Source organism: Meles meles, chromosome 14, assembly GCF_922984935.1.
Source record: "Meles meles chromosome 14, mMelMel3.1 paternal haplotype, whole genome shotgun sequence".
NCBI classification, from domain to species: Eukaryota; Metazoa; Chordata; class Mammalia; order Carnivora; family Mustelidae; genus Meles; species Meles meles.
Genome location: NC_060079.1, coordinates 14598445 through 14886802, shown reverse-complemented (window position 1 = coordinate 14886802; position 288358 = coordinate 14598445). Strand labels below are relative to the sequence as shown.

At 36.4% G+C, this 288358-nt stretch overlaps 1 protein-coding gene and 2 pseudogenes across 7 annotated transcripts; 2 read left to right on the top strand and 1 right to left on the bottom strand.

Moving 5' to 3' along the window:
- The first annotated feature begins 20147 nt into the window (after nt 1-20147).
- On the top strand, nt 20148-20247 carry LOC123925385 (annotated as a pseudogene).
- Nucleotides 20248-55584: 35337 nt separating this feature from the next.
- On the bottom strand, nt 55585-254712 carry PDS5B (PDS5 cohesin associated factor B). 7 transcript variants are annotated; one of them, XM_045978167.1, is made up of 35 exons: nt 254603-254712; nt 183217-183343; nt 179679-179882; nt 176717-176803; nt 176493-176590; nt 175736-175862; nt 169678-169758; nt 165511-165651; nt 160522-160637; nt 157585-157679; nt 147888-148033; nt 145649-145800; nt 144351-144464; nt 137968-138049; nt 134956-135004; nt 132647-132786; nt 130872-130987; nt 125335-125440; nt 122506-122666; nt 109810-109933; nt 107025-107183; nt 96217-96285; nt 94705-94841; nt 86594-86717; nt 79457-79661; nt 78464-78578; nt 76578-76710; nt 73692-73811; nt 72444-72506; nt 71715-71860; nt 69258-69363; nt 63530-63969; nt 63329-63439; nt 60284-60422; nt 55585-58656 (listed from the first exon to the last, which is right to left on the bottom strand). In XM_045978167.1, exons 2-35 carry the CDS (start codon nt 183322-183324, stop codon nt 58621-58623), a joined length of 4350 nt encoding a protein of 1449 aa, XP_045834123.1. In that variant the 5' UTR covers nt 183325-183343; nt 254603-254712; the 3' UTR covers nt 55585-58620. The 7 variants fall into 7 exon arrangements, with proteins under 7 accessions (XP_045834123.1, XP_045834125.1, XP_045834126.1 ...); XM_045978169.1 differs by having other exon boundaries at nt 63329-63436; XM_045978170.1 differs by having other exon boundaries at nt 69264-69363.
- Nucleotides 188455-189748, top strand: LOC123956038 (annotated as a pseudogene).
- Nucleotides 254713-288358: the final 33646 nt, after the last annotated feature.

The window sequence follows — 288358 nt, the reverse complement described above, 5'->3', positions numbered from 1 at the left end:
CAGCTTGGCAGATGCAGAAACATGGTGGGGAGAGAACATGCCTGGGTGGCTGGCCGAGTCGCTGCTACAGCTGCTGGTCTGCAGAAGGCTCAGATTGAGAGAATGTCTGCGCAGGAAGGAACGCTGTGTTCCCCGGGTCCCACCTCCTCCTGCTAAGGAGGAAGAAACTGAGGCCAGAGGGAAAGTTGGGTCAGAAACCTCATCTGCTTCTTTCACCCTAAGATTTCTTTCTCTGGCAAATACAGAAAGCCTCCCCCCAAAGTGTTTCCTTTGGATTTTCCTATACAAAGGGTAGAAGTTATAAGGAAGCATTGTCAAACATTCTGGGGGCTGTGGAGAAGCCAGGGAACCCCACTGAGTGATTGACATTCCAGAACGGCTTCTGTCCTCAGTGTGGTCTCCGCCTCACCACAAGGCCATGTGAATGCGGAGTACTGAGCACTGAGCTCTGAACAAAGCCTCCTGGGCTCCCTTAGCCTCCCTGTGAAAGGAAGGCCATCATTCTCTGGACACGACCCTGCCCCAGCTCCAATGGAACATGTCTCAGTGTTCGGAATGTTTATGAATTTCCTCTACATTCAGAAAATATTCTGAATATCGTCTCTATTCTATTTATAGTTTATGGCAGTTTCCAAATGCCAGTAGTATCCTGAGTTTATTTTGGGCCCCTGGTGCATTCCAAGAGCGTTCCGTTCCTCGCGGCCTACTCTGACTTCACCGTCTCGGCGGAGAGAGCAGGCTTGGGTGACCACCTTCTACAAGAACTTGCTTTCCCCGTCCTGTGCCTCTTCCTCCTGCTGCTTTTCTTCCTCCGTGAAGCCTTCCAGCTGCCCCCGATACTGTTACTCTTTCCTTCCGCTGGTTTCCCAGAGCACTTACAGAAACTTCCATCATAACACAGAATTTCATGTATTCCAAGAGTTAGTGTCCTCACTCTATTTCCCAGCCAGACTGTGAGATCCAGGGAGGAAGGACTGAGTCAGTGGCGCCTTTAAACCTCATGGAGCCCAACAGCTCACTGGGCGCATTCAAGCTGCTCGGTGATAAGATCTGACCAGGAAAGCGTAGGTGAATGTATGAGTCACCATCTTTCTCTTTCCCTTTCTCCTGAGTCCCAGCCTGCCTCCCCAGTCTCACACCTTCCTCTTTATTCTCAGGGAACAGGAGCTTAATGAGCACGGTGCTGCTATGAGGTAATCTGGGCCCTCATTCTCTGTCCAACCTTGGCCGTGACCCTGACGAACAGGAGGTTTTAGTAATTCTTTACACAGACAGTTAACAATACTATATTATGCATTTGACATTTACCAAGAGAGCAGATCTTAATTGTTCTCACCCCCCAAAAAAGAGTAAGTGTGTGAGGCGATGGATGTGTTAGTTTGATTGTGGTAAACATTTCAGTATCCAAACAGCACACTATACATCTTGAATACATACAATTTCCATTTGTCGATTATGTCTCAATAAAACTGGAAAAAGGAATTATTTGTCCAGATGATGAGAAAAATAATTACCTTCAGGCTCTATTCTGTTCTGAATGCTTCTACACTTAAATATATAGCTCTGGACCCTTCAGAAAGCTTTTTGAAATTCAAATCTAGGGTCTCTCTGGAAGGTTCATTAGAAAGCAAACTCTGGGGTGAGTGGGCTCTCGCTGCAGAGGAAAGCACCTGCTTTGCATACGGAAGGGAAACTGAAATATTTAAGAGCTGTATTTTTCTCCCTTGGTGGGAAGTACATATTATAGGACTTAGATTTATCTGTTTTATTGATTAGCAGAATGTCCAGAAAGGAATGGCTACTGTTTTTCAGCTACTCCTACCTACAAATGTTCATATCTGGTCTGATTGGAAGGGTGATGCTATAGACTTAGCGTTTCCACTTTCCTGTCAGTTCTTTCCGAAGCCCGAGAGCAGGCAGCTCAGCCCCGGCATTGGGGTGCTGAACCCTGCTATAGACATTTTCCCAGTACCAGCCAGACTCCAGGGACGTCTGAAAACCCATCTTTCCTGTGCTCTCCAGCCCACTACTCCATACTCTTTAGATCCTCGTAGTTAGACACGCCAGGACTTTTTCTTTTTAAAGATTTGTTTATTTATTTGAGAGAGAGTTCAAGAGTGAGAGAGAGAGAGAACGAGTTGTGGGGAGAAGCAAGGGAGAGAGAGAAGCAGACTCCCTGCTGAATGTGGGGCTCGGTCCCAGGACCCTGAAATCATGACCTGAGCAGAAGGCAGACGCTTAACCGACTGAGCCACACAGGCACCCCTCGAGACTCCAGGCTTACGCTCACAGAAATATCCTGCAGTCATGTGGCAGATTTTAAAGAATACGATGAATTAGAGACTCATTATTGAAGAGATGTTCACAGATGGGAAGGGAAGCTGGTACAGCCATTTCAGTTGTGTTCTAATTCTTGCCAGGGAATGCCTCCTTCATCAGTATCCTCTCGTCCTCTGATGTTGTTGAGCACTCCGGGGGGAGGGGGGAGAGAGAGGAGTGGGGAGGTTAGAGAGAGAGAGAGAGAGATGGTGGGGGCAGTGGGTAGGAGGGGGAGAGGGGGAGGAAACACCATAAACCCTTGCTCTAGGTTTTTTTTTTTTAAGATTTTATTTATTTTTTTGACAGAGAGAGATCACAAGTAGGCAGAGAGGCAGGCAGAGAGAGGGGGAGAGGCAGGCTTCCTGCTGAGCAGAGAGCCCGATGTGGGGCTCGATCCCAGGACCCTGAGATCATGACCTGAGCCGAAGGCAGAGGCTTTAACCCGCTGAGCTACCCAGGCGCCCCCTTGCTCTAGTTTTGATTTGCAAAGAAAGAGGCCACTTTTGTGGCCCTTAACTTGGCCATTAGTTTTGGAGATAATCATCGTAAACATCCCAAAAGACCATGCGCGCGCGCACACACGACTAGTCTCTTAACTGGAAAAGAGTCATGACAAGGGATCTTTCGAAGGTCTCTGCTCTCATTTATATTTCCAGAAACTTCTTTTGAAGTAGGTAGAAGGGGCACTGTTGAGAAGCAAATCATTTGTCCAGTGAGTCCTTGACGTTAGGCAATGATGACACTGTGCACACATCGCCCAAGCACGCATCCCGTGTTGCTGCCCTGCCACCGATGAGCCCGGGGTTGAGAAAGGCTTCGTGGGGAAGAGAAGAGGCAGAGGGGAAAGAAGGAAGGATGTTTCTCCCTTACTGGGAGGAGCAGTCTTCAGTGAAATCCTCATCCAGCTATTGAGTTGGGACTGTGGGACCCTGAGTGCTTTTTGCTTAGTACCCAGTGTTCCTCTCTGAGTACTACTGGGCAGTGTTAAGTACCAGGCTGCTCCCTCACCGCTGCCCTCACCTAATGGTCACACTCTTATCTCTGCAATAAAATGTGTGCTAAATACAACCATAAAAAGTGATTTAAAAATTAAAAAAAAAAATACAACCATATAATCTGACATTCTTCTGTTCCCTACCGGTTCCCTTATCAGGATTGTCTAGAAGGATTTGACTTTTTTTTTTCTTTTTTTTAAAGATTTTATTTTTATTGATTTGAGAGAAAGAGAGGGAGAGAGAGGAGCATCAGGCAGAGGGATCCTGGGATCATGACCTGAGCCAAAGGTAGACGCTTAACCAACTGAGCCACCCAGACACCCCTAGAAGGCTTCAACTTCTATTCCTGCCTCTGGCTCTGTCCCCAGAGACCCCGTTGAGCTCTAGTCTGCCTGTAAATAGCCAGGAGCATAGAAGAGAGCAGGGCTGAGCTGGCCCCGTCCTGGGATCAGAAGTTAACAAGCGTCTTATGCTTCCTGTCAGGTCTTCCCGGCCCCTCTTCCCTTCCTTGTAATTCTCAGCCTTCCCAGTCCTCTGGCTGTGGTAAGTGCTCAATAAATATTTCAGTCAAGCTGCTGATAGAGGAGCAGAACTCTAGCTCTGTACACATTCGGGTCCAAAAGTTTCTTGAAAGAGAAGATGAATCAAGTCATTCCCATAGCCCTTCATTAGCTGCAAATATGACTAATGAGTTCATGAGTCAGACCCAGACAAAGGCGACAGCACTTCAATTTGGATCGGAAATGTTCTCACAAACAAGGGGAGACGGACACGGTCTGCCCACTCTGATGCCACGGTACTTATGCCCCTGAGCTGTAAGCTTCCGTCATGGGTCAAAGTCACAGATGATTGGAGTTATATCCAGCAAAAGGCTGCAGTTGTGAATCAACAGTTCAGCAAAGGAATTACAAAAAGAGTCGGGCCACCTGTAATATATCCTGAGATTCCAAGTGACAAAGGAAAATGGGAGGAACCTGCAGGCATGTTTGTCAACAAGCACAGTTTACGGGAACGGGACTAACCCTGTAGACTGGGAGGAGTGACGGAAGTCTGGGAAGACGGGAGGTGTCATCTCGATGCAGATGAGGGCTTAAGATGATGAAGGAAAGTATAGAATAGATACAGATGGTGCTGATGCAGATGGACAAGCACGTCAGGGCCTGGAGGGTTAGTCCTATTGAAAATAAGAGCAGGATAAAATAAAATAGAATAAAATAAAATAAAATATTAGATAAGAACAGGATATAGAGAAAACTACGAAGCAGAGAAAAGGAAAATAAGGGGATAATTTCACCAAATTCAAGATCCTCACTTTCTTCAAAAGCTAAGAAGAATGTCATCTCCTCCAAGAAGCCCTCATCTGTTGATTTTTCTCCGCCTGATCCTCCCCTAGCCATTGGCTCCTAAGAGACCGAGAGTCTATGATGCACAAAGGCTACCAGGCTGAGCCACATCTAACATTCTCCAGGAAGCTTGCAAGTTAAGGTAAGTTAAGACAAATTCACAAATAACAACATTCTCCAGGAAGCTTGCAAGTTAAGGTAAGTTAAGACAAATTCACAAATAACTTTTTGGAAGATCATAAGCAACAGAGGCACATGAGTGGCCCACACAAGGGACTGGAATCCCAGAAGCACAGAGTGGGAGCTGCTTCCCCCCCTGGGGAATGAGACTAGCTTTGAGCAAGTCTGTGTCTGCGGAGCCTCGTCATGCGCTCCTTCAAGTCTTGGATCCCTGCACATTCTGTTTGCCTCCCCTTTGTCTCCTTAGCTGGGTCCTGAAGCTGGATGAAAACAGGTCCCACATTTGCTAGACCTCTCCTGCACTCCTTTGGGACCCAGGGGGTGTCCTGTCCTGGTGGGTTTTCTGGAACTGCCTGCTGAGAACAAAATTTTCTTTCCCATGGAACTGAACTAGCAGAAACATAAGAACATAGCAGATCGCCTAAGCGTAACTGCAGTATTTGAAATATGCTTTCAGGATTTTCTCATCATTTAGTTCTTAGCAGAAAAAGGCCTTTATGGAAGGAATGATATCTTTCCCCTAGCAGGCCGAAGGATGCTCTCTGTGAATCATTTCTTTATTTCAGGTTTAGATTGCATCTCACAAAATCACCTCAGGGGCAAATCTCTCCAAATGAAACCATTAATAAGAACTGATAACACCAGGGCAGCCTTTCAAGACCACCCCTGGAGGTTAAGCACCTCACCAGCCGGAGCTCCAAGTCCACCTGTAAATCTGCAGGGGAAGAGCTTGGGGGCACACCCTAACCCTCCACCCCGCCCCCCCATCGCCTGCACCAGCGGGGGGGCCCTGATGGAGACTGGGAAGAATGGGCCGGTTGCCAGCAGCCTATTTATCAGCTCATTACTAATTTCTCCGGGCTCTCAGTGTATCGATTTGTTTCCAAACCGATCACAAAACTCACCACTGATAGTTCTTTAGGCTTTCTGATATTTCATGAAGGGAGAGCACAAATTCACCTGGACAGTCTGGGGACTGACTCTGGAGACCAAGGCTCAGTTTTCTCTTTTCTCCTAATATGCAGGGCCTGGTCCACTCAGACCTGCCCCTGGAGCAGCGAGCGGCCTCACCTGCTTCGTCAGGGCCTCACGTCTCCAAGCGTGGTCCCTGGACCAGCAGTATGACCTGAAGCTTACTACACATGCAGCCTCTCAGGTCCCACCCCAGATCTGTGGAATCAGATCCTGCATTTGAGCACGATTAGACCCCCAGCTGATTTGCACGCCCATTGAGAAGTACTGCTCTAAACTAGTGATTTCGTTCCAGAGACTTTATCCCGAGGACACGATGAGCTACACACAGAGCAGGCAGGTACCCGTGTTCACTGCGACCTTGCTTCTAAAGACAAACACTAGGAACAAACCCGATGTAGCAAAGCAATTATTTACTGAGTGCCTACTGTGTGACACTGAGGGCAAAGGAGGGACAAAACAGATAAAGTCCTAAAAACACGGTTTGTGGCATCCGATGGAACATTACATTACCTAGCTGTTGTAAAAACACCTTTTGGAAACAAATAGTCGGCTGGGAGAGCCTTAATTTCCTGCCTTCCAGGTTGGCTCACTTGCTGGGATCCCCTCCAGGCAAACAGTTTCCTAAGTTCGCTAGACTGGTGGGGTGGGGGGAGGGATTTCTCTTTGCTAAATAAATAGCGAACACGGAAGGGTCTCAGCCACTGGGGCCCCTTGAAACTATGCATGAAAGGAATCAAAATCCACTTGCAAGACTTGTACTGTACAAACAAATGTGACTGCTGGCTTTCACTTCTTCTCTCAAGGTGCCCATCCCCCCAGGCATCCTCCCCTTTGTCCCGCGCACGTAGCCCCATCCGTCTGATCGCAGCGCAGGCAGATTTATGTCACTGTATCCATTCTTCTTTTCTTAAAAGGAAGACAGCTCAGATAAGCACATGCGGTTTAAGCAAACATAACTTTATTCGGCTACAGACATGAGAAGGGTAATAAACTCTAACAGGAGATCTTCCAGAGAATGTAGCAATATTATCTTGCCAGCCCAGGGCTGGGTTTTACGGCTGCTCCCAATAGTTGCCCGTAAATCATTGCTTTACTCAGTATTATCCAAGCACAGTGAAGTCACTCAAGCAGCACTTCTTATAAAGGTAAATTGTCACCGGCTTTAGAAAGGACACCTGACAATATGGTCCCCAGCCTTTGGACCTGCGGTGCTGGGGTGGGGGGCGGGCCGCTCTCCTCTCAGGGAACTCGGCCTCTGGAAATCCAAGTCCAGCTGAATTTCTTCTTGTTGGGTTTCAGCTAATCCTCTTTCTTGATCACTCAACCCTGTCTGGCCTGCTCCAGCACTCCCAGCCTCTTGATTCTCTCCCCAGTCTCTCCCATTCTTATTCACATCTCGCTCTTCGATTAATTCAAAAACCAGTCCCCATGCTGTGTTGGATGTGATGTACTCTAATGAGCCAAGGGACTCACTTCTCACCTGGGGAGAAAGAGACATGGACAAAGCCAGACTGCTTGGGTGTCCATAATGTCACCAGTGTTGGTAAGTCACTTTTATTTTGTAATATTTAAATAAAAATGGCCTTGGGCACCACCCTTCTCCAAACTTCTGTTTTGCCTAGTCTCTTCTTTGGCTCTAAATTTCAGCACCTGCTGAATTCTCTCCCATCGCTCCACCTGGTCCTGTCACCCATATGAACTGGCCTTCATGGGCATCCTATGCCCCATTCTGGGCCTCACCTTGCCTATGTCACTCCCCAGAGTCCCTCTGCCTGGCTCCCTCTCTGTGTCTGGCAAAAAAACTTGATTCTCTCACTTTATCATGAGAAGTCCTTTCCCTGCCTCTATCTCTTTCCAGATCTTTCCTTATAAGTCTGAAAGCCATTCTATTGACGGCTAACCGAGAGCCATCCAGGAGAGGACTCCAGATTTTGGCAGCACAAATTAGTCTTTTAATAAGATCAGATTCTCAGGCAGTTCCCCTTCCCTGTTAACTTCTCTAAGGTATTGTACTTCATACTGTATATATATAAGCTATATTAAGAAAGAAGAAAAATCTCAAATCCATAACCTAAACTTCTACCTTGAAAACTGGAAAAAGGACCAAACTAAGCTAAAAACAAGCAAAAGGAGAGAAATAATAAAGATCGGAGAAGAAATTAGGGAACAAAAATAGAAAAATAACAAATACATTCAGTGGAAACAAAACCTGGTTTTTGGAAAGACGAACAAATATTTAGCCAGATCAACCAAGAAAATGTTGGAATCATAAATATAAGAAGGGATTTCACTGCTAACCTTACAGAAATAAAAAATAATGTAAAAGAATATTATGAACAGTTGTATGCCAATACATTAGATAACTTAGATGGAATGGCTAGATTCCTAGAATGACATAAACTACTGAAATTGACTTAAAAAATAGAAATTTTGAATAGACCTATAATAAGTGAAGAGGTTGAATTAGTAATCAATAAACTATCTACAACAGTCTTATATGGTATCACCATTGAATTCTACCAAGCATTTAGACTTTACATGGATTCTTTACAATTCTTCCAGAAAACTCTTCCAAACAGAGAACACTTCCAAATTCACATAGGTAGCCAGTATTACCCACATACCAAAACCAAAGACAGCACAAGAAAATGATTTAGACTATTATTTCTTATGAATATAGACACAAAATCCTCAATGAAATATCAACAAACCAAATCTAGCAATATATAAATTTAGTTATACACCATTAACCAAGTGGGATTTGTCCCAGGAATGAAGATTGATTTAATATCTAAAAATCAATTATAATAGATAAAATTTATAAAATAAAAAGTAAATGCTATATGATCATCTGAATAAATGCATTTGACAAAATCCAACATGCTTTCATGATTAAAAAATAGGCAACAAATTAGGAATAGGAAGAGTTAGGAACTTCCTCAACCCAATTAAAATCCACCTACAAAAACCCTACAGCTAACATCGTGCTTAATGGTAAGAGACTGCATAATTTCGACCTAAGATCAAGAATAACACGAAGACATTCATTTTTGTCTTTCACCATTTCTATTCAACATTATATGGGTGATTCTGGCCAGGGCAATTAGACAAGAAAGAGAAAAAAGAAAATCCAGATTGGAAAGGAAAAACAAAAGCACTTAATGTGTGGTTAACTTAGGGCTGGGTGTGGGGGGTAGGAAGATGATAGCTTAGAGGTACAGGTTTCTCTTTGAAGTCAAGTTTGTACCTATCTGTGAATAGGCTAAAAGCCATTGTATTGTGCCCGTTAAATGGGTGGATTGTATGGGATTTGAATTATATCTCAATAAAGCTATTCCAAAAAAATAGTGACCAGAGAAATAAGAGAACTGGAAGAGAGGATAAAAGTGGAAAATTCAGAGAGGGTAATCAACATTAACTCGTTAGCGTCAATGTCAATAATAAGAGTCCCTTGGACTTGGTGATCATCAGGAAAACTGATGAGCTGCTCTCAGAGAAAACTTGTCCTTCTATTTGGTCAAAGTCAGCTCCTCATCCTTTGCTCTCAATCACTTTCTTTTTTTCTTTTTCATTGACGTCATTCCAGAAATCTGTCCTCTACATCTCGTATCTTTAACCACATCATTCATAATTTCCATTCTTTTTTTTCTTTCACTCAACAAATATAATAGCACCTACCATGTGCCAGGCACTCCTCTGGGCTCCAGGAGACCTCTGATAGTAGTTCTTGACAAGGACCATGTTACGGGCCATTGTTAACTGCACAGGGGGCTGGGAAGTATTTTTATTTTCTAGCCTCAATGGCAGATGAAAGACAAAGGAGAAAAGAGCTCAAATTAATGTGAAATTAATCAACCTACTTTTCTTCCACACATTTACAAATAAAACTTTAAAGCAAATTTGAATACAATTCTGACAACAAGAACTATTTTCATGGCTCTTGGAGAACGCAGATACCCTCCGGGGTTCTCCACCATTTGCTTCATCGTTTTGGCCAAAAAATTTGGAGCCACATTTAACTTCTATCTTTTTACTCACACCCTGCATCCAGTTCATGAGCAGGCCCGTGAAGCAAGATCTTCAAAATATATCTCTTCGGGTGGCTGGGTGTCTCAGTGGGTTAAGCCTCTGCCTTTGGCTTAGGTCATAATCTTAATGTCCTGGGATCAAGCCCTGCATTGGGCTCTCTGCTCAGCGGGGAGCCTGCTTCCTTTCCTCTCTCTCTCTGCCTGCCTCTCTGCCTACTTATGATCTCTGTCAAATAATAAATAAAATCTTTAATATATATATATATATATATATATATATATATCTTCATCTTCACTGCTACCCCCCTAATCCACGCACCCACCACCTCTCATCTGGCCCTGTTACAACAGCCTCTATCCTGAGCTCCCTGCTTTCACTCATGCCTCCCACCGTCTATTCTTCACAGCACAGCCCGACTGATCCTCTCAAAAGCGGATATGATCATGCTAATCCCTTCTGGAACAGGCTCAAACAGCTTCTCCCTGCACTCAAAAATAAACCTCATGAAGAAAGGATGATCTTTCCAATAAGCGGTGCTAAGTCAAATGGCTAGCCATATTTGTGAAACTGAAGCTTGATCCCTACCTCACTTTACACAAGGAAATGAAATCCAGATGGACCATAGACCTAAATGTGAAAGTTAAAATAATAAAGTTGTAAAACAAAAGCCTAACGAAGATCTGTATTAGCTTTGACTAGGAAACGATTTCTTTTTTTTTTTTTTTAAAGATTTTATTTATTTATTTGACAGAAAGAGAGGTCACAAGTAGGCAGAGAGGCAGGCAGAGAGAGGAGGAAGCAGGCTCCCCGCGGAGCAGAGAGCCCGATGCGGGGCTCGATCCCAGGACCCTGAGATCATGACCCGAGCCGAAGGCAGCGGCCCAATCCACTGAGCCACCCAGGCGCCCCTAGGAAACGATTTCTTAGGCAAAACACAAATAATAAAAGAGCTACATTAAAATTAAGAACTTTCCCCCCAAAAGACACCATTAAGAGGATAAAAAGACAAACCACGGAGTGGGAGAAGAGAATTGCACTATAAATACCCCACTAAGGATTTGTGTCCCGCATATATAAAGAACTATGAAAAAGACAGTCAATTAACAGGAAAAAGAAAAAAAAAAAACAAACAAAAGATTTGAATAGTTACCTTTCAAAATAAGACATCCTAATGGCCCCCAAATGTATGAAAATGAAAAATGTGCTTAAATTCATGAGTTATTGGGAAAATGCAAATTAAAATGACAATGACACATCACTATATACACAACAGAATGACTAAAACAAACAAGCAAAATCTAGCTACCCCAAGCATTGGCAAGAATATGAAGCACTGGAACTCCCGTCAAAGGCTGGTGGGAGTGAAACATGACGCAAACACTTTGTGAAATTGACACTGTTTACAAGTTAAACACACATTTATCACGTGAGCTGGCAATTCCAACCCTAGGCTTATTCCAACAGAAACACATACATATACACATGAATGAACGCTCCTAACAGCTGTATTTGAAATAGCCAAAAGCTGGAAACCACCCAAACGGACAGGTTAATAAACGGCGGGACATTCATCCAGTAGAGTATGATACAGCAATGGGAATGAACAATGACCACGTCCAACACGAAAGAATCCCGCAAGCACAATGGTGAAGGAATGAAACCAGACATAAAAGAGTACATACTGTGTGATTTCATTTCTATGAAGTTCAAAATCAGTCTGTGATTCTGGAAGCCAGATGGTGGTTCTCTGTGGGAAGAGAAGGGTGGCTGGGAGACGGCACGAGGATGGGGAGCTGCTCAAATTCTGTTTCTTAAGCTTGAGTGCTGGTTACACAGGTATATTTGGTCTCTACACTTGGGATGTGTGTATGTTTCTCTGTGTTTGTTATCCTTCAGTTAATAGTTTTCCTTTTTTTACAATCCCATACGCTAAAAAAAAAAAAAAAGTCAAACTGCAAAAATCCGAATAAAACAGCATACAATTTATGTTCAAAAGCGTCCTCCAAGCCTTGCATGGTTTCGCCTGGCTTCTTGACCTTCCTTCACCTCCTGCAGCTCCCCCCGGCTCACCAAGTCCAGTCTCTGCCTTCTACCTATTGCTCAGATACACAAGACAAGCTCCCACCTCAGGCCTCTGCACCTGCTCCCTTTGTCCAGCATCTTCTCCCTGCAAGCTAACACATGCTCACTCCCTGATTTATTCAGAATTCTTCCCAGCTGCCATCTCTTCAGAAAGGCCTTTCTGATCACTCATCTAAAACAGAGAGACACACATCATCTCCGTGGTTACCTGCTTTATCTTTCTTCCCAAGGCTGCTGTTGTGTTATTTTCCTGCCCCTGCTATAACGTGACCTTCATGAGGGCAGGAACCTTTCCTGAGTTATTCACTGTGGTATCACCGGTGTCTAGAATAGGGTTTTGTTGAATAAACGAATGAAGGAAATTCAAGCGTGAGGATAGTTTCTCACTTTGCCTCTTTGCCTCTCCTGTGCCTAGCATAACTCTTAGCCCACAGCAGATGCTCAATAAACATTTAATTGCTTTGGAGTTGAATTAAGAAATTACCTTGCCAACCAGCCCTTCTGTGGAGGACCACAAGGCCTTTTGCGAACACTGTCTGTTGCCATGCTGTGCTCTGAAAAACAATCCTACGATTTGCATTTACACCGTAGATCCCATTCTCACTTAAAAGACACAAAACGAACCATGAAAAGACAGATCAATGCAATGACTCAACATGGCTGAAACCTAAGGGAGTAAGCAAGCAATGCTGTTGTCGGGCTGAAAGCTTCCCGCAGAGATGAATCTTGAGTGGCTGGGAGTGCGAACATGCTAGAACACCTCTTTGCCGGATAACAAAGGCTCCCTTGCCATAGGCGCTGTCATAACTCTTGGAGCCTTCAGGAGAAGTGACAGAAAGCCGGTTTTTCTCGGAAGCCCCCCTGATTCACTGCTTTTCTTTGTGTCCCATATCACTGGGTGTCAGTCAGACTCAGTGGAGCTTGTGGAAAAGATGGCAACAAGAGTGACCAAGCTGAAGCCACCATTGTGAGTGGAGCATTCAGAGTGCAAGCAGAGGCTGGCAATGACCCCCACACCTAGGGCCCTCCAGAGAGCAGGTGCTGGAGGTGGTTCCCAGCTTCTCCTGGTTCCCCAGGTACCTGGCAGGCCTAGATAGTCCTTGCTCATGGGAAAACCAGAGCAGACCTGTGTCTCTGCCCCTTCCTCCATCACAGCCTTAGGAAGTGGGGGGAAGGAGCCCCCTGCCCTGCCACTCCTTCTTCCCCCAGCAGCACCCTCCTCTCCTCAGGAGCTCGGTGCTCCCCCACACTCACCGTTCTAAACCTGCTCAGTGGAAATGATCCCAGACCCATTCGTATGAAGGTGCACGAACGGATAACTGCTTAGAGGGTTTCAGTTGATGGTATGTCAGTGCAGACTTTTGAGGGACCCAAGGGAACTCATTGTTTACTCTCTGAACCTCTTCTATCTTATTTACCTGCTTTTACTGTAGTCCTTTCCTCCCACTCCTTCAGACGCAAATCTTTGTTGCTCCTCACTGCTCTAACCTGGAGCATGGAAAATGGCTGGCCCGTCTGAGTGCACACTGTGGAAAGCCCAGTGCCATGCAGCCATCTTCCAGAAGCCATGGGTGTTTAGTTCATCCTTTGCCTGACGCACAGTAGAAGCTCAGTAGGTGTGAGCTGGGGATGCTGAAGGCCCTTGGGGCCAATGCCTTTCTTCCCACTTCAAGTGAGCACAGTGTCCCAGTCCTCCCTAAGCTGTGACAGAAAAAAAATTGTTCACTACTTCCCTCATTTCAGAACTCTCTGAAAGAGCTCCTCTCAAACAGGTAAATCCATGTTTCCGTCTGGCTTTTAAGACAAACACCACCCCGTGCCTGCCATAGTTTGGGCTCATTACCTACCCTGTTTTCACCCCATGGATCATACAGGTGAAAAACCTACGGAAGGGAGAGGGGAGATGAAAAATTCAGAAATATCTCTCTTTTTTTATTTTCCTTGGAGTTTTTAAATTTGAAAAAATATGAAATTTTTAGAATAAATAAAACAGAGTAATGCATTCTTCTTTATGGAGTAAAAGATTCTCACTCATCTCTTCAAGTCCTTTCACTGATCCTTATGGAGAAAACCTTTACATAAAATTAGTAGCAGGTACTGCATCTGAATTAGGGTTTTGCCAAACATCCTTTACCAAATTGCCCCTGGGAAAGCAACTGTTTGAGGATTTAATTTATTAAATTAAATTTATGAATTTATTAAGAAAGAAAGAAAAATAACTTGGTTAGCCGTTTTCAGTAAGGCTTTAAGGTCTGTGAAGAAGTACCAACTGCTCTCTATAGAGATTTTAGGGAAGGAAGGGGCAGTTTCTGGGTGGGAATCATCAAGGAAGTCTCCACCTCTCACACCTGAGTCTGTGAGCTGGGCCGATTTCCACCGGCAGAGCTGGACAAAGCCCCGAAGGCAGAAGACACACCAGGAGCAGAGATGGCCTGGTGAGAAACCACAACACGTGTTCGGGGCCCAATGTTTTTCCAGGCAGGTCCTTGGGGACCGAGTTGGTGCGAAATGCTGGCGGGTGACAGGGCGGGGAAGGGAGACCGCTTGGCCAAGCCCGCAGATTGGCTACGACTGATGGCGCATCAGCCCTAAGGCAGCGTGGACTGCAGACAAACCGCGGCTTGCTGTCCCCCTGCTGCCAAGGAGACCAGGACAGTTGCTGACTGCAAGACGCATCCTGATTTCAAAGATGCTCAAATACCTCCCCCCAAAAAAGTGTCTTTAGAATCGATGAAATACTGCAGTAAGCGAGGAGATGATATCACGAAGGAAGCACAAAGGGCAATCTCGGTGACACGAGTGGGTCTGCCTTAGCACAGGACTTTACACTGATGTTGCGGGCTTGAGCGAGGCTCCCAATGCCTCCCGCGGAACGGCTGTGCCCTTGACCCCTCCTTGGTCTCCCCGCCCCAGCCTGGACAGCGGCTCACAAACACCCCTGCAGAGCGGGCGAGAGGGCCCCAAGGAAGCATCTCTACTGTTTTCTCAGAGCAGACGGCCGGACCGTGAATGCCCTGAGAGAAAGCAGTGGGCGTTCAGCCTCCTTGTTCCACTGTCCGCAGTTTATGGAAATTGACGTGGGCAAAGGGATGTTTTTTAATGATGTGCTTCCTAAGGGAACGGGGGAGCTTTTTACTGATTTGCATCCTTAGGATAAAAAAAGAATCTTCCCGAGTTTCGGCTTTGAAGCCCAGAGATATTTGATAATCATCAGTAGACAGAAAGGGGGAGCTGTGGACCTTAATTTCCAAACATCCCTCCAGAGCCACCGCTTAACGCCAACACAGGCATGCACTCATACACTCACACACACAGGCATGCACACACACACTCACACACACAGGCATGCACTCATACACTCACACACACAGGCATGCACTCATACACTCACACACACAGGCATGCACACACACACTCACACAGGGAATGCTGAGACACTTGCAGGAGAAAAAATAGATATTATTTTTGATCCTAAGATATTGGCTGTCACAAGATTTTCAGCCATAATCTAGAAACGGTTGGCTTTCAATTTACTTGACGCAAGTTTCTGCTAGCTACACATTTGTCTACAGTGGTATTAGAAGGAGCAAACCAAGAACTTACATGCATATTTTATTAGTAGATAATTATGTTCCTTATAATTGGTTTCTAAATCAGACCATTTCACACAATTATGGTGTTTTCTTTGCCTGTTCCATCAATCGAAAAGAGAGTAAGGAAGTTCTTTATTACCGAAAAGCTATATTCTTAACCTCTATCATGGAGTGAAGGAAATACACTAAAATAAAAATACAACTATTTTGCATACGTAGAATATCCCCTGTTAAAATGCATCATAGATTCAAAAGGAAGAAGAAAAAAGACTAATAAGACAGATGTTTCTAAATATAACAGGAGAGACAAAATACCAAAAGGGGAATTTGATGGTGGGGGTTGATTTTAAAAATCAACAATGAAGTCATGCTGTTTAAATGCCAAAATCATTTTTCACCCAAATGAAAAAAAAAAAAAAAAAAAAACTGGGTCGTAATGAAGGCCACAAAATAACTGCTAACAAAAGAGCTCCATGAGCCCTGAACTCAGATAAATCTAAGTTTATTCCTTCATTGAGTCAACAGACATTTCCTGAGTGCTCTGTGGGTAGGAAGGACACAGGACTGAGGAAAAGAGGCTTATTGCTGCTGGAGCTTAGCGCTGACCCCTGGGTGCCGTTCTGGGCTGTTCTGGGCTGACGTGTTCTCTCTCCCTCCCCCTTCTCTCCCCTACCTCTCTCTTACCTTCCTTCTCACTCTAACTCTCTCTCTCTCTTTCTCTCACCCTCTCTCTCTCTCATTGGCCCTCTCCCCCCAACACACATATGCACACATACACACACACACACACACACACACACACTTGGTGAGGCTAAATGCTGGTGGGGAGCAGTCAGTGAATGCTGCAGGGCAGGTTCTCAGTCAGACTGGGTAAGGCAGTAGCTAAAAACACAGACTCTGCAAAGCCCACCTCTACTAACTAACTTTGCGCAATAAACTCTCTAACTCTCTGTGCTTCAGTTTTCCCATTTGTAAAATGGTGATAATACAAGCACACCTACCTCATAAGGATGTTGTGAGGATTCCATAAATTAATATATGTAGAGCACTTAAAACAATGCAGGAATGAATGAATGAATGAATGAATGAACAAATAAGGCAGGAGGACACTTTTGGAGGTGAGGGATATGTTTATAGCATTGATTATAATAATTGTTTGATGGATGTATACTTTTTTTAAAAAGATCTTATTTATTTGTCAGAGAGAAAGCACGCACACAAGCAGGGGGAGAGGCAGAGGGAGAGGCAGGCTCCCCGCTGAGCAGGGAGCCCCCCTGATGCAGGGCTCAATCCCAGGACCCTGGACTCAGGACCTCAGCGTAAGGCAGACGCTTACCTGACTGAGGCACCCAGGCGCCCCGCATGGGTATATACCTATCTCCAAACTCATCAAGTCGTGTATGTTAATTACATACAGCTTTTTGCACATCAATCGTTATCTCAATAAAGTGATTTTTTTAAAAAGTGCTGGGCATGGTGAGGGCATTATCATAAGTGTTGGCCATTATTATCATCCTAAACCTCTTTACAGCGTTCCTTCAGGGTAAAAATGCTGTCATCCAGCTTCCTAGCAACCCCGTGGCCCAGCCTTGGTCGGTAGCAGATGCTATGTGCGATTCCTGGAGTGTGAGTCCCTTCCTGTCGCTCCATGCCCAGAGCACAGAGGGGCTCTCCTGCCGGAACCTCATAATTCCCAGGTCCTCATTTGGAGGAGGACAACCTTGTTCATGGGCAAATGTTTCTTACTTTATAATTTCCCCCAAGATACTTTTCCTATACTGCTAGTATCTCTCTACTTCTTGTCCACACGCTAGAGACTAGAAGGAAGTAGTGTCTGCTTCCGTCTGAAATTTGGTATTTAGATTTTATAAGTTGAATAACTGAAGTGGCATCATCTTCCAGACAGGTTTGAGAACCGCCGCGTCCAGGTGTGATGATGGGTATTAATGGTGTGGTTCCCACGAGCGTGCAGTGAGGCAGGGGGACGGAAAGGGTCAGCGGAGTGAGGACTGACTCTGACTCTGGGACTCTGAAACAGGTACCTTTGAGAGTTGCTGGAGGAAGTGAGTGAAATTTTGGCAAGCAATGGGGCAAGTATTTGGAGTGAGGTGATCACCCAGAGTAGGCTCCTTTCACCAGAGCACATGCCTGCCCTGATCTGACCAACTGATGGGGAGGCAGAGTCGGCATCTGTAGTCAGAGATGGAGAGACCAAGCAGACAAGTGGGACAAGGGAGCGGCAGAGATGCTGGGCAGGGACGGATGGGGCTAGAGGTTCTCATACTGACTTCCAAATGCCTTTTCCATGTAGGACAGCTGCCAGTGCTCAGAAAGTGCCACCAATGCTGAGCGTCCCTAACTCACAGAGTGGCTGAGGGTGTGGGGCAGGGAGGCTGCAGCTTGAGAATGGGAGAGGACAGCCTGCCGGTGTTTGGGACACCCTCAGAAGCTCCACGGGGAGTCTGACTTGGGTTTTCAGGGGCTTGCACCCGCCATCCATGAGGACCCAGAGAGAAGACAGCAGGAGCCCCCAATGAAAGAATGAACAAGTGAAGAATGAAGGTGGCAACTTCATGCCATTTTTCTCACAGAATCCAATCTTCAGATTGTTCGAAGAGAAATTTTAAAGCAAGAGAGAGAATAAAGGAGCTCATAGGAAACGCACACAAACCACACGTTGAAGGCTCACTTCCGAGGGTTCCTGTGCTCAGGACACCTAAAGGACTTTCACAAGATCTGGCATTGACTCGGGGCATTCACTTCATTCTCCGCCTTGGCAGAGGCGCTCTCGGCCACTCCCTGCCACCAACGGTGCATTACCCCTTTGGATCCCACACAGCCCGCTGCCATCCACAGCCCACAGTTGCCACGCCGTGGGTGCCTTCTCTTGACCCAGCACAGCCCTCTTTACCAGCACTTTCCTACCTCCGACCTCCTCTGGACCCATCATATGCCCACCTTTATTCACTTCTCAGCTCCTGTTCTAAACAGGAATGATATTCAGACTCTTATTTTAAAAAAAAAAAGTCCACACCAAGGTTTTGTACACCCAGATGGGTCCTACCCATCACAGTCCTTTCAAGATTACACCCTTGTTCCAATGATGCTGCATTGGCCCAAGGCAATGTTGGCTCTCCCCTGTGGATTTACCTTCAATCATTTATTACCCACGAAAGAACACTTGTCTCGTCATGTTGCGTTAGAGACACACTCATCCCTGTTTAATGCACAAAGCACCGGGCTTGGAATCACATGGCTTGTTGTCTTCCATCCACACTCCCTCTCGACTTTGTAAGTTCAGATTTAAACTCACAAGACTTCTGTGTCTTCATTTCTAAATGGGAATGGCAATACCTGCTCCAGTTGGTAGGGTTTTATGAGGATCAAATAAGGGACCCCAGAAGAAAGCCCATTCAATGCCACAGAGCAGAACAGTAGGTTTTGAGAATATGTATCTCTCCTAATCTCCCAGTTTACTCCCTGGGGGTCTTCCCAACTGTCCTCTGCTGTCCAGAGAAAACATCTGTTCACTCATTCAAAAAAGACTTGTTGCATCCCCACTATGTGCTGGGAACACAAGACAAATAGCATTAACTCTCGTCCACAAGGAGTCCGTGGCAGAGAGAATGAAGCGATACAATTGTGAATGGATGGAAGAAAAACAGTAAAGGGATACAAGCCATAAGCAAGGCATTGCTATGGGCTAGGAGGTGATTGGCTGTGCAAATGTGTAGGTGGGGCAGCGAGTCAGAAGATGTTTCAAAGAATACAGATGATAGCTGAACTGAACTCACCTGCTCATTCAGTAAGTATTTACTGAGCTCCGACTGTGTGACAGGACTGTGCAAGGCAGTGGACACATAGTACAAAAGGCGGCGAGGAGTACCTGGGTTAAGCGTCTGCCTTCGGCTCAGGTCATGATCCCGGGGTCCTAGAATCAAGCCCCGTATCGGGCTCCCTGCTCGGCGGGAGGCCTGCTTTTCCCCTCTCCCACTCCCCCTGCTTGTGTTCTCTCTCTCGCTGTGCTTCTGTTAAATAAACAAATAAAATTTAAAAAAATATAAGAAGGTGGGCCAGATGCTTGGCCTCTTGAGCATACAGTAAATAGGTAAAGAAAAAGCTCAGAGAATTTCTGACTGTGACAAGAAGCTAAGATGGAAATGAACGAAAGATGTCACAGACAGTGACTGTGACTGGGGGGGTGCAGGGCCACCTTAAACAGGTAGCCAAGAATCACCTTGGTCAAGGTTACATCTGAACTGATATACGAAGGATGGGAAAGAGCCAGGCACAGGAGAGCTGAAGCCCTAGGCGGGAGAGAGCTCCAAGAAAAGAGAATGGATGTGAAAAGGCCCTGGGGCAGAATAAGCTTGGTTGCTCTAGAACACAGATGAGTCTGTCTAGAACTAGAGAGACAGAAAATGAGAGCTGAGTGGAAGGCAAGGGCCAGTTTGTGCAAAGCTGTGGGGCTACAGCAGGACTTTGGATTTTATTCCAAGTACAGCGGAAGCCACTGAGGAATCAGGGTGTGGATAGAAGTGACATAATCAGATTTGCATTTTTTTTAAATATTAGTTTCTGTGGAAATAATTATCAGAGCAGTGAAACCTGTTAAAAGGCTATGGTCATGGCTGCTTTGGCAGCACATGAACTAAAACGGGAACAATATAGAGATTAGCATGGCCCCTGTGCACAAGTGATAGGTAAATTCAGAAATCATTTCATACTTTTAAACAAAAGGCCCAGGTCAAAACAGGGAGGAAACTGATCCAGGAAATCTCAGAATGCAAGTCACCCAATTTTGTAAACTCCGCAAAAATGACAGAAGTTGGCATTCTTTGAGTTAGAGAAATATTTTTGAACTCATTCTAAGATTTCAGGAAAACCAAGTCTGCATAAAAGCTGACAACCAGAAAATTCTTAATGTCAAATCCCATACAAACTTATCATATGGAAAAAAACAACATCTTTACAAGCAGAGCATGGTAGAAAGACATGGCCACAACAAATCAAAACTAGAATTTACTACTTCAAAACGACAGAAGATGTTTTTAAAGTATATAACACATGAGGAAAAACATGTATCGAAATTAGAAAAACTCAGAAATGAGCCTGCAGAACTCAGGAAAATATCTTTTAAAAAAAAAAAAAACTATTTCAGAATTAAAGACCAAATTAAAGACCAGAAGAAACACAAGAATGAACGGACATAAGAAATAACGCCTTAAGAGACATAAAATATAAAAAGAGGAAAATTGAAAAAGATCAACAAAAAAATGAAAAAAGAGGTAAAAAGGATTTGAGAGCAAGTAACAAATACTGAAGTATTTTTTAAAAGATTGTATTTATTTATTTGACACAGAGAGGGAGAGAGAGCCCAATCAGAGAGAGAGGCAGGCAGAGGCAGAGGGAGAAGCAGACTTCCCGCTGAGCAGGGAGCATGATTCGGGCCTCAATCCCAGGACCCTGGGATCATGACTTGAGCTGAAGGCAGACCTTAACCAACTGAGCCACCCAGGTGCCCCACACATACTGAAGATGTAAAATGAAGATAACACAAGTCTCTGAGGGAAAAAAGCAAAAGCAAGAGAACAGAATGAATAGTAAACACTGTAATTCATCACTATTTCAGAATTCAGGGAATGCTGTTTCCATGAGCCTGTCCTGGGAAACCCACCAGAGAGTGAGCTTCAGGTAACCAAAATAACCAGAGAGACAGAAGATGGATGGCAAGCAAAAACCTCTCCAGCTCATGTAACCTTCCCAGCAATCTTCTGGAATAATCTGTGTCATCTCTGATACATGGAGGAGAAATGTACCAATGGTAACCTGTAGAGTTAAGACCCGGTAAGGGTTCAGAAACGAGACAGTGTGTCCAGTTACAGGATGGTTATATGCGCTGACGGTACAGACATAGCACAACTTTTTTTTTTTTTAATGGGGATAGAATGGAGGAAGCATACGCAAAGGTTTTTTTCAGCAGTCATGTTTGTTATTATTTTTTAAAAGATTTATTTATTTGTTTGTTTATTTTAGAGAGAGAGAAAGAGTATGGGGGGGGCAGAGGAAGAGAGAGAGAGAGAGAGAGAAACTTAAGCAGACTCCCCACTGAGCTCAGAGCCCACCTTGGGGCTCAATCTCATGACCCTGAGATCATGACCTGACCTGAAACCAAGAGTTGGACCCTTGACCAACTGCGCCATCCAGGCGCCCCTGGTTTTAGCAATTTTATTCTGAGACTGTGGTGTGTGATTATGGGGTTTTAAAAAAAATAAGTAATTATGGTTTATACTAATTTTTTCATTCCTTGTGTGTTTGAGAGCCAGCAGAGTAAAAGCTTTATGGTCTCACTTTTTTATTGGCGTTATCAACATAAAATCATGAGGTGTTTTTTTTTTTAATATATGTATGCCTTTTTTTCCTTTAGTGTTGTTAAGAGGATTAGACACAAATTGACTGTTGTCCCTCTTGCAGTCCTGAAATTCCCTTTTCTCCCTACAAGAAGCCAGGGCTTCTTGAGGAAATGACTGATTCCAGGTCTGGTAGCCAGAAAGCCATCAAAGACCCATCAGGGTCATGTCAGACAAGCTGTTTACACAGGTACATGAAGGAGAGAGAAGGGAAATTAGCCAGATGGAGACCTGGATGGGAGAAGAGAGCATCTGTAAGATTCAATCCAAAAGACCTTCTATCATCATGTGTTTGGCGGTGGTGAGAGGAACGGCAGCACAGACTCCCCTGTGTGGCGGCTCCTCGTCCCTGCCAGGTGCCCTGGGGAGATTAATCTGCTCCCTGAGGAGCTGGGCCTGCGAAGAGACACAGCATACAGCCCTTAACCCACACCTCGTGCCTGCAGATCGAGAACCCGAGGCAGGCACAAGGACCCCTCAGCCCGGACCCCATGGAGCAGGCAAACATACACAGGATGGGAACCCCAGGTTTCTTCCTTTCCTCCCTTCCCTTCCTTCCAGGCAGTTATGTACTCAAACATGTTAATGACCCAGTACCCTCAAAGCCCCCAGCGTTGGTGCCCAGGCCGTGAGGAACAGGGCAAGACTGAAGGCGTGTTCCCTGCCCACACAAGTACGTGAGGGAAAAGGAGACAAGACCCAAACACCAGATTCGAGCAAAGCATTGCCGCCTCGCAGGCATGGTACAAACTGCACCAGACTAGAATTATCTGAAACTCTTCTTGGCAAAGCTGAGTCTTCACCGGCTCTTAAAGGAGGAGGCAGACCTAGACTAGCAAGACGCCGAAGAGGAGACACTTGCAGGCTGGAGAAGATCGCTGGTGGAGGGAAGGACTGGGGCCGTGGGAGCAGGCTGGACCCTAAGACAGGGCTGGAGAAAACACAGGGGGAAGAGATGGAAGAAGGAACTGCGCAGAGTAGGGCCTCAGTGTGCCGGGTGCTGTGAAAGCCTCTGCAGCTCATGCAACCTTCCCAGCAATCTTCTAGAATAATCTGTGTCATCTCTGACACACAGAGGAGAAATACCAAAATGTACTAAATGTCCTAAAGTCCGTGGATGTTAAGTACAGCTGGTCTTCTTTCTTCAAGGGTTCCGTATCAGGGCATTCACTTCCTTGCTAGCATTTATTTGTGCCCCAGAATCAAAGCTTGTAGCACTTTGCACGGTCAATTGTGGACATGTGCAAGAAATGAAAAATCTGAGTTTCCTGGCACGCTCGTTCCAGCTGAGATCCAACAAGACAACGCTCTGCCTTATTGTTTCAGCTTTTGTAATGGTTTGGCGTCCTTTCTGCTGTCTGTTGAGGGCCACATCTTTGGCATTTTGGTGCTTTTTGTTGGCAATGTCACTGTTTAAAAAGGCCCTCAAATGTAATGCTGAGGTGTTGCCTGGTGCTCCTACATGTCGGAAGCCTAGAATGCACTTTACAGAGAAAACAGAGCTTGTGTTAGATAAGCTCTGATTTCTAGTGCTGTTTGCCAGGGTTTCGATCATAATGAATCAACAATACGTATAAAATACAGTGCTTTTAAACAGAAACACACATAAAACAGGAATAAGTATTGATCCACTGAGGAAAATGCTCACCCAACCCTGCATTTTCAGTATTCGCTGATTCAGGGTTCACCGAGATTTTATAAAACAGTTACCATGAATAATGCTCAAAGGCACAGAGCTGAGATTAGAAACCAGCCCTTTCCATCTGCTTTGGGAGATGGAGCTCCATGGGACGCCTGGGTGGCTCAGTGGGTTAAGCGTCTGCCTTCAGCTCGGGTCATGATCCCAGGGTCCTGGGATGGAGCTCCCCTCCCCCGCACCACTGCCCCATCCCTTCCCACCCACCTCCCCTCCATGCGGCTCCCTGCTCAGCGGGGAATCTGCTTCTCCTTTTCTCAAAAGGGTAAAAAACGGCTGCTTAGGCAGAAGCTAGTTGTTTTGTCCTCTGCCTGTTCACATCATCAGCTCGACTTGCTGCGAACCCGCAGGTCCCCGAAGCGCTCTCTCTCCGGTTCAGAGACGGTTTGTTCTGCTTCACAGAGAAACGCTGGCTGGCAGCACCAGATTGTCCCTTTACAAACTTCCTGACACTGTGGCCGGGCAGAGGTGGCAGGGACATGGTCGTGCGTGTGGCGCTGGCCCATCGGACCTGGCGGGTGTAGGAGTGTGTGCCTCACACGGGACCCGGGGAGAAAATAGACCAGTTCACCGGGTAGGGAGGTCGGAAGCCCGCAGAAAATGGCTCTGCTACCACTTCGGGCAGACCACAAAGTGGTACCCCACAGAACGGCGATCTTTAAAGCATGCTCCACTCGTGGACCAGCCCAAACTCCTCTGGGTATTTCACTTCTTGTCCTTTTTCTTTCTTCAGCAGACAGTACAGCTTTGCAATGGAATCCTCACTGGTGCAAAAGCCTGTGTGTTGTTGAGTCTGATATATATGGGAAAATCTCCAGGATGACAAGAATATTAATTCATGTACACCCTGAGATGCAATTTCATGCTTTTATAAGTTTAATGTTCTTACAATTAGGTCCAAGTTTTCCCGTAATTCTTTTCTCAGAAGGAGCATTGCAATATGCTGTCTAGGAGGCCATTTCTCTCCCTTTAGCCATTAGAAGCTCATTTAACTACATTAAGGTCCTGCTGGGAATGTAGCTGGGAGTATAACAGAAAATCAAGACCAGCAGCAGAAAATGTTGTCCTCTCCAGATGTGGAAGTTACCATTAAATACCTTGCCGCCTCCCTCAGTGAGCACGCACATTCACACAGACACACATTGCAAACAACTTTGACTTTGATTCAATAAATAGATTAAATGATTCAATATATTCCATAAATGGAAAGGTGAATTATAATGAAAGTGGATATGAAAAGATTGTGAGCACTAATTTCATTATGATTAATATTTTATGTAAATCTACGTTAGAAAAAAATGTTTGACTTAGTATCTCACCCTCCATTTAACAAGTTATATCTACTCATACGCTGGAATGAAGCCCTCCTAACATGGCATTTTGTCACAAATGAACTGTCAAAATTCAAAATTCAAAAGAAAAAATCCGCTGAAAGATCTTGTCTCGTAAAATATAAATTATAAGCTAATATAGCAAAACAATTTTAAAATAACAATTTTTTTAGATGATAGCAACATGTATTGATTGGCCTTGTCTACAAAACAATGATAACAAAGATTAAACAGTATGAACCATGAGTGACTGTGGACTCTGAGAAACAAACTGAGGGTTTGGAGGGGAGGGGGATAGGGGATTGGGTGAGCCTGATGGTGGGTATTAAGGAGGGCATGTATTGCATGGAGCACTGGGTGTGGTGCATAAACAATGAATCTTGGAACACTGAAAAAATGAAATAAAGTTAAAATTAAAAAAATAATAATAATATGGAAAGTAACTTTACTAAATTCCCTATTTTTGGTGATCAAATTTCCTATTTTATAATTTTTTTAACTTAACCAAATAAATTGATATCATTTATCCACCTCTGGAAGGAATTACTACTCATAACCATATGTCTGTTTCTTACCAGAACATAACTGGATATCGCCTATGCCAAAAATTCCTATTCAACTAGATGTGATAAGTCCATCATTTGGAAACGAGGAGTACATTTTACACATGGAAATAACATTAACAAAGTCCTCCCTAGGAAAACCTGTTTGCTATATGACTTATGACATTCCAGCTTCACAGATAGTAAAGAATTAAAGAAAATAATGCTGATAGCAATGGTAAAAATCCTCTCAGTCATAAAGGTAGTTTATAACTTAAGAGGCTTTACAAAGCCTCCAGACATAACAATTCTAAAGCTTTAATATCATGTGGCTCTTTGTTACATAAAAAAGGGTTTTATGTATTATTCAACCTCTCTTCTTGTATCTCTGTAAATAAACAAGTCAAATAAAACAAGATATCAAGTAAGAGTCATGATAGTTTTATTCCTCTTACCAAGTACTTGGTGATAGCGTGGCCATTGATACATTCTGGTCAATGACATAGAGAAAAATATGGCAGGTAGGGGGGGAGGCAGTATGGAAAAGTATGGAAAACAAAAAGAGACAGGCAGAAAATCCCTCTTTTTCTGCTGCTGACATTATCGCACAGCTAGATGGGATGACTGGAATTGCTGCAACTGTTTTGGCAACCTTAAGGACACGGGATGCTGAGCAATGTAAAGCTGAGTCCATCCTTTACCCTGACTTGTTCTTGAGCCAGACTTCTTGTTTTATGGAATACATTTCCTTTTTTGTTTAAGTCAGTTGAATTGGGTATTTTCTTTTTCTTGCAGCCTGACCCAGACTTACAGTTAAAGAGCTCAGTTAACTCTCCTGTTCCCATCAAGATTTGGTGCTCAGAGTCAAACCAGATAAACAGTACGAACAGTATAAAGTGTCCAGAGCAGTAGACTTGCTTGTGGAGATTTTATAATAGGAGATATGTATAAACAGAAGGAGGGTTGCAGGACACATATATGGCATTTAAATTGTGGGGGCCGAGAGGTAGTTTCTGGATCCAGACAGAAAATATCCCAACATCCCCAGGTAGCAGAGGTGAGGTGAATAAATAAATAATTCCAAGAGCTATGGTTGGAGGAAAAGTTCTTCTGGTGAGAAAATTCATGATACAGAGAGGCGTCTGCAGAAATATAAAGTCCTTTAACCTGTGCCAGGGTCATGGGTGACATGATAATGTATCTCTGTAACCCACCGTCATAAAGTCTAAATCCCGAGGTTCCTGCATAGTATAAAAATATTTGTACTCCTCAAGATAGCTGACCTCATATTGGCTGCCCCATGGCGGGAATGCGAATTCTAGAAGTGTATCACAATGCTTGGAGACATTCACATACATCATTGTTCATCCATTAGATTCAAGTGCAATGTGTGATGCAGGACAAGGGTGGGCATCTTGTTAAAAGGGCTATCCTAGGGCTTATATCTCAACACACAGTCTTGTTTTATAGGATGTGGTCCTTTCATGTACCATCAGGGACAGCAATTCTTCTGTATCTGTATATCACAAACAATTTCTCTTTTTTTTCAGATAAATAATGTTTCCTATGGAAAGATACATGAAAGACTATTGGATTTTATCAACCACTTCTCATATAAGGAAACTGAGGCTGAAAAAGGCTTGGTAACTTTTTCAGGATCTCAACCAACGCTAGAATCTAGATCTTTTTGCTCACCGAAATATACTCTTGTGCCCGATAAACATAATTGTACTTATCCTCCCAACAATTCATCTTGTCGATATTATTTTGAATTTGATTTTTATATTCTAAGATGGTTACAGTCCTGCTCCCAACCCACTGGGAACTCACTTGGTTTCTTCCAGATTTTTTTTTTTTTTTTTTTGGCTCAGCAATGGTGCAAGACTAAAAACCCTGACACATAACCACACAACTAAGCTATCTCTAACAAAAGGTAGAACTATAATGAAAAATATATTCTCCTTGCTATTATCTCATAGTGCCAGCATCATCCAAATAGATTTCAGAAGGTTCAAAAATTTCAATACTAGAAATATTCACAGCAATTATGCTTATTAACAACAGAGTTGTTCTTATCATACATGTATTATTTATGATCAGAGCATTAGTTCTCCAGATCCACAGAGATTAGACAGCAATCAATGTTCATATAATGTAGACACAAACCTAATCACATTCTAAGTAGCCCAAAAGAACTTATGTAATTAATGAAGCCGTTGCTTTCTGCCGAAGCCTAAGGATGTCTACAGACTCCCAATGATAAAAATCTGACCTTACAAAAGCAAGGTTTATTCACCCTGCTGTAATTGTTTGAATGGTGACAATGCAATTTCAATGTTTTAATGAATTGATCTGGCACTCTCATTTCGAGTTGATCTACGAAAAATTAACCGAAAAGCTATGTTGCCTATTGGAGAGAGTAGTGAATCCTTATAGTATAGGACAGCCCAATGGCAACAATCTCAAAAATGTTTTGAAAGCTTTGTATTTAGTCAATCACTTGACAGAGGTGACTGTTGTTGGGCTTGACAACTGTTAGCTATGCAGAGAGTTGTATCGTTGAATGAGGTTGGATTGGCATAATCTGAATGGAATGATACACTTAAGATTTTTGCCGTAAGAATCACTTAATATGTGCTTGTGTCTCTTGGGGTTGTGTCATCATATTATACTTTCTTTACGCGTAAATATATTTAGGAAGAAATAAAATGCCACTTCTCAATTTCCAAATGAGCTTACTCAGTTTTTAATTAAATTTCTCAGAGCAGTTTGTCAACCTTGGCATTTACATATAAAACATTGATAATTATGTAAAGATTCTTAAGAGATTTGTTTAGAGGGTTTGGAGTTAAGAAGCACAATGCCAGAGAAAGGGTACAATTAAAATACTAACATCGTCTTATTCGTATCCCTGCTCTGGAAACAAAAGAGCAAAGGGCACAGAAGTGAATCACGTGGATTCCGCACACCAAGGGAGGGAGGGAGCCACAGGGTACAGAAGTCGTGTTCACACCAAGGCCATGCACTTTTGCACTTTTCCTGAGAAAGTATTTAGGAGCCTTTAAGAGCAAATAATAATAACTAGGGATCTGTGTTTAGAGCTAGAGCACAAATAGCACAATATTTCTATCAGGATCTGAGGAGACAGGAAGGGAGGAAAGCAGAGACAGAAAGAGAGGGAGGGAAACAGAGAGAGATGACTAATGCTGATAGTATGTTCCAATAAACAAACAAAAATAGCATGTTACAAATCCCATTCTATTAAAGAGAAATACCCTCTGGGTAAGGGTCTCTACTGTTCTTGTGGACGCATGGATCTACTCTCAGATAGCATTCCCTGGGCATCGAGCCTCCACGGCACCTGACATGTCCTAGGAGCACTACCTCATCGAGAAGGCATGAGGGCCACCTCCAAGGATCCAGGGCTCAAACCCAGTGCTTTGCAATCATGACCAGAGCAGAAGGCAGATGCTTAACTGCCTAAGCCACCCAGGTGCCCCTGGCTTGTCTTTTTCTTACTGATAAACAAGAGTTCTTTCTACCTTCCAGATGTTAATCTTTTGCCAGTTATATGCATGCAGCTACCATATCCCAGACCATGGTTTGACTCCTCACTTCCTTTTTGACATCCTTTAATGAAACAGAAGTTCTTTTTTTTTTTGTCTTTTTTAAAATAATTTTTTATTTTTTAAATTTCTTTTCAGTGTACCAGAATTCATTGTTTATGTACCACACCCGGGGCTCCATGCAATACACGCCCTCCACAATACCCACCTCCAGGCTCACCCAACTTCCCCCCCCCCCCCGCCCCTTCAAAACCCTCAGATTGTTTTTCAGAGTCCATAGTCTCTCATGGTTCACCTCCCCTTCCAATTTCCCCCAACTCCCTTCTCTTCTCCATCTCCCCATGTCCTCCATGTTATTTGTTATGCTCCGCAAATAAGTGAAACCATATGATAATTGACTCTCTCTGCTTGACTTATTTCACCCAGCATAATCTCTTCCAGTCCCGTCCGTGTTGCTACAAAAGTTGGGTATTCATCCTTTCTGATAGAGGCATAATAGTCCATAGTGTACATGGACCACATCTTCCTTATCCATTCGTCCGTTGAAGGGCATCTTGATTCTTTCCACAGTTTGGCCACCGTGGCCATTGCTGCCATGAACATTGGGTTACAGATGCCCCTTCTTTTCACTACATCTGTATCTTTGGGGTAAATACCCAGTAGTGTAATTGCAGGGTCACAGGGAAGCTCTATTTTTAATTTCTTAAGGAATCTCCACACTGAAACAGCAGTTCTTAATATTAATGTAATCAAACAATCTTTCCCTTTATGGTTAGAGAGTACCACGTCTTGATTAAGAAATTCTTATCTATCCCAAGGTCAAAAAGATATCATCCTACATTGTTTTCTGAAAGTCTCTAAGCTCTTAGCATCAAGGATTTATATTATCATGGCTGTGTAAGTCTTGCTGTCCAAAGCAAATTTTGCCGTCGTACTCTTCAAGAGTATCTGTTCTTCTGCTTAAGTCTTAGAATTGATTTGTCAAGTTCCCTGAAAAAAACAAAGGAGATGAGGATTGTCAATGTTTTGAATTTGGTGAAAACTGACATTTTTGTTATGCTGATTCTTTCTACCCATTCATATGGCGTATTTCTTACATATCTTATAAATGTCTCTACAGGTTTGCTATTCTGGATATCTCATATAAGCAGAATCTTATGTGGCTTCTTTGTGCCTTTTTTTTTGTTTAGCATAATTGTTTTCAAGGTTCATCCATGTGGTAACACGATCAGTACTTTTTTATTTGCCAGTTAATGTTCCTTTATATGGATACAACACATTTGTACAACACATAAAACATACAATGTCCACATTGATGGGCATTTGACTTGTTTCTACTTTCTGGATATTACAAATAATACTGCTATGATTCTTCATGTGCAAGTTTTTGTGGGACATGTGTTTTTATTTCCCTTGACTACATACCTAAAGGTTGGCATTGCTATATCATATGGTAACTCTATGTTTAACCCCTTGAGAAACTACCAGGCAGTTTTCAAAGTGGCTGTACAATTTTACATTCCCACCAGCAATGTTTGAGGGTTCCAGTTGTTCCACATCCTCATCAACACTTACTACTGTCTGTCTTTTTTCTTGGAGAGAGAGAGAAAGAGAGAGTGCGTGTGTCGGGATGGGAAGGAGTAGAGGGAGAGGCAGAGAGAGAGAATCTTAAGCAGGTTCCATGACCAGTGCAGAGCCCAACTCGGGGCTTGATCTCACAACCCCTGAGATCATGACCCTGAGATCAGCCTGAGCTGAAATCAAGAGTCAGACACTTAACTGACCAAGCCACCTAGGCACCCCTGTATTATGGACTATTTTCATGTTATCAGATATTCTTTGAAAACATGATTTCTAATGACTGTCTATTATTCTATCATATGAATAAACTCTGATTTATTCAGTTCTGCTCCTTGTTCTATTTTGGCTGTTTTAAAATTTTCATTACTTTTTATTGGTTTCTAACTAGAATATAAGCCATTTAAGAGCTATTAATTACATTTAACATAAGTTAGTGTGATAATATTTTATGCATCATCAACTTTTCCATAAACCCCAACAGACATTTTCCTTGTAACCCACGCAACCTCTGACCTCTCTGCCATCTCTGAGCCCCTCTTCCCTCTCTGGCCAGTCTGCTACTACATGGGCGGTTAGATTGGTCCTTCTCTCTGCTTCCTTCCTGCTTCATTATATCTTTACTAAGAGCCATGGTGGAGGGGAAAGTTGAGTACTCTGGGTACAGGCATAGAAAAATCTTCCCAAAGCTTATTAGTGGCACATTGATCTGTCATTAGTGAGGTGCATTCAAAATGCAACTTTATATGATTGCTTTGCCCCCTACTCTACCTCATGACATCGACAATAGGGAGAGAACTGCCCTTGCCTCTGGATGAAAATGAGGACAAGCAATGACATTTGTGACCATTGCTAAATACACGAAACCCCATGGTTGCTTTAAGCCATACATCTCACATTCCGACCTAGAATGCTTGGTCCAGTGTATCAATTACCACTTCAATCCCCTCCCACCCCCTGCCCAACCAAGTGAAGGCTGGTCACAGGTGGGGGCCCAGGTTTAAGGAGGGCTTGTGCTCAGTTTTTTCTTTCCTTACCACTGCCTCCACAGCCTGTGGACTGTTTCTGATGACTCCATGGTGAATCCTGAAGGGGAGGGTAAGAGCACAGAGAGAGATCAGGGCAAGAGGGCTCTTATGACATGTGGCAGGCATGGTCTCCAGGCTTGACAGAGGCTTCTAGCAGATTCCTTCCTTCATGGGAACTTGAGTGGGTTTGTCAGTCTCCCCTGCTGAGCTTCTCTACCTCAGAGCACTTATCCTTCATCCACTCATGCTGGACTCCTCTCCTCCACATCTGCTCCTGGAAACCCCCACAGCTCTCACTGCTGAGCAGTCCTGACCCCAGCAGGCCACTTTCTCAGACAAGATCGTCTTTTTAATTTTTTTTTTTTTGTAATGTTATGTTAGTCACCATACAGTACATCATTAATTTTTGATGTAGTGATCCATGACTCATTGTTTGTGTATAACACCCAGTGCTCCATGCAATGCGTGCCTTCCTTGGTACCTATCACTGGGCGAAACCATCCCCCAACTCCCTCCCCTCTGAAACCCTCAGTTTGTTTCCCTGAGTCCATAGTCCCTCATGGTTCATCTCCCATTCCGATTTCCCCCCTTCTTTTTCCCTTCCTTCTCCTAATGTCCTCCATGCTATTCCTTATGTTCCACAAGTAAGTGAAACCATATAATAATTAACTTTCTTTGTTTGACTTATTTCACTCAGCATAATCTCCTCCAGTCCCATCCATGTTGAAGCAAAATTTGGGTGTTCATCCTTTCTGATGGCTGAGTAACATTCCATTGTATATATGGACCACATCTTCTTTATCCATTTGTCTGTTGAAGGGCATCTCGGCTCCTTCCACAGTTTGGCTATCATGGACATTGCTGCTATGAATATTGGGACGCATGTGGCCCTTCTTTTCACTACATCTGTATGGACAAAATCTTTTTTAAATGACCCTAAGTCATGTCCTTACCCAGGCCCCACATCTGGTAACCAGGATTGTGTGCTGTGGAACAGCGAGACCATGTGGGGTACAGCTTCCCTCCCGCTGCTTGGGTCTCCAGGCCAATGCCAGCTCTGCTGGCCTGGCAAACCCAGTACTACTTGTGTGTTTGGGGAGGGGGGATGGGTGATCATGAGACAGCTTTTCTCCCAAGAAATCCCCTTTCCCTCTCAACTTCAGCTACTTTGTCTCTTCCCTTGTATATAAGGTCCCTTATAGTTTTTCTACTCATGCTCAAACTACACATTCCCACTCACAGGAATACCGTGTTCGGGTGGTCTTTCATTCAGTCTTCTACTGGTTATGGCTTCACATCCCTGAGCTCTAAACAGTTCTGCCCGGTTCACTGGTCTCTAAACACATCAATCGGCAAAGGAAGCTCTGTATTTGAAACAATCCTCTGCCAAAAAACAAACCTCCTCAAATGCAAACTGTTTTTCTTTTAAATTATTTGGTTTCTGTGTCTGAATGCTCTTGCTTTAGGTTTTTTGGCAGCAGGAAAAATGGTAAACTAGAGGAAGGGAAAGGGCAAATGCAAAGCTTTATAAGCAAAGACAGATTAATGGCCTCTGTTGTACTTGTCTTTTGATTAGATTACTGTAATTGCAAGCACGATTTCTCCTTCATAAAGTCTGCAGACAAATTAATCAAAGTGTCAGTGACATGTGAGCGGAGGGTTAACAGTGAGGTACAAAGCAGAAAGCCAAGGGGAAGAAAGCTGACACTGGTATGGGATGGAACCCGGGGTCAGGGGTCAGAAAGGTCAACACTTCCAAAGGCTACAGGGGAGCTCACAGGAAAAATGGAGCTAGGGATCAGGGACCAGGCAAGGAAGGAGGAGCCAGAAACTAAAAGAGGCAAATACACTTGTTGCTAACTCACTCACTATGGCAGATAGAATTTTCCAGAGTGCCACACCAATATATATCCCTATCCCCTGCTTGCCCTAAAATTGACATGGGGGTCTGTGTTGTGGGCAAATAACAATTAAGTGTGAATATAGAGTAAATACATCTTCAGAAATGCAAGTACTCACAAGTTTATTTTCCATAACTGTTTCTTAAGAATTTACTGGCAGATGAGTTCTGGCAAAATAAGGAAATAATCTAAAAAGAAGTCATGAGAACTAGGAAACAGATTTCGCCCAAGAGAAGGACAAGTCATAGAATGAGCACCACACAGAAAGACACAAGCTTGGAGAGAGAGTGCAGGAGAGTGACGTTGGGTGGCATTCAAGAGATATATTATCCTGAGAGTTTGGGACGTTATGTTGTAAGCTTTTCCATAACTGCTGATTTTTCCAATCATATCTATAAATTACCTGATAAAAATTAAAATGATCTTAATACAAAATAATATTGATATCATCAATGGTTCAGATGCAACCACCAAGTCAGCTGAGAGAGTTTGTGTTTGGGGACGGTGCTAATGGAACCTGCCCTGCAGGTTAGGGTTGGACCAATTAAACTGAAAATGTGATGATCCAATTCGGCTATTAAGACAGCAATAACCTTGTTAATTAGGAGATAAGCTTTAAAATGAAAATTAAATCTATATTTTAAGCTTCATTTAGCATATATATTGAGGTCATTATGGCAAAGACAATTTTTATGGTATGGTCTGGTTATGGTAAAAGAGCTTTGAACCAGGAGGCTGCCTGGGTTCTAATCCAAGCTCTACCAACTCACTGTGTAACCTTGAAAAGTGCATAACTTCTCTGTTCTCTAGTTTCAACACTTACAAAATGGGAATTCTTTCATTCATACTATACGTGTGTATTGACTGCCAGCAAGGAGACATTGTTTTAGACCCTGGAGATGAGACAGAGAACTGAGCCACATTCAAATGGAGGAGGACAGACAACAAAATAAAAAAGGGTCCCGTATAATATAGTGTACCAGAAAGTAATGAGTTCTGTGGAGAACAATAAAGCATAAAAGGGTCATAAGGAATGCTAGGCTGGGAGATGCAATTGTATATAAGGAATTCATTGAGTCAGAAACATTTGAACACTTGAAGGAGATGAGGACAAGACATACCAATATCTGAGAGAAGAATATTCCAGGCAGAGGAAATGTTATATACAAACAGTATAATGCGGACCCTTGTCTGGCATGACAAGGACTGTGAGGAAGCACCTGGGGCTGAAGCAGTGTGTGAGAACAGAGGGAGATGAAGGCAGAGAGGGAATGGGGGGCCCATCACAAGGCTCTGCACATGGGCCATGATAAGGACTTTGGCTTTTACTCCAACGATGATGCATTAGGGATCATAAGCAAAAAGAGAAATATGATCTCACTTCCATTTTAAAAAAGATAACTCTGGCTACTGTGTGGAGAATAGACTCCAGAGGACAAGAGAAGTAGAGAGACCAGGGAAAGCGCTTCCACAAGAATCCAGGTGTTATGTGTCGAACTGTGTCCCAATATGCTGAACTCATTATCTTCAGTACCTCAGAATGTGACTGTATTTGGACACAGGGTCTTTACAGATACTTAAATTACAGTGAGGTTATTAGGGTAGTCCTTGATCCAATATGATGTGCACCTTAATAAATGGGAAATTAGTGGGCATAGAGACACACATGGAGAAGATGGTCATCCACAAGCCAGAGAGTAAAGCCTGGGTCACACCTTTCCTTCACAGCCCTTGGAAGGAAGCAAAACGCTGGGACTAGACTTGTCGCCTTCAGAAGGGTGACAGTAAATTTCTGGGGTTTGATCTGCAGTCCTAGCACACTGATACCCTGGGGTACAGAGTAATTGTGGCAGCGGAAGTACGTATTTTACGTCAACAGGACTTCCTTGCAGATTGGAAGGGATGCAAGAGAGAATCAGAGTCAAAGGTGACTTTAGGAAGGATAAAATTGGTACCAACAGCAGGAGAGCTGAGGCTGGAGCAGTCTTAGAGGTGGGTGTGGTGGGAAGATCAGGAATTCAGTTTGGGATATGCTATCCGGGACCCGGTTAGGGACTACGAGGACACAATGATTGTGAGAATCAAATGAATTCAATACATATTTATTGTGTCTTTAGTGTGTGTAAAGCACTGAAGCATTTTTAAGCAAGGAGATATTTTAAAATTTAAAGAGTTTCTGTTTTATGGAAGCTTTACAAAAATTACATGGATAAGATGTTCAATCTTCAAAAGGTGAAAACATCAAGTATCCGAGAAGTAGCGCAGGCTATGCGTGGTTTGTCTGTAAAGTAATCAGCGTAATTGAAATTGTTAATTTCCTCCGTAGATAATTTCGTAGTTGTACTTTGCATAGTGATAACGACACATCATCACAGTTAATACTCTTGACTATTCATTTGGATTTGTATGCTCTAGTGTGTCTGGTTTCAGTCAGTCTTATGACTATAAGGATATATGAAAGGTTTTGTGGGCTCAGAATCAGAAAGAGCTAAGTTCAAATGCTGTTTCCGACACTAGCTGTTTGAACACAGTGAGTTACTCTGAGTCTTGGTTCCTTTATCTATAAGATGGGGGTAACAAGACCTCATAGAATTGTTCTGAGGGATAAATTAGGTGGCACGTAGGTACACGTGCTTCCTCTAGTGATCAGTTTACAGCGAGCACCCAAGAAAGCTGTTGTTGGTTCCGGCCATGCTACAGGTGTTCAGGGTGAGGTGAACAATCACTGCAGCATCAGGAAAGATACAGTGGGGCAGATGGCCCTGAGGCTGGGACCGAAAGCAGGAGGGAGATTTACATAGATGGCATAGACCAAAGCTTCTCAAAACTTTTAAAAAATATTTTACTTATTTATTTCACAGAGAGAAGAAGAGAGAACACAAGTAGGCAGAGAGGCAGGCAGAGAGAGAGAGGGAAGCAGGCTCTCTGCTGAGCAGAGAGCCCAATATGGGACTCGATCGCAGGACCCTGAGATCATGACCTGAGCTGAAGGCAGAGGCTTCACCCACTGAGCCAGCCAGGCGCCCAAGCTTCTCAAATTTTAATATGGCTTCCAATCACCCTGGGCTGTCAGGTTGAGTCAGGAGGTCTGGAGCGGGGCCTGGGCGATGCCTCATCTGTGCTACAGTGAGGCCACACTTTGACTAGAAGGGGCACAGATCACAAGCAAGTAGAATGAGATGATCCAAGCACAAGAATGCTGACATGTGGGGGGTTAGGGGGACAGGTGCTCCTATGCAGTTTAGCTGGAGGAGTTAACATTAGAAAATGGCAGGGGGATGGGAAAGGCAGGATGAGGCCACATCCTGGCAGGCTGCGAAGGGCTGACTGAGCTGACACTTTATTGTGCAGGATGGGTCAATAACATGGTGAAGACAGCACAGAGATACTCACCCTGCTATTTACCTGTACCACACATCGGAGCAGAGAAGGGCCAGAAACAAGGAGACCCGGGAACACTGCTCCAGTCAGGTTCCTTTCATCTGGGAGAAGCTGCAATCCCTTCAAACCAATCTGAGCAATAGGAAATGGTGAGAGGATTCTGGTAAGACCATAGAACTCAAAAGGTGCAGGAACCGATTCATTCCGAAGACCAGCCTCTCTCTCATCCACATCTCTCTGAGGGTTTCACTTCCTCTTGCATGTGGCCCAGAGTGGCCCAGGGGTTTTGTATTTACTATCTACAGCTCACTGAAAACTGGGTCTTTTAATTCAGATTCCTAGAGGAAAACTCAGATAGGCGTGGCTTAAGTTCTGAGACAGATTACACAATGTATAGGTCACTTGTGAATCAGCTACCCCTTCACGGCCACGTAGAGTCAGAGGAAAAAAAATCTCATGCGACTCAGTAGGAGTTGTGGGCCAGGGCAGTGTCCTTAAAAAAGGCTGTGGGGGGGCGCCTGGGTGGCTCAGTGGTTTAGGCCACTGCCTTCGGCTCAGGTCATGATCTCAGGGTCCTGGGATCGAGTCCCGCATCGGGCTCTCTGCTCGGCAGGGAGCCTGCTTCCCTCTCACTCTCTCTGCTTGCCTCTCTGCCTACTTGTGATCTCTCTCTGTCAAATAAATAAATAAAATCTTTAAAAAAAAAAAAAAAGGCTGTGGGCAGGAACCCCAAAATATGTATATCTAATGGAGAAAAGATGTTCAAGCTTAATCTATTTTAAAAAAAACAAAAAACAAAACAAAATAAAGCAAAAAAACCCAACCCTCTCCTTTTGGCTTATCATCTGAACATCCCCAAATCAGTCTCCCCTGTCACCGTTTCCCAGCTCCCATCTGCTCAACCCAGTCTGGCTCAGCCCCCTTCCCCTCCACCATTATGGGACCCTGACTACCCTATGAAAAGGCACTTGTGACATTCCAAGTTACCAAACCCCAAAACACTAACCCAGTGTCTCTGTGGCTCTGATTCTGCCTTATGTTAATGCAGAGAACCCTGTTTCTTCACAGTATATCCAAACAAGCCCAACTGCAGCAATGAACTGCAAATATTAATGAGGCAGTAATAAGATGAGATCACACAGTGAACATAATTTCATTTAATTTCTCCCTCACACATTTTCTGTTTCTCAGTTTGTTCCTCTCTACACTCACCAAGGACAGCTCTGGAAGCCTCTTTTAAAGTTTGGGGCCAAGTGACTCCCAGTCTGGAGGCTCAGTGGCCTCCAAACTTGTGTGGATATCTCACAATAGGGATTTCTCACCCCACACCTTAACCACTAGAGAAAATGCCAATTCTGTTTCCTTCCAGCACCTTCCACCAGGTGTTTGTTCTCCTGAAGGAGAGGGGCTCTGGTTGGCGAACAAGGTGACACGTGTCAGCTCAGGCTCTGGAACTGGGATCTGCGAGCAGGCTCATTTCCCTAAAGTTCAGTTTGGCTTTCCAGGCACGTATCACCCAGATTAATACAACAGTTTCCTTAATTAGCCTTCCTTTCTCAGCCCTCTTCTCTCAGTCTATCCTCATTGTCTTAGCCAGAGGATTGTCTTTAAATGGAAGTCAGAGTATAAGACTCCTCTGTTCAAAACCTCAAATGGCTTCACATCACACTCAAGAATAAAAGATAGGGTCCTTACATCAGCCTACAAGACCTACATCTGTGCTCTCTACATTTCTGACTTCACCTAGCCCATGGCTCTCCCTTCTTTACTCCATTCTAGCCCCACTGGTCACTTAGAAAATGGTACCGACAGCCAATACTTTTTGAGCACTTATCATGTGCCAGGTTCTTCTTCGCATTCCTTTAATCCATTGAAATGGAGCACTTGAGAGGTTATACAACTTGCTCAAAGTTGCACATCTCCTGTGTGGTACAAGTGGGAACAAACCCGACCGGGCTCTGGCTGTGAAGTTTGCATTCTCAACCATAAGATCTATGTAAATTGCCTTTGACTCGTGGTAGTTTTATTAATCACTTCCTAGATAGTCACCCTTGACCTGAGAGTATTTTAAAAAAGGAGTCCAAGTAATTAGATATTTCTTTAGTTTTAATTAATCTTTAATTTTGGAATTTGAGATTCTTTGTGGCATGACAGTCAATTTCTGTAAATGATCCAGGGTGGTTTGAAAAAGTGTGTTCTATTTCAAGGACAAAGGATTTAACGTGTATCTACTAGATATACTTTACCTCTAACTATTTGCAGGCTAGTCTTCATGTCCTCAATCTCATCACTTCTCTGGGATCTTTTTCTGAGTTCTTGCATTTCATTGAGTGTGTGGAAAATGTCTGACATCTGCTTTCCTGGGATATTCTTTTAACAGATATTCTTCACTGCCTTTTGCTTATTCTGTTCCTTTTGCAGGGGGGGTGGCCATGGCAGTAGGAAGGTACAGTTGGGTTGTGGGGACTATCCAGTTCTGCTGGTTCCTTTCCGCCCATTAGTCATCTTCTAATGAGGGCAATTCTACCCAGTCCCTCTATTTACAATATCCAGGGCATGGTCAGTAAAATTGGTTATCCAAAGCAGCTGACAGCTTTCATTTGGGTGGGTGGGGGAGGGAGCACATCCACACTCAGTTTTAGCGTCAACTCCTGCAGAGCAAGAGGTCAGAATGGCTCCACAGTAAAGCCTTTGTCATAGATTTTCTGGAGGTCCAGCTGGTGCTTCTCTCAGCTGAATTCAGTCACCAACTGCAAGGGGGTTGTGCAGCTGTGCTTCCCATTAGCCTTCTCACTTTCAGATCAATTCTCTCTCCAACTGGAGGCTGAAATGCAGAAAGGGTTGTGATTCCATGAAATTTCTCATTTCCAGCACTTGTCATAGGTCTAACCAAGTCCCATGATCATTTTGCCACTCCTACTAGAGGGTCTTTAAGTGGGCTTTTCAGAGAGGGGACTATTTTAAAGAATTCTTTCTTGAAGGCTTCTTTCACGATGCTGTTGGAATTCACCATTAGTCCAAAAATAGCTAACACATATTCTTCATAATCTGTGGTATAGATTTATGGCTGTTTCTTTACGTAAGAAACTTTCTATTTACTTCAATCCTTTTGTTTTCAGCAGTTGCCTTGGCACAGAAAGAACAGAGTCTCCTTGTTTTAAAAGGTGGGATAAATAAGATTCCATGTAGGTCATATCCTAGGTATTCAGAAAAGCAATGGCATTTCTACAGTGTAATCAAGTTGGACCACTGAAAGGGTAAGCTAAAGTTTAATAGGTCATAAGAAGAAGATAAAGCAAGAAGGGACAGGGCTTGGTGTCAGATTCAGGTTTGGATAGGATTACAGACCAAGACATAATAAATAGGAATCAAAACAAGATCAGTGGTGTGGAGAAATTGGAACCTTTGTGTACTGCTGGTGGGAAAGTAAACTGGCACAGCCACTGTGGAAGACAAAATGAAGGTTCTTCAAAAATTTTTAAAGAGCATCACCCTGATCCAGCAATTCCACTCCTGGATAAATACCCACAAGAATTGAAAGTAGAGTCTCAAATAGATATTTGCAACACCCATGTTCACAGCAGCATTATTCACAATAGTTAAAATGTAAAAGCAGGGCGCCTGGGTGGCTCAGTGGTTTAAGCTGCTGCCTTCAGCTCAGGTCATGATCTCAGGGTCCTGGGATCGAGTCCCGCATCGGGCTCTCTGCTTGGCAGGGAGCCTGCTTCCTCCTCTCTCTCTCTCTCTGCCTGCCTCTCTGCCTACTTGTGATCTCTGTCTGTCAAATAAATAAATAAAATCTTTAAAAAAAAAAAATGTAAAAGCAACCCAAGTGTCCACTGACAGATGGGCAAGCAAAATGTGGGACATATGTACATACAGACAGTGGAATATCATTCAGCCTAAGAAAGAAAAAAAGGAAATCTGACACACGCTACAACATGGATAAATCTTAAGGACATTATGCTAAGTAAAATAAATCAGTCACACACAAAAAAAAAACAAATATTGTAGGATCCCACTTCTGTGTGGTACTTAGTGTAGTCAAATCATACAGAAAAGGGAGAATAGCAGTTGCCCAGGGTGTGAGGAAGGGGGAATGGGGAGGTATTATTTCATGGGTATAGCCTCACTTTTGCAAGATTTATGGAGATATATGGTGGTGACGGTTGTGCACTATAAATGTATTTAATACCATTGAACTGTGCACTTAAAAATGGTTAAGATGGGGGTGCCTGGGTGGCTCAGTGGGTTAAAGCCTCTGCCTTCGGCTCCGGTCATGATCTCAGGGTCCTGGGATCGAGCCCCGCATCAGGTTCTCTGCTCAGTGAGGGGCCTGTTTCTCCCTCTCTCTCTGCCTGCCTCTCTGCCTACTTGTGACCTCTCTCTCTGTCAAATAAATAAAATATTTAAAAAAAAAAAGAAAAAAATGGTTAAGATGGCAAATTTCATGATGTGTCTTTTAGCACAATAAAAAAAAAAAAAAAGAGAGAGAGAGAGAGAGACCTGAAAAAAGCCACAACAGGATTGTGGGAAAGATAGATGAACTATAATTTGGGCTATAAGCAGAGGTCAGGGATTTAAGAAATCCATCGAAGATGGATACTGTTAAGAGGATGGCAACATAGTTTGGATATTCCCTACCTCTGTCCTAAAGCAGTAAACATGGAATACCTGTACCCTAACACACACACACACACTCTCTCTCTTTCTCTCAGTTCCCTGTGTATCTTGCTTTTTCAGTTACACGTATTTTAAAAACCAACTATTACTCTCCCTTGTCCCAAAGTGGGTAATTATCCCAATAATGAAATTCTTGCTAACTAAGGGCTTTATCATTTACAGATTTTTTTTTCACACTGCATTTATTTGAGTTGTACTTTGAGATTTTTTTAAAAGCCACTTACTCCCATTTTACAGATGCGGGAACTGCAGCACAGTCATGTACAATTACTTGCCTAAGATCACCCATCTAATACATCTACAGAGCCAGCAGCATGAGGCTCTGTTAGCTATTTGTCTACACTCTGCTTTACACCTGGAGTTAACACAGGAATAAACGGATCTACATTTACACAGAGTTTCAATAAATGTCTTTTCCATATCTGTAGTAATGGCAGTCAAATGCATGTAGAGAATAATAATTTCTTGAGTGTGCCAGATCTAAGCTTGCCATATGAATTCAGGTATAGTCAAAAGTACCCTTGAAAATCCCTCACATCTTCCATGGTTTTATATACTTAACACAAAGTAGTGCATACTAAAATTTGAGAATCAATATCTTAAACCTACGAAAAATACAAAGGGATGTATTTAGATGTCAGAGTATTCAAACAACTCTGCCTTTAAGGTAACTATGAAAACACTGGTGAAGAGAGAATCTTTTTGCAAGATTTACTTCATTGTTTAAATATTTGCCTTTTATATCTTATTCAATCTTATATCATATGCTGTTGTGGGGATTAAAGGAGATGGTGGAATCATCTTTCAAAGGGAATAGGTCCTAAAATCAGTGTAAATTAAATATATTTATGACATGGCTCTACTTAACTGTTAGGGTCATATATGTATACATTTTCTCAATCAGTGAATACTAAGAGTACCATTTGTACTGTGCAGAAGTCAGTAGAACTTTTTTGTCTTTGGAAAGAGGGAAAAATGTTGACAATTCTCCCATTAACTTACAATCCTGATTCAGGAGTGGGTGAAGGAAGAAAAACCACCAGTAAAAATGACATTCAGAAAGGTAAGAAGAAAACCCTCCCCTAATACTGTCGAAAACCAAAGTGGTATGTAGAAATTATGAAAAAGAGAACTGAAAAGAAAGGTTTGGATTTGGTCATTGATGATCTCCGGTAACCATTTCATAAAATGAGTTGCTCTGAATTGTGCTGGATAGTAGAGGCTCTGAAAAACTGAAGTGATGGCAACTTATAGGATGTCATAGTAGCACAAACGTGCTAAAGATAACTAGATTTTTTTGTCCTTTTGTTTTTTTAGCAGCTCAAGAAGGCTCAAAGATGATGGATTAAGCACAAGCTTAAGAAGTTTTAGTCCCCCAAACAAAAAGAAAGAAAAATGAGTAGGAAGACAACCCAAATGCCGAAATCAAGGGATTCTACTGGACCCAGACATTGGATTGAGTATTAGCAATTATTTTATTATTTTATGAAAGCAAGTAATATAAGAACATACACACACACACTGCAGATAAATCTACAGTAAGACAAGAAAAAGAAATGTAGAAATTTTGAAAGATTTGAGAAAGAAAAGACAAATGTTTAGGAAGAACCATGGCCCAAGACACATATTGGAAATACGTACTGCAAGGAAAAAGCCGAGATGTGGAAGACAACTTGAAAAGCTCTAGAAATGTAAAAAGAACTCCAGAAACAGAACAGAGAAAATGGAGGAAAATAAAGAAATAATAAAGAAAGCTATATGTTTTTTCAAAATCAGGCATAAAACAAAATGATGCAGGAAAGTTGGATAAAGGGGTATCGAATACTACCAAAAAGTATAGCAAGATTAAAATCAAACAGAATTCAAGCAAAGCATTAAAGGGGGAAAATGTATTTTATACTGTTGAAATGGTACAATCCATCAAGGATATGTATCAGTCACAGACCCTCTATCACAACTTTGATATATATAAAGTAAAAACTGATACAACAAAAAATGACATATTCACATTTATGGGGGATAACAGAACTATCTTTTAAACCAACAGGTTTGCCAGACAATAAAAACAAGATATAAAAATTTAAATAATCCAATAAATAAGCTCAATCTAAAACACACATTCATTTATAGAATTTGGTGCTTAAAATACTGTGGGCAAACCTTCTTTTCAGACACGTATGGAAACACACAAGCAAAAATCTCTCAATACAGAGCAAGAGGCAAAATCCCACAAGGGTCCATTCTAGGCCCATATTTAAATTGAATATTAATCACGAAAAGATAACAAAATAAAAACACTTCCCCACCTTCAAACCTATCTGTTCAGAATTTTTTATAAGTCCTCTGGGAGAAAATAAAAACCCACCTAGCTTAAGCCTCAAAACTAAAATTATAAGCTATTTAAAAGGAGTAATAAGGGGAACACTACAAAAAAAAAAAAAAAAAAACCAGAAATTCCTTGAAATGTAATCAAGCAGTACTTAGAATGTCTATATTAGAAAACAAGAGACTAAAGGTACATGAACCAAGAATACAACTCAAGAGACAAAAAGAAGAACTAAAATAAATTCAAGTACAGTTGAAAGAAGAAATGAAGATTGTCATAGAAATTACAAAAATAACAAGCAACAACAAAAAACAACCAATAAAACCAAAAGCTGGAACACTGAAAAGAAATAAAATAAAATGGAAAAAAATAGTATAATGATAGAAAAAAAATTTAAAAATTAAAACCAAAAGCTGGTTCTTAGAAAACTTCAATGAAATCCAGTGACAGAGGAAAAACAAAAGATGCCAAAGATTTTTGAGTCAAGAAAAAAAAAATACATAGAGCTGCTGAAGAGATTTATAAAATAAAATAACCTATTAAAAACTTTTACCAACAAATTTTAAAATCCATTCACAATTACCAAAGAAAATATGGGTTACCACAACTTCACTTTAAGAAAAAGTGAAAAACTTGTATTAAACAACCATAAAAGAGGCTTCAGCTTCTAAAAAAAGCTTTGGCTTAGGTCTCAAAGGACTCATGGTAAAGGAGTAAAGGTAGATTAAACTAGTGTTCTTATCCACCAGCAACAAACAATTAGAAAGAGCAATTTTAAGGAAAGACATAATTTGCATGACTGTTACGTACCACTTTACTGATAGATATAGAAGACAGACAACCACCACCTGACTCTATTCATGGGTGGGAAGATTCAGTATCAACAGGATGGTCATTCTCTCCAAAATAAACTTTTTTTTTTTTTTTTTTTTTTGACAGACAGAGATCACAAGTAGGCAGAGAGCCCGAAGCAGGGCTTGATCCCAGGAACCTGGGATCATGACCTAAGCTGAAAGCAGAGGCTTTAACCCACTGAGCCACCCAGGCACCCCCAAAATAAACGTTTTTTTAAAAAATTAAATGCAATTTGAATAAAAATCCTAAGGACTTTGCCCAGAATTTAACGAGCTGATTTTAAAATTCATGAGGACATGTGAAAAGACAAAAGTTAAGACAATTTTGAAGAGTATTAATAGGGGAGATGCCTTTCTACAAAACTATAATATGAAAATACACTGGTTGTTGGAGTATATACCTACACTAATGGAACACAAAAGGAAGCCTAGAAACATTATAAATAGTTTTTAATACATTGTCATTTGGTATATGACAGATATGGCATTTAAAGTAGAAAGAATCAACTACTAAGTAATAGTGTTGAGGTGAATGGCTATGCATTTGTAAAAAATAAGACCCCTAACTCACAGCATACACAAAGTTAATTTCAAATGGATACAAGTCTAAAAATGAAAAGCAAACAAAATCTCTTACGCATCTTTGGTGGGAATATAAAGTAATACAACTACTTTGGAACGCAGTTTGGCAATATATAAAAGTAGCATATCCGTGTTCATTAAATTCAGCATTTCCATTCAAAATGGTTGTTTTTACGAAGGCCTTCCTTGTTCACTTTGGTACTAGTTTGTAATAGTGAAAGTGCAAAATATCTGATTACCATCAAGATAAATGATTAACTGTGTTTTATAATGGATTAACTGTGCTATATTCAAACAACAGAATACTTTACAAAAGCAATTAAGAGGAATTAACTACAGGATTTAATCAAATCTTAGATGACATCAATTTTAAGGTACACCATTATTCTGTCATTAAGAAAGAAATGCTGCCAATTTTAAGACATTACTGATTTAAGCAGCATATCAATTTCAGGGACTATATTGTGAAAAAATGGAAAGATCGACAGGTATTGATATGGCTATATCTCAAAAGATATAGAACTGGGTGGAAAAATAGCAAGTTTCAAAATTATAGACACAATGGGCTTTTTTTCATAATATTTAACACAAAATAATCCCATGTAGTTTCTTTAAAATACACATGTAAAATGAGGATGAAAACACTTAGGGAAAGACCCACATTATGACCAGCATAGCTATCTGTTAGTAACAAAGGACAAAAGAGGTTATAAGCCTTAGCCACACCTTTTAATATCTTACTTCTTATTAAAAACAAAGGAAGGATGCAGCTTTTGCATAGCACATATAGTAAAAATGAGCGTATCTTCCCCATGAAGGGGGCAAATGTAAATTCAAACACTCCATAGCATCTGTGACATAATTATGGAATGTTTATTCTTAAAACACAATAAAGAAACATTGCAACATTGATTGGTAAACATTCCTGAGAGATTTTGCTGCTCACTCACAGGGAGAGGAGAAAATATGTGTATATATTGGAGGTGGGGGGAGGGTTAGAACTGAGAAAAATATAGTTAAGAGTTAACATCTTTTACACTTGGAGAATGAGATCATGATGGTCTACTGTATTATTTCCTGATGTCTGAAATATTTTTAACTTGGAATTTTTAAAAATAAAATTTAAAAAGGCACCATGTACAATTTAAATGTAAGATCTATCAAGATTTCAGGAAGTAAATAACTTCTATGTTATATAAATTGTTTCATAGAAAACTACAATTTGCTTTTCAACTAATTCTAGAAGGCTGGCAAAACCCCTTATCCAACACTCAAATAAGGATAACATAACAAAGGCAATTATAAACCAACCTTGCTGCTCAACATGAATATAAGAATATTAAGTAACATGTTAGCATACTTGTAGCACGACCAAGCCAAGCTGGGTTAATCTTACCAAAGCAAGGATGATTGTATACATAATTCATTACATTAGTAATTATATTTTTAAAAAACCATAAACTGTTATGCAAACACAGAATACACACTCCAAATTTTATTTTTTAACAGGCCTGATTAAACAAAAATATAAACTTTCTTAAACTGGAAAAAAGCAAGATGCTTTCTATTTAACAGCACCCTAGAGGTGCCAATAAACACAATTAGACCAGAAAAAACATGATATATAAGTATCAGAATGATTTGAAATAATACTGACAAAACTATTTGGAGAGCATTTATCTAACAAATCCAAGAGAACTAAATGAAAAACTATTAAAACCAATACAAATTCAGGAAAGTAGCTGAAAAACAACATAGTGGGCATAACCAATTAGAAAATAAAAGAATGATAATAATAATATTTGGATGACACTAAACTGCATAAAATATTTTTCTGAAAGATGCAAAGCCTAGTCTTATGAAGAAAACAATAAAGTTGTATTGAAGGGAAGCCTGTTTTAAAAAATCTATCTCAGTGAGCAGACTCAGTATTATTATAAAGATGTTGGTATTTTAAGAAAGAGAAAACAAGAATAGCCAGGAATAATAAGACATGGCTCAGTGGGTTAAGCCGCTGCCTTCGGCTCAGGTCATGATCTCGGGGTCCTGGGATCAAGTCCCGCATCGGGCTCTCTGCTCAGCAGGGGCCTGCTTCCCTCTCTCTCTCTCTCTGCCTGTCTCTCTATCTACTTGTGATCTCTGTCAAATAAATAAATAAAATCTTAAAACAGGAAAAATTTTCAACCAAATATAAAAACATGTTACATAGGTATAGTATTTACATTACATGTTGTGGCAGGCTTGTACAGAGATCCAGGTAGATAAAGAGATTAAGTTCATTATACCTGTGGCATCTCAAACCAGGACAGAAGACAAACTATACAATAAACTGTGTTAAGAAAAGTAACTATACACTTAGGAGAAAATTAAGTTACACCACAATCATACACAATATACAAAATAGTCCCCAGATGGATTAAATGATGTAAAAACAAAAACAAAAAACAAATCCCAAGTATTAGAAGAAAACAGGAAAGTATTTTCAAAATCTTATAGTTAGCACAAAACCCATAATGAAAAATACAGATTTGAGCTTACAAAGGAGAAAAACTTCTATATTATAGGACATAAAATACCATTTAAAAACACTTAAGGATAAGTGACTCACTAGAAGGTATCTTCTACATATTTAATAAGCAAGAGAATATTGCGAGAACAAGTAAAGAAAGATGGTAAGCCCACTTTGAGCACACACAGCAGCCCCCCATATCCACAGCAGGGTACATTATAAGACACCCAGAGGATGCCTGATGTGGATAGACCAAACCCTAGATATACACTATGTTTTTTCCATATACATACATACATACCTATGGTATAGTTTAATTTATAAATTAGGCATTGTAAGAGATTAACAGTAACTACTGATAAAAAACAGTTATAACAGTGTATTGAAATAAAAATTCTGCGAATGTGGTCTCTCTCAAAATATCTTAATATTTCCAGTGGACTCACTCTTCTTGTTAGGATGATGTGAGATGATAAAATGCTTATGTGATGAGATGAAGTGAGGTGAATGATGCAGGCACCGTGAGAGTGCGAGGCTACTACTAAGTTTCTGACAATACTTCAGGAGGATCACCTGCTTCCGGACCACAGGTGACTGCGGGCAGCTGAAATTGCAGAAAGTGAAACCCCAGACTACTCTATGCTAGCTCAAAACAGCAGTATCTTTTTATAAGGAAATGTAAAACAGTGTGGCTAGAGTCCATAACCCACCCCTACCTCCTCCCTTTTTACCTAAAGATAACAATGATTTAAAAAACAAAAAAACCCATACTAAATAGAAAAATTGGCAAAGAATATGAACAAGTAATTCATGGAACAGAAATAACCCAAATGAAAACCTATGCAACAACAGTTTCATTGTAACTGAAGAAATGAAAATGAAAACTAATTCTGTAACCACTGGACTGACAAAAAATTAAAAAGCATTAATTGGTACACTTCTCAGAAAGCAATTGGACAAAATTTGTAATTTAAAGGAACATTACAATTCTCTGCATAGGAATCTGTTTCTTATAGGAAACCTGGCACCTTAGCACAGAGATACACAGAGATGATCGTTTACTGCATTGTTTCTAACAGTGAAAAATGTAAATAACCTAAATGCCCAACAGAATAGTTAAGTAAATCATGGCAGTTGTTAAAAGGGTGAGATAAACCCCTATGTTCTGATAGCCTTATAAGACTATTAAGTAGAGGAGAAAGTTGTACAAAGGTATAATATGATCCTACTTACATAAAAATAAAAGATAATATGTATATAGGCATGAGAAAGTACAACAGACTGAAATCCTGATCTAGGAACATATTTTTCTCTGAATGTCTGTGTTGTTTTGACTTCCTTTTATAGGAAAGTATTTAGGAAATCCCTGTGTTAATTTTTAAATAGAAACAAAAATGTTTACCTGTTAATGTGAATGTTATCTATCTGAATAATGGAACTATAGAACTCAGTTCTAACAATTTCCCATTATGAACGGTTTGAATCTTGAAGACAGGTAATTGCTTCTACAGAGGAAACTAGTAAGATAATCTTCTTATATTACAGTTAACTGGACCCTCTGTTTAAAGCCCCTTAACTGTATTACACACTCTTTTTTAAAGCTGTCATGTTAAATGTCTTGAGTTTGTATTCTTATTCTCTTGCTCTCAAAGTCATCAGTAGCTCCCTTAGCTGGCTTTAGAATTCAAAGTCCTACCCAATGTTCCCTCAAACTACATGTACAAAGTATCTCCCCACTACCCAACCACAACTCAAAGTTCTCCATGTTAGTCAAATGGATCTCTTGGTTCCCAAATGAACAGATCTGGTATGCACCCAACCCCCAAACATTGACACATCATCTATAAGGTGTTAACTATATTACCTTCTCTCTGATAATTTTCCACCCAAGATTTTTATACAAAACTGTAAGACCCAAGGGCCATAATTCAGATTATATTGTGAACCCAGTTAAACACATTAGCTCAAGAATGTAAATTATGGGGGCACCTGGGTGGCTCAGTTGATTAAGCCTCTTGATTTTGGCTCAGGTCATGATCTCAGAGTTGTGAGATCGAGCCCTATGTTGGGCTCTGCGCTGGGTATGAAGCCTGCTTAAGATTCTCTCTCTGCCCCTCCCCTCACCCTGGCTCATGCTCTCTTAAAAAAGAATATAAATTATGTACAATAAATGAGATTTATATTTTTATCCATCACTTTCTAAGATCTCAGCCTGAAGCATTTTATATGCTTTCAATAAACAGCCATTTTGGTTTAAGTAAGCTATTTGAATTCTACTCCAAATCAATAGTCAAAGAATTAAGACCATCAATTCTGAACAGTTTTATTCTGTGACCTTCGAGCAAGTCTACGTTTCTTTATTTGTAAAATGTTGATAATACATATTTCTCCTAATGGGAGATAACATTAGCAAACAGGTAGCAGAGTGTCTAGTAAAACATGTCCAATATTGCATTCATCCTTGTGACTAGGAAATCCCAACAGAATTAAAGAATTATGTTATCACTACTTTAAAATTTATTAATATTAATTCAATGTTGATTTGATGATTAATACTTGAGGTAGTATAGAAAGAGCCTGGCTTTGGAGTTAAACAGATGTGATAGAAGCTTCAGTCACCACTTTAGAGATAAGCAACCTTGGGTAAACCAATCACTGATCCTCAGTTCCCTCCCCTGTTAAAGGGCATACACACCACTAACTAACACAAAGAACTAATGAGGGCTATGTGAGATGATAATTTATGAAAAGATTTAAATAAGGTATCTTGCACAACAGATTATCAGGTTCCTTGATCTTAAACAAATTTTAATGGCTGTAATTTATCTAAATTTTACTAATGTAAATTTATTCAACAAACAACTTTTGAGCACTTACTATGTGCACTACACACTGTACTGAGCACTAGAGATAAACTATTCAACAAAAACATACAACATCACTGGCTTCAAACAGTTGAGCACTCTGGAGGCAGTGGGACAGGCATTAATGAAATAATCCAAATGCCAACTGTGCTAAGTGCTATGGAGAGGAAAGCTAAGGGGGCACACAATATTGGGGTTTGCCCTGATCACAGAGAAAAACTGCCTTAGGGAAAATTCACCCTTGTACTGTGAGTAGGAAACACAGGTATAGCAGGAGGAGGAAGAGTGCCCTGGGCAGAGACAACAGAATACGCTTTATCTTGTGAATGTCTATGTAGCTTTATACATACCCTAATAGTTTGTACCTCTCTCAACTAAGTGCAAGGGACTGAAACAATCATGTAGCTGCACAGAAGATAAAGACTGCCTAGAGAGGAGTGACCAAAGATGCAGAGCTTTGTGGGGCACATTACCTTAAAGTCAATGGCAAATTGTTAAAGGGTTGTAGGATACTGTTTATTATTGTTGCTGTCATTACTGGGTAGGTGGGATAACTGTATTTCACAAGGGTCTGGCTACAGTGTGAAAATGAATTTGAGGTCAGGCAAGACTAAGTGTAAGCGTAACAGTCTGGAGGCAAAGAAATGATTACATGGGTGGGAAAAAAACTAGAAAAATCGTAAGCTCCTGGGGGGCTCAGTCAGTTGAGTGTCCCAATCTTGGTTTTGGCACAGGTCATGATCTCAGGGTTGTTGAGATTAAGTGCTGCATTGGGCGCTGCTCTAGGCGTGGAGCCTGTTTAAGATTCTCTGTCTGCCACTCTTGCTCTCTCTCAAAAAGAAAGAAAGAGAGAGAGTGAGAGAGAGAAGGGAAGAAAGAAAAGAGAAAAGGAAAGAAGGAAAGAAAGAAAAGAAGACTCTAGGGATAATTGGGAGATAAATTCAATAGGACTAGATAACAGTGTAAGGAAGAAAAAAAGTCAGGGGCAATTTTTAGATTTGATCTGTATTACTCGTTGAATGCTAGTTCTATTTTCAGATATAGAAAGATGACCAGATATGGGAAGGAAAGATTATGTATTTCATACTGTGGACATGTTGAGTTGCAAGAACAGCTGACCCCTGAGTGACACAGGTTTCAACTGTGCAGGTCTACTTTATACAGATTTTTTTCCCCTATACATTCAGTACTATAAATGTAATTTCTCTTCTTTATAATTTTCTTAATAACATTTTTTTCTTACCCTATTGTAAGAATACACTATATAATACATATAACATACAAAATATGTGTTACTCAGCTATTACCAGTGAGGCTTTCACTCAACAATAGGCTATTAGTAGTTAAATTTGGGGGGACTAAAAAGTTATACACAAGTTTTCACTTTCTGGGGTGGGGCAGGGGGGTGTCAGTGTCCCTAACCTTGCCTTGTTCATGGGTCAATGGTATTTGAAAAAGTTTTTCGTTTCTATTTTAAAAGATTTTATTTACTTGAGAGAGAGCATTAGCAGTGGAGAGGGAGGAACAGGCTCCCCAAGGAGCAGGGAGCCTGATGTGGGGTTCAATCCCAGGACCCTGGGATCATGACCTGAGCCACACAGGTGCCTCTCAACTGTATTTTTTCAAATTAACAACAGCAGCAACAAAAAGTTCTTGCCACTCTGCTACTACAAGTCCTATAATAGATTCCCATCAAATTCTGAACACAACTCCTGACAGACATACAAATATGATCTAGGTCTTCAAAATCTCCTGACTTTCCCTCCTACCCATTTATCCCGTGGTCACTTTCACATCAAAAACACATGCCTCCTTGAAATTACTGATACACTCAAGTTCATTCTTCCCTAAGGACTTTTGCACTTACTCTTCCTTCGACATGTAATACTTTTCCCCGGTATTCATAGTGCTTGATCCCTCACATAATGGAAGTCCATGCTCAGATGCCACCTTTTCAAAGAATCTTCTTTGACTATCCTATACAAAATAGTTTTCCTGCTGAGAGGTTGGGCTGGAAAGGCAGAATGAAATCTCCCATAGTCTTGGTGTGCCAAGAAAAGGCTGGTCATACATAATACAAGTCTTACCCTTAAGACTTTTGAAACAAGTAGACTGAGTCTAACTAAAGCTATATCCCAAGACCAACTCCATGGATTGAGGTAAGCAATCCCTAAGGTAAATCTTCTCTTGGGGAAAAAAAAAAAAAAATCACATCAACATCAATCCTTCAGTTCTTTTATACAAACTGTCCTGCATAAAAGAAAAAAATAAAATAAAATAAAAGCCCTAGATACAGGGAGAAAGAAATATCAGGAAAAATGTGACTAATAAGAAAGAAAAATCAGGTAGTAGATTAAGATCCACAGATGATTCAGATGTTGGAGTTGGTTATATAATTCAAATCTCTGCCAGCACTGTTAAGAAGAGGGAAAAAGAAGGAAAAGAGTAAAGGGACTTTCAACAGAGAAATGAAATCTATCAAATATAATTAACTGGACTTCTAAAACTAAAAAATTCAATATTTGAAAATAACTAATTGGAGGGGCTAAATGGAAGCCTGCCCAAGGCAGAACACAAGATTGGCAAATCTGAAGATGCATCAATTGAAAATATCCAAACTGAAGCACATAGAGAAAACAAGAGCAGAAAGAAAGGGAAGAAAATGAAGAGTACCCGGGCATAAACAGTACAACATATTTATAATTTCAGTGTCAGAAAGAAAGAAGTGATAATAGAGTAGAAATAATATGTGAAGGGATAATGACCAAGAATTTTTTAAAACTGATAGAATATATCAACATGTAGATTCCAGAGTTCAGTAAACCCCAAGCAAGATAAATAAAATGAAAACCTAAGTAGGCCCACCACAGCAAATTGCTAAAAACAAAGAGGAAACCCTAAAAGCCAGGAAAAAGATACCAGACCTACAAGGAGCAAAGATTTTCAGCTGCTTTGCAACAGAAAATATGAGAACTAGAAGAAAATGGAATGCAAAGTTTCAAACTGCCAAATAAATAAAAGTGCCAATTTAGAATTCTGTATCCGAAGAAAATACTCTTCAAAAATGAAGGTGTGATAAAGACCTTTCAAACAAATGCTGAGTTAATTGCCACAAGCCCTGCACTATAAGCAATACTAAAAGAAATTCCTCAGGCTGACAGAAAAGGGATTAAGATGACAGCACAAAACTATCAAAAAAAAAAAATAGCGAAAAATAGCGAAGAGAAAATGTATATGTAAACAAGAAAGAACACTATTTAAAGTAACGATATTGTGGGATTTATAACCACAAAACAAACATATGAAAACTATAGCACAAAGAATAGGGAGGCAACAAATGGAGTTGAACCATTTTAAAGTTCTTGAACTGTTCAGAAGGTAGTAAAGGCATTAATATAACACAGAATATAATAAGCCAAGCACAGATACTGTAATCTGTAGGGTACCACAGAAAAATAATACAACCAAGCATAACTAAAAAGCAAAGAGAAGAGATAGTAATAAGTACAGATGATCCTTGAACAACAGGAGTTTGAGCTAGATTCTTTTTTCATAGAGCACAGTGGTATAAAGAATTTTATGATTTTCTTAATAACAATTTCTTTTCTCTAGCTTACTTTAAGAATACAGTATCTAATACGTACAACATACAAGACATGTGTTAATCAACTATGTTATTAGTGAGGCTCTTGGTCAACAGTAGGCTATCAGTAGTTAAGTTTTTGGGGACTCAAAAGTTCTATGTGGATTTTCAACTGTGTGGGGATTGGCACCCTTAATCCCCACATTGCTCAAAGTCAACAGTATCTGAGTCAAAAGAAGGTCAGAAAAGGAGCAGATAAAGGAATAAAAAAAAAGATGGCAAAAATGAAAGCAAGATTTAAAACCTACTGCACCAGTAATTATACCAAAACAGTCTAAACACTCTAAAGAACAAAGATTCTAAGACTAGATAAAAGAACAAGATAAAAGTATAAAATGTTAACATAACACATACTTTAAACATAAAGATATATATATAAATAGGTCAAAAATAAAAGGACAGAAAAAGGTTTGTCATGCAAACAAAACAAAACTGGTATGGCTATATTACTATCAGACAAAGTAGGCATGAAGTATTTGCACAGATATCAAGTGACATTTTATAATTATAAAAGTATAACTTCATCATAAAGGCATAATAACCCTATAGTTTATGTACTGAGTAACACAGCTCCAAAGTATACAAAATAGCTTCTCCTCCCAATCATTTCGACTATCTATCTTGCTTTTCCTTTTTACATTCACTACACTTTTCCGACTATCTATCTTGCTTTTCCTTTTTACATTCACTACACTTTTCACAATCTGACATTGTATTATGTATTTAATTATTGTTTCCTTATCCCCCCACCCCCTTGTGGAGAATGTAAGCTCTGCAAGGGCAGGGACTTACTCCATCTAGATCACACTTGATCCTCTGCAACTAGCCTAACACATAGTAAGCAGCACTCCATAAATATCTGCTGAACAAATAAATGAAAGTGCCAGTAGGAACTTACATTCTCGGTGCTTACTTTTAAAGTTTCTATGATACACTTATTTTCTTCAGTTATGAAATTCTTTAACTTAACTAATACTTAGGAATCTTTGTTACCCAAAATTTTATATGAGAAGCTTAAACAAAAAGCTTGGAAAAAAAGTTACTGGGAAATACATTTCCTTTTCATGCAACAAAGGCTTCAAAATAAAAAACCATCAAAATGTGCCTTTCTTCATTTAGTAAACATATTTAAATATCTATATTGAATCACATAATAAAATAATACAATTACATATTAGGTTTCATGTTTATTCAACTTCACAGAAAATCCAAAAATGTGTCTGAAATTGGTTATCTATCTAAATACCAACTGTTCATCATGATGACATAATACTATGTGGCAGGGGAGACAGACCCAAGTTAAACAAATTCTTAAATTCCTGACATTCTTCAAGTGGGCAAAAGGAAATCTGAAAAATCAAACTTACAAGTTGTAAGAAGATACAGAAAGTAATTTAACCTTTAATACCTGGAACAAGTTTTACAGCCACATTTGTAATTTACATATACAGTGGAGATCACTGAAAAAAAGCTTTCTGTTGCACTGCAGCAAGAAATCTTATTGTAATGTAGATTAAGTGAACTTGCTACAGAGGGCAGCAAGATAACCTCACTGAAGAATCATAAGATTTTCATAATGGAATTTGTTACAGTGAGTTAAAATATTTTCTTAATTTTATACAGTACACATTTTTCAAAATGAACATTTATCACTGAAGAGTTTGCTAATCACTGTTAGCAATTATTATTGTATACATACTTAATTTTACTTTAGTTATAGTATGTGGCTCTCCAAATATTAGCACATGAAGTGTTAAGTTTAAACATAATAATAAAATAATACCCTAAGATGAAGACTCAGGACATCAAAACTTTGATCATTATTGCACCTATTTTTCTACAGAAAAATGGAAAATTTACATCATAATCCTCCCAAAAAGTGAACAGACAAGTTGTAAAATCACAGACTTATTGGCATTAAACAAAATCTACAATGAACATTTTTTGTGAACTAATGTACAGAATTAATGTGCAATGAAATTTGGTTAACTATGATCATGCAAATAAAAATCCTCCACAGTCATTTTTTCATTATGTTTTATAAAATGGTCTTAAAGATATACTTCCATAAACATTTCCGGTGCAATTTAGTCAATGACAAAAATACAAAGCTATCCCTTATTCTTTATTTTATAGATTTAAAAACATGCCTTTGTACTGCTGAGATACAAATAGCGTGTTTGGGAGAACTGAGCTCATGAAACGGTTAAAAACTAATGCATCTTGGTCCAACATTAGCTGCTTTGTATACAGCAGCCTCCCATAATCACTGGTGTCAGCACTGTTGGAAATGAAGAACAGTTAAATATTGAGAGATTAAGACACAATTCAAAACATTTTTTAAAAAATAAAAGGCCGTTTCATAAACATGAAGAAATCTTTAAAAGGAAAATAATCACATCAATTGTGATATACATTGGAAAATAGTAAAGTGTCATTTTCCAAAATAGTAGTTTCTTTATTATATCCCCCCATCTATTATAACCAATCTTGGAAATATACCTTAAACATAATGGTGTATTATATGAGAATGCTCCATTATTCAATGTGATAAATTTAATAAGTTAGGATATGATTTTCTTTTCTGATGTTAACTGTGGAAAAAACACAAAAGAACAGCACCTGAAATACTACAATGAATTTAGGCAAGCATTAAGTAGTAACTTTTATGTTTTGGTTCAAAATACAGTTTACAAAGCTGTATAAAGGATACTGACTTAAGTAATCTGTTTCTATATTTTGCGGATTATGATGGAGAAAAAAAAAAAAGAACTGCCCTAAATCCAAATAAATTTCCACTTCTCCCAATCTAGATCAAGAGGAATTTCATTCAAAATTTGTAAGATTGTGATCCCTACTGTAGCTCAGATAGTTGGATATGTCACTCCCACCCTGTCCCTCCCCTCTCCCAAAAACAAGTTTTTGGCTCCAAAATAAAGTACAATAATAAACTCTTGATGAAAAACTATGTTATGGGGCAATCTATCATATACTATGGCTAAATATGAATTTACAGAAAAGAGCACATCCCATTTTCAGCACTTTTTCATAAACATGCAACTCACTATATAAAATACAAAACACTTGCTTTCAAGAACAGCTTTATAAAGACACACTGCATCAATAAAATTTTTTCTTTCTGATTAACTTTACACTGTTATGGAGAACTGGAACTTTTCTATGTGTATATATCAGCTTTTATATTATAGTGTAATAATTTGCATTTTCTGAACATAATGTTCAAGAGGAAATATCTATACACAATAACATTCTAGACTATTAAAAACTAATTCAAATTACAGAATTTTATTGATACAGTAGATTAATAAAAACTGAAAAGGGATGATAAAATGGGATAAAGAATTCAGTACATTATTTTATAACACACTCTTTAAAATTAAAATATTTTAAATCTCTCTTTTCTTAAAATTTTCATTGCCACGAAAGGCCAGAAAATTCTGAGACCAATACTGAGGTGTAAAATAATCAAACTTCAGGACTATTTCACAATTTGTGTGGTGTCCTCCCATTGGAGGCATCATTCAGGTGTAATGGCAGACAATTTAGCACCTCTGAAGATTAAGGGTGCCTAGGAGTAAACACTAGGTAAGATACACAAGGGAAAGAGACCATTTAACTCTCCAACAAACAATGACATCAAGAAAATGACACCATTTGTTGAAAATATTTTTTCACAGTAAAATTGCAGAGAATACAAATACAAACACTGACAGATTACTGCTTAAGATCTATCCTAACAAACTCTTTCCAAATCAATAGATCCAATAAACAGTTGTGTACTGTCAGTTTAAAGCCGCCGAAAAAAGCTATACAAGCACTTTAGAAGTCAGAAACATTAAGGAAGAGAAGGGAAAGAAGGAAGGAAGGAATGAAGGGAGGAAGGGAGGGTGGGAGGGAGGGAGGGCAGAAGGGAGGAAGGAAAAAAATATATTTACAAGTTTTTTCTTTAGTTTATGTCTACATAGCCATCGCACATCACACTTCCACAAGACTCCATAGTCAATGTTATCACCAAGTGTATGGCTAAAGCGCTGTGACCACAAACACATGAGGTCATCAAAGAAAGTTCCAACTGTCCACTCTCTGGCAGTCCCATTTTGTGCATCAAAGGCTTTACTTAGCCTCAAGCTTGACAAAAGAATGCTTCTTCTCAAAGCTTTCACACAGAAAGTTAATTAATTACATTTGTTCATCGCCTTTCTCTTTTAGAACTTCGCCGCCGTACCTTAAAAGGAAAATTACCAGATGCTTAATTAAAATATTAGACATAGCAGTAATTAATTATTTTTTAACCAATCATTATTCTTAGCTGTTCCCGATTTTCTTTTTCTTCACTGGAAACCTTTCTCCTATTTTAAGTTTCTACCTCATCATCACATATTTAGACTTTATATAATATTTGAATGCCCACAAATAGTTTTTCCCACGATAGAAAAGAAAAAACTATTTTACTTTTCTATTTAATAATTTCAAAGAGAAATGAACAGAAATCAATGTAAACAGTAAGAAAAACAATTGCAAATATTTTTCACTTATGTTTCTGTGGTAAAAGAAAACATTTGGTCCTTATGAACTTAGGCTTACAGTTGTTTCTGGGAAAACAGTTATTGAATGTGGATTGTAACAATCATCAAATACATAGAAATAATCTGAAGTTCAGATATATTACAATTTACTGGCAAATACTAATGAAAGCATAAAACTTTAGTTCAAAAATGACTGGTAATAAAAGGAATACAAACAGAATAGGATTTTAATTAAAATTAATTTATGGTGTAGTTTTTAAAAAAAATTTTTTTTGGATGAAGACATTAATCACTGAGAACTTATCAGCCTTATTTTTACACTCAAAACAATAAAAAAACTTTAAGAAACAAGCCCAACAAGTTTGAGACCACAGAATTCAGATATTTTTCTGTGGTCTTAACCCCTTCATATAAATGAACCCTGACGCAGAGAGAAGTGCTGATGTTAAATAGCACAGAGGGGCGGGGGTCAGCTCTGGGACTACATCTCAGAACACAGGTTTCTCAAATAAAGATGGCTGGCTGTGCTGATCCAAAGACTCAGCATTAGTGTATCATCAAGAGGATAGTCCTGACTTAAATGTGTTAACAGTATTTCTTTCAAAGAGAAATACTCAGGATGTGTTAACTGACAAAGTCATTCTTAAAAAAAAAATTATCTCGGGCGCCTGGGTGGCTCAGTGAATTAATGCCTCTGCCTTCAGCTCAGGTTATGATCCGGGGTCCTGGGATCAAGCCCCGCATCGGGCTCTCTGCTCAGCAAGCAACCTGCTTTCCTCTCTCTCTGCCTGCCTCTCTGCCTACTTGTGATCTCTCTCTGTTGAATAAACATTAAAAAAAAAAAAAAAATTATCTCAGGAAGAATATTTCCACTTTTGTAAAAGAAATTTTTGTTACCAATTTTATAAATTTCAAAGATGTGATTTTATCCTATATGGTTAACTTCTAGTTTCCACTATGAAACTACCAAGAAAAAAGAAACATAAACCAGTCTATTTAACATATAAGAGTGCTCTAAAATCAAGGTACAACTTAAATGCCTGAAGTAACAACATCAGACAGCTACTTGTTCTATGTTCAGCTTTCAACCTGATATTTACACTTTCACGAGGCTAAATCTATTATTCGCACTTAGAGTCTCAGTATTCCTTAAAGGATACTCTCTAAATATCCAAGCTGGTAGATGAAACAACTATACAAACTATGAAGAAAAGCAAATAAATACTTAGACTTATAAGAGCAAGTGCTATATGTATCTTATAAAATATTTACCAACTCTATTCTATATTCTTTACTATCATACACGGTACTCTAATAAACACATACATTTACTGTAGAAACGTCTTCTTCCTCTGTTTCTTCCTGTGGAATATCATCATTGACAGGAGAGCTACCCTGAAACACATCTACTTCTTCACTTGAATCATTTTCCTTAGTAGCTGCTTGTTTGGAGCGTCCTACACGGCTAGAGTAAAACAGATATAAAATAAAATGAACATTCTGATCTTTGAGTAGTAGAAATGATTTATTTTATAAATTTGCAATTATTCATTTCATAAATTCTCAATTATTATCATTCTTATCTTTCATTAACTTACAAAACAAGAAATATTTTCTAAACCCTAAACCAGTGTTTAATCCCAGAATCTCACCTACAAATGTTGACCAAGTAACAAAAACATGTGAGACTGAGACCAATACCATAAAGGATTTTAAAACATAAACCAAAGTCTGCTCTTCCTGTTATCTTTCTCCACTCAGTAAAAGGCATCTGTATCTACTGAGCTGCTCAAAACAGAAAATTTGGTGTTCTTCTTACTAGTGTACTACTCTTCATTTGGCTCCATAATTCTTACAAAGAAATCTCAAATCCTATTCACTTCTCTCCACCTCTATTGCTATTACACATTTCCAAACCATTCTCTTTACTTCTTCTCTAAAAATGTAAAAGCAGCTGATGTCACTCACTCCCCCTCAATAACTACCTACTATATTGACAGAAATTCCAAAAACCTCCTTAACATAGTATATAAGGCCCCGCAGACAGTCCTTGGCACCTGTCCATTCCCATCTCTTTCTACTCCCCAATTCCTCACAACTATAATCTGGCAAATTCTTGCCTTCCTTCAACTCTCTGAATTCGCCAAGATTTTTCCTACTTTGGAACCTTCAAATCCAATGTTCCTTCCAATTGTGTTCTTCTTGCTCTCCATCAGCCTAACTCCTACTATTTTCAAGAAATCAACTGTTACTTTACAAAGAGAAAACTTCCCAATTCCCAAGCTCTTTCATTATGTTCTCTGACAGTACCCTAAATTTTCATCAGGGCACATATCATAATTTAGAATTCCATATTTAAGAGTGGTTATGTAATGAGTACATGCCTATTTAGATGGTAAATCCCATAAGAACAAGAATCATGTCTGTTCTGTGCCACTATATCCCCCAGCACCTAATACTCTCTGAAGTACTAGTACTATTTGAGGCAATCAAATATATGTAATAGATATCACCATTTAATCAAATGTATCCTTCTCAATATCTTTTCTATCTGCATGTATATTCTTCAATTAGAAACTTTTTTTTATTTGAGTACAGCTGACACACAACGTTACGTTAGTTTCTTTCAGGTATACAACACAGTGATTCAACTTGTTTAAACATTATGCTATGCTCACTACAAGTATAGCTACCATCTATCACCATGCAATGCTACTACAGTATCACTGACCATAGTCCCTATGCCATGTCCCTTTATTCCTGTTATTTATTCATTCCCAAACTCAAAGCCCGTATCTCCCACTCCCCTTCACCCATTTTGCCTAACTGCCCTACACCCACTTCCTTCTGGCAATAATCATCACCTTATTATCCTCTGTATGGCAACTTTTTAAAAAAAAATTAAGAATAGAGTTTATCACTTCTCTTAGGTAATCCAAAGTATTTTTTAATCCACACTCAAATCAAGTGTTTTAATATGATTCAGCTTTTCAGAATTAACAAAAGAAAAAACAGGAATTACATGGAAAATACAATCTTTCTCAATTCTACTGTGGTCAGAACAAGAAAAACAGGCAGATCATAACATATGTTATTCTACTAGTTCTAAAAAAAGAGGTTCCCTGTGAAGGGAAGATACACTGTTAAGACAGAATACAGAGTCCTTTTTTTGCAATGATTTTTAAAAGAACACTTGGTTGGTTTAGAATGTTCATGTGAAGAAATGCCATGATAATTATATAAGTCCTTATTTTTTTGGTGCCCAAATATAAACAAATTACAATCATGAGCCTCAAAGATATTTCTGTTATTTCCTCATTATAAAATTGTGGAAATTTAATATTCCTTAAGAATTTGTTTAAAAATAGTTATTTTCTGTAATTGAATCCAAACACATTTACAAAGCTACCACAAAAATATACTTACCTTTACTTTTTACCCAAGGAAAAAATTAAATCGAAGAGGACATGAAGTAGCTAGACACTCAGGCAACTTTTCCTCTTCCTGTGGAATACACAGGAATAGGAAACACTTCTAAGATAACTTAAGTATTTAGCCAAGGTGTGCTGGGAAGTCTGAAAAGCCATAGCACTGATGTAATTACGTAGTAAGATTATTCTAAGAAAACTGCTGAATTTCTGACAAATGGAAGACATGCTATTTTAGTTCTATTTAAATAACTGAGAAAAGTGCAAAATATACAAATTACAGTACTGATACTCCTGCTACTTTAATAATCTTAGGTACAGATTTGTTACCGTTACTTCTTATAAATGTGTTCATGTGCTTCTAAAACTATTTATATGTAGATATGGATGTGTTAATTTGATAAGAAAAGAAACAAAATCAAAACACCAAAAACTATTTCTGTAGATATAATTTAAAGAAAAATAATGCCTGTTACTTTCCTACACAATTCAAAGAATAAAAGCAAAAATGTAAAAACTATTCTACCAAATAGTTACAAAACTATTTTACAAAAATGTAAAAACTATTTTCCTCCTGCTGAGGAAAGACATTAAGAAAAACTCTAGTGTGGAATGATAAGGCAACATGGTCAGTATGTGATTATTTAAAAATACCTTCTCATCTCTAGGTACTATAAAGTCTGTATTGGAAATAATAATCTACTTGCTATTCATTTAAAAAGATTTGCCTAAGACCTGTAAAAATGTACAAATATTATCAGAGAGTTAGTTAATTGGGATATCAATCACCTAGGTAAGTTTATAAAAACTTCATGTTACCTAGTGTAATGAGAGTAAATATATGGGATTTTAAATATAGCCCTATGTATATTTGAAAATGTATGAACTTTTTTTTCAAAATAATTTGAAACTGGTTTGAAACTTAATATTATTTACAACTTACACATTTTTTTTTGGTTGTGATGGTGATGGCGTTTTTGATGGTCTTCCTCGTCCTTTTTGTGGTGTGGATTGTGTGGATTCAACTGCACTACTTTCAGGAGATTCTGCTCTGCTTTGGAGAAGACCCAAATGTGCATAGCATCAAATTATGATTTATAACATAGTCACTAAATACATGCAGTTTAGAGTTGCATGTACTTACCTCTGTTGTGCTCTCCTTGATGTTCGGTGCTGTTTGCTCTTTGACTTCTGTTCTGTATTTCCACTTTGTCTTTCTTCTTCTTCCTCTTCTTCTGGTGCTGAAGGTCCAGATTTTTTTTTGGTTCCTTTTTTAGAAGTTTTCATTGTTGGCTCTTCTTTCGGTGTACCTCCACCAAGAGGTTTAGGTGGTCGACCTCTTTTACCTTTCTTTGGTGGACTATTCTGTTCATCCTCATTTTCTAATATATCTTCTTTGAGCCTCTTTTCCTCAGGCCACTGCTGTTCATCTGATTCTGAAGCCGTGTGGCCTCTCTTCCGTCCACGCTGACTACCTTTAGGTTTCTGTTCCTGTACCAACTTAGTGAGGTCATCCATACCTAATTTCTCTTCTGAATCTGTGACAGGTGTTTTTTTCCGGCTTCTAGGTTTGTCCAATTCAGACTAGGAATAAAAATCACAATTTCAAACATAAAATTGTTAAGTATGCCCAATTTGAAAAATAAAACAAAAAACATGCTACTTTGTCATAAAAATGTGCTTAAATAAAATAGAGTTCTTAAGCACACATCAGAACCATAACTACTTGTATTTTAACTAAAAAAATTATCTAGGGTAAGAGGACACATTTTTATTTTTACTATGGTAGAGAGCCTCAAATGGAAACCTTTTAAGATCAGTATTTTATTAAATTATAAATTTTAACGAAAAGTTATTTCATTAAAAAAATTTCTAAATTTCTTGCATGAACAATGGATAACTAAAGTATAACAAATCTGCTTTGATAGTCAGTTTAAATAATTCTAATTTCATTACAGTGTATAAGATATAAACTATCAACTATGCTATATATCATGCTTAGACACTATAAAAGAACTTTTATTTTATAAACGGAGGTTACAAGACAGAAAAGTTAAACATATTAATCACTTATTAAAAATTTTTATAAGTTCTGAATCACTTCTGAAAGATACTGCTTCTTTCCATGTACAACTAATTAAAAATAAAACAACTTAAATTATTTAATTTGTAACTCAAAGTTAAAATAAAAGCCTAGTCTATAATCAGAGAATTTACACACTAACCAGAAGATGGAAACTGAGGAAATTCTCCAAAGAAATCAAGAATAATATGATCCCTATACCTCTCCATACATATATATGTATAATACCCATAAATTAATGTTAAATTTTATTTCCAAAAAGTTTGTGCCAACTTACATTCTTAAAAATCAGTGAAAACAAAAATCATCTGATTAGTTTAATAGTTATTTTGTTTCCTGTCTGAGAATTCCCTAATTACATTATTGGTATTACGTTCTTTGCTCATTTGTACACTGGAGTCTTAGTATTTTAATCCACATTTTCTATTTTTTTGTGTATATTTAAATTTTAGTTCCTCTTTGTTATGGACTGAATTGTGCCCACACAAAATTCACATGTTGAACCTATAAACCCTAATATTATGGTATTTGAAGAAGAGGTCTTTGGGAGATACTTCACTTGAGATGAGATCATCATTTTGAGTGGGGCCCTCAGAGAGACCTCTCTGTCTCTCTCCACCATGTGAGGACACGGTGAGAAGGTGGCCATCTGCAAACCAGGAAGAGAGCTCTCACCAGGAAGCAAATCGGCCAGCACTTCGATCTTGAATTCCCAACCTTCAAAATGTTAAGAAAATTAATTGTTTAAGCCACCCAGTCTATGGTATTTTGTTATGGCTGCCTGAGCAAAAAGACATTATTGTACCTTAATAGGATTTGAGATGAAGTTCTAAACTATTTTTCCTATCGACCCCCAAAAGAATATTCCAATCATTTAAAAAAACACTGACCTGTAATGCCTCCTTTATTTTGTATTATGTTTTAAAAATTAATAATGTTTCCAAGCTATTGTAACAACAGCATAATATTTTACTAATTATAAATAAACACATTTGTGTCTGGCTGTGCTTATCTTATTATTACTCTTCTATATTTATTTATTCTTCCACATGGGCTTAAAATTATACTGGAATTTTATAATTACATATAGATTCATTTAGAAAGAACGGTCATCTTTTCTTATTCATTTTTCCCACTAAAGAACATGGTATGCCTTCTTTCTCTTCAAGTCTTGTATGTTTCTCAATTTGGATATCTCCACATAGTTTCCCCCTTTTTTTTTTAAGGAAGTTTAGATCAATGAATCTATCTATCTATTTTTGTTGTTGTAGTGGTTATTGTGGTTATTATAGTGGTTATTATATACACTCTTTCCCCACAAGTGTATATAAAGAATATATATATACATGTAATATATAACATACATAATATATATAAAAATTTTTCTTGATATAAAGAAAAATTAACAGTAAAATTAGTTATACACATACATACATCTATTATATATATGACTACCATGCTAAATTCTTAGTTTTTCAATTGCTTCTCTTATTTTTCCAAAAGTACAAAAATAAAAATAAGAAGAGTTTTTCTTTTTTCATTGTCATATCTTTGACTCTCAGTTCATGTCTTCTTGAATTTGTCAAATATTCTAGAACAATCTTAAATAACAGTGATGATAACAGTAGCTTGTTTTGCTGACTTTTAATAAAAATGCTTCAAGCTTTTTGCCTTTATGAATAACTTAAGAGTAACTGAATCAATGACTACTGATTTAAACAGATAAAACTTTCAGCATGTTAAGGAAGTACCCTGCTTGTATTAGTTTATTAAGAGTTCATATGTATCAAGAATGGATTTTTAATTGTATTTATGTCTTCTTGATATGACCTAAGATTACCTTGTTAGTATCCTTATATGGTATACTTATTTGCTATATTATATTAAAAGATTTCTTAGCATTAAATTATCTTTACACTTCAGAAAAAATCGACCTGTAAATGACTGGTTTAATTTGTTAATGTTTATTTAGAGTTTTGTATATAAATTAAGAATTGATTATTGTTTTTCAGAGATGCATAGAGAAGGGAAATATTGAATTAAAATTAAATTTATATCAAGACAGGAAACAACGTGTGTTGGAGAGGATGTGGAGAAAGGGGAACCCTCTTACACTGTTGGGGGGAATGCAAGTTGGTGCAGTCACTTTGGAGAACAGTGTGGAGATTCCTCAAGAAATTAAAAATAGAGCTTCCCTATGACCCTGCAATTGCACTACTGGGTATTTACCCCAAAGATACAGATGTAGTGAAAAGAAGGGTCATCTGTACCCCAATGTTTATTGCAGCAATGGCCACGGTCGCCAAACTGTGGAAAGAACCAAGATGCCCTTCAACGGACAAATGGACAAGGAAGATGTGGTCCATATACACTATGGAGTATTATGCCTCCATCAGAAAGGATGAATACCCAACTTTTGTAGCAACATGGACAGGACTGGAAGAGATTATGCTGAGTGAAATAAGTCAAGCAGAGAGAGCCAATTATCATATGGTTTCACTTATTTCTGGAGCATAACAAATAACATGGAGGACATGGGGAGATAGAGAGGAGAAGGGAGTTGAGGGAAATTGGAAGGGGAGGTGAACCATGAGAGACTATGGACTCTGAAAAACAACCTGAGGGTTTTGAAGGGGCGGGGGATGGGAGGTTGGGGGAACCAGGGGGCGGGTATTGGGGAGGGCACCTATTGCATGGAGCACTGGGTGTGGTGCAAAAACAATGAATACTGTTACACTGAAAAGAAATTAAAAAAACAAAACAAAACAAAAAAACTAATTAAATTAAAATTATCACCTCTAATTTTAAATGTTACAATTCATTTTGATGTCCAAAAATGTGATAAGGTGGCTGAACTCCTTTATGCCCTGGAAAAGGTTGGTGTCTGCTTTCTTGAGAATACTATAAAACAAATCTAGTTTGTTAAAGCGCTACCTTCTCGGTTTCCTCTTCATTTTGCACTGTATTGTCTTAAGAACAGAGGGAGTATAAAACCGAGGTTTGAAGCAGAAAACAGAGAAAATATATTCTTTGTAAAACTAAATATTTGAATATAAATGTATATGGAGAATAATTCCTTTGTGGTGAAATTTTAACATCAAGGTGGTAGCATAGGTAAAGATAGTACTCTTTCACTATAAACTACTGGTCTTTAGACTGAACTTCTGTCTCATGATGCTAAATTCAGCTGATATCTGATATTTCAGTTGATATTTATTATTAAGGTTCTTGTAATATTTCTGAAAATGGACGCAATGCTACACAAAAAACAGCCAAAGGCCTCCATTATAATTATACAAATCAATCTCAAAAGCACAGAATTTCAAAACTTTTCCATGAAATATACTTTGTTCTTCAGTGCTCCAGAAGGTAGAGCTAGATATAGAATTTATAAGATAACAAAATCCATCACAACCATGTTTCCTAAATTTTGGGGGGACGTGCTAATAAGGGAACAGGACAGTATCTGGGTATGGGTGGCCTAGCTGATGATTCCGATAAATAAGAGAAATTATAAGCTCTCCACCTAAGGCATTTTCAAGCATGTGCTAATAACCAACTCTCATAAATGCTAATGAAGGAATTTGTGCATTAAGTGAGAAGTACGACTAGAAGACATAAATACCTTTTTCAATTCAAGGTTCTCTTCTATAAATCCAGATAACAGGATTCCTTTCTGGCTAAGCGATCAATTTTTAATTCTGCTTGGGCAAAATTTTTAAACAGCCAATAAAAATCAGAATTTACAGTATGAATAGTAAGGATTTAGTAAGAATTTTATAATTATAATTTTTCAAGTGGAAAGAAAAACAATCTGGCAAAACAAATTATTGGAGAAACTTGAAAACAACTGAAAAATAACTTAAACGTTTTGGGATATGTAATGTTGGGCCAGTGGTAGACATGGAGGGCATTAGTATTTCAGTGAAAGCAAAAATATTTTATTAATAACCTTCCACCTCTCCTAACAGAGTAGATTCAAATGCACTGACTTCAACTTCATAATAATCATTAATCAAAAATATTGATCTTTATTATAATAAAACAGCAGCAACACCAATTAACTTAGGCTAATTCATTTATTCTGATAAATCTTACCAGCTAAGTAGCCACACTTTACAGGTAAAGTAACTGATTCAGAGAGCCTCACTGATTATTCAAGAAATGTTTAAAGCTAACCTAGAAAGTCAAAATGTGTCCAATTATTAAAGCTATCAGGTTGTATTGGAATACATAACTATTTTATACCTGTACTAAATCTGTCTTTGAATGACATTTATAAATTGTTTGTCATACAAGTTATCATTGTTATTAAAATTTAAAAACTAAAAGCCGCCTTTATGAAGACTGCAGCATTTCACTACTAGAAGCTTGTCTAGTAATGAAAGGCTCAAGAAATCATCGAAAATGGAAGAACCTTTAAGGACCCTCATTCTACCTCCCTTCTGATGCTAAATCTAAACTTACTGTGTTTTAAAAACACCAACAAAACAACAAAAAAAAACCCCAAGCAGTTCTGAGTATAGGACTGGCATGTTTGATTTCAAAGATCTACAGATAAAGATCACTTATTCAGATGACAAGAAACATAAGAGATTCAATATCCTTAAATTATACGATAGAGGATAACTGTAAACTCAAATTTGCGATTAAAACCATTAAACGCAAATCAAGTGTCAAATTTGAGAACAGTGTTAACTGGTTTCATTGTAAAAATTATTATTTATACAGTAAAATTATTTTTATCATTATTATTATAATTGTCATAAAAACAAACCAAATATCTCACCCTTACAAGATCAGAGTCGTCTCTCTTGTCACTTTTTTTTCCTGGCAAAGGTGAGGACATTGTGTAATCTTCATTTTCACTGTGATCCATTTCAGAGCTATCAAGCCTTTTAATATAGACATTTATAATTAATGCGATGAAATAAACTTAAAAAATTTTTCTGTTCCCTAGTGTAGCTTTACAGCTTTATGAGGAAGTTTCATTCTTTTCAAAAAAGTATGCATTTTATTCTATCATATTTAGCAACAAACCAACAACCAACAAATCACATTTAACATAATAGGGAAACTTAAAAAATCACAAATTTAGTTTTTTTCCCAAGTCTTTTTAAAACCTAAATTCTATTTTGGAGTGGGCATATAAATTAAAACTTTTCTTGTTAGCATACTACAATCTGCACCGTCCCTTAGCTCTCCCATAGCCCCATTCCACTTTTTCTTCTCTGTACTTTTAATACCCTCTAATACAGTAAGTTATTGTGTTTATCCTCTATCTTCCCCTGCTAGAGTGTAAGCATGGTTCATTTTGTCAACTGTACTTAGCAATTTATACAAAGCACTTGTACCAGTGCCAGCCATAAAGTAGGCATTCAATAAATACTAAGTGAATTAATAGCATATGCTCTCATTTATTAGTATAAAGGCTGTCTTCTGTCCTAGGTGATCACAACCTTAAACTGACTTTAAAAACCATTTAAACATTGTTAAATCCTAAATCTCAATCTCTGGCCCAGAAATTACCCTGAGCACTAGACTCACATATCTAATTGTCTACTCACTAGAATTTCTAATAGGCATCTCAACTTTAACCAAAACAGTCATTTGGACACTCCTCTTTTCTCCATCTCCCCAGAAAACACACACACACACACACACACACACACACACACGGCTGTTCCCCCTCAAATTTGGACACTCCTCTTTTCTCCATCTCCCCAGAAAACACACACACACACACACACACACACACACACACACACACACACGGCTGTTCCCCCTCAAATTTGGCTTCTACAACTCAGTAAATGGCACCACCACTAAATACAGAGGCAAAACACCTAGGGTACATCCTTAAATATTCCCTTTCCATAATTATTCACATCTGACCCATCAGCAAAACTATTTGGCTCTACCATCAAAATAAATCCTAAATTTGACTATTTACCATCTTCCTCCCTCTTTATCCCTTCCCTGAATTACTATTAGCTGACTCCTAACTGGCTTTTCTACCTCAAGTCTAGTTCCTCTATTCTCCACAACCAAGGCAATCTAATAAAAGTACAAATCAGATCACTAGGCTCCACAGCAATATCTTAGCATAGAGGGAAGAGTCAAAGACAATTCTGAGGCTCTTAGCCTAAATGACTGGGTGAATTAGATCATCTTTGATTATAACCAGGAATTCAAAAAGAAAAACCAGTAATTTAGGAAATGAGTTGGGGAAATGTTTTGGTGATGTCAAGTATGAGTCCATCCACTAGAAAACATCCAAATGATATAGGTGAAGGGTCATGTAGGTATCAGCCACTAATATGTATTAATACAGGAATCCAAAGCAAGAGCTATTTATGTAATTTTTGTTAAATTTCTACTATTTTATATATCACTTGACAATTTATTCATTACAAGGAAATTGATAAGACATTTTAGAATGTGTCCTTTCTTTATTGATTGGTTAAAAACAATACAAAAGATAGCACAGTCTTTCCTAAAAACTGAGCAAAATCAATAAACAGTGACATTTAATTCCTGTACAAGGTTCTGCAGCTAACAAATGGTGTACGAAGCATTATACTGAAACTAGTGAAAGTGTGAATTATTTTCCCTTTTCTTTCTTAAAAAGAAAAATTTGTAGAGCATGATTTGAAAGTACAATTCTAAAACAATTTTTTGAACAAAAAATTTTATACATGTACACAGGAAAAAGAAATTCAAACCAAAGAATATATAAAATAATCTCCCTCCTACACTAGATTACCATAAGACATTGTGTAGTCTTCCAAAAATTTTCTATATAATAAAAGCCAGTGTGAATACAAATCCTTTCTAAAAATTTGAAAATACTATAATACTGTTCTATTCTTTGCCTTTTTTACTCAATAATGTATTGTGGAAATAATTCACATTAGCTCATACTCATCATTTTTAATGATTATGTATTCCATTGAATGGATGTACCATAATATAATAGTTTCATGACTGCTAGACATTTAGCTTATTTCTACCAACACAGGTTCTACCAGCAAACTAAAATATGAAAGGCTAATATGGAATGCCTATCTAAAATAAGAGAGCAAATAAGAAAGAACTTGTAAATGGCTACCAATGTTAAATGAAATGTTCAGGTATGCAATGATTTCCATGCACTGACATTAAATGTTTTGGGTTACATCATTTTGGATCTCAGTGCCCTGTTGGAATCCTTAAATGTAAAGTATGATATTTCTTAGGTACTTACCTCCCTTTTATTCTTCCAGGAGAGCTTGGATTTGAGCTGCTGCTTGCATTGCTTACAGTTTCCATTCGAGATGACTTTGTCTGAGATTGCTTGCCTGCTGATGAAAGTGGCTTATTAACAGCTCCTAGAACATTGGTTGTTTTAGGCTGAAATGAAAAATGCATATCTCTTTTTATTTGATTAAAGCCAAAAGAAATTTACATGTAAAGAACCATAAAAAAATCTGTCGAAGTGTTTACATACAAATCACACACACAAATATGCCTATCCTTAAGCAATATAAAGATTATGAATTATCACTTGAATGAGTGAAAAACTATATAGATGGCATAATAGTTAATGCCATCTTAGCTATCTAGAGGAAAAGTCTTACATAGAAACTGAGGACAAATAAAATATGAAGTCAACAAAAAAAGATAATCAGACTATTCCTTTGGAAGGACCTAAGAAGATGTTTTTAACTCTTAAGACTTTTATCATGTTATTATAGGGTAAGATATTTAAGGATCAAGGTCTCCAGGGCTTTCTTATAAGCTACAAAATAAATTCATGTATCTCAGCTTGCATCTATACAGTAATTATTTCTAATTAGTAAATGGAAGATATCTAATAATTATATTTACTATCATAAGATATATCAATTTTCAATGAAATATAAAATAACATAGTTATGCCAATAATACTAAAATAAACTGCCACATAAAAATTTGAATGATTCTCAGCACATACTTTTCCAGGAGTGAAAAATGATTTCATTTCTGGAGGCAGGTAATTTTTGGTGTTACTGAAATTCTACAAGCAAGGGAAAAAGTTGCAGTTAGTGAATACTGAAACACTATACACGAGGTGTTTTGAAGCCAACAAAGCATACAACAGCCTTTGTTTCACAGTGCATAATACATATTTAAATAATCGGTTCAAACACAAAATTTCAGTCACTAATTTTAAATGGAGTAATAAGGGGCACCTAGGTGACTCAGTTGGTTAAGCACCTGACTCTTGATTTCAGCTCAGATCACGATCTCAGGGTCACGAGATCAAGCCCCGTGTCAGGCTCTGCTCTGGACATGGAGCCTGCTTAAGATTCTCTCTCTCCCTCTGTCCCTCCCCTCCCCTAAAAATAAATGAATAAATACTGTAATAAATTTAAACTAATCTCATACCAACTCCAATATTAACAAAAACACATTTAACATCTAACATGTTAGAGCTCTGTTAGCGCATCAGATAACACATGCTTCTGTAACAATACTCTCCAGAGAAGAGACCACATATACTCCTGTTGTTAATCACAACAAAGGGAATGCTTAAGAGCAGACAGTCCCTTTTAGCTACTGGGTGAGCATACATACAAGGCTGTCGTAAACCTCTATACATTGGTTAGACTTTAATTAGTATTGTACTAAAAGCCAAAATCAGTAGTGGTAGTTTCCAGACTCTCAGTCAACAGGCTTAGGTGCATTATGAATCTCTAAGAACAATTCTGGAAAACACCTATTATATCACATGCAATACCTGAGGTTTATAAAAGTGGTTTAGGAACATTCTTGTAAACATTCCTTGGGTCTTGAACCTGTTCCAGTACTGTTCTTTGCTTGTTTCTTCATACCAGTTATGAATCTCAATCAAGGCTTATAACTTCAGACTGTGTCCCTGTCAGCATTCTCCTTTTCATTTTGGATCAATGGCCAATAACAAGAGATCTACATGTTTTGATCACATTTTTGCCTGAATTCACACACTGGTATAAAACTCTGAACACAAACTCTAAATCATCTTAACTGATCTCTGAACCTTATTTGTGTCCTCCAGTTTGACCCATATTCTAGTCTTGAACCACATTAGGAAGATTCATAGTGACTTTTCCAAGACATTAGTAGAACTCCAGCTCTTGATACCAATCCTTCCTAATCTTCCCACAACCTAATGCTGAGAATACATTTTATTTCAATCTATACAAACAAAATCTACAACTACCTTGTCAGGTTGGGTGAAAAAACGAGCTGGTAGTACTGGGTCTTTAGGAGATTCCAAACTGTATGTGGTGCTTTTTGACATGATGATATTCATGGCAACATCACACACAGTGTACAGCTTCTGCAATGGTTTTAAAAAAAAATTAGATACTTAAGGTAGCATCCTCGACTTTGTGAGTTAGGAGTAATTCTAGAACATGCATTCAGTACAGGCATACCTCAGAGATACTGCAGATTCAGCTCTAAAGCACAATAAAGTAAATGTTGTAATTAAGTCAAATGAATTTTTTGGCCTCTCAGTGCATATAAAAGTTATGTTTACACTATACTATAGTCTACTGAGTGTGTAACAACATTACATCTAAATACAATGTACAATTAAAGTATAAGTAATAAAAAATTATTTCATTGCAGGGGTGCCTGGGTGACTCAGATCAGCTCTTGATCTAAGCTCAGGTCTTGATCTTAGGGTCATGAGTACAAGCACTGCTTGCTGGGCATGGAGCCTGCCCAGATAGATAGATGGAGGTTTTAAGAAAACTCTATTGCTGAAAATGCTAACCATCATCTGAGCTTTCAGTGACTGGCGATCTTTTTGCTAGTACAGAGTCCTGCCTCAGTGCTGATGGCTGCTGTTGATCAGAGCGGTGGTTGCTGAACTGTGGCAATTTCTTGAAACAAGACAATAATGATGTTTGCTGCACTGACTGACTCTTCCTTTCATGAATAATTTCTCGGTAGCATGTGATGCTGTTTGATAGCATTTTACCCACAGAAGAACTTTCAAAATTAGAGTCAATCGTCTCAAACCTTACTGTGTTTTATCAACTAAATTTGTGTAATACACTAAATCTTTTGTTGTCCTTTTAACAATCTTCACAGCATCTTCACCTTCAACTCAGGAAACCACTTTCTTTGCTCATCCATCACAAGCAACTCCTAATTCATTAAAGTTCTATCGTGAAATTGCGGCAATTCAGTCATATCTCTGGGCTCCACTTCTAAGTTCTCTTGCTATTTCTACCACATCTGCAGTTACTGCAGCCATGGAAGTCTTGAACCCCTCAAGGTCATTTAGGAGGGTTGGAATCAACCTCTTTCAAACTCCATTCCATGCTGATAATTTAAATCCTTCCCATTAATCACAAATGTTCTTAATGGATGTAGAATGGAGAATCTTTTCCAGCTTTTCAATTGACTTTGCCCAGACCTATCAGAAGAACCACAATCTATGGCAGCTATACCCTTATAAAATGAAGACTTGAAAGTAGAAATTATTCCTTGATCCATGGGTTGCAGAATGGATGCTGTGTTAGCAGGCATGAAAATGGCATTCATCTCATTATATGTCTCTGTCAGAGTTTTTTGGATGAACTGGTGCATTATCAACAATGAGTAACATTTTGAAAGGAATCTTTCTTAGCGGATCTCAACTATGGGCTTAACATATTCAGTAAACCATGTTGTAAACAGATGTGCTGTAATTCAGGTTTTGTTGTTCTATGTATAGAGCACTCAGAGTGAATCTAGCATGATTCATAAGAGCCCTAGGATTGTCAGAATGGTACAAGAGCACTGGCTTCAGCTTCAAGTCACCAGCTGCATTAGCCCCTAAGAAGAGAGTCAGCCTGTTCTTTGAAGCCACACACCGACTTCTCCTCTCCAGCTATGAAAGTCCTTGATGACATCTTCCAATAGAAGGCTGTTTTATCTACATTGAAAAACCGTTGTTTAGTGTAATCACCTTCATTAACCACCTTAGCTAGATCTACTGGGTAACTTGCTGCAGCTTTTCCACCAGCACTTGCTGCTTCAGCTTGTACTTTCTGTTATGGAGCTGGCTTCTTTCCCTCAAACTTATGTTAGCTTCTGCTTTCTTTTGCGGCTTCCTCACCTCTCTGAGCCCTAACAGAATTACAGAGAGTTAGGGCTTTGCTCTGGATTAGGCTGTGGTTTAAGGGAATGTTGTCACTAGTTTGATCTTCTATTCAGGTCAAACTTTCTCTATGTCAGCAATAAGGCTGTTTTGCTTTCTTAACATTTGTGTTTTCACTGGAGTAGCACTTTTAATTTCCTTCAAAAACTTTTCCTTTGCATGCACAACTTGGCTAACTATTTGGCAAGAGACCTAACTTTCAGTCTATCTCAGTTTCTACATGACTTCCTCACCAAATTTCATCATTTCTAGCTTTTGATTTAAAGTAAGAGACATGTGACTCTTCCTTTCACTTAAACACTGAGAGGCCACTGTAGGGTTATTAATTGGCCTAATTTCCGTATTATTGTGTCTGAGGGAACAGGGGTGCCTGAGAAGAGGGAGAGAGATGGGGGAACAGCTGCTGGATAGAGCAGGCAGAACACACATAAGATCTGTCATTTCAGTTTGCCATCTTAGGTAGGTGCAGGTGTGGCACCCCAAAACATTTACAATAGTTGACATCCAAGATCACTGATCTCAGTTTACATAATATAGACAGTAACAATGAAAAAGTTTGAAGTACTGCAGGAATTACCAAAATATGACACAGAGGCATGAAATAAGCAAATGCTGTTGGAAAATGGTACCACGAGACTTGCTCAGTGCAGGATTGCCACAAACCTTCAACTTGTAAAAACAGCACAATTATCTGCAAAGCACACTAATGTTAAGTTTTCAGTATAATAGTATACCTTAAACTATTATTTTCATTATTTCCTAGTAACAGCATTACTACTAATTCCACATTAGTAGTTCTAGATCAGTAATTCAAATTACTAATAGAAATACTAATTATTAAATACTAATAAAAAGACTGATAATGTCTATACATACTACAGAAGTAGCATATCCACACTTGAATGCTTAAATCAACATGGAATCACAATTATTTAAAAAAGAATTACATACTTCATTCATTTTTGCATCATCTGGTCCTTGGGCATCTTTTGTTTGTTTAATATTTTCTACCATCTTTCTGATAAATGCATGACTGTTATTTTCGTTTTTAGCCATTAGTATTTCTAGAACAAACCAAAGACATCTAAAAAAAAAAAAAAAGGAGGGGGGAGAAAAAGAAATGAAGTGGAAAAAACTGGCTGTTTAATATGATACAATAATTCTAGATAAAAATATAATAAACTCCATAAATGGAAAAAATAAAAAGGAAAAACTAGCTATAAATCAAAAGAGAAAAAAAGGTATGTCACACATACATATCATAACTTACCAGCAATGTAGGTGTGAATTCATAAGACCCCCTTCCCAAAATTTCACCAATGCTCCCAAGGAGACAGGTTAAAAAAGAACTTAAATGGTGGAGAGAATAAAGTGATCCTAACTCCTAGCAAGATAGGGAGGGAAGACTGCCTAAAGTAATAATTGGGTCAGGGATAAAGTGAAGCCTCAATACTCAAGACTGACTGCAATCCTGATCGAAGTTTTCAAGAAAATATAACTACTCAACTTAGTAGTTAAAAGACTTGCTAATAAGTTAGAGAAGAAAAAGTCATCGCTAACAACTACATACACTGTCTTTGCTTAGAAAGGGGAAAATTACAAGGAAGTTTCACTAGCTTACATTAATTACATACAACCATATTCCAGAACAAACTGAAGGTGCTTTATCACTTTACAGACAGAATGGGACAGGGTTTTGGCACAGAGGAGAAAAATAAAGGGAGAAGAGAGAAATATGAAACAAGGTATCATTCTAGAAGGGGAAAAATAACCTTAGAGATCTCAGGTATAGGATAAGTTCTCCTGGAGTGGCTCTCTGACAAATGGGGTGATTACTCATGACCGTACTGGGGCAATTTAAAAATAAACCAAATGTTTAGTAAATTCCGAAGAATATTAAATGTATTTCAAAAACCAAAGTTCTCTGAGAAAGCAGGATGCTTAGAAGTTTTCATTAGTTACAATCACTCTAACGCAGAACTCATTTTGGGAGAATTGCTTGTTTTTAAAAAAACAAACTGTGGCTATAAGGAGGTAATGGCTTTTCCTTTGCCATGAGAAAGTTATCTGTAATCTGAATTTATCCTCTTGAGGCACCTCAAATATTTAACTATAAAATATTTCTATGAACTAAGAAACCATCAGTTATTTTAATACGAAGCTAAAGGCATAATAAGTTCATTTACTCAAAACCACAAAGGTCATCCTTTATTATAGCAGAAAGAGGACTGGGGCTTCAAACTTAATTTAAAGAACTCTGCTAGTGTTATAAAGACTTCTCTAAATACCAGTATATTTCCCTGTTCCACACACCCAGGCACAGATGGTTTTTTGGCCTCTCAACAATAATTGAAATAATTACAAGTGTCATAAACTTGAACTAGAGAATCACCAATGGAGTAGTAAGTAGGGTAATTCCCTGGTTACCAGCTTAGCCCATTCTTAAAGATAGACAGTTACTGCAAAGAAAAAGTGCTATGTGAATAAAGCCTACATGAAAATCTAGAGTTGCAGAAGAAAGTAGGAAAAGACAAGAACTGGAACAGAAGTTTTTAATGGACTGCATCAACAGAAAAGACATGCCAGAATGGTAGAGAAATAGAACAGTAATACAGTAATTATGCTAACTTAAGTTTTGGGAAATCACATAGGCAATGAAATATGAAGGGACGGTATGAAAAAAAAAAACAAAAACCAAGAGAACAAATAAGGGAAAGAACCTAAATTTCTAAGAAATTATATAAATCTAATAGACTAAGTATAATGGGGATTCCATTATTAGCAGCAAAGAGAAAAAACTTTCAGAAAACATGAAAATGGGATGAAAAAAGTCTTACTCTTTAACATCTTTAAGTTGTTCAATATCCTGTACTTTGACATAATCTGGGTCATGTGCCAAAAGGTGAATTGTATATGGAACAACATATTCTGGCAGAAGAGACAGTAATTTTTCTGAAAAAGAAAAAAATAAATAAATAAAAACATTCAGGTTGTTAGAAAACCAAATCTTACTCTGTCTCTGACTCTGATACTATTATTTCCTGCATCCCAAGAGTTTACCACATGGCTAGTGGAAAAATATACTGAAATGTCCAGTGTTCAGGAACATCAAAAACAGTTTATTTATTCATCTACCACGTCCAATACTGAAAGGCCTATTAAACGCACCATTTGCTATGGCTATTAAGACAAGTATTTTCATTTCAAATGCACGTGGTAAAAAGTGATCAGAAAAACTATCCATGACTAAGAAATCCATTTTTCTTATTATTATGAGCAACCGTATGTTTAACACTCCCTTGTTAAGCTGCTAAGCAAAAATATGACACACCTTTCAATGGCACAAGAAAGAGAGGATGATTGATACCATTTGATAATAACATGGAAGAGATGCTATTTGGTAATAACACAGATAGGATAAAGTGAGCAGGTTAAAAACAGGCACACAAGCACCTGATATTAACATCAGCTCCGGGTGAGAATGATGAACAACGAAAGACTGTACTTTTTTCACCTCAAAGACAGTACTGAAACAATCTTTATACATATATCTGTATTTTACTGTTTTATTTAAAGTATCTCCAGTGTCAGTGCTTATTTTCCTGAGCCGTTTAGTCAGTTATATAGAAAATATGAGTTGATATTTAAATATCTATGCATTTGTATTTTAAAAATTCCTTTTTAAAAGGAAAGAAGTTACTGAAAAACAGTAATACCTTATATTTAATGACTACTGATTAGACAAGAATAAATAACAGTAACATCAGTTTGTGTTCTATAAAACTGGAACTGGCTAGAAAAGTGTACTTTTCATTTTCATATATGCTTACCACTAACAGCTGCATGTTGCTTCAGATACTCGCGTCTCACATTTATATTTTTTACCAGACACTGCCTAGCATGAGCTCTTCTCTCTTTTACAGGATCTTTTGCACAAAGTGCACAGATTGCCATATACTCAAGTGGAAGCCTTAATCGGGAAAGGCCTTTGTGAAGTTTCTGAGCAAACACTTGTCTTACTTGATAGCATTCATCCTGTAAAGACATATTTATTCCACAGATTATTCACATGGCAGCAAAGAGTAAGTAAAACCCCAAATACAAAATTTGAAGGGGAAAGGAGACTAAGTGTATTCACAACATCGCTTCTGCTCACAAGACTGAGATGTTGTGATATGATCATTTCAAGGCTAGAATGTTCACTGGGACCCTAATTAATAACTACCAGCTACATGTGTTAGAAAATAATGAATGTTCTTAAAGAAAGATTTCATCTATTTATCTGAGAGAGAGAGACGTAAGCCCAAGCATGAGCAGGGGGAGGCAGAGAGGAAGAGGGAGAAGCAGGCTCCCCACTGAGCAGGGAGGCCTCACGCAGGGCTCGCTCGATCCCAGTACCCTGGGATCATGACCTGAGCCAAAGGCAGATGCTTAACTGACTGAGCCACCCAGGCGCCCTGGATGCACTTTTAAAACGGAGTTTTAGTACGTATAGATCCATATAGATCTAGTACGTATAGATCCATCCTAACTTAAGGTATTAAAAATAGTTTAAATAGTATCTCATATTAGGCTACTTCACTTATTGAGCAAGAGAAAACTCTGTCCAACTCATATATTTTAGCTTTAACACTGAAAAAACTATTCAGATTAAAATGCACAACTCTAAAGGCAAGTGTTGCTAATCAATTTCAGAAACACTAAATTACTTTCAGTTCTATAAATGAACCAACTGTTCATTATCACTGTGCCTGCTTTCCTCATACTCCTTCTCCTAAATCACCCACCTCCACTCTCCTAACAACTCCTCCTCATCTCTAACAATGGCTCCTAAATCTACAGAAATCACTGTGTAGTCTTTATCAAGCATCCAGCTCTCTGCCCTCCTGGCATTCTATGTATATCTCCAGCATCACATTTATTATACAGTATTAAAATAACTGTTTTATAGGTCTTACCTATCACTGCTCATTCCTTAAAGACAAGAACTGTATCTTTATTCACCTTTGTGCCTCTAAACCTAGCACAATATCTGATATACCAATTATCTGTAGAATAAACTATAGCACAAAGCTCAATATGACATTTGAGTCATGTTTGAGACATAAAAAGACCTTCTATAGACATACAAAGACCTTCATAATTATACCTTACCCTCCACCAATTAACATGAAGTGTGGTATGTTTCATATTATTGCAATGTTATGTATACTATTTCTACTATCTATAATGTTCATTTTGTTTTTCTTCAAAATCTAGGTCATCATCACTTCTTGGCCTTTTGGCTAAGATCAAGTGCAAAATCTAGGTCATAACACCTTATTTTGTGTATCTCCTTTCACTTAATTTAAACTTCAGTTTATTCTCTCTCAAATAAATAAAACCTTTTCAAAAATTATATACATATTAAAAAAAATAAATAAGGGGCACCTGGGTAGCTCTGTCTGTTAAGCATCTGCCTTCAGTTCAGGTCATGATCTTGGGGTCCTAGAATCAAGCCCCTTATCTATCAGACTTTCTGCTCAGCAGGGAGTCTGCTTTTACCCCCTCCTTCTCCCTCATACTGGTGTGCGTGCTCTCTCTCAAATAAATAAATAAAATTTAAAAATATATATATATAAACATACAAATTTCAATTTATTATACCAAATACCTTTTAGAAAGCATTCTAGCTTTCATAGAAATATTATCTATTATCTACCCTCATACTCAACAAAATAAAGTTAATGTTAACTCATTCTTTTGTCAGTATTAAAATTCCCATGCGGGAAAGGAATCTTCATTATCTGATTATTTACCATGAAAATGCTCAATTACTGACTGTATAAGTCAACATATCTCAAATATATTCACGAATGAGCACATCATTCATTAAAAAAATTAATCTCCACTAACACATCCCTCCCTCCTACTCAAATACATTTATTTCCAACCAAGACCATGTTTTTGTCACTTTCTCACAAATCATTCAGGATCTAACAATGCAAATTAATTACTGAATCATGGCAAAAGTAGCAGGATTCCAAAAAGTCATTAAAAAGAAGTAAGAGAGGGGCGCCTGGGTGGCTCAGTGGGTTAAAGCCTCTGCCTTCGGCTCAGATCACGATATCGGGGTCCTGGCTCAGCAGGGGGCCTGCTTCCCTTCCTCTCTCTCTGCCTGCCTCTCTGCCTACTTGTGATCTCTGTCTGTCAAATGAATAAATAAAATCTTAAAAAAAAAAAAAAGAAGAGAAGAACTGTTAAATCATTTGCAAGCAACTGACACAGTAATAAAAGATGAGAAAATTGACAAGAATTATGACAGAGGTATATCAAATAGAATCATCTGAATTAAGATTTAAAAGATGAGTTCCTATGAACTGAGGAAGTCTTCAAATATTTGTTTTTTGCAAAGATGATTACCCTTTTAACTATGTTATAAAAGTTAAATGTAAAGTAGAGAATAGAGTAATACAATTTTTATCAGAAAAAATATACTCAGAAAAGTAAACACTTGCTTCTTTCATGGTTATGGTTATAACCAATATTTGGTTCAATATAAGGAAAAAGGAGACGGCGTCTAATACTACACAACATTTTCCTCCAAGAAAAAGTTCCAAGTAAAAGCTTTTATTCATTACTAACTGTGAAATTAATTTTAGTCTGCATCTTACTTAAATTCACTTTTAGTAAAAATTAACCACAAAATCACTGATGGTATCTTGCAAATAATTCGGTTATTTTGTGTTTACATTGTATTATCAATACTTAATTATATTTTATATATATTATTTTAGATATATATTATATCCAAAGGGGCATACGTGCACCCAAATGTTCATAGCAGCAATGTCCACAACAGCCAAACTATGGAAAGAACCTCGATGTCCATCAACAGATGAATGGATAAAGAAGATGTGGTCCAAAATGGAATATTATGCAGCCATCAAAAACCCCCGAAATCTTGCCATTTGCAATGACATGGATGGAACTAGAGGGTATTATGCTAAGTGAAGTCAGTCAATCAGAGAAAGACAATTATCATATAATCTCACTGATATGTGGAATTTGAGAAACAAGAAAGAGGATCATAGGAGAAGGGAGGGAAAAAATGAAACAAGATAAAACCAGAGAGGGAGATAAGCGTAAGAGACTCTTATCTCAGGAAACAAACTGAGGGTTGCTGGAGGGGAAGGTGGGGGTTAGGGATTGGGTGGCTGGGTGATGGACATTGGGGAGGGTATGTGTTGTGGTGCTGTGAATTGTGTTAAGACTGATGAATCATAGACCTGTACCCGTGGAACAAATAATACCCTATATATTAATTAAAAAACTTTAATGTATATTTGGGTCCACAAATTAGAAGGGCTTGAATGGCAAAGTTGTAAAATATATGCAATTTTTTCTTTTTTACAAGTATAAGGTCCTAAATATTTTTGAGTGGGGGAATAACATGATTGGAACTATGATTGAAAAATTTTACTCACAGTGGAAAAGAAAAGTCTCACAATAGTCTAGGTCAGAGCTAATGATGATTATGGTGGTTAACAGTAGTTAAGAAGGGCGCCTGAGTGGCTCAGTGGGTTAAGCCTCTGCCTTCGCCTCAGGTCATGATCCCAGGGTCCTGGGATCGAGCCTTGCATCAGGCTCTCTGCTCAGCGGGGAGCCTGCTTCCTCCACTCTCTCTGCCTACTTGTGATCTCTGTCAAATAAATTAATAAAATCTTAAAAAAAAAAAGAATAGTTAAGAAGATATGAATGAAAAGATATAGTAAATATAGGACATAACTCATGCTTTTCAATCTAAGAATGCCATTTGGATTTATTTAACGCTTAATGAGGCTCTACATCTCAATAAAGAATAGATTTGGGAAAAATTATGAATTTAGTCTTCACATTGACAGAACATAAAAGTTTGAAATTTCTGTTTAACCTCAGATGTGGGACCAGACTCTGACTTGAAAAAAGTTAATGTTGCTAATATGGGAGTCACCTACATAGAAAATGAGATGGCCAAAAAAGAATGTGTAAGTGGAAAATTTAGTCATGGGCAGATCCACATAGAAAACATACATTGATAGGGGCCCCTGGGTGGCTCAGTTGACTGGGTGTTTGCCTTTGGCTCAGGCTCGGGTCATGCTCATGGGGTCCTGGGATCAAGCCCCATGTCAGGATGTTCCCTGCTCAGTGGGGTGCCTACTCCTCCCTCTGCCCTTCCCCTCCAATCATGCTCTCAGGCTCACTCTCTCTCAAATAAATAAAATCTTTTTAAAAAGATTTAAAGGAAAGATTTTAAAGACTTAAAGGAAAGGAAAACAACCCAAAATGAAGTCAGAGAAGTATGACAAAAATCAGGAAATAGAAACCAAGAAGAATTTCAAGAATAAAGGAGCAATGAACTCTGTCAAATGGTGCAGGAAGGACATGTATAATGAAGACGAAGACCATGGGATCTGAGGCTTTTTAACAAAGTATTTTTGAAAAACAAGAAAGGCAAAAGCCAGAAGAGTAATTATTGAGGAGTGAGAGATAAGAGGGTAAGAGAGACAAAGATATGGATTACTCTCTGAGGTCTGAAGGTTTAAAAAGAAGAGATAGGCGCACCTGTGTGACTCAGTTGTTAAACAGCTGCCTTTGGCTCAGGTCATGATCCCAGGGTCCTGGGACTGAGCCCTGCTTCGGGCTCCCTGCTTGGTGGGCAGTCTGCTTCTACCTCTCCCACCCACCCCTGCTTGTGTTCCCCCTCCTGCTGTGTCTTTCTCTGTCAAATAAATAAATTAAATATTTTAAAAACCAATAATAAAATAATAAAAAGAAAAAGAAGAGATAGGCAAGTGGTTTACAAGAAAACAGAATTAGGGGAAGGTTTTGTTCAGAAGAGGGTAACTGCAAGTCTGAAAGTTGTAAGAATATACTAATAACTAACTTTTAACCATTAACATATGTTCCACAGTCAACGGAATTCAAAAACAATCTTAAAACTTAGGGAATTTGAACTTCCTCCTTGGGAATTTGGTGACTGAGATAGTAATATATAACATGTATTATGTTAGAAAATCTCTAGAAGTTCGTAAGTGTGGATGCTTTTCACAGAGGACATTTTATAATTTGTACATACTTCTTACACACAGTAAGTTTCAAACAAAGCCCATTTCTTTCACATAATTCCATACTTCTATAAAAATTTCCACTTTAATACTGGGAGCACCAATACCCTTAGAAATATCAGACCAAGAACATGATAAATCAACAGACTGCAAGAATCACCAATTAAAAAACAACAATTACAAAGGTTGTTTACTTCTAAGAAATCTAATATATACTTTTTAAACAATTTTCATTCTCTTGCAAAATAAGATTATCTCTAAAATTAAAAATGAGGAAAATTAAACCAGGAAATTATAGACTCACCAAAATCTCATTTTCAAATGGCTTAGTTTAATACCTGAATTGCAACACTAATACTAAAATAAATTATAAACAAGATTTGGAAGAGCTATTTTAAAGATGAAAGCACCAGGGCACCTGGATGGCTCAGTGGGTTAAGTTTCTGCCTTCGGCTCAGGTCATGATCCCAGGGTCCTGGGATCAAGCCCCACATTGGGCTCTCTGCTCCGCAGGGAGCCTGCTTCCTCCTCTCTCTCTGCCTGCCTCTCTGCCTAGCTGTGATCTCTCTCTGTCAAATAAATAATATATTAAAAAAAAAAGACTAAAGCACCAAAAACTGACAAAATGATTACAATTAAAAAACAAATGATTGTTTATGCCTAGGGGTTACACATAAGCACTAATTTTTAAATAAGCAGAAGGAAGGGTGGAGAGAAAAATTATAATTATCCCTGAAGTAAGTGCCAAATTCTTATACATAAGACTACTTGGAAAAGTACAAGAAAATTCAGTGTAAAATGACCAAATAATGAATTAAAAACTCACACTGAAATATATTTATTATTATGGAAGTCCTTTTTAATTTTCTCAATGATGCTAAAAACTTCCAAAGGGATACAATTCAAATATTATATTGCTCTAATAAGAAATCTGTAAGACTGAAATATGAATCCACCCATTTAATCACTGTTAAAATTTCTGAAAACTTAACTGGCTTAAATTATAAGAAATGATTCTAACCTAAAATTAATCTTTACTGTATCTTTATAAAACTGTTTATAAAACTTTAAAAACAAAAGCAAACAAATAAAAGTTTATAAAACATTTAAGAACTACATATATGCAAAGTCTCATTATTAACAAATATTCTAAATCTGTGAATTCGCCTACTCATTAAAATTTATTTTCAGAGTTACTGGTGAGTAAATGAGTACAGCAACAAACATACTGAATCGTCTAACCAATATCCCGGCTGAAGCTGAGCGAAGCAAAATTTTGCCTGTTATGTCAGTGCTCGTATTAGAAACAAGTGTCCTTTTGACAGTCTATTTAGTGCCACCTTTGTCTTTTTGTGCATTTGTTGGTGATTTTGTTGTTTAAAAGAGCTCCCAAGCATAGCGTTGTTCAGTGTTCCTAAAAGCAAGAAGGTTGTGATGTGCCTTAGGAAGAAAATATTTTAGCAAAGCTTCATTCAGTCATGAAATACAGCTCTTTTGGTCATGAGTTCAATGTTAATGACATGACTATAATATTAAATAATCTGTCTTTAAATTATATACTGATAGACTGACAAAAATGTTGTGACCAGAGGCTAGGAGAAACCACCCCTGTATTCTCCCTATAAGCAATGGTTCACTATTTGCTAATTCAGTGATTGGGGAGACTCTGTAGAAGAGAACTACTACAAACAACAAGAATCAAATGTACTATGTTAGCAACTCAAAACTTAAACCACAGTTTCAGAACTCTGAAACATTACTCATGAATATACTTTCCAAACAGAGACAATTCAAAACTTTTATCTCTACCATCATAGCGGACTTTTTTCTTCCTAAAAGTCAAAGATACAAAGTCATATTCTATATGGCCATCCTCCTTACATTGATAGCTAATGCGCAGAGCTGATACTGTTCTAATGTGATGATTTCATGATAACAAGGTTCTTGTGCCAGTTTCACAATAGCACTCCCAGCAGCAAGTCTCAGACGTGACATATCTGGTTTACTAAAAAATAAGCAAGAAAGAAAGAAAGTTAGATTTCTAAATGTCTACACAAAAACATTCCCCCATTTGCTATACCTAATTTTGTAAAAATTCCTGTGGCCAAAAAAAGGATCAAAGACAATTTAGTGATAATGAATATCCTATTATGTTATACTTAACTTTGAAAAATGGTGTCTAATACCACAAAACTCTTCTCTTGAACATAGTCTATACTAAAGTCATTTCATTCCTTCATCCTACACAAAACAGCTTTTAGTCAAGCTTAGAACAAATCTATTTGTATGTTTAGTTATTGGGTCTAAAATCTTTCAGTATGGATTTTTTTTTTGATATGTGTTTACTTACAGATTAGGTGCAAAAATGTCCTAATGTGTTAATCAAGTCAACTAAAACTAATGTTCTAAGTACAAAAGAAGAATGAAAAAAGGCATAGTGGAAAATATCACAAGTTTTAGTTCAAATTCAACTTTCCAAATATTACCAAGAAGCTTCTTTTAAATTTAAGAAAACTTCTGCTTAATGGGACACACCTCAAAGATTAGTAAACTCTTAACTAATAAAAACATCTAAACAATCCTTCCTTATATGCTGATATATTAGACAAATCCTGAAAAGGATGGAATGTTGTAACTTAACTAGGACCCTCTATGTTCTTCCACAGTAAAAGATTCAATATTCATAAAATAAGTATGTGTCTACCATATATACAGCATGAGAGTGACATAAAAGACACATTCTTGGTCTTCTACAATCTAATGATTTAATTGGTTTAAGAATGCCCCCTTACCTTCCTAAGGATTATGTAAAAATACTGACTGAATGCATGTCAACATTTACAAGGTTCTGAAGTTACATGTGCCAGAGGTGCTATTTGGTACATCAACAGCAGTATTCCAAGTAGCTATTATAAGGTAATTCATTTACGATTATTAAAGGAAAGTCTATTTTTCTTACTGTAGCTTATTTTGTATAAAGATAAATAATTAAATTAAATACTTTCCAACTAAGTTTTTGAAGACCAAGTTTTTATATAAAGACATGTTTTCTTTAAAAGTGAACTAGGTTGTGATCTCTGTCAAATAAATTAAAAATATTAAAAAAATAATTTAAAAAAATAAAAGTGAACTAGGGTGGAGGAGCAGGAGACCTAAATTTCATCTGGTCCCAGGAATTAAGCTAGTTAGTTATCAAACCATTCTGAACACCTACAAACTCAACACGTGACCAAAAAAAAAAAAAAGAAGAATAGCAGCAATTCGATGAACAGAAAAGAAACAACTTTCTGGGAAGTAGGACATGCGGAGAAGTGAATCTGAGGTGATATTTGGGAAGACAGACCAAAGAGGAGAGAGCCTCTCTCAGCCAGCTACCAGCAAGTGGTAGAGCAACAGAGCACAAAATCAGAACTTTTAGAAGTTCCCTCTGCTGAGGGACATTGCTCCAGTGGTAAACTAGGGGTTGGAACCCTCGCTGGGACAGTGTGATCTCAGTATGCTCAGGGTTACAGAAAGACTGGGCATGCCTGAGTGTGACAGAGCTCCAAAGTATCAGAATAGGGAAGCCAGCTGCAAAGATAGAGCCGAGGAGTGGGCTCTCAGCTCGAGGCTGCCATAAATCATGATCCACATCACAGCTGGACCACTACTCTTTGAGCAGGGGCCCAAAAAGCCACAGATATGGGGATGCTCCTCTTCCTCCCTGCTGGATAAGTGGCATGGGAGCACACCACAGGAATCTGCTAGGTTCAGAAACTCCAAATGGGGTCATGTGCCAGAGACAGAAATGCCAGATAACAGGCCAGGTGAGTACGGAGTGTGGCCAGAGACCAGGGAGACAGGAGTGACTGACTGATTGCTTTTTTCTAAGGGTGTACAGAGGAATGGGGACCTGAGTTCCTGGCACCTCCGGGGCCAGAGACTGGGAGGCCACCATTTTCATTCTCCCCCAAAGCTGAAGGGAAAGCTTTCAGAGAAAAGCTACCAAGAGCAAACCAGAGCAGATTACTTAGTCTCGCCCCTGACAAGGGCAGTGCAGTTCCACCTCTGGCAAAGACATCTGAGAATCACTGCAACAGCTCCCTCCCTTAGAAGATCAGTTAAGTACTCCAGCCAAGACCAAGTATACCAACTTCAATGCTAGGGGAACACAGCACATAGAATTCATGGTTTCTCCCCATGATTCTTTAGTCTTTCAAAGTTAATTTTTTTAATTTTATCCTTTTTTCTGTGTTTCTTTTTTTTTTTTAAGTTTTCTTCTTTCTTTTTCAACCAACATCTTATCTTACCAATTCCCTTTTTAAAAAACTTTTTTAATTTTCATTTTCACACTCATATTCTATCCCTTCATTGTATTTAACCCTATTTTTTGTATACACATAAGCTTTTCTTTCTTTAAAATTTTGGTATACAGTTTCTTCTCTAGTGTATGGCTTGGTTCTATTCTCTTACCTGATCACATTCTCTGATTTTTTTCTTATTTCTTTTTAAATTTTTCTTTCTTTTTTCAACCATCTTATCAATTCCTTTTCTAAAATCTTTTTTAATTTTCATTTTTACAATCATATTCCATCCCTTCATCATATTTACCCATATTTTTGTACATATATAAGTTTTTCTTTAAAATTTTGGGAGACAGTTTCTTCTAACAGACCAAAATACATCCAGAATTCAGTGTGTGGCTCTTTTCTATTCACCAGCCCAATAATATTCTTTTTTTTTCTTTTCCCCCCAGTTTTATGTCTCTTCTGATTTATTTAATATATATTTTTTCTGGGGTCATTGTTACCCTTTGAACATTTTGTTCTCTCAGTCTTCTATTCTTCTCTGGACAAAACAAAACAGAAAAACTCACTTCAAAAAAAAAAAAAAAAAAAAAAAAAAGGAACAAGAGACACTACTAAGTGCCAGGGACTTAATCAACATGAACATTAGTAAGATATTGGAACTAGAGTTCAGAATGATGATTATAAAGATAAGCCCAAGCTGGGCATGAGTAAAGCATAGAAAATACTAGAGATTTCTTCTTTCTGGAGAAATAAAATCTAACCAGGTCGAAATTAAAAAGGCTATTAAGAGGCGCAATCAAAAATGGAGGCTGTAACTGCTAGGATAAATTCTCTTCTTAGAGAATTAGTGATATAGGAGAACAAATGATGGAGAGTAAAGAAGCTGAGAAAAAGATAAAAAAACTACTGGATCATGAGGGAAGAATTTGAGAGACAAGTGATATCATAAGACGAAACAATATTAGAATAATTGGGATCCCAAAAGAAGAAGAGAGAGGGGCAGCAGGTATATTAGAACAAATTACAGCAGAAAACTTCCCTAATTTGGGGAAGGAAACAGGCATCAAAATCCACAAGGCACAGAAAACTCCCCCTCAAAATCAATAACAATAGGTAAACACCCTGACATCTAATAGTAAAACTTACAAATCTCAGAGACAAAGAGAAAATCCTGAAAGCAGCTCAAGACATGAGGTCTGTAACCTACAGACCTACAACGGTAGAAACATTAGATTGGCAGCAGACCTATCTACAGAGAGCTGGCAGGCCAGAAAGAACTGGGATGATATATTCAGGGTACTAAACAAGAAAACACATGCAGCCAAGAATATTACATCCAGCTGGGCTGTCACTGAAAATAGAAGGAGAGATAAAAACTTCCAGGACAAACAAAAACTAAAAGAATCAGCAATCACCAAACCAGCCTACAACAAATACTGAAAGGGGTCGTCTAAGCAGAGAGAAAGCCAAAAAGTAACATAGACCAGGAAGGAACAGAGACAATATACAACAATAGTCTCTACATAGTGCATACATACATAGTGCAATACAATGGCACTAAAATCATATCTTTCAATAGTTACCCTGAATGTAGATGGGCTAAATGCCCCAATTAAAAGACACAGGGTATCAGATTGGATAAAAAAAAAAGACCCATTGATATGCTATTTCAAGAGATTCATTTGAGACCCAAAGACATCTCCAGACTTAAAGTGAGGGGGTGGAAAACCATTTGCCATGCTAATGACATCAAAAGAAAGCTGGCATGGCATTCCTTTTATCAGACAAATTAGATTTTAAGCCAAAGACTAAATAAGAGATGAAGAAGGACACTATATATTTTAAAAGGGTCTATCCAACAGAAGATCTAACAACTGTAAATATTTATGTCCATAACATGGGAGAAGCCAACTATATAAACCAATTAATAACATAATCGAAGAAACACACTGACAATAATGCAAAAATAGTGGGGAACATGAACAACCCCCTCATTGAAATGGACAGATCATCTAAGCAAAAGATCAACAAGGAAATAAGGGTTCTAAATAATACACTGGACCAGATGAACATCACAAACATTCAGAACATTCCATCCCAAAGCAACAGAATACACATTCTTCTCTAGTGCACATGGAACATTCTCCAGTATAGATCATACAGGTCACGAATCAGGTCTCAACAGGTACCAAAAGACTGGGATCATTCCCTGCATATTTTCAGACCACAGTGTTTTGAAACTAGAACTCAATCACAAGAAGCAGCTGGAGGGGCGCCTGAGTGGCTCAGTGGGTTAAGCCTCTGCCTTTGGCTCAGGTCATGATTTCAGGGTCCTGGGATCATGGACTCCTGGGATCCTGCATCGGGCTCTCTGCTCAGCGGGGAGCCTGCTTCTTCCCCTCCCCCCGACTGCCTCTCTGCCTACTTGTGATCTCTCTCTGTAAAATAAATAAATTCTTTAAAAAAAAAAAAGCAGCAGCAGCAGCAGCTGGGAAGAACTCAAATACATGGAGGCTAAAGAGCAACCAGGTTGACCTGGTTGAATGGGTAAACCAGGAAATTAAAGACGAATTTAAAAAACTCATGGAAACAAATGAAAATGAAAACACATCTGTTCAAAATCTTTGGGATGCAGCAAAGGTGGTCCTGAGAGGAAAGTATACAGTAATACAAGCCTTTCTCAAGAAACAAAAAAGATGTCAGATACACAACCTAACCCTACACCTAAAGGACCTGGAGAAAGAACAGCAAAGAAAGCCTAAATCCAGCAGGAGAAGAGAAATAGTAAAGATCAGAGCAGAAATCAATGAAACAGAAACCAAAAGAACAGTAAAACAGATCAATGAAAGCAGGAGCTGGTTCTCTGAAAGAATTAATAAGATTGATAAGCCCCTGGCCAGACTTAACAAAAAGAAAAGAGAAAGGACCCAAATTAATAAAATCATGAATGAAAGAGGAGAGATCACAACCACCACCAAAGGAATACAATTATAAGAACATATTATAAGCAACTATATGCCAACAAATTAGACAATCTGGAAGAAATGGAAGCATTCCTAGATACATACAAACTACCAAAAGTGAACCAGGAAGAAAAAGAAAACCTAAACAGACCCATAACCAACAAGGACAACGAAGCAGTAATCAAAAATCTCCCAACAAACAAGAGCCCAGGGCCGGATGGCTTCCCAGGGGAATTCTACTAAACATTTAAAGAATTAATACAGATTCTTCTGAAACTCTTCCAAAAAATAGAAATAGAAGGAAACCTTCCAAACTCATTTTATGAGGCCAACATTACCTTGATCCCAAAACCAGATAAAGACCCCACCAAAAACGAAAATTACAGACCAATATCCCTAATGAACATGGATGCAAAAATTCTCACCAAAATACTAACCAAAAGGTTCCAAAAGTACGCTAAAAGGATTATTCACCATGACCAACGGAGATTTATTGCTGGGCTGCAAGGTTGGTTCAACATCAACAAATCAATCAATGTGATACAATACATTAATAAAAGAAAGAACAAGAACCATATGATATGCTCAATAGATGCAGAAAAAGCATCTGACAAAATACAGCATCCTTTCTTGATTAAAACTCTTCACTGAATAGGGAGAGCGGGTATATACCTTAATATCATCAAAGCCATTCATGAAAAATCCACAGTGAATACCATTCTCAATGGGGAAAAACTGAGAGCTCTTCCCCTAAGGTCAGGACCATGGCAGGGCTGTCCACTATCACCACTGATACTCAACATAGTACTAGAAGTCCTAGCCTCAGCAATCAGACAACAGTGAATTACTGGTACTTTATCAAGATCAAAAGCTTTTGCACAACAAAGGAAACAGTCAACAAATCCAAAAGACAGCCAACAGAATGGGAGAAGATATTTGCAAATGACATATCAGATAAAGGGCTAGTATTTAAGATCTGTAAGAACTTATCAAACTCAACACCCAAAGAACAAATAATCCAATCAAGAAATAGGAAGACATGAACAGACATTTCTGCAAAGAAGACATCCAAATGGCCAATAGACACATGAAAAACTGCTCAACATTACTAGGCATCAGGGAAATATAAATCAAAACCTCAATGAGATAATGCCTCACACCAGTCAGAATGGCTAAAATTAACAAGTCAGGAAACAACAGATGTTGGCAAGGATGTGGAGAAAAGGGAACCCTCCTACACTGTTGGTGGGAATGCAAGCTGGTGCTGTCACTTTGGAAAACGGCATGGAGGTTCCTCAAAAAATTGAAAATAGAGCTACCCTACAACCCAGCAATCACACTACTGGGTATTTACCCTAAAGATACAAAGGTAGCGATCCAAAGGGGCACGTGCCTCCAAGTGTTTAGAGCAACAATATCCACAATAGCTAAACTATGGAAAGACCCTTGATGTCATCGACAGATGAATACAAAAAGAAGATGTGATACACACACACACACATACACACACACACATGAATATTATGCAGCCATCAAAAAATGAAATCTTGCCATTTGCAACAAGGACAGAAATAGAGGGTATTATGCTAAAGCAAAGTAAGTCAATCAGAGAAAGACAATTATCACATGATCTCACTTATTGAGGAATATGAGAAATAAGGCAGAAGATCACAAAGGAAGAGAGGAAAAAAATGAAACAAGACAAAACCAGAGAGGGAGACAAACCATAAGAGACTCAATCTCAGGAAACAAAGTAAGGGTTGCTGGAATGGAGGAGGGTGGGGAAGTGGGGTCACTGGGTGATGGACACTAGAGCATATGAGCTAGTGAATTGTGTAAGACTGATGAATCACAGACCTGCACCCTTGAAATAAGTAATATAATACATTATATGTTAATTTTTAAAATTAATTAATTAAAAAATAAAAGTGAAGTATTGTAATTCACATATATTTGTAGAATTCAAATACACATTTGATTTCATTAAAGAATAACATGAATAAAAACAGGTGAGATGAGATCTAAATAAGCACATAAATAACGACTAATTTAATTATCACGACAGCTAGACAAGATAAGTATAATCATTATCTCTATTTTATAAACAAAGAAACTGAGACATAAGGAGGTTAAAGTGATTTGCTAGTATATGGTAGTGTCAGGATTTGAATCCAGGCTCCAGGGTCCATTTTCTCAATCACCATACTAAACTACATTTTTCAAACAAAACAAAGTACATGTGTTTATATAATTTACATCTAGTACATTTACATCTAGTACAAATTTTACATCTAGTACATCTAGTACATTTGCATGTATTTATATTTCTGGAAATAGACTCAGTAAGTTGCCTTCTACCTGGTGTGTTCTTTTTCCTTCAGACATTAAGAAGAATGCAAAACATCAGTTACTGATAACTATTTTCCTATTAGATATTTTTAAAAAATCTATTGTTTAAAATATTTACAATATATAGCAATATTCTGCCTCTGACATACGACTGCCATTTTGAAATAACCACTGTACAAAAGCATATTACAATAAAAATATATGCACACATACACAGGAATACTTTTTTGTATTTTACTTTTAAAATTATGTAAACTAGACAACATACAGCACATCATTAGTTTTTGATGTAGTGTTCAACTAACTACTTTCTTAAAAAGAAACTGCACCATTAGAAATTACACCAGATACTAAAATATTATGCAAGAACTTTGAAATAATAATTACATACCTAATTTTCCCCTGTTCTGTCAAGTCTCCATCACTATGCAATATTGTAGTTAGCAATCTTAAGGTAGATGTTCCTGATTTACTGTGATTATTTTTCATTCCAAGAAGCCATCGAACCATCATTTTAATAGCCTGAATCTATTTAAAAGACAAATTGACAAATACAACATTATTACCTTTTAAAGAAATTCTGTATCAACCTTAAATAAAATGAAATGGTTTTAACGGATGCGAAAAAAGAGTCATTCTTTTCTTTATATATCAAGATAACTGAATGTCTTAAAGATGTTTTACCCTCCCACCCAGGCAATTGACAAATGAATGATTTAACTAAAGACTGGTTCTTTTGTTTTTTTAATGTTTCCCCATCATAAACTCTGTTCTTTAGAACCCACAGTAAAATGTTAACTTCCCTAGTCAGAAAACTTAACTTCCCAACTGCAAATTATATTCCATTTTTGTGCTACATTTTATAATTATGAAGCACTTAAAATTAAGTACGTCAAACCCTGTTAGTGCCTCTAATGTTTCTAACAACCCTTTTTGATGGGGTGCATATTACTTCTTTTTCACATATTATCTTAGCTTTCAACAGATCTATGTCTTAGCTGCTAAGTGGGTCTTTAACAGTGGCATGTGGCAGACACTCTTCAGATCCCTTTTCTGGGCCATTTATTAAGCATAAGCTTAACTGCAGGAAGCCTGCCTTCTAGTCCAGGGTTGCTTGACCTACACAAAACTGCTGCTTGACACCAATGCTGAGAAAACAGGTTATACTGGAACTCAGAAGTATCAAGCATCATTCCATCAGCTACTCTATAGGTCTGCAGAAACAGTATTAGCATCTGAAACCGGAATAACATAACAAAGGAGTTCCTAATATAAAACATAAACCAGTACACACATATATACATGACTGGATTTACAAGAAACTACAACAAGAAAAACAGTATTTAATGTATTTGTTCCTGGCCTACACACCTTGGACATTGGATTGAGATGAGGTCTACATGACAGACTATAGATCATTTTAGTAAATCAATACTCTCTACACTAGTGATAGTCTTTACTTATTAATTCTAATTCAAGGACTAACAGGTTGAACTTTTTAAAAATCAAAATAAAAGTTTTATCAAATCCCATGGAAAAGATAGTCTTAAAAACTGGATGATCATTTTTATTTAACAGGAGAATGTACACAGGAGAACAGGCAATGTCTTTCATCCTTAAAAGGTTGATAACTAAGAAGCAGCAACTGGAGGCAGTTTCAAGCACTTTTTTTTTTTTTTCCAAATCAGATTATGTGCAGCTGCCCATAGGGCCGCAGGTTTCTCATTATTGCCTTACACTCTCAGAGCACTTGGGATGATGTCATACAATAAATATAAAAACTTGGGTGATTTTAATAGCCATAACTTTACAACAGGAACAAAAATTTTAACACTTTAATGATAATACAATCTGGTGGATATATCGATATATTAAAATAAATAGATCTATGCATATCACTCACTTTGACCATTGTCTCTGGAGAAACTTCTTCATCTGGAACCCAAAGCTTAGTTGTCTTTTTTCCTGGGAGCTAAACAAAAATGAAGGACTTTAAAAAATATGTTAGAATTTTCATGTTTAATTAATATTTAGTGAGTGAATGAAATCTTTACCTTCTACAGTGACAGTCATTACAGATCACTAAAATACCTCATATATTTTACAAAAAGGTTGAAAGACTTACCTTCACTAGTACCCACATAAAGCACTTACACATCCATCAGCAATTGGTTCTTTCCAGGTATGAGGTAGGACTGACTTTAACCTCTTACATATACTTCCTTACTTAGCCTTTGAGAATAATGATTCAATTATTTAAGGCGGCTCGCAAGGAGCAACATAAAAATCAATACAGCAAAAAAGAGTAGTTCTTAAACAAGGGAAAGGATATATACAAAAAATCCTGAGCAGAAGAAAAATTAGAAAGGTTTGCAGTTGATGTAAGAAGATGCCTTAGTATCTTTGTACCTAAATCCCACCAAAATGGCAACACACACACAAACACACAGACACAGCAGGGCTGGAAAACAAAAAGGGTCAAAAAGGCGGCCAGAACCTTTAGAATAATTTTAAAAGTGCAAAATATACAGTAAAATATTAACAAGGCTAGATTCACATCTCCATAAAAAGCAGAGAATGGAAACACTTTCCAAAAAAGTAATTTTTTTTTTCAGCACAATCACAGAATAATCCTGAAATAGAGTGCACAGGTATTTCAAGATGTGCATTTACAGTGACAGCCAGGAAATTAAAGCAAGGTGACAAAAGAGCCAAATTCAATCTTGGAACACTGGAGATCTAGTGTACCGCCAATTGACAGGACTTCCAAAAGCAGCCTGGGAAACAAATCAAATAGCAGCTCGGTAACCCTCTGGCAACAGGATAGGTAGCCCCAACATCCAGAAGGCAAACTCATCAAACACATACAGTTTAGGATGCATTTCCATTGAGAAGTACCTTTGAAAGTAAAAAGTGGAAATAATGAAAAAACAATCACATTAGAAACATTCTGATGAAATTTCTGAACTAAGAATATTAAAAAGATCCTCAAAGATTCTATGGGGGAACCTTCCAAATAAGAAGCAAGAATCAGATCAACTTCAGATTTCTCAGCTACAAGACACGATGCCAAAAAACTATAATCTGGATTTTCTGCAGCCAAGTACCCTAAAACACAGGATTCTAGTACTCAAGAATAAGGGAAAAAAATATTTCTAGCAAGCTAGGACAGAGAAAAAGTTTCCAAATTATAAGCCATTTTGAAAGAATTATTCAAAGACATACTCCACTAAAATATTTAATTCATAAGAAAAAATTCAAATAGCATATATTACAAAATAGAAAGTTATGATAAATAAAACCAACAGACTATCAAATGGTTCAAAGATAATAATATAAAACCAATACAAATGCAATAAAACCAATGACAAAGAAAATCTAAAAATAACAGGATGAAACAATATACTAGTCAAGATAATAAAAAACATGAAATGGGCTATGGATTTAATTGGGATACTGGTATGAACAGGATATTGAAGTATTTTTTTAAATCTTATTCCACAGTAAGTTATAAAATTAATGAACATTTAGACAACCAGCAGAACAGTACCAAAATAAATCAAAACAAAAGTGATTTAAAAAAATGAGTAGAGATTGAAAACTTTACCACCACAGAAGACTTGAATATACCACTTTGAAAAAAAAACTGGTAGGTGAAGTTGAGATGAAAAATGATAAGCAGAGGAAGCACATATAGAAATATAAGGAAATTAATATATAGAAAAATATTCAAGGATTAGAAAATAATCAAAACTGGAATTCTTTAAAAAAAAAAAGATTTATTTTGGAGTGAGAGAGAGAGTACACATGCATGCAGGTGTGGGAGGCAGAGGGAGAGGGAGATGGAGAGAGAATCTCAAGCAGACTGACGCCCTGAGCACAGCTTGATGTGGGGCTCAATCCCACCAAGAAACCAAGAGCTGGAAACTCAACCAACTGCATCACCCTGTTTTGAAAGAAGATGAAAACTATAAAATAATTCTCCAAATCAACTACAAACATAAAATGTAATTTAAAAAGAAATCAAAGTACCTAATAAAGTTGTACAAGAAAAATTTTTTGAATTTTCTTTACAAAGAAAATTGCAAAACTTTAATGAAAGACATCTTGTAGATGTGCAAATAAAGCAATGGTAAAGAAGAGATGCTATACAGCCTATGACAGGTAACAATAAGAGGATTGAAAGAAAGAAAGGTTACTCAGTAACTTTTGATGGGAAATTTGGTTGTCCTATGGAAGTAAAAAGAAATGAAATCCTTAAGTCACATCACACAAACAAACAAATCAATTCCAGATGGATTAAATTTTTTAAGTGTGAAAAGAAAATCTCAAGACTTTCAGACCATATGGAAGACTATTTTTATGACACTAGAGTAGGGAAGGATTTCTTAAGGATGTAAAAAGCACTAACTACAAAAGAATGATAAAATTTAGCTATATTAAAATTAATAATTTTTGTTCAAAGGACACCATAAATGAAAAGGACACACCATAAATTAGAGTTTATGCATTTTTATGAAGATACTGCAACATATACCTGAAAAAGTATTAATGTGTATAAAGATTACCTATGAGAAAAAGACAAAAAGCCTGGGGAAAAAAGGCAAAAGACCTCAAAAAAAATTTCAGAAAGAGGCAACATGAACGGTGACTAGACATAAAAACTTAATTAGTAACCAGGGAAATGCAAATTAAGACCATAATGAGACATTATTTTCCAACTTTTAGATGGGCAAAAATTAAAAGATCTGACACTAATGGGTACAATATACTGCTAATAAAAAATAAGTTTTAACATTGATTTTGAAAAGCAATTTGGGAATAAAATGAAAAGTTAAGGGGTGCCTGGGTGGCTCAATGGATTAAGCCGCTGCCTTCGGCTCAGGTCATGATCTCAGGGTCCTAGGATCGAGCCCCGCATCGGGCTCTCTGCTCTGCAGGGAGCCTGCCTCCTCCTCTCTCTCTGCCTGCCTCTCTGCCTACTTGTGATCTCTCTCTGTGTCAAATAAATAAATAAAATCTTTAAAAAAAAAATGAAAAGTTAAATGTGTGTACACACTGTTATTCATCATTTTCACTTGTATAAATATAACCTAGAGAAATTCTTGCTCATATGCATCATGCAGCCTCTCTAAGAACGTTCACAGGAACACTGCTCCAAAGAGTAAAGAAATGGAAATATTTCAAATGTCCACTAAGAGAATAAATATAAGAAATTTCACACAGTGTTAATATAATACACAGTAATGAATCATGTAGAGCTAGATGCAGTAACAAGGGAAGGTTATTCAAAGAAACAAACGTGTAATGATAAAGGCAAGTCAGCCAAGAATATATATGGTATAACTCATAAGCCTCAAGAATAAGCAAAACTAAACCAAGTATGTTATTCAGAAACATACACATGCCAAAGTGGTGTTTTGTTCTTGTTAGGGAATAGTAAACCCCAGTTCAACACGGCAGTTACCTGGGGCAGAGAAGAAACAAAAAGAAAAGTCTGGAGAGTAATAAACCAGGAACCAACAGTACACAAATGTGCACTGTATTATTATAAAACAAGTTACACAAATGTTAAATATATATTCCTTTGTACATATCACATATAACATTAAAATAAAACAAATTAATAGATTAATAGAGGTGAAAGTTCTGTTCTGACAAGAGCTGATTAGGTTTTTTTTGAACCTACCTTCCATGGAATAAATGGAAAGGCTGGATAAAAGATCTTTTTAAAAATCAGTCTGAAGGTGATGAGAGCTACCAAAGCAGTGAGAATTTGCCAGGCAAAGTTTCAAAAGGGGAATGAAATCAAGATTTGAGTCTGGCCCTAAGACTGCTTTTCTCATACAAATGATAACTGATTCTGAAAGTGAAAGAGACTTAACAGGTTGAACAAAATCTGCATCACTGTCACAGAGCAGGAAGGAAAAAAATTGGAATTCTGGGTCCAATAAAGAACAGAGGCCCTGTTAAACACCTCAGAGTTCTGTGTGGCTCTCTAACAAATATACCCTACACATAAAGGTAACCAGAAAAAGAATCAGCCTGTCAAAAACTGAAGCCCAGTTTCCAGTTAGTGCACTCTTCCCTGGACCAAACTGATCTGACAATAGCTCAACTTGACAATAGCTCTTGTCAGAAGGAAAGTTAAGTCACCTCCAGAAGAATTACAAAATCTTTCAGGGCCTCAAATTATCTGAACATTTTTCACAGGCAAAGTCTACCATGCAATCAAAGTAACATGCATGTAAGAAAAGATGTGACCAAAAATAAGAGAAAAAAAACAGACAAGACAAAGAGCCACAGGAGGTCTAGAAAGTAAGATATAAACTTCAACACAATTAAAGAAGTTCAACAATTCAATGACAAGACAGAGAATTCTGGCAGAGAATTAAAAGCTATATTAAAAACTACAAAGAAATTATAAAATTGAAATATAAAATAAGTGCAATTAAGAATTCAGTGCATGGGCTTAACATAGGATTAGACAAATCTGTAGACTGAATTAGTAAACTCAAATGCAGGTCAGAAGAAAACAAAATGATGCAAGAATAGAGGGGAAAGTATATAAAGGTGTCAAACAGCTGGATCACAGCAAAAGAAACTGTACGTTTTTAAGTGTATAGTGTAAGTGAGGAAAGAGAATATGGTACAAAAATTATTCAGAACTTTTACAAGACTTCAAAGCTGTACATTCAAGAAGAGCTACAAGCCCCAAGTAGGATAAATACAAAGAAAAGCACACCCAGACACATCATCGTGAAACTGGGACCAATGCAAAACAGAAAAGATTAAAAGCATTCAAAGCAAAAGGAAAACCTTCGAAGGAACTCAGACTGTCAGACAATTTCAAGAGAAAAGGTCTGGAAATGGAAGATAATGGTGTAATATTTTTAAATTACTGAGGGAGGAAATATACCAGGCTAGAATTCTAAACCTGAAGAAAATATCCTTTAAAAAATGAAGGCAAAAACAAGACATTTTCAGGCAAATAAAAACCGAGAGACTGAATTAGCAGTAATCCACACTAAAAGAAATACTTCTTTTAATTCTTCAAGTATAAAGAAAATCATCCATAGACAAAAAGGAATGAAAAAATAAGAGAAATGGAAAAGATGTTGGTAAGTCTAAATAAACATTAACTGTAGAAAATATAATAGTGATGGTCCTGTGTGAACAAAAGCACAAAAAGCATCAGGAAATAAAGGGAATTAAAGTATGCTCAGGTTTCTAAAATACTGACTCTGCTGTCCTGAAAGTTTAAAACAGACTAATCGATACTAGCCTTCAGAACTCAAGGGAGAACACTGTATCCTCTAGGACAACTATTAAAAGAATAGGAAAATGTAAAAACCAAATCACTAAAGGGGGAAATGGAATAAAAATATTTAATCAAAAACAAGGAAAGAGGGGCGCCTGGGTGGCTCAGGGATAAGCTTCTGCCTTTGGCTCGGGTCATGATCTCAGGGTCCTGGGATCAAGCCCTGCATGGGGCTCTCTGCTCAGCCTCTGCCTGCCTCTCTGCCTACTTGTGATCTCTCTCTGCCAAATAAATGAATAAAATCTTTAAAAAAAAAAATACAAAATTATTAAAAAAAAAAAAAAAAAAAGATACATGGAATAGACTGGTTGGTAGGTGCCGGAGGCAGGGGTAGGTGGGCAAGATGGCTGAATAGGGTCAAAGGTACAAAATTCCAGTTATACAATAGTCATAGAATGTAATGTATAGCATGGTGACTACAGTCATTGCATATTCTTAAGTTGCCAAGAGAGTAAATCCTTAAACTAGATTTTCCACAGGAAAAAAAAAATTTATAACTGTGTGGGGATGGATAGTTATTGTGGTGATCGTTTCACAATATATAAAATAATGAATCATTATATTATACACATCAAATTAATATAACGTTATGGCTCAGTCAGTCAGGCGTCTCCCTTCAGCTTGGGTGGTGATCCCAGGATCCTAGAATTGAGTCCCACATGGGGCTCCTTGCTCTGTGGGGAGCCTGCTTCCCCCTCTGCCTGCCGTTTCCCCTGCTTGTGTGTTCTCTCTCTCTCTGCAACAAGCAAATGAATAAAATATTTTTTAAAATGTTATATGTCAATTATATCTCAATAAAAAAGACTAAAAGACAACTTAAAAGACAACCTACAGAATGGAAGAAAATATATGCAAACCATGTATCTGACAAGAGACTTGGATCCAGAATATATAAAGAATTATTACCACTCAACAAAAATACAACCGTAAAAAATGAGCAAAGGACTTGTATAGTCTTTGCTCCAAAAAGATATAAAAATGGCTAATAAGTACATCAAAAGATGCTCAGCATCATTAGAGAAATGCAAATCAAAACCACAATGAGATACCACTTCATGCTCGCTAGAACAGTTATAATCAAATTAACAGAAAATAAGTTGGCGAGGATGAGGAGAAATTAGAACTTTCATACACTGCTGGTAGGAAGGTAAAATGGTATAGCCTCTGTGGAACAATTTGTCAGTTCCTCAAAAAGTTAAACATAGAATTACCATATAATCCAGCAAAGATATATACCTAGGATTATACCTAAAGAACTAAACACAGGTATTCAAACAAATACTCAAACACAAAATTCATAGCAGCACTTTTCACAATATTCATAAGGTGGAAACAACCCAAATGTCTATCGGTGAACGAATTGATAAACAAGTTGTGATAAATATGTATAACAGAATATTATTCAGCCATAAAATGGAATGAAATACTGATACATGGTACAATGTGGATGAACCTCAAAAATATTATGTAAGTGACAGAAGAGTGACACAGAAAGTCACATATTGTATGATTCCATTTATAAGAAATATTCAGAATAGTTAAATCCATTAAGACAGGCAGGAGATTGGTAGTTGCCAGCCTGGGGGAAATGAGGTATAACTGCTTAATGAAAATGATCTGGAACTAGATAGAGGTGGTGGTCACAAAAACTGTGAATATACTAAAATGTGACTAAATTGTATACTTTTAAAATGATTAATTTTATGTTATATGAATTTCACCTCAATTTTTTAAAAATTGCAGCCGGGAAGACAGTCTTTTCAATAAATGGTGGGGTCAGATGGAAATAAAATAATGAATCCTGACATTTACCACATACCACATACAAAAATCAATCCTAAAAAGATTATATAGCTAAATGTGAAAGTAAATAAACAAAGCTTCTAGAGCAACACTGTCTAAAAGAACTTCAAGATGGTGGAAATGTTCTGTTCTATCCAACACTAGCAATATGTGGCTAGTGAGCACTTGAAATGTGTGAATACTTTTCCAGTTATATTTAGTTCAAATTTAAATAGCTACATGTGGTTAGAGGCTTGTGTATTACCATACTTCTAGAAAATAATATAGGGACTACTTTCACAACCATGGGGTAGGTAAAAAAGACAAGGTTAGTACTAACTAAAAAGAAAAGAATGGGCTTTGTTAAAACTAAGAACTTCCTTTTTTAAATTTTTTTAAAAGATTTTATTTATTTGAGAGAGAGTACATAAGCAGAGAGTGGGAGGGGCAGAGGGAGAGGGAAAAGCAGGCTCCCTATTGAGGAGGGAGCCCAATATAGAACTCGATCCCAGGACCCCAACATCATGACCTGAGCTAAAGGCAGATCACTTAACCGACTGAGCCACCCAGGAGCCCAAATTAAGAACTTCTGTTCATCAAAAAACGCCATTAAAAGAATGAGAGAGCAAATTACAAAGTGGGAAAAGGTATCTGCTAAACATACGTTCAACAGGATACATAAGGGACTCTTAAGAGTGAATAAAAGAGAGACTGACAATTTAAAAGAAAAATGTGGAAGGGACGCCTGGGTGGCTCAGTTGGTTAAGCGGCTGCCTTCGGCTCAAGTCATGATCCCAGCGTCCTGGGATCGAGTCCCACATCGGGCTCCGTGCTCCGCGGGGAGCCTGCTTCTCTGTCTGTCTCTGCCTGCCACTCTGTCTGCCTGTGCTCACTCTCTCTGACAAATAAATAAATAAAATTTAAAAAAAAAAAAAAGAAAGAAAAATGTGGAAGAGGCTTGAGCAGACAGTTAACAAAAGAGGATAGCCAAAATATCAATACATATATGAAAAAGTGCTTAAGGGCATACTATTCATTATACATTCACATAATAGCTAAAAAGTTAAAGACTGGCATATAGTACACTCAGGGGAATGGTACAACTAGAACTCTCATTCAGCACATATAAGAATGTTAACTGGTATAATCACTTTGAAAAATAATTTGGCAAGAAAAGAAAAGAAAAAAGGGAGGGAGGGAGAAGAAAAGAAAGAAAAACAATTTGGCAAAATTTACTAAAACAACTCATACAGGAGTGCCTGGGTAGCTTATTGGTTGAGTGTCTGACTCTTGGTATTGACTCAGGTCATGATCTCAGGGTTGTGAGATCTAGCCCTGTATTGGGCTTCTCAATCAGCAGGGAGTCTGCTTGAGATTCTCACCATCTCCTTCCCCTCCTCCCCCTTCCCTAACTCATGCCTGGGCGTACACTCTCTCTAAAATAAATAAATCAATCTTTAAAAGAAAAATAAAACAACTTAACATACTCTAAGATACAACAATTACACTACAACAGAAATGTATATATTAACACACAAAATGATACATAAAAGAGTACTTGTTAACAACAGCAGGCATTTCATATCAGAAATAACCTAAATGTCTAGCAACAGAACAGATTCATGATATTTATATGAACAATGGAATACTATACAGCAACAGAAGTATAGCAGCCACTACTGCTATACACAACAGGATGGATTTATCTCACAATGGAGAATAAATTGGGAATAAATAAATAAATAAAATATAAATAATATTTTATATATATTTATATCATATATTAAATATATATTTATATTGTAAATAAATATATTTATTTATATTTATCACAAATAAATTTATGATATGTGATAAGTATATTTATAAACAAGTTTATTTATAAATATATTTATCATAAAATATGTAAATATACATTTATATATAAATATACATATTTTGTATACATGAATACGTATATTTATAAATATATATAATTAAACATAAATAAACATAAAATATTAAAAAATAAATAAAAATGGGAGAATGGAAGGGATAATAACAAGAAAAAGACACAGGGGTTTGGGGGCTGGTAATCTGACTAACTGTCAGTTGGTCAAAAATCTTAACTTTGTGGTACCATAGCCTTAAAAAGTGTGTATTTTTCTGATACATTTTTTTTAAGATTTTATTTATTTATTTATTTGACAGAGAGAGATCACAAGTAGGCAGAGAGGCAGACAGAGAGAGAGGAGGAAGCAGGCTCCCTGCCGAGCAGAGAGCCCGATGGGGACCCGATCCCAGGACCCTGATATCATGACCTGAGCCGAAGGCAGAGGCTTAAACCACTGAACCACCCAGGTGCCCCTGATACATTTTTTTTTTTTAAAGATTTTTTATTTATTTGACAGAGATCACAAGCAGGCAGAGAGAAAGGAGAAAGCAGCTTCCCGCGAAGCAGAGCCTGATGTGGGGCTCGATCCCAGGACCCTGGGATCATGACCTGAGCCGAAGGCAGAGGCTTAAACCACTGAGCCACCCAGGTGCCCCTGATACATTTTATCTCAACAAAATTTTTTTCATTAAAGAAAACAAAACACAGTAAAGTTCCAGAAAATTTTAAACACATGATTAGCATACATGACCTAAAGAACACGAAATACTGTACTTACAGGAAGAAAAGTGAGAGACACAGCTAAAGAACATAGCCACAGCCAGAGACGAAGGTAATTAACACAGGAGCTACGTGTCGTAAATTACAGGGCCCTAGTCAACTAATGTTAAACAGCCACAAATTATTAGAGATCTAATACATACAATTATCTTGACTATTATCCCCATAAACTATTTTCCATAACAAATTTGTTTAAAAGTATTAATAGTATTAAAATAAATTAATGTAAGAATGACAGATATGAAACATGTAGTAATACAGATATATACTGCAAGAATTATAATTGTATTTTAGGAGGAGAAACTTTATCTCATACTTCTTTTAATTCTCCAAAGAACTCAGTATAGTGCTGAGTACACTACAGACACAAAACTGATAGTTATATATGGGTCTGCACATGCACGTTTATGTGTGTGGGTTTGTGTGAATACACATAAATATGCACACACATACATACAACCCCACGTGACTGTAAGGTGTCAGTTCTCCCACATCCAAACAAGCACTGCCCCAAAGACAAACGGAAGACAGACAAAATCACTATTTCTTTCCTAATGTTTTCTCCCAATCTCTTCTAATTCTCTACTACATGAAGGGAAAGAAACAACTATTGTCATGACAACCATACTGTGAACTAGCTTGTCAGTCTTCACGTTTTTCAAAATTGATGTCATTATAAAAGTTAACCTACTATAAAGATGAAAAAGAACCAAATGATACTTTGTATTTATCAAGGAATGCACTGCAGGTTACATGCCTATACTCAACTATAGAGATGCTTTGATGTTGTTTTAGTTCTAATGGATGTAACAGCACGTTAAAAAAGGACAGGAAAGCCTAAAAGAAGGCAGGTAAATGGAAGTGTTATTTCCATCATTTCACTTCTCTCTTTGTTGAATAAAAAATTTTAGAAGATAACACTGTGAAGAACACAAGTCTAAATAATATCAATTACCCGATCATTCATGAGAAGATCTTTCACAATGAAAGTAGCTACCAAGGACTTCAAAGGAGCAGCAAACTGATCAGGTGCAAGGAGAGCAATATGCCCAATAGTAACCAACGGTGTTATGAGATGTTCCAGGTTGCTTGGATCTAGGCTCTTATGCAGAGGCTGAAAATGAGAAGAGGAAAACACATTCAACTCTATGAATATGCAAATAAACTATTCACGTGTTTCATGTTCAAATATTAAAAAAATTACAAAAGTTTCAAGACGTATACATGGTGTAAGTAGTAGCTTAAGCTTACATTTAAACTCCTATAGGTTATTTATGTTTAAAAGGCATCACATTTAAATAGTTAGTTTTTGCCCAAGTCATATCTTAGCAGTAGATAAAAAAAAAAAACTTCAGCATGGAGAATCATATTATGTGTATTTTATGACTACATACAGGAACATGGGAGACTGCTAGGGCTCACCAATATCCATTTTTGTTCTACTTCCTGGGCAAAAGGACACCTATATATACACACAGCATCCTCTGCAGCTAGATGAGAATATGTGAATAAGCTCTGGTTAAAAGACTGTCAGTACAAGTGAGGTACATGTGCCTGCACTGAGGTAAGTATGAGAAGTGTATCTTCTTGTATTCTCTCTCTTTACTCACTGGCAGGCATAATACCAAAGGATCCAGTGGGACTTGAAGAGAAGCCAATTGTCAAAAAAAAGTCTATGTGCCTAAACCACTGACTAGAATGCAATCCAAACACCCAAGGGGACTTCTTTTCAGGAGCCAGAAATAAGCTTTTATTATACAGAGTCACATGCATTCTTGTGGATTTTTGTAGCATCAAATATTAAGTACCATAACTAAGGAAATTTTTATTTTTCTGATAGAAAACCCTATCATTAATACACATTTTGCCATGACAAAAGAATGAGACTCTTCATATACCCATATAGAATAATATCTAAAATGAAATATTAAACTTTTAAAATAGAGAAGTCAGAAGAGTGACTGTAGTATATTATCACTGGCATAAGCAAAGAGGGAAGGAGATAAAATATAAGTGTGTCATTGTGTGTGTGTGTGTGTGAGTGTGTGTGCACATACATATGTGTATTATGTTACTTATATGTGAATACTGTCCAGAAAAGTATATTAGAAACTGGTAACAGATTACCTCTGGGAATGATAACTGGGTGGCTAGGGATACAGGGCTGAGGTGGAGGAGAAAACTTACTATTTTACTATTTGGATTTATTTTGTGTGTTATCATTTGGAAGCAAGTAAATATATTATTAAAAATTTTAGTGACACTTTTAATAGAGTCAATGCTGTCCTCCCATACCAAACATCAAGAATTCTAGGCTTGAAAAACAATACTGAATTGTTCTTCCCCAACATCTTAGGGTAGTGTGAGGCTTCATTTAGTCAAAAGCATATTTAAATGATTCTGCTTCTTGCTATTCTTGATGACTTCCCTCAATACTTCCATTGTACACCTAAATGCCAGCTTGTTTAGATTATGAATAAAAATATGACCATGTTTTTTCAATAGTGAGTGTGACAATTTTACACAATAAGGCAATAAAGTCATTTCTGGAAAAGCAGAATTAATAGTCAGACCCTGGATTAATAGCAATCGCATGGAGGCCAGACAGATCTATAAAATCTTTTCTCAGAAAGCTGGCAAACCTATATATTATAGCCAAGGGTTACAGATTAGGTTATGGTAAAGAAAAACAAAATATCAGATATGTAATATCAAAATGAAAATAAAAGTACCCTACAAATTCAAGTTACTATCAGCATTATCCTACTCCTTATCAGCATTGAAAGGAACTGAAGATTAATCAAGAAAAACAAAAGCTTTCTAAATCAACATGAATTCATTAAAGTCATTCTGATATACAAAAACAGACCACAAAAAATATCTCCATCCCACAATGCACAAAATTTAAAATAAATTATTTGCTACATACAGCAAGATGATATATGATAAAGACAACTACTTTTCTTCCTTGTTCAGGTCTTTAGCATAATACATGAAAATATGAAAAAGTTAGTATAAATGTTCTAAAACAGTAGCTTCAGCATAATTCCCAAACTGTCTTGATTTCACTCAAGGCTACTGAACTAAAATTTTAAGTTTGGATTTTATGTAACAATGCTAAATATCTAATAAGAATACTAAAGATAGCTCCAGATTACAATAGATTAAAAAATGGAATGCTTAAAAAGCATAGTAGTAATTTAAAGGGTAGAAAAAATAATGTGAAATATGTATTTAAATATCATCCATCTGATATAAAATCAGGTCAGTGGTTATATAAGTATAAATTTATTTGTGTTTTATATACCAATTATTTGTCCTATACTACACCAATTAGTACTGACAAAGTTCCATATACTTCAGCAGTATCTTATAAACAGAACCTTAATTTTCAAACCTGTAAACTGACGGAATCATCTTTTAACTTACAGAATCATCTACTATCTACTATCAATACACACGATTTTTATGTAATTAGTTATTAACAAAAAATAGTTTCCTAATCCTAAATGTATAATGTCAAAAAATATTATATAATTGTTTGATTTCTGTTCTTGTTAGTACTAAACGTCTGAATAATTGGGTATTGTCCTATTTTAACCACACATCAAAACTGATTATACTGATTCAAATTCTGAAAACATATTATAAAATGATACATCTCCAAATGTGAACATTCTATAAAATCATTAATATGTGTTTTTTAACCACAAATTATGAAACAATTTTTTTTTTTTTACCTCAAATATCTGTGCAAACTGGGTCTCTTTACTAGAAAATATTGCATGGATACAATGAATGGCGTATTTGGCTTGGCGGGGGGGTCCTTTTTTAGATTTGTGATGTAAAACAGGAAGCAAAGCTCTAAAAAAAATATAAAGAAAAACAATAAACCAGAAAAATCAGCAAGACTCCATTAGATACTTTACCATCCATATTTTTTTAGGTAATGTCTTCTAAGAACAAAAACATCTACCTGAACTCATTTTCAATTGTCTCTAATTTTGCTTCATAAATGGCTACATTAAAAATATCATCCAAATACAAGGTTCCCCCCTCCTTTTTACTTAACAATTCTAAATGGAAACATGCAGGGCAACCCATTTTTTCTTAATGTCAATCCCATTAGCCTTTTTCATTCTCACTGCTATCACTCCAGTTAAGTTGCTGCCACCTTATACATAAGACCACTACAATGGGACCTAAACTGTTTCTCAAGTCTCTTCCTTCTCTGATTCACCTTTCACTTCATACCAGCACAACCTACATAAAGGGAAATCTGATCATAAAACCTATACAAATTGTTTACTATGTTATCAGGCACTATTAAAAGTCCCAAATGCTTGCCTTCATGCTACGAGCATATTAAGGACAAGACAAATGATAATATATAAATTAGCAAAATATGTGTTATGTCAAATTATGGTAACTGCTGTGGAATAAAAAAGAAAAAAGAAAAAAGGACAGAACAGGGAGTAGGGAGTGGTGTGTATTACAATTTGAAAGAAGGTGATTATAGAAGATCTTTCAGATAAAGTAACACTTGAGCAGAGTTCTGAGGGAAGTAAGGAGTAAGTCATGTAACTACTTGGAAGAACATGTAGGTATGGTATCATTATACTACACAAAAACTTAGAATGAATACTGAATACAGCAGGATCTCTTAGCTCAATTATTCATTCAAACATCATACAGTGTAAGCAACTTCTGAATCCACCTCTTGCCCAATAACCAACCCAGTGTTTCAGTATTAAGAATTCAGATATATAATTAATTCACTACAGTAAGACACCAGCAGCAAAATATAATAAAAAGACAAGTGACAAACTGAGGGGAAATTCTGCCTTTTGTTTCACAAAGAAAGGGTTAATATCCCTAACATAAATTCTTTCTACAAATACAGAATGACCAGCAATATCATGAACAAATGGGTTGGTCATAAAAAAATGGAAAGTTCTTCAAAAAGTAGATACACAAATTAACCTATGATGTGCGAAAAGATGTTTACTTTCACTCATTTACAAAAATATATATATGAATGGAAACTATACTAAGACTTCTGCTTCATATGATGACAGTTTATCTGAGATGGGACATCCTCTCCTAACTTAAGCAACCAGGAAACAGACAAATATATGAAAGGTCTTAGACACTGGGCAACAGGCAGCACATGACTATAATCCCTAAAAGATGGGAAACACATGAGAAGAGCCTTACACATCTATCCCCACTTACGGCGTGCAAAGCTCCAGACTGCCATATAAGGCAAAGTAACACAAGTAGAGCCTGGTGGTTGCACAGAGTTGAGAGAGACCGAGATGGGAACTGAGGCAGCTATAATTTCTAGGGCAGAGTTCCACAGAGGAGGGAACTACAAAGACAGCAAGCGAGCTTGAATTCTGCAGATCCACAGACGGGTGTCCCAAGTCACTGGCTGAATAATGATCAGTGCCATGCATGAGAAAAAAACTACCCAAGACCAGGAAAAGAACACTGGAAAGTAAGCCAAAAAATTCCCTGACACATGCAAGGCTGCTAGTGATTCACGTTTCCACCAGCCACAGTAGAAAGATCTTGTAATACATAACCAGGAAAAAAAATTCATCAACAGAAATAGGTCCAGAAGTGATACAGGTGACAAAATTAACAAAGACATTAAAACCGCCATTATGAATATGCTCCACATGCCCAAGAAGAAAACATGAACATGATGAGAACAGAAATGCATTTAAAAGACCTAAATGGAACTACTAAATATGAAAAATACAAAGCCTGCAATGAAAAATATACTAATAGAATCAAAAGTAGATTATATGTTACAGAAGAAAAAAATCAGTGAATTTGAATACACAGCAATAGAAACCATGTAAAATAAAACAAAACAAAACAAGAGACAGGGAAAAAATAAGAACAGGGCATAAGTGACCTGTAAGACATTACTAAGTAGTCAAAAATACATGCAACCAGAGTCCTAGAAAACAAAGAGGTGAGGAGGGGAGAACAGAAAACAAATTTGAAGAAACTGTAGCCACGAATTTTCCAAATCTGATGGAAATAGGCCCACAGTCCCCAAAATCTCAATAAGCCTCAAGCAGAAGAAACATAAAGTAAACCATTCCAAGATATACCATTATCAATTTGGTAAAAACAGTGAAAAAGAAAAAAAAATCTTAAACACTGAAAAAAAAAATACACATTACATACAGAGAAATACTACATACAGAGGAACACTTCATCAAAATCTATCGAATCCAGAAAATATTGGAGTGACATCTTTTAGGTAAGAAATGAGAATATCAACCTACAATTCCATTCTGAGGAAAAAAGGTCTTTCAAGAATGAAGGCAAAATAAAGATTTTTTTTTCAGACAAAGAAAAACTAAGTTAAGTATTCAAAAGCAGAACTATACAATAAGAAATATTAAAGTTATTCAAGAAGAAAATGATACCAGATGAAAATATGGATATCTAAAAAAATAAAGACTAGGTGCCTCCTTAGCGCAGTAGGCAGCGCGTCAGTCTCATAAAAAAATGAAGACCAACAGAAATGGTAAATGTACGTACTCAAATAAACCTGAGCATATTTAAAAAAAAAGAAGTTATTTGGTCACATTTGGAGGATGCTAGTAAACTCACTATTTTGAACACTGTTCTATAACATACAAAAAACAATAGCATTTAATCTGCCTTTCCTAAACAGATGCAGCACTGGGGAACCAGAAAATAGATAAGAAGTTCCTCTTTCTAAAAGTATTCGGCTAGTAGTGAAGAATGACAGAATATCACCATTAATTACTAAGTCTCATCAGTTACTAACATCATAAAAAGAGAAGTAACCAGATATCATGTGCCTCCTGATAGAAAAACATACCATCATCTATAAAAGTGGTTCTGTAACAACAAAAAGTTGAACTGGAATCCAACCAGGCCTCTGCATTGAACTATCACTTTACAGAAAATATAAGGAACCCATTAAAATATGCCAAAGGCATACAATTAGCAAAAACCAGTCTATGTGAAACTCTACAAGAGAAATCCGGTTTCTTTATCGGATACAAAGAGAAAAAGAGAATTGGAGGGAAGCCTACAGGAAACAAAGCACTTTAAGAGATTTATCAACAAATAACAATGTGGATCCTGATTTTAAAAAAGACTTAAAAAATTACATTGTTGAGAAAATTAGATATTATTAACATCAAACAACTGATGTTAACTATGTGATAAAGGCATTATGCTTTTTTTAAAATTTTTTTTTATTTTATTTATTTTCAGCGTAACAGTGTTGTTTTTTCACCACACCCAGTGCTCCATGCAGTACGTGCCCTCCCTATTACCCACCACCTGGTGGGTCTCTCTCACCCCTCTCACCTCTCACCCCTCCCCGCCCCTTCAAAATCCTCTGCTTGTTTTTCAGAGTCCATAGTCTCTCATGGTTCACCTCCCCTTCCAGTTTCCCTCAACTCCCTCTTCTCTCCATCTCCCCCTGTCCTCCGTGTTCTTTGTTATGCTCCACAAATAAGTGAGACCATATGATACGTGACTCTCTCTGCTTGACTTATTTCACTCAGCATTATCTCTTCCAGTCCCGTCCATGTCGTTACAAAAGTTGGGTATTCATCCTTTCTGATGGAGGCATAATACTCCATTGTGTATATGGACCACATCTTCCTTATCCATTCATCCGTTGAAGGGCATCTTGGTTCTTTCCACAGTTTGGCGACCGTGGCCATTGCTGCAATAAACATTGGGGTACAGATGGCTCTTCTTTTCACTACATCTGTATCTTTGGGGTAAATACCCAGCAGTGCAATTGCAGGGTCATAGGGAAGCTCCATTTTTAATTTCTTGAGGAATCTCCACACTGTTCTCCAAAGTGGCTGCACCAACTTGCATTCCCACCAACAGTGTAAGAGGGTTCCCCTTTCTCCACATCCTCTCCAACACTCGTTGTTTCCTGTCTTGCTAATTTTGGCCATTCTAACTGGTGTCAGGTGGTATCTCAATGTAGTTTTAATTTGAATCTCCCTGATGGCTAGTGATGATGAACATTTTTTCATGTGTCTGATAGCCATTTGTATGTCTTCATTGGAAAAATGTCTGTTCATATCTTCTGCCCATTTTTTGATATGATAATCTGTTTTGTGTGTGTTGAGTTTGAGGAGTTCTTTATAGATCCTGAATATCAACCTTTTGTCTATACTGTCATTTGCAAATATCTTCTCCCATTCCTTTTTGTTTTGTTCACTGTGTCCTTTGCTGTGCAGAAGCTTTTGATCTTGATGAAGTCCCAAAAGTTCATTTTCGTTTTTGTTTCCTTTGCCTTTGGAGACATATCTTGAAAGAAGTTGCTGTGGCTGATATCGAAGAGGTTACTGCCTATGTTCTTCTCTAGGATTCTGATGGATTCCTGTCTCACGTTGAGGTCTTTTATCCATTTCGAGCTTATCTTTGTGTATGGTGTAAGAGAATGGTCGAGTTTCATTCTTCTACATATCGCTGTCCAGTTTTCCCAGCACCATTTATTGAAGAGACTGTCTTTTTTCCATTGTATATTTTTTCCTGTTTTGTCGAAGATTATTTGACCACAGAGTTGAGGGTCCATATCTGGGCTCTCCACTCAGTTCCACTGGTCAATGTGTCTGTTTTTATGCCAGTACCACGCTGTCTTAGTGATCACAGCTTTGTAGTAAAGCTTGAAATCAGGTAACGTGATGCCGCCAGTTTTGTTTTTGTTTTTCAACATTTCCTTAGCAATTCGGGGTCTCTTCTGATTCCATACAAATTTTAGGATTATTTGCTCCAGCTCTTTGAAAAATGCCGATGGAATTTTGATCGGAATGGCATTAAAAGTATAGATTGCTCTAGGCAGTATAGACATTTTAACAATGTTTATTCTTCCAATCCAAGATTATGCTTTTTTTTTTTAAGAGTTCTTATCTTTTAGAGATACTTAGATGCTACAGATGAAACGATAAATATAGTCTGTCATTTGCTTTCAAATAGAAGGAGAATGGGGAGTACATAAATTATAAATTAATCAAAAGCAGCTGTTTAAGTTATTCATACATAAGCTAGTTATTGGATACATGGGAGTTCATTATAATATTCTAGTTACTTCTGTGTTTGAAAATTTCAGTAATAAAATATACAAGAAGAGTCGTCTCACCAAACAATCCTTTTAGTCTATGGTTTGTGGCTTCTTTGTGAAATGAAAAATTATTAACTTCTGGTGACTTCAGTAACTAAACTCCCTAGATAAGACGTGTCTTCTCATAGATCAGACTTGCCAATTCAAACATCCATAATCCCTTTTCTCAGTAATAAGAGAAAATTACAGGTCATACACATGTAAAAAGCAATTTGGGTTGGAATTTTTAAAGACAGAATGAGAAATTTTAAGCTCATCCAATGTTTTGCATACTCATTTAAACAGAAAAACAGAAATAAACCAAAAACAATAAATAAAGAAGAAAAAACACTTTCAAGAATTCTTAAGTACGAGGCAGAGTCTGAGATGTTAGTGAAATGTAAATAAAACAACTATCTTCTGATTACTTTTCTACTACTAAGTTCCTATTAAATGAAATACTTTATTCCCTTGCTATATTGATTTGCCAATTCAAGGTTTTTTTCCCCTGATGATAATCATACACATGTAGAAAATGTAAACAATACTGAAAAACACATTTAAAAACTACTGAAGAAAACACTCAAAATTCCACTACCCTAAAATAATTACTGTTAACATTTTAGTGAATATCCGTCTAAAATTTCCCTTACATGCATACATATATTAAGTAAATGAGGATACAACATACAAAGTATTTGGAAACATTTTTTCACCAACAATGCTGGAGAGAAGCTCCGTGTCAATTTTAATGGCCATGTGGGTCTTTAGTGGATAGCTATACCCCAACTACTCTAACCAGTCTAACCTGATGAGCATTTAAATGTTTTGGATTTTTTTTTCTCTTAACAACAAAACCATGAACATCCTTATGCTAGTTATTTACATACTGTTTCTGAGCTTTAAGGTTTAAGCCTCCCATAATCTGCTCTGAGATCCTGGATATATAAATCTGAAATTACATTTCCTAGACTCCCTCAAGAGCTGGCTTCATGTTAGGTTCTTCCAATAAAAGACCCCAGAGCTTCTTCAGGCATTCCCCCAGCAACAGCTAGGATACTCCTACAGTGTCAGCTCGTTAGGCAATATTGACAGGGCTCTTCCATCCAATGGACAGTTCTTAACACCACTTCTCTCAATTGTTCCTCCAGCCCTAAGGGTGGTTCCAGCTTCCAGCAATTCATAATCTCTGGGTTACCAAAGCAACTTGTTGCTCTTTCATCCTTCAAACATCTGTATTAATTTATGATTAAAATACCTGATAAGTGGGGCACCTGGGTGGCTTAATGGGTTAAAGCCTCTGCTTTCAGCTCAGTTCATGATCCCAGGGTGCTGGATCAAGCCCCACATCAGGCTCTCTGCTCAGCAGGGAGCCTGCTTCCACAGCTTCTCTCTCTGCCTGCCTTTCTGCCTACTACTTAAAGAAGAAAAAAATATTGAAAAAAAAAATACCTGACATGGTTTCTGTTTCTCTGATTGAGCCTTGACCAAATAATCATTAGGTATATATCTTTTCTAATTATCTCGGGGTAAGTTTCTGAAAATGAAACTGCAGTGCTGAAGACTGCACGCATTTTAAGTTTGTATGTATTACCACACTACCAACTAAGAATAGCTGAATCAATTTATAATCCAATCAAGAGAGCATTGTTGGAATGCTAGCTAACACTGGTTACAGTACAGACATGTTTTTATTTGTATTTGCCTCAATTAGTATTAGTAGGCATAAATGTCTTTTCTTGATTGATTTGAGGGGCTGGAACGATTTCCAGTTTATGTATTTCCTGTTCATTTCCTTTGCTAGTATTCTACTCTGAAACCTGTTATATTTCTGTTAGAGTCTTTATACATTAAAGACACTTTTTCTAAGTTATGCATATTGAAAATAGTTTCCCAGCATACCATTTGCATTCCTAACTTATTTCATGATTTTTGCTTTTATCTAAATGGTTTCTCCCTCACTAAAATATAAGGGCAGAGTTTGTTCATTTCAACAGAACCTTATATACTCCAGTATCTTATATACAGTAGGGCTCTATAAATATATTTTAACAAGTGGATATTTAATTATACAATCCATCAATATTTCATGACGTGGCATTAGCATCCCTTCAATCACAAAAAAAGGAGTTACAGAAATGTGCTGGCTATTAATACTTTTATTAATTCATTTTATATATTTAAAACCTTTGAAAATCTTGGACTCATCTCAAATTTATGAAAAACCAAGATAAGCAGTCTATATTGATTTTTCCTTTCAAAACAGCTTGCCAGTTATTTAGTGGGTAATATAACTTTTCCTAACTCTTTCATTAAATATTATATTCCTCCACTTACTATTATAAGGTTGCAAGTTTCTTGTATAGTTTACTCCTAGGCTTTCTGGTTTTTACTTCTACAATATTTTCAAAACAGTTGTTAGTGGTTTATAAGGAAAGCTCTGGATTTTTACATACTTATTTTGGCTATTGTGGTTTTGGTAGTTTTTCAGTTGGATTCCCTTGGATTTTCCATGAAATACCATGATAACTTTGTTTTCTCCTTTCCACCAATGTACGTATTACTTTATTTAATTATACTGGCTAATGCTTCTAAAGCAATGTTAAATCATGGAAGAGATAGTGTATTTTCCTCATTTTGTTCCTAATTTTACTGGGAATGCTTTTAGTGTTTACTATAGGACAATGCTTATTGGTTTGAGACAAATTTATTATGTTACAAAAACACTTAATCTTATTTTATTGGGTTTAATTAAAAATAAGACACATATGTTTATCAAAAGCCCTTTTAGCATCTATCAGAATGGCCTACTATGTGCCCTTTTCCCTTTTACTCAATTTTGTAATAAATTATAACATGACTATTAGGCTTACTAAGACCAACCTTCACATTTGACCATAATATATATTTTATAAATTTTTTTTAAAAGATTTTATTTATCTGTGAGAGAGATCACTGGTGGGAGTGGGGCAGGGGTGGCAGGGAAGAGGGAGAAACAGACTCCCCGCTGAGCCAGAAGCTAGGAGCCCAGAGCCCTAAGGGGTTGAACATGGGGCTCAATCCCAGGACCCTGAGATCATGACCTGAGCCAAAGTGACTGAGGCACCCAGGCACCCCAGCCATAGCTTATCTTTGTTTTACTGTAGTAAACTCTCTTCTTACTAGAAATTTACTTACAATTTTTGCAGCAATATTAGTAAGATCTGTCTTAAGTTTTCTTTTGAAGGAATATCTGTTATCCAGTTTTAGCCTCCTGTTTGTTATCTTGGCTTTATGAAAGAAGTAATCTGATTTTTTTTTCCTATGCTTTAAACAATTAAAAATAATTAGAATGCTTGGTTTCTTGTAGACGTGAGATACTTCCAAAAACACACACTTCTACTGGCACTTTTCTCAAATTTTTTAAAATAATTACAGCCTAATTAGGTTTTCTCCCATTCTTCTTGAGCTAGTTTTATTTATTTACATCATCCTTAAAAGTAAAATCCAAGTTTTCAAATATTTAAACCATAGATATAAACACATCTAAAATTTAAATAAAAAGAAAAGTGATGAAAAAAGACAATCTGATATGCAAACAAAAGGAAAACAAAAGTTGGATTTAGATGCGTAAGTAAAAGTGAATGCAAAGGGGAAAAGTATATACCTTGGTAGAGAAGATTCACAATATAAAATGGTTAATTAATTCATTTCCTGAGTCTTTATGTCTTAAAGAATATCCTTATTTGTCCTTAAGCCCAACTTGGCTACTCGGGAAATTCTTCAGTTAATATAATTTCTTTTGTCCCTGAAAACACTCCAGCTGTTGAATCATTAATTTCAGAAATCTTATGTGATTGAGAGAAGTGAACATCTTTCTTTTTCCACTGTACATAATATACTTCCTTTCCTTTGCTATTGATGTTTGTGAAATCACTTCTGTAATCCCTGAAAATTCAGTAAATTCCACCAAGATGTTCCTAGAACATGAGTCCTCTTGATCTCCAGATTGACATTATCATTCATTCTAAACAAGTTTATTGTTTTCTGGGGTTTTTTTTTGTTTGTTTGTTTGTTTTTTAACTATTCTCCATTTTCCATTATTCTCTTGTTTCCTCCACAGAAACCAATTAGGACTTTTCAGTATCTGCAAATTATTTTAACTGCCTTCATTTCTATGCCCACTCTTTCCATGTTCTATGCAATTTCCTCATGCTCTATCTCTAGCTTACTAATTACATTTTTGATATTGTTTATTCTGCTCCTTGCTGCTCATAATAAATTATACTTTATAATACAAGTATGTTCCTGTGATCTTTATCCTTAGTTCTGCTACTCCTTCTATATATATTCTTTTTGTTCTCTTATCTTTCCAGATATCATTTGCTGCTTAACTTTCTTGGCAGTTTAGAATGGTTTAAAATTTTCTTTTTTCTTAGAAAAACTCAATTCTCCCAAAGAGTGATTATCTGCTTTCTTTGGAATATTAAAATATCTGTTCAGGTTTCATATTTGTTAATTTATGTGTACTCTGTTAACTCATCTTTGAATAAAAGAAATTCTCTGGCCCTGCCATTTAAACACAAAGGCAAATATTATCTCCCTGATAACTGAACATCAGGTGCCTCTCTTTAAAAATTAACATCTAATAACTGATCTTCGGGTACCTCTCTTAAAAAATTAACATCAAAGCTCCCAACTCATTAATCAGTTGGCCAAGTGAGTAGCATGGAGGAAGCACCTGGAATTAAATGTAATAAGTCCTTTATCTCTGTGTAATTTCTGAGTCTACTGAAACCCTGCCAGTGATGAGAACTAGCTAGCCCCACATGGACTATGGCTATATCCTATAAGAGGACTCTTAATTTTGGCATATCTGCCTACTCTGGGGGTGAGCCAGACTCAAAAGAGACAGGAGGAGTCAGAACACAAACCATAATACATCATCATTTTTGTTTAGTGGGGAAGCACACAATTTTTTTTGTGCCTGTAAAGTTGGTAGTAAGACATTTGCTTCACAATTCTATTCTAAGCCTCACCTAAGCTTTGCTCCTCCTGCAAAGGAGAACAGGTCAGCCCATAGAAAAATGGTGTGACCATCAAGTCTCTCTTTTAGTTCTAAGACAGCAGAAATGAGACTTTCCTTATTTCTCTCAAAGCCTGCCTATACCTCAACCTCCTCCTCTAAATTAGCAAACGACAGAACACTTACTATTCTCTTGATTCTCTGGATTCAGGAATATGTGTATCAACTGTCAATGTTCTCACATTCAATTCACTCTAGATGTCTTACTTAGCAAAAATTCTGTCCAGTTTGTGGTAGCTTCCACTTAAGATACATTTTTCTTTTGGTTCTTCAGAATTATTTTGGTGAATTCAAGGGAAGATAATTTAATAAACAAACAACTTTATCAGTTTTCCTCAATATCCACTCACTCAATTTAATCATTTAAAACATAAAATATGCATACATATTTCACCTTCTGAAGACATATACTATGAATTACTTCATCAAGAACAGTGCATGCACACACCGCACGTATTCAATATCAGTTGATTTTCCTCATAAGAAATATCTGTAATATACTCAGCGTATAAATCAAATAATTGTTAAGTACTTCAGTTTCATATTAAAGCAGCAGATGTTTTAAAATGTTTTAAAATGCCCTTTGCATTTAAATGTCCATCTTTCAATCTTGCCCTTGTAGTTCTACAAATATATCAAACGAAGCCTCTTTAAGATATAAAGTGTACTAGGAAAGAGTCTTGAATAAAAATAAAATCCTCCCAGTGAATAAATCAAACTAAAACTTGCTCAAAATCCTAACTGAGAAAGGAACTATGCCATTATGGATATGGTACCACAGGCATTCAGACAAATAGGCCTAAATTCAAATCTTCATTCTTCTACTTCCTAGCTATATGACCCAAAACCATTTACCTCAAGTGAATATCGGATTTCTCATTTGGAAGATTAGGATCATTTCTACACTTTATTAAACTATTAAAAAGTTTAAATGAGATAGTACAGTAAGTGGGCATACAGTAACATAGAGTTATGTATTGTTTGTGTATATCTCCAAACTGATTTCTGATCTGGAGAATCATAGCATCATTCAAAGGAAAATTCATGCTCTGCATTCCCTTAAAAATAAAGAAGTCAGTTTTTTTTTTCTTTGAAAGATTTTATTTATTTATTTGAGAGAGAGGGCAAAGCAAGAGGGAGAAGCAGGCTCCCTATAGGGAGCTGGACTCAGAAATCGATTCCAGAACTCAGGGATCATGACCAGGGGATCATGACCAGAGCCAAAGACAGATGCTTATCAACTGAGCCACCAGGGAGCCCCAAGGAGTCCATTCTAAGCAATAAAGTTTCCTACTCTTGTCAAAGAGAATATGATTACAAAATTTTGGTATGTTTCAAAGATCATTTAAATAATGTCTTTGTCCTGGTAATAGTCTCTAAAATTAAGTTCATATGAACAAAAAGGAATAACAAAAAGTATAACTGAGATTTTAAGAGCTACCTTTGTCCAGTCTCCTTCTGAGGTTTTTCATCCACATGAAGAAGCATGCTACCCCAACCACAACTAACTGGACTAGTGGCTAAGCCAGAAAGAATGAGGTACATGTAAAACTAACCACCAAGGACTATGGCAAGATCAGAACCAACTATCAGATATACCCTCCAGGAACAGGGTGGAGAGATGCATATAGAGCAGTAAGCAGGGATCCATAGAAAATGAAGACTTATTGTTTTGAGGTATCACAGAATCTTGAATAATGAATCAGCATTAGAAATCCCAAGGATAACAGCATAATTTCCAATTTCTGGAAATACTGAAACACATACAAAAATACACTGCTGTTCAGATGTTTATTCCATGCTTCCCTGAGTCAAATAAAGCACTGCTTCTGAAAATGTTCAATTCAATACCTTTAATCACAGAGTACAGTGAAAAGTCCTATGCACAGTCCTGCTGAAACTCCCTTGAAATTTACCATTAGACCTTAAATTCACATTAATTATTGAGTCTATGCCACACTATACCAAGAGAATGTTTTACTATAAAATTGTTTTCATTAAAATATTTAAGCAAAATCAATGCTTCAGAAAGAAATGCTATGTTTGCTCCACATTTCCATGAATACCTCTAAAATACCAATCAGTGCTATCCCCCCAGAAAATGAGAATCTAAACTGAATGGTATAAACTTAAGATAACTGAGACACAATTTCCTCAAAACTTAAAAGATCCCAACTATTACATAAATCAAGAAACAGTAAATTATTTGTCCGTTTTCTAAATTATTTATCAGAATAAACTTACGATCTGATATGTGGGAAATCTTCTTCAATTTTGCTTCCTGTGTTTTTAAAAATTTGGAGTGCAGCTTCTGCTACTTTTTCATCATCCATTTTCAGACAAGCCAGGAGAGATTCAAATGTTTCAGCAGAATGAAACGAGATGGGATGTGTAAATGAAAGTACCTTAAAAAATGAGTCACAGAAATGATCTGTAAGCCTTTTCCATTTTTACAATATAAATCCAAAATATTACATACTGGAAATACTCAAATCAAAGTAAATATAAAAAGAATTATGCTAATAAGGACAAGAAAGCACTACAAATAAAGTTTAAAACTTAAATAGGTACCAGATATGTTCCAGTATAGGAAGACTGCATGATCTAACAAAGTCCTTTCTTTCAAAATTAAATTACTCAATATAATTCTACTCAAAATAATTTAGATTTTGGTTAATGTTTGGGTTTTTTGGAGGAGGATGAGAATAGAATTTAACAAAGGAGAATTTAACAAAGGAGGAGAGAGAATGCAACAAAATAGCTCTAGTCTTCTAAACAAAGGTTGTTAGAAGTGACTAATAACATTTTTGGAAAAAATGTTCATATGTTCAAATGTTCATATCTAGAAAAGAGGGTAAAACAACAGATCATAAAAGATACTGTAACATTTACACCTGTTACCATTATCAAATCAACATGGTACTAACATCAGAAGAAACAAAACAGAAAAAGTAAAACTTTTTAGTCCAAGCATATATAAGAACTTGGATTATATAGAGTAATATAGATTATAAAGAAGGAACAGAAAATGAAAATGGATGGGATTTTTAATAAATAGTCTCTGATAACAATACACAGCTATTTGGAGACAATCTAATTAGATCCTCCCCCACAATATATACTTTCAAAATAAATTTCAGATGGGTTATATTTTAGATTGAAAAACAAAAACAATAAAAATCTTCTGAACAAGACAGCATTTTTAAGCTTAAAATAAACAACTGGAATCAAAATATGGAATGTAAAAACAAGCAAGGAGGAGAAAAATACATTAAGTATAATGCTGTATTTGTAAGATTCAGAAACAAGAAAAATAAGTGATGTTACTTAGAGATACACAGGTAGACACAGATGATAAAACTAAAAGGACAATAAGAGAAAGAATAATAAACCCCAATAACAGAACTATTCAGAACAATTATTCCTGGGGGAAGTGAATCACGGAAAAAAACTACTCAGGGAACTTCAACAGTATCATTAGTACTCTATTCGAGTCAGCATCTTATTTACTTTTCAATGTATTCACCTTATTACTGTACCTTATAACTTACATAAAAAACAAAAAGCTGAGATGTCAGTAGAAAAAGAACACAAGATTAAAAGAGAGAGAGAAAACAAACACAGGATAAAAATAATGAATTCACCGTAGGAAAAACACTAATGATTATACCTCACTGCAATAACTACACAAATAAAAACATTATTTTTATTTATCAGATTAGAAAATCTCTTTAAGATTTACAATATTCTATGTTCGTGAAGATAGGATAGGCACCTTCATTCACTGCTAACTGAATTATATATGGGTATAATTTTTCTGTAAAGGAATTTTATTAAGTATATACATCTAAACTTTTTGAAAATTATTCTATGTTCCAGTATTTTAAAATAGAAGACATCAGCAAGGGATCTTTGATATATTTATCCTTGTATCATTATAAGAAGAATAAAATTAGAAAAATCTAAAGATCAAGGGAAATAGTTGGGAACTCTATGGCACTGCAAAAGTGGACTAATCACCATTTCAAAAAATAATGGTTTTTTATATTTTTACTATGAGCCAGATACTATGCTCGGAAACTTATGTGCATGACTTAATTAAGTCCTTTGTGAGATAAGGGCTATTATTATCTCCAATACAGACGAGGAAGCAGAGGCAATGAACTTGCCCAAAAGCATCCATCTAATAAATGACAGCCATATATCAGATCTGTTTTTTGGCACTCTTAAAAATACTTCCTTAAAAAACACTAGTAAAAGTGTTTATAATTTAATAAGGGAAAATAGTCAAGATACAAAATTGTATATATTCAGTCTGATCTCAACTATATAAGTGTGCGTTTTCTTCAAGATTAAAAGGAAAATAAAAGGAATGTTTATATGTGATAGGCTTATGAATGTTTTCTTTATAATTTTATATTTTCTAAGTTGTCAATAATTAGCGATATTTTTATAATAAGTAAAAGGCAGCAGTTTATCTTAGCTAACAAAAGATAAAATGGAGTTTTAGGAAGAATTTGGCTCCATGTTTGGTAGGGCTAACACTTTCTTTGCTCACTGATGAAAACTTCAAATTATAGTCCACTAACTTATTTTTCTTAATTTTTTTATTTTTTGGTAAAGATTTTATTTATTTATTTGACAGAGAGACACAGCAAGAGAGGGAACAGAAGCAGGAGAGCAGCAGAGGGAGAGAGAGAAGCAGGCTTCCCGCCACGCAGGGAGCCCGATGTGGGGCTCAATCCCAGGACCCTGGGATTATGACCTGAGCCAAAGGCAGACACTTAACGACTAAGCCACCCAGGCACCCCTATGGTCCACTATTTTAATGTAATACTAATGTAATACTACTAGTAATGTAATACTAATATAGGTAGGCTATAGTATACAATTTAAACCTGAAATATTTAGCTTACATGTTAGAGAAAATGTGCAATTTCTAAATTACCTAAAATGATTGAGAAAATTTTACTTGTTTCTATAAAAACTTAAGAAGCAAGAATAAAAAATATATACTGCATGTATGTTAAACAGTTATCTAATTGGCACTTAATTTCACCATAGCATATTTACCTTAAGCAGTTCAAGACCTGCCCTGATGGCTTGATCAGTTGGAACACCCTCGTCTTCATCATCTGCTGTTCCATCTATTGATTTATTCACTTGCTTAATAAGAGCACTGAAGTATGACAAAAAAAAATTGTCATATTTTCAACTGTTCTTTATTACTGATGTCTAAGAAAAATAATCATGAATATTTTCTACATATATATCCCATCCAAACACATAAAAATTTGACAAAGCTGTTTCCCAAGCATCACGGCAAAACAAAAAATTATAATAGGTATTTTAAGAAACTTCTTTTCAAAAATAGCATTTTTCCCGTCCATTCAAATGAAGTCCACATATTTATGTGATTTGCTACTTTTTTTTTTTTGAAGATTTTATTTCTTTATTTGATAGAGAGAGACCCAGCAAGAGAGGAAATGCAAGCAGGGGGAGTGGGAGAGGGAGAAGCAGGCTTCCTGCCAAGAAGGGAGCCCAATGCGGGGCTTGATCCCAGGACCCTGGGATCATGACCTGAGCCAAAGGCTTAACAACTGAGTGATGCCTGTTTATTAATGCTACCTATTTTTATTCTTGTATTTTCCATGGAAGAATTATGCCCAAACACATGAATAGATGTTTTCTAATTATCTGAAATTCATTACTGTTTGAGTAAATACAACAAGTATTCTGAAATAAGGAATAAATGGCAACATTAAGCAGTTTCAAAATAAATATTTATTTATAAAATATTTATACTATGTGCCAGGCACTGTTGTGAGAGCCAAAAACACACAGGTCTGTTCCTGAAAAGTGTCAAAATACCTAGATAACAGATATATAATAAAACTTCACTAGAAATTAGAATAGATAAAAAGGAAACAATATGCTTTGAAATTTTCTTCTAAAAGCATACCTAGCTTCTTTTAAAATAAAAAAACTTATAATTTGATACCAATTATCTAAAATAGTCATTCACACTTTTAAGTATTTGTTCTTTTTATAAAAAATAAATAACATACACCATTGTTAGAGACATAGTACATGTATTAAATGCAGGAAAATTCAACTATTCAGTGTTCTTTAAAATGTTTAGTTGTTCTATGTTTCTACAAAAATATCATGAACTCAAACTGAAGATCAAGCTAGGAGTCAAACATATCTGTCTCTCTATAGGCTCCTCTTAAATTTATCAGACACCTTATCTTTGAGCAGATATCTAAGAATGTTTTCTTCTTTTCTGCCCATTTTTCTTGATTAATCAACTGTCATAGCTCCAGCTATCTCAAATAATACTTAAATATTTAGAAAATATTCCCATTATTTTCTTCCATGACAAAAAGCATGAATGAAGAAGCTCTCAAATCTGGTGAGGGAAGGCCAAAAATTAGTAAGCAAATACACAGAAAATATAATCAGGGAACAATAATGACTACAAAGTAGGCAAAAACAAGAAGTCAAATTCTTTAGCCAGAAAAGGAATGTTTGAAGAGATACAACTGAGCTAATAACCAAAGAACAGGAGCCAGTCATATAAAAATCTGTGAGAAAAAGCATTAACCTATAAAACCAAAATTAATCAACTGAAAAACTATTAAAAAAACACTAGTTCAGTGAAGTGATACCAACAAAACACAAAAAATCAATAGTGTTTTTCTATATCAGCCAAAACCACCCAAAGTATACAGATAGGGGAAAAATCTATTCACAATGACAAATTAAAATTATAAAATGAGTTTTACATGCACAGAATCTATGTGTAAACTCTACAATTACACGAAGGGGAACACGAGATTTGAGCAAGTCTAGAGAAGTAACGACATTCTTTCACTAAATCTCCAAATGTTATTAGGGGACCACAACTTGGTATGGGACAAGATTCAAGAGATGCATTCTATGGTTCAACTGGAAAAATCAATTAATGTTTTGGAGCAGCCAATTAATTTTTTTTAATTTATTTATTTTTTCAGTGTAACAGTATTCATTGTTTTTGCACAACACCCAGTGCTCCATGCAATACGTGCCCTCCCTATTACCCACCACCTGTTCCCCCAACCTCCCACCCCTGACCCTTCAAAACCCTCAGGTTGTTTTTCAGAGTCCATAGTCTCTTATGGTTCGCCTCCCCTTCCAATTTCCCTCAACTTCCTTCTCCTCTCCATCTCCCAATGTCCTCCATGTCATTTGTTATGCTCCACAAATAAGTGAAACCGTATGATACTTGACTCTCTCTGGAGCAGCCAATTAATTTTAGCGGGAGGGAGAAGGAAGAAATTAACCAACAATTAACTAAAGAATTTTTTCAACAAAATAAAAATGTTTCATTAACACCTCAAAAGAAAAATGAACCAAAGCAAAAATTCAGCAAGCATCCAAACCACACAAGAATTTATACTATAGTAAGGAAATAATTACAAATTAATTGGGAAGAATTTTTCAATAAATGGAGTTGATATAACTAGCTTCAACACGCTTTTTTAAAAACAAATGGATATCTACTTCCGTCTTACACTAAAATGAATTCCAAACTAATTAAAGATTTAAGTGGAAAAAAAATAACCACCTAGTATGAAAGGAAAGGCAGAAAATTCATAAAGGAAATAACTGATAGATTTAATAGTATTTATTATATATTTATACAAATTTAAAAGGCAACTGAACTAGATTAATAGCCTTATTTAATAAAGGATTTTTTTAAAGATGTATTAATTTATTTGTCAGAGACAGAAGAGAGAGAGAGAGAGCAAGCACACACAAGCAGGGGGAGTGGCAGGCAGAGGGAAAAGCAGGCTCCTCACTGAGAAAGGAGCATGATGTGGGAACTCAATCCAAGGACCCTGGGATCATGATCTGAGCTGAAGGCAGATGCTTAACACTGACTGAGCCACCCAGGCGTCCCTTTATTTTATAAAGCATTCTTACATTCAATAAGAAAGAGACAAGTCCTCCAAGCCCCTCATAGGAAAGTTTTTTTTTTTTTTTAAAGATTTTTTATTTATTTATTTGACAGAGAGAGATCACAAGCAGGCAGAGAGGCAGGCAGAGAGAGTGAGAGGGTAGCAGGCTCCCTTCAGAGCAGAGAGCCGGACGTGGGACTCGATCCCAGGACCCTGAGATCATGACCCGGGCCGAAGGCAGCGGCTTAAACCACTGAGCCATATATGGCGAAGAAAAATGTTCAACTTTATTAGTGAAACACTGTTATTTTTTTAAAAAGAGTATCACCATTTACCTGTGAAATGGCAAGGACTGAAAAGGTTAATAACCACTATCAGGGAGAGTTAGGTGACCTGAACACTGACTACTGGTACAAGGGACTAAGAGTGGAATCTTTCTGGAGACCTAGTTTAATACTGTGGTGGTTAAACAAGAGGGCTCTGAAGCCAGACTTCCTGGGTTTCAATGACATTCACCACTTCTGAGCAGTGGAAAAGTTAGTCAACATTTGTGTAACTCACTGTTCCTTACCTGTAAATTGGGAATAATAACATTTCTTGTCTCACACGGTTAAGAGGTAAATGAGCAAACACGTAAAACATTTGGAATAATTCCAAGTACTTATAAGGACTAATTGCTACTACCTGTTACTATTATTTATGTTTTGACATCCTTTCTATATCACTACAAACTACTGATGATAAAGCCAAAGATTTCAGTCTGACTGTTCATAGTACTTGTTAAAACTTTCTCCACCTTAAACTTTCAAAACACTACAATAACCTGGTGTTCTTATATTCCTGTAATTTTTCTATTATTGAAAAACAAAATTCCAAGGTTCTGTCCATGATCTTTTAATCTTTCTACTACTTTCTACACGATCTCATGCCCAGGGAACAAATCCATTCTCACAGTTTCACATTAAGCTCAATTTGCCTTGATTTTTTAATTGTTTGTCATGTCCAAATAAGGAGCACATCAGTTCCCTTAATTCTTTTCCAAGTATTACTATGTGCTTCATCATTTGGACTTCAGCTCTTATACTTCTGACTCCTCATCAACTTTATTCCCCATTTCCAGTAAGATAACTCATCTACTAAAACACTCCTCAAATATAATCTTCCCTTTCCATCCCACTACCAGCATCCAGAGACAATTTGTAACACCTTAACAGTCTACCCATTCTACTTCCCTCCTTCTATCCATCATTAAGCATCCAGGGTTCTCAACAGACTGAAGAATACAGTAAAAGCCCTAATGTTAGATCTTAAAGGCTTTCCACAATCTGACCTCAACTACTTTTTTCGCTTTATCTCATAACATTTTTATATCTTCCCATGGCCACCATTTTCTAAATATCCTTGTCTTTTCCAGTCCAGTTAGCCTGGTTTACATTAATCTCAGTACCTAGAATATTCATTCTCCCAACTCTGTAAAAACAAAATCTTATCCATCCTTCCTCTTAGGTCAAACACTGTTCCTTTAGAGAAAGCCTCTTACATTCCTCTGAACACTATTTGCATTAATTTTATGAAACTATAAAATAAACTCCCGATTAAAACTCTATTCCATTGCCAGACAATGGGTTAATGAAAAGTAAAAAAATGTGCTTTGCCAATACCAACTAGCATTGCCCTGAATAAAGAAAGCATGGGATTATTTATTGAATGAGTTTCAGTCTGATTCAGTGTCTTCCTTATACTAATACAGAGGGTTCTGATTTTTTGTTTATTGTCTTTCAATCCATAGAGCCCCTTCTTCAAATGAAAACTGAATGTAATAGGAGTTCAAAGTGACTACTGGGTATCCAAAGCAGGGTCTCCCTACTCTGCAGGGGATCATAGCCCAAAAGCTACACCCTCTACCCTCTTAAACAAAACAAATCCCGAAAAAGGGTTTATTGGGTACAGGATATTATTATTATTTAGATTTTAATATATCTCTAAAAGATACTACTGATGACCAGTAAACAAGGATGTTATATACATAACATCCTTGTTTACATATATATATACACACACACACACTCTATAAGCACTTTATTTTTTCAACTAGTTGAAACATTTTAGGAAAATGTTTTAAAAAAAGGAACACTTTACATAGGGAATTACAGCCATAAAATGAAAGCATTTTCCAAGATGTCAAAGTCATCTATATCAAAGCTGAAATGAGGGTTGTTTTAAAAATAACACTCTCATGTCTCAAATACCTGTGAAAATGCATCATATGCTGCTTTACAACATATTCACCTAATTTTATTTTCCTGAGGGTATAATTATAAATTGTATTTCCTATACTATGCAAGCTAACTAAAAAGAGGAATTCCTGATACACTTGGTTAACAGACAGAAACTAGGCTTAAACTGATATTTTCTCATCCAAATGAAATAATACTTAAAATAAGAAAAATTAAGTATACATAGATATATGCAAACAAGCGTGTACATATACATACACATTCGTATGTATGAACAGATATACATACAGGTATATAGATGAGTATATAGCCATTTCACATATACAAAAATCTGTTCAGGTAAGTGCCTGTGTATAGCAGGTACTCAAAAGCAACTGACTAAAGCATGAATGAACAGTGATGAAAATTTAATATTTTTAGATAAAAATACCTGATAGATTCAGTATCTATGTGTACAGGTGCTATCCTCTCCAAGAGAAACTTGATCATCTCCAGGAAAGGATTTGTAGGCTGTTTGGGGTTGCCCAACTTCTTAGTTATTTCACGCTGTAAAGCAGATTTTTTAAAATATTACAAAAATATATTTAAAAAATTACATCACATTAAAATATTAAGAATCTAAAGTAATTAAAACAATGTAATACTGGTTTTGGAATAAACAAATCAATAGGAATTGAAGGAGTCCAGAAAAACAAACTAACATTTTGCATATGAGAAAAGCAACATTTCAACTAACAGGAAAAAAGATGGATTATTCAATATCTTGTGTTGAAAAAACTAAACAGATATTTTGAATAAAAACAGATCCCCATCTCATACCTTATGCCACAAACATTCCAAAATGATAAAAACAAATACAAAAAAATAAAACCAGGTTCAGTAGAGACACAAACTTCAGAGAGTAAAGTTATCAGGAAAGCTTGCATAAGAACAACAGATTCTAGGACATCGGTGTGAAGATTAGTCAATCTGGGGAGGAGCCAAGAATCATGTTTTTTCTTTTTATTCTTTTTTGAAAGCCTCTTGGAAGATGCATGGGCAACAGATTGAGAAATACTGACATTAGTAAATATTTTCATTGACTTGCAATGGAATGGAATTTTCTAAGCAGGACATAAAATGCAAAAGCCTTGAAGAGTCTGCTGATAGACTCAGCTACATAAAAATAAAACTATGGTATGTAAAGGACATCATAAATAAAATGAAAGGGCAAACTACAAATGAAAGAAAATTATTTGAAGCTTAATTAACATACATGATTAACAAATGAACGGATAAAGACAAATGTCATTCCAGAAAAATAGGCAAAGATTAAAAACACACAATTTACAAAAATATATATATAAATGGCTAATGTGCCCAAGAAGAAAAAATGGTCAGATGACTAGTAACCAAGAATACAAATCCTACCAAAATAATTATGTTTTCCTTGGAGTTCTGCTTCTTTCCAATAATGACAGAAGCCAATATTGAATCTATCCTAAAGAAATAACCAAGAATGCAAAAAATTATCTGACTATAAAGATACTAAAATGGTCTTTAAATAAAAACAGAGAAAAAAAATCTAAATGTGTAACACAAGTGACCGTTCAAGTACATTCCACTGCTAGTAATATGGTAAAAGACTAATAAAAATAAGTAAATGTACAATGCTGTATGTATATGACCTTACTTTGGAAGATATATACCATAATATTAAACAGTAATTGTCTCTATAAAGGGGTTATAGTTTATTGCCATTTTTGTGGTATTTTACATAATGAATATAAATTTCACATAATGAATACAAAATTCACATAAATGAATAGAAGTTATTTTGTTTTGAAAGGGGGTCAAAATTTTACATAATGAATATTATGTAAAATAATGCATATTTTACATAATGAATATAAATTATCTCCTAAAAGGAGTCAAAAAAGATTTGGGAGCTCTTCAAACACTAGTTTTTTGTGTTTGGGGCTTTTTTTTTTTTTTTTTTGGTGTGAGAGAGAGAGAGAGAGAGAGAAAGAGCACAGCACACACAAGTCAGGGGGAGGGACAGAAGGAAACAGGGAAAGAGAATCTTAAGCAGCATGACGTCCAACAAGGAGCTAGATCTCACAACCCTGAGGTCATGACCTGAGCCAAAATCAAGAGTCTGGCACTTAACCAACTGAGCCACCCAGGTGCCCCAAACATCAGCTCTTTTTCAATGTCTCTCCTTACCACACAGCCTTCAGCTTGCTTGCAGGAGCATGTTGGACTAACGAGTACTTCCAACTGTTTTCTTATTTTCTCATCATCTTCCAACACCTGTGTGAACTTCTTCATGAAATCCTGAGCCTTACCAGGATCTGGCAAATTTCCTTAAATAAATTAAAATTCAGTAAAAATACCATTTTAGAAATTTCTCAAAATAATAAAGGATCTACATTTTTCATTCTTTTATTACTTTAATAATCCTAATTTACAAATTCAATTTAGTTTAATTAGAAGTTGTGGAACAACTTCAATAGTTAATTTTCACAAAATTCTGCTTTCTAGAAATATGGAACAAGAATACTGTGAAGGAACACCTTTGTAGAGAGAGACTGAACTATTTCTAAAATAACCCCTTATAATATGTAAGGGGACTAAATGTCAACCTGATGATACCAATTTATTATTGTCTCCTTAAGCTTGTTGTATACATTGTTCTCTTGTAACTCACAAGAACAGATCGGTAAGATTTACCTTTAAGAAACTATTTCTTAACCCATCCAGAGATAATTCACATACACATGCTGTCAGTCAATAACACATGCTGAGCAAAATGTTTCGGGTGTTACTACTGGATATGTCATTAATGCAGGAGAAAGGATAAACCCTTATGGAATCAAAGATGATTTTTATACCACCCTCCTAATATAATGATGTATCAAAACATGAAAGCTAGTAAAATGTTGATCCTAGTGTCTTTTGGGGGGGAGCGGGGGGGCTACTCACAACTGTTACAGAGGACCAGACTAGGCTACTTCTAATAACAGAAATTATAATATAGAACTATGGACTATAATAAAAATTGTAGAAATTCAACTAAATCTTAAAATACAAATGCAGTAAGTGCAGTCTTCAAGTTCATATATAATTTGAAATTACATTTTAAAAGTCTTAGCTAGATCACCGAGGATAATAAGAACAAAGTGTCCTTATTATAAATACTTGACTGTATGATCTTTTCATAGTTCTATAATACAAAAAATCTACTGTACTGTCTTCAAATAATTTGGAAGATGTCACTTTACAGCCCCTCCATAATGTATGGGCATCATACTAAAGGCTACAATAAGGTCTACCATTCAAGAAACAAACAGAATTGGGAGGGCAGGGAGTGGGAGGAAGACAGACAGAGGGAGAAGGGAGGGAAGAAGCAAAAAAAAACCCTTTCATTTAGCATTCTACAAAATATTTGACCATGAAACCCTTTTTTCTAACAATACTATTAACACCTACAGGATACCAGGATACCTCAGAACAGAATTTGGGAAAACAGACAGGGTTAAAAAATAGAAAAAATACAGATGATCTCCTTTACGAGATAGTATCCAGAGCCAAACAACAAGGAAATAGGTATTAAAACGCAACAACAGAAAATCACTTGCTTTAAGTTACCTAAAGAAACTGAAAACTAATTTATGTTTATCAGCCCAAGACTAAAAGATATTTTGGTCTTAAAATCTTACTCATGCTAAAATGCCTATCACTTAGTTAAAACTCAGTTAATTAAGTTATGTTCTCTTCAGTATCTGAGCATTACTTCCATACGCATCTTGGAACATTTGTTAACATCTCAGAAATCCATCTAGGATAGATCTCTTCACTATTCGCAAGTGGAAGCTCCATAGAAATGTTCCTCCAGGTGTTTCTGATACTCACTTTGTCCATGTGCTACACTATACACAGTGATCTCTAAAGCGGGAGGAAAAGCAAATGCTCTACAAAAACTGCTACTTTACCCAATCCTTGCACCAAATAAAAGAGATGTGCTATAGAATCCTTTTGTATTTACTGTTAAATGCAATTAAATAACATTTTCACTGAAAGCAAAAAAGCAATTTTTTTTTTTTCAAAGAAGTTCTTCTGTAATTATTAGGTATACACTTGAAATTTTGGCTTAGAACAAAATTGGCTTCAACTAGATTCACATTAGAGCAAGCAACACTAAAGCACAAATTCAGTTTTCACAGTAAGCTTATGCAATAATTTGAACGAATTCCCAAGAATAAATTTATGTAATAAATCCTTTCTCCAGTTCTTTCTCATATCAACACAAAAGAAAAAGAAAAAGAAAACTTCAGTGTAGCAAAGTAAATGAAAATTTTAAAAAAAAGTTGAAGCTGAGTTGTCTGTTGAAAAAAAAAAAAATCAAAAACACTTTAAACCCTTTGCTATATTATTATAGCCTAAAATGAAACTCCATGAAACACTTCAAATTATCAAATAGAAATATTTCAATTAAACCTTAAATTTTACATGTAAGATTTGAAATAACTTACTTGTAATAACCATTACTTTTGAAAATATTGCCTTGATACTGGCATCTGTCTGTAAAGCAGACACAAAAAAAGCAAAATTAATATTTCCTAACAATAATCTTCATTATACCCTTCAGAAAGTTAGATAAGCATAACCTACTAATGCATCAGGCCCATGCCTCAACCACAACTGGGAGCTCCTTAAAAAAGGAGCTACATTTAAACTCCACGAAGTGAACGAAAGGTGAATGCTCCACTGTCATCTCTTTCCCTTCGTCCTGTTTTGTCATCCTCTAAACAAAAGAAAAGACTACTACACTAACTTTTTGAAACAGGGAGATATTTTGGTTTCTTTAGCAGTGAAAGAACAGGCAACTAAGTATAAAAAAGGAACAAAATTACCTGGTTTTCAAGTTTTAAGCTTATCTCAAACAAAAAGTTCACAAGTATGTAATTCTCAATGACTGAAGGTGTTCCTCAAATTTTTAAGCCTGAGGATTATAAGGCATAGTCATGAAGCATATGGGGAAGACAATGGATAAAGAAAATTCAAAAGGATGCCAGTGACATGCACAAAAGATTTTTTCTAAGAATGTTACTTACTTGTCGTATCAACCTAGTATTATTTCAGTGAATGAATATGTTCACCACATTGTACCCCATCTAATAGTCTATGAAGTCACATGCACAAAAGATATTTATAAGAGCACTAGTTATTCACTGCATCAAGCTAGTGTTATTTCTTTAAAAAAGTTGTCTTTGAGCAACTCTGTTTAATATACTGAACTAGAAAAACACTGGTGTGAAGGCAACAAATCAAATAAATATACAAATAAACCATCCCTATTCAGAAGGAGCTTGCTAAGAGGAAGCAAAAGACAAAACATAAAATAGAAGAGTTAATTCCCAAATAATTGGAATTTAAAGTATTTGAATAGATCTGTCTAGAGTCATATTAAGATTTGCTGTTTAATTTGGGGAGAAATAGGTATTGCTTGGCTGTCAAGAAGTTGATCCACATGAAAAAGAAACAGCATCAACAAAAGTATAATACTGGAAATAATGTCACTTTGAGTGACACTAAGCAAATAAATTTAGTTAAATAAAGTAGACGGGCTACAGTGCTGAACTAAATAAGAATAAAACTATTTATCAGACTGAATAACGAAGAAGGCAAAGAAATACTGATTCGTAAGTATGTAAGAATCTTCCCAGTAAAATAGGGAGAAAAATAAACACCCAAAAGATAAACACAGCTTTGTATTTTTTTTTCTACCTTTAACTATATAACCTCTACTGTAATTCTTGGTATAAAGTGAATATTAAGTAGTAAGAGACTATTAATTCTCCTCTTATTAGAATTAATTCCACTTTGAACTACCATCTTCTTCCATTTGGTTTCTTCTTCAACCCCATGTCACATTAATGAGAATTCCTTCCCTCTTTAACTTGTACAACTCAGTAATTATTTTGAATTCTCTCTTTATTTTGGACAATTAGTAATTATTTTAAGATAATTTAAAGAAAAATTCCACAACGTAGAAGACATTAAAACATCTTAATTGAATTTGAGATTGTATTTTGTTATTTCTCATGAGAATGAAGTCATGAGACCCTCCTAAGTTGTTATCAACAGGCAAGGGGAAAAAGTGCCCACTAAATAAATTTTAAAGGGACAGTGAGAATCAAAAACAAAATTATTTTTTATTAGTCTCACACATCATGCTGCTCAACATATGATGGGCACACTTAACATACTGCCTGACTGCTATTGTATGACTTCAGTAATGCTTAAAATCAGGAATATTTTTGTAGACATACATATAAAAACATCTGGCATTTTTAATTAACACCTCTGCAACTTTGACCAAAACGAAGTAAATTAATACAGCTCTAGGTAGCAAACAGAAGCACTTTATCCAGAGCTTATTAACTGAAACAAACTAACTTATGCATTAGAACAATGACTAAAATACATGTTCACAGGCTGAAGCACATTAAATTAATTGGAGTTTTCCAATTTTGTACCTTGGCAGAGAAAGTACTGAAACGGCAGAAACACTAAAATTAATTTTAAGTCATCTATTACAAGAAAAAACTTATTCTAGCAGGTTCAATATACTCAATAATCACAGATTTCAATAAACCATAAACAAAGAGGTTACTGCTAGCCTCCCCTTACATGAAACAACTCCTCTCTATTGACCTCTGTTCTATAAACATCCAGTATTTGTTTTGTTTTAGGAGTGGGGGGTTGGGAGAATGAGAGGGGTTTCACTAAGGACCGAAAAGAAATTAAAAATAACAGTATATTATTATTTTTGTGTGTTATAGATTTCCTTGGATGCAATTGAAAATGGCATTTTATGTATTTTTTTGATGAACTGATACTGCTTTTTTGATGAATTATAACTTTTATAGGCCTACACATAACATTCTCAAACAACATTCTAGAGAAAAAGAACACCCAGAATCATTCTAAAAGTCTAAAAAATAAAACATGATACATCAACTGGATGAATACCACCATTAACTATAATTATGAAAACCAAGTAGTACATAAAATTACCATAACATTAATTCTCAGTAAAAATATAAAGATACCTAATTAAAATTACATGACATTAAAATTTTCTAAAACAACAAGACTACGTGATGGGAACATTTTAGGGCAGCAAGACAGAGTGCAAATTTACTCTACTTTCTTTGCTTTCAAAGATACAGTCATTTTCTGTCTTTTTTTTAAAGCTACAAAAAAACTTTAATTCTGAGTACAAAGACATATATTCTCTTTCCTGTTGTGTATCACCTTTTACAGATATAGTAAATTTAAACTTTGAATTTTTCTATGCAATAAGTTTCTTAAAAATTTCATTGTTCTGAATTTGAGATCATAGCTTCTCCAGTAGAACAGTTCCACACAGAAACAGTTAGTTGTTCAACAACACTGTAGCAATGGTAAGGAGTAACTAGAATACAGGCGTTTTACAAAGCTTATCATCAAAGGAAAACTTTTCATTACATTTAACTTACTTTGGGTTGCTTAATTAAGTCAAGCAAATCCTTTACTTGATGTCGGAGCAGGTTTTGACATTTCCACATTTCATTCAATGCTCTGCAAAACACAAACACATAAATTTAAATAACAAAACAAAAATCCTTCCAGAATATTCCAAATACATTCCTTTTTTTTAAGTTGAAATTAACAAAAGAGATGACAGAGATGAGGTAAACTTCACAGAACTAAGCAACTGATGATGTATGGAGCAAAAGGGCAAGGAAAATATAAGAGGTATGAACATGTGAAGGGATATCTATATCATTAACTACAACATGTATATAAACTAGGGTATAGGAATTATCTACAGAGATTATAAACTTGAGAAATAAAGGAATATTTGATGGAGTAAGGTCCTGTAGTAGGTAGGATGAAAAGGAATCAAAGCCACATACAGAAAAGAGTTTATGCTGAGCGAATGCGGGATGCTTTTTTCTAAAACAGAAATACTCATAATGTAACTTTATATAATATGTATTACATGTTTATGTATATTATTATAAAAGTGTATATTATGTACTTATAGTAAGTATACAGTTAATCATTATAATAAAATTAAAATGTATAAACCAATGTAAATAAAAATGATAAACTCTCACTTGTTTTATTTAATCCTCAAGTTCTCACTGTTTAGAGGTAGAATTTATGTTTAGATTTTTTTTTAAAGATTTATTTATTTATTTGAGAGAGAAAGAGAGAAAATGTGAGTGGGGGGAGGAGAGAATCTTAAGGAGACTCCCCACTGAGCAGACCTTGACAGGGGGCTTGATCTCACAACCTGAGATCATGACCTGAGCCAAAACCAAGAGCGAATCCCAGCCCAGTCACCCAGGCACGCCTATGTGTTTACATTTCTAAGAACTCATTGAGGCCTACAGTCTGAAGTATAGCTGTTACATAGTTAACTAAATAACACATTATGTTCATTATACAGATTATATAAAACATTATTACCTATATATTCTATATAGATTATATATTATATATATAACATATATTACCTATATATTCTATACATCCCATATAGAATATATAAGCATATTTATACTATATAAATTTGACATGTACAAGTATTTATATCCTACATATTCATTAGTTTATATAAATGTGTTTACATATTATTACATATAAGTGAATATTATTTTTATATGGCAAAATTTTTGATGTCCTCTTAATACTTTTGTTTTCAGACAGATATTTAAATCTAAAAAGAAATTACACACATACTCAAGAAAATATGCATAAATCATGAGAGCAGTTAATGTTACTGAAATACTGAGTTACAGAATTCAGAACCACACATAGTTTAATATTTGAAAGGAAATTTTCCAAAACCAAATACTTTTTATTATTTTGTTTTGAATTACTTACACTTCGATTAACCTCCACTATCACACATATGAAGCACTGCCATAAAACTGTAATATAGTACAAAAGCATTAAAAAACACCTTTTTTTTTCCATAGACAAGAACTAATTGCTAAAAAAGTTTCATTCTTCTGCTTAACATTCTGTTTTAAGAATACCTTTGGATACTTTTATAGAAATAAAATAGTTTAAATTTGGACACTTAAATTCCTTTACAGTAGTCCTCTCAAAATGGTACTGGCAATGCAGCAGCATTTTATATTAGAAGCTAAATTAAAATAACTATACATGTAGACATTAAAGAAAAATGACCAGTATACAGAGGACTGTAAAAATCTCATAACTAAGTAAGAATTACATAATTAATATGTAAATTAATATGTAAATTTACATTTAATATGTAAATCAAAAAACAGAGTAGCCATCTGTAAAATTACTCCTGAACTCCAAAGTCAATGAATTGTCTCTTGCTTCTTAACACTTCATCATTACTTACAACTTCTGACAGGCCTGGACTTTTGAAACTTGCCTTCACTTAAAGCAGGAATTATTACACCTCTAATAGCTATTTATTAAAGATGAAATATCAAGCAATTCCAAAGCTCCATATAAAATATTATGGCTATAGTATAAATCAGAAAGTGACCACCACTAAGATTTTGTATTATATTTTTAGGGAAACCATCCTCTCAAGCACTTTAATAAAATTATCTTAAGCAGCAAAGACAATTTATCTTTGTGTTTGCCTTCCTAAATAATCCTTTAAAAAAAGAAAAAAAAGTAGACATAATATTACTACAACAGGAAGACAAATATAATATGAGCCTGAATTCCAGCACTGTCACTAAATAAACACAAAATATTTGATTAGAGAATGGATACTCTTACAGTTGTTACTGGTCTAGTCTTCTCACTAGAGCTTTGCACTAACTCAAAGAAAAAGACAGCCACCATTGGGTGGCTTTCATAAACCTGTAAGAGTGTTAAAGAGAAACTCTCCTCCAGCATTCTGCTCCCAACTGGCAAAACTACCCACCAGACTCAGCAGTACAAAAACGGGTCTAGATGAGAGTCTGCCTAATGAAAGACATCACAACCACAACACCTGACACTACCACTAACTCTTGCCATTTACAGCTGTTCTAGGAAGCCGGGGGAGATGGCAACACACACCATGATCAGAGAGTACTCAAACCTGCCTCTGTTCTCTTTTTCATTAATCAAGATATTTAGGGGGACACCTGGCTGGCTCAGTCAGTTAAGCATCCAAATTTTGGTTTGGGCTTGTGTCATGACCTCAGGGTTGTGGGATCAAGCCCCACTGTGAGTCTCCCCATTCTGTGGAGAGTCTGCTTGAAGATTTTCTCCCTCATCCCCGCCTTGGGCAGGCATGTATGCATGTGCACATTTTCCCTCAAATGAATAAATCTTTAAAAAAAAAAAAAAAAAGATATTTAGTTAACTTAGGGAAGACAGAAAGTACTGTCTTCCCCAAAAGAACATGATCACAATAAAATATGGTTCTTTCAACAAATAAGAAAGATCAAGTAAGTTCTCACCAGGAACCTGCCTGCCAAGCAGCTATTTTTAAGTGCTTTTCAAACTAATTAGAGTTATAAATTCAAATGACTTCCGGGCTAGAACAGTAATGTATAATGGATAAAGACAGATGTTACAATACAGAGTGGTGAGGACTGTGATAAGATTAGAAGCATTATTGAAAACATCAAGATTATTACTATGCAGGAAAATGAAAAAAAGATGTGACAAAATTTAAGACCCAAAGAGTCACAAAAAATAAGATGTCTGATAATGTTTAGGAAGACACAGAAAATGAATGACCAACAAGCTATAAATATTATGCATGAATCTTAGGAACCAAAAAAAATGGGGGGAAAAGTCACAGAAGACTGTATCTACACTTACTCTACTTTCATAAAGTTCAAAAACAAGTAAAAGTTACTGAGAGATACATACATATATGTAAAACTTTATTTTTGAGAAAACTATTTTTTAAAGACTTATTTATATATTTATTTGAGAGAAAGAAACAGAGAGCAGGGGGAGGGGCAGAGGGAGAGGGAGAGGGAGAGATGCAGACTCCATGCTGAGCGTGGTGCCCAACATGGGGCTTGATCCCAGGACCCTGAGATCATGACCTGAGCTGAAATCAAGAGTCAACCACTTATCTGAGTGAGTCACCCAGGTGCCCCATGATAAACCTACTTTTTAAAAGGAAATGAAAAATAAATAATTTAAGCTAGTGGTTTCCTCTCGGTGGAAGACAGGAGGATAAAAGGGAGAAGAGTTCACAAACTGAGTGTAGATTCAAAGATATATTTACTTTATCACTATGCTTCGAAACTCATATGTGATTTGTGTGCATTAAATTTTTCATAAATGTAAAGACTTTTGGAGAAATAAATCATGAATGTAAAGTATTAAAGTAATAAAATGTTAAGTATTAGATTTACAGTTGGTTAGTTTAAATTCCAAAATGCTGGTTAAAATTTTTTAAAAATCATTTAAAAAATATAAATACCTTAGGTGTTTTAACTTAAAACAGATAAAAATCTATTCACTTACCAACCATTTTTGTAGAATCTATTGGTCCACAGATTGGAATTTACTTTCAACTTTCCATGGCATTATTTTTCAGTGTATCTCATGATTAGCATTTTTATTTTCTAATTCAAACATATTTGTTATTTAAGTGATGAATAATATCTGATATATATATAGGCTTTGTTTTAAAGATTTATTTGAGAGAGAGAAAGAGGAAGAGAGAGCGCATAAGCAAGCAGGAGCGGGGGAGGGTGGTGCCGTTGCAGGGACTGACCTCAGGACCCTGGGCTGAAATCTAAAGTGGGATGCCTAAGTGACTGAGCCACCCAGGTACCCCTTATATATGTGTATGTAGTTTTATAACTGTTCTTCAGTATTTTCCTTTACAATTATGTTTCTTTTCCATTTCTCATATTAAGGTTTTCATTAAATATTTTTTGCTCCTATGGGTTTGGAAGTCAACATTTTAATTCTGTTCTTTAAAAGCAACTCAAATTTTTAATTTGTACACTTAATTTATAGCCTAATTAATCAACAAACCTGTCCTCACTCACTCAAATTTAAGATAAAAGAACCACAGAACATTTTAGCTGCCATCTTACATGCTGTTATCCTATAGGATCTACCTAGTATTCAAACTTTTTCACAAAGGCGCAGCACCGATCAATCAGAACAGGTGGCAGTAGAACAGGGCCTGTAGGACCTTCTGCTATGCCCAGGCACAGGGGAAAGTGGGTGGGGAGAGGATCCCAGGGACTCTCAATAGATCTTACTTACTGTTCCAAGAAGTGTGTGCTGGCTAAATATCAGCCCAGATGCTAACCTACTTTTTAATCTACACCTCCTTCCCTTGGTAAAGAAAACTTTGTTATTATTATTATTGGTGGTGGTGTTGGCATTGTTGTTTTTATAGGCACTGATTATTTAGATCTGCAGAAGTGTTTGGAAACTTTGTTACTTCTTACATCCTATTCCTTCCTTCTGAATTTTGTTTTTTGCCAAAAGAAACTTTTACTCTTTAGTAATTTTCTCAAGTAGGATATATATGAGTGGTTGACTCTAATTTTTTGTTTAAGCGTCTTTCATTTTTATTCATGAATGATGGGTGAGCTGAGTCAGGAAGCCTAGACTATGATTTCACTTAAGTTGTCTCAAATAAGTATATATATAATATATATCCTATTCGCATTCATTCTAATCAGCCATCAATTGCACCATGAAGATAAGGATGCACTCTAATTCTTGAGGTGTTGGCATATGACAATTTTGTTTTAAAATCAATTAAATATGGCAGTAACATATTTCACTGTATGCAGTAGAAAAAGAATGAACTTTGGAACCCGGTAGAGTTCAAATCCTGACTTTGTCTCCTACTACTTGTGTGATTTTGTGCAAGTTAACTGACCTCTGGAATTCAGTTCCCCATGTGAAAAACAGGAAAAATATCAATTACACGAAGGGTTGGCAAGTGTTTCTATAAAAGGCCAGATAATAAATGTTATGTACCATACAATACAGTCTCTGTTGAAACCATGCAATTCTGCTGTTAAAGCACAAAAGCAGCCATTGAGATATATATATATATATATATATGCTCCTCTGCCTGAAGTACAACAGATAATAAGAAATTTACATTTCTCCTTTTCTTCAATGTTTCTATGAAAATTATAATTGGCACATATAATAATTCCCATGGAAGAAGTCAAAGTCCCACTAAGCAGACATAGGAATTAAAATTATATGCAGCTCCTCAGACTGCAATTCCGAACATTTAATTCCCCACTTGTAATGACATTTGCTGGAATGCAGAGCATCTACATTTTCTAAAACCTAGAGCAAATCAATCTCTAGGTTTCAATTTCCTAACCATCAGTATGATTCAATTAGTAATGTCTCTTCCATGTCCAAAATGCCAATTCTGTATAATGGTGTTCAAGAGTATTTTCTGAATGAAAAATGGTCATTAAAATGTATTTGTGCATACCCATATGCCAAACTATAACAGATGCTGAGGTTATACAGCACAAAATATGTACCCTACCACTCTATGGCAAAATTCAAATGACCACGAGGTTAAAATAAGGTGGTAGGATTTTCTCAGTATGGACCTTCTTAATGCCTTAAGGAAGAAAACAAACAAAAAAGTACATCAATACTTCTTGAAATGACAATATGAATGTCTGGGGAAAGAAATCAAATCCTGAAAGATTCCATGTCAATCAGCTCTATATTTTAATTGCTTACAAAAATCCTTGTTAATCTCATGTTGATAGCAGTACCTTTGAAAAAATGGCCAAGTATTTTATTGTGTCTGATCATTTAAACAATGTTTGCATTACATAAATTGTTAACATTTAAAAATACAGTTGTGGGGGTTTTTCCCATAAAATCCAATACACTGAAAAATTTGACATTTGAAACATACTTCACAGCATTTAAATCCAGTGTGGCATACAAGTAATATAAACACTTCATCCGTTCTGTAGTTTCCAAATTGTGGGGAACCATGTATTGGGCAAAGATGCGTTCAACAAGCAATCTACAAAAACACAGAGAAAGTACTGTAATGATTTTTTTTTAATGTATTGAATTTGTATATAAAATTCCAAAACACACAAAGGATACATATAAAAGAAGTTTCTGCTTTCTGAATGGAGATGAGATTTCAAATCGATGATTTCCTTCTATAAGAAGAGGGGCTGAAAAAAGATTTAGCTGGATGTACTGGCAATAACTCTATACCCAGCTAAGATAACTACTCTGCACGACCTTGAGTATATACAAGGGATTCGATTTCCTTATCTGAATAATAAGGTGTCAAAAAACCAGGTCCTTCCAAATGACAAATTCTAAGCATCTCTAAGTTAAAATTTCTAAAGACATAATAATTCTTCTGAGTTTTTATTCTTCTGAGTAAAAATCATGAAAAGACCTGTTTAACAGTTTAAAAAAAAAAAAGTACTAGCAAATAATGCAAATCTCCCATGCAATGATGTTGCACACTCAAAAAGTCTAAAAATGTCAATTTTACAAAAATAATAACTATAAAGTTTTCTAAAGTTAATCTAACATACCCAGTTTCTAGTTACTGTAACTCTTAAAATTGTAAGGTGGCCTACTGGTTCTTAATTTTCTCATTCTCATCTATTATGAGTAAGACCATTTGGATCTAAGAATTTAAAATAAATTCAAGCAAGTGAAATCAATTTTGCAAGCAGGATTCACAGATCTATTTACTACTAAATGGTTAGGATCCATACAAGATCTAACCTTATACTGCAAAAGAAAAATATGATTATATTCAGATAATGTGTTTCAAATAAAACTATAAACTGTCTTTTTATCCTTCAGTAGAAACTGTTTATTTAAAATGTCTAAAATTCAAAAGCTTTATTTTCATTTACTTGAAAAATTTACTTGAAAAATAACCTCTGAAATAAAATTTAAATGATTATACACATTTCTACTCTTAAGTACCACTGTTTAAAAATAGTATACAAAAATGAACTTAAAAACTGTATCCCTCCTTAAAGGTACATGCACATTATTACTTCATTCATGGCTTTGGTAGGAAGAAAACTAGTCACTCACTAGCTTTAACTTGCAGTAAAAACTGAGAGACTTTAAAGTTATAAAGAAAACAGTTTACCTAAAACAACAGATCAACAACAGCTAAATACATCAAAAGCACCATGTATTTTACATATGGTGTCCTTAACTTACCGATCATCAATACTATTTTGATAATATATATGTAGCAATTTGTCTTTGATCCATGAAATCTGTTTTGCAGCATCTTTTCCAGCTGCTGATTGTAAAGCATACTTCTTATAAATTTGGGCAAGTCCCATCATGGCTTCTTTGCGCACTCTCCACTTAAAGTAAAAACAAAAATGCTTTCTTAAAATTTAAAAATGCTCACATTATATTTCAGGAAAGTCCGTTTTCTTGTTTTTAAGCTGCTTTATACAATATATCTTCATCACTTCTCAGTTACTAGGTATCAATTTATAATGACTATGAAAAAAACACAACTATCATTTTAATATATCTACTATGTAAGGTACAGAGATATCAACGTGTATAAAAAATTTTAATGCTTTAATATCCTAAGCCCATCATTTACCCCTAAAAAACAAACATTAATCACCATCATATGAAGTCACTGAAAATTGGTAAGAGAAAGTATGCTACAAAATTTTAACAGGCAAAGAATGAGTTAATTGTGACTTATCCCTTATACATTTTTTCCATTTATGGTGTATACTAAATATACTTCAATTAAAGGTACATGACATTGGTTTTATCAAATGCTAAGTAAAGACACTCAGTTCATTTTGTATATTTGAGAATCAAGTTCAAGTGTAAGAGGAATGCATTTAACTATTTTTTTAAAATACATATTTGCTAGTATATCTAATACTGCTTAATTATCTTGGGATGAGTTTATTCTTTAATTTTACACAAACAGCACTATAATCAGTAAGATGTTAGTAATGTTTACAACTTCATGAAGCTGCACAGATGTTTATTTTTTTTTTCCTTTGCAGTCTGTCATTCATTGTATATTCTTCCCTTGGTTTTTCTTTCAATTACTTACAGCAGAGTAAGAACAGTCCTTATCTCATCCATCCACTGATACATACTGAAATAAAAGACTTCAAAAAGCCTTACTCATAAAATAAGAATTTAATTTGTTTGTAGGAACTTTCTATTCTCTGTTTTATCTCTAATTCCCCAAACTGCTGCTTTAAGGAGAATTTAAAGATAGACCATATTCTAATTCTGCCAAGAACATAAATATATTCCATTACAAGGAGGCCTATGATGAATACAACATTATCAAAAATTATATGAATTTATGTGACCCCAACAATACACAGATACTTAGCTCAAATTCCAAGTCTAACTAAGAAAAAGACTACTTGAACACTTAAAAGACTGTTATCCTACCACAAGGCAAATCTCCTTTTCCTTCTTTATGCCTTTTGTACCTTTCACTAATACCCTATGAAATATTCAATAAAGACAAGTCTAAATTTATTAGTTAAGATAAGTTATTCCTAATACCTAATAGATTTGGAGGGGAAACTATGCAATTCCTTCCCATCTGTCCTCTACCCACAAACAGCATTACCAAAGAGAGCATTAAATGATGACGAAAGCACAACCAAACTTATAAGCAACTATTAAAATGACGTATTTACTAGTCAAAACTATTCACAACTACCAACAGGCTTCCCGCTTTCTTTGTTAATTAACCCCCAAATACTTCAATGATTTTCATCCTCCTACCAAAATTATTCAAGCCTAAATCCAGTAAAACCCACACCAGAAAGGAAAGGCAATGGGGATGAGGAGAGAATGAACATTCACTCACATACTTTACTGAGTGACTAATATAGCCAAGCAATAAGAATACAAGAATAAGAAGACACTATACCTCTCTTAAGAAGCCACTGATTACTGAGTGCAGCTAGTGGGTGCTCACTCAAGGGGAAAGGTTTAGGGTCACAAAAGATAGGCTGCAAGCATGCTGCTCTGCCAGGTTTAGCTTTGCAAAGTTGAAAACATGTTATTTTCTACTCCACAGAAATTATAATACAACCAGCTAAAGGACTATCAACTGATACTCATGTGAAAAGAAACAGAAGAGAGTCAACAACAACATAAGAAGTTGTGTCAGAGGCCTTTACAAGTCATTTATTAAAACTAGTGTCCAGGCTAAACATCTGACTACCATTTAGAGCCATCTCATTTTTAAGATGAGAACAAATAATCTGAATTTAAAAACCTAACAAAACTTAAGAAAAAAATAAAACGTTCTCGTCAATACTAAATATTAAAATGCCTCCTAAAAAGGGCAAGTTACATTTAAATCTCATATTTCCAAATGAAATACTACTAAACTTAAAGTATGCTAAGTAAAAGCCGCCTACTAATAATTATTATTCCTACTTACCCGTTTGTCTAATGTTCTCTCTCTCACAAAATTAAGTAAGTGATCGTTGACCAGAAGAATATCCTTTTTAGCAGCTGTAACTATGGACACAATAACATCATGTCTAATAGCTTCTTCAGGGTCATGTGACCTCACTTTAAGATATTCTGAAAGACAAAATTTTATTTTATTAAAATTGAACTTTAAGAATTAATATGTTTTAAAAGATTGTATAAGTCCTTGGTAAGTAAACCACAACAAAACAAAACCTAAGTAGAAGGTTCAAAGTTTCAAAATTAAGAGCAGAGGAGAAAAGGGCATAGACATGAAGGTTAGCCCTTCAATCAAAATATACTAGTTTACATGCAACTGAGTATTAAAACCCTTCCCCATCTGGGGGTCAGGGTAGTGTATTGAGGAGTTCTTAACCTCATTAACTAAACCATACAAATGAACTAAGAAGTATATGACTTTAAATATTTCATTTCTTTTTTTTTTTAAGATTTTATTTATTTATTTGACAGAGATGACAAGTAGGCAGAGAGGAAGGCAGAGAGAGAGTGGGAAGCAGGCTCCCTGCTCAGCAGAGAGCCCAATGCAGGGCTTGATCCCAGAACCCTGGGATCATGACCTGAGCTGAAGACAGAGGCTTTAACCCACTGAGCCACCCAGTTGTTTAAATAGTTAAAATATTCAAGTCAAATAGTTCTACTGGGAAAAGGCTAGAATATTTAAGCTTCTATCCCTTATCTGAGTAAGGTTTCAGAAAAAATAAAATACTAGCCACCAAGCAGTAAGATTACAGGAAACACCAAAAGGAAAGTCCACGTCATTAAACTAAGAAAGGAAAAGGAAACATAAAAGAAATTAAACGTTTAACAATTAGGAGTGGCTGGAGGAAGACCTTAAATTCAGTCAAAAACATGGCAGTTCTGATCTGACACTGAGCTGAAAGAAAAAATTAACACTCTTCAGTAATGATATATTAGAAGCTTAAGGAAGAGGTACCACAACTGAACATGAACATAACAAATAAAATATCATTTCACTTTTTATTATAAGACCAGTAGCTAAATTTTCATTGTTTGGATTTGGAGCAATATGTCTAGCTATGCCTATATACAGCAAATAATGCTTATGATTGTAAATGGATTTACTTCCCTATAAATTGACAGTTTAACAAATAATTACAACACAAACACCCATAAAACCACTGCCCAGGTTTAAGCATTTTCACCATGAGCATTCTATAACAGAAACTATTTCCAAAAATGAGATAGACCGTATGTCGTCTGTCGCCCCCCCGCCACAAAAAAAAACTTCTGAAGTGTAATTTTACCTAACTCAGTAAAGAAAGTTACTTTAAGTACTGATTTCAAATGAAGCCTGTTAAATACATCTCAAGTTCCCTTTCTCCACCAAGATAAACGTGGGAGTTTCATCTTCCACTTTACTTGTTTCAAGTGCAATTGATATTATTCTTAGAGGCCACTAAGACAAAACCAATGAGAAGACCATCGATTTTAAGATGCATCCCAATCTCCCTAAATCATTCATATGAAACAGATATATACAAGAACTATTAACTTACAGATCCCTACTGTGCAGAAGAAAACAAAAGAGAAAGATGAAATTCTTGGTAGTTAGCACGACAAAGCAGCTGAATAATAATCTTCACAATATGGCCATGTCCCTCAAAATGTGGCTGAAGGCACAAGGATGAATCTCACAAAAACACTGTCAAGAAAGGCAAGACAAACATGTGTGTCTAACATATATTAATCTTAGCTCACTCCTGAAATCCTAAGAAAATGTCTTTTAAAAGGGACAAGTGTAAGAGAAAAGATCATAGCAAAAGAGAGTTTTCAACAAAACTGTGGTAGATGTAGCACTTGTAAACAAAATGAAAAGATGAAATCCAAAAAGGAAGAAAATAATAAATAAGCTCATTTCCAGGGTAGAAGAACCATGAAAACATTTAGAAATTCAAGGCACCAGCTGGAAATATAAGGAATGCTTGAAAGAGTGCATGTAAAGTAGTTAGAACCTTAGATTTTTCAGGGCTATCTTTTAGCCAACTAAAAAAACATACAGTTTATAGCAATACAGACCTACCTCAAGAAGCAAGGAAAACCTCAAATAAATAACCTAACCTTAAAGCTAAAAGAGTTAGGAAAAAAAACCAAAACAAAACAAAACAAAAAAACAAAGAAAGCCCAAACCCAGCAAGAAGAAGGAATAATAAAGATCAGAGTAGAAATAAATGATACAGAAACATAAAAAATAGAACCAAATCAATGAAACCAAGAGTTGGTTTCAATAAACCTCTAGCTATCAAAAAAAAGAGGACCCCAATAAACAAAATCATTAATAAAAGAGGAGAAATAATAACTAACACCACAGAAATACAATTATAACAGATTTTTATGGAAACCCATATGCCAACAAATTGGACAACTTAGAAGAAATGGATAAATTCCTGGAAACATATAACCTACCAAAACTAAAGCATGGAGAAATAGAAAATAAATAAATAAAATAGAACAGACCAATTACCAGCAATGAAATTGAATCAGTAATCCAAAAAATCCCAAAAAACAAAGTCCAGGACCAGACAGCTTCATAGGCAAATTCTACCAAAGAATTAAAGAAGAGTTAATACCTACTCTTCTCAAAGTATCTCAAAAAAATAGAAGAGGAAGGAAAACTTCCAAATTCATTCTTTGAGGTCAGTCACCCTGATACCAAAACCAGATAAAGACACTACCAAAAAAAAGAATTCTATAGGTCAATATCTCTCATGAGCATAAATGCAAAAATCCTCAACAAAATATTAGCAAACTGAATTAAACAATATTTCTAAAAATGTCTCAATGAAGTGGGATTTATTCCTGGGATGTGAGGGCAGTTCAATATTCACAAAACAATTAACTTGATAAATCACATTAATAAAAGAAAGGATAAAAATCAGATGATCAAGGGCTCCTGGGTGACTCAGTTAAGCAGCTGCCTTCGGCTCAGGTCATAATCTCAGGGTACTGGGATCCAGCCCCTGTGTTTGGCTCCCTCTCAGCAGGGATTCTGCTTCTCTCTTTCCCTCTGACCTTTCCTCTCCCTCAAACTCACTCTCTCTCGTGGCTCAGTTGGTTAAGCAGCTGCCTTCGGCTCAGGTCATGATCCCAGCGTCCTGGGATCAAGTCCCACATCGGGCTCCTTGCTCAGCGGGGAGCCTGCTTCTCCCTCTGACTCTGCCTGCCACTCTGCATGCCTGTGATCCCTCTCTCCCTCTCTCTCTCTCTCTTACAAAATTTAAAAAAAAAAAAAAAATCTTTTTTTTTTCCATTTTATTTATTTTTTCAGCGTAACAGTATTCATTCTTTTTGCACAACACCCAGTGCTCCATGCAAAACGTGCCCTCCCCATTACCCACCACCTGTTCCCCCAACCTCCCACCCCTGACCCTTCAAAACCCTCAGGTTGTTTTTCAGAGTCCATAGTCTCTTATGGTTCGCCTCCCCTCCCCAATGTCCATAGCCCGCTCCCCCTCTCCCAATCCCACCTCCCCCCAGCAACCCCCAGTTTGTTTTGTGAGATTAAGAGTCATTTATGGTTTGTCTCCCTCCCAATCCCATCTTGTTTCATCTTTTTAAAAAATCGTATCCTCTGGGTGCCTGGGTGGCTCAGTGGGTTAAACCTCTGCCTTTGGCTCAGGTCATGATCCCAGGGTCTTGGGATCAAGCCCCACATCTAGCACTCTGATCAGCAGGGACCCTACTTCCCCCCCCCCCACCCCCACCTGCCTCTCTGCCTACTTGTGATCGCCGTCTGTCAAATAAATAAATATTTTTTAAAAATCGTATCATCATTTCAACAGATGCAGGAAAAGAATCGGACAAAGTACAAGATCCATTCATGATAGAAATCCTCTGCAAAGCAGGTCTAGAGGGAACATACCTCAACATGATAAAGGCCTTATATGAAAAGCCCCCAGCCAACATCATACTCAGTGGTGAAAAACAGAGCTTTTCCTTTAAGGTCAGAAAAAACACAAGGATGTCCACTTCCACTGCTTTTATTCAAAACAGTACTCGGAAGTCCTAGCCACAGCAATCAGACAACATAAAGAAATAAATAAAAGGCATCCAAATGGATAAAGAATAAAAAGGCATCTATCCAATGAATAAGATAATCATTATCTCTTTGGAGAAAACACGAAAGACTCCACCAAAATATCACGAGAACTGATGAATTCAGTAAAGCCATAGGATACAAAATCAACGTACAGAAATCTGTTGCACTCCTACACAATGAAGCAGCAGAAAGTGAAATTAAGAACAAATCCCATTTAAAATTGCATCAAAAATAATAAAATATCTAGGAATAAACTTAACCAAAACAGTAAAAGCCTATACTCTGAAAATTATAAAAATATTGATGAGAGCAATTCAAGATACATGATACATGTATATATGATACAAAGAAACAGAAAGACATTCCATGCTCATGGGTTGGAAAAACAAATACTGTTAAAATGTCCACACCACCTAAAGCAATCTACAGATTTTAATACAATTCATATCAAAATACCAACATTTTTCACAAAACTAAAGCAAAAAATCCTAAAATTTGTATGGGATTACAAAAGATCTCAACTAGTCAAAGCAATCTTGAAAAAGAAAAACAAAACTGGAGGTATCACAATTCCAGACTTCAAGTTATATTACAAAATGGTAGACTAAAATAGTATGGTACTGGCATAAAAATAAACACACAGATCAATGGAACAGAATAGAAAACCCAGAAGTAAACCCACATTTTATGACCAATTAATCTTCAACAAAGGAGAAATGAATATCCAATGGAAGAAAATCTCTCCAACAAATGGAGTTGGGACAGTTACATTGCAAATAAATGAAACACCACTTTCTTTCACAAACATAAAATAAACTCAAAATGGATTAAAGACCTAAATGTGAGACCTTAAACTGTAAAAACCCTTGAAGAGAGCACAGGCAGTAATTTCTCAGACACTAGCTATAACAACATTTTTATAGATAGTGTCTCTTGAGGTAAGGGAAATAAAAGCAATAATAAACTATTGGGACTATTTCAAAATTAAGTTTCTGCACAGCAAAGAAAACAACCAGCAAAACTAAAAGACAACCTAGAGAAGGGGAGAAGATAGAAGACAGTGGCAAGTAACATATCTGATAAAGGGTTAGTACCCAAAACATATAAAGAACTGATACAACTCAACACCAAAAACCCCAAATGATCCAATTAAGTAACAGACAATATATGAACAGACATTTTCCCAAAGACTAACAGATGGCCAAAAGATACATGAAAAGATGCTCAAATCACTCATCACCAAGGAAATCCAAGTTAAAACTACAATGAGGTATCATCTCACACCTGTCAGAATGGCTAATATCAACAACCAAGAAACAAGAGGTCTTGGTGAGGATATAGAAAAAGGGAAACTCTCTTGCACTGTCAGTGGGAATGCAAACTGGCTGCAGCCACTCTAGGAAACAGTATGGAATTTCCTAAAAAGTTAAAAATGTAACTACTCTCCAAGCCAGTAATTCCACTACTGGGTACTCACCCAAAGAATTAAAAAAAAACACTAATTCAAAGGGATACATTCATCCCTATTTATTGCAACATTATTTACATACAATAGCCAAGCTAAGGAAAAAGGCCAAGTGTCCATCCATAGATGGATATGAAGAGGTGGTATCTCATGAGAGATATTGACCTATAGAATTCTTTTTTTTGGTGGTGTCTTTATCTGGTTTTGGTATCAGGGTGATACTGGCCTCACAGAATGAATTTGGAAGTTTTCCTTCCTCTTCTGTTTTTTTTTTTTTTCTCTTCTATTTTTTTGAGATAGTTTGAGAAGAACAAGTATACATACACACACACACAGCAGAATATTATTCAGCTTTAAAAAGGAATGAAATCTTGCCATTTGCAAAACATGGATAAAGCTAGAGAATATAATGTCAAGCAACATCAAAGAAAGACAAATATCATATGATCTCACTCACATGTGGAATTTAAGAAAACCGATGAGCAAAGGAAAAAAATAGTGAAAGACAAACCAACAGACTCAACTATAGAGAACAAACTGATGGTTACCTGAGGAAGGTGGGTAGGGGGTTAGGTGAAATAATTGATGGGAATTAAAGGGGGAAAAAAAAAAAAAAAAAACTGAAATGTGCCCAGAGGCTGAAAAGTAGGAAATCATAACGCAACATAAGTGTTTCATAAAAAAAGGAAACTATACACTATCTTTTGGAAAACATTCAAACATTCCAAACAATGGAAGAACTTAAAAGGTTATCGGTGAAATTATTCACATTTAAAAAATATTTTAGATAGCTATAAAAAATCAAAACATGGGTTGCCTGGTGGCTCAGTGGGTTAAAGCCTCTGCTTTCGGCTCCGGTCATGATCCCAGGGTCCTGGGATCGAGCCCTGCATCCAGCTCTCTGCTCAGCAGGGAGCCTGCTTCCATCTCTCTCTGTCTACTTATGATCTCTGTCTATCAAATAAATAAGTAAATAAAATCTTAAAAAAAAAAAAAGAAAAGAAAAACAAGCCAATTTTAAAAAGATGGATTTAAAATTTAAACAGACACTTCACAAAAGAAAATTTCAATACACACATAAAAAGATACTCAATCTCATTAGTCATCAGGAGAATGCAAATTAAAACCACAATAAAACAGCAAGAACTATGAGAATGACTACAATCAGAAAGACTTATGACACAAAACGGTGACAAGAACACTGAAGAACTGGAAGTCTAAATCATTTCCAGTCCAAGTGGAAAACAATATAGCTAATATGGAGAACTTAAGTCATTTCTTATAAAATTAAACATGTATTTACCCTATAACCAGCAATTTCACTCTAAGTAATTACAGAGAGAAATAAAAGCATAAATCCATAGATACACTTGTAACAATACTCAGAGTAATCTTAATCTTAACACTTGTAACAATACTCAGAGTAATCTTAATCTTAATAGCTCAAAATAAAAAACCCAGAAACCCATCAAACAAAAAAGTGAATAAACAAATCACTATGTATTTATACAATAGAATATCATGCAATAATAAAAAAAAGGAATGAAGTAATAATACAGGAGTCCCAAAGACACCAGCAACTAGACTTTTAAACTCCTGACAGGATCCTTTTCAGTGGGGAATCTGACCAGTTAAAGACAAGTATTTAAACTAAAGGTTTTCTAACAAAGAACCCACCCTGTTCACCCTATATCGAAGTTCAGAGTCAGCAATCCCATCTATATATTCAGGACTTTCTAAACAGCTCTTTATTTAGTCCCCCACTCTTAATTATAGCAGAGAGCTACCGACTGACAAGCATTTGAGGAAAGCCTCTAACACAGAAAATACAGACAAAAGCAGGTGGGAAAAATAAGTTAACTAAAACAAACATTTTGTAGGAAAAAAATTCTCCAAAACACTATCATTAATTTTTTTCAGAGAACAGTGCATCAATAACACAAGAACAGAATGCTACAGTAAAAGGAACATCCAGGGGAAAAGAGGAGGAGGAAGACAAAAGAGAAACAGACACACACACACAAACACACACACACGAGAGAGAGAGAGAGAAGGAAAGGAAACAGAGGGAAGACGAAAGAGGGAGGAAGAACAGATCCTCTAAAGATCAATGCTATAAAGTAGAAACTCAAAGAGCAAGCAGTCCAAATTCAGATATGAGTGGGCAGGTAGAGGGTTTCAGACAGGATATCACCCCCCAAAAAAGGATGAAAGTGAGAAATACCTGCTTACAGAATTGGTAGAAATTTAACAAAACCTGAAGTATTACTATGACAAATTATTGTTAAAAATATTAAAGAAGGGCATCTGGGTGGCTCAGTCAGTTAAGCGTCTGTCTTCAGCTCAGAGGATGATCCTGGGGTCCTGGGACTGAGTCCCACATTGGGCTCGCTGCTCAGCTGGAAGCCTGCTTCTCCCTCTCCCTCTGCCTGCCACCTCCCCTGTTTCTGCTCTCTTTCAAGTAAATAAATCAAAAATCTTTAAAAAAAAAATTATGAAAGAGTACACTTCATCATTTTATCAAAAGGAACTCAGAAGGAAGTAGTAAGATTTAAGAACCGTAAGCAAGGACCATAAAAAAAAAAATTTTATATATACTACAAGTTGGTAAAGTTTTAAAAAGAGTAAATAACTAATAACAAACAATAACTTAAATGATGGAAAGAGAACTTGCAGAGTTAAAACTTTCAAGGTTCCTTGATTGCTCAGAAAGAAGCTAGAGAGTTCTGATTAACTTTAGACTTCACTGATCAATTTCGCAGTAAAAGCACAAAAGTGAAAATGTTAACTTCCAAGCCCCAAGGGAAAAAAGGAAAAATGAAAACAAAGAAAAGTAAGCAATTAAGCAAAAAAGAGGAAAATAGGAGGGAAAAAAAAAAGGCAAGCAGCATGAAAATAAAATACATAAGACAGCAGGAATAAGTTCAACTCCATCAAAATCAAATGATACCATTTCAATAAAATTTTTAAAAACACATAACAGAACCATTTATCATTTATGGACAAATATACATGTGACGTAGATAGAAAAAGAAACAGGATGTAAACCAAATTTATTGGAGTAGCTACCCTCTGTGGAAACAGGAATAATAATTTATGAGTGGCATTTCAACTACAACTACAATTTATTTTCTTTTTTTCAATCTCTGAAGAAAATAGAGCAAAATGCTGTAACATTTCTGAAGAAGACACAGCGGCTACTATAGACATCTGTATTTTCCAAATAATTTCCTAATTTAAAAAAAATTAAGGGTGCTTGGGTGGCTCAGTCAGTTAAACCTCTGCCTTCAGCTCAGGTCATGATCCTGGGGCTCAGGGATGGAGTCCCATCCATGGGGCTTCCTGCTCAATAGGGAGTCTGCTTCTTCCTCCCATTCTAACCCCCCACCCCGCTCGTGCTCTCACTTGCTCTCTTTCTCAAATTAATAAAATCTTAATAAATAAATAAATAAAATCTTTTGCTTGAGATTTTATTTGTCAGAGAGTGCAAGCACAAGCAGTGGCAGGCAGAGGGAGAACCAGGCTCCCTGCTGAGCAAGGAGCCCAATGTGGAGTTCCATTCCAGGACTCTGGGATCATAACCTGAGCCAAAGACAGACACTTAACTGACTGAGCCACGCAGGCATCCCTAAATAAGTAAAATCTTAAAAAAGAAAAGAAAAATTAATAGATGAGCAATATTCAGATACATGATATCTTTATTAGTACAGAAATGCAAAGTTCTGAAATGCCTTGTAATTTATACAGATTTCAGAAAAGTTACCTCCATTTAACATAGTTTACAAATTAATGACGTTTACCTAAGTTCTCAAAACACTAAAGAAGAGTAAAGAACACCAAGTTGAAGTTCAAATCCAAACACCTAAAATACTTTTAGAACTGTTCTGAAATGAAAAAACTCGTATTGTTTCTGGTAAACTGAACTTTTTATAGGTGTTTCTAGTTAAAGGATATAAGGAGTAAAAATTCTAGTTCCAGAGAGTAACTTCCATGATAATGAATTAAAAGATGACTTTACCCATCACAGTAACCAAAAAATGGGATTCCCCCCCCATATACATAAAACTGATTTTTTTCACCAAAGAACATCTAGGCATATTTGCTATTATGGGTATATAATACCTGTTAAGTCCTTTGCTAAATCAGGATGGTTCATGAGACAATGACTAGCAAACTTCACACATTCCAAGCGGATTGGTACATGGATGTCATTAAACCTGATAAAATATAAAGGCACAGGACGTTCTTTAAAATAAGAGGAACAATTATGTGTTTAAAACATACACAACTTATATTTACTTCTCTAATTAAAATAAAAAACAAGTTCTGTAGAATAATTCAAAGCAAAGCTAGACTATTTCAACAAAGTTTTGATAAGCTATATATTTATGAATGCTTCAGAATGTCTATATTAAACCAGGACAATCTCCTATGAGAACTATGTACTTTTAAGGAGCATGTGTAAACAATATACGTTTGGCTCAAGCACAAAAATGAGAATGACAAGATTTTTCCTATAAATATTATTCTTTTAAATATATATGTTTATATAAGCCTATGTGTGTGCACAGGGCATAGATACATTATATAAATCCCATTCTTTTTTAAGTGTAGGGCATTCATAAAGTGTGGCAAATCTTGCACTAAACCCAGTATTATTTTACATGACTCTAAAACTGAGCCCAAATTAACTCCTATCCAGTGCTCGCTTCGGCAGCACATATACCAAATTAACTCCTATCCAGTTAAACATCACATTACATTTCCACTAATACCAAAGCCAATTTTAAATGAAGAAGTAAATATCTTAGTATTTATCTCCAAAATATTAAAACTCTTTGAAAGATATGCAATTTAGGTATCTTTTAATTTTGTGTTTCTCTTCTATCTTTTTTTTTTTCCTTATAATTTATTTGGTGAAGAAATTGGTCTGTTTGTGTGTGTAGTGTTTTTCCACAGTTGAGATTTCACTAATCTGTATTATCCTGGTTTCAATTAACAGGCTCCCCTTCTCTCCTAAATCTTACAAGTTGATAGTTAGATCTAGACACTTAATTATATCCAGATTCACTGTTTCAGCAAGACTATTTCAAAGATGTAATCCTGTTCCTCCATCATAAAGCCCATGATGTCCAGCTGTCCTAAACCACTGATGTTGAAAGCCTGTATACACTAGTTCAGCCTGGACTACAAAAGAGTGATGTCTTTGAAAAATTTTGTTAAGTAACAACAAGAACATCAAAGTAAAGTGAGAATTTTCCATTCCATATTTTCATATATCTAATTCTATAATATCAAAAGGTTTCCAAATCATCTATCACCAATACCATAACAAATTCATAACATATCATAACAAACATCATAACAAATATTATAAAGGAGAAAAAAAGAGATCTTCTAAATGAGCACCAAATTATTCATAAAAGCTTATTATAAGAGGGGCGCCTGGGTGGCTCAATGGGTTAAAGCCTCTGCCTTCAGCTCAGGTCATGTTCCCAGGGTCCTGGGATCAAGCCCCGCATCGGGCTCTCTGCTCAGCAGGGAGCCTGCTTTCTTCCTCCTCTCTCTCTCTGCCTGCCTCTCTGCCTATTTGTGATCTCTGTATGTCAAATAAATAAATAAAATCTTTAAAAAAAAAAAAAAAAGGAAAGAAAGAAAAGCTTATTATAAGGAAAAAAATGCTCTACGAAGTACACTCAAAAAAAAGTTAAAACACCTAGCCTATGGTCTCATATAGTTTCCAGACTGTTTTGAATCCAGTACTTCATCCCAATGTGCTGTACCATTTTCAACTAAACATATACCATTTAACCATTATAAATAAATATTATAACACCTCTAAAAAATATTCTAGCTTCTTAAAAGTGGTAATAAGTTTCAGTTTGAAGACAATAATTTTAAAAGTAAAGGAAAAAATTACAATGTAATGGAAATGTGACAAATTTTAACCTCCCAAATCAAGTCTGGATAATCCAAGTCCTGATTTAAAGATACAGTAAATGTCTGTAAGTAAAACCTGTATTTTTGTATGAGCACGTTAAGTGGACTCTAAATTAACCGGTATAATTTAATTAAACATATAAGCTATTCTGCTCTGCTGCCCAAGAACTTTCCACTGTATTTAAAGGAAAAGAGTCTAGAAAGCAAACTCAAAATAACAATAGACGAAAATTTATTCATTTAATGCACCTTGACAATACTATTGAGCTATATAAGCGATAAGAAATCAGATTAAGAATTTAGCACTTAGGAAGTTTAGAGTTCATTTAACAAATTAGAAAAATAAGGCCAAGAGAGATTAAATTTATTATAATCATGACAGTTCTAGTATAAGAAGGAAAGAAAAGTGTTATAACATGCAAATATTTCAATATAAAAAGAAACAGAGTACAAGTTTTTAAATCCTATTTATTTGTGACTTAACTGCATTATTTGTTATGAAAAAAATTTAAGCAGAGGGAAAAAAAATTCTCCTTTATCTTCTGGGTCAAAGTAGGTTTCAGTCAAGGCACTTTAAGTGGTTTTAATATATTCAAGGTCAAGGATACCTTTAAAAACATTATTGAACCCTTCTCAAAGAAAAAAGAAACAAATACACTCAAAATTTTGCAAACAATTTCACAATTGTGAACATTAAAAGCATATATCCCAGGCTATCACTTCCTTTAAAAGAGAAATGTACAAAGGAGGTTAGGAGGAAGACATACATATCATTTATTTATTCGTTCTGCGGATACCCGTGCATCTCACAGTGATTTATTTTCAGCTGGAATGAATCACTGCTAATGTACTAACACATTTTAATTTCATGATTATAATATTTTCTGAGATAGCTTTTTAAGTGTATCATCTTTCAGAAATTATTAAGGGCAAAATAAGATGAAAACAGAAAGGGAAATTGTAAATATGGCCAATCAGTACTAACACTCAAAAATTTCAAAATATAAAAGCTTCATTTTTATAATTTCTGGAAAATATTAAAATATGGATGACATTTTTAGATAATATAAATAAATAAAAACATTTATTACTTTTAAACAGGACACCAAAATCATATACCTGCCCAAGTAACACTGCCAAAGTGGTTTGTTTTGAGAAGCCAATTCTGAATCCTTCGCACCAAACATTTTTGCCAATAGTTTAACAACTTGTAGGCGTTCCTCATTATCATTGCTCTAAAACAAAACACAAACAGCTTTAAAACCATCAGGAAGATACAGTCACAATAATTTTCCCATGGTTTTCCTAATCTCCAATTCCACAGAAAAACTTTCATGAGCTCCAGATGAAAAAGTATACATAAAAATGCTCAATATACTTTGCAAGAAATAAATAAACCCTTAAATGTTCTAATCAGCTCGTTAAAGTGTACTTCCTATATGAAAATACATCCCAAAGTTTGATTAAATGTTAGAGACCCCGCTTGATTTTGAGGCTTATTTCCACTCATAGTCAAATTAAAAAATTAACTACATCAAGGTTATGCAGACCCTTAAAAAACTGTTTTTTAAAAACAGACATGAAGAGGCCAGGCTTACAGTAAACAGAAAATTCTGTATGATTAGTACTGGTTAAGCTCTTTGTAGAAATAAATATGTGAAATCTCCCAAAAGAAGAATCAGTTCACCTACACATACCAGATCCGTAATGAAGTTCACCAATATGATGAAGCCTTGCATGTGCAAAACTAATTTCTGCTTTATTTACTCTATTATGGGTAGGTAGCGTGGAGACAGGAACTCAATTTTATTATTGATTTTGGTACCTCCAACAAATGACACAATGGTAAAATGACTGAACCAGCCACAATACTACACTTGAACATAACATGTGACCATATCAAAAAACAATGATATTCAAAGTGCTATGAAGACACTGTATACTGTTGGGTTTTGTTTTTTTTTTTTAAACCAATGCCTCAGCCTAGTATTAAGAGCTCCCATAATATTACCTAAGTCATCTCTGTTACTTCTCTCACTAGTCCTCTAAGTAAGTATTTTTCAACCCTAGGGGCACATCAAAATGATCGCTAAACATGGCTATTTGTGTACACACACACAGGAATATTACTCAGCCCTCAAAAAGAATGAAACATTGCCATTTGCAAACGACATGAATGGAGATAGAATGTATTATGCTAAGTGAAGTCAGTCAGTCAGTCAGAGAAAGACAAATACCATATGGTTTCACTCATATTTGGAAATTATGAAATAAAACAGATGAACATATGGGAAGGAGAAAGAAAAAGAGAAATGAAAGCAAACCATAAGAGACTCTTAATGACAGAGAACAAACTGAGGGTTAATGGAGGGAGGTGGGTGGGGGGTGGACTATATGGGTGATGGGTATTAAGGAGGGCACTTGTTACAATGAGCACTGAGTGTTCTATGTAAGTGATGAAACACTATATTCTAGTCCTGAAACCAATAGTACACTATGTTACTTGAAATTTAAATAAAAATTTGGAGGAAAAAAATTAAAATAATAGTAAAACACGTTTGTTTCCTATGATTAAGAGTCTCTTGTGGTTTGTCTCCCTCTCTGGTTTCATCTGGTTTTATTCTTCCCCCTTCCTCTATGATCCTGCCTTATTTCTTAAATTCCTGAGATCATATGATACTTGTCTTTCTCTGACTTATTTCGCTTACCATAATACCCTCTAGTTCCAACCACATCATTGCAAATGTAAGATTTCATTTTGGTGGCTAAAGAGTATTCCATTGTGTATATATACCATGTCATCTTTATCCATTTATCTTTTGATGGACATCTGGGATCTTTCCATAATTTAGCTGTTGTGGGCATTGCTGCTATAAAAAACACTGGGGTGCAGGTGCCCCTTCGGATCACTACATTTGTATCTTTGGGGTAAATACCCAGTAGTGCAATTGCTGGGTTATAGGGTAGCTCTATTTTCAACTTTTAGAGGAACCTCCATAGAGTTTTCCAGAGATGTTTCACCAGCTTGCATTCCCACCAACAGTGTAGGAGGGTTCCCCTTTCTCCACATCCTTGCCAACATCTTGTTCCCTGACTTGTTAATTTTAGCTATTTTGACTGGTGTGAGGTTATATCTCATTGTGGTTTTGATTTGTTATTTCCCTGATGTTGAGTGATGTTGAGCATTTTTTCATGTGTCTCTTGGCCATCTGGATGTGTTCTTTGGAGAAATGTCTGTTCACGTCTTCTGCCCATTTCTTGATTAGATTATTTGTTCTTTGGGTGTTGAGTTTGGTAAGTTCTTTATAGAGTTTGGAAACTAGCCCTTTATCTGATATGTCATTTGTAAATATCTTCTCCCAAAAGAAGAAAAAATAAAACAAGATGAAACCAGAAAGGGAAACAAACCATAAGAGACTTTTAATCTTAGGGAACAAACTGAGGGTTGCTAGAAGGGAGGGAGGTGGAAGGATGGGGCAAGTGGGTGATGGACATTTAGGAGTGCATATGATGTAATGAACACTGGATATTACATAAGACTGATGAATTACTGACCTCTACCTCTGAAACTGATAATACATTATATATTAATTAAATTTAAATTTTAAAAAATATGTCCATGACTGTTCATACTAGCACTATTCATAATACATAGGAGCATTATTTATAATAGCAAAGGGTGGAAACAACATAAATGTCCATCAACTGATAAAATATTGTATTACCCATACAATGAAATATGATTTAGCAATTAAAAAAGGAAGACGTGGTCTATATATACTATGGAGTATTATGCCTTCATCAGAAAGGATGAATACCCAACTATTGTATCAACATGGACGGGACTAAAAGAGATTATGCTGAGTGAAATAAGTCAAGCAGAGAGAGTCAATTATCATATGGTTTTGCTTATTTGTGGAGCATAAGAAATAACACGGACGACATGGGGAAATGGAGAGGAAAAGGGAATTGGGGGAAACTGGAGGGGAAGATGAACCATGAGAGACTGTGGACCCTGAAAAACAATCTGAGGGTTCTGGAGGGGCAGGAGGTGGGAGGTTGGGTGAGCCTGGTGATGGGTATTATAGAGAGCATGTATTGCATAGAGCACTGGGTGCAGTACATAAATGATGAATTCTGGAACACTGAAAGAAATTTTAAAAATAACTAAAAATTTAAAAAATAAATAAATAAATGAAATCCTGGCACAAACTACAACATGGATGAATCTTGAAAACTTTATGCTAGGTTAAAGATTCCAATCACAAAAGATTATATATGCTATGGTCCCATTTATAGAAATGTCTAGAATAGGCAATCTATAGGGACAGAAAGTAAATTAGTGATTGTCTTGAGCTGGGTTTCTGGAGGAATGGAAGGTCACCACTAAAGGGTATAAGATTTCTTTGTGTGGATGATAAAAATGTTCTAAAAATAATTGTCATGACAGTTGCATGACTGTGAGTATGTCAAAAAATACTGAACTGTACACTTTAAATGGGTGATTTTTATGGTATTTGAATTATATCTGAATAAAGCTATTACAAAAAGAAAAATAAATAATAATAAAACAATCTAAAAAAATGACCTCTAAAGTCTAAAAACATAAAAATTTAAAAAAATAAAAATAAAAAAAACTGTACGCCTGGACTCTACTGCCAAGAATTCTGATCAAAACAACTTATCTGGTTTAATGCCCGGACATCTGTTTGCTTACTAACGCTCCACAGGTGAAGATTCTATTGTGCAGTCGGGGATGATTTAAGCTTACTTTATGCCACCATCCAACTGTAACTCTTTGTGTTCCACAAATTCACCCAGCATCTTCCTACCTCTATATACTTCTATATCTGTTTCCTTTGTTTCAATTGTATGCTGTTTATCTTTCAACACACTTAGGATATTTGGCTAATTAAATCTGAATTTTTCTCCTCTTCTACACTAGCTGTTAAACTTGCTGAAAACAAGGATGATAATTCCTTTTTATATTTCTTACAGTATTCAGTATTTTAAAGAAAATTAGACCGGGGCACCTGGATGGTTCAGTCAGTTAAGCATCTGCCTTTGGCTCAGGCCATGATCTCAGGGTCCTGGGATCTAGCCCTGCATCAGGTTCCTCGCTCAGCAGGGAGCTGCTTCTCCCTGTCCCTCTGTCTGCTGCTCTGCCTACCTGTGCTCTCTGTCTCTCTGTCAAATAAATAAATAAAATCTTTAAAAAAAAAAATCAGACCAAGAAAAAAATTAGAAGTATGACTGCTTTCTGCCTCATTGAAACTGCTAACTACATGGGAAAATATGGCACAGTTGGGATAGTGAATCAAGTGGGTCACTTGAAAAATACACCAAAAATACACCCCAGAATAAAATGAGAATAATCACTTGCTAGTTTTGTGTGTTATTCACACTACAAATACAGATTGTTTATTTTCTTGTTTTAAAAGAGACAAATCAAAATTTTTACAAACAAGAAATATAACATGGAAATCATTTAAGAATTTCTCTGGGTGGTACATCAGGTTTCATCAAAGATGATTAATTATAACTAACTTTTTAAAATCTTCCTGTAATAATTTGAAAGAAGAAAATCTATCCCCCAAATCTACAAATGAAGCTCAATTTTATGGCATAATTTAATGTCAAGGCAACAGGAACATGCCACCAAAAAATTCCAGAGAATTATGTGAAAAGTAATGGAGTTTCAACATAGGCATAAGATAATAACCACATGGGGAAAATATTTCACAATATGTGGACCTAAACTATTTTTATGGTGTAATCAAGGGGTCTTGGGAACCACTATAAACTGTGCCTTGAAAAGAAGCTTGATGTATAGCTAGACCTCAAAAATTGGTCACAATCTAGAACTTTATCTGGAAATTATCTGAAGGAAAATACCATCATTAATTAAGTGGCTACTATCTGCTAGGCACCATGCCAGGCATTGCAGATAAGCAAAGAAGGGACAAACATTTAATAAATAACAGTAATACACCATCACATCTGCAGCATTCAGGTAAAAGTACCATAAGACCATAAGAATTAAAGAGCCACAAATAATGCTCTTTGCTAATCTGGTTGACAGAACCATAACATTTTTAAAACAGTTACCTTTAGTTTAAATTCAAGTTGGGGTAAAACAGAGAGCAGCAAATGACTATCAATATTATAGAGCTCCAAAATTAAGTCAAAGACATGCTCTGACAAATCGCTGATAGATGTTTTTCCAAGCATCAGAACCTGATTAAAAAACTTTTAAGAAAGAAAATTTATCATTAATAGCAATGCCATAGATAAAATGAATTTTCTAAAATCTTAATTATCATTCAATTAAATTCATTATTATTCTATACAAAGTCAAACAAGGGTTATCAAAACATTTTCTAACAGTAAGTGGAAAACAACTACAGGCTAGTGCACCTTGCACATGAAACTCACCTCATATACAATAAAAGGTAATTTGTACTAATTTATCAATTAGCTTATCAATCAACACTCTACCTATCAAATGCACCTTTTTTCCCATTATGGTACTTACTGTATTTTATCCTGTAATATGGTTCTATTTGTGTACATGTCTTAATTTCCCTACAAGATCAATTTCTTAAAGTCAAGGGATCACATCTTGTTCACCTTAGCATGTATGGGAGACAAGAGCATTAAAGACAAAACTTTGCACCTTTCATAGAAGGGGCCAATTCCATTTTTAAAATATGTAATTTTATAAAGCTAAACAACCTTTTTCTAATCCTGTCTTCTTTTACATTCTGATAAACAGTATATACATAGTACAAAGTTTATAGCACTAATTAAAATCCAATTAAAAGCACACATACACGGAAAATCCAAATTTGAACAATTTTGTTTCCATTAAGAACCAGCTATAACTAGTTTCCACATTCAGATCATTTATCATATTACTACTAAAACTGGTAACGATACATGGCATAATAATCCAGTTCCCTTTTATTAAAAGTCTTCCAAATTCATAAAAAATTAACTCAGAGAATATACAACATAGTCTCACCAGTATCTTCTGTCTCTTCAAAGAAGTAGTTTAAGGATTTTTTACACCACATAAGCCCTGAGCTCTACTCTCAGTATCAGTTAATACAACCTGACTTAATAAGGAAAGTACAAATAAAATATTTCACATTTCTATGTCTTTTCCACTTGCTTTAACTCTTAGGCTACTCTTACATGAAGTTTATATCTATGAACCTATACAGACTACCCACCTATGAAGGGGAGAAAAGAACAAATTCCATGTTACTATTCCTTTTTTATTTTTTTAACCAGTTTTAAAATTAATTTGTTTGTTGTCCTTGTTTATCAACATTGTAGGAAAAGAATTTCATGACATCAAAGGTTAAATTCTCATTTAGGCTGAAAATCAAATGACTTTGTTTCCACTCACAAAATTTCTCCTGCTTAAAAATAGTAAATCTAATCTTTCCTTAACAAGACCAAATAATCCTTTCCAATCTGGCCGCCTTGTCACATGATGTAATTGTCCTCTTTATCAGTCTGGGGAAACCAAATTTGAAAATTAAAAAAATAAAAATGCTGTAGTCTATTAAGTATGCCAAAGCCTTATGTCTTTAAGAAGAAAAAAAAAAACCATATTTTTACAGTGATTAAAAAATACTTTATTGCTGGGACACCTACATGGTTAGGTTGGTTCAGTGCCTGACTCCTTATTTTGGCCCAGGTCATGATCTGAGGGTTGTGAGATTGAGTCCCACGCTTGAAGCCTACTTACAATTCTCTCTCTGCCCCTCCCCACATGCTCGCTCACTCACTCTCTCAAAAAAAAGAAAGAAAAAAAAAGTTCTGATGAAAAATAAAATTACCAAGAAGTGACCCAGGCAGAAAGTTTTTGACATGTCCCTATGCAGTTTTTGTGTCTGATAGTTTGACCTTTTCAAAAATTACATACTTTTTAGTTTCTTAAATTGTCAAGCAATGACAAATTTTATATTTAAAAAAAAATCTATAATAACAACATAAAATAATAATCTAAAGTAATAACCACAATGATTTAAGTCCTAAGTATGTAAGAATCACTATAAAGACTATAAAGAACTTGAATGTGTCTCTATCATATCCCTAATAGTGAAAAAAAAAAAGTAAGTAAAAAAGAGATAGAAATGTGGTTGTTATTACCTCAGTATCCTACCTGTACTTTTGCTTGCTAATTCTCTACTACAAAGATAAATGAATAATGGCTACTACATGTATAAGTTCAAAAAACCTGAGAATTATTTTAATACTGTAATTCATTTCATCTTACAAGACAAGTTCACTAAGTCAAAGTTTGAGGTAGAAAATAAGATGTATAAGGGAACTAAAGAGGGTGAAAAAAAGCAATTCTTAATGATGTTTTAGCTAACCAACAAATAAAGCAAGGAATAAGAAGAGATTAAACAATGCACAAAGTACGGATAATAAAATACAGCAGGAAGTGTGCTCGGACCTTCTACTGATCTTGTGCCTCTCGCCCCTCAGCTTCTGATAAAGATACCACCAGAAAGTATGGAGAGGTCAGTTCTACCTCTGCAGGCAAGAACTTAGAACAAACAATTAACATAAGATATTAGTGATAAGGAACTGTAAACACCTGAGATTCCTAAAAGTATTTCTCTGGTCCTTTTTCTTTTAGCTCTAATTATAAGTATTTTCAAACATAAACATATGCTGAGAGAATAGTATAATGAACCTAATCACCTAGATCCAACAAATACCATCATTCCATCTTGGACCTTACTTTCTTTTATTATCTAATAAAATATTTATTTCCCCAATTCTAGAAAAGATATTAACATGGTATAGTGTTATTTGTTTTTGTTCCATTTTGTTTTGTTTTGCCAGAAAAAAGTCAAAAAAATTTAATTGTTCCCCTAAAAAAACATCTGGCTTGGCAATACCAATTTAAATAAGTGACCACCAGGAGGAGCTCACCTAGTATATCTAATACGCCATGGAGATGGTCATTCAGATGCTCTTGAAGCAAAGGAAAGGGGAAGGCTAATTAATACACACAAAATGCTTAAGTCTGGGTCTACACAATTCAAAAGCCATCAAGTCAATAATGAAAAAAACTCAACCCACTCAATCCAACCAATTTATTCTGGCCGATACCCAAGATTCACAAAACTAGCAGAAATCATTATTTAGAACCCTGCCAATTTGGAGTATTAAGATAGATTACACAATTTGTCCAGGTTCTCAAAGTTCACCCTCCAAAACAATTTCCTTACAAATCAAATACATTTTTCCAAATCATCATGTGTTTCGAATTATTTAAGGCCATAAGCCAGAAGCAAAAACTAAGATTTACTAAGATGCTGTTCTATAAAGTTTGTTACTTTTCCAAAGCATATCTTTTCACAATGTATTTTATATATGGATTTCATTTTTTATATACTATAGGAAATATGCTCCTTCAATAAACTTCAGGCAAATACGTAAGTGATTATAAATGACTTTCTCACTTTTTTCCAAGAGACAGATTTACATCCTTTACATATCTGAAGGTGGGTAAAAGTGGAAAGTAAGTAGAGAGAAGTGTTACATAAGGCGCCATTCATGTGAATACTTTCCATGTGAATGGTGCCCTCTAGAGTTGTGCAACCCAATAGAACTTTGGAGAGAAAATAAAACATAAGCTTTTATCATTGAACCTATCAACTAAAATATATTTCTTCCAAAAATAGCTAAAAGATGGTCAATTGTAAATAAGCAGATTTGGGATGATATTGGAAGGGCTCATTTCATCTCAATTCTTTCCCTTCTTCAGAAAAGGTTGATGTACATGATAGCAAGATAGACAACTGTCACCAAATTGCTGCCATTCATACTTGCCTTCAACTTTAAAGTCTTGATATTAGTTCATATCTATTTCTTGTATAAACCAATTTAATCTCCAAAAAGCTGTAACTTCCCTGAATAATGAGAAGTTCCATATGTTTTACCTAATTACATTTAGCTCTATTTGGAACATTAGAAACAAACAGTATATTTTGCTAATCAAAATAAAAGTTATTTTAATTCTTGGGCAATTTCAAAGAAGCAAATGAATGAACAAACAAGATGCTAGCTAACCTTCCATATAATAATAAACAAGAATAATTTTAAATAAGGAGAAAGAAAATATATCATTTAATGATTAAAACAACACAAAATTTCAAAGTATGTACTACCTGCCAGAATTTTGCTTCTAGCTATCTTTAAAATGTTGGCTAATCCTTCTGACAATCAATTACAAGAAAGACTTACATTGGTAATATATGGTTCAATAGCTTGAGCTGTCCTCTTCAGTAAAGCCTTTGCCAAATCATATGCTTGCTTGTTTAAATTCTGAAAAACATATACAATATCTATTACACATCTCTATGAAAAACAAAATATTACCTGTATTCCAAAAGGTACTCCTGAGTAAATGAATGGGAAAACTAAAATTCAGTTAGGATAAAAGAGAAAGCAAAGCCACTTTTCTAACAGACCTGCACCCCGGGACAAATAATACATTATATGTTAATAAAAATAATTAATTAAAAAAAGGGACTAACTGGTCTACCTAGATGATAAGATCCCTTCCAAGAAAGGATATATTGTCTTCCTATCTCGCTCACAACACAGAAAAGACCCATAAATGTTTATTAGATAGAAGAGGAGACAGTGATTCTAAACCTAGTCCCGAAGTCAAATCAGTTCAGCTGAGTACAAACACAGGCTGTTTTACCCAGGTCCAGAAGAACCAAAATATCCTAAGAGAATAAACTGGATTCTAATGTGAAAAAGAATGGGGGGCTGACAGGTGGGGAAAGACAAGCGTTTGGGGCAACTATGGGACAGGAGATTTACTCAAGCACATCTCGGAGCATAGCTAAGGTCAATGATACAACAAGAAACATAAGAAACAGTAAAATATGAAAAAAAAAAGGTACAAGAAAAAATATCTTAAGAAAACATGTTTTAAGAGATTCTGATAATGACAAAAACAATCAAGACCAAAGATCTTAAGGAGAATTGCCATTACGATTTAAGAATAGTACAGAAAACAGGTACACTGTAAATACCCTGAAACTCACATTTAGCATATTTTTAGATTTACCTGCATTGACGCTTCCGTTGAATTATTTCATTTCTAGTTGCTATTCAGTATCTTATAATACACTATAGCTTATTTACTCATTCTCCTGTTCACAGACATTAAATCGTATGTCTTGTACATGCTCCCTTGTGCATATAAGAAATAATTTTCTCTAAATTCCACCTCTGCCATTTTTCACATGGGCTTTTTTGTCCTTATTTATTTGTAGAGTTTCTCTATAAATTCTACTCACTAAACCTTTGTCAATTTTATGTAAAGCATATATTAGTCTTCATTTGTTTTTTCCACATTGTTCATGGTATCTTAGAGACAGAGAAGTTTCTTGACTTAATGTCACCAAATATTTCAATATCTTCCTATTTGGCTTGTGCTCACCTTATCTTTCTTATGAAATTCTCCTCCCCAATGAAATTTAGATGTTGCTTTATATTTTCACATAAAAATTTAAAGATTTGTTTTTCATATTTAGATCTTTATTCTCCCTGTAATTTATTTTTATGTATGTTATAAAATAATATTATTTTCCATATGGATATTTGTCCTAAAACCAGTAATAGTCCATTATTCCCTCCAGTGACCTATAATATCCACACTCTCAAGTTTCTATATAACTATGGAGCCACTTATAAATTCTCCATGACTTCCATTATGTCCTTTTGTCTATTACTGCCTGATTATAGTCAAAGGGATATATGGAAACAATGTCTTAATACCAGGAGGTAGATTAAGTCTTCACTTTCTATTCCTCTTCAAGAATGGTTAGCTATTATTGGCCATTTGCTCTTCAATGTGAATTTAAAATCAGTTTGTCAAATCACCCACACACCTTCAAACTTTCTCTTTGATTGGATTATCTATTCCTATGCAGAAATCTGGCATCATTATGATACTGAGCTTCCTATCCCATAAATATAACAAATCATGGAGCTAAGTTAAGTCCTTATACTTTTTAGTCAACTATAATGATTTAACATAAAGTTGCACATTTTTGTGAAATTTCTAAGCAGCTCAAGTCTTTGTTAAAGCTACAAATTTATTAAATTATACCAACGGCTTTTCATATATTGAACTTATATCTAGCAACCTTGTAGAATTTTCTTCTTTGTTCTAGAATCTGTATATGGTTTTGTGTTTTCTACAGTCATATTATCAACAAATAATTTCAGTTTATTTCTTTCTGATCCTTTTATCCTTTATTTATCTCATTTTATTTCACTAACTTAAGACTAATTAATGCTGATTAGAAATGGCAGTGTTGCCTTTATCCTGAGAAGTGTTACTAAACTGCAAAAAAATGTGCTTCAGCATTTCACCATTAAGTACAGCATCATACATGTCCTTTTACTTTATGGAAGTGTCTTTCTATTTCAAATCTGCCAAGAGGTTTTATCATAAATCATACTGAATTTTATCAATGCCCTTCTTCTACAACTGTTGATACTTTTTTCTTTGATCCATTAATTTACACAAATAGGTTAACATTAGAAAATGTTAATAGACTATCATGTATTCCTAAAATAAAGCTAATTTGCTCATTAGCAATACTAGTTTATGCCATTCCAAATGTTACTATTTTATGTTGAATTTATGTTATTGTAACTTTAAATTAAATTAGCCTATGATTCTTCTTACTTGCTTGGTTTTGTCTACTTTCCCTATGAAGATTATATTCCACTCATAAGGCAAATGGTGGAATATTTCTTCCTTTTCTATAATTTGGAAAAGTCTGCATGATATTAAGATTGTAATGCTACTCAAATGATTAGAAGGTATCTCCTGACTCAGTTTAAGTTCTTCTGTGGTAAGTTTGTGTTCTGCTGCTGTTGCTTTCATTATGGCTGCTACTATTGTTTAGGAGGAAGGGATTTTGTTCATTTTATGGATACAGTATTTAAAACCAATTAGATTTCTTTTGCTGGCTAAAGCTTAGTCAAGATCTTCTCCTGAGACAAGTTTGGCAAGATATATTTTCTAGGAATTTCTTTTACCTAATTCCAAGTATGTTACCATAAAATATTCTTAATGGAATTGTCTTTTTTTTTTTAATGTCTGCTGTTCCCATTTCATTCTAAAACTATATATTGATCCCATCTCCTTTTTTCTGATTCAACTTGCCAAGGATTTGCTTAATAGATTTTTCAAACTGCCAACTTTGAGATTTTGTGAAATGTCACTGTATTTTTTTTCTTTTAAAAATTTTATTTATTTGAGAGAGTGTGAGAGAGACAGAGACAGAGAAAGAGAGCATGAACCAGGAGAGGGGCCAAGAAGCAGACTCCCTGCTTGGGGAACCCCCACTCCACTCCCCCACCCCCACCCCATGTGGGACTCAATCCCAGTACTTCAGGATCAAGACCTGAGCCAAAGGCAGACTAAACCACCCAAGGACCCATCACTATATTTTCTATTTCATTGACTTCTGTATTTCATTCTTTTCTTCCTTACATACTCTGTATATTCTGATATTTTTATAACTTCTTGAATTGGACACTTAGCTAATAAAATTAGACTTAAAAAACATTTTAAGTTGTATCCCACAGGTTTTAATATGTATCATTGTAATTATCATTTCTAAATATTTTATAATTCCCATTATGATTCTTTTGATAAATTAGGGCTGCTATAAATTTGTTTTTGCTTCAAATCCTCAATATTCTTATAATCTACTGATCTACTTAATTTATAATCACTGAGAGAAGTGTTAAAATGGCCCACCAAATAGTGAGTTTGTTTCTTTCTCCTTATAACTCTTTCAATTTATGCTTTATATATTTCCAGCCTATGTACATATAAGTTTTAATACCTTCCTGAGAACTAAACCTTTTATCCTTCTACAAATTCCTTCTTTACCCAGTACAAGCTGCTTCAGTTTTCTTTCAGTTAATACATTTCTGGCAAGTCTTTTTTCCATCCTTTTATTTTTTTTAAGATTTTACTTGTTCATTTGAGACTGAAAGATACAGAGGGAGAGCATGAGCAGAGGAAGAGGCAGAGGCAGGGGGAGAAGCAGGCTCCCTGCTCAGCAGGGAGCCCACACGGGTTTGAGTCCCAGGACCCAGAGATCAGGACCCAAGCCCAGAGCAGACGTTTAGCCATTTGAGTCACCCAGGCACCCCTTTCAATCCTTTTAAAAGCTCTCAACCTTTTTTGTGACTGTATTTTGTTCTTATTTCTTATTGAACAGCTGGATTATTTTCAATCAAATCTGACAATCTGTTTTAAATTGTAAATTTAGACTATTTACATTTATTGTAATTCTTCCTTTTACAGTAAATCCTGAACATTTTAATATGAATACTTCAAGTTAGGAGTTAATCAATAGCTCCATACTCCTGATCACCACCCAAATTAAATCACTCATTAACTCCATTAAGCCACTCAATCTTATATGTTATTTGTATCCGGTAGTTCTCGGTCATTTTGTTAATCTCTTTAATTAATCATTATAATTATTATTGCTACTATTTTTTTAATAGGTAAGTTCTTATTTAAAGCATTCTTCGTTCACCATTATTTCTTCCTTCTTACTTTTATTAATTCAATTTCCATCATTCTAAAGTATTCACATACTGGTTCTTTCAGGAAGAATCTTGACAAGTGAATATTTAATGTCTTAATTTCACTCAAATTGGATATACAACTGCACACACATATACACACAAATGCACAATTATTTTTTCTTAGCACTTTGGAAGTATAGTTCCATTATCTTCTGGCATATCTATCCTTGCTACTGAAAAGTGAGCAATCAGTTTAATTATTCCTTGGTGAGAGCCATGCCTTTTCTATGTGCTTCACAGATTATCTCTGGTTTGGCATTCTATGATTTCTCCAGGATGTTCCTGGACTGGAATTTTTTTTTTATTTATTCCTCTCATGACACTTTTGCTACTTACCCCATGAATCCATGCTGTTTCAACAGTTCTGGAACATATTAAGCAAATTCCTATTTAAACATTTCTTCTCCACTTTCTACTTTGTGTTCTGCAATCACTACTAAATATATTGGTCCTTCTCATTCTATTTTTCATGTCTCAATATCTTTTATGTTTCCTTTATCTTAATCTATGCAATTTCCTCAGCTCTATCTCCAAGTTCTCTAAATATTTTTTATAATCCTATAGAGATCTTAATTTCAATGACCATTTCTCATTTCTACCTTTTTCCTAAACATCTCATGTTTTTAATTTATTTATGTCTTTGATCCCTTTAAGCATTTGTTATCTTAAATCCTTTTAAGGGTATTCATTATCTTTATCTATATATTATCTGAACTTTCAAGTCTATTTGCAAAGTCTGATTTTCAGCATTGATGGGCTATTTTCTTTAAGAATTTGGAAATATAAATTATGAGGTCATATACATTGAAGCACTATTTGTATGAATGTCATATACCTAAAAAATTTAGATTATACTTTGCCAAAAAGGTCTTCAGTTTGCAGATCTTTATACTGGTGACTATTTATTCTCTTTAACTTCTCTCTTTTCTCTATTTCACAGAATCATTATTTCCAGCTGTATACTGAAGAATTAATCATGTTCAAAGAACATGACACACAAACATACATTTTGATTAACATCACCCAGGGAAGAAACACTGTCAACAACATATTCTTTCTACAAATTAGTAAAGACTTCCCTTTTAATTTCACCCCTCCTCTCCATCTATACTACTGTTGTCTTTCATTTAAGGCTCTAACTGGTTTCAGCACCTCCTGACATAAAAAGTTACTAGCATCTAAGTAGCTATCACTCCTGAAATATTTCCTATACAAAACTGAGTTATTATAGATATTTTATCACATAAACTACATCTATTTAATTTCATTAGTACTATAAGTGTACCATGTTTTATTAAACATGACTAATCTTTTTTTTTTTTTTTTTAAATATTTTATTTATTCGACAGAGAGAAATCACAACTAGGCAGAGAGGCAGGCAGAGAGAGAGGAGGAAGAAGGCTCCCCGCGGAGCAGAGAGCCCGATGTGGGGCCCGATCCCAGGACCCTGGGATCATGACCCGAGCCGAAGGCAGAGGCTTTAACCCACTGAGCCACCCAGGCGCCCCTATTAAACATGACTAATCTTAATATTAATCAATTAAAATAGATTCTCTGAATCTAAGGCTAAAGCAGGAAAAATTACATTTAGAACATAAGCACAAACTCCTGACCTTAAATTAATGGGCTTTAGACATATTTCAGTATATATTCTACTTACCTTATGGGCAGGTACCAGATTTACCAAAACTGTATCCAAAAGCTCCTGAGATACTGTATCACCTTCACAAATAATAGAACTCATGAGGTCTACCATGTGCATATGAACTTTCTGATTGTGACCATTGCTGAAATTCAAAATAGATTATTTTGTTTATTTAAAGGATATAGGATTTACTCATAACATGGTGTTGACAAACACTACACTTTATAAAACATGATATTAATAATTAAATCAAATTCCATATATTCATTTAAAGTTTCCCTCTCTCCCAATTCTTACAGTGGTATCAAAAATATATTTTTAAACTACATTTCCTGGATTACTGTTCCCTAATTTTAACCAGTCTCACAATTAAAAATAATTAAATAAAATGCTATCTTTAGTTTTACCTTAAATTCAGAAACTCAAACTGCTCTGAAATTAATTCTAATAGATAATATTAAAGAATACACAAAAAACTCAAGTTTTATATGAATCAGGATCAGTAATATTTAATTAAAAGATAAAAATATAATCCAAAAAATATTTTATATTGGCTATAGATTGCTTTATGCCACTTTTGTATATACCCTACAATACAAAATTGATTAGTTCTATCTATTTTTAAAACATCTATAAAAATGTTAGAGTTCCTAAGTTACAACTCTTTGCCTGCCAAATATTCATCGTAACACACAGTTTATGCATATTCACCTGTAAGTTCTAAATGCTTTATATTTAAAAAAAAGTTACATGCCTAGTAAAATAAACTTACTTTATAACTGAAAATAATGTTCTGTATAATTGGGTAAAAATTTCATTGCTATCTTCCAACTCAAAGCATATGTTATAGGACTTGACCCAAGCAATGTTCTAAAAGATAAGAAGTAAAAAAAAAAAAAAAAAAAAAGGAAAGAAAGAAAGGTAAACACTTTAATTAGTAAAAATATACAAGCACATAAACCAATTTAAAATGTCACTTCAAGATATATTGCTTACCTCAAGTAAGTAAAAATACCTATTGAACTGTGGGCTCTTTGTATCTTCCAGCCCCTTTAACTGCCTTGTTATAAACATAAATATATCCTTCAAAAAAAGAGAGACAAAGTATTATTTAGATTATAGATCCTAAATGAAAATATCCACCACTCCTAAAGCTAATTCAGCACTCATGGGTATCTACCACGATAAATTGTAAAGAATCGAAGAGGGCTGGGGAGACAGGACTGTATATGGCTGGAACTTTTTAAAAGAACCTTATCATATGAAAACACTAAATATCTTATTAACCTTCACAGGAAAATAGTAAATAATTTACCATCATCTTAGAGAATGAAAAACTTCATCTTAAACCAAGTTAAAAAAACTAGACCCAAAAACTAGTAAACCAAAATTTATCTTATTATCAGTATAACAAAGGTTATATTTTATAATGTTATTAGTATTAGTATTACATACAGATAACAAAGATAATACTACTAATGTGACAGACAGCTTATTAGGTTTGCTAGAACAGCACTATATAGGTAATTATACAGCAAAAACACAGTTTAAGAAACTTAAAATTCCAAAATAAATCACCAAGTGAAAAGATAAAAGATCACAGAAACAGAAATTTTAAAAAGACCCATAGGAACTTAACTTTCAAGCTTCCTACCTAATCATTATATTTACTTGCTTTTTCCCACCATTTCTCAATCTATCTCCATCTGTCGGCTTTTGATTTTTTTTTACTACATCCTCCTTTTGTACCTGGATAGAGATAGGTTCAATGTCCCTTTAAGGCAAGTTTTATGGAGAGGGTGTTCTTAAAATTTTGGAAAAGGGTAAAATTATAAAAGCTAATTCTGCAAAGCAATCATGCTAATTAATCAATAAATATAAATAATATTAAATAAATAAAAAGAGAAAAATATTTCCCTTGTAAGTAAAATGATAAACAAGAATATTTTTTAAAGGAAAAAATACGCAGTTAATGACTAGCTTTTCAAAAAAAAAAATTATGAAAAGTACATCCTTCCAAAATGGTCACTTTGATAGTAGTACTGTACAAAATACATCTTTTGTGAATAAATCCTCCTAATGTGACTAAAAGAAAACCAAATGCCACAATGTCTACCTGGAGATAGAAAGACAACAGTCACCTATTTATAACCTCTCCAACAATCACTGACCTACACATGAAGCCAGGTGTATAAAAAGTGTTTTCTGACAACAATACTTACAGTGGAAATATAAGCATCAAAGTGTCACAATTTTCTATTATTGCTACTGCAGACAAAGAAAAATAAAAACTTTATGCTTATCAATAGTGAAAAAGAAAAGAGGCTTTTAAAGAAGACCAAAAAATCGGACCAGAGAAAGGAAGATGCTGTAAATTTTTCAGCTCTGGAATAATCCCAAAGACTCTAATTTAATTGCAGCTACTCAATATTCTTCTTATAAACTGTCCTGTTATAAATAGAACAGATGTGTAGGTATTCTTTTGGGAGGACTTTTTATTACCCCAAGGCCCTGAGATAGGTCACTGATTATGCAAACTGAGAAATACACAAGGGGTAGAAGAAACCTGTAGCAGCACTCTTAGACATTCCTCTTCCTAAGAAATTCCTCTTCCTAAGAATGCCGACAAGACACTGTAAGGAAGAGCCCAGAGGCCACCTCCAAATTAGAGATTTATAATTAGAAAGGAAAATACATACCTGGGTATATATACAACTTGACAGACCAGCTCATGTTATCTACTTAAACCTCTGACCATTCTCAAATTTTACATTTCAATTCTACCTTCAAGTGGCAAATACTGTCACTGTCCTGAGATTTTTACCAATTAAAATATTAAACAACCATGCCCAAACCAGTTTGGGAATTCCACACTGGAATTCTGGCAGACTTGATCAAATGAGCAGGCTCCTCACTCCCAATTATCAGGAATCATACCAGGACTCTTTTTCACCACTAAACCCAGTTTCTAACACATAATTAACAATACTTGTCAAAATAAAATAAACCTAAATTGCCATCATTTTCTCCACAATGGTAGTAATAACCTTCCTATAGACTCATTCCCTAACCCACAATTTCCACAATTATCCTTTTTTTTTTTTTTAAAGATTTTATTTATTTATTTATTTGAGCGAGAGAGAGAAAAAAAGGGAGAGAGAGCACACGCTAGGGGGAGAGGGGCAAAGGAGGGAGAGAGAGAGAAGCTGGACTCTGGTCTTGATCCTAGGACCCAGGGATCAAGAACTGAGCTAAAGGCAGCCACATAACCAACTGAGCCACCCAGGCACCCCCACGATTATCTTTTATTACTACTGGTTTTTCTAGTTTTCTCACCTGTTTTATTCAGTATCTTTTTGCACAGCTCTAGTTACTTCACACTTTCTAGCAGCTGGATTAATCATGCTATTCCCCTTTTTTCATCTTTTAAAGATTTTCCAATCCTATGGCTTTACTCACAACTACTTTAACCAAGTACTAGGTGTATTTTCTACCTTTTCACTAAAATTTTGTTCACTGTATTTTCTTCCAAACAATTCACATCACACACACACATTAGGATTCATAGTATAAATTCAGGCTTATACTACATAATATGTTTTAAATAATGAATATAGTCTTCAGCATAGATGTTCAAAAGGGAAAAGGAAGTATTCCCCCACCAAATGCTACGGAAATAGAACTAATCATAATATAAAGAGTATATATAAAAAGTATATGCACTAATCTACTTCTTATCCTAAAGATCAAAAACTGTTTTAGAAAAGTAAGTACTAAATGAGGGGTGGGGGAGTTCTTTGGAGAAGAAGAGGAGGAGGAAGAAGTTGTTGTTTAACAAAAGATTGCTACAGTCAGTGACAAAGAATCTGAAGAAATTATCTAAATACTTTAAGTCCCATTTTAGTTAGATAAATGAAAGTATCAGTCAATCTTGAAAGTTCTTTAAATCAGTACTTGCCTTTAGTTTATCAGGGGACGTGTAAGGAGCTTCAGGAGCATAAATCCTGAAAATATCAGCAAGGCAGCAGGCTACCAGTAAGCGAACATCTTTGTCAGGATGCTTGAGGAAAAAATCTGAAGCAAGATGTAAAGCTAGGTTTAAATATAGCTCCTTTTCTTCTTCAGAGTCCTGGTCCATATCCATGAAAGTTTTCACAACCATCTATTCAAAAACAGAAAAATGAAATCATGAAATCCTTCATGCAAAAATAGTCATTTGAAATAACAACCATATTAATTACAAAGATTAACTTCCAAATAAATAACATACAGTAGTTTTCATTTCTCCTCTGTAAGTGCCGAGAGAACAAGATCCTTCAAAAACTACAGGAAAAATAACTTCTTTTTTTTTTTTAAATATTTTATTTATTTGACAGAGAGAAATCACAACTAGGCAGAGAGGCAGGCAGAGAGAGAGGAGGAAACAGGCTCCCTGCGGAGCAGAGAGCCCGATGCGGGGCTCGATCCCAGGACCTTGGGATCATGACCTGAGTCGAAAGCAGAGGCTTTAACCCACTGAGCCACCCAGGCGCCCCGGAAAAATAACTTCTTTAAAAGACTGGGGCACCTGGGTGGCTCAGTGAGTTAAAGCCTCTGCCTTCGGCTCAGGTCATGATCCCAGGGTCCTGGGATGGAGCCCCGCATCAGGCTTTCTGCTCAGCAGGGAGCCTGCTTCCCCCTCTCTCTCTCTGCCTGCCTCTCTGCCTACTTGTGATCTCTGTCAAATAAATAAAAAAAAAAAAAATAGTAAATAAAAGACTTTAAAAGACTAAGATACTTTTCATGTAACCATCCTATCTGCTAACCAGATAAAAAGTTTAAAACTAGCCTTGCATGGCATTTCTGGTCTCACTTTTACAAATGGACTAAAAGGAATATGTCCTTCTTAGAAAGAACAACCCCTTTTTATAACATACCTACTCCTTTTACTATACTTAAGAAAAAAAACCAGGAAAAGAAAAAAACAATTTATTTTTCCATCTGACCCAAAAACCACTCCAGATACACGGACTTATATATTCAGCAAAAAAAGAATAAACAGATTTAAGAAAGGATGATGAAGATGTATTCTAAAACATTAAAAGCTACCACAAAGTGACTACCAAAGCATCCAACAAAATATTTCTTCTGCCACAGTAAAAGAGAACATGACATGGACGGTTTCTTAGTAGGACTCAATGGCATGAATGGAGTAAGCAGAAAGAACCTATAAAAAATGTTTCCTCTTTCAAAAACATTTACATAAAAGAAGTAGGGACAGAAATAAAAATGGTGAGGAATGGTACCAGTTGAATTCTATAAAGAGCTTTTTCTAATTTCTGTATTAGTTGTCACAATGAACCCTCAGTCCATATACTATGCTTACCTCAGATGAGACTTTAAATTGACAACTTGACAGGAACATTCATTTAAATAAAACTCTAATGGAAAGGTGACCATCCGGCATCCACTAGGTGGTGCTGCAAATACTAATCAACAAGTAGGACTGGCCACCAACTGTCAATTATCTATGACTTAGTCCTTGAAAAATACAAGGATTTGTACTCTGCTTTAGAACTAGATTCCATTGCCTTGCTGGGAAACAGTGTTTCTCACAAGGCAGACCTCAGTTCTACTATGCCAGATGCCAGAACCAACTGTAGGTTAATTCTTCCAGTCTGGCACTATAGTTAGTTTAAGGGTACAAGGTCCAGGACTACTCTCCTATCTTTTTAAGTTTATTCTTTTAAGATATATGTTTGACGGTATAGGCATTTCATGAAAAGAGGCAAAGAAAAAAAAAAAAAAAGACCTACATGCAGGAAACAATTTCTTTTTCTAGAATCTGTTCACAAAGAGAGATTCAGTATATTTTGAATAGAATATTATAGGAAACTCTAGAAATTACATAAATAATAAATAATGACCCTACATGTAACTCTTTTAATTTATAGAACTCACTCCTGTAATTGTACATATCAAAAATTACTGTCAGCCCACCATTAAATCCTTTTTATATTTCTCTAAGGTTGCTAAAAACAGTGGGTAAGTGTAAATTAGGAAAATAAATGAAGAAAAAGTATATTAACCAGATTAGTGCTGGGCATAAATGTCTAAAAAAATAATGAAAACATATTACAAACACTAAATGTGAACACTGTGGAAATCATTCCACCAAAACTAACAACAAAGTTTACACAAGGGCTAGATAATAAGAATTCCTCAAAACCATCTACTACTCAAAGGGTGTTATTAAACTCAATTGCTCATGTATAAGTCATCCATTAAAAAAGATGTCTGAGGAAATATCATCTCTAAAAGATAGGAAATGTTAATCAACTAGAAGTACAGTTTCTGCATTTAATAGTTTCTTCGTAAACAACAGAGATGTTTACCTACCATTGTTAAAATAAAAACTAATCTGAGGAAATCATGTATTCACTTCTCTAAAAATTCAACAGGTCAAGAAAATGGACATACAGAGAAAATGAAAAGTGTCACAAAGGATATAATAGCTTCACTATTGTTAACAAAATATACACAAGTTCCTAACTAGCACATATCGGTAATTTTAATCTGCTCAAAGGTATCTTTTCCTTGGAATAAAAAAAATCTAATATCTGACATTCTAATATCTTATGCACAAAACTAAGACTTTATGACTACTGGAGTCCTTTTCTTCTAATAAAAATAAACCATGAAGCAACAACTATAAAACAGTACTTTGCTTTAAAGAGGCTCCAGGGTCTTCAATGATTAATTAATGCAGGTTTTCCAATCTTGAAATAGAGACAAATAATAATGTATCAAGCAAAATTAATGTCTAGGTAGATATAATTTAGAAGGGAAAAAATGCTCAAAAATAAAGAACACCTCAACTAACTGATAAATCAGCTTAGCATTCTGTTTAGCCACTCTGCTCCTTTAAGCATTTTACAATCACAGGGACCAACCATCACTGCCCTGAAGAAAAGGTAAAATATTGTTCAAATACATATAAAGAGATTGAGCCAGAGACCACTTCATCTATGGAAGGTCACCATCAATCTCGATTCACTGCTGCATGTCAGAAGCAGAGACAGAAGCTGAAAGTAAAGCTCTTTAACCTACTCCAAAGTAACTTAAAAGTAAGTAAAATCAAGTCTGAATGCTCAGTACAAAGCCTTAAAACTTCCCTTCTCAGATTAAAATGATTGCTGTTTTAAGATAAATGAGATACAGGTCAAAGAACTTTTATACAAACAACAATGAATGTAAGAGACTACAGATTTATTCTTTATAACCAAGTACAGGTGGCCCTAGAAAAGCTTCACCTTTCCAGCTGCTCTCCTATTAACAGTAGCCAAGGAAACCCTACAGTTCTTTACCTATTTCTACTCTCCTCAATCCTTTCCCTGCCATTTTTAGCTTTCATTTGCTTTTTTAAGGTGCCCTAACAAAATATAGCCCTATGTGATTTCCATAGGTAACCCCCCACCCTAAACAGATACCCCAAAACAGAGCATAATTTTACTCACCTTTAACCTTCTCACCATCTCCTCTTTAGATATTTTATCTGAGATTTCCTTGACACCAGGAGGATAAGTAATTTTCCCATCATTGGTTCTTGTCTTTGAATGAGCCATGATTGAAATATTTTTACCCCTAAAACAAGAAAACAATTAGAAGCAAACAAAAAAATTAGCATAAACCAAATTAATAATAAACATGAAAAGTAACCTGTCCTCCTAACCAAATAATTTATAACTTTCCTAATTTATAGTACCTCACTTATCTAATTAATGAAAAACATTTTATTAAGCACTTCCCCAATTTTTTTCAATTATATTTTCACTTCCATTTCTACTAATTGTAAGTTGGGTGATTTGCACTCACCATCCAACTACAAAAACTATAAATAATAGGGGGAAAAAGCCATCCAAAACAAGCTTATTTTTTTAAAGCACCACAAATTACTTGTCCCAAAATAAAGAGAATATAGGAATCCAAAGAGGTAAAAGGGGTACTGGAGCATTATATCCATTGACACCCTGAGGGCATTTGTCAACCCTGACAAATCTAGAATTCAGTTTGGGTCATCTTATGAGGCAAGGGGGACAGAGGTAAATCGTAATCTGTCAAGAAAGAACATCAGAGACCCTCCTGACATCAATGCACAATACTACCCCAACTCCAGAAAGATAACACCCACAAAGATAAGCCAGAAATCAATATGTGCCCGTGCCCCCATCAATAGCCACTGGGAAGAGCAGAGCAAGCTGCCTTGGCACTAACCAGAGCAACGAAATAACAGATGCAGCTAACTGATTTTGACATAGGCCTGCACATTTGCTATGGTTCACACTACCTAAGTTGTCCAGAGAACCTCAACACATGAACGCAGTGACCCCTGACTGACAGTACTACCAAGAACCAAATGTAAGTAAAATCCTACACCTCAAAGAATCCCCACCATGAGGTTTCTAAGACAATGAGCATTATCGAGTCAAAAATAATCAAGCACCTAAGGAAACATGACACTATGTGCAAGAATCAGCAGAAATACCAGGCACCAAGACAGAACACACAAAGACTTCATATATTACAATTCTCAAACAAATTACAAACTACTGTATTTATTGTTTTAAAGAAATAAAAGTCTAAAATAACTCAAGGAATAAATAATTATAGAGAGCAAACCAGAACAGAAAGTCGAACTTCTAAAAATAAAAATGCAAAAACTAAAATTAAAAACTCAATGGACAAGTTTATTAGCAGATTAGAAAAAGCTATTAAAATTAGTAAACTGGAAGAGAAATCAAAAGAATATAAAGAACAAGAAAGGACAGAAAAGTTTAACTTACGATTCATGGGAATACCAAAAGATAAATGAAAGTAGAGGCCCTATCTGAGTAGACCAGCATAAAATATCAATCCATAAATTCAAGAAACCAAACAAAATTAAACTCAAAATATTAAGAATTGTAGAAAACAAACAAAACCTTAAAGCAATCATATTACTTTAAAAGGAACAGTATTTAAATTTGTATGTCAGCACAATATAAGCCAGAAGACAACAAAATGTCATCCTCAATGTGGGAAAAGAATATAATTGCAAAGATAAAGTTTACATCCAAGGAAAATAATTTTCAAGAATAGGATGAAAATACAGACAAATTAGCCAAACAAAAATTGGAAGCTATAAGTAAATGTAGCACTTACAACACTTACAACATTGCTTAGCACATACTATGTACTTTACACTATACATATTTGATATATATAATCAGGTTAAAAAACAAGATTTTAAAATTTCAATATAAAGAGTTTACAAAAAACATTTTAAAACATATGGATATGAGATGCTAAGAGTAAAAGGAGGAAATAATATACCATGCAAACACTAAACACCAATTATAAAATGGACAAAAGACATGAACAGACATTTGAAGAGGGAATTCAAATGGCAAATAAGCATATGAAAAAAAAATGTTTGACACCATTAATCACTGGAAAATGCAAATTAAAACCATAATGAGATACCATTATATACTATTAGAATGGCTAAAATAGAAAATAGCAATAACATCAAATATAGCAAGCAAAATGTGAAGAAACTGAATCTAGACACTGCTAGTAGAAATGTAAAATAGTACAACCAATAGCTGAAAATTATCTGGCAGTTTCTCATAAAACTGAACATGCACTTACCAAACAAACCAGCAACTGCACTCTTGGGAATTTTTCCCAAGAAATGAAAGCCATTGTTTATGCAAATCTGTACAGGAATATTTGTAAAAGCCTTATTCATACACCCCAAAACCGGAAGCAATCCAAAGCCCTTCAATTAATGAATGGTTAAACAAACTCTGATAGATCCATACAATGAAATACTACACAGCAATAATAACTCACTTACTGAAACATGCAATAACTTACTGTCCTTATGCTTACTGGAAGAGCCAATCTCAAAAGGATACAGGCTACATGGTTTCATTAATTTAATATTCTCAAAATGACAAAACTACAGACATGGAGAACAGATTAGTGGCTGCTGGGGTACACAGATGAGACTAAGAGCATTATGGAATTCCTTTATAATTCTGTATCTTGACTGCTACAGTAATGACATGAATCTATATATGGGACCAAACTATACAGAACTACACAGAGACAAAAAAAGAGAGGGAAAAATATTATGCAAAAACTTAAGAAAACTGAATAAAATCAGTTATCTAATTAACAATATTATACCAGTGTCAATTTCCTTATTTGATATTGTACACTTCAGTTACATAATATGTCACCACTGGCAGAAGATGAGGAAGGGTTACAGAATTCTGTGTACTATTTCTTAACTTTACACCTATAGCAAAATAAAAAGGTTTAAAAGCAAACCAATCAACTGTATTCATATGGATAGCAAATAAAAAGTTAAAAATTCAATTTATATAGAAAGCATAAACTATCTACAAGTTAATCTAACAAAAGATGTACTTTTACAGAGAAAAATCATTGACAGAAATTAAAGAAAACCTAAATAAATGAAGAGATATTATAGACTGGATTGGAAGTTTCAAATATCATAAAGACAGCAAATCTTCCCAGTGTTTATGCAGTCAATACAATCCCAATCAAGCCCAAGTTTTGATTTTGAAAGAAACATGGCAAAGTTTTTAAAAATTTATATGTAAATGCAAAAGGCCAAAAATAGCAAGCTATTTGAAGAAAAACACTATAAATGAATTTGTTCTCAAATATTAAAACCCACTATAAAGCTAAAGTACTCTATTTAGATGACATAGTACTTACTGGTGCACGGGGGGAAAAAAGGATCAATGGAAAATATTAGCCTAGAAACAGACCCTTCATGTTTTATACATGAAATTTAATATATGAAAACAGCAGCAGGGCATATCAGTAAGAAAAAATCAGAGAGAACAAAACAAAAAGTTCCAAATATTTCCTAATATTTCAAAAGTATTAAGTCTTCCAATCCATGAACACTGGATTATCTTTCCATTTATATGTCTTATTTCTTTCACCAACATATTAGTTTTCAGTATACAACTTTGACTTCCTTGGTAAAGTTTACTGTAAAGTAACTTTTTCTTTTTGAAACTATTGTGAAGGAATTCTTTTGTTAATCTCCTTTTCAGATAGTTCACTGGTAGTATCTCAAAACGTTACTGATTTTTGCATGCTGACTTTGTATCCTGCAACTTAACAGAATTTATTAGTTCTAAAAGTTTTTTTTGTAGGGTCTTTAAGAGTTTTCTACATATAAGATCATGTCATCTGTGAACAGGTAAGTTTACTTCTTTTCCAATTTGGATTCCTTTTATTTCTTGCCTTTAATGCCTAAATGCTGGGTAGGACTTCCAGTACCATGCTGAATAGAAGTGGCAAGAGTGGGCATCCTTGTCTTGTTCTTGACTTTAACAGAAAACTTCCTATTTTCACCACTAAGAAATGCAAATCAAGAACAAGTTATCACTTCACTCCTGCTGGATGGCCATTATCAAAAAAACAAAAGCTAACAAGTGTTGACAAAGAGGTGAAGAACAAAGAATTCTTGTACACTGTTGGTGCAAATGTAAAATGATACACCCACTATGGAAAGCAGTATGAAGTCTCCTCAAAAAATTAAATATAGAACTACCAGAAAATCCAGCAACCCTGATCCTGGATATATATACCCCCCAAAAAAGGAAATCAGTAAGTCCAAGAAGTATATGCACGCCCATCTTCACTGCAGTATTACTCGCAAAAGCCAAAATATAGAAAGAACCCAAATGCTCATCAATAGATGAATGGATGAAGAAAAAGAGGTTTATACATATAACAGAACATTATTCAAGCGAAAAACGAAGAAAATCCTACCATTTGCAACAACATGGATGGAACTGAAAGGCATGCTGAGTGAAATAAATCAATCACATAAGGGCAAATACTGCATGATCCCATTTATAGGAGATAACTAAAATAGTCAAACTTACAAGATACAGAAAACAGAATAGTGGTTGCCAGGAGATGAGAGGAGAAAATGGGGAGTTGTTATTCAATGGATGTAAAGTTAGAGTTTTACAATATGATTACATTCTGAGATGTTCTATACAACATAGCATCTATAGTTAATACAGTGATGTACACTTAAGAATTTATTAAGAGGGTCGATATCACATTGTGTGTTCTTACAAAGACAAAAAAGCAAAAACACAAGGAAATTTCTGGAAGTGACTGTGTTTACAGCAAGTGACAGCTTTGTGGTAATGATATCATAGGTGTTGCATACAATATGTATGCAGTTTTTTTCTCTGTATCAGTTACAGTTCAATAAACCCATTTTTTTAAACTTTTATTTATTTCACAGAGAGAGAGAGAGAGAGAGCATGTGGGAGGGGCAGAGGGAGAGGGAGAAGCAGGCTCCCCGCCAAGCAGGGAGCCCGATGTGGGGCTCCATCCTATGACCCTGGGATCATGACCTGAGCCAAAGGCAGAAGCTTAACCAACTGAGCCACCCAGACACCCCAATACTCAGGAAATTTGCCTAAAAATCACTGAATTGTATATCTGAAATAGGCAAAATGTATTAATTTTATTCTATGTAAATCATAGCTCAATAAAGTTTTTAAAAGTTTAAATTTTTTCAAGTTCTGAGACACTTTAATACTCCCCCTCCAAAAAATGACATCATACCTATATCTCACAGCTTACACAAAAGGAATTCCAGGTAGATTCATGACCTAAATATAAAAGCAAAATATAAGCTGGAGATGGCAGCAGGACTGGTACGGATGGTTTCCACCCACGACAGCCCCTCTAAATTCACCTATCTTGGTGTCACAGCACTTGGAATAACGTTACATAAGGAAAGATATTTTGCTTCTGCCATTGTGATCTGTAATAGAGCCAGACTGGTTTCCTATCTCCCAGGATTTTGCTCTTTAGTTAAAAGGGTTGTCAATCCCAAAGCACTTTCAACTGCAGGATCTTCAGGTTCTGATGACTCTCACGTGGCCCGTGCACCTCCAGATATATGCTCTCAAACAGTATGACCTGATGCAGCTCTGGGATCATTTGGACCTCAGAATCAGAGATTCCAGCTTCCTGGGAACATAGGTTCTGATTGTCATCTCAATGGCAGCACATCACAGAAGAAAAGCTAGGTTCGCAAAACTTTACCTGATGTTCTAGCAGAATCTTTATCAAGTGAGACACGAGTTTGTGATGGCACAGTATGTGAATGAATTTCACAGTAATAATGCACCTGCTGAACAAGAAATCAGCAGTGCAGACACTTACTTGGAAAACGCCAAGGTAGAGTGTGCAATCCAGACATGTCCAGAATTGCTGCAAAGAGATTTTGAGTCACTGTTTCTAGAAGGAGCTACCAACAAACTAATAATTCTGACTATAACACAGAAAACTAAGAATGATAACACTGTTCGGAGTGAAGAGGCAGAAAATGAAAGAGAAATGCTTTTAGAAAAGTTCATTAATGGTGCTAAGAAATTTTGCTATGCTCTTCGAGCTAAAGGGTATTGGACTGACTTAACTGACCCATCGTCTGGTTTGGTATATTTTGGAACAAAGACAAACAGCATTCTTTTTGAGACAGATGAACACTATTGACATTTAGGATTCTCTGTGGATGATCTTGGCTGCTGTAAAGTGATTCATCATAGGCTCTGGGGTACCCATGTGGTTGTAGGAAGTATCTTCACTAATGCAACACTAGACAGCCATTTTATGAAGAAATTAGGTGGAAACTAACAGTAATGTCAATTTATTGGCTATACTATTTGTATGTACCATTTGGGTTGATCTATAAACACTGCGAAAAGCTTCAGTTTCTAAAATTTACTTATTTCTAGGTATTTATTTAGACATTTATGGGTTTACAGCACTGGCAAGTGACATGTGATTTTTACATCTCAAATATTTATTCATACTATCACTGAATACATGTTGATCACATCCACATTGTATAGAATGTGATAATTAACATGTAACCAGGACATGATCTCATACTGTTGTATCTTCCCTTTACTGGAAAAAAGCTCAGTTTTATTTCTCTCTAAAAATAAAACACACATTTTGGGGGGGAAGCAAAATATAAAAACTTTCAGATTATGGGAGAACAATTACATGACCTCAGGTTAGGAAAAGCAAGAACCAAGTCATAGCTATGTTCCTTCAGCCAAAGAAGATATTTAGCAAAGGTCCAGAACAAATCATTTCAGGACAAGGTAAATAAATGTGATAGGATTCCCAGTTTTCCACAGAACCTGGAAGTCAAGAAAGTCTCTGCCTTGCCTTGACAGAAGTAAAAGTTGATGCTGACCATTCCTAACAAGAGATAGACACCTATGACCACAGACTGAAACTAAAAAATGTAGACATGGTGCCTCTGTAGAATAAACTCATCCACATAGTCAAAAAATTTGTCACAGTGAAAAATTTGTCAAGTCCTTGTTACTTGCATGACTCTTTAGCAGTGACTACAAGGCAAAATGAATAAGACGGATCTCAAAAATCTATTCCAAAAAATCCCCCTAAATAATTAAATCACAGTAAATTCTAAAATTATCCTAACAGAAATAACAAGCTTAGGAAATACAAGATTGAAAGAAAGCCCACTTCTCTAAGTGAATGGAAATGAAGCTGGTAATAATATACAGAACAAAAAAAGGACCGAGAAAAACAGTTCAAATGTGTTACTAATCTAGAGAAGAAAGTTCAGAATTTTTACTTAGGATCTAGAAGTGTGACTGAAGGAAAAGGTGGAAGGAAGTAAAGGGAGCTAAGAAGGAACAGATAAGAGCTAACAAAGGGGCAGGTCTACACAGTATGCACCTCAGTTTTATAAATAACAGTATTAGAAGCACATCTGAAATACCTCTGTGGTTATATATAAGCTGTTTCTTCAGAATAAGGCATATTTACTGGCTCTTATCTACCAAGCAAACTCTACGTACCTTAAAGTCTCAAGTCTGTAAGTCTATGTTTAAGCTTTCCCTGACATCTCCAAACAAAGCAAGGCTCCACCCCCATAGCTAAAAAACTGAATATATCATAATTAACATTTATCATATTTAGTGAACTTAGTCTATGTCTATTTCTCTTACTAAGCTATCAGCTCTGTAAGCCAAGGACTGTATATCATTTTTATGCTAGTATCTATTACAGAGCCACACACAGAGTAGGTACACTGGAAATCCTTCCTGAGTGAATGACCAGAACTATTCTAAGAAATGGTGGCTGTGACAGGGAATACAACCCAGAGAGAGGCAAAATCAAATACAGTAAAACCAGTTAGGAAACCACTACAAAATTCCAGGAAAGGAGGAGGAGCTGACTATAGGCAGTCATAGGAAAACAAGAAAATAGATTCAAAGACTTATGAATGATTTTTAAAAAGAAGTAGAAAAAAAATAATAGAGAAGTAGAAGATGATTACAAGACTCAAAGCCTTTGTTCCTTGAAAGTCAATTACTTAAATATTTACTGAGAATTTACTTGGGCAATATACCATGCTAGACACTAGAAATGTAATAACAAGCAAAATATATAAAATATCTGCCCTCATCATAATGGAGATAGGGAAAAACCAGAGAGAGATCAAGTCTCAGGGAAAAACTTTAGTCTAGAAGGCAACTAAAAATGTAGATCTGAAGTTTTAGAGAACATCAAGGGCAGAAAATATATTAGGACCATGTACAGCTCATGTTTTATGAATTTACAAGATCAATTAAGAAAACGTATAGGATTAGCTAAGACATCAAGACTGAACCTTGAGGAAGTATGTACTGATATGGGGAGGGGACAGAAGAAAAAGAGAATAGAGTCAGAAAAGGTAAAAAAGCAAAAAATAATTTTTTAAGCCTAGAAAAAGAAGTTGGAAGATGAAGGGGTGGCATACAGTGCTTATTATTTCAGAAATACATATGGCTAAAACATATAAAATGACCTCACCAAATACTGCCTTGGGCTTGACAAAGTGATCTTTAAAAAAGAAGTTTCCAGAGAATAATAGGAATAAACACCAAACTGCAGCAAAAGAGAAAAAAAGATCTAAAGAAGAAAGAGGGAGAGGGACCAATGCTGAGGAAGAAGGGAAGGATACAGGAAATAAACAGGATCTTCAATTGTTAGCAGAAATAAAAAATAAGAGATAGTGATATAGAGCTGCTCCTCTTAGGTTTAACAGACTGTCAAAGAAGTTATCTGACACCTTATTTCATCTCTGTGGGATTACAATTATGTACACTGAAAATGAGAAAATAGTAACTGTACTTAAAAAATAATTTATATAAAATGACCAGTGTCAGAACACATTTTATATACTATATACACTACAGAACTAGGAAAGGACTAATTCCTTTCTCCACTTAAAATGTACACACTTTTTTTTTTTTTTTTTTATTTGACAGACAGAGATCACACGCAGGCAGAGAGGCAGACAGAGAGAGAGGAGGAAGCAGGCTCCCTGCGGAGCAGAGAACCCGATGCAAGGCTCGATCCCAGGATCCTGGGATCATGACCTGAGCTGAAGGCAGGGCTTTAACGCACTGAGCCACCCAGGTGCCCCGTACACACTTTTTTTCAAGATCTTATTATTTGAGAGAGAGAATGAGCATAAGAGGGGGGAGGGCACAAGGGAGGAGCGACTCCCTGCTAAGCAGGGAGCCGTGGAAGGACTCATCCCAGGACCCTAAGATCACAACCTTAGCAAAAGGCAGTCACTTAACCAACTGAGCCACCAAGCACCCAAAATGTACACACTTTTAATTTCACCAATTTATAGCAAAACCATGATGATCCAGAATTTCCCTCCTTTCAAAGGGTAATGTGAAACAAATACTTTCAGAAAACAGTTTTTACTTTTATTATATGCAACATTTGTTATATTCACATTTTATGTCCAGTATGAAGAATAAGTAAAACACAAGAAAATATTCTACTACTAAACAGCTTGTACACTCTTGGAATAATTCAAATAAAATGATCATTAATTAAAGGAAACGTATCAGTATTTTTAAAAATCATACTGACAGTTCTAGGAACAACAACAAAAAAGTCAATGGTATCATCATTCTTTATTCTGATATTATCAGATGTAAATAAATGTTATGAAATAAGACTGAAGCAAAAATATCTAAAATTCCTTTCAGTGAATGCAAAAGAACAGTAAGGGTAAGAGTAATAGGACTAATCATTTTTAACTGACCTGAAAAGGGATAAAGATAGGCATCTGCCATTTTCACGATGAATGTGCTTAAAAATCTAGTATGTGTCAAGTTCAGGGTCACAAATCAAATCAAACCACTACTCAAATCCCTACATGGCCATGTTTATTAAGAATAATTTTCCTCCTGGGACTTTACACAGGTAAAGGTGGAATTAGAAAGAAAATAAGATTTGTAAAGAGTCTGGTAACTGCAGAAGGCAGTCTCCCCACAATCGGTACCTCTTACAACCAGTAGATGGTGCCCTCCATAAAGACAACTTTTCCAGTCCATAGTCCTTACAGAGTATAAGAAGTTAGGCTTATTCTTAGGTCAGGGACAATTAAAAAAGCTATTGTATTTTCTAAGAGAATAAAAGACAAATAAATTATGTCAATTTTCCCTAAGTATATAACCTTAAGGCCACGTTTACATATTTTCCAACTATTCAAACAAAAAGCTGCATTTTTCCATATACAATGTTACCACTAAGCCACCATGCAACTTGAATTTAATCTTTTTTAAAATTCAAATTAAGTCTACTTAATAATTATCCCTATGAGTTCTGGTAAAATAAAGTAACTTTAAATGGTTTAGGAAGTCCTTTCAGAAAGTAAACTCCTTCCATTCATATATTTGGCAATGTTTATTTACAAAAGGTTCAATGTATTTCTTGCCTACATTCCTTTTAAGGACCATCAATCTTACAGAAGGGAATAAAATTAAACTGGTTCAAACAGAAAAAAGAGCCCCAGTCCCCAAAACATCTCAAGTAGTACCAGTATCTAACAGTATAGAAGGTATAGTTAAATCTCTTTAAGATAGTATTTTTATATTAATAATGATAGTATCTCTCATTTACTGAATGACTGGTATTTCTCTAGTCAGTCATCAGTTCAATGTCCTATTCAGTGGGAGAATAAAATTACGTACTCTTCTATGCACATCAAACCTCATCAACACATTCTTACACAACCCCCCCCCCCCAAAAAAAAACTTGCCTCCATTTCACTAAGAAAATAGAAGCTCTAACAAACAGGAACTTCCCTCAGTCTCCCATCACTAATCGACTGGCTCACCTACTGCATTTATACCCATTCTCTCATTCCTTCCTGTTATTAGAAAGTATGTTAACCTTATATCAAAAACTAATCCCTTCACAGGTACACAAAACCCCATCCTCTATAGGTTTATCAAAAACTGACTTCATTAGTTGTCTCCTCTTTCCTCTGCATAAGCATCCTCAGTGTCTACTAGATGCCTTTTCTCAACACGCAATACATTCTGTTCTTGAGTGGAAGGAATATTATAGCTACCTGCTTAGACTACAAATACCCCTCCAGCTACTACCATCTTCTCTCTCAAATTACCTTCACAGCCAAGCTGTGCAAAAAGTGTATTTTCTACCTTCACATCTTCAGTTCCCAACTACGTTTCATACTAACAATTTTATTTCCAACACCCACCATCACCAGCAATAATGCTTTTGCTGTAATCATTGCAGCAGACTTCAAAAACAGCAACAGATGATTCCCTTCTCTGCATCTACATCCCTGCAATGTGACTCTGTTGCTCCTCCAATCAAGAAGAGTGTTCTTCCAGTCCTTGAATCTGAAATGATCTTATGACTTGATCCAATGGGATCTTTGGCAAGCTTAGCATTTCTGCCTTTGAGGTTACTGACTTGCTCCAGGAACTCAACTAAAGTGCACAAGCCCAGAAGTTATCCCACTGGAAAATGAGAGGTCCCAGTTATTCTAGCCATGAGCATCAGGAAGAAGCCAGCCCCAGCCAAACTAGCAGGTGATCACAGACGTATACCTGCAGATGCATGAGGAAGCCTAGGTGAGAAATCACTAAGGCTGACTCAAATGAGAAGAACTGCCCAGCTACCGCCCAGCTAAGCCAAACTCAACTGCCAACCTGCAGAATCAGGAGCCAAATAAATGGTGGTTGTTTTAAGCTGTTAAGTTTTAGGGTGACTGATTATGCAATGAAAGCTAACTGAAAGTCATCAATGACTTGTCAAATCAAATGAACACTTTTCTAATCCTTACTTAATTTCTCAGCAGTATGAAATAGTTGACCAAACATTCCTTCTTGAATCATGCTTTTCCTTTGGTTTCTACTCCATTTTACCTCTTCCTTATTTTCCTCCTACCTTACTGATCACTCTTGTCTTTGTTGTTTCATTTTCTACACAGACTCTAAATATTAGTAATTCATCAGAACTCAATTCCAACCCCTTTACTGATGTTTTCTAAAGGAGGCTCCATGCCTAGCATGGAGTCCAAAGCAGGGCTTGAACTCACACCCTGACATCAAGACCTGAGATGAGATGAAGAGTCGAATGCTTAACCTACTAAGCCACCCAGGCACCCCTATTCACTTTTTAACTTATATAAATAATATAACTTACATATATTTTAACTTATATTTTTTGCCCTAAGCTTTTTAAAACCTACTCTAAAGACTTCAAAATAAAACATACCCTACACTAACTGATCTCTTATGAACGCTGGTCCACATATACAACTAGTTAACATTTCCACTTGGCTTATTCACAAAGGCATGTTGAACTTAAAAGTCCCTAAACAAACTATCTCCCAACTTCTCCCCACTCCAAAATAACCTTCCTTCTTCTGTATTCTCTCTGTATATGGTGCCTTAGAGTACCCAACTTGTTCCTCCCAGAAAATTGGGAGAGTGGCCCTTTCAACATTTAAAATCAACCAAGTCCTGTAAATGCTACCTGCTAAATGTAAATGAAATACACCTTCATTTGGCCATCATTTCACCACAACTGAATCTAAGCCACCTCCAATTCATTCTTCAAACAGCAGCTAGGATGATCATGGTACATTAATGATCTAATGTACCAAGATACACTAATCTCTTCATATCACTGCCTTACTTAAAATTCTTAAATAGGTTCCCAATGCCCTTTGAATAAGTTCTAAATAGACTAATCTGACCACTTTAATCACTATACTCCTGTCACACCTCTATTTCTTAAAGGGACCAAGCCAAGATCCTTCTTTCTCAGTGTGTACTACTCTTTCTGCTTCAAAAATTTTTTCCTCCTGTTGTTCCTTCTCTGATTTTTCAAGTCTCATATGTCAATCCTGTACGCTTTCCTGAGTCTGCCCAAACTGAATTAAATCTCTATTACATGCTTTCAACATCACCCCTGTACTTTACCTTCAAAGAATTTATAATAATTATAGGTGTTTATCCTCTAATGTCTGTAACCCCTTCTGAACTTTTATGAATATATGGGAACAAGAATCCAATTGTGTTCACTGTATACCTAAATGCATAATACAATGATGGGGAAAAAAGCAAGAGTTCAACAAATATTTTTAATTATAAGATGAACTACCTAATAATGCCCATTTTATAAATGAGGAAACTGAGGATCAAAGAGATTAACTATGCTGAAGTTATCTAACAACTATACTGAAACTAATCTATACCTGATTCCCAAACCCTAACCTAACGGTTCCCAATTTTTGGAGCTCAGCTGAATCTCCTAATACTCAGGCCCAAATGCCTGCACTTTAAAAAAGGTTCCATGAGGGGGCGCCTGGGTGGCTCAGTGGGTTAAGCCGCTGCCTTCGGCTCAGGTCATGGTCTCAGGGTCCTGGGATGGGGTCCCACATCAGGCTCTCTGCTTGGCAGGGAGCCTGCTTCCCTCTCTCTCTCTGCCTGTCTCTCTGCCTACTTGTGATCTCTCTCTCTCTCTCGCTGTCAAATAAATAAATAAAATCTTTAAAAAAAAGAAAAAAAGGTTCCATGAGGATTTTTATATGCAAAGTTAAGTAACAATGCATCTTAATGGCCAAAATGTTAACCCAAATATCTATTAATTGATGAATGGATAAACAACATGTGGTATATCCATATAATGGAAAACTAATTAGAATAAAAAAGGAACAAAGTACTGATATACAATACAACACTGATGAACCTCAAAAACATTCTCCAAATAAGAAAAGCCAGACACTGGGGGTGCCTGGGTGGCTCAGTGGGTTAAAGCCTCTGCCTTCAGCTCAGGTCATGATTCCAGGGTCCTGGGATCGAGCCCCGCATCGGGCTCTCTGCTCAGCAGGGAGCCTGCTTCCTCCTCTCTCTCTGCCTGCCTCTCTGCCTACTTGCGATCTCTGTCAAATAAATAAATAAAATCTTAAAAAAAAAAAAAAAATGCCAGACACCAACCAAATGTTTATAGCAGGAACGTCCACAATAGCCAAACTATGGAAAGAACCCAGATGTCCATCAACAGATGAATGGATAAAGAAGATGTGGTATATGTATAAAACGGAATACTATGCAGCCATCAAAAGAAATGAAATCTTGCCATTTGCAACAACGTGGATGGAACTAGAGGGTATTATGCTTAGCGAAATAAGTCAATCAGAGAAAGACAATTATCATATGATCTCCCTGATATGAGAAAGTTGACAGGCAACGTGAGGAGTTTCAGGGGTAGGAAAAGAATAAATGAAACAAGATGGGATCGGGAGGGAGACAAACCACAAGAGACTCTTAATCTCACAAAACAAACCGAGGGTTGGCGGGGGGAGGGCGATAGGGAGAGGGTGGTAGGGTTATGGACACTGGGGAAGGTATGTGCTATAAAGTGTGTAAACCTGGCGATTCACAGACCTGTACTCCTGGGGCTAATAATACATTATATGTTAATAAATAAATAAATTTTTAAGATGTATAAATAAATAAATAAATAAGCCAGACACAAAAAACTACATATTGCACAGATTACATTTACCATGAAACATCCATAGAAATCAAATATATTAGTTGTCATCTGGGATTGACGTTGAGAAAGGTGTCACCATAATCTTTGGAGAACAATGGTTATATACGCTAACCTTACTAAAATTCATTGACTTATACACATAAAATAAGTGTTTTAAAGAAAGCACAAAAGAGAACAATTCATTCTGTCAGATGTTAGAGAAGGTTGTCAGCAGCATATCACAGAGTTGCAATTTAAGCTGCGGAAGACAGTAAAATGGCTACACGTGGATTCTAGGATTCAAGGTAACTGTGAGGTAGAGGAAACAGTGAGCAATGAAAAAAAGCATAGAAATATGCTAGATCTGAAAAACCAACCAAACAAACAAGTAAGTACAGGTATCTGTTTTATGTGCCTTTCTAGAAAAATCTCACATTCTGCAAAATCACACTTTTCAAAACAATGGATAAAACAAAACATTAACAAAACAACAGCAATCCAAATAATGTACAAACATAGTCTCCGTGCGGGCATTTGTTCCCAGTGTCATAAGCAAACTTTTCAGCCTTAAATATTAGAGGTCAGGTTTTCTCAAGATGTAGGCCCTTGAAGGTAATACACTACTACTAATAGAAAAAAATTCAGCAAAATTAAAAACAGCTTTCAATTTTTTGTTAAAGGTGGGAGAAACAACCTCATAGATATTTCATCTGCAACTGAAGCTGACTGAACTAAATAGGTAAACAGATTTAGGGATTCTTGACACTATTAAATATTCAAAAAAGGCAGTTTTGAATCAGAATTTTCAGCCTTTTTCCTTTTTTTCTTTCTTTTTTTTTTTTTTGCATCTATAGATCACTTTAGATGACCATTTTTTTTTTAAAGATTTTATTTATTCATTTATGTGACAGAGAGAGATCACAAGCAGGCAGAGAGGCAGGCAGAGAAAGGGGCAAACAAGACTCCCTGCTGAGCAGAGAGCCTGACACGGGGCTCAATCCCAGGACCCTGAGATCATGACCTGAGCTGAAGGCAGAGGTTCAACCCACTGAGCCACCCAGGCGCCCCTAGATAACCACTTTAAAATGTTATAGAACATGGGACGCCTGGGTGGCTCAGTTGGTTAAGCAGCTGCCTTCAGCTCAGGTCATGATCCCAGCGTCCTGGGATGGAGTCCCACATCGGGCTCCTTGCTCCGCAGGGAGCCTGCTTCTCCCTCCGCCACTCTGTCTGCCTGTGCTCTCTCTCTCTGACAAATAAATAAATAAAATCTTTAAAAAGAAAAAAAAAATGTTATAGAACATATTTTTCTTCATAACACAATAAATCTAAACAATCTTTTTTGTCAAACACCTAGATCCAATATAACTTCAAATATAATATATGGTCCCACATTTTAAGGTTTTTTAAACTTCTACTGAGATATAATTGACACATAACATATTAGTTTTAGGGGTATAATATAATGATTCAGTATATGTATATACTGTGAAATGATCACCAAAATAAGTCTAGTTAACAAGCTACAAATTTTCTTTTCTTGTGAAGAGAACTTTAATATTTTTAAGTTTACAATACTGTAACTACAAAACCTCTACCTAAGGTGAAGTTGTTAAATAAATGTTGGTCATTATAAGTACTATATTACTTTTAATTAGGTAGAATTAATAACTGCACTTTATTTTCATACAGTATGGTACAGTCCTTAGATATCATTACAGATAGTACATTTATGTCCATTTTACTGTAGTCTTAAAGAAGTATAATATAATATTATGCAAGATGTACTAGATTTTTAATTTAAAGCATAAGTCTCAAAAAAATAAAAGTACAGATCTCTCCGGGTTTGCACTATTTAAGGTACTTACACCATGCACCTTATAACTGAACACAGCAGCCCTGTGTAAACAATTTTCTTGTCAATTCCCTGAGTGAGGGAAGCTAAGGTTAGGGGAAGTAACAGAGATACCAGTGAGATAAATGACCAGGTCTGATATGGTCTAAGAAAGGGTCAGGGTATTTTCCAATCATTGGGTAGAGCTTTCTTACTGTTGTCTTAACCTTTTTTCTCCCACTAAAGCATAGTTCTCTCCTGTTTTCCATTATACTAACTGTCCTTACCACAACAACACTTTTTTAGAAATTTAAGTTACGTGTCTTGTAGATGGAAATACAATTACTAAACTGGGAGGAAAATGATTGGAAGATAAATCTGGATACCAAGTCCATCAAAAAGTTTAACTTGATAAAATTCTCAGTAAATTGCCTTATAATAGGAAAAAATACCAAAACCAAAATAGTACATAAATATTTGAAGATATTCCTTAACATAAAAATTTTGAAGGTGTTCACAAATACTTTAATCCAGCCTCATTAATGTCACTTTTTTCAGTTATTCTCAATTGTACTATGTCCAATAATTTCTTTACCTGTTAGGAATACTTTGCAGTTGCATCACCCTGACCAGAAAACTGCTGCTCATTCCATGAGAGAATTACGAAGACCTTTTTTTAATGTTTTTAACAGATAATTGCCAATATCTACCTTATATTCTTCCTGGCCAAAATCAACCCAATTTTGTTCTTTGGCATTGTTGCCCAAACATGAATGCCTGTTTTCATTTTCTTAAACAGATTTATTGGGATATAATTCATATACCAAACAATTCACTCTTTTTTTTTTTTAAGTATTTTATTTATTTGACAGAGAGAAATCACAACTAGGCAGAGAGGCAGGCAGAGAGAGAGGAGGAAGCAGGCTCCCTGCAGAGCAGAGAGCCCGATGTGGGGCTCGATCCCAGGACCCTGGGATCATGACCTGAGCCGAAGGCAGAGGCTTTAACCCACTGAGCCACCCAGGCGCCCCCCAAACAATTCACTCCTAAAGTATATGAGTCAACAGCTTTTGGTATACATCATTAATTTTTTATTGTAGTAAGACATATGTAAAGTGAAATTTGCCATTTTTAATGTACAACTCAGTGGCACTGTTTATATTCACAAACTTGTACAACCATCACCACTATCTATTTCTGAAACTTTTCATCACCCCAAACAGAAATACTATAACCATTAAGAAATAACCTCCATTCTCTACTCTCCCTGGCCCCTGATAATCTCTAATCTACTTTCTGTCTCTATCAATTTGCCTGTTCTAAGTATCTCATATAAATGTAATCATTTAATATTTGTCCTTTTATGTCTGGCTTACTTCACTAAAATTACTTCCAAGATCCATTCATGTTGTATCAAGTATGAAAACTTCATTCTTTTTTATGATGGGTAACGTTCCATTGTACATATACACCATACTTTGTTTATTCATTTATCTGTTGATAGTTTCCACTTAGGTTGTTTCTACTCATAGCTATTATAAATACTGGTATAAACACTGGGATACAAATATCTCTTCAAGACCCCTACCACCTTCAATTCTTTTTGGTATACACTTAGGATTTTATGGATTCTTTGTGGAGAAATGTCTATTCAAGTCCTCTACCTTAAGTTAGGTTATTTGTCTTTGTGCTGTTTAGTTGCAGGCACCCTTTATATATTCTGGATATTAAATCCTTATCTGATGTATGATTTACAAATATTTTCTCCCATTCTGTACATTGCTTTTTCTCTTTCTTAACAATGTCTTTTAATGCACAAATTTTTAATTTTTATGAAGCCAAATGTATCCATTTTGTTTTATTGCTCTTGCTGATGGTATCATAGCTAAGAATTTATTGCCAAATCCAAGGTCATGAAATTTTACCGCTATGTTTTCTTCTAAGACTTTATGGCTTTAACTCTTTAAGGTTCTTGATCCACTTTGAGCTAGTTTTTATATACAGTTTGAGATATAGGACAAACCTTCACTCTTTTGCATGTAAAAATCCAGTTCTTTTCAGCATCATTTGTTGAAAACTATTCTTTTCCTATTTATCTTTAATGAAGATGTCCTGGTTTCTCCTCTAGAAATTTTGATTCAGTAGATTTGGGGTGGGACTTCAGATTCCACATTTTAAGGATGTCTCAGATATTTCCCACGGTCAAACAAGTTTGAAGAACAGTAAAGAATACAACTTCAAGTACCTGATTCATATTCTAGAGCAGTCAAAAACTATTTATTTTTAATCCTTGCTTAGACCTCAGATACACTCAACTTATGCTACATCCAGGTGAGGACTTAGGTAAGAGGCCTTAATTTTCACAAAAGGTTGTTAACCTTACCATCTGCACATTTGATCCCTAAAACATAAGGCTTTACCAAAATAAAAACAAGCTTGCCACACTACAGACTCATGCCATTCACTCTTTTAACAATAAATATGTGAGCATCTATTATATCCCTGCTGTTTGATCCATGGGGGATACAGCAGTAAAGATTCTTGCTCTTGTGGAACTTAAAGCTGGTGGGAAACAGACAACAAATAGGTATGTGTGTTAGGTAATGTGAAATGTTAAGAAAATTACGGATAAGGGGGGAAGGAAGCTGTTTAAGATTGCAAAGACATTTCAATGAAGTTGACATTTGAGCAGAAACCTGAGAAGGAGTAAGAAATTGAATTATACAAACACCAACAGCAGGATATTCAAGAAAGAGGTGCCTGGGTGTCTCAGTAAGTGAAGTGTGTGCCTTCGGCTCAGGTCGTGATCCCAGGGTCCTGGGATCAAGTACCACGTCAGGCTCCCTGCTTCAATGGGAGTCTGCTTCTCCCTCTGCCTCTCTCTTCCTCTCGTGAAACATAAATAAAATCTTAAAAAAAAAAAAAAAAAGAATATTCAAGACAGAGTGAGGCCCAAAGATTACAAGCTTGAACAATATACTTCTCAACCGTTGGCAATGACACCCAGTTAGATTTCAAGGATTATGAAGGATTCTTGAGAGGAATCCAATTGATCTCTTCCTCTAAATCAGGGATTCTCAACCTGATTCTCTTAACTGGTTGATGTTTTTGCTTAGAATCCTTTATTATGGGTGAACAGATGAATGTTCCTGTGCATTCCAAGATAGCAGCATCCCTGGGCACCACCACCCCCACACACACACACCATCATCACCCTTAGTTTTAGACAAAACCAAAAATGTCTCCAGATAGTACCAAATTCCCCCGCAGGTCAAAATGCACTCGAGATTAAGGACTGATCTGCAGTGGTGTTCTCAAACTGAAGATCCACGTAGGAAACCCATAAAAATGGGCTTTAATAGGTCATATAGTCCTCTAAAGGAGTACATAAAGTTTGCATATGCGTGAAAATGTGCTTTTTTCTAGAGAGAAGGTGCATTGCTTAAAATATCTAGAAGGCTAATGACTCAAAAAAAAAAAAAAAAAAAAACCTAGGAATGCTTTACTATTTCAACTGGGTTACTAACTAAGAAGATTGTACAACTGAGTAAATTTCTAGAAACAGACACTCTTGTAAGACTGAGTCCAGAAAAAATACAAAATCTGAACAAAAACAACAACAAAATCGGGAAAAAAACTTTTATTTATTTACTCATTCATTCATTTATTTATATTTAAGTGGGTTAAACAACATCTGAAAGCTCTAGGTTTGAGCCTCATTTGTCCTAATAGCCACGTATTTAATATCAATGGGCTACACTATGGTCTCTTTTTTTTTTCTTTCATCACAAAACCCATCAAAAGCCTATATTTACTGAAAGATGTTCTTGAAAAATCATCACCGACTGTCATTTTATTATCATCCTTATTTAACAAATGAAGAAACCAAGGTCAAGATAAATTGACTGATTTACCCAAGATCACAAAGCTCTTGAACGACAGAACTGGAACTCTTGGACGACAGAACTGGAAGTACACCCTTGTTATTTACATGGTTATATGACAGGAAACAGCCACAGGAACATACCTAATTTCTTGGTTTTACTTACTTCAGAAGCAAAATAGGGAACACTATAATTATGGTGCATAACCAATAAATCACTAACAAACTATCCTCAAAGAGCATAAGGTGAATAAATCAAACAGATATATCAACTGTAAGATTAACATTACCTATGACTGAAAAACCTAAAACTTGATTAGGTGAAGTGGAGCTTTTTCTGACACCTGAGTCCTCAGTGAACCCTCAGCAGGTCAGTAAGTAATAATAGAAAGGATAACCCTGCAAGATACCTAGAATAAGCACAGAAATGAGTTTTATTTACTTTTTTTAAGCCCTCAGTACAAGCCAAAGTACAATTCAAAGTATTTAAAATATGATTCAATAAAGACAATTCTACAGGAATGGGGAGCCGACACAAGCATCCAAAAAGTTAGTGATCTGAATGTGCACCTTAATCTAGAAAAAAAAAAAAAAAACTAATTACATAAAGCAATCATTCTTGAAACTTTTATTTTAATCATGAAACTCATTTTTCTAACCAAGATCTTATAACCAGGTCCAATATAGTGAACAGGTTAAAAGAGCTGCTCTTGCTGAACTAGGTGATCAGTACCCCAATGACCACAACTCTTCTTGTCAAGGAAATCCCCAAGGAACAACATGAAAATCAGCAATCTGTCAGTATGTTTGGAAATGTGAATTATTACGGACTTTCTAAAAATATATATACATATATTCATAATATCTATTAAATTTTAATGATACATTTCTTAAACCCAGTAATCCCTCTCTTCCCACCGTATCTCACAGAAACAAAAATGTCAATATAAACTGTACAAAAGCATTCACCTTAGCACTATTTATAGTGGAAGGGAAAAGTGTGGAAAAAACCTGACATCTACAAGGAAACATCTAAATGAAGTGTGGTAAATCTTCCCGTGGAATACTGTGCAGCTATTACAATGAACAAGTTCCATCAGCTCATCTACACCAATGCTGAGGAGAAAAGCATTACTGTCCAGTGTGTGTGCGTGCGCACTGGACTTCTTCATAAAACAAGTACCCACACAACACACACCAAAAATAAAAGCCCTTCTACTGAAATGGAGAAATACATACAGAAATTAATGGAAAATATAGAACTCAAAATTATTTCCACTGTTAAGTATGTAAAAATGAAATATAAACACGATTTGAACCTGGAATGGAAAACATTCCTTCTATCGCTATGTTATTCCAAAGTATCTATAATAAAGTATTTTTAAAAGCAATCCTTAAATAACAAAAACAAGCCAATAATCTACAATTATTATAGACTGCTATCCTTTGAGCTTTGCTTTTCTTCATTAACACTTTTTTCTTAAAACTGAATTTCTAAATGAAGACGAGGTAAAAGATATTCAAGGTTGTATACCATGACAGGAGCCAAGAGTGCAAATATTTTGAACTGTCGAAGACACCTCTGCCTTTAATAAGAGTAAAATCATAATATCTCTCTAACCAGTTCTCTTTCTTCTTTCTTTTCATCACCTTTCACTGGAAGATCCTAAAATATACAGAAGAATTTAATTACATGACCCAATGAGCTCTGAAACCTCATCTCCATCCTCATCCCATCAGAGTTCTTCAAGGTCTGAAACATTACAATTTTATTATCTTATTGTATCATATACTTAGAGTTATCTGCAATTCTTACTATTCAGCTCTCCAACATTGGTCGAGCTGTTATTCACAAATCCACTGAAACGATTACTCAATTAACCACCTGAAAATTATTTTTTGATCTCTTTTATATGGTAAAGTAACAGAAAGAACATCAAAACAGAAAACGGTTTTGCTACCTTTCATTTTGAAAGAAACTATTTCTTTTTAATCCCTAGCAAACCTAAGTTTTCTTCTCCAAAAAGGGCATAAAAAGTCACAGAAAATGAAGTACTTAAAAAAAACAAATAGCCATGAGAAGTAAACTTTAGAATACAGACTGTCTTTTGAGATCCATTTAGACAGCTCAATGGGTCAGCTTAATACAAACACTTATAGCTTATCCTACAGAAACAGATTCATTTTCTCTTTTATAAAATGTAGACAGTAAAGATTTGCTTAACTGCTGTAAAAACTGTAAACCCCTACACCTGAAATTACCAAATGGTACTCTAAGTCATCTGAAAACACCCAGAATACCACAGCAAACTTACAAGCATTATGGGATATTTTTTTAACTATCAAGGAAACATAACAATTCTCAAGATCTGTCAGACACCAAGTGAACTACTAGCTCAAGGTAATTCCATTTCAATATAAGACCATTCTACCTTCCTTTGGAAGGTACCACATCTTTGAGAAACTGGGTTTGGGGGCAGTTGATGTGATAAAAAGTACTCCATGAAATCAGTGGGAAATAAGAACTGAGGTGGCAATGTCTGATCTAAGACTTGAGGACTTGTCTATGACCAACAAGCAAATATATCCCATTAGTAAGTAACTATTCTTATTTAAGAAAAAAAAAATATTTTTTCTTTCAGCATATGTGTAATTCCTAGGCCATAAATACTTAAGTTATCTGTACGTAACTTAAATAGGACTATTAAGTATTATTTTTTGGCTCTATGAGAAAATGGGATGAAACACTAAGGGCACCATAAGCCAAGCACTTTTAGGAACCTCTCACCATATATTTACAAGTGATTCTCACAGATATTTGCAAGTTACACTAGGGCATATCATCTCTACCCTATCTTCATTGGTAATGGGGCAAAGAAAATAAACTGCAAAGACTGAAAACATAAAAAAAATGAAAATTATACGGTGTTTACCATCACATTTAATTCTAGAAAAAGCAAACTAAAGGTTGAATACCAATAATTAAACAAAAAAAATACCCAAATGTTGCCTATATTCTATTTGTTTATTTAAAGACAAGGACTATTTCAGTCTCAAAGCCTTGGTTACTAACAATCTTTATCAAACACTGTTTAGCAGTTGAGCCCTTTTTTCAAAATCCCCCACCAAATTCTAAGTTACAAAATATCTAAAAGGCAGAAGTCTCTGTAGTTGAGAAGAAGCCTAGGACCACACTCTGGCCTTCCTCCTCCACGAGGGTAACAGTATTCACCGGAACCCAGAGGCTTCAACAAATAGTTTAGGGCTGCTGAAGGGAAAGGGGCAAAAGTGACCCAGCCTTTCAATTAAAACAGCTCAGCACCATAGAAGATCTCCTTTGACAAACAAATTCTCCAGGGAGGCACAAGTTACAATCGACAGCCTAAGGCCAGGACAATACTTTTATTTTTTTTTTAATAATTATTTTTTTTAATATGCTAACAAAATAGAAGTCTCATTAAATAACCTTTTTGTGTGTAATTCATGAGATTTTTCTATTCCAACTGAAATCCAGTTTACAAAAAAACTCTGGTGTAGGAAATTACCTCGATGACTTCTCAAATTATCAGGTTTTGTTGTTTTGTTTTTTTGTTTTGTTTTGTTTTGAGTGTGAACAGGAGGAGCAAGGAGAGAACAAAAAGTTCTTCTTTGGTAATAAAGGAACAAATAAAAGGGAGAAAAGAAAAACCTTAATATTTCCACTTCATTATGCATACCAAAAACCAAGCAAAAACAACAGAAAAGGGGTGGAGAAAAAGGAGGGAAACAGTAAGAAAAGAGTGACTATGCATAAGTTAGAGCTCAATGTAAAAAATAAAACCACCAAAATCTTTTCTCTAGTTAAGAAAAAACTTTCTACCTGAAGCAAAAGAATAAACCTTTGACTCTTTCTCAACACCACTGATTTTACAGCAGTCAACCACATTATAATATTTACCTCCCCTCTTCCCCAAATCCATTAATTTGGCCAAGGAAAAAGAAACAGCATTAGAAATCAGAAGGTAACTGACAATGCTGAGAGTTGACAGAAGGAAAACCAAAACTGCAGAAGCCATCCCAACACAGAAGAAATGGGGTGGAATGGACTGAAGACAATAAAATGGAAGTTCCTTAGCCTTGGCCTACCATAATTCACAAACAAGCAAACAGAATCTTCCAATAACATTAACATTACTCTTATCTCTACAGCAACTTATTTTCCTAATTCCTATTAATATTCTCAGCTCAGATAACACAGCACATGGGTTTCTGAAACTCCACCAGAAATCAAAACAGAACTAAGACAGACCAAGAGCTTTCATATGAGTTTTCTTGACTTGGCATAGACTGCAAGATAAATCATTTGGGATTTTGTGACCCAAATGCTCTCTCAGCCATTTGTCTTGTTCCAGGGAGACACAAGACTTGCCAGTATGCTCCCAGCCCACATACCCTAAAAATAAGCCTACTTTTTTTAAAGCCTGTCTCAGTTCATTTACCATACCAGAGAAAAACCACAGAGAGAGAGGATTAGAGCCACCCATTCCTTAGCAGAACTCATCTAGAGAAAATAATCCTAATTGGTACAACTGCTAAAGCAGCCCACACCCACTATCAATAATGACTAATTTATTTTTTAATAATAATGACTAATTTAGATCCCACTTACAACTGCATAAGGATAAATCAACAAGCACATAAACAAGGTCCAAAAGAGTGCACAAACTGAAAATCAGAGCAAATAGGCCAAGTGAAATAAAAATACAGAAAGGCACAAAAGAAATTTTAAAGAATTTTCCAATTAATACTCTGAATGAATTGTGGAGAAACTTACATACATAATAAAAGTAGACTACTTGAAAAGTAGCAATGATAAAACAAGAAAATTCTGGAGACTTGAAACCACAATAGTCCCAACCTTCCAGAAAGGGTGAGGGGAGAGTTAACTAAATATCAACAGAAGTTGGTGTTTGGGGGTTCAGTCAGTTAAGTGTCTTCCTCCAGCTCAGGCCATGATCACAGGGTCCTGGGATTGAGTCCTACATCAGGTTCCCTGCTCAGCAGGGATTCTACTTCTCCCTCACCGCCTCCCAACCACTGTGTGTGTGCTTACTCTCTCTAGCAAAAATAAATAAAGTCTTAAAAAAAATTTTTAAGTAAACGTCAATCCAAGTAGTGAGGAGCCTACAAATACAACTTAAAAAAAATGATATCCATATTGTATAAACAGACTATGTATAATAAAGAGCCCAAAAGATCCAGCAGAAAACTATTATCACGTTGCTGAATTCATAAAAAGGAAAATCTGTAAGATTTCTACACCTCACCTTCACTTCCACACAAAAGTCCGTATCACCTCTGTGCCAGTTACAAGGACGAAAGCTAAAACTGAGAGTCATCCTTTAAACATATAAACTCTAGAAAGTTCTCAAGATAAAACAAGTCATGTTTCTTAGCAGATGGAAAAGCAAATCCTCTGAGTTAAAAAAAAAAAAAAGAATTCCCAATAAAATTAAGCTCCCAAATTTTCCATGTATTAAGCTCAAGGATCACACACACTTCAGGAAACACCAAGTGGGAACATGTTATGCACCACTGAACTTAAATATTAAAATTTAATTGCCAAATTATAAAATATCAATTAAGTGTAAAAGGGATTTTTTAAAATTAAAACACAGGATACATTAGCAAATAAAAAGCTTCTGAAAATCACTAGGAAAAAAACAGAAAAGAACAAAGATATTAATGGCTGATTTCAGAATCTCAATGAACGGGTTATATGGATTAAAAATGGGTAGAAAGTCATAAAAATTAGTAATTTGAAGAAACTACATAAAATGTAGGACTAAAAAACAAACAGATGAGAAATTTAAAGGAGAATGAAGAGATATCAGATGACAGCAAACTTCAAAATCCTTACAGAAATTTTTTAAAAATCAATTCTAAACATGGATGCAAGATACAAACAAGCACTGTACATAATAACAAATCTCATATGGGGGATTAAAAAAAGAGACCTAAAATCCTGGGCAACATCATCATGGAACCCGGGAGGAGGGTGCTAACCTGACTAAAAGGGACTTTGTGTCAACTTTGAAAAGGGCTTAGTTTTTAAATCTTAAAGTTAACTTTAACTATGCAATGGAGAATTTAAAGGGTATCAATTATTTTTTAAAAGGAAGAAAGGGGCGCCTGGGTGGCTCAGTGGGTTAAGGCCTCTGCCTTCGGCTCAGGTCATGACAGGCTCCTGGGATCGAGCCCCATGTCGGGCTCTCTGCTCAGCAGGAAGCCTGCTTCTTCCTCTCTCTCTGCCTGCCTCTCTGCCTACTTGTGATCTCTATCTGTCAAATAAGTAAATAAAATAATAAATAAATAAATAAATAAATAGTGGTAATATATCACAAAAAGAAAACGACGATTTTTCAGTAACAAAATCCTAAAACACGAAATATTGCCATATAACCGGTAATTCAAAGCAACTGTCATGAAGAAATTCAATGAGCTAAAAGAAAGAAAGATAAGACAATGATCTCGGGAATAAAGCTTATGAACACAAAGAGTATCTTACCAAAAAGAAATTCTAAAAAAGAACTAAACAGAATTCTAGACATAACTCAATAAATGAGATAAGGAGTGCATTAGAAATCATTGAAAATAAAGCACATCAGATGGAAGAGAGAATAAGCAAGCTCGAGGATAAGAATACAAATAATTCAGGTGGAAGAGATTCTTAAAAAGTGAAGAAACCCTAAGAGAACTATCAGACACCATTAAGAGAGTCAACATAAGATTAACAAGTATACCAGAAAGAGGAAAAAGGGTGAGGGAAGGAAACAGTATATTTAAAGAAATAATTGCTGAGAACTTATCTCAAGACAAAACACTTTCTCCAAGAAACATTATATTAAAACTATCAAAAGTCAATGAAACAAAATTTTAAAGGCACCCAAATAAACAAAAAAAAGACAGTAGCCTATGGAAAAAAGTCCTATTAGATTATCAGCAGATTTCTCAACAGACACACTACAGGTCGGGAGAAAGTGGAAAGACATATTCAAAATACTGAAAGAGAAACTACCAAGCAAGAACACTCTATTCGACAAAGTTATCCTTAGGAAATGAAGGAGATATAAAGGCTTTTCCCAACAAACAAACGCTAAAGGACTTTATCACCACTGGACCTGCCTTATAAAAAAACGCTGAAACAAGATCTACAAGCTGAAATGAAAATATGAAAAGTACACAAAAGCAATTAACATGATAAATACAATTAAAAAGTTGTAAATTTTTTAGAAGAATATATTAAACTTTTAATTATAACATGAAAAGTAAAGGAAAAGAGCCTTGAAAATAACTATGGCTTCTATAACTTTTTAACAAAATCAGCATAAAAAAAGGTAATGCGTGATACTGAGATATTAACCAATAAAAGGGTGGAACACCATTATAGGTAAATGAAAACAAAATGCTACCAACAGAAAAAAGAGTATTTTATCCATGAGATGTTTTATGTAAACCTCATAGTAATCACTAAATAAAATCTAGAACAGACACAAACCATAAAAAAGGGAGAGACTGGGCGCCTGGGTGGCTCAGTGGGTTAAAGCCTCTGCCTTCGGCTCAGGTCATGATCTCAGGGTCCTGAGATCAAGTCCCGCATCGGGCTCTCTGCTCAGCAGGGAGCCTGCTTACTCCTCTCTCTCTGCCTCTCTGCCTACTTGTGACCTCTGTCAAATAAATAAATAAAATCTTTAAAAAAAAAAGGAGGGGGGGGATTAAACAACCTACCATGGAAAACCACCAACATACAAAAGTAGACAGAAACAGTAGAAAAAAGGAACAGCAGACAAAATAACCAGAAGACAAAAGATAAAGTGGCAGTTATAAATCCTCACATATCAGTAATTAGCCTAAACCTAAATAGACTGAACTTACAAATCAAAAGGCACAGGGTGGTTGCATGGCTTAAAACAAAACAAGACTCAGGAGCACCTGGGTGGCTCAGTGGGTTAAAGCCTCTGCCTTCCGCTCAGGTCATGATCCCAGGGTCCTGAGATAGAGCCCCGCATCGGGATCTCTGCTCCGCAGGGAGCCTGCTTCCTCCTCTCTCTCCGCCTGCCTCTCTGCCTAGTTGTGATTTCTCTCTGTCAAATAAATAAAATATTTTTTAAAAAAAACCAAGATTCAACTATACCCTGCACGCAAAAGACTGATCTCAGCTCTAACAACTCACATAGCCTCAAAGAGAATGGATGGAAAATGGTTTTCCAAACGGAAACCAAAAGAAGGCAGGAATAACCACATTTACATCAGACAAAATAGATTTCAAGCCAAAAACGGTAACAAGAGACAAAGTAGATCATTAAATAATGATAAAAAGGTCAGTATATCAAGAATGCACAATAATCATAAAGATATCCCCAACAAAATATACTAGAAATACTGAGATTTAATACTAAAACTTAACAGAGAAAAATACATAACAATACAGAAAGAGTAGGGTACTTCAATACCTCACTATCAACAGGCAGATCTTCCAGACAGAAAAAAAACAAGGAAACATTGAAATTGAACCACACTTTCAAAACAAATGGACTTAACAGAGATATATTCTATTCAACAGCAAGAGAATACTCATTCTTCTCAAGTGCACATGGAACATTCTCCAAAACAGAATAATCTGACAGACCACAAAATAAATTTGAACAAATTGTTAAAAAAGATTTATTTATTGGGGCACCTGAGTGGCTCAGTGGGTTAAGCCTCTGCGTTCAGCTCAGGTCATGATCTCAGGGTCCTAAGATCGAGCCCCACATTGGGCTCTTTGCTCAGTGGGGAGCCTGCTTCCCCCTCTGTCTCTGCCTGCCTCTCTGCCTACTTGTGACCTCTCTATCAAATAAATAAATAAAATCTTTAAGACTTATTTATTAGAGGGGCGCCTGGGTGGCTCAGTGGTTTAAGCCTCTGCCTTCGGCTCAGGTCATGATCTCAGGGTCCTGGGATCGAGCCCCGCATCGGGCTCTCTGCTCAGTGGCGAGCCTGTTTCTCCCTCTCTCTCTGCCTGCCTCTCTGCCTGCTTGTGACCTCTCTCTCTGTCAAATAAATAAATAAAATATTAAAAAAAAAAAAAAGACTTATTTATTAGAGAGAGAGTGCTTGTGCATATATGGGGGAGGTTGAGTGTGAGGGGAGCAGAAGGAGAGGGTCAAGAAGACTCTACACTGAATGCAGAGTCCAACATAGGGCTTAATCTCAAGATCCTACAATCATGATCTGAGGGGAAATCAAGAGTCAGATGCTTAGCTGACTAAGCAACCCATGCCCTCCGAGCAAATTTGAGAAGACTGAAATCATATCCTATCCTTTCTGACCACAAAGGTATGAAACCAGAAATCAACAAAAGGAAAGTAGGAAGTTCTACAAATATGTGGGAACTGAACAATACATTTCTAAACAAACACTGGATCAAGACAACATCAAAAGGGAAATAAATCATCTGGAAACAAATGAAAATGGAAAAACCACTTATCAATATTGTAGGATGCAGCAAACATGGCTCTGAGGAAAAGCTATAGCCATAAATGTATGTATATTAAGAAATTAGAAAGATTTCAAATAACCTAACTTTCCACCTCAAGTAACTATTAAAAGAATAAATTTAGCCCAAAGTTAGTAGAAAGAAGAAAATAATAAAGATCAGAGTAGAAATAAATGAAACAGAGACCCAAAAAAAAAAAAAAAATTTGAAAGGATCAACAAAAAGTAAGAGCTGGTTCTTCAAAAAAATTAAAAAAAAAAAAAAAACAAAAAACCAACTTACAAACCATTGGCTGGACTACAAAAAAAGCCTAAATACAAATAAATAAAATTAGGATTGAAAGAGAATAAATTACAGCTGATACTACAAAAACAAAACTATGAAAGACTACTATGAACAACTATATGCCAACAAATTACATAACCTGGAAGAAATGGATACATTTCTAGAAATAAACAACCTACCAACAATGACTCAGGAAGAAATAAAAAATCTGAACAGACCAAGAAATTGAATAAACAATTTTCAAAAACTACACAGTAACACCAGGACCAGAAGCCTTCACTGGAGAATTCTACCAAACATTTAAAGACCAAGTAACACCAAGCCCTTCCAAAATATGAGGGAGGAGGGAATGCTACCAAACTTACCCTATGAAGCCAACATTACCCTGATACCAAAATCAGATAAGACTACTACAAGAAAACAATAGAGTGGTATCCTTAATGAACATAGGTGCAAAAATTCTCAACAAATTTATCAGCAAACTCAATTCAAGAGCACATCAAACAGATAATAAAATATGACCAAGTATAAGTTATCTCTGGGATGCAAGGAGGTTCAACATACACATATCAATAAATCTATCACACATCACTAAAAGGAAAGACAAAAATCACATGATACCTGAATAGACACAGAAAAAGCATTTGACAAAATACAACATCCTTCCATGATAAAAACCCTTAATAGACTGGGTATAGAAGAAACATACCTCCACATAATAACACCCATATAAGACAAACCCACAACCAACATTATACTCAATTGAGAAAAATTAAAAGTGTTTTCCTCTAAGATCAAGAATAAGACAAGAATGCCCACTCTTGCCATTCCTGCTCAATATAACATTGGAAATCCTAGCTAGAGCAACTAAGCAAAACAAAGCTTGATAGGAAAATTAGAACTGTCACTATATGCTGATGATATGATCTTATACTGCTGACACTTCAACAACACAAGTTTGAACTGCCCACGTCCACTTATATGTAGCTTTTTATCAATAAACACAGTACAGTACTATAAATGTATTTTCCTTATGGCCTTCTTAATAATATTTGTTCTGTAGCCTATCTTACTTTAAGAATACAGTATATTACACATGTAAACATATAAACTACGTGTTAGTTGGCTGTTTATGTTACTGGTTAAGGCCTCCACTCAACAGTAGGTTATTTGTAGTAAAGTTTTGGGGGAGTCCAAAGTTATAATAGATTCTCGACTGCTCAGAGGGTCAGTGTCTCTAAAGTCTGTATTGTTCAACAATCAACTACCCATGGAAAAATCCCAAAGAATACACCAAAAGACTCTTAGAATTAAGCAATGGGGAAGACCTGGGTGGCTCAGTCAGTTAAGTGTACAAGTCTTGGTTTCAGCTCAGGTCATGATCTATGGGATCTAGCTCCACATCCGGCTCCCACACTCAGCAAGGATGCTTCCATCCTCACTCTGCCCCTGCCCAGCTCTGTGCACTCTCATTCCATAATACGGAAGTAAATCTTAAAAAAAAAAAAAAAAATTAACCTAAGATTTCAGTAAAATGGTGCCATGCAAAATCAACACACACAAATCAGTTGCAGATATACCAATGATGAAATATCTACAAAAGAAACAAAACTATAAGCTTTACAATAGCATCAAAAAGAACCTTAAGAATAATTTTAACTAAGGTAAAGACTTGCACAATGAAAATTACAATACTCTATTAAAAGAAATTGAAGACACAAACAATAGGAAGACATCACTTGTTCACAGATTAGAATGCTGTTAAAACTGCCATACACCCCAAAGCCATCTACAGATTGAACACAATCTCTATTAAAATACCAAAGTCACACTTCACAGAAGTAGCAGAAAATCTAAAATTTGTAAGAAACCACTAAAGACTTCAAATAGCCAAAGCAATTCTGAGAAAAAAGAACAAAGCCAAAAGTATCATGCTTCTCATGATACTTACTATACTACAAAGTAATAAAAAACAGTATGGTACTGACACAAAAACAGACACATCGACCAATGAAACAGAAATAAAGAGCCCAGAATTAGATCCTTGCCTATACCATCAACTAATACTCAACAAGGGAACCATGAATATCCAATGGGGGAAATGATAGTCTCTTCAACAAATGGTGCTGGAAAAATTAGAGAAACACATGCAGAACAATAAAATTGGACCCTTATCTCACACCACTCACAAAAATTAACACAACGTGAATCAAAGATTTAAACACAAGACCTGACACCATAAAACTCCTAGAAGAAAATGCAGGAAAAAAGCTTAGAGATACCGGTGTTGGCAATGATTTCTTGGGCATGACACCATAAGCAAAAACAAAAGCAAAAATCAACAAGTGGAACTACATCAAATGTGAAAGCTTCTGCACAGAAAAAGAAATTAACAAAATAAAAAATAAAAACTACAGAATGGGAAAAAATTCTGGCAAACCATATACCAAAGGCGGGGTCAACATACAAAGTATATTAAAAAAAAAAACTCAGTCAATAATTTAAAAAAAAAAAAACTGATTTAAAAACAGGCAGAAGAACTATTGTTCCAAAAACATCAAAATGGTCAGTGAAAAGTATATGAAAAAATGCTCTCAACAGTGTTAAACATCAGGGAAATGCAAATCAAAATCAAAATGTGGTATCACCTCACACCTATTAGAATGTTTATCATCAAGAAGAGACAACAGGTGCTGGTGAGGATGCAGTGAAAAGGGACCTCTCATACAGTATTGGTGAGAACGTACTGGTCAACCACTATGGGAAACAATATGGAGGTCCCTCAAAAAATTTAAAGTAGGTCTACCACATGATTCAGTAACTCCACTTATGGATATATTCCCAAAGGAAATGAAAGCAGGATTTTTCTTTTGAAAACAGATTTTGATGAGATGTATGTACCCCCAAGTTTACCACAGCATTACTCACAACAGTCAAGATATGGAAACAATTCAAATGCCCATCAAAGGAAGAATGGATTAAAAAGATACATAACATACAACAAACTATTATTCAGCCATAAGAAAGGATGTTCTGCCATTTGCAGGACATCATCATGAGTGGATCCTGAGCACATTATGCTAAGCGAGATAAGGTGGACAAAGAAAGACAAATACATATGATAAGACATATATATGGAATTTTAGAAAGTTAAAACCTGTTAAAAAAAAAAGTAAAATATTGATTTCTAGGGCCTAAGGGAAGTAAGATCAGTTGTATTCAAAGATACAAATTTGCAGTGAGTACTAAAATAAACCACAGAGACCTACTATATAGCATAGTAAACCTGGACAATAATGTTCTATCATTACGTCCTATGATAAATATGGCTACTTTGTCAATTGTATCACAACACATAAATTTGCCAAAGTAACACACTGTACACCTTAAGCTTGTATAATATTACACATCAAATTTATTCAATTAAGAAAACCTTTTAAAAATTGACTGCAGGGGCACCTGGGTGGCTCAATCAGTTAATCGTCTGCTTTAGGCTCAGGTCCTGATCCCAGGGTCCTGAGATGGAGCCCTGCGCTGGGCTCCCTGCTCAGCAGGGAGGCTGCTTCTCCCTCTCCCACTTCCCCAGCTTATGTTCTCTCTCTTGCTATGTCTCTGCCAAATAAATAAATAAAATCTTAAAAAAAAAGATGACTGTAGTAATATGAAAATAAAGCAAAGGGAAAAAACAGGGCAAATGAAAAACAAAAACTGTAAGAAAAAGAAACATGAATGCCTACATTCTTATCAGACTAAACATATTTTAAAACCCAAAAAATTGTAAGACAGAAAAGTCATCACAAAATGATTAAAAGGCTCAAATCACCAGGTAAGTAACTTTAAATTTATATAAACTATTAAATAAGATAAAAATACAGCAAAAATTGATAAAACCACAGAAATAAAATGACTTTCCACCAACACAATATAGGAGTTTTAACATACTTTTTCCACTATTGATAAAATATATATTATAAAAATTAGTAAAGATATAGAATACTGAAATAATAAGATGATAATAAGCTTGATTTGTGAATCATTTAACCCTGCACCCTTACATAATCTTATCAAAGACATATATAACATTTATAAAAACTGAGAACAATCTGATATATAATGCATGTCTCAAAAAATTCCAAAGAATCTAAATCTCACCCACACCCATGTGAGAAAACAAAAAGATAAATATTTCCATGTTAGAAAAGTGCACAAGTAATATTTATAATTAATATACATAATTTATATATATATTATATATATAATTTATAATTATATAGTTTTTAAAAAACGTAAAATTTGATGCAATTAGAGATAGTAGTACAGAAAGAAAAACTTGAGAGCCTTGTATGTTTATACTGAAAAAAGAAAGGCTTAAAATAAATAAGTTAATAATGAAACTTAGAAAGCCAGGAAAGGAAAGTAAGAATGTAACCAAACAATAGATAAAGAAGACAATAAAGAGCAGAAATTAATTAATTAGGAGAATATATCTAAACAGCCAAAATATGGTAAATCTGACAAGACTAATCAAGAATAGAAAAATAATCACTAACATTAGGAATAACAAAGGAGATGTAACTACTGACATTATAGGGAGTATTACTAAGGTGGTAAAAAAAATACTTAAGGCAAGGATTAGCAAACTTCTTTCTTTTTTTTTTAAGATTTTATTTATTTATTTGACAGAGAGAGAGATCACATGTAGGCAGAGCAGCAGACAGAGAGAGAGGGGGAAGCAGGCTCCCTGCTGGGCAGAGAGCCCGATGCAGGGCTTGATCCCAGGACCCCGATATTATGACCTAAGCTGAAGGCTGAGGCTCATCCCACTGAGCCACCCAGGTGCCCCTAGCAAACTTTTTCTTAAAGGACTAGAAAGTAAGTGTTTTTGCTCGTGCCTTCCATCATAATTATTCAACTCTGCATAAATGGGCATGGCTCTATTACAATAAAACTTTATTTACAGAAAGGAGCAGGCAGCCTGCAGGCAACAGTTTGCAAACTTCCACTTTATGGCAATAAATCTGACAATTCAGATGATATAATTTCCTAAACAAGTGTGAGTCACAAAAACTTAAAAAGTCTGAGAAGATCGTCATTAATGAAACCGATTAAATTAAAATCTTCCACAAAGAAACATCAGCCTTGATGAGGAGTTTCAAATTTCCTAAGACGGATTTCATCTTCTACAAATTCTCTCAGAGAACAGAAATAAAAAGAATACTTTCCCTCTCTTTCTATGAAACTAATATAATTTTGACATGAAAACCACAAAATATTACAGACTCATAAGCAAACATATATACATGGACTAGCCAATTATCTCCAGCAATATATTTAAAAAGATGACTATATTAATAGCACTGCCAAAAGAACCTTCCACAATAACGAAAATGTCTATGTTACACTGTCCAATATGACAGCCATTAGCTACAATTAACACTTGAAATGTGGCTGGTATATTTGGGAAATTGGATTTTATTTAACTTTCATTAATTTAAAGTGCTATATATAGCTAGGGACTACTACATTGGACAATGTGGCTATATTATGACCAAGTCTGGGTTACCTTAACACCAAAGTTGGTTTATAACCAAAAAAAAAATCTATCAATATCATTCATCACATCAACAAACTGAAGGAAGAAAACTATCTCAAGAGATGCAAAAATTACTACCCAGTTGCTAAAAAGAACACAAAGAAAATGTGCTTACCTGATAAAGGTTATCTACCAAAACCAACAACAAACAATCTTCAATGGTGAAAAATATCAAGCATTCCCTCTAAAGCCAAAAACAAACAGAATCCCATTATCCTTACCACTTTTTAATATTTACCAAAGATTCTAGTCAGTGTACTAAAAAAATCAATGGTATAAGAATTGGGAAAAAAAAGTCTTATCATTTGCAGATGATACAGTTAGCTATATTGACACTCAGAAACAGAAAATATTCAGAAACTAAAAGCTTAGCGATGTAGACAGATTAGTATACAAAAAATAAGATTCCACTATACCAACCAAAGCAGGTAAAAATGTAATTTAAAACCAAAAAGCAGATTACAAGGAACACTCTTAGAATCTATCATATTTTAGAATCATATACTTAAGACCTAGGTAAAGAAAATTATAACATCTTACTAATCCTATAAAACATAAATGATTACAAAGACATACTATACTCCTATCATAAAGATGATCAGTATGATAATGAAGTCAATTTTCCACCAAAGTATTCTGCAGATACAGAAATTAAATGGAGCTACCCAAAACCTTGGCACCAGATTTTAAAATTACCTGGACATGCAAAATGCCGAAACATCCCTGAAAAATAAAGTGAGGGGATTTGCCCTACTAGACAGCAAAGCTTGTATGAAGCTGTAGTCAGTAAGCCAGTGTGGTAGTACACTGAGGATAAACAACCAGATCATGAACAGATATGAGTCTAGAAACAGACCTAAATAAATAAATAAATATATGTATGTATGTGTGTGTCTGTGTGTGTATATATATATATATATATGGAAACTTGATTATGACAATTACTTTTGCAGACCACTGTAGAAAAGATGAACTCTTTAATAAATGAAGCTCAGAAAACTGTCCATATAGGGAAAAAAGAATTTCAATCACCCCCACTACTGGTGGGGGGAAAAAAAAGCAACCCCAGTGAACTGAAATTAAAGACAAACGTTTAAAAGAATACTTTTTTATTACCCAAATGTGGGAAGAAGATTTCTTAAACCAAACTAAATATATATACATGAGCCATTTAAAAAATTGATAAACATTACTACATTAAAATTAATACCATCTTTTTTTTCACAAAATACTAAAAAAGTGAAAAAAATGAATCTCAATGTGGGCAAAGGTATTTGTGACTCAACCAACTTTTTTTCAGAAGACACTTATTAATAGTGAAAAAAAACAAAAAGAACTTAACAGGAAAAAACTGGCACTATCAGGTGCATCACAAAAAACCAAATATCCAATAGGCATTTGACAAGTTGTCTCCTCTCTCCTTAATAATGAAAAGAATACAAATTAAGACCACAGTGAAGCCCAGTGAGCCCAGCACTCCTGGCTCCCCACCTGCTGAGGAACGGGGTAGGAGCGGGGCTAGGACCGGGAACCCCAGAGCTCACGCACCAAGCCAGGGCTGCTAGCACCAGAGAGCCCCCGCCAGGGTCTTGGGGCCTGGCCTTGCCCTGGGAGCCCCACAGACTGGAGATGGTGCTTATTGGCTGTCATGCCTCTGGCACAGTCCAGTGGACCCAGAAAGAAGGCACAGGGGTCTGACTGCTGGCCCAGGAACTCAGTGTTGCCAGACATGCTGCCATCTGCTGTCCTTCCTGGCCTCGAGGTAGAGGGAGGGTGGCAGCCACCCCTGGACTCTGTGCTGCCCACCAGATCAGGGCCCGGCCCCTAACTCTCAGATTTTATACCCACAGAATTAGCAAAAAAATGAAACAGGTGATAAAGGCATTATTAAACCAGATGCTAACAAGGGAAATGAAATTGCCATGGATGGTTTAAACTACTCTTATTAAACCTTGGGATCCACTACTGACCAGCCCCTTCACAAGCACATGTAACAAATATGAGTTCTATCCACAAGAAAGAAGCCAATAGCGGTGTATGCCACACTGGTCTCTTCCTTTCCAATATCCAGACTTATTTATCTCACATTTCTAAATACCAAGGTACCCAAAACATGTGGATATGCTGCTGCCTCCTCCACAACCATCACATCCTCTTTCATGATGTAGCCACAATAAATTTGGGGTAGTAGTAACATGTAACTTCATTAAATAGTCCCTAACTGTCCAAGATAATCAGGATAATGCCATCCCTCTGCAGAGTAAATAAATGGTTTAGGATAAAACTGACTTAAGCTGATAGGGATACAACACCTCTAGCCTGAGAACCATAGCTCACGTATTTGTTTTAGATAAAGCTCAAGTATTTGTTTTAGATGAGACAAATAAAATGCACATGATCTTCACTGTCGCAGTAAGGTGTGATGTCCCTTTTTGCAAATGAGTACTTTCTGCAAAGACTGTCAATATCAGAAAATCTATTAATGAATGAATTGTATTAACAGGTAAAAAAAGAAACAGCACAAAATCTTCTAAATTAAACTGTTCACTATTCCTGATTAATTTAAATACTTTAGAGCAAATCAGGAAGAAAAGGAAAATTCTTAAATATGATAAACTTTTCATAGTAAAGAGCAAATAATTAAACTTAATTACAAAATACTTGAACATTTCCACTTAGACAAGTACAAGGTAAGGGTGGTCACAATATCCATTTGGATTCTTGAAGTGTCAAGGAACAAAATTCCCAAGTCCAACTACTTTCAACAACCAAAAGGGGTTTATTGTATTGGAAAATAACTCCGAAGTAGATAAGGCTTTTGACATGGTTCCATTTCTGCTCCTGGATCTGTTTTTGTCCCATTCCCTTGACTCTTCCCCTTCTCCACATGCCAAGATAGCAGGCAATTAATTGCATCCTGGGATACATTTCTTTTTTTAATTTACATGCAAAGATGGGTATAATAGCAAAATATCAAAAATTACCTACATGTTCTGCAACTGAAAAGCTAAATAATTTTTGGTATAAACATGCAAAACTAAAACTGATGAGGCAATTTATGTACTGACCCAGACCAAGGGCCAAAATTACACTGAAAAGGCAAAACAGTATGTATAATACCCACTTGTATGTTTTAAACATAACTGTTTTTTGAAGAGGAGAAAAAGTAACTGCCACTGCTATCTTAGCATCCTGAGAAATTTCTAGAAATCAATGTAGTATGTTTCACAGAATTAAGGAATTTTTTGGCTGTAGTTAGGTACGCTATAAAAATACTTCAGTATTTTGAAAACAGAAGTCTACTTCTGGATTAGCAAATTATTGTATTTACCACACAGCAAATTAAAAAATAAAACTAATATTTGTTGAGCACCTTTTCCAGGATCTACAGTATTTTTAAGAACTTTGCATTACTCACCTTTCTAGCAATCCTGAAATACATGATGTTCATGCTTAGATATTAACAGAAGCAACATGTCCACATTCCATGAGGTCGTAACACTTGTAACTGATAATGCTGGGACTGATTTCTAGATTTAATTCCAAAGCCCATGCTCTCTTCATTTAACCGTCATGAAGAAGGTCAATAAATGTCCAAAAACACCGACTTTCTTATCATACTCCTTACAAAAATGTCACAAAGAGCTAAAAATTACAAAAAAGGTCCTAAGTAATAAACTGCAGTCAGTGTCAGTAGCAGCTGTCTACTCATAATAATTCAGTATGTAAGCTTCCTGGAGTAAATCATCACAGTAGCCTACTTCACCTTTATATATCAGTTATCTCCCTTTTCATCCTACCAAAATTCTAATCACCAAGAATTTCAGTTCAGCTTTGGACAAATAATTATGTAATTAACAGATAAGTGAATGAAAATAACATGAAGCAGTTAAATAATAAAAGTGCCAGGAATATGTCTGCTTATTCTACTACATGCTACATACTACATTCACACATAATACAGCTGAGTCTCAAAATCATGTTGAATAAAATGAAAGACACAAAAGACTACACACAGTATGAGTCAGTTTGCCTAAAATTCAAAAAATGGGAAAAACTAATATATGATGTTACAAGTCTCGTAACAGCCCCCTGGAGGAGTACTGAAAGGGTGGCACAAAGGAGGTGTTCTGAGGTGTTGTTAATGTCTTTTTCTTAATTTGGATGCTAGTTACAAGGGAACATTTAGCTTATGAAAACTCAAGAACCTATCCACTTATATCCACTTACTTTAAACATACATGAATAAAAATCAGTAAAAGGAACAAACTCATTCAGTCAAATCAAGCTCTACTAATATTAAACAGTAATAGTCTTTGAGAAACACTAAACCTCTAACAAGAGTTTTAAGAGAAAGAAAAAAAGATGAGTCTTGTTGGCAGGTAGAGTGAAAAGAAGCTGACATTTAGAGTCAATAGTCAAAAAGTTCTGGCTTTACTATAAACAGCTTGACCATAAACAACTCACTTAACCATTCTGAATGTTTTGAACTCTAGAGAAGTAAATAAACATGGTAGTTTCTAATTGGTCTACCTCACAGATTTTATTTAAAAAAAAAAATCATTAGACAAATATTTACAAACCAGATGAATAACTATTAAAATACATTGTGAATTCCAGCTAACAACATTCCTGAAGTTTACAAGCTCATCCTAAAATTCATATGGAAATTCAAGGAACCCAGAATAGACAAAAACTAACCTTAAAAAGGAGTAACAGGGCGCCTGGGTGGCTCAGTTGGTTAAGCGACTGCCTTTGGCTCAAGTCATGATCCGGGAGTCCCGGGATCAAGTCCCTCATCCGGCTCCCTATTTGGTGGGGAGTCTGCGTCTCCCTCTGACCTCTTCCCTCTCATGCTCGCTCTCTCTCTCTTATTCTCTCTCTCTCAAATAAATAAAATCTTAAAAAAAAAAAAAAGGAATAACAAGGCTGGAAAACTGACACTTCTCAATTTGATAAGTTAATATACAAAGGTGCAGTAACTTATGTAGTATTATCATAAATATATACAGAATAATGGAACAGAATTGAGAATCCTAAAATAAACCCTCATATTTATAACCAATTGACTTGACAAGGATGCCAAGGCAATTAAATGGGGGCTTTTCAACAAATGGTACTAGAAGAACAGGTTATCAATATGCAAAAGAATGAATTTGCACATATCTCAAATAATAAATAAAAGTTAATTCAAAATGATCAGAGACAAATATAAGAGCTAAAACTGAAAAACTCTTAGAGGAAAACACATGTTTAAATCTTGGCAATCTTTGATTAGGCAATGGTTTCTTAGACATATCAAAAGCTCACAGGGTAACAAAAATAAACTGGACATGATTTAAATTAAAAACTTTTGTGTCTCCACATAATAATCTACACTTCTGGGTATTTATCCAAGGAAACAAACACACTAGTTCAGAAGACAGATGCTTCCCCATGGTCAATGCAACATTATTTACCATAACCAAGAAATGGAAGCAACCTATCAATGGATAAATGGGTATAGAAAGTGTGTGTGTACACACGCATGTACACACACGTACACACACTCACACATACACACACGGTGGAGTATCATTCAGTCATAAAAAAGAAGGAAATCTCACCATTCCTGACAACATGGATGGAACTTAAAGACATTATGCTAAGTGAAGTAAGTCAGAGAAAGACAAATACTGTATGATCTCACTGACATGTAGAATCTTTAACCAATAAAATAATTAATTAATAGTGGGGGAAAAAGCTGAATGCTTAGATACAGAAAATAGACTGGAGGCTGCCAGAGGCAGAAGGCAGGAAGTGGACAAAATGGGTAGAAGTAGTCAAAAGTACAAACTTCCACTTATAACTAGGTCTTGGGGATGTAAGGTACAACATTAATATAGTTAATAATAATGCAATGTATATTTGAATACTTGCTAAAAGAGTAACCCTTAGAAATTCTCACCATAAGAAAAAAAAAATTGTAACTACCTGTGGCAATGGATGTTAGATTTTATTGGGTGATCATTCTGCAATAGATACAAATACCAAATCATGTTATATAACATTGTATTAGATTCCAGCATATGTCAATTATATCTCAATTAGAAAAATGTTTTAACTTCTATCATTCTGGTTCCATTAGTTCCATATATAATTTACTTTTTCCTTTCTCACCCTCTTCTTCTCCTTTATGTTTGTTACTTTTCTTTTGGTCCAGGTCCCCTTCCCTTTTGTGGCTTTTCGTCTCGTACAAGTCCTCATTTTTTTCCTAAATTAGTAGCCTCCTAGCCAGTTTCTCAACTCCATTCTTCCACTCCATCCTCCAGGAACCATCAAGATTAATTTATGTAACAGACATTTGATCATTCTATTTCCTCAGTTAAAGTTGCCTTTTTTTAAAATTTCCTATTGCTTTCAAGAAAAAATAAAATTGAGCATTCAGGATTCTTGATGAATCTGTGCTTCCCTTTCCAGCAGAATCTTCAGTTAGTTTGCAATGTTATTTCTGAGTCCTAGATATATGAAATTATTGAGGACGGTCATATATTATCTTGTACTTTGCATAAGCTTATAATTTCATCCAAAATCCTCTGCCTATGTTTGGAAAAAGTAAATTTAATGACTAATTGCAGAGAAGAAAGAAAAATTAGTTAATGAATGAAAATCAGGTGGGAGGTTAAACTTCAGATGTTGGTGTCCGTGTAACTAACAGAGAATGGAAGACATGTAAATAAATCATTATGCAGGAAAAGCATAGAAAGAAGACTAAAAAATAAATTAAAGACAAAATGTTATGAGATAGTTTTTCTCCAACCTGAAACATCTCTGTGTAATGAATTTATATTGGTAAGATCAGTAAAATCCTTAACTACGTTAGCAAGCTAACCATAAAGATTAATACTGCTTCATTAAAAAATTAGATGGCAGGATGCCTGAGTGGCTCAGTCAGATAAGCATTTGCCTTTGGCTCAGATGGTGATCCCAGGGTCCTGGGACTGAGTCCCACATGGGGTTCCTTGCTCAGTAGGGAGCCTGCTCCCCCTGCTCATGCACTCGCTGGTGAACATGCTCGCTCTCTCTCTCTCTGACAAATAAAATCTTTTTTAAAAAATTAAATAAATGAATAAAAATTAGATGGCTCTAAACAGTTACAGATGGTAAGTTCAGCCTCATCTAAACTTTTCAAAAATGTTTTTAAAGGTTTGGATTAAAGGCACTACAATGTAATACTAAGAGGAGGAATAGCAACATATTAAGCACCCACACACTGTGCACAGTTCAAAACACTTAATGTGTATTAATTCATTTAATCCTCACCAACCTTGCAAAATAAAGTAATCTCCTTTCCTAAGAGTGATGCACAAAAAAAGCTAAGAAATTTGCCCAGGGCAGAAGAGCCAGGAAGGGGTACGGCAAGGACTCCAACACAGTCACTCAGTTCCAGAATCCATATTTTTAAACACGGTGTACTTGCTCTTAAAGGCAAGTATTTCAAGATTTAAAACAACAACAACAAAACAAAACAAAAAACCCTTGGTATATGAAGACACTACCATAAGCAATTTACATAAGTTATCTAATCCTCAAGATCATCTCAGAAAATATCATTACTCTCCTAATCATTTTTACAGGTTAGGAAACAGATTTAGAGAGGTAAGAGACATGGAAAATCACACTGTATAGCAGAATGATTATAAAAAGGCCCCAATTCCAAAAATGAACTATTGGGATTTCATCAAGATCAAAAGCTTTTGCACAGCAAAGGAACAGTTAAGAAAACCAAAAGACAACTAACAGAATGGGAGAAGATATCTGCAAACGACATATCAGATAAAGGGCTAGTGTCTAAAATCTATAAAGAACTTAGCAAACTCAACACCCAAAGAACAAATAATCCAATCAAGAAATGGGCAGAAGACATGAACAGACATTTCTGCAAAGAAGACATCCAGATGGTCAACAGACACATGAAAAAGTGCTCCACGTCACACGGCATCAGGGAAATACAAATCAAAACCACAATGAGATATCACCTCACACCAGTCAGAATGGCTAAAATTAACAAGTCAGGAAATGACAGATGCTGGCGAGGATGCAGAGAAAGGGGAACCCTCCTACACTGTTGGTGGGAATGCAAGCTGGTGCAACCACTCTGGAAACAGCATGGAGGTTTCTCAATATGTTGAAAATAGAACTACCCTATGACCCAGCAATTGCACTACAGGGTATTTACCCTAAAGATACAAATGTAGGGATCCAAAGGGGCAAGTGCACCCGAATGTTTATAGCAGCAATGTCTACAACAGCCAAACTATGGAAAGAACCTAGATGTCCATCAACAGATGAATGGATAAAGAAGATGTGGTATATATACACAATGGAACACTATGCAGCCATCAAAAGAAATGAAATCTTGCCATTTGCGACGACGTGGATGGAACTAGAGGGTATCATGCTTAGTGAAATAAGTCAATCGGAGAAAGACAACTATCCTATGATCTCCCTAATATGAGGAAGTGGAGATGCAACATGGAGGGGTTAGGGGGGTAGGAGAATAATAAATGAAACGAGATGGGATTGGGAGGGAGACAAACCATAACTGACTCTTAATCTCACAAAACAAACTAAGGGTTGCTGGGGGGAGGGAGGTTGGGAGAGGGGGGTGGGGTTATGGACAATGGGGAGGGTATGTGCTATGGTGAGTGCTGTGAAGTGTGTAAACCTGGCGATTCACACACCTGTACCCCTGGGGATAAAAAATACATTTTATGTATAAAAAAATAAAAAATTTAAAAATTTTTTAAAAACATGGCCCCAATTCTCTAGTTTCCATCCCCTCTGCAATATGACACTGTGGCTCCTCCCATAAGAAGGCAAAGTTGATTTCTTTCATCTTCAATCTTACCTTGTCTTCTCATTTGCCTTAGCCAATAAACATGGCAGAAGTGACATGCCAGTTTCATGTGTAGACTTCTAGAGATCTCACATGCTTCTACTACCTCTCTCAGAACAAGACAGTGAACAAGCCAAGACTTGCCTGACGAATGGTGAGAGCATGTGCATCAGTCACCCCCATAACAGCCAGTAAGACACCAGACATGTGAGAAAGCACCCTAAAGCAGCTTCCCCACCACCAAACTGCCAGGTGACCAAAGATATGAGTGATTACAGATGAAATGACCCAAATCTAGCCCAGATGACCAGAACCATACATCTCTCATCCACATATTCATGATTAATAATACACACTTGTTTTAAGCCACCATTTTTTTTTTCCTTGGCAGGGGGCAGGATTATTACAGAGCAATAATCTAACTGAAATTCATGGTAAACAGAAGAGCTGGGATTTAAAGCCAGGCAGTCTGGATCCAAGCTCACCCTCCTACTTACTACATTATATATGAAGGGCAATACTATTATAGCATTTTCCTTTATGAAAAAGAGATAATTTATTTATGCTATTTCATATTATTGAAAATTTATAAAAGTTTGGGGCGCCTGGGTGGCTCAGTGGGTTAAAGCCTCTGCCTTCGGCTCAGGTCATGATCCCAAATCATGATCCCATGATCGAGCCCCACATTGGGCTCTCTGCTCAGGAGGGCTCTCTGCTTTCCTTCCTCTCTCTCTCTGCCTGCCTCTCTGCCTACTTGTGATCTCTGTCTGTCAAATAAATAAATAAAATCTTTAAAAAAATGAAAATTTATAAAAGTTCAAAATACTAAATATAATTCTTGTTTTTCTCCTTTAGGTTAAAAAAAAAAACAAAAAGCATACTGGACCTAGAATTAGAAATAAATTCTAATGACCGCCTTTACATTAACTGAAGTATCAGATAATAAAAAAGAAAAACTACATGGCTTTTCTTGATACATTTACATTTCTTTCAATATAAATAAATATTTGTGTACAGAGTATCCTGATAAACTGCCTGTGTTTTCTGAAATGTACCTATATTAATTTTTATTAACTCATTCTTGCTCTTAACTGATTTACTTTGCTTCCCAATTTACTGATCTACAACATACCACAACATCTACCCACCTATATACAACTATGCCCATATAGTTTCCTTGGTGGATCTTAGTTTACACCATGGGATACAAGAATGATTCCATTAAACTGGAAGTTGAGACCATCATCCAGCCACTTTGTAATTTTCAATCAATCAACAAAGGAGAAGGTTACAGAACTGGGGTGGACTGATCTTACTATCAAGAGGAAGTTAGGTTGCTACCACAGAGAGGCTAAGAAAAAATACGTCTGAAATGCAGGAGTTCCTCTGGGACATCACTTTGTATTTCCATGTAATGTGGTTAAAGTCACTGGACACAATCCAGGCAGAACTGCTAATGACCCAGACCCTTAAGGAATAAAGGTCTGAGTCACCCCACCAGGCAAGCAACCACAACCAGCTGAGGTACTTGACAAGAACAGAAGGAATATGGAGTGACAGCAGGAAAGGGCAATTATAGACAGCAACTACAACCACATGACTAGTTATAGAAAAGAACATTCTACTATTTCTTTCTTGTTTTGAGGTAACAAATTGATATATATTCTTTTTTTTTAACCGATTTATGTTTTTTATCTCCCTTTCCACAATCACCTAATAGTAGCTAATCTCCAATCGGTATTTAAGTAACGGGATATTAAACAGAAAATATGATTTCAGTAGGAAAAAAATGAACCCAACTATGGATAAAGGGATTTTCTTCCTCTCTGAAGAGTATCTGTATGCTATCAGTGGGGAAAAGGACAGTTGCACTATACTCATCAAATGTATAGTTTTACATCTGTCCTTGTAAGTTAAATATGATTAAAAGAGGTGTATACAGGTGCCATGGTGTCAAAGAATGGACTGTGATGGCTTTTTATTGTCATCTTAGCTAAGTTGCAACTACATTTCTCCAAATTTCACTCCCTGCATGGTTGCAGGTTAAGGATGACCTCAGAAGACACTACCATGAAATTTAGAAGATAAAAGTGAAGCAACAGCCATATTCAGAACTTTACAACATAAGGTCAGATAGTATTGCAGTTTTCATATTGTCATGAATATTTGGGCCCACCTATGCTAGCAGGAGGTAGCAACTGCGCCGACAGCTGCCCTAGCTCCTGTTGGATCTTCTTCTTTGTTCTTCCAAGCAATACTGGGCAGATTGTGTGCAGCTCCAAGGTCAGGCGCACCACGCCTATTATAGGTTATCTACATCGTCAGAGTTGCAGGTTTGGAAGCAGTAAGAACAATAAAGGTAGAAATTCAGGCTTATGGGTTCTAATTAAGTTCCAAATGTTCTTTCCATGTTCCAGTATAACCTCACTTTACATCTATCTTCCCTTCCCACATGTCAGCCCGGCTGACTTCAAGCCTAGAACCACACTCCAGAGTATGTAACAAGTTCCCACAATTGGTAAAAATCAATCACTGCAATAATTTTACTTCTCTAACCAAACTCTAATTGATAAAGATGGAAATGTTCTTTGGGAGGATTAGAATACCGTAGAAAGGCCTGAATGTGTCTACCTTTCTCTTCTCTGCCTCACATAACAAACAACTAAAAAAAAAAAGTCAAATATCATATATTAAGGCTATCACATAGTTCACTTTCCTTCCATCAGCAAAAATATTTTAGGATTTACGTGAAGAACAGTAAGTTTGAAGTGCATTTACTTTCTAAAGGGACAAGTTTGAATTTTAAAATCTACCTTCTTATAAAGTTATAGTCACATCAAAACAACAAAACAGACTGTACAAATTCAAGAAAAGTAAAAATCAACATACCTTAATGTTTTAGTGGGTTTTTTGTTTTTTTTTATTGTTTGTTTTAGTGTTTTTTAAACTACTTTAATGTTAACCTTAGATGTGTGCTGAAAACACAAAGCAATAAATCTCTTAGAAGATGTGCCATCTCTAAATCAACTCACCCATTTCCCTCTTAAACAGATTTTTTTTTTAAATGTTTGAAGGCAGAACTATAAACTCAAGTTTTTGTAGAATGATCCTGAAGGACCCTCTGGATCTGAGTTGGACCCCAGCTATCCATTTAAAGAAAAATACATGGCCAACAGCACTACATGAACGTAAGTTTTGAGAGAAAAGCAACTGAAACATTTGCATTTTAGTACTTTTTCTACAGAGCAGAAATACTAGGAAAAGGTCAAAGACTGTTTAAAAATGACATTTTCCCCCAATATTATCTGGTCCCAAGTGTCCCACTGCTGTCTATCAAAGGTTCCTGCCAAAAAAGGGGAGAAGAAACAGGAGCAAAAACATAACTGTCACTTTAACCAGACTTCATAAACATTCTTTAGCTCCTGGCTCTTCACTACATAATTATCTACTTAGACCAAGTGTATGTAAGTGAAACAATAGCGAACTTCCACCTTACTCTAACAATGTGTAACTTTAAAACAAGGTACGTGTTAATAGCAACTGTGTTTAAAGGCCTAGTTTGAAACGAATGAAAATTAGTCTGTGAAGAGTTCTAGTAATGGTGGGGTAGCTTCTGTCTACTCATTATACTAACCTTTCCACAGATGTCAATTATAAATTCTGGATAGAGTACTTTTAAGAATGATTTCAATGCAGAAAAAAGCAAGCAAGATAAGGCAGAAATTGGGAGATTTGACCACTGAAGGAAGAGAAGCATTACTGGGTTCAAATTTATACAGCTTTTCCCCTGAGGGCACTGCTAGTCTGTAATAACACAAGTCCACTAGACCTCAAGCAGAAAGCTGCAGCCTTACTTGAGTTCATGGCCACAGAGTGGCTGAAAACTCAGAAAGGAAATTCAGTGAAGGAGCAAGCCACAAGGGAAGCCTCAAAAACTAATATAAACTCCATCCATAATACAAGAACCCTTGAACCGTATATGCTCAAGGAAGATTCCAAAGAGTCTAATGGAAAACAACTGGAGAGTTGAAAGAACTCAGCAGCAAGGTCAGCTGCTTCCCACTGCAGAGACATGAGCCTGGAGTTTGAATCCCGGCAAGTTACAAGGCATTAGAAAACAGCTCGGGCTTTCTACATACCCAGCTTAAAGTATAAGACCAAGCCACCACAAGTTCTAGATGATCAGCCAGAAATTTAATCATACTCACCAAAGAAAGTTAAAGAGAATTTAGAGCTGATGTGTCACCCACAATGTCCACTCTACAATGACAACTTTCTAAACATAAAAAAAAGCAGGAAATTTTGACATATTGTCAAGGATAGAAAAAAGAAGTTAAAAGATAAAGACAGTGAAATAATTCAGCTAAGTGAACTAACAAACAAGGATGTTAAAGCTGCTACTATAAACATATTTAAAGACTTAATGGAAAATATGATCACAATGCAGAATCTCCATGGATAAATGGAAATGCCTTAAAAAAAAGAACCACATAAAATACAAGACTGAAGGGTATATTATTTGAAAATAGGTGGAAAAATACCCATATTCACTGCAGTATTGTTCACAATATAACTAAAACACAGAAACACCAATTGATGAGTTGATAAAGATGTAATATACATATATATTATACATCTCATATATATTACATATACCATGCACATATATAAGTGATAGAACATATTCAGTCAAGAGAAAGGAGGATATCTTGCCACTTGCAACAACATGGATGAAACTTGAAGGTACTGCACAAAGTGAAAGGACTCAGAGAAAGACAGACACTGTATGGTCTCACCTATATGTGAACTCTGAAAAAGCAGACCTCCCATGGAGAGTAAATTGGTGGTTGCCAGGGGCTGAGGTGTGGGGGAGATGGGGAGACTTTGTTAAAGACTAAGAACTTTTAGTTATGAGTAAGTTCTATTACTGCCAGCTACCAGCAAATGATATAGCAGCTGGGCACAAAATCAGAACTTTCAGAGGTTTCCTCTGGGAGGGACATGGCTAAGGTGGCTAAGTGGGGATGGAAACCTAGCTGCAACAGTGTGGTCTTAGGATCCTCAGAGTCACAGGAAGACCGGGGTGCCTGAGCACAGCAGAGCTCCCAGTAATCAGAGTGGGAAAACCAGCCGCAAACAGTGAGCCAAGGAGTGGGCTCTCAGCTCAGGGTTGCCATAAACTATGAACCGCAGCACAATCAGGAGTCCAACAAGCAGCAGAACAGAGCCGGCAAAACGTCCCCTCTTCTCCCCCAGGAGGAGCAGGGCAGGTGCGTGCTGCAGAGTCTGCAGGGTTTGGAGACTCAAAATGGGGTCATGTGCTGAAACAGAAAAGCCCAGTCACAGGCCAGGTAAGCATGGAGTGTGGCCAGAGACCAGGAAGACAGGAGTGACTGACTCTTTTCTCTGAGGGTACACTGAGGAGTGGGTCCATGAGCTTTGGGCTTGGAGGCCAGTGAATGGGAGGCCATCATTTTCATTCTCATCCTCTAAAGCTATGCAAAAAGCCTTTAGAGAACAAAAGCCACAGAGAGCAAACCATAGCAGATTACTTAGCCTAGCCCCCTGGCAAGAACTGTACAATTCCTCCCCGGAAAAGTCACCTTACAATCAACGCAACAGGCCCCTGATCCAGAAGATCAGCAAGAACATCCACCCAAGACCAAGTTTACCAGGAAATGAGACCTGCAAAACCCTAGCACTAGGGGAATACAACAAAGAAAATTCATGGCTTTTTTCCCCCTGATTATTTAATCTTTCAACTTTAATTTTGCTTTTAATTTTTTTCTTTCCTCTCTCAAATAATTTATCAACTTTTTAATTTTTACTTCTCATTTTTTACAGTTACACTCTCGCCCTTCACTGTATTTTATCTAACTCTTTGTATTACATTTCTCTTTCTTTACAATGTTGGGACACAGTTTCTTCTAACAGACCAAAAATATAACCAAAATCTAGTGTTTGGCTCTATTCTAGTTACCTGTAAGTTCATATTCTTTTTTGTTGGTTTTTTTTCCCCTTCTTCATTTTATTTTTTTTTTATTTGGTTGAAGTCTTTTTAAATTCTCATCTTTATAGTTACATTCTATTGATGTATTTAATCTTATTTTTGTATACATATGTTTTCTTTCTCTACAATTTTAAGATGTAGTTTCTTTTAGCAAACTGACCAAAATATATTCAGGTGATAGTGTTTTGCTCTGTTCTGTTCACCTGCTGTTTATATCCCTTCCCTTTTTTTGTTGTTGGGGTTTTTTTTCTCTCTTTTGTTTTTTTCTTGTCTTTTAATCTCCATTTTTACAGTTACATTCTATCTTTTCATTGTATTTAACTTTATTTTTGTACATATACAAGTTTTTCTTTCTTCATAATTTTGGAATCTAGTTTTCTAAAAAACAGGCCAAAATACCTACAGAATCCAAAGTATTGCTCTATTCTGCTCGCCTAACAGATTATTTTCTTTTTTTCCTTCTTTTTTATTTTTTCCAGCTTCGAGTATCTTCTCAGTTCTTTAGTGTATATTTCTCTGGGGTAGTTGCCGCCATTTTTGAGGTTTTTCTCCTGTTAGTCTATTCTTCTCTGACAGAATGACAAAATGGAAAAACTCACCTCAAAAAAAGATAACAATAGGTAGTACTAACTACCAGAGATCTAATCAGTATGTACATAAGATGTCAGAACTAGAATTCAGAATAACAATTAGAAAGATACTAGCTGGACTCAAAAAAAGGGGGGGGGGGCACAGAATACACTAGAGAATCCCTTTCTGAAGAAATAAAAGGACTAAATCTAACCAAGTTGAAATCAAAAAGGCTACTTTTAATGAGATGGAATAAAATACGGAGGCTCTAATTGCCAAGATAAATAAGGCAGAAGAGAAAATTAGTGACACAGAAGACCAATTCATGAAGAATAAAGAAGTTGAGAAAAAGAGAATTAAAAAACTACTGGATGGGGGCGCCTGGGTGGCTCAGTGGTTTAAAGCCTCTGCCTTCGGCTCAGGTCATGATCTCAGGGTCCTGGGATCGAGCCCCACATCAGGCTCTCTGTTCAGCGGTGAGCCTGCTTCCTCCTCTCTCCCTGCCTCTCTGCCTACTTGTAATCTTCGTCTGTCAAATAAATAAATAAATCTTTAAAAAAAAAAAAAAAAACTACTGGATGATCAGGGGAGAATTCTAGAGGTGACAGCAAAAAGTGAAACAATATTCCCAGAATAACTGGGATCCCAGAAGAAGAGAAAGAAGAGAGATGAGCCCAAGGTATATTGGAGTAAATTATAGTGGAGAACTGCCTTAATCTGGGGAAGGAAACAGGCATCAAAATCCAGGAGGCACAGAGAACCTCCCTCAAAATCAACAAAAATAGGTCAACACCCCAACATATAATAGTGAAACTTACAAATCTCAAAGACAAAGAGAAAATCCTGAAAGCAGCTCAGGGCACGAGATCTGTAACCTACAAGGTTGGCAGAAGACATATCCACAGAGACCTGGCAGGTGAGAAAGGACTGGGGTCATATATTCAAGGACACTAAACGAGAAAAATATGCAGCCAAGAATATTTTATCCAGCTTGTCATTCAAAATAGGAGTGATAAAAAGCTCCCAAGACAAAGAGAAATTAAAAGGATCTGTGATCATCAAACCAGCCCTACAAGAAATATTAAAAAGGATCCACTAAGCAGAGACCCCAAAAGTAACATAGACCAGAACAGAGACATTATACAGTAACAGTCACTTTATAAGTAATACAACAGTACTTAATTCATGCCTTTCAATAGTTACCCTGAATGTAGATGGGCTAAATGCCCCAATCAAAAGACACAGGGGATCAGACTGCATAAAAAAGCAAGACCCATCAATATGTTGTCTGTAAGAGACTTATTTGAGACCCAAAGACACATCCAAACTTAAACGTAGGGGGTAGAAAACCATCTATCATGCTAATGGACATCAAAAGAAACCCTGAGTGGCAATCATTGTATCAGACACATTAGATTTTAAACCAAAGACTATAGGGGCGCCTGGGTGGCTCAGTGGTTTAAAGCCTCTGCCTTCGGCTCAGGTCATGATCTCAGGGTCCTGGGATCAAGTCCCGCATCGGGCTCTCTGCTCGGCAGGGAGCCTGCTTCCTCCTCTCTCCCTCTCTGCCTGCCTCTCTGCCTACTTGTGATCTCTGTCTGTCAAATAAATTAAAAAAAAAAAAAAATCTTAAACCAAAGACTATAGTAAGAGATAAGGAAAAACACTATATAATCAAAGGGTCTATCCAACAAAAAGATTTAACAATTGCAAATATTTATGCCCCTAACATGGGAGCAGCCAATTATAGGAGCCAATTAATAACAAAATTAAAGAGGGGCGCCTGGGTGGCTCAGTGGGTTAAGCCTCTGCCTTCAGCTCAGGTCATGATCCTAGTGCACTGGGATCGAGCCCCGCATTGGGCTCTCTGCTCAGCAGGGAGCCTGCTTCCTCCTCTCTCTCTGTGATCTCTGTCTGTCAAATAAATAAATTTTAAAAATCTTAAAAAAAATAACAAAATTAAAGAAACACATTGATAATGATACAATAATAACAGGGGACTTTAAAACCCCTCTCACTGCAACGGACAAGTCATCTAAGCAAAAGATCAACAAGGAAATAAGGGCTTTAAATGACACACTGGACCAGATGGACTTCATAGATATAGTCAAACATTCCATCCCAAAGCAACAGAATACACATTCTTCTCGAGTGCACAAAGAACATTCTCCAGAAGAGATCACACACTGGCTCACAAATCAGGTCTCAACTGATATCAAAAGACTGGGATCATTTCCTGCATATTTTTGGATGACAATGCTTTGAAACTGGAACTCAATCACAAGAGGAAATTTGGAAAGAACTCAAATGCATGGAGGCCAAGAGCATCCTACTAAAGAATGAATGGGTCAACCAGGAAATTAACGAAGAATTTTTATAAATTCATGGATACAAAATGAAAATGAAAACACAACTGCTCAGAATCTTTGGGATGCAGCAAAGGCAGTCCTGAGAGAGAAGTACATAGCAATACAAGCCTTTCTCAAGAAACAAGAAAGGAATCAAATACACAACCTAACCTTATGCCTAAAGGAGCTAGATAAACAGCAAATAAATCCTAAACCCAGCCAAAGAAGACAAATAATAAAAATTACAGCAGAAATCAATGAAATAGAAACCAAAAGAATAGTAGAACAGATTAACTAAATGGAGCAGGTTCTTTAAAAGAATCAATAAGATTGATAAACCCCTGGCCAGACTTACCAAAAAGAAAAGAGAAAAGACCCAAATTAATAAAACCATGAAAGAGGAGAGATCACAACCACCACCAAAGAAATACAAACAATTATAAGAACATATTATGAACAACTAAATGCCAACATATTAGACAATCTGGAAGAAATGGATGCATTTCTAGAGACATAAACTGCCAAAATTGAAACAGGAAGAAATAGAAAACCTAAACAGACCCACAACCAGCAAGGAAATTGAAACAGTCATCAAAAAATCTCCCAACAGGGTGCCTGGGTGGCTCAGTCAGTTAAGCATCTTCTTTTGGCTCAGGTCATGATCCCAGAGTCCTGGGATTAAGTCCCACATTGGGCTCCCTGCTCAGCGGAGAGCCTGCTTCTCCCTCTGCCCTTGACCCTGCTCATGCTCACTCTTGCTCTCTCAAATAAATAAAATAAAATCTTTAAAAAAAAAAAAATCTCCCAACGAACAAGAGCCCAGGACATGATGGCTTCCCAGGGGAGTTCCACCAAACATTTAAAGAATAATTAATACAGATTCTTCTGAAGCTGTTTCAAAAAATAGAAATGGAAGGAAAATTTCCAAACTCTATGAGGCCAACATAATCTTGATCCCAAAACCAAAGACCACACCAAAAAGGAGAATTACAGACCAAAAATCCCTGAACATAGGTGCAAAAGTTCTCACCAAAACACTAGCTAATAGGATCCTCAACAGTACATTAAATAGGTTATTCACCATGACCAACTGGGATTTATTCCTGGGCTGACAGGGTGGTTCATCATCCGCAAATCAATCAATGTAATAAACTACATTAGTAAGAGAAAACAAAAGAAGCAAATGATCCTCTCAATAGGTACAGAAAAAACATTTGACAAAGTACACATCCTTTCTTGATTAAAACTCTTTGCAGTGTAGGGATGGAAGGCACATACCTCAATATCATAAAAGCCATCTATGAAAAGCTCACAGTGAATATCATTCTCAATGGCGAAAAACTGAGAGCTTTCCCTCTAAGGTCAGGAACATCACAAGGACGTCTACTATCAACACTGCTATTCAACACAGTACTAGAAGTCCTAGCCTCAGCAATCAGACAACCAAAAGAAAAGGCATCCAAATCAGCACAGAAGTCAAACTCTCACTCTTTGCAGAAGACCCCACCCTTAATGTGCTGGAACTCATAGAGGAACTCAGCAATGTGGCAGGATATAAAATCAATGCACAGAAATCAGCTGCATTTCTATATATTAACAATGAGACAGAAAAAAGAGAAACTAAGGAGTCAATCCCCTTTACAACTGCACCCAAAACAGATACCTAGGAATAAATCGAACCAAAGAGGCAAAGGATCTATACTCACAAAACTATAAAACACTCATGAAAAGAAATTGAGGAATACACAAAGAAGTGGAAAAACATTCCAGGCTGATGGATTGGAAGAACAAATACTGTGAAAATATCTATGCTACCTAGACCAATCTACACATTCAACACAATTCCTAACAAAGTACCATCATCAACTTTTCTCACAGAAATGCAACAAATAATCCTAAAATTTGTATGGAACCAGAAAAGACCCGGAATAGCCAAAATAATATTGAAAAAGGAAACCAAAGCTGGTGGCATCACAATTCCTGACTTCAAACTTTATTACAAAGCTGTAATTGTCAAGACAGTATGGTACTGGCACAAAAACAGACACACAGATCAATGGAAGAGAACAGAGAATCCAGAAATGAACCTTCAACTCTATGGTCAACTAATCTTCGAAAACGCAGGAAAGAATGTCCAATAGAAAGAAGACAGTCTCTTCAACAAATGGTGTTGGGAAAATTGGACAGCCACAATGCAGAAGAATGAAAGTGGACCATTCCCTTATACCATACATAAAAACAGAATGAAAATGGATGAAAGACCTATATGTGAGACAGGAATCCATCAAAATCCTAGAGGAGAACACTGGCAGCAGAGGCAAAAATGAACTACTGGGACTTCATCAAGACAAAAAACTTTTGCATAGCAAAGGAAACAGTCAACAAAACCAAAAGACAACTGACAGAAAGGACAGGATATTTGCAAATGACACATCAGCTAAAGGGCTAGTATCCAGAATCTATAAAGAATTTATCAAACTCAACATCCAAAGAATAAATAATCCAATCAAGAAATGGGAAAGAAGACATGAACAGACATTTCTCCAAAAATCACATCCAAATGGCCAATAGACACGTGAAAAAACGCTCAACGTCACTCAGCATGAGGGAAATACAAATCAAAACCTCAATGCAATACCACCTCACAGCAATCAGAATAGCTAAAATTAACAAGTCAGGAAACGACAGATGTTGGTCAGGATGGAGAGAACGGGGAACCCTCCTACACTCTTGGTGGGAATGCAAGCTGGTGCAATGACTCTGGAAAAGAGCAGGGAAATTCCTCAAAAAGTTGAAAATAGAGCTACCCTATGACCCAGCAATTGCACTACTGGGTATTTACCGCAAAGATACAAATATAGTAATCTGAAGGGGCACCTGCACCTCAATGTTTATAGCAGCAATGCCGACAATAGCCAAATTATGGAAAGAGCGCAGATGTGTGATATATGTATCACATATGTGATGATGTGATATATATATCTACAATGGAATACTACTCAGCCATCAAAAAATGAAATCTTGCCATTTGCAATGGTGTGGACAAAACTAGAGAATATGCTAAGTGAAATATGCTAAGTGAAATAAGTCAAGCAGAGAAAGACAAGAATCATATGATCTCATTGATATGAGGAAATTTAAGAAATATAACAGATGATCATAGGGGAAGAGAGAAAAAAATAAAACAAGATGAAACCAGAGAGGAAGACAAACCATAAAAAACTCTTAATCATAGGAAACAAAGGTTTCCTATGGGTTGCTGGAGGGGGATGCGGTGGAGAGATGACGTAACTTGATGATGGACATTAAGGAGGGCATGTGATGTAATGAGCAGTGGGTATTATATAAGACTGATGAATCACAGACCTGTACCTCTGAAACCAATAATAACATTATACATTAATTTAAAAAAGTAATAAGTAAAAAATAAAAATAAAGTAAGCCAACTTTACACATAAAAAAATATATAAAGGCTTAAACAAATAAATGAACAAATTGAGAAAAATAAACAATTCTAGTCTTCCATGCAGAAGAATTCCCAAAAGTTTATGTAAGCATTTCCCCCTCAAGGCATTGGAATGTTAAGTCTCCACCCCTTAAATGTGGATTGCATATAGTAACTTTCTTCCAAAAAGTATAGTATGGAAAGGGGGAGGGTAATAAAGAGTAACTTTTCAGTGGAAATACATGAAAAACACTACCTCAGCCAAGTGAGAATTCATGTTCATAGCATGTACCACTGATATAAGAATATTATTATGCCTCTGTGGCCTTCCTCTCCTGAATCCATAATCACAGTCTGTGAAAAAACATCAAACAAACCCAACTGAGGTATTCTATAAAATACTTGACCAGTACTCCGTGAAACTGCTGAGGCTATTAAATAAGGAATATATGAGACACTGTCACAGTCAAGAAGAACCTGAGGAGATATGATGCCTTACTATAATATGGTATCTTGGAAAGGGTCCTGGGACAGAAAGAGACATTAGGTAAACACTACAGACATCTGAATAAGTGATGGTTTTTAATTAATAATAATGTTTCAATATTAATAACAAATGAACACACTAATGAAGATATTAACAATAACGAAAGTTAAGTGTGGTGCATAGTCTCTACTATTCACAGTTTTTCTGGAATTTAAATGTATCCTAAAATAAAAATTCATTGAAGAAAAAAAATCAAAGAATGAGATCTTGCCATATGTAACAACATGGATGCCAAGTAAAGTAAGTCAGAGAAAGACAATTCCAAATGGTTTCACTTATATGTGGAATCTAAAAAAACAAAGTAAACAAATCAGTAAACAAAAAGAAACAGACTCGGGGCGCCTGGGTGGCTCAGCGGGTTAAAGCCTCTGCCTTCAGCTCGGGTCATGATCCCAGGGTCCTGGGATCGAGCCCCGCATCGGGCTCTCTGCTTGGCTGGGAGCCTGCTTCCTCCTCTCTCTCTCTGCCTGCCTCTCTGCCTACTTGTAATCTCTATCTGTCAAATAAATAAATCTTAAAAAAAAAAAAGAAACAGACTCATAAATACAGAGAACTGATAGATGCCAGAAGGGTGGGGGTTGGGGGGATAGAGCAAAATGGGTGAAGGAGACTGAAAGATACAGGATTTCAGTTATGGAATAAAAAAGTCACAGAGATAAAAATCACAGGATAGGGAATATAGTTTTTCATATGGTGACAGGTAACTATATTTGCAGTAAGAACAGCATAACATGAACTTGTCAAATAACTACGTTGTACACTTCAAACTAATGTAACATCGTGCATCAATTACAATAAAAAATAAAGGGAAACTTTCAAAAAAATGAAAAAAAAAGCCCATCAAAGGTATGCTGTATATAAGAGATGCACTTTGAAAACAAAAACAAGTCAGTTTAAAAGTATAACAATGAAAAATTATACAACACAAATGTAAACAGTAAACATAACAGAAGTGTCATGGTTACATCAATATCAGAAAAAAATTAACTTCAGTAAAGAAGAATTATCAAAGGCAAGATCAACTCATCCAGAAGGCATACCAACACTAAATGAGAATGCTCCTAATACCAGAGAGCTTGAGGCAAAAACTGCATTAAGGAAATACATGAAGCAAAAGCTAATTACGTTTACAGGAAAATGAACAAATCTATAATTATAGCTGAAAGTTACAATACCCATCTCTCGACAACTGAAATGGATAAAAAATCATACAGATCAGAGTTCCGCAAACTATAAGGCAGATCCAGGGCACTCTGCCTGCCTTTATAAATTATTAGAACACCACCAGGGCCATTCACTTAAATATTGCCATGATTGCTTCTGCATCACAATGAGAGAATAGCTACAACAAAGGCTATAACCTGTAAAACCTAAAATATTTTCTATATAGCCCTAAAGAAAAAGTTTTCTGATCCTGATATAGATGATTTGAACAACACTATTAAGAAACTTCACTCAACTGTACCACAGACCATATTCTGCACCATGAAATAAGTCTCAAATTTCAAGACAAATCTTACAGTGTAAGTTCTCTGACCACAACAAAACTGTATTAGCAGTTTTGAAGCTATCTATGAAAACTCAAAACATCTGGAAATTAAGCAACACACTTCTAAATAATCAATGAGTCAAAGAAATCACAAAAAATAGAAATTTTTAATAATGAAAATATAACATATAAATACCTGATATGTACTTAAGTAATGCTTAAAGAAAAAATTATAGATTTAAGTCCTTATATTTAAAACAAAGTCTTAAATTTAAATATCAAAATTCCCACATTAAGAAGTAGGGGGAAAAAAACTAAACCAAATGAAAAAAGAGTAAAGGAATTATCAAGATAAAACCAGAAACCAATTAATACAGATTGCTGAAACCAAAAACTGTGAAAATAAAAGACCTAAGACCTAGAAAGAATGACCCAGAAAAGAAGTAAAATACAAACTACCAACATCAGGAATAGAAGAGCAATCACTACAGATCCTATGGGCATTAAAAGGATCAAAAGGATCACAATGGAAATTTATCAATTTTATGCCAAGAGATTTAATGACTTAAAACAACTGCTTGAAAAATACAAAATAAAACAAAAAAAAAACTGTATAACCACAGATTTACTAAAGAAACAAAATCCATTATCAAAATTCTTCTACACAAATATATAAAAAAAACCTTCCATGCTTAGATGGTTAACATTAAAGAAATACAAATCTTATATAAACTACTTCTGAATACAGAAGAGAAAAATCCTTCCTTACCAGTTTTAAAAGGCTAACAACAATCATCTTCCAGAAAGCATTATAAACCATATTTCTCATGAACACAGACACTAAAATCGCTAAAAAAAAAACAAATCCAGAAACAGATCCATGGACTATACATCATGATCATATGAGGTTATCCTAGGATTGCCAGACTGGTTTCACTTTCAAAAATCAAGAAGTATGTTTCACCAAAGAAACAGAATAAAGAATAAAAGTCATACAATCATCTCAATAAATACAAAAAAGTGGTGGGTGGGGCGAAGGTCTGACAAAATTCAATCACCTTTCATAGTTTAAAAATAAAAATCTCAATAAAAAAGGGAATATCATCCATCTGATTTCTTTTAATCTACAAAAAACCCACTGCTAACATCCTATTTTATGGTAAAAAACAATGTTTTCCCCTTAAGATCAGGAACAAGATAAGAATGTCCATTTTCACTCTTTAACATTAGACTGAAGACGTGAGATGATACAGTAAGGTAAAACAAAGAAAAAGCTTGTAAGATGAGCAAAGGAAGGAATAAAACTATCTTACTCACAAATGATATGATTGTCTTTGTAAAGAAAATCCTAAAAAATCTACAAAAAGACTACTGAACTAAATGAATTTAAATTAGCTAAACAAATTTAAAGTAAATATTGCTGCATTTCTATATATGGGAAAAAACTGAAAAGAGCTTTCATAAAATTTCATTTAATAGCATTAAAAATCTTTAAGAATTTAACATGCAAGATTTCTACAAAGAACACTAAAATATTATTTATTATACATATATAAACACTAACATGTAATTGATATTTTAACATATTATTATGTAAAAATCCATTTTAGTGGGTTCAGGTAAAAATCTCCCATATGCACACACACATATATATATGCACATATGTAAGTACATATATTTATAATGCATGTTAAAGATGACCTATATAAGAGGTGAGATATATAACTGTATTAGTAATTGCTCTGTAAAAAACTACCCCAAGGGGCGTCTGGGTGGCTCAGTCAGTTAAGCATCTGCCTTCTGCTAAGGTCATGATTCCAGGGTCCTGGGATTGAGCCCCACATCGGGCTCCCTGCTCAGTAGGGAACCTGCTTCTCTCTTTCCCACTTCCCCTGCTTGTGCTTGCTCTTGCTCTCTCTCTGTCAAATAAATAAATCCTTAAAAAAAAAAAAAAACCTACCCCAAAACTTAACAGTTGAAAACAACATTTATTATCTCAGTTTCTAAGGGTCAGGAATCCAGGAGCAGGTTAGCTGTAGGTTTGGTTCAAAGGTCTCTCATAAGGTTGCAGTCAACTAATAGGTAATGTTCAACTGAAGGCTAGAGGATCTGCTTCTAAGCTTACTCAAGGCTACTGGCAGAAGGCCTCAGTTCTCTTCATGGAGATGTTAGGAGACAATACTCCATGGGACTCTTGCATTTCTGCACATCTTGCAACTGAAGATCAACTGCCCTTTGTTCTAGACTATCATCTTTCAAAGATGTCTATAAAGTGAACAGACCTGGAAGATAAAGTCTCCTCCACAGCAAAGAGCATGTATGCTTATTGCACATTAAAAAGTATCCAGGTTCCCTATGTTCAGAGTTCCTCTCCTGAAACACAACCTGCTGCATAAGCAGGTATCATCTGGCCCTCTTCATGTTACCAGGTATGAAATGGAGCTCAAGGAACTAGCACAAAAACGCTGATACCCTAGCTACTACTGTAGCGCTAGTGACAGTAAACAGTCTTTCAACTCTGACCAAGGGGCCTCATGTCCTCTTCTATCAGCATCCATGAAACTGAAGTAAGCTCACTTAGCTTACAAGTAAGCTTGTAAGTTTGTTAGCTTACAAGTAAGGTAAAATCTCAGACCCTTTACAATCTTGACAATGGGTCTCTTCTACAGTATGGTATCTGGTTTCTTCTACAATGAGTGATGAGAGAGAAAGAAAGAAAGAGACCATAACAAGCCATTGTGTCTTTTTTAACCTAATTTTATAAGTGATATGCCATCACTTTTACCATATTCTATTGGTCACAAAGATCAATCCTAATAAAATGCACAATGTAGCTATGAAAAGGTGCAAATACCAGGACACGGGAACCATGTTAGAGTCTACCACACTGAGTATTGCTAGATCATTTTTCCCAATATGTCTCTACAGAGCAAATAATCACAAACAAAATCCCAAAAGGCTTAATAAAAACTGACAAACTGATGTTAAAATTTATATGGAAACACAAACAATGACCAAACAATGTTGGAAGATTCACACTATTTGACTCCAAAACTTATGGCAACAGAGGCAGTATGACACTGGCATAGAAGAAACAGATAGATAAATGAAACATAACTGTGTCCAGAAATAGATCTATACAAGTAAATTCAACCAAAAGATTCTGAACAAAAACAGAAAGGCTATCCTCTGCAAGAAAGGAAAGGGTTTTTTTCAAACAATGATGTTGGAATTGGATGTATTATGTACTTTTAAAAATGAACCTCAACCCCCTATTTCATATTCTACATAATAATTCAAGATGGATCACAGCCCCATCTGTAAAAGTTAAGACTATGAAACTTCTAAAAGAAAGCACAGGAACTTATTTTCATGACTTTTGGATTGGCAAAGGCTTCTTACAACTCAAAAAGCATAATCTATTAAAGAAAAAAATTGATCAGATTTCATCAAAATACACGATTAAGGAAAACACAAACTGCAAACTGAGAGAAAACACTCAATACACTAGTCTGATAAAGAACTTGTATCCAAACTATATTAAGAAACCTTACAAATCAATAATAAAAAGGTAAACAACTGTTTAATGTGCAGAAGACTTGAAGAGGCATTTACAAAAGAAAATACATGATCAATAACTACATGAAAAATTGCTCAACATCATCAGCCACCAAGGAGATCCAAAATAAAACCACAGTGAGAAACCATTTCATACCAATTAAAATGGCCAAAATTTAAAAGACTGATTATCCAAATGCAGACAAGAACGTACAGTAACTAAAATTCTCATATATTCATCGTGGGAGTATAATGGAAAATTACTTTGAAAAACTCACAATTCCCTTCCTAGATATTTACTCAAGAGAAATGAAAACAGCTGTTTGCAAGAAGATCCATATAGGTCTTATTCTTAACAACTCAAATGTCATCAACATTAGAAAAGATAAACTTGGCGGGGGTGCACCTAGGTGGCTCAGTCAGTTAACTGTCTGCCTTCAGTTTGGGTCCTGATCTCAGGGTCCCAGGATTGAGCCCCACATCAGGTTCTCTGCTCATGAGGAAGTCTGCTTCTTCCTCTCACTCTCCCTGTGTTGTTTCTCTCTCTCTCAAATAAATTTTAAAAAATAAATAAACTTTGGTATACTCATCCAATGAAATTCAACTCAGCAATAAAAACTAGTATATTCAACTTCATGAATAAATCTGGATATATACGTTAACCAAAGAAGCTAGATGCAAAAAAGTTGGAAATCAGAGTGCTTGCAGGAGAGGGAACTGAACTGAAAAGGCAACCAAGGAACCTTCAGAGATGACGAAAATGCTATTATCTTTTGGGTATTGGTTACATGGATATAACTGTCACAACTCATCAAAGTAAGCAACTAATATCTGTACATTTTATTATATTTAATTAACATCTTGATATAAATAAATCCAATACAAATTTTAAAAACGAATTTGTGAACTCGTTGTATTAATTTTCCTTTTTTCCCTTAGTCTTGGGTTGTCCAGATGTATATTTAGTGCATGTGTATATGCATATATACACACACATATTTATGTATATTCAGTAAATATTTATCTACTATGTGCTAAACACTATGCTAGGCTCCAAAAAACTAAAAGTTCATGCCCTCGAAGGTTAACCACCTAAGGCAAGAAACACACACTGAAATAAAACATATTAACATGTGGGTTTCCATTATAGAGATATACAGAGGATCTTGTGAAAAGGAGGAAAAAGCACCACATAATCACCCAAAAGAAGAGTCAGATATCAGAAAATCCTTTCTATTAGGTGGGGGATGAAAAGCAGGAGTTTGGATATATGGACAAGCAGGAATGGACCATTAAAGCAGAGAAATACTGCATAAAAAGACACAGAGACAAAGGGTCTAATACAATAGGAAGGTCTGAACAGTTCAGTGTTTGGGGGTGTTTAGAAAGCCCAAGAGAAAGTGACAAGACATGCTGGCAAGGTAGGTAGGTACAAAAGCAATGCTAAAGTTTTTAGAATATAGAGACCATGAAGAGCCACTGAATAGTTTTAAGGAAATGGCACATTCAAATTTGTGATTAGAAATATCACTCCATTGGGGCACCTGGGTGGCTCAGTGGGCTGGGCCGCTGCCTTCGGCTCAGGTCATGATCTCAGGGTCCTGGGATCGAGCCCCACATTGGGTTCTCTACTCAGCAGGGAGACTGCATCCCCCTCTCTCTCTGCCTGCCTCTCTACTTGTGATCTCTCTCTCTCTCTCTCTCTGTCAAATAAATAAAACCTTTAAAAGAAAATAATAATAAAAAAAAAAGAAATATCACTCCATTAACAGTATAAGAGATAGCCTATAAGAGAATGAAGGTGGAAGCAGAGAGACCTGTCAGAAGGCAAATGCAGGCAAACAAGAAAGTCATGGTTACTTTTAGTAAACCAACCAATGGCACATGGACTAAAGAGAAATTAAAGAAATAGACAGAAAATTGGGTAAAGATTAAGATCAGACAGTTCACAGGGAAAAAAATAAAATAGCTCTTAACCATATGAAAAGACACTGAGCTTCTTGTAAGCTCTTGTAAGAGAAACATTAATTAAAACTACACTGAGATACCATTTTTCACCTATCATATTGGCAAGAATCCAAAAAGTTTGATCATACACTGTGTTGACAAGAGTATAGGGAAACAAGTATTCTCACATATACATTACTGTTACTACCTCTATGAAACACAACTTAATATCTGTCAAAATTATACCTGCTAGATTCTTTGACCCAGCAATTCCACTTCTAGGAATTTATTCTACAGATACACCTGCATATGTACAAAAATGATGTATGTACAATGTTGCTCAGTGCAGAATTTTTCTAACAGTAAAAACTGGAAACAATCTAGCTTTATATTATAAAGCTCACCAATTGGCTTTATAAGAAAATACTTTATTCTGCCTTCTTTTAAATTACTGTATAAGTTATATATATTTAAAGTATATAACCTAATATTTTGATACCATACATATGCACTGTGAAAACATTGCTACATTCAAATTAATTAACATCACCTCTACATAGTTATCTCTGGGGTGGTGGGCAGGGGGAGGTGGGGGGAAGGGGAGGGAATCCTGGTGACCAGCAAGAGCCCTTTAAACCAATCAACTCCTAAGGAAAAATTTTTTAAAATTTTAAAAAAATAAAATAAAATAAAGCTGCAGGTAAGGGTAGTATCTAGGGATTAAATAGAAACAGAACCCATGTAGTCTTGTCAACATCCCCAGATTTATATAGAGTTCAGCCTCTGACATTCTAGTAGAATATCAACTATAGAGAAGTATTATAAAAGATCAGAAAATAGATGTAAAGGATGTTTACATCTTCTCCCTTTGACTGGTTTGAAGCAAAATCAGTTTCTCTTATAATTAAAACTAAGTGTCCCTCATCTCTGGAGGAACTATTGAAATAATAAGGTCAAGGCTGCCACCCCAGCCAGGGAAGAGGAGCAAACCAAATGACAGTATAAATAAAAATGCAATGACAGTTGAGAGTGAGAAGGGGGAGTAGTGAGACAAGCAGACAGTAGAAGACAGAGCTGACCCTATACAAAATTTATTTGCCCTGACTCTCAAATCTCCCTTCCTGCCTTTATATATCTTGTTAACACCAAGTTAAGGGCTATCAATACCTTCAGTTTTGCCCTTGGTAGTTCAAAGTCTAGCACTGTGGTCTCTCCATTCAGAGCAATGTATCCCTCCAGGTGCCACAGTCTCTAAAATATCATTCCTCTTTAAAAGTTGCACCTCTCTCAGTTCATTTCAGATGGAGGGAGGGGGAGAAGGAGTCAAGTAAATTAAGGTACTTAATCTAAAGTATGTGCTACATACAAGGAACCTCTGCCCAATAATCATACCAAAAAAAAAAAAAAAAAAAAGTTTTCCCTTACTAATAATGAAAGATATCAAACCCAAAACAAGATAAAATTTTCACTTATCAAATTGGCAAAAGCATAAAGTTTAATAAAGTCCAATGTTGGTGAACATGTAACAAGCATACTCATATACCACTGGTTGGTATAAATTGTTACAACCTAGGGACGCCTGGGTGGCTCAGTTGGTTGAGCAGCTGCCTTCTGCTCAGGTAACGATCCCAGCCTCCTGGGATCGAGTCCCACATCGGGCTCCTTGCTCCGCAGGGAGCCTGCTTCTTCCTCTGGCCTGCCACTCGGTCTGCCTGTGCTCGCTCGCTCTCTTTCCCTCTCTCTCTCTGACAAATAAATAAATAAATAATCTATAAAAATAAATAAATAAATAAATTGTTACAACCTAAATACCACTCAAAAAGAAGTCAAAACAAAAAAATATTAATTATATATCCATATAATAAAATATTCTAATCATTTTTAATTATCTTGATCTATATGTGCCAATAGGAAAACAGCTCTGTAACATTAAGCAAAAGGTAAACTGCAGTTAAATAAGGTAAACAGTATAATATAATACTATTTGTATAAACTTTTTAAAAAGTAAACTTTCTGGAAACTGTTAAAAGTGAATTAGCTTTTGAGAGAACAGGAAAAATAGCTTTTATTTTTACTTCTCTGTACCATCAAAGGGTTTTTTGTTGTTGTTGTTGTTGTTTTTTAAGATGTTATTTATTTATTTGACAGACAGAGATCACAAGCAGGCAGATAGAGAGGTGGAAGCAGGCTCCCTGCCGAGCAGAGAGTCCGATGCAGGGCTGGATCCCAGGACCCTGGGATCATGACCTGAACCGAAGGCGGAGGCTTTAACCCACTGAGCCACCCAGGCGCCCCTCAAAAGATTTTTTTTTTTTTTATCATATACATGTACAACTTTTAACTTAAGACATACAAAGTCCTCTAATCCCCACAACCTTAACTGCTACTCTCATCATCAACTGTCCACACACTCTCCCTACTCCATCTCAATATCTAAAGGCTGACTAAAATTGCCTGATGGGAATTTTAGCTAGTAAAGGATATATTTTGGAAATATACTTTGGATCTCTATCTGGGGTTTTTCTTTAAAATCTCTTCACTCTAAAAATCACCTCTGAGATGAAAAATGAGAAAAAGAATCCCTACACTGCTCAAGGAAACTTTAACTCTCATTTCCTGTCGGGGCCCTAACCATCCTCTCCTAGAGAGAGACAATCCTTTTTTTTTTTTTTTTTTTTTAAATATTTTATTTATTTGACAGAAATCACAACTAGGCAGAGAGGCAGGCAGAGAGAGAGGAGGAAGCAGGCTCCCCCCGGAACAGAGAGCCTGATGCAGGGCTCGATCCCAGGACTCTGGGATCATGACCTGAGCCAAAGGCAGAGGCTTTAACCCACTGACCCACCCAGGCGCCCCGAGAGAGACAATCCTTATGGTTATAATATCCTCTCCTTCTCCTATCAGTTTTGTATCTGGTCTAGGCCAATTTTGCTCTCCCACATAAACAGCAATCTCTATTATTCCCAAAGAGGACAAAGGCTTGCCCCATGCAGAATCACTTAACAGGAAGAATCTTACTGCCTGGTTTTCTCAGCTCTCACCACCTTGGTGCAGGTGACCAACCACTACTCTAAACTTCTACTCGGCAAGATCTTAGTCCTTTTTATTGCATCATCTCTGGTACTCTATGTATATGCAAACGTAATATTTGTTCATTTTACCTAAATCATCTTAGAGCATTCTCTGTAGAAGGGAGAGGCAGGTTAGAGGAGTACTTCCAGGTCATGCCCTCTAAAGATACTTCCTGCTTTAATCAGTCTTCCTCCACTTCCCTTAGCCACTTATAAGTTTTATAACTAAGCCAAGTACTTCTAATTACCGCTTCTTATTAATTTCTAATCATTAGAACACAATAACTTATGGATTTTTTAAATATCTTAGATTAATGACTTTACGACTTACTTTAAACAATTAAATATTGCTCATCCAAGTTTAACCTTCATAATTTTCTCACTGTGCATGATCACCCCTGCCAACTAAAACAATTACAGCCTCAAAGCAGCAAACTTACCCTATTTTTGAACTAATTAGTGAGAAAAGGCTAAAAACCTTTTCCACATATTGGGGAAAATGGTTCTAAGCAGGTTGATAGCATTATAATGTGACAAAGAGCTGACTTCTACACATGGAGGAGTCAGAACTGTGAACCATTTGGCAGCTTCTTAAATACGCTTAAAAAGTACATTCTCAGAGAAATTACTGGGCTTATTTTTAAACTAACTATTTTTGGAATTTTTAACATTTCTAAACAGGAATACTCAAACTAAACACTATTTTCTCCAAATATCTATTTGAATTGGAAGTGACAAACGACTTGTACAGCAAATGGAGTTTAAAAGTGAAAAAAAAAACAAAACCCCACACTCATACACATACATACATCTTATAACAAAGTAAAGTTTAATACTAACCTTAAAATTACTCTGGCTTACAAGTTTCAGGAAAAATAAATAAATGCCATGTCGAGTAACAATGCACAATGAAACATCAAGCCCCTCCAGAAGAGAAAGACATGCAAGAGGTTATCTTCTAAGACAACTGAAGTGGACTAAATCCTGGATAAAAATTATTAAAGCCAGACTCAAAACAGATGGTTAACCTTGAAACTTTATTTCTTGACTGACTGAATGAAAAGAAGGGTGAAGGTAATGAAGAATAACATGCTACCTGGCAGTAATTTCAAATATCACTTAAGTCCTGAATTAAACAATACAATGTTGAAGATTTTAAGCTTCCACAAGAAACAGAATTACCCCAATACCACCACAAAAACAGGGCTGTTATTTTGGATAAATAAATTAAATTAAAATCTGAACCTAATTTCTCATGCATATTGTGAGTCGATGACCATCTTTAAGTTTCCTTATAGCTAACACAGACAAAAGAAACAAATTTGTTTTCTTATTTACAGTACTGGTCATCCAAGCCAAATCACAGTTGAGTTCTCCTCATAATTGTAGGCACACATGATCAAAAAAGTAGCAATGAGGAAGCCAAAGGACAATCCTAATTCAAGAGGGAAAAACAAAATAGTCCCCTCCACACTAAGTTTTGGGTATATTCTACCATTTCATTCTTCACAGAGTAAGTCCTAATACAGGGTATCACTTTATTTTAGGCTTAACAAATTATTGATAAAGCCAAGTCCTCAAAATGTTACTCTTTGGATCTAGTAAAGATGCAGAACAATTTTTGAATAAATTTAAAAATAAAGCAACTTTTATCCAACAGCCAACTTAGACTACCCGTCAAATAAGCTTAGTAACATTGCATGACATCTCATAACAACAAGCATCACTATCATCACCTTATCTCCCGTTAATTCCCAGAAAAGTGAGGGAAAAGACAGACGTAACTAGAGAGGAATAAAATCAACGGTAAGGAAACAAAAGCTGCGGTAAAAACAAAGCTAATACAAGGAGAATCAATCTCAAAAAAGGAGAAAATAAGAAGGGACACAAAAGTTCTTTTCAAAAAAAGCGGGGGGAGGTGCCAATTCAAACATTACTTGCTCATTTAAAATATTCACACCATGAAGTAACACCCACCCGGAAAAATAATTTTTTAAACCGTTTAAAAAAAAAAAAGCACTACTTCAGGTACTTCAATAATCAAAGAATGTCTAAAGTGCACTTTTTCTATACGTATTTGTAAATTTATTTCCAGAGAGTAATGTTCTGATTGAAGATGTGTTTTCTATAGTTAAGTTTTTGAGAATAAATCTATCTTAACATAAGATGCCCCAAGCTGAAACTTTCACCTACATACTCACCACTATAAATTTTAATTTAATTAGGTTTTCTGCTATCGCCAGGTGATACAAGATTAATTGTTCCACAAACTGACCTGCATTCACAATAGGAATGCTCATCTTACTGTCCCTAAAAATGCTAACATCTTTGACAAATGTACTGCATAGATAAGAAGTGTCCTTTTTAGCCTTTATTTTGCTTAATATCACACTTTTCTATTTTTTTAACTCTTTTACGTAAGTAGTACGTGAGTTAATACAATGTTCTATCTTCAACTTTACGTGTGTAAGTTGAGAACAATGATTGTATATCCATTCAAGTTTTAAATAATTGTAATTTACTTACAGCTCACCTCATATATAATCACACTTTTATTAGGAAGACAGAAGACTACCAACTCACTCAAGACCCTGACCAGCCTTCGAAATTAAAGGCTATCTCCGAAGTTTCCGAAACTATTTAACAAGAGTAGGGTCGTTCAGGACAGCCCTACCCATCCATCATTTCATTTAAAAAAAAAAAAAAAGCGTTCATAGTATATTCTTTAAAGCAAAATAAAGGGTTCTCTTTTATTGGGCTAGTGAGAATTCTTAAAACGTTAAAACGAGTTGCGAGAGTAGGGAACTGCTGTTCCGAGCCCTTCCCTGAGTTTACACGGTCCTCGGGATGGTAGGCAGTAACTTAATCAAGTCAGAAGGCGAGGCGCTGCATTTCAGGGTTCAGATTCATTCCCTCAAAATAACTGTACCTCTGCTTGGCGTAGATTGAACGTGTGCACCAAAAGAACAGCAGCAGCAGCAGCAGCAGCAGCAGCAGCAGCAACGTGCAAGATTTTCCTTCTGACCAAAAACTTTTCAAGTGTCACTAATCTGAGTGCAAAAACGTCAACTATCTACAACCGCACACCATTTTCATTGTCATTCCAACTCCGAGGCTTCCTAAAGGAAAGCCAGAGCCCAGCCGTCGGCCGGGAGGAGCCCTTCCAGCCAGTGCGGAGCTCTTCCTCCACCAGGTCCTCCGGTTCCCCCAGCACCAGCTCCGAGGGCGCGTTTAGCGCGCTTTATCTCCGGCGACCGGCAAGTAACAGTGTAAAAATGTCACTCTAGCAGCCCGTTTCCTCGCCCGGAGCAAAGGCTGGGCGGCGCGGGCGAGGCGCGCGGGGACCCGGGGCAGGGGCGAGGGCGCCCGAGGCCCGCACGCAGCACAGGGTGCAGCCCCGACCCGCGCTCCCCACCCCTCGCCCGGAAGGGGGAAAACCCGCCAGCGGGAGGATTCAACAGGAGCACCGCGCCGCCCGCCTGCCGCCCGGGAAACAGCCGCCGGCCGGCCGGGACGCGGGGGGAGGGGCGGCGGCGGCGGGGCGCGGGCGGCCGGGCTGCGGGGCGCGGACCCCCGCCCGCGCGCAAGGTCACCGCCCGCCGCCCGCCGCCGCCGCCGCCGCGGGCGCCCCGGCTGGGGCCAGGGCGGCAAGTTTAATTTCCTGAGGCTGTGACTGAGCCCGCGGCGTGGAGGGAGCGCGCCCGGGCGCGGAGCCCTCCCCACCCCCCACCGCGCAGCCCGGCCCACGCCCCCGGCCCGCGCCCCACTCCTCCCGGCCCGGGCCGCCGCCAGGCAGCCGACGGCTGCAGCCCCCGATGCCGGGAGGCGAGTCTCGGCTGGCAGGCGGGCGGCGCTTGAGCCCCGCCACAGACACAGCCGCGGTGGCGGGCGCTGAAAAATGGAGCACGGCGATCAGAGAAGAGAGACATTTTCTTTCCGTTAACTGAATTGTTTCCTACCTCCGGGTTCCCGACTCGCTACTCCTCTCACTCCGCTGCTCTCCGGGATCCGCCGCCGCCGCCGCATCCAATCGCCTCCTCCCCCCCCTCCCCTTCCGCAGCCAGCCCGGCCGTTCCTCCTCCTCTCCGCTTCAAAATGGCGCCAAGCGCTCTTCGGCGGCTGCTCCAATCGAACCGCCGCGGACAGCACCCGGGGGCAGGCAGTGCGCGGCGTGGGTGCGCAGCGCCCCCTGCCGGCCAGACAGCCCCGGGCGCGCGCCCGCCCGCCCTCTGGGCTCCTCCCGCCCAGCTCCGTCCCCACGCGCGCGCCCAACTCCGCCCCGCCCCATCGCGCGCGCACGCAGCCACACAGGCACGCGGCCGCGGTGGCCGCGGTGTCAGCGAGACTCGCGGCTGTCAATGCTTCTCTCCTCTGCGGCTTCCTTGATTTTTGCTGAAAACCACATAAATTGTTACATATCTCTAATATCTCTAAGTTTGGAGATAGAAGTTGCGTATTTTTTAAGACGCTAAAATTGAGTACTGATGTGCCATGTACGTGAAACTGGTATTCTTTGCACTTTATTGGTAACTCTTCCCTAGTCATCTCAAAATACCATAAAATAGTTTTTTCTACGCTGTGTGTATTACCTCTCTACTTAATCCACAGCTTTCCCATTCTGAGGAACTGTCTAAGCGGCAGATGGGGAGGAGACACAGGGATTCAACCTGTAACAAAGCATTTCACTAATTTGTTATCAGTTTCTCCCTCCTTGTTGGAGGGAGAAATAATCTGAATACCGCGAAGATGCCTTCCAGGAGTTAGGTTTCTAAACCCCTTTACCCTCCAGGTGGGGCCGCTCCTCTTTCCTGCAGCTTTGGAGGAGTGTATTAAGAGTTGATCTGGCGGGGAAGCTGGGTGGCTCAGTGGGTTAAGCCGCTGCCTTCGGCTCAGGTCATGATCTCAGGGTCCTAGGATTGAGTCCCGCATCGGGTTCTCTGCTCAGCAGGGAGCCTGCTTCTCTCTCTCTCTCTCTCTGCCTGCCTCTCTGTCTACTTGTGATCTCTCTCTGTCAAATAAATAAAAAAAAAAAAAATCTTAAAAAAAAAAAAAAGAGTTGATCTGGCTGTAGTGAAAAGAAGGGCCATCTGTACCCCAATGTTTATAGCAGCAATGGCCATGGTGGCCAAACTGTGGAAAGAACCAAGATGCCCTTCAACAGATGAATGGATAAGGAAGATGTGGTCCATATACACGATGGAATATTATGCCTCCATCAGAAAGGATGAATACCCAACTTTTGTAGCAACATGGACGGGACTGGAAGAGATTATGCTGAGTGAAAAAGTCAAGCAGAGAGAGTCAATTATCATATGGTTTCACTTATTTGTGGAGCATAAGAAATAACAAGGAGGACATGGGGAGATGGAGAGGAGAAGGGAGTTGAGGGAAATTGGAAGGGGAGGTGATCCATGAGAGACTATGGACTCTGAAAAACAACCTGAGGGTTTTGAAGGGGCGGGGGGTGGGGGGGGGTGGGGGGTGGGGGGGGTTGGGTGAGCCAGGTGGTGGTAGGTGTTAAGGAGGGCATGTATTGCATGGAGCACTGGGTGTAGTGCAAAAACAATGAATTCTGTTACACTGAAAAGAAATTTAAAAAAAAAAAAAGAGTTGATCTGGCAGTTACTATTAGGACAGAGAGAGGGGGGAAATTAAGGCCTCAAAGAAGCTTAGTTTCTTTAAAAAAAAAAAGTGTTTTATACAACAGCAAGTGGATTTACAGAAATTGGTAATATAAACCTTCATTTACAGCAACACTATTTAGGAAAACTGGAATCAGACATTGGTCTTCAAACAAATAGGTGTTTTTAAAGCCCCAAACACTTTTGTGTTTGGGGCTTTTAAAAATAGCCAAGGGGCGCCTGGGTGGCTCAGTGGGTTAAAGCCTCTGCCTTTGGCTCAGGTCATGAACCCAGGGTTCTGGGATGGAGCCCCGCATCGAGCTCTCTGCTCAGCGGGGAGCCTGCTTCCCTTCCTCCCTCTGCCTGCTTCTCTGCCTACTTGTGATCTCTGTCTGTCAAATAAATAAATAAAATCTTAAAAAAAAAAAATAGCCAAGTGTGGGGACAAGGTGTATGCAGTAAATCTGTATACTTTCCTCTGAATTTTGCTCTGAACTTTAGACTGATCTAATAAAAATAAGGTCCAAAAAAATAACCAAGTTGTAATTCATCAGGAGAAATATAATTGGATGTGGCATCTTTTAAGATGGTTAAGAACATAAACCATTCAAAAATTAGTTGTGACTGCTGCCTACTTGGAGAAAGAGGAATTATGTGGGATGATGTAAAAAAAAAAATGCTGATTTTATACAGACTTGGTTAGGAGAATTATCTTTGATTATAAAGAACCACAAACCCAGTCACCAGCTGTATTAGTTTTTTAGTGCTGGTGTAACAAATTATCACAAAGTCAGTGACTTAAAACAACACAAATACGTTGCCTTACAGTTCTGTAGTTCTGAGGAGTGGCAGGGGTTTAACTGAGCTAAAATCAAGATGTTGGCTCAGCTGTGTTCCTTTCTGGAGGGAAGAATCCATTTTCTTGCCTTTCCGTCTACTAGAGGTTGATTGGATTGCTTAGCTCTTGCCCCATTTCCTCTGTCTTCACAGTCAGCATGGCAGCAACCCTCTGACCCTGTTTTCATTGTTACATTTCTTTCTCTGACTCCCTTCTGCCTCCATTCATTTTTAAGGACCCTTGTGATTATATTGGGCCCACCTGAGTAATACAGGATAACTGCCTAATTTAAGGTCATATGATTAAAGCCTTAATTTGATTTGCAACCTTAATTCCCCTTTGCCATATAAACTAATATATTCACATGTTCCAAGGAAGATGACAGGGAGATCTTTAGGGGCTATTATTCTGCCTACCATGTTACTCATTTTGGGTTATGAGGACATTTTGTGCGGTTTTTTTGGTTTTTTTGTTCTTTGGAGGGTTTTTTTGGTAAGGTATAAAGCTGAGGTTAAGGAAATTAGGAAGTTGAAAGACATCAAGAATGCACATAGTTAAAATGAACAACCCTAAAAACACCTACATTGCCCCAGTACATTTTGAATTCTCCTCTACAATACTCTGCTACACTACTAGATTAGCCTTACTACACTAGAACGTGGTTTTCTGAAATCTCTGGTATTCCCCACCTGAAGCCAGAAATCATATAGTCTTGACTATCCACCCTACCCTATCTGGGGGACACTTGGACCTTGAAGGATGTGGTAGGAAGCATGTCAGCAGATGCATGCTGAAAAATTATCTCTTGAGACTCTAGAATATCAATGAATGCCACATGAAAGAAAATAATTTCCAAGTAAAAAAGAAAATAGAATGCTATATGAATGTACTCCTTTAGAAATATAGTTCTTAGTGTTAGCAACTATACTTATTGAAATATATGAATAGCAAAAATAATGCAAGTCAGAATCACTTTAAAATGCACTGGGAGAGGGTGCCTGGGTGGCTCAGTGGGTGAAGCCTCTGCCTTCGGCTTGGGTCATGATCTCAGGGTCCTGGGTTCCAGGCCCGCATCGGGCTCTCTGCTCAGCTTCTCCCTCTCTCTCTGCCTGCCTCTCTGCCTACTTGTGATCTCTCGCTCTGTCAAATAAATAAATAAGATCTTAAAAAAAAAAAAAAAGGCTTTTAAAAAAATGCCCTGGGAGTATGCTGAGCTATAAGAAACTGTGTGGGTATGTCAAAAGGAAAAAAAAAAAAAAAGCAGAAGAGAATTTCTGAAAGACCTTGTCTGATCAGAATATTATTCTACTTTCACATTTATCATTTCATTCCAAAAACAATAAACTATATATCATAAAACAGCATGCTAGACAGCTGGTAAGTAAATGAGGAGACTGGGCCCTACCTGGATATAAGCTGTTATTTATTCCGTGCAACTTGAAGTACATCCCAAAGGCCAGTCGAGCTGAAAACCTGACCCCTGCCAGCCTACAACGGTGCTAAAATTCCCACCAGACTAATTCCTTGGGTTAAGGCATTGGATCTCCAGAAAACATGTTGAAAACGTGGTTATATTACTTAAAAAAAGGTAACCTGTTAGCCCATTAGTATCTATTAGTAGAGGCCAAGCGAAGTGGAAATTAACTTTGTGATGTTTAGGCATTAGGCAATCAGGTGATGCACTTAACCAATCTTCTCCAAAACTCTCAAGTCAGACCCTTATTCATGATGCAGCCATCATGGAAAAATAGCACAGAGGCTCTTCTCCTCATCTAAATCTCATCTAAAACTCCTCCTCATCTAAAACTCAGCTCCTGGTGCCTAGAATTCCTCCCTCCATGATTAATTCCCTGTACTAAGCTCTGTACCCATTCTGTGACCCTCTTTATTTTTATTTTTTTTTTAAATAAATTCTACCCCCAACCTGGGACTCAAACTCACAACCCTGAGATCGAGAGTCACGTGTTCTACCAAATAAGCCAGCCAGGCATTCCTTAAACATTGTTCTGTTGTGCCCATTCCTTTTATTTATTCTTACTTATTTAATTTCTTAAGAGTAAGCTGTATGCCCAGTGTGGGGCTCGAACTTAAGACCCTGAGATCATGAGTGACATGCTCTACTGAGCCAGCCAGGTGCCCCTTCCGTGACCCTCTTTAAAAATGCAAATATTCCAGGGGCACCTGGGTGGCTCAGTGGGTTAAGCCGCTACCTTCGGCTCAGGTCATGATCTCAGGGTCCTGGGATCGAGCCCCACATTGGGTTCTCTACTCAGCAGGGAGCCTGCATCCTCCTCTCTCTGCCTGCCTCTCTACTTGTGATCTCTCTCTCTCTCTGTCTGTCAAATAAATAAATAAATAAATAATGCAAATATTCCTGGAGGTATGCCAGATTCATTTAGTCTGAGGGCAGTGGTTCTCAACTGGAGTGGAGTGAAAGAAACCCAAATTCAAATGTGAAACTTCTGAAAACCACATGTGCCTCTGAGCCCACCCTTCTACTGCCTTACAATGACAGATCATTTTCTTTTCTATGGAGAGATATAAGAGAGACAAAGCTGAGAAAGGCACTGGGATTTCCAAACAGGGAGAAGAGCTGGAAGGGGAAGGATGCCACAAGGGAAAATTAGGGGAAGGTGACCTTTGCCTACTTGGTAATACCAGTTAGCTAACATAAGCCAAGGCAGTTTCTTTCTGACTGTCTTCTTAAAGCAAAGAAAATGCTTTCTTTTGAACATTGTCTTAGAGGTCAATTGTCTTACAAGTTGTTAAGTACACATTTTTCCTTAGAGAATTCGAGACAATCTTTTTACCCACCTAATAACTAATGGTACACCTGATCTCCTATGCAGACATTATACTAAAATTATTTTTTTCTGAAAAATACTCTGGGTCCTTTGAAGAAATGCGTGTATGTGTGTGTTATCAAATATCCTTTCGGTAAATATACACGCTTGGCAGTGTTGCTTTGGGTTTCCTGGGAGTGGAACAGCATAGGTCACCATTGTGATTGAGGTCTGAGCTGCTGACCGAGTATTTCTGAATGTTTAAGGCAGAACAGCCAAAGTAAAGACCATTCACTCTTTTTTTTTTTTTGCCTTTCAATTTATTTATTTTTACAGCGTAACAGTATTCATTGTTTTTGCACAATACCCAGTGCTCCATGCAAAACGTGCCCTCCCTATTACCCACCACCTGTTCCCCCAACCTCCCACCCCTGACCCTTCAAAACCCTCAGGTTGTTTTTCAGAGTCCATAGTCTCTTATGGTTCGCCTCCCCTTCCAATTTTTTTTTTATAAACATATAATGTATTTTTATCCCCAGGGGTACAGGTCTGTGAATCGCCAGGTTTACACACTTCACAGCACTCACGATAGCACATACCCTCCCCAATGTCCATAACCCCCTCCCACTCTCCCAACCGCACCTCCCCCCAGCAACCCCCAGTTTGTTTTGTGAGATTAAGAGTCATTTATGGTTTGTCTCCCTCCCAATCCCATCTTGTTTCATTTATTCTTCTCCTATCCCCCTAACCCCCCATGTTGCTTCTCCATGTCCTCATATCAGGGAGATCATATGATAGTTGTCTTTCTCCGATTGACTTATTTCCCTAAGCATGATACCCTCTAGTTCCATCCACGTCGTCGCAAATGGCAAGATTTCATTTCTTTTGATGGCTGCATAGTATTCCATTGTGTATATATACCACATCTTCTTTATCCATTCATCTGTTGATGGACTTCTAGGTTCTTTCCATAGTTTGGCTATTGTAGACATTGCTGCTATAAACATTTGGGTACACGTGCCCCTTCGGATCACTATGTTTGTATCTTTAGGGTAAATACCAAGTAGTGCAATTGCTGGGTCATAGGGTAGTTCTATTTTCAACATTTTGAGGAACCTCCATGCTGTTTTCCAGAGTGGTTGCACCAGCTTGCATTCTCACCAACAGTGTAGGAGGGTTCCCCTTTCTCCACATCCTCGCCAGCATCTGTCATTTCCAAGACCATTCACTCTTAGCCACAGTCGGCACTCAGCTGTGTGTGCAATACATGGGTCTGAGCTTGATTAATGGGAGGAAATTGCATTTATTTACACTGTAAATCCATGCTGTCCAACTGAAATAGGATATGAACCATGTATGTAATTTAAAATCTTCCAATTTTAGAAAGTAAAAAGAAACCAGTAATATTTATTTTAATAGCATTTTATATAACATAATGTATCCAACATATTGTCATTTCCACATACAATCAATATAAAAATATGAGATATTTTACATTCTTTTGTTTGCATTGTGAATTTTACATTTAAAGCACATCTCAATTCCTACTAGTGATATTTCAAGTGCTCTGTAAGCACATGCGGCAAGTGACTTCTTATAGCCAATAGACCCTGGAATCAAAAATACCACTTTTAGCGACTTATAATAAATAGCAAATGTTGTTTCACTATATATTCTTTGCAACTGCTAAGCTTGTTATGAATTATGCTAATATCAGTTGAAGGGCATGTATTTCAATATATATGGTATACAAACATATATATACATACATAGTATTACATACATTGTATGTATATGGTTATTTTATGTTCATGTTTTTAATGTAGAATAATAATTTAATCTAAATTTCATATTTATATCAAGTATATCATTGGTTTAGCTAAGTAAGAAAGCAAAGGAGAATTTAAGAAATATTATGATTAGCCACTAGAACTAACCATAATCAAAGCAAGCAGTTAGAGTTAATACCAGAAGCATACCTATAGTAATACCTGAGTTTATTAAAACCATGTTTTTTTTTAGAATAAATTTCTTTACACATTGTTAGACATAATGAGTAATAGAATAATCTGGCCAGATGACTGAATGGAATAAAAATTGAGGACTGTCTCCCCAACCTCTTATTTATATTTTGATTTTAATTAATTCTCTTGCATCCAAGGCAGCTTCTACTAGTGTCAATTAGGTAAGTCTGAAGCTATATAAGGGCCCACCCCTACTTCAACCTACTTCCTTTACTTAACCACTTTTATTTAATATTAATCTTTACTTCTTTGCCACTTTCTACAAACATGCTTCTTTCCCCCATGAATTTTTTTGCCTGTAGGTTTACCCCTCCTCTTTTTTTTTTTTTTTTTATAAAAATCATCTAATGGAGATTTAATGTAAAGTATGATGAATGTATTAATACTGTATTGTATACTTGGAAGTTGCTAAGAGAACAGATCTTGAAAGTTCATACCACGTGCAGCAAAAAAGGTAACTATATGAAGCAATGCGTGGTTTAATTAACCTTATTTTGGCAATAGTTTGGTGATATAAACCTATATCAAATCGTCACATTGTACACCTTAAACTTACACAATGTTATATGCCAATTATTTCTCAGTAAGTCTTAAAAATAACAATAATAATAAAAAGAAGAAGAAGAAAAGGAAAAAAAAACCTGGGAAAGCAAAAACAAAACAAAACAACAACAAAAACCATCTATATGTCCTCTGAAAGTTTCTTTCCCCCCTAATGATTCTCTATGTGTCTCGCTGCTGAAGTATTCCCTGGACTCCCTGTATGTGAAACAGCTTAGACACAAATTGGTTTACCCCTCCTCTTAATTTCCTTTTCTCTCCATAGTCTACTGCCTTGCTGTTTACAACTGTAGAATATTTTCACCTCACTTTTTTGAATAAGGGCAAAAATACTACCTTCCCTGTTCTTGTCCAGGATCTCAATCATCTCTCCCAATAAGGTGTGGATACTATATTAATTCTACCTATGTATGTATATTTAGAAAGTATCTTCTTTATAAGCTCATGTCATTTCTACCCATTATAGAGGAGAGACTTTTCTTATAGGCTCAAACGAGGTGTGATTTCTTGTATAAAATGCACCTAATAAACCTTTAGTTACTTGATGGTGTCTTTTTAAAATTTATTACCAGTGCACTTACAGATATAATTGCTTTAGAGCTGGTTAGGGAAGGGCATCAGAAGGATGTTATGAAAACATTTTGAGAATTTTAAGGTTCACAAAGCATAGAAATGATCACCTCTTTCAATTCATTTTACATAAAGAAGCTGAGATCCAAATAGCTAAATGACTTGTCCAGGAATACATAAAAAAGGAGAAATTTTAAGTGAATCTCAACATCTTCCAATTAATTTAGAAAGTAATTTCAGTGGGATTCACTCCATCTCAAAAACATGTTTGAACATCTTTTTAAAATGTAAGCCACAAGCAAATACTATGAATTTATGGAAACACTGATTGACTTGTGAGAAGATAAGAAAAATGGAATCTTAAGTGTAGTGCATGTTTGCTTCAATATGTTCTTTTGAATTTATTATATATGTGTATATATTATGTGTTATATAATATACAAAAATAATGTTTTACATATATATATAAAACCTTTTTATGTGGTACCATATATATATAAAAAACCATATATAAAACCATAAAATTTACCTCTTAAACACTTTTAAGGGCACTGTGCGATAATGTTAAGTATTATTTACATTATGTGAAATATATCTCTAGAACTTTTTCATTTTTCAAAACTAAGACTCTATATCCATCAAATAACAACACCCTTCTTCCTCTTTGCCCCAGTTCCTCATAAACACCATTCTATTTTCTGTTTCTATAGATTTGACTACTTTAAATACCTCATATAAGTGGAATCATATAGCATCCATCTTTTCATGACTAGCTTATTTTACTTAGCAGAATGATAAATCTTACTTTTTAAGAGTTCAAAGTTGGATAACTGAGAGATTTTTTATATAAAACATCTTACCTCTCACTACCATCTAAAGAAAAATTTTTATTTAGGAAATCATTTATCATCAATCCAATTTCAGGAAATAATAAAGAGATATGGAACCAAGAACAATTTCACTTGAAAATTAATGAGAATGACACAGAAGAGTTTAGACTGCAGCTCTGAATATTTGGGCAAAGGCAGATGAATTCATACCATATGATATATTTCATATACATATATACTCAATATCTAATCAGTGTTTTTATCTCGCATAATCATCAAAATCAACATTCCAGTGTTAAGATAGCTAAAACACCAAACAATTTTTCAATGTCATGTTTCTATTCTAGGCAAACAGGTCTATGTTTGTGTCTGAGATAAGAGCCCACTCTACAGCTACCCACGTTTGTATCACTTTTCATTGCAGGTAAATTAACTTGACTTCAGATACTTACTCTTCAATGTATGAATATTCAATGTATGAATATATATATATGTAAGTATATATATGTATTATATTATATATATTCTATATGAATACATATAACATATATATGAATATATATATTCATATAGAATTATATGATTATATATGTATAATTATATATATATTATATATAATATATGAATATATAATATATATGTATATATATTATATATGAATGTATATAACATATATATGAATATGTATATTCAAATATATGTAAGAAGCATCCTATTGTATTTCTTCAGGTTGTAGCAAATATAAATACATTTGAAAATTAACTTTATTCAGTGACCAGCAGATGGAGCTGTTGAAAAATGTTGACGTTACTTTAAAAAGTTTTGTTTTGTTTTGTTTTGCTGAAATAAAACCAGTTTAAGTATATTCTCTTCTTTAGATATGTAAATATGGTGTTTATTGTAGAGAAATCTGGAAATGCAGTTAAGGTTAAAAGGAAAAGGGGCATCTGGGCGACTAACTAGGTTGAGCATGCCACTCTTGGTATCGGCTCATGTCATCATCTCATAGGTCCTGGGATCTAGCCCCACATAGGGCTCCTATTTCAGCTGAGAGTCTGCTTCAAGATTCTTTCCCTCTGCCCTTCCTCCTGTGTGTGCATGTGGACACACACACTCTCTCTTTCTCAGGTAAACACATAAATATGTTTTTTAAAAAGGAAAAATACCTATCATAATCACGCCATTATAGAAAGTTACTTTTAACGCTTTGTTGTATGTCAGTCCAGAATATACCTTATCCATACATTTACATTTTATAAAAATGTAATGTTTTATATGGTTTATGATATTAATGACTATATATTAAGTACATATTTATAATGTTTTATAATGTGCCTTATCTTCTTAAATGAAACTCTCCAGGGAGAATATTTAAAATATTTGCAACTGTACACAATAGGCAGGGACAAATCAGAATGGATATTGGATATAGCTTGATCAGGATGCTGAATGTTGCCTGGTGTGCCAGGCATTCATCCTTTAGTTGATGGGTGGTGAGCACGGTCTTGGGGGCGGTGAAAGAAAGTGGCTGGAGTGCCCAAGGAGAAAGGAGAGTACTCAAGAGGTGAGGGAAACAACTATGTAACAGCCTTATGGAATTCCTTCATTATCTTAGCAACTAATACAGTCACACCAATGCATAACAGTTGAACTATCAGCTCTAAACCATCCGAAAGTATATAAAGGATACACAAACTCAATGTACTCCTAGAAGGGGATCTGGGTAGCTTGGGAACAGTCATAGAAAAGAAAACTTTCACCCTTGGTACCATGATTATGTACTTAACATCGAAGATAATTTTTGAATATCACGAATAACTTTCAGGTGAATAAATATGCACTTATATGTTTATTTTTAGCAGCTATATACTACCAATCTATCATGTCTATATATCATAATTTATTTAACAAACCCTCATTGTTTAAGTTCAGTAATGAATTGTAAAATAAAATGTTTAAATCCTTAAGTTCATGATATATATTTTTTTAAGATTTTATTTATTTATTTGACCGACAGAGATCACAAGTAGGCAGAGAAGCAGGTGGGGGCGGAGGGTGGAGCAGGCTCCTCGCGGAGCAGAGAGCCCTATGCGGGGCTCGATCCCAGGACGATGCGGGGCTCAATCCCAGGACGGGGCTCAATCCCAGGACAGGACTTGATCCCAGGACCCTGGGATCATGACCTGAGCTGAAGGCAGAGGCTTTAACCCACTGAGCCACCCAGGCGCCCCCATGATATATTTTTTAAATAAAAGCACTTAGTCACTGTAGGAGATTGCTAATGAACCAACTCATCATTTTGAAATCTGGCAAATAAAGGGAAATAACACATCACTTATCCTACCTGTCTATACAAACTGTGCCAATGGATAATCGTATAGTTTTCCTTGAACAGAAGTCTAGCTAATAAAGAAGGAAGGATAGAATTAGAATATCATCCTTTTTTTTAAACTTGGATAAAAATAACAGATGGAGACACTGAGCATAAACACCTGCTGACATCACACAGAAGAACAAACATGGGACGCTCTCTGATGGAAGAACCTAGCAGCACCCATGGCAGTAATAGTGCCATAATGATCTAGACTAAACCTGATCGGGCCTCCAGATGCAAGTAACAAGTTTCAAAAATATAGAAAAACATATCCTGGTTTCTAAATTAAATTCCAAAGCTTGACACCAAAAGCAAAAGAAACAAAAGCAAAAATAAGTGGGACTACATCAAACTAAAAAACTTCTGCACAAATCACACTACTGGGTATTTACCCTAAAGATACAAACATAGTGATCTGAAGGGGCACGTGCACCCGAATGCTTATAGCAGCAATGTCTATAATAGCCAAACTATGGAAAGAACCTAGATGTCCATCAACAGATGAATAGATAAAGAAGAAGTGGTATATATACACAATGGAATACTATGCAGCCATCAAAAGAAATGAACTCTTGCCATTTGCAACGACTTGGATGGAACTAGAGGGTATTATGCTTAGTGAAATAAGTCAATCGGAGAAAGACAACTATCATATGATCTCCCTGATATGAGGACGTGGAGATGCAACATGGGGGGCTGGGGGGGGGGTAGGAAAAGAATGAATGAAACAAGATGGGATTGCGAGGGAAACAAACCATAAGTGACTCTTAATCACACAAAACAATCTGAGGGGTGCTGGGGGGAAGGGGGTCGGGAGAGGGGGGTGGAGTTATGGACATTGGGGAGGGTATGTGCTATGGTGAGTGCTGTGAGGTGTATAAACCTGGCGATTCACACACCTGTACCCCTGGGGATAAAAATACATTATATGTTTACAAAAAATTTTTAAATTTTAATTAAAAAATCATATTCTGAAAAAAAAACTTCTGCACAGCTAAGGAAACGATCAACAAAATGAAAAGGCAACCTACTCAATGGAAAAATATTTGCAAATCATATCTCTGATAAGGAGTTAATATCTGAAAAAACCTATACAACCCAATAGCAAACAAATAAACAATCTGATTTTTTAAATGGGCAGAGGAGGGGTGCCTGTGTTCCTCAGTTGGTTAAGTGACAACCTGAAATAAATGATAAAGAAGCCTAATTAAAAATGAGTTAACTCCTCAAAATCAAACCTACTTAAAGTATATAACACATACACACATCTACAGAGAAAGACATCATAAGACTGTGTAAAGAGAGTGGATTTTGCTGTCCAATGAAACTAAGTTAGATCCCAACCCCACATTGTGAATTTTGGGCACATTACTTAACTTTTCAAATACTCAATTAAATGGTTTGGAAAATCTAACTAATAATACCAGCTGCCTTTCAGAGATGTTGTGATAATTGAAAATATTGTATATGAAGCTGCAAATACAATTCTTGGGATATTGTATTTACTTAATAAGTAGAAATTATTATTAAATTCTATAGGTAAGTAATGTTATGTTTTATAAGAAAACTCTTAAATTAAAATGGGCATATTGCTATCGTTTTTTGCATACTTTATAAACATGATAAAGAACAAGACCTGGTAACCTTTCAAAGACGGTGTGGCAAACCCTCACCATTCAGTTCCTTGGCAGGGAAACTGAAGTTCTTTTTTATGACTTGGAAGCATCACCAGGCTGCTGAAGGCACTGCTAACATTTCAAAGGTATCTCCTTTAAAAACACAAAGCTTGCAGTAGAGGAGATGGGGATGAGGAGGCCAAGTCTAAGTCAGCAAATAGCTTAATTGTCAGTTGCTGGGGAAAAAGAGGGATGAATAGACTGTCAGTGGAAAGGAGAGATAACTGAGGCAGAGGCTAGGCACCAGAGAGAAAGTCAAATACACAATCTACTTTACATAAGACCCCTAGTTCTATGGCTTTACCTCCCACCCTCATCAAGGCAATAGTCTCCTCTTTCTAGTCCTGTCCTCTTCATAACCAAACCCTCAGAGTTCTACAAAGCAATTCTAATCTTGCCATTTCCCTGCTTCCTTTCCTTATAATCATAGCCCAAAATCCTTTGTATGTTTTACACAGTTCTTTGTGACCCTTCCTCTGGCTTATCTTCCTAATACAATACACAGTGTATGCTCTGGCTGTACACAATTATTTGGAAGGTTCTCCATCTTGCCTCCTTGACTTTGAATGTTTTGTGTCTTTTTTTTTTTTCCAGAAAAGTCCCTAGACACTCTTCCAGACTCGACTCAACTTCGCCCATCCTGAGAAGCCCATCAAAACGCCCAGGTAGATGTGGGCAGTCCTTTAGCCATCTTATTCATGATCCCTGCCTAGTATAACTTTATTCTTGCTCTAATTACTTTGTATTTTTGTTGCTTATATATCTAAATCCCCACGAGACCATGAGCTCTTTGGAGATAACCATAATTTGTATTTGTTTTCTCAACTGTTAGCCCAGAGAGGCCTTCCTGTATGTTGCATGAACTAATGTTAATGGCTATAGAATATTAAAGATGACCATGGTGATATTTGTGTGCTAGAGGAACAGTCAGAGCCAGAACAACAGAAGCTAGGTAAAACTGAGTTAGCAATTGGACTCCAGATTTAGTAGCTATCTATAGGATCTTGGGAGATATCCTTAACCTTTTTGAACCTTACATTTCCTCACTTGTAAAATGTTTTATAACCCTCCACTACAGATCTATCATTTCTCTGTACACTGAGCACATTCTAAAATGGAAATCGGACCAAGTTACTTCCTGACTGTAATGGCATCCACGGCCCTCAGGATGAAGTCCCACTTAGAATCACTAAAAGATTCTTAACCATCTAGCTTCTGCTAAGTGGCACAGCCTCGTATTTCTCCCTAAGCCCTGATGGGGCCTCAAGTCCTTTGAAAGGCCAGGACACTTGACAGTCACTGTCAACTAGTTCCAATGGTTTCTTAGAGATGAAGTCTTCTCACCAGCCTGGATTGAGATGTTGCCTTCTCTGATCCATCAAGACTGAGTTAGGTGCCCCTTGCACAGGTTTCCATAATTTATGGTCAGATTTACTTTTAAGAAAAATCTTGTCAAAAGAAACTAAATCTTGCCATTTGCAATGACATGGATGGAACTTGAGGGTATTATGCTGAGCAAAATAAGTCAATCAGAGAAAGACAATTATCATATGATCTCTCTGATACAAGGAATTTGAGAGGCAGGGTGGAGGGTTGGGGGGTAGGGAAGGAAAAAATGAAATAAGATGGGATCAGGAGGGAGACAAACCATAAGATACTCTTAATCTCATGAAATAAACTGAGGGTGGCTGGGGGTGGGGGGGGGCGGTTAGGAATAGGGTGGCTGGGTTATTGACATTGTGGAGGGTATGTGCTATGGTGAGTGCTGTGAAATTTGTAAGCCTGGTGATTCACAGACCTGTACCCCTGGAGCAAATAATACATTATATGTTAATTTTAAAAACCGAAAAAGAAAAAAGAAAAATAAGCCTGAAACAAAACACATCCTGGGGAAAAAAAAAAAACCTGCAAGAAGAATGGGCCTTGTAGTGAGGAATAGGTAACAATGAATTCAAACATGGCACTTTTGGTTTGCTTGGAAGATCTCCAAATAGTGGTATTGAATTGATACATTTGGCTGGATTCAGGAGCAAGGTTAGAGATGAAGATAAGGGAAATTTTCAATAAGCAAGAACTAGGGGTGCCTGGGTGGCTCAGTGGGTTAAAGCCTCTGCCTTCAGCTCAGGTCATGATCCCAGCATCCTGGGATCAAGCCCCATGTCGGGCTCTCTGCTCAGCAGGGAGCCTGCCTCCCTCTCTCTCTCTGCCTGCCTCTCTGCCTACTTGTTATCCCTGTCAAATAAATAAATAAAATCTTTAAAAAAAATAAGCAAGAACTAGTTGAAGTATTAGGACTTGGATGAGCTCATATAAAGAGAATATGTAGACTAATAGTGAAAGAAAACTCTGAGGTCAAAATTTTCAAGATCATTGATATTGGATAAGCAAGAAGGAAGAGGAGCCCGCAAAAGCAGAACAGAGAGCTAGGAAAAGAAAGTATCAAAAAGAAAATCACAGTCAATGATGTCAAATGCCACAAGGAGAGAAGGACAAAAAAAAATCCATGGATCCGGAAATTAGGATCCCACAGGAGATATTAGTGCTGGCAGTTTTCATGGCACAGTGAGAGATGGAAGTCAGGTTGCAGCAGGGCTGAATTGTGTATGGGAAGTGAGAATACTTTTCTTTTTTTAAGATTTTATTTATTTGAGAGAGAGAGCATGAGAGGAGAGAGGTCAGCTGGAGAAGCAGACTCCCTGCTTATCAGGGAGCCCAATGTGGGACTCGATCCCAGGACTCCAGGATTATGACCTGTGCTGAAGGCCGTTGCCCAACCAACTGAGCCATCCAGGCACCTGAGAATGCTTTCTTTTTATAGCGTAGCTATGAGATTGTTGTGACAACTGTAATTTACTTTAAAATACTTCCCATAGACAATGTGAACAATGTGAGCACACATAAGTGTATGTTCAAGCTACACTCGAGATGCAGCTAGCATTCTAATTAGTCATTCATATGATAAGGGAAGTGAGTCAACTAACCATGTGCCAGAGGATGTTATCACCACGCTTTGGCTGGTCATATCTCCATCAACACCACTTTGCTTACTAAAGTCAGAAATGAGTTTTCACAATTAATGGACTTATAAATACCGTGAAAGATAATAAAAATAGATTTTCACTAGTGAGATTTAAAGTATTCAAACTAAAATATTCTGGGGATCCTGCCCACCTGTACAGGAACAAGTGATAAGCATAGACACCTATTGTCTCTGGTGTCTCTGGTGTATGGTTGAATACCTTTGGGGTGCTATTCAACCATAAATCAGTAGGATTTCTAGTTCACTAATGCCAGCTATGAAGGGTAAAAGAATTTTTCTTTGAAATACTATTCCACCTGCCTCAAAAGAACCTTTCATGCAAGGTGGTGGGCACCTTGCTCCTTTGGAGCACCAAAGGAACAAAGAACAGCTACCGTAAAGGCTCTATGAACTCTTTTGTGTTCACTGTTTAAACACAAATGTTTGCAAGTAAATGTCTGTTAGGTGAAACAGAAACTTGCTTTCAAGGTGATGGGGCAAAGGAGCAGGAAGTAACCCTTACTCAATTCTAGCTATTGAAGGCAATTATTACCTATCAAAAAAGAACCTAAGGGTTGGTTATTACTAAATGGGCTGAGCTCAGCTCAAAGTAGAAATAAAAAAGAAAGATGGGGACCCCCAAAAGAGGGACGGAGAGCATTGAGAATGTTCTCTGTCCATGGTACCAGCTGTTTTGCTTCATCAAAGTTGTAGTGGCCTTGGAGCATCTGGGTGGCTCAGTTGGTTGGGCGTCCAATTCTTGGTTTTAGCTCAGGTCATGATCTCAGGGCCATGATCTCAAGACCATGAGAGTGAGCCCCTTGGACTCCAGGTTCAGTGAGGAGTCTGCTTCTCTCCTTCTCTCTCTCCCTCTGCCTTCTGCCCCACTGTCCACCCCCACCCCAGCTCATGCACACCTGCTCTTTCTCTCTTATAAAAACAAAAAAAAGCAGTAGTGTCCTCACCATTCTCAAAGGCATAACCTGTACCACATGAGACAGATGATTGATTTTATCACTGCTTAGATGGCAGACTTAATCAAAATTCTGTGACTTAGTCCTCCAAGGAAGAGATCCCAAGAGTTAAAAAGTGAAAGTGATAGCTGCTTTTTATACCTATGAATCGTTTAAATGATAAATATTATCATTTTATTTTGCCATAATGAAAAAAAATGATAGTGACAGGGAGACTGAGTAGTAGAAAGAATAGAGATTTTCAGGTTCCTGGATAGAAAAAAACTATTCTTTGTAAGAAATTAAATGCAAAATTGGGATTAAACTATTCTTATTTAAAAGTACCAGAAAAATATAGCTGCAGAGACAATAGACAATTTTTTGGTGACATTTTGTCCCGTTCCTCCATTAACTTTTCCAAGTAAGAGAATACAGCTGGCAGATCTAGGAAATCTTGGAAATTCACTGTTTTTATACCATTTTATACCATTTTGAGGTCTCCCTTCTGATGTTCCACTGCACTTGATGTTCCCAGATGTAATCCCTTCTAACTGATAGCAGTGAATAAGCCATAATGCTTTCAGAGGGGGGCTTTGCCTTGATGCATGAATTACACTGAAGAATAAAAACTTCACACTTTCCCTTAAATGTCATTAGAATGAAAATTTTTAAAAACTAGCCTTCTGTAAAAAAATCAAAAGGAAGTATTTATCATTTGACCAAAAGGCAAGCTACTGAAAGTTTCCTTCCACCCCACTATTGGATACAAGCGGGGTACTGGCTGCATGGACATGATACCTGGGCAGTGGACCAGGGGATGACCCTCAGAAGGGCCAGAATTTGATTTAATGCTCTGCCGTCACTATCCTGAATAATTAATAATTCTTTAACAAAAGACCCCACAATGTATGTCATGCCCATGAGCTTCCTGTAGTTAATTCTCTGACCACTTGGCTGTCCTTTGGCTTATCCTAGGCTCCATTTGGGGCCTGCCAAGGACCGATTAATGTCAGCCAGTGTCAACTGACCCAATCTATCCCTCTGCATCAGAATGGGGGACTCCCCAGCTACCCCTATATCCCAGGAAAATACAGAAATGCCTTTTGTTTTCTGGATTTGCCTATTAGCAATTGTAAGGAGAACACAATTACCAGAGGAATGATTCCAAAGACTTCACAGTAACATGGTGTCACAGTGATGTCCCTTGTTGTGTTCAGTTACAGTATCCCTTCTACAATGGCTACAGGATCATCTCAGCCTTGTTAGAATTCCACTCACAGACCCAGGCTGTTAGTTGGGCAGGACTCATTTTTCTCCAAAGGTCCTTCTGCCCAACACAGTTTATCAGAAGAGAGAATTTCCACAGAGTAATGGGGTATGGTACCAAAGTGAAATGTTTCCCAGCAAAGGACTGGAAAAAAGCAAGTTGTAAGAACATGTGGAGGGAACAAACTCAGAAAGAGGAGAAAGAAGCGAGGAGGAAACCTGATATATGCGTGCATATATTTGTATAAACATGGAGAATGATGTGGAAGGAGACATGCCATGATGTTAACAGAGGAGTTGGGTGGAGTGAGGGCTGGTGGGGAGATGATTATCTTTTCCTTTACATACATGTCTTTTCTACTTGTTATAATGAGTATGTATTATGAACATTTTTTACAAGTTCAATGACATTTTATAACACTGTTTTATAGATCAAACTTAAAAGTTTTATAATAATTTTAACAAATTCTCCTAAAGTTAAATTTATTTTCCACAAGACATAATTTCTACTTTAAGTTTACAGTAAACAGAGTTATGGCTAAGAGTGTGGACCCAGAAGGTAGATTGCAGAGTTTCAAATTCTGGTTCTGCCTCTTACCAGCTCTGTGACCTTAAGAAAGTTCCAGTTACGGGGCGCCTGGGTGGCTCAGTGGTTTAAGCCGCTGCCTTCGGCTCAGGTCACGATCTCAGGGTCCTGGGATCAAGTCCCACGTCTGGCTCTCTGCTCTGAAGGGAGCCTGCTTCCCTCTCACTCTCTCTGCCTGCCTCTCTGCCTACTTGTGATCTCTCTCTGTCAAATAAATAAATAAAATCTTTAAAAAATAAATTAACTAATTTAAAAAAAAGAAAGAAAAGAAAGTTCCAGTTACAAAACCCTTCTGAGCCTGTTTCTTGGTTTGTAAAATACAGATCACAATAGTGTCTACTTTAAAGGACTATTCAAAGATTCAATGATTCAAATATGTAATGCATTTAGAAGAGTGTCTGGCACTATTTGTTACTTACTTTAAAGCTCTCTGGATTGAGAACCCATCGTTTATGAATGTAAATTATAGAAGCTGAGGCTTTTGAAATAAAGTAGTTTTTATTGCCACAGTACTAGTAATATATTTGGGCAAATGCAAGTAAAACTGCTGTGTACTATGAATTTTAGGTAATATGCTATCTATAAAAATTACACTAAGATGTTCTATTTACTAGGGTGTTTAAATTATAATGAAAGAAGTTGCTCAGGTTAAACTACATGAATAATAAACATGGAGTAAAGGAGGCAGCAAGAACACTTTCACATGAAAACCCAATCTATTACAAGAAAACATCAATGGGTGTTTAAGGATTGAAAAATGACCTAGTACTGTGGGCTGAGCTGTGGGAGGACCTTAGCGAGCGCTGAGCTGTGGATGTACTTACTGAGGGCGCAGTAGTAGGTAGGCTTGGTGCTACCTTGTGGAACACTTCACCAGACTCTTCACAACAAAAACTGTGGAAACAAGCCTTGTACACAATCAGCCAAGAGACATTGCCTGTAGGCTGAATTTTCTCCGTAAGTAAACAAGTCTTCTCCGTTTTAGATAATGTCCTACGGAACATGATTTTTCTCTTCTTCACCCCTTGCCTCCTCACCATGACCTTCACTCCATCTGCCCCACGCCTGACTCTATAGAGCCTTCATCACTCCCAACAACAGTGTCAGATTCCATTGTCCCCCTCCCTAATGCTCCCTTCTGGGAGCACTTCAGTACACTTTTCCCTCTATTCCTTACACAATGCAGTCGCTCTTTGGATCCTAAATCTCTGAACAGCGGCACTCAGAAGCTCAATTTTTTCTTTCAAATGTTGATTTATTTAATAGTAAAATAAATGCATATTCACATCATTTAAAATTCGAAGTTACAAAAGGGTATTCTGTGAAATATTCCTTCTCATCCCCCAACCCCTCTCCGAAAGCAACCAACGTGTTTCATGTGTTCCTTCTAGAGACATTTTGTACACACATGTGTGTGGCCATATTTTCACATTTTTATACATAGTATCATATTAGTACATGCTCTTAAGCATTTTGCTTTCCTCAAACAACAATTTGTCTCAAAGATCATTCTATATAAATACAGAAAGAACTTTCTCATCTTTCTGCTACATAACATTCCATTGTAAGAAAGTGCCATAATTGTTTAATTTGTCCTCTATTGATGGACATTAAGCCGTTTCCCATCTTTTCTTCTTAATGTCAAGATCCAGGGGCACCTGGGTGGCTCAGTGGGTTAAGCCGCTGCCTTTGGCTCAGGTCATGATCTCAGGGTCCTGGGATTGAGTCCCACATCAGGCTCTCTGCTCAGCAGGGAGCCTGCTTCCCTCTCTCTCTCTCTCTCTGCCTGCCTCTCTGCCTACTTGTGATCTCTCTCTCTCTGTCAAATAAATAAATAAATAAAATCTAAAAAAAAAAAAAATCCAGTTCTGAACTTCTTGTTTTCTTATTCTATATTTTTTCCCCTGAAGCATCGCATTTAGTTATGGCTTTACTGATTATTAAGCACTAGGCAGCTGACAACAAAGTTATCTCCTACTCTGGTTTGGGGGTGGTGTTGTTTTTCTAGTGAAATTAAGTCACACATTCCCAACTGCCTACTAGGAATCTTCTTTAGAAGAATCTACTTCCTCAAACTACGCATATCTAAAATGAAGAATAATCTCCTCTTCCCACCCATCCTGCTATGTTAATCTTATCTGAGATGCATGACATTTATTCACAGTTCCACTCACTTACCCCCACACATCCATGCTGCTGTCACTGTTTGTGGTGTTCTATTATTCAGTGCACAACCAACTGCCATCACAGAAACGGAAAAACCAGAGTTGTATGGCTGCATAGCTAGATGGAGATATCCAAGAGACTGTCAGATTGAATGTGTGAGTACTTGACCTTGAAATGACATTGGAGCTATACCCCCATCTCGTCATTGAAAATCTTCAGAAAGTATTGTTTCATTTCAGTAAGTTTGTCTTTCATCTCCTTTAGTTTTAGAGACCTTTTAGCCAATCTGAGGGGGAATCAAAGTCAATTCAAAGTCAATTGGTAACAAAGGGTGGGGTTTCTGAAACAGCTTGCTCATATAAGGTAGTGCCAGCTCATGAGAACAACAGGAGGAAGCCTCCTTGCCTTTAGGTCTAAGGCATGACACCTGTGATGTGTAGTGGCACAGCTCTCTATCTCCTCCCTCCACCCCTGTGAAATGAAGAGAATGCTTGTTCAGGGAGGAGATGGCAGTCACTCCAATGGCATATTACGAGAAAGTAAACCAGTGCAAGAACCCTACAGTGCAATGAAGTAGAGGCACTGGCAGCATCTTACCAAGGGGAAACGTCACAGCAGCATAGAAACACTTCCCAAAGAAAACAGGGAAGGTAACCATAGATGTAGGAGTCACACGAGAGCCTCATGATGTGGGACAGGAGAGAGTACTGGGAGCCTAATGCTTTTTAAGTTTTATATCATAGACACGCCTACATTTGTAAGTGGGTATCTAATTTTCTATCTCTTACCTTTTCATCATTTGGTTAAGATTTTAGTTTCTGAAGAGAATCCTGTGTTGGAATGTCTATGGCTTAGTTGAATAATATTCCAGAGTCTATCTGGTTTAAAATGTTGCCAGTTTAAAATAGAAGCTACAAAGAATGCCACAAATAAACCAGACATTTTAAGGAATTTTTTGGAAGATATAATGCTGATAACATTGACTAAATAGAATTTTAAAAAACCTATACGACAAAATGCATATATTTGAAGTGCACAATTTTGGTGTTTTGACATATTCACCTATGAAAGCAACAACACAATCAAATTAAAGAACAAATCCACTACTCCTGAAAGTTTTTGTGCCCTTTTGAGTTCCTTCCCTTCTGCCTTTTAGCTCCTAACCCATCTCACCCTCCCCTCATCCCTATGTTAATTTGCTTTTTGTCACTATATATTAGTTTACATTTTCTAGAACTTTGGATGAAGGGAATCATACTATACCTGCACTCTTTTTTGCCTGGCTTCTTTCATTCAACAATATGATTCTGAGAGTCAGCCATGCTTTGTATGTACCAATAGTACTTTTTTTTGCTGAGTAGTCTTCCGTTGTATGGCATGCCAATTTACTTATCCATATTGACCTAGAATGGTCAATGGATATGAATATTTTCCAATATTCATTGTTTCCAATCGTGGGCCATTAGAGATAGAGTTGTTATAAGCATTTTTTTCATGTGTACAAATATTCATTGGGATGTATGTTTTCATTTCTCCTGGGTAAATGCCTAAGATTGGGATGGCTAGATCATATGGTGGTGGATATTAAACTTTGAAGGAACTACAAAAATGTTTTCTAAGTGGTGGTACCATCTTACACCACTAGCAATGTATGAGAATTCCATAGGTTACACATCCTTGTCAATATTGTTATGGTTGTTTTAAAATTTTGGACATTTTTAATTGTTGTGTAGTCATATATATATATATATATATATAATACATATATATATTATATATATATACACACACATGTACACACACACACAGGAAAATATATAATTAATTTTTCACTTTTCTCTTGACTGATGATGTTGAGCATCTTTTCATGTGCTTATTTGCTATCCATTTATCTTCTTTGGTGGCATGTCTATTCAAATTTTTGAATTTAAAAAATTTGGATTTTATTCTTTTTGGGTCTAGAGAATTACTTATATTCAGGATATACATCCCTTAGGAGTTATGTGATTGCAAATATTTTGTGCCATTCTATGGCTTGTCTTTTTATTCTGTTAATAGTGCCTTTCAAAGAACATGAGCTCTTAATTTTCTTGGCAATTACAATTTGTCAACCACTTCTAGTGTTTTCTGTTATGGATCATGCTTTTGAGTTGAATCGAATAAATCTACTTAAACCAAGGCAAAAAACAATTTCTCCTAACGTTTCGTTGAGAAGTTTTATATTTTAGAGATATTTTAAAGGCCTTTATAGATTTTTTGCTATTTTTGTATATGACACAAATCAGGGATCTTAGTTCTTTTTCTTTTTAAAAAAATATGGATACCCAATTGTTTCAGCTGATATATTTGATATACTGATATATTTGTTTAGTATTTCTATAACTGAACTTTTATTTCTGATATATAGTTTCACGGGGTATAGAACTCTAAATTGGCCACTTTTTCTTTCATTAATTTAAAGATGTTGCTCCATGGGGTGCCTGGCTAGCTCAGTCAGTAGAGCATAAGACTCTTTTTCTCAGGTTTGGGAGTTTAAGTCACACATCAAGAAGAGCTTACTTAAAAAAAAAATGTTGCTTCACTACATTTCACTTTCATTTCTTGTTTTATGCTAATTTTCCCTTCTTTCTGACCAGATTAGAAGACCCTAGAATGAAATACCACATGACCTCATGATTTAAACAGAGCAGACCTTTTAAAAATGTTTGGTGATTTGACTTGGACACTATTTCACATAACCAGGTCTATCTTCTTTCAATCCTCTGGTCACCTGGTCTTTCTTGAGTTTTAGTGTTTCTTTTAACTTCCCCAATCATTTTTTTCCTCTTCCTCTCAACTTCCTTGTTAAGTGATAAAATAATGGCCTATGTTTCACTCACTCAACAAACATATATTGAACACCTATTATGTTCCAGGAAATATGCAAGTTGCTAGAGATGAAGCAACAAACAAGACCAACCAGCCATTTTCCTCAAGGGAACTACAATTCATAGGGGGAAAGAGACAATGACTAAGTAAACAAATAAATAATTACATATTGTAATTTGTGCAATAAAAAAACTAGAGGACATGCTATGACAGAGAATAACAAAGAAATATAGTATAAATAAAAAGGTCAGGAAAGTCTCTATGATGAGGCAACAATTTCAGCATAGACTGGAGGATGAATGCTGATGAATAAATCGCATATTTGGGGATGTGGGAGGAGTCAGAGAAATCTGGAAAGTCTGGTTCCAATTCAGGTTGAAGTATTTGGAATTTGGTCAGGACTGGCTAATACTTTCAGGTCCCTGTGTAAAATGAAAAGGCCGATCCCTTGTTGAAAATGCAGAAAAAAATGCATCATTAAAGGTACAAAGATAGATAACTTTTTCCTGTCTTGGTGATTTTTATTTGCCATTTAATGTCATATGCTCTTGGATGTGGGGATACTCACAGGGGAAGTGGAGATCCTCACAGGTGCCAGGTACACTTCCCCTTGACTTGATATGTCTGTGCATTCATGCTGGGTTCCTTCTCCTGCCAGCCTCAGAAGGAAGCTTTGTATCCCAGCTCAGGATCAGGGAAGTCAGTGTCCCTTTCACAAGGGCTCATCTCCCCATCCTGCCACAGGTAGGCAACCTTCAAAGGATTTCCATTTCCTGTGCTTATTCGTATACCTGGATGAAGGACAGGCAAGAGGCTCCTCCCTGTTGAGTTTCCTGCCAAACATGCTGTGGTGCTACCAACCCAGGATGAAGACAGCTGCCACCATGCCCCATCCAGAGATAACACTGGAAGGGCACCAAGGCCCATCTCCCAACTTTCCTATAACCTCACCCAAGACCCCTCTGGGGTCAGAGGGTATCAGTGGAATGCAGACCTTCCCACTTCGGTGTGACTGGGTCACCACCCCAGGTAGACAGTATTTGTGCTCATAGTGAGATGGGGGGTTGCTACGGGTGCAGGTCCTAAGATGGAAGTAAGCAGCCAAGAACTCATCCTACAGAGGTGGGGAGTTGGCAGGATGCTCCAACCTTCTGAAGCATGTTCCATATCCTATTTGCCTTACAAAACACAAATTCAAAGATTTAATTATTAAGAATTTTAAGATGGCAACCACAGAATACTAAATCCTATGTGGGGTGCCATTCTGATCACAGGCCTGGTGTAACCACATTGATTGCACAGTCATGCACTGAAGGTTTCTGTCCCCCTAGAATTCATATGTGGAAATCCTAACCCTTAATGTGATCGTATTAGGTGGTTCGGCCTCATGAATTAGGTTCATGAGTATGGAGCCCTCAAGAATGAAATTAGTGCCTTTACAGGAAGGGATACCAGAGAGATTTCTCTCTCTGTCATGTGAGCACACAACTGAAAGAACCGTGGCCTGCAAGCCAGAGACCAGGTCCTCATCAGATGCTGGATTTTCCAGTGCCCTGACTTTGGACTTCCCAGCCTCTAGATTTATATTTCATATAAATGTTTAAACCATCCAATCTCTAGTACTTTGTTAGAGCATCCTGAATGGACTAAGACACATTCCCATGAAGCTGTCCCTGAATCTGGTTCATCAGTCAATGGATAATGAGATTGAAATATTTGGTCTACAATTCTTATTTTATAGAATTATCTTACCCTCAGAAATAATCTCAATTTCCAACAGTAGGGAAATACTTAAGTACACTACAACATATGTGTTGTGGATAATTATTTGACCATTAGCAACGGTTATAAGCATTTTAATCACAGAAAAAGTGCCTATGCTCTGTCAGTAACTAAAAGAAATAGGATATTTAAAAATTGTATTCTGATTCTGTGAGCCCAAATTCTGTAAAGAGAAGAAAATGCATTAAAAAAGCATGAAGGGAGAGATGCCATAATGTTAAGTTTTCTCTAGATTGTAAGCTTATGTGTAATACTTTTAAACATTTCTCTAGGGGATTTTTGTCATTTTTTTTGGTTATGTAGTATCCAATCCCAACCTTTCCAGTGTATTAGCCAGCCACCTGGCAGAGAATACCACATTGTACATAGCCTTGGTGACAGGCAGAGATGCTAGGAGAGTTGAACTGGCCAGGCTTACCATTTCCCCTCTTCTGTACAGTCAGTATATGGGCACATGACCTAGGATTTGGATAGTCAAACGTTTCTCTTGGGATTCTGAATCTTAAACTAAGGTTAAAAGTGTATGGAGGGACACATGGGTGGCTCAGTTGGTTAAGCATCTGACTCTTGATTTTGGCTCAGATTATGATATTGGGGTCCCAGGATTGAGCCCTATGTCAGGGTGTGGGGGGTGAGTCCATTCTCAGTGTGGAGTCTGCTTGAGATTCTCACCCTCTCCCTCTGCCCCGCCACCCACCCCCAGCTCAGGTGCACGTGTTCTCTCTCTCAAATACATAAATCTTAATAAAAAAATGAAAAAGGAGTATGGAGATGGCCAAAGGTTGATGACAAGCAACATTCACTGTAGTGCTGACAAGACTTTTCTGCAGATATACTTACTGCTTACATAGTTCTTCTCGTGAGCCATTCCTGAAAACCCTTGCAGCTATTCATTCATTTCCACGTTGGGTTCCCAGCTGATCCTGGTCTTTTTATCCTCTGATATCTTTCCCCTAAATTCCCTTCTGCTTAATCTAGTCAGAGTTGGTATCTGTGACTACTACCACATCATAGAACTTCTTTATCCTTTCAGTATTTCCACATTTTCTATGACAGCAATGCATCAATTTAATAGAATAGAGGGAAAATTTTTAAATAGGAAAAACATCACTAACCCATCCCCCAATCACTCTCCTCTCAGCAGTCTTAAACAATGATTGAGTTAAAAAATAAATTTGGGGCACCTGGGTGGCTCAGTGGGTTAAAGCCTCTGTCTTTGGATCAGGTTATTATTCTAGGGTCCTGGGATTGAGCCCCTCATCGGGCTCTCTGCTCAGCGGGGAGCCTGCTTCCCTTCCTCTCTCTGTCTGCTTGCCTCTCTGCCTACTTGTGATCTCTGTCAAATAAATAAATAAATAAAATCTTTAAAAAATAAATAAATAAAAAACATAAAAAATGAATTTGGCTTCTGCATTTGTAGGTTCTAAAAATAATATCATCCTTATGTAATAAAATGTCAGTATTTTTAAAGATAAATTTTACTGCAGGTAACTACAAATATTTATAGTGGAAAAATCAATAAATCACACCACTGATGGTAAATTAGTGAAGGCCTGGAAGTCATATATGAGGTTTTATTGAAGCTGCATATTTTTTTAAAAAGCAAGTACATTGACTAGTTGCTCTGAAAAATTGCCTATAAGGTATACTTTCCAATGACCTTAGCACTAAACAGCCAAGAAAGATGTTATTTCTGCAACTCCTGATTAGAAACATAAATGGTGTCATGTCCAGATCCATACAAATTTGTGGGAATTAATTATATTCCATGAAATAAAACTATAAAATATTTTATTGCATACTTTCTTTTACCCCCAGCCCCCTGAAATTTCCTGTTGAAGATATAGAAACTGTCAAATGTAGATTACCTTTATGAATAGGATAAAAATTTATGTAGTTTTGTTGAAAGATAGTTTTAAGAAGAGCTTCCTTAGAGTTCATTTGAAAATGATTGCTTATTTCTTCTTCCATTTTTTGGTATCATCTTATTTGTGTGAAGTCTGGTACAGCATATCCTTTATAAAGTTTGGTTTTTCTGTGAGGACAGACCTGAAAGATGAGTGGGGGTAATAATGTCCATCACTAGAGAACATACTTGTTAGAAGACTGAATGGTGGGCATTGTAAGGCCCAGAGCAACTGGAGAAGCTAGCTGGCCCCTGCTTTGGCCTCATTACACCTGCGTTGTTACACCTTCCTTGCTATCACCACTGCCAGGGAAAAAATGTTCTCCCTTGCTTCTCTGTTTAGGATTTACTCACCCTGTCACTTTCAGGGACAAGTGCACTGAGCACAATAAGTAAATAAATGTATTGTTTTCTTATTTACAAAATGCCTCCTAGTGTCATTTTGGGAGCAGGGCAATACATACGAGACAGGTAGAACAAATGAACTGGGACTTGGCTTGTGACCTGTTGTAAGCTGTCTGTAGTTTAAGCATAAGTAACAGGGCTACATGCCAAAGTTCACAGATGGTGCAACCAAGGGTAGTCCTCACTCATAAAAGTATTAATGGGTAAGTTGAGGCCCACAAGAACCAACAAATATGAAGACAACAAAATATGGCTTATTAAAGTATGTTCAGAGAAAGAAGATCAAAGGAGACTGGGAAAGTAGAACTCTCAACTATTTTGTCTATTTTGTTTCTAATTTCTCCATCAGTGACTAGTCTTTAATACCGAAGCCTGATTATGATATGGCCAAAAAAGTTACAAACCAAAATCACTTACAAATACCAATGCAAAAATCCTAAATATAGTGAACAACCTCCAGCAATACACTAAGAAAATAATGTATTATGATCAAGTGGGATTTATATCAAGTATGAAAGTATGGTTTAATATTAGGAAATATTAATATAATTCTCCATATTAATATGTCCAGTTGCTGAAAAACACTAACAAAATTCAACACTTATTCTCAATTTAAAATTCCTGAGAAAATACAAACAGATGGATACTTTCTTTCTTTTTTTTTTCTTTAAGATTTTACTTATTTATTTGAGAGAGAGAGAGCACAAGCAGGGAGAGTGGCAGAGGGTGAGGAAGAAATAGACTCCCCATTGACTGGGGAGCCTGATGCAGGGCCCGATTCCAGGACCCTGAGATCACAACCTGAGCCGAAGGCAGACACTTAATGGACTGAGCCACCCAGGCACCCCTAGATGGATACTTTCCAATATGAAAAAAAATATATATATATATATATGCATATATATGTATGTCTTATTTAATGGAGAAAAATTAAAGACATTTCCACTAAAGTCAGGAATAAGGCAAAGATGATTACTATCTTCATTACTATATTGTGCTAGAAGTATCAGTCAATGTAATTAGATAAGAGAAATTGATTAGATGCATAAAAATTGTAAAAGAAGAAGAAAAAAACTACCTGTTTACAGACAACATGATATCATACCTGTTAAATCCTAGGAATCAGTACTAAACTATCTCAAATAACAAAATAATTCAGTAAGGTAGCAGGATATGAAATTAATATGAAAAATAACAGCCTTAACTTACACAAATAATACCCAGCCAGAAGATCTCATTAAAAAAAAAGAATGTATCATTTATAATAGTAACTAAAAAGATAAAATACTTGGGAATTAACTTAATAAATGTTCAAAACCTGTGTGAAGGAAACTATAAATTCCTGACACAAAAATTGAGTTGAAAAAATAGAGATAGCCATTCTCAGGATGTGTCAATATTATCCATGTATCAGTTCTTCTTTAAGCTAATTTATGAATAGGGTGCAATCCCAACTTTAAAAATACCAAAAGGCTTTTTCTTAGAGCCAGGTAAGTTGATACTATTAGCTTACATGGAAAAATAAACACTTAAGAATAGCTAGGAAATTACTAAAAAGAGTTACTGGGGAGTGGGGTGGATAAACCCAACTAGATACAATTAAAAGTAGAGTACTGGTACATGAACAGACTGAAAGGCTAACTGAATAAAGCAGAAAATTCATGCTTATATGGACATTTAATATACGATAAAAGTGGTATCAACCATTGAAACAAAGATGAACTATTTATATCATGTTAGAGAAAAATTAGAAATTCATTTCCTAAACCATATATAACTAAAAACTCCAAATGGATTGAGATCTAGCAAAAAGCATAATAAGTAAATTCCTCTTAACCTGCATGTCTATAGATTTTCTGGCTATGGCTTAAAGTCCAGATGTAATAAAGGCATGATGAGTTTTGCAAAAAAAAAAAAAAAAAAAAAAAAATTACATGGAGGGGGGAACCCAAGCATGAGCACACATGACTACACACAGAAATGAGGAGAAAGTTTTGTGAGTAATATGCCAGATAAAGGGCTAATATCGCTAATATGTAAAGACATTTTGAAATTGAATGAAAAAAGACTAAAAAATACAATAAAACATGAACCAAAGGCAATTATCCATAGAAAAGACACAAAAATCTCCCCGATTGTAATAAGAAAAATGTAAATTAAAACTACACTGACATACCATTTCTCACTCACTATGTTGTCAAAAGTTCAGGTAAACTGGCATATTCATAAATAAATGTTGATGGGCATGGAAAATGATATAATCTCTATGGAAGAAAACTTGACAATATGTAGTATATTTTGATTTACCTTTTGATCTAACAATCCTACTTTTGGGATTTTACTCTAAAGATAGTTCTCTTAAAATATAAATACACAGGCTTACTTATTGCAGCATTACTTATTTTTGCAAAATGTTGGATACTACCTAAATATTCTAAGCATCAGATTCTAAGTAAATAACTATAGCACATCTATATAATGGAGTGCTACATAGCTGTTTAAAAAAAAAGAATGAAGATTATCTGTCTAAATTGATGCAAAACAATCTCCAAAAGATACTGTTACTTGGAAAAAGCAAAATGCAAAACAGCCTATATGGTATCTCTTTGGGGTAAGAAACAAGAAAGAAGAAAACATACATTTATCCACTTTATTTTTACAAGAAGAAACACAGGAAGGATACATCAAAAATCAAAAAAATTGTATACATATAAAAGGTGGTAGCAAGAAGGGTTCAAGAGATACAGGAGAGTGTGATATTTCTCTGATTATACTTTTTTTGTATGATTTAGATTTTTTAGAAGCATATTATCCTACATATTCCAAAAGTAAAATGAAATTATAAAAATGGAATGAAAAATAAACTAAAACTAGAAATAGAAACAAGTGAATTCATGTGTATTTCAAATGACTAACAGAAACCCATTCAAGTAGGATAGTGTAGGGTGAAAGAACTAATTCAAAGTTATTTTTGCACATAGTACTTTGTCTTTCAACCCCCAATCTAGGGGGAAAAAACTACAAACAAGGCTTGAACCCCTTCTTGTAGTTGCTTTTGTAATAATATGAATGTAACAATTCTGAAACTATTTTATGGGCAATGTAGGATTAAGCAAATAAGTAAACATTGCCATTAGGAAACAAGGATCTCACTGTTAACGAAGGAAAATACAAATATGAAATTGGGGAGACAACAGAGTAGTGAGGAATTGCATTGGATTCTAAGTATCAATATTCATGATTTCTTAAGTGGAAATTATATATATATATTCCTTTTCCCTCACCTTTTTCTATTGTGAGGGCCTAAAAGCAGTAACACTCCAGTATCAATAAGTACACTTAGTTTTAAGGTCTTAGCTTCTAAATACCATTTTCCAGTAAAAAACAAAAGAAACCAAGGCTTTTAGAGAAACTGTTGACTCCAGGATAGGAGTAACAAATGTACAAGGTAAGCCTGAAAAATTATTGTGCCACAAAGGTAAGAAAGTGTTCAACCTGCAGGTCAAAGGGGACCAAACTGAAGCCGGCCAAATCTGATGATTTGAGCAACAAAAGAATGGGGAAGAAGAGAACAATATCCCATATGGAAGAATTCCAAATAAATTATATAAATACTCTAAGGCAGAGAGAGAGAGAGAGATTAACAACCCAAAATGTGCACTGTACACAGTGACTTCCTTCCAAGGGGTACAGTATGGAAAGGGGGAAAAAGAGTCACTTTATAATGGAGAAATCTGAAAAACTACTTTAGCCAGGTGATCAAGTTTAACATAAAAAATCATACATTGGGTTGATAGTATGTACTCCTGCTATTATGTGATGAAAGTGACACTTTACCTCTGTGGTCTTCCCCTCAAAAACATATAGCCCCAGTCTAATCAGGGGAAAACATCAGATAAATGAATGACAGTAGAAGGGCATCCTACGAGATATCCACCAGTTCCCCCCAAATTATCGAGGTCATCAAAAACAGAGTCTGAAAAACTGTCACAGCCAAGAAGAGCCTAAAGAGAAACGCCAACTACATGTAATACGTTATCCTGGAAGGGATATTGGAACAGAAAGGAGATTAGGTAAAAATTAAAGAAATCTAGGGGCGCCTGGTGGCTCAGTGGGTGAAAGCCTCTGCCTTGGGCTCAGGTCATGATCCCAGGGTCCTGGGATTGAGCCCCGCATCCGGCTCTCTGCGCTGCAGGGAGCCTGCTTCCTCCTCTCTCTCTGCCTGCTTCTCAGCCTAGTTGTGATTGCTCTCTGTCAAATAAATAAAATGTTAAACAAAATTAAAGAAATCTAAATAACTATGGACTGCAATTTATGTGAATGCATCAATATTTGGTTCACTAACTATAACAATGTATCATAATAAAGAGGTTAGTAATAGGGGAAACCTATGGTTGGGCGGGTGTGGTAAATGGGAACTGTGTACTACGTCTACTCAGTTTTTCTGTGAATCTAAAACTATCCTCAAAATAGTCTAATATAACTAAATAACTAAATAAATAATAGAAGACAGTAATGGATTTTTTTGATGGACATCTTGAACAAAAAGGAAAGCTTAAATTCATGCTGATAGTAATTAAAGAGAGTTCTTCTTTATAGTAGCATTACCACTAATAAATGCGGAGGGCTTGAAGGAAATGGGAGGGAAAAAGCTAGTTTGTAACCCTTACTGTAAAGATCGGTTGCAGCAAGGATTATCCAATGGAGATTGAACTACAAAGTAGAGTTTGATTAGGAGCAAGGTATTTGCTTGGTTTCAAAGTAGCGCTTCATAAATTGTTTGTTAGTTGCAAGGGATGAAATAAAACAGTGGAGAACCTGGAAAACACCTTGATAAGGTGATAAAGATTAATATCACCTTATAGGGACAGACAACCTGAGCCTCCAAATATAGATACCCTGAGAAAGACACAACTTCACTTACGTGGTTGTTTCCACCGAGGAAGCATAACTTGGATCTAAGCACGAGGAAACATCAGAAAAAGTTGATGTGGGAATTTGTATTTGAGGAAGAGTCTTTCTTTGTAAGGGGATGCATTGCTTTGGTCATAAGCCTAAAACCCTCTTGGTCACAAAGCTGTTAAATAATCAAATGCAACTATTCCAGACCGTGATTTTAACTGTTATATTTATAAATTAGAAACTACCTCAACAGAAAGATTTATTCCAATACCAAGACGTTAGCAGTTTACTTGTACTGGCAAGAAAGAAGGCAGAGGAGGGAGCGGACCTAGTATGGGGAGGTGGTGGAGAGATGGGGCTCGGAGGTGAGGACTGTCGAGTTGTTTTTTTGTTTTGTTTTGTTTTTTTAATCAGCTGCTGCTCTAAGTGCTTGTCACAAATTGAGTCTTTAAGTGGGAAAGCTCAGTAATTGGTCCTTGTTTCTCAAAACAAAACACAAATACGATACGAAATAACTTTTTCTTAGTACTTAAGGCTCTGCTGCAGTGATTGCTTCCATGGACAGAAGAGCCTGGAATTACTGAG

Bases quoted from the DNA above. Each gene is read 5' to 3' on its own strand.
- PDS5B (XM_045978167.1), bottom strand. From the start codon at position 183,324: ATGGCTCATTCAAAGACAAGAACCAATGATGGGAAAATTACTTATCCT. The intron at 122,667-125,334 runs GTAAATATGCTA...TCATTTTTTAAG, and splicing joins CAGGTCTTGAACTGCTTAAG to GTACTTTCATTTACACATCC. The intron at 79,662-86,593 runs GTAAGGAGGATG...ATGTCTTTACAG, and splicing joins TCTGCGCATTAGCTATCAAT to GATGAATGCTATCAAGTAAG.